General features: G+C 37.6%; 2 protein-coding genes across 2 annotated transcripts; one reads left to right on the top strand and one right to left on the bottom strand.

The window, feature by feature from the left end:
• Window positions 1–49100: 49100 nt before the first annotated feature.
• PRDM6 (PR/SET domain 6) lies at window positions 49101–149614 on the top strand. The gene is made up of 8 exons (XM_058173475.1): window positions 49101–49215; window positions 49875–50443; window positions 67625–67932; window positions 117135–117262; window positions 122573–122697; window positions 127007–127349; window positions 141535–141711; window positions 147650–149614. The coding sequence occupies exons 2-8, from the start codon at window positions 49885–49887 to the stop codon at window positions 147762–147764; spliced, it is 1755 nt and encodes a 584-aa protein (XP_058029458.1). The 5' UTR covers window positions 49101–49215; window positions 49875–49884; the 3' UTR covers window positions 147765–149614.
• A 79836-nt stretch (window positions 149615–229450) lies between these two features.
• CEP120 (centrosomal protein 120) lies at window positions 229451–269464 on the bottom strand. Its single transcript, XM_058170148.1, has 20 exons — window positions 268661–269464; window positions 264204–264360; window positions 263501–263615; window positions 262116–262257; window positions 260316–260464; window positions 259410–259607; window positions 257873–258100; window positions 257542–257746; window positions 256013–256181; window positions 254609–254758; window positions 253041–253223; window positions 251097–251193; window positions 250870–251010; window positions 249010–249099; window positions 248028–248120; window positions 247413–247574; window positions 245218–245340; window positions 244154–244252; window positions 232924–233069; window positions 229451–232327 (listed from the first exon to the last, which is right to left on the bottom strand). Exons 1-20 carry the CDS (start codon window positions 268713–268715, stop codon window positions 232090–232092), a joined length of 2940 nt encoding a protein of 979 aa, XP_058026131.1. The 5' UTR covers window positions 268716–269464; the 3' UTR covers window positions 229451–232089.
• Window positions 269465–271702: the final 2238 nt, after the last annotated feature.

Below are 271702 nucleotides of genomic sequence, written 5' to 3'. Positions count from 1 at the left end.
AGACAGACTTTAAGTATATAAAAAAGGCCAGGTGCTGAAATTGATTGCAGTTGTTTGGTTGTTGCTACTTTTATTGATGCATTTTAAAAGTTCAATATGTTTTTATTTGTGTTTTAGTTGTTTTTTAACAATCTGATAGTTAGCTCCATTGCGTGCCAGGATGTAAATTCAACAAATAAATAATTGCACTAATTACTCAGTGTCAGAGGAATTTAGGGCAAGCTTGGGTTCAAATGCCTCTGAACATGGAGATTAGTTATAATGTCAAACAGCTGTTAATAAACTTAACCCCTTCACAATAGGATTTTTTATTTATTTTTGAGCAGCACTGGCTGGAAAGATGGTTCTGTGCTTTAAAAAATATGACTTGTTTTTCAGATTTGTCTTGCCAACCCAATTTTATTTATTGCATAACATTTTCTCCAGTGTTTACTTTATTGTAAATTCAGGTTGAGCCATGTGATAATTCTGTTAGGACTAGTCCTTTTAAATGAATTTGACGTTCCTAAAAAAGTTTTTTGATAGTTATGAGTTTTGGAACTCATTATAAATGTTTGTTTTTAAGCCCCAATAATAATTGATTATTATATAATAATGATCTTCTGAGGCATAATAAAAATATTAGATTTTTCTCTAGATTAACTTTTCAGAGCATATGCATTAAAATGAGAGTGTAAAGTTAGAGAGATTGATACAATTTCATTTTTTTTCTGAATAGGCTGTACATTTAATACACTGTGAAGAACTGTTGCAGTTCAGAAATGGCTAACCTTCCCTATAAATTTTACTAAGTTCTAACAGCCCTCAAACATTCTTCCCTTTAGCAATTAATGAATTACAACCTGAAATATACCTGACATATACCTGAATTTTATTTCACTGTGCAAGCCTTATATTTATTATAGCATTAAGGAATCATGGCCATATCAAATCTGCTTAGAAGAACTATCATTCTCTAATGTCTTGCAATTCTTTTTTCCCCTTTCAAAATATAGCTTTGGGTATTCAAACACAGGTTTTAAATGTCTACCTGTGTATGATTTATTCAAATCCATTCCTGCATATGTCTGAATACGTCCCTGGTTTCTAGCAGCAGCAATTGCCGCCTGAAAGCCGTGCAGATGTTTCCTTGATTATATCTAGGGAGATGTCAATGATATCCTTAGAAGCAGAAAGATTGGCTTGGCAAGACAACTGGTGGCATTCTTCTTCTCATTAAAACATCAGCTTGATAAAGTCCATATTGCACTGGGCTTCAAACCATTCAAGCTTTGTTAAACATTAACATTCTAATCATTTATACTGCACCCATTACATGAACAGGCTTCTAGCAGATTAGCTTTTTACCAAATTCTTAAGATTTTTTCTTCCATCGAGTTGACAAGTGAGAAAAAAAGTCATTCTTAAGATTGCCAGTCCTGCGTGCTTATAAGACAAGAAGGTTATGATGAACTGTTAAGTAAACTAGTCAATTACTCCTCTGCCCTCTTGGGCTTAGGTCCTGATTCACTGTTCTTTTGAAAACAATCCAGTCCTTTCTCAGTCTAAGTGATGTTCTTTGTCAAGATCTACTAACCTTGGACAACATTAGCAGCCAAAGGACAGCTTTATATCTGTCTTTTGGTAGGAAAAACCAGTCTATGTTCGCAATTGTTATGAGAAAGTAAAATCATAAAATCAAGCTGATGGGATACATGAAAGACCAAGTATTGTTTGCAGTACTAATACGCAGACTTAAAAGAGTATATATTTTTTTAAATCAGAACTTTAATTGCCAGTCACTTTGTAAACATCCTCGTGATATGTTTACGTCTTAAGCAACCAGTGTCCTAAAGGAAGGTAAACAATTGTCATCCCCATCAAAAATGTTTGTTTTATTTAAATAAAATAAGGAACACATTATAGTGCTATTAATTAGAAAATTAGACTCAAACAATGGTGAGATAAAAATGAATGGTTCAATTTTTTTTCAAATGGTTCCTTCGTCTTTGTCAGTACCTTGTAAGACGATTTCAAATGTGGCTACCAAAAAAGAATTATGGAGCTGTCCCACTTACACATTTATTTTAATACAATATCTCATAAAAGAAAAAATACAGAAGGGATAACTTCTCTTGCGAATATTTTTTTTCTTCTTCATGTAACCTATGCCAGTGACAGGAAAGGGGGCAGAAAAATTGTCACTGCACTATAGAAATACAAAAGATATCTCTGCTTTCTGCATTCTGCTTTCTGTCAGAATACAAAAAGTGATACAATAATCCCAGCATAGAAAATGGATGTAAAAGAAAGAACATTCCCCATGTTGGTAACCCCTGGATATTCCTTCATTTTTCCTGGGATAGATTTATCCCACCCACCTCACACACAGGTATTAGGTCTTCTGTCTCAAAAAGGCAGGCTATCACACCTCCAACGAATCTCTAAGGAGTAAAAGATATTGAAGATATTGTCCTTGCTAGTTACATTGGTTACCATTGTGTTTCGGAGCCAATGTTATTATCTATCAGATTCATTGTTTAATTTACTGTATATGCCACCCATCTTACTCTCCAGAGCTACTGGCTTACAAGCAAGGGTGAAATCTACTTACCTTCCTTACTGGCTCGGAAGTGCACATGTGCGCGTCACATGTGCGTGCAGACCTTCAGTGCATGCGCAAAACTTTCTGCGCATGTGCAGAAGGTAAAAACACATTACCTCCTGGTTAAAACCAGGAAGTAGTGACACCCGGGCAGGTGGGCGGAGCTTTGCTCCACCATCGCTACCGGATCGCCGAACTACCGGCCACAATTGCTACCAGATTGCGCAATCCGGGAGCATTTCACCCCTGTTTACAAGACAATAAAATTATAAACATAAGAACAGCTTTAAGCATAAAAACAATTTTAAAATTACAACAGTTAAGTGCTGACTAAAAACCAAGTTCTCAGGCAGAGTGGAGCTGGTGCCTTCTCTGTCACTGTAGCAACCACCTCCAGACTAGAGCACTTCCATCAGGGCCCCAAGCCAACTGGCAGAACCAGGTTTTAAGACCCTTCTAGAAGGCCAGATGTTGCCAGTAATGCCTTTTAAAATAGGGATGAGTAACCTGCACTTCCAAATTTCTTATTATTGTAACATTGCTTAAGAAGACAAATAGGATTTATGACTAATTTTGGCAGAAAAGTAAATAAAATCAGTATGCATGCGAATAAAATGGCTCTGCATATTTTAAACACACATACACACACATTCCCTCCTTTTAAAAAAAAGCACAAATAAATCTGAAAATTCCAGCCCTAATTATTCCCTGGATGCTTCTGATTATCAAAAGCTTGTCTATACTGCTGTAAATGATTTGGGACAGATTACCTTATGGACCATCTTCATCCATTTGAAACACATATGCTAAAATCCATACTACATACTTGCTAGTAAAGTGGGTTAAATTGGTGAGCTCAAGAAACTGATCGTTTGCAGGGATGACTCCAGAGTTAAGGAATTCCCTTTCATGTCCTTTATAGTTTTCCTCATCTGTGCAGTTTTTTGACTACCTTCAAAATGTTACCTCTTTGGTTGCTCTCTTAAAAATGTAAAATGCAAAATCATCTTCTCATAGTAGTAATTTTTATACACAAATTGACTATGTGTGCCAATACTATATTTCATACATAATTCCTCATAAGAGTCTGTTCCTAAAGATGTCCTAACATGGTAGAATTTTCAGAACCTTATTATTCTATCTCATTGTTTAATACCAATCACTTGAAAACAATATACTAGAATTATATGCTTATGTCATCAAAGTAGAGATTTATTGAAAAGCAATGAATGGAAAAACAAAGCAGAACCCAATGCAATGCATTATTCAGCTGTATGAATAATGACTCTAAAATTAGGTCAGATTTTCTCTGTCTCCTTATTTGAGATATTGATAGCAATGGCAGAAATGTTAAGTGATGACTTTTATTTTCTTTGCATGCAAACTAACCTATAACATGAGAATTGAAATTTTCTTTTTGTATGAGGCAGTGATACAGGTCCTGATATAAATGTTAATTAGTTGGAGCAAAAAATACAGGCTCTAGTGACATGTTAAATAGATTTGTCATGACCTTGTAACTTCTTAACCTAGAATTCTTCTCCCAGAATCTTTATTATACTTTGGATAAGGATCATTCATATTTTGTTATGCTATAATTGTTCCACAGAACATACCAGTTTTAAGCAATACTTTTAATTTGTAAGAATTGAGTATACAAATTTATTTATTCATTCATTCATTTATTAAACTTGTATGCAACCATCTCACCAAAGATGACTCTTGATGAAGCATTATTTTTTTCTCTTGCTAACATTCAGATTATGATGACTTGATATACATTGTCATAACGGTGCCTTATTATGAATTCAAGAAGCCTTACAAAGCTAGTTGAATAACAGAAGCTGCACTATGTTCTTTTTTTCCCCTCATCATTAATTTGAACCTTCAGTTCTCACAACTAAGAATAGTTTGGATTCATCGACATATTTTTTTTAAGCAATCGGTTTTAGGTTTTGTGATTGATTGATTCTGATTTCAAAAGGAGGAGAAACAACATCTCAGGAGTCGTAGAAGTTGCTCCGGCAATAGAATAGAAAAAAGGGGAGTTTTAAATGGTAAATGCACCTTTGAAAGAAAGAAACATGAAGGCAACCAAATGCCTTAAGGTGCACAAAGACCCAAGGTCCATCTGTTGAAGGCTACCAAAACCTCAGGGAACATTTCTCATTTGCATTCCTGAACTTGGAAACAGGAAGGAACAAGGGAATGTAGGTTTTTTTTCAACGTTTAATAGTATGGCCCATTTGTTTTACAAATGGGCCATACTAATTGAATAGAAAGAAAAATAAAGAACATTGCAGAACTGCTACTATGTCAGATAAAGTACTACTTTTTATTCATTTTGAATTTGATATGTAGAACTGCTAGCATTAAAATCTCCCAGTGTTAGTGACCAAAATAGTTATTACCAAAAATATTTATTTGAATTTTGTGTAATAAAATTCTTCTGAAACACGATACTGAGAACTATGTGGAAAAAATACTAATCAAATAATGCTTTTATTTAATCGTTCACATTTTGTTTATATTTTGATAGCGTGTAATTAAATAAACCCGTATCAGATGGAGAGATCATATGTTATTCCCACATTATGGGACTGATATGGGAACTTTTCATTTCATTTACATATACTAAGTTTTGGGATCTGAACCTAAACTAGACAGTTACCCTACTTCAAAAGGCCACAGATAAGTAGAAAAATGTTTATCTATGAAATATCTGAGTTTTGAGTGTGTAGATAAGAAATGGATTTAGCCTATGCTAAGAACAGTCAGAATTTAAGCAAGTCAAATTTGGAACTCAGAGGAACTGTATTATATTATGACTTTAATCATCTATACTGAACATAGTAGAAAGCCTATGAAGTCACTCACAATTTTACTATTCTTTTACATATTATTCACAATGGACACAGAGATACTCAGAACGTTTTTCAACCACTATTGCTAGAAGACATAGAAAAGTTTCTTAATGACCACTAAAACCATGTGCAATCAGGTAAGTTATCTAATTTTCTTTAGTATAATTTGTTGATTTTTGAAAAGCAATTGTGTTAAATTGTATTTTAAGATCAGGGAAAGAAATTCTAATCTCTTTAAACTGCCACTGCAAAGTCCCTCTAGAAATTATACTGGGATAAATTATAATTATAATTAAATTATAAAAATAATAAAGGAGGGGTACAAATAAATAAATAATAAAATCTACTTACTGAGGGAATGGTGCTTGGTAGGTGGTGAAGATACATTATTGAAGAATAAAGGATCATCTATTTCCGAGTGGCTGTGGATGCCGGCTTCCCGGTACAGCCAGCTTACTCCATCGCTGACTGTTGGGCGTGAGTTGTTGGCCCCCACAGAGAGGGTACGCAACTTAGGCGTCCTCCTGGATTCACGCCTGTCTCTTGAAGATCATCTGACAGCCGTCGCCAGGGGGGCTTTCTATCAGGTCCGCCTGATCCGCCAGTTGCGTCCCTTTTTGGACCGGGTTTCTCTGCGCACAGTCACTCATGCCCTCGTTACATGTTGCTTAGACTACTGCAATGCTCTCTACATGGGGCTCCCCTTGAAGAGCACCCGGAAGCTCCAACTGGTCCAGAATGTAGCCGCGCGGGTGATAGAGGGAGCACCTCGTGGCTCCCATATAACACCGCTCCTGCGCAGGCTGCACTGGCTTCCGGTGGTCTTTCGGGTGCAATTGAAGGTGTTGGTTACCACCTTTAAAGCGCTCCATGGCTTAGGACTGGGCTATTTACGGGACCGCCTACTGCCACAAACAGCCTCCCATCGACCTGTGCGCTTCCACAGGGAGGGCCTCCTTGGGGTGCCATCAGTGAAACAATGTCGACTGGCGACCCCCAGGGTTAGGGCCTTCTCTGTGGGGGCTCCTGCCCTCTGGAACGAGCTGCCTCCGGGGCTTCGCCAACTCCCCGACCTTGGGACCTTCCGCCGTGAGTTGAAGACTCTTTTATTCCATTGAGCTGGGCTAGCCTGACTAAGTAATTTTAAATGGGGTTTTAATTTTTTGTATTAATTAGTTTTTAAATATTTTGGCCATTATTTATATAAATTTTAGTCTGTTTTTAATGTGTATTTATTGTATCTTTTAAATTGGCTGTAAACCGCCCTGAGTCCTTCGGGAGAAGGGCGGTATACAAATGTAATAAATAAAATAAAATAAATATTTTCTGATTCTATGTTGTTCATTCCTTCCTTTTTTTAACCTATAATAAGTGCGTGGAAGTGTGCACACAGCACCAAGTGCCGAAAAGGGAACATTTTGCGCGTGCACACTCGTCAGGGCCGTGACCAGGAAGAGGAGCTGCTCAGGGGGCATGCACGCACTGGATAAGGTACTTCTGGACACCGGAAGTCGTCTCCAACACGGCAACGGACGTCTGGAAGGCTTCTCCTGCCTCCAGTGTCCGAATCCGGCCACCGCCGAGGCCCTTAGGGGCCAGGTGTTCCGAAAAGGACACCTGCCGCACGGACGGCTCGCCAGGGGTCTCCCAGCCGACAGGACTGGGGGGACCGATGCTGGCGCGTCCTAGGCTCGGCGGGGTTCGGAGGCTACAGGCCGCGGCCATTACTTTGGTCGTCGCCTGGGCCGCTGTGCCCGGTGACACCGGGGCTTTGGATTTATAATTGCAGCAGCCTGGTGGTGAACAGGGAACGGAGAAGAATTGAGGAATGAAGAAGGGAAGGGAATATCGGCAAACGTGAGTGGAGTATTCCGGAGTGCGGGGGGGTTTTTTCTCCCCTGCGACTGGAAGGAGTACGAATCACTTTGGAGAGAGGAGAACTTAAAATAACAAGATTACCGGTTTTGTGGAGCTCTGGAGAGAAGAGGTGATGGAGAAATTTAGGAGGGAGGGTTTGAGGCCCCCCCTCCCTCTGGGGAACAATGGTGGCGCCCAGCTTCCGCCTTCACTATGAGAATCTTGATGACATCACTTCCCTTCGGCTTCCTGGTTGATTAACTGTACTCTGGACTCGTTGCTCCTGTGAGTGCCCCCTGGTGGATCCGGAGGAAATTATAAGGATACTGTGCTTGCCTGAGGATTTTGAAAATTTTTTTAAATGGCAAAAGGTCAGAGACCAACTGCTGGAGAAATGGAGAGAATTCTGGAAAAGTTATCTAATATGGACAAGAAACTGGATGAAATAAGAGCAGAAATTGTGACTATCCAAAAGGATTTAAAGGATACTCAACAAGTCTCAGCAGAAAATAAGCAGAAAGTGGAAGATCTGATGGGTGAGATGCGGGCAGTGCAGAAAAGAGGGAGACGACAAGCAATGCTGTGCTTGGACTACAGATGGATAAAATGTCTTATTTCCTTAGGTTTCAAAATTTGGAAGAAGTGGACCAAGAAGACTTGAGAGATGTTGTGACTAAACTGTTGGGAGAATTTCTTGGGAGAGGTGTTGATTTTATGAATTGGGATGTGGATCGAGTTTATAGAGTTAATTCACAATATGCACGCACGCATGCAGTTCCTAGAGAGGTTCATGTCAAATTTGTGAAAAGAGAGACGAGATGAAATTCTTAGAAAACATAGGAGTGGGGCACTGACTTATAGGGGCAGGGAGATAGCCATTCTGAGGCAGATTCCCAGACAGGTACGTGAAATGAGAAAGAAATATTACTTTTATCAAGCAAATTGTACCAGAAGGAGTGGGCTTCAGATGGCTGATGCCAGAGGGATTGATGATTTTCCGGGAGGGCATTACGAAAAAAATTAGTACAATTGCGGAGGCTGCGGCCTACGTGGAGGAACACAAAGCCCTCCTGGATTTAGATGACCCAGGAATTGAAGAAGGGGAGGTTATAGACCATGGGGCGGAGGCGGCTGCCGCTGTTGCGGCCCTGGAATTGGGTCAGGCTGAACCCAGAGTTCTGAGATCCAAAACTAGGAAGTGACAAAGATATTTGGTATTGTGTTGGTTTTCCTTATTCTCTTTCGTATGATATTCTGATTATTCTTGACCCTTCCTTATTGTGTATGTAAGATTGAAACTTAGCTACTTCGTATCACCTGCTTGCCATATGGCTGTTGTATGTGTTTAAAATTTTGAGTAAAATTCTTATCATGTATAAGAAAAATGAAAATTTACCATACCTGATATGTATTTGCATAAATCTTTTTTGACCAATAAAAACTTTAAAAAAAAAAAAAAAAAAAAGATAAGGTACTTCTGGTGCGCAAAGAAGTCTTCTGGTTACTGCTGCGCATGCACACACGCCAATCAGCTGGCCAGCACACGTGCTCATGCCGGAAAACAGAAGACCAGCTCTTCTGGTTTCTGGCACTGCCACATGCACAAAGGCTAGCTGATTGTTGCCTGTGCATGCATGCCAGACATCTGAAGGAAGAACAGGCAATGCCACGTGTGCCAAGCTACATCGTTCCATGTGCCACTACAGACACATGTATCATAGGTTCGCCATCACGGACCTATACTATTTCATCCATTTTAAGTAATTTACTAAAGTAACAACTTCATCACAATAATTTTCTCTCTTCAATTCATGGTACTTTCCTCATATAATTAAGATTTGATCTGGTTTAACCAGTCAGGGAACTTTAATGCTATATTAATTATTCTTCCATTGGCAATAAAATTGAGATATAATCTGAAATCTCCAGATAATAATGCAACTACAGTTATTTTTACTCACTTCCAAGACAAGTTTGCAACTCCTAGGGATACGCTTGAACACTAGCTTGTAAAATGAGCCTGTTATTAAGTAACTCAGTCTTCTGAAGGCAGAGCTTAAAGCATAGTTGGACTCAGGAGGATAGTAATCCTTCAATCATTGCTTGGACTTTGTGCAAATAATCAAATATCCACTATTATTCTAGTTATTGGCAGTGACTTCAATGTTCTCATCATGATGCATTGGAAGCCATTAAAGATTATGCTTACGTACCATAAGTTAAATGCCATTTTTGAGTTTTGAGACATATAAATGTATAGAGGCATATTTGAAATAAGCCAGATATGCTTACTCTTCCAACTTAATTGCCGAATGGGCAGATTGCCCTGCTCTCTTGCAACTGTTCACTGTAGGGAAACAGCCTAATCTGGCTTTTCCTTTTTCAGCAGAGATTTATGTACTATTCATATCCCTCTGCTAGTATAAAATCAAGATTATTGATGCAGAAAATTCAGATATGCAATGCTTATATTAAAAATAATTTGCTGCTAATATGGTCCGGACATGTAACTCGCATTATGTCTTGAAAACCAACATTTCCTGGATTGAGAGCTATTCTTTCTTACGAAAAGGCTGCACGTAGCTAAGTGAATAATACCAGGTAAAAGAAATAACCACACATCTTTCATTTGGTCAAGCTCTGGATCAACATGGTTTACAGATATTTAGAGTTTGCTAAAGCTTTTATTGCTGCCAGATTTTTGCTTGTACTCTATATATCTCATATTACAGTGGGAAATATGTTGTTTCTCATGTATATTTCCTAGCATATTATTAGATATTAGGATATTGTTTTTCAATTTGCTTGAAGTTCTTAAAACCCAACACAAAATATTTTGGAATTCTAAGAAAAAGGACAAACAATATTTTCAACTGATTTCTTAAAAGCTATGGCTTATATTCTTGATACATTAATTTTAGATTTGAAGGATATTTAACTCGCTTTTAGCTTAATGTTAAATGAACAATGCATAAATACTGGGTTTTTGTGCATTTTTTTCGAACAAAACATAAACCTAAAAATGTGCATTGTTGTAAAAAAAAAGTTGCTTATTCTGGGGTAGCACTAATTTTCTGAACAAAAATGTTCATGGAATTATAAGTCTCCCCCATTCAGGTCATAAAATTATTTTGATTATCAGAACATTATTATAATAAATTATAATTATAACCTAATATAAGTATTGAGAACCCAATTTGTGAGTTAGGGCTTAATTCATTGTTGCAGAAAAGAGATGATAGAGATAGATAGATAGATAGATAGATAGATAGATAGATAGATAGATAGATAGATAGATAGATAGATAGATAGATAGATATGTAATGTATTACTGTAAGTTTTGGCGGGAGTTTTAGGCGGGAAGTATCTCGCTTCTGATTGGATACAGCCTCTGGCTGAAGTGTATATAAGGAGAGGTTTTTCTCCAGAGTTTTGCTGGGTCACACTATATTAAAGAGCTGTTGTCACTAACCTGGTCTCCTGCCTCGTCAATACCCAAACATAACATTGGCGACGAAGGTGGGATATTGAGGCAGAGCACCAGAACAGAGCTGAACTCACTACGAGAATCAAACCCAGCAAGGTGACGGCGAATGCAGCGATGACCGGCTACACGCCACCCACTCCGTTTGACCCTGCCCAGGAGACATGGGGAATATATATGACCCGTTTCGAGAGTTTCCTGGAGGCAAACGAGCTACAGGGAGTCTCCGACAACCGTAAACGGGCTTACTTCATAAGCCACTGTGGGTCCGCAGTCATCGCCGTCGCAGAAGCCCTAGCGGAGCCAACACCGCTACACTCCGTATCGTGGCAGACCCTTCAGACCCTCCTGAAGAATCACTACGCACCAGCCCCGTCCAAATACGGTCGACGGTACGAGTTTGGGGAGCGCAGGCAACAAGAAGGCGAGTCTATCAGCGACTACATGGCAGCCCTGAGACAAGCCTCCAAGCATTGCGAGTACCGCGATCTGGACGAAGAGCTGCTGGAACAACTTATACGGGGGGTCAGAGACATCCGTTTGAGGAGACGGTTGCTAGCCAAGAGCAACCTGACATTGTAAACGGTCTGGACGAAGCCAGAGCCCATGAGATGTCCAACCATGCAGCAGACACCTTACAAAAGCGACTCACGCCGATGGCGGGCGCAAAGCCGAGCACAGTCCACCACGAAGAAACCTATCGTGAGTCAACCAGCGAAGAGGAGGAAGAAGTCCACTACACCGAAAATCGACAAGGAAGACCCGGAGGAATGCGGAAGTTGCGGGCGACATCAGCGCCAAAGATGTAAGTTCAGGGCGCCATTTGCGGCGGTGTGAAAGGAAGGGCACCTGGCTCAAGTCTGCCGAGCACCCCAACCTTCCGCCGAAAATTCAAATCGCCAATCAGAGCGGCTCTGAGTCAGAGATGCAAACCCCACATTCCGCCGAAATTTCAAACCAGCCAATCAGAGCGCGAGATCGGCGAGGCGACCCGCGATTGGCCAGGAAAGAAAGAGCGAAGTCAAACCGAATGACTGTTACCATAGACCACGCAGCTACCCGCATCAAGAAAAGATCTTCACAAACCCGACAATTGAAGGCGTACCGTGCCGACTGGAAGTAGACACAGGATCAGCTATCACAATCATGTCCTGGGACACTTTTGTGAAAGCCTTGCCGCACATCGCAAAGCGCAAGCTACAGAAACAACGGCCCGGGTGCAGGATTACCAGGGCAACCGCATCCCTGTTCGAGGGACAACGACCGTCGAGGTCAAGTACGGGACATACGAAAAGACCCTGCCCATCACGTTAGTCGAGGGAACCTTGCCAAGCTTGCTGGGGCTAGACTGGTTCAGGCGTTGGGAATGGGGTGACTGGCGCCCACCGGACGGATGCAACCTGCAAAACGCCCTAATGGAGGAATTCGCAGACGTATTCGAGGACCGTTTAGGCAAGTACAAGGGGACCCCTATCTCCTTCAATTTAGACCCCAAATAGCTCCCATTAGGTTAAAGGCAAGGAGGGTTCCTTTGCACTCAAACCTAAAATCGACAAAGAGTTAGATAAATTAGTCAGCCAGGGATACTAGTGCCAGTTGACCATGCCAAATGGGAGACGCCAATCGTCACCCTATAAAACCAGACGGGTCCATAAGAATTTGCGCTGATTACAAGGCTACCTTGAACAAAGCATTGCAAAAGAGCGCCTACCCAGTTCCAGTAGTGCAACACTTATTGCACTCACTAGGGCACGGACAAGCCGCCAAATTAGACTTGGCACAAGCGTACCAACAGCTACCCGTAGATGCTAGCACAGCTGAAGCCCAGACCATTGTAACGCACCGGGTGCCTTTAAGTGCACCCGTTACAGTTCGGGTGAGTGGCCCGGGCTATTCCAAAATTTGATGGAACGGCTCCTACAAGGGTTACCGGGAGTTGTACCCTATTTCGATGATGTGTTGGTATCAGGGAAGATTTAAGAGAACTGGGGAAGCGATTAAGGAAAGTTTTGGCCATTTTAGGTCGGCAGGATTAAAAGTCAAAGCAAGCAAGTGTCAGATAGGGGTCGAATCTGTTGAATTTTAGGCTATAGAATAGACAAAAAGGATTCACCCACTGAGAGCAAAGTCAAGGCGATAAAGAGAGCCCCAGCACCCAAAAACAAGACAGAACTCCAGGCTTTCCTGGGTCTGGTAACTTTACGCCGTGTTTTTAAAAGACAAGGCAACCGTTGCTGAACCGCTGCATAAATTGCTTGGAAAAACACTGCTTGGTCGTGGGGAAGTCAGAGAATAGGGCATTTGAGGCAGTAAAAGTTTGCTATCAAGCGATAGCCTGTTAATACAATACAACAACAGACTGCCGTTAGTATTGGTTTGTGATGCGTCCCCTATGGAGTAGGAGCGTACTTAGCCACAGACTCCCAAACGGCACTGAAGCCCCTATAGCGTTCTATTCACGAACAATGTCCCGGCTGAGAGGAATTACAGCCAGCTAGATAGGGAGGCTCTAATAGTGTCAGGGTGAAAAATTTCACGAATACGCTTTTGGGAGAGACTTTGAAATTATCACTGACCACAGACCGCTATTGGGATTACTGGCTGGCGACCGCCCAACGCCAGTGGCACTATCGCCCCGGCTGACCAGATGGACTATTTTTCTGGCCGCCTACTCTTACAAACTGCAGCATCGACCTGGAAAGAGCTGGGGCATGCGGACGCATTGAGCAGATGCCCATTGCCGGGAAATCGAGGACCCTACTCCGGCGCCTGCTCTACTAATTGACTCTTGGGACTCTGGCCCAGTCACATCGCAGGAAGTGGCTCGGCCTCCTACCGGGACATTATTTTAAGAATTGTAATCGGTTGGGTTCAAAGGGATGGCCGCTGTGCCGGGCGACCGTTTAGAGAGTTTGTAAAGAAAAGAGGCAATTGTCTGTGCAAGGGGTGCCTGCTCTGGGGGATAGGGTGGTAGTTCCAGAGAAGCTGAGAAAAAGTCCTGGAACTACTGCATGAGGGTCACCCAGGAATTGTAAGGATGAAGGGCTAGCCAGGAGCTATGTTTGGTGGCCCCTAATGGACAGGGAAATCGGTGACAGGGTTGGCCGATGCCAGGTATGTCAGGAATCCAGACCACTACCACCCACGGCCCCAGTGTTGGAGTGGGAGAAACCCCAAGGCCCTTGGTCCCGCATACACATTGATTTTGCCGCCCTTCCACGGCCAAACATTTCTAATTGTGGTGGATGCATTCTCCAAATGGCTGGAGATCATCCTAATGAAATCCACAACCGCTGGAGCTGTCATTGCAGCACTAAAACACCTTTTCGCCACGCACGGGCTACCGGACACCTCGTGTCCGATAACGCCCACAGTTCACCGCAGCATTATTTGAAGGGTACCTGGCTGAAGAGGGCATCCGACATGCCTCTCAGCGCCGTTCCACCCTGCGCCGAACGGCCTTGCTGAACGCTTTGTTCGAGTGCGAAGAAGCGCTATCACGAAGCGGCCCGGCGATTGGCAGGCACAGATCGACGCATTCCTAACCGTCCAACACAGGACCCCTGTGTGGCCACCGCCGCAGCCCAGCCGAGCTATTAATGGACGGAAGCTACGGTGCCCGCTAGACCGGCTACACCCGAACTACGTGCAGGACGGGTTCAAAACAAAACCAGATAGAATCCGGGAATTAAACATAGGAGACTCAGTGTGGGCACATAATTACAGCGACGGCCCAAGCTGGAAGAGGGGAATAGTCATAGACAAAACGGGCCCCAAATCTTATCTAGTGGAAATAGACGATGGCAGAGTTTGGAGGCGCCACATAGATCAATTAAGAAACAGATTGAGCGATAAGGCAGAATTAGGCGAGACCAGCCCTGACTATGATTTAATTAACCCCACAGCTGACTGGAGCAGAGAACAAACAGAAAGCGTAGAACCAAACAGAGACTTATCTGAGTCAGGCGAGGTCCAGCGACACCACCAGGTCCCTCTAGAGGACAGCAGGTCCGAGCCGGCGAATAATCCAGGGCCGGATGGCCGGGAGGAGGAGCTCAGAGGAACGAAAAACCCCTCCGGCAAGCTCGACTCAACTCCAGAAAGTGAACTGCGCAGGTCCGGGAGAGTCAGGAGACGCCCCACGTACCTGCGGGACTACGTAGAGAAGTAATATGCAAATATTGGCAAAGTGCCTTCTGGGAGGGGAGGAGTGTAATGTATTACTGTAAGTTTTGGCGGGAGTTTTAGGCGGGAAGTATCTCGCTTCTGATTGGATACAGCCTCTGGCTGAAGTGTATATAAGGAGAGGTTTTTCTCCAGAGTTTTGCTGGGTCACACTATATTAAAGAGCTGTTGTCACTAACCTGGTCTCCTGCCTCGTCAATACCCAAACATAACAAGATAGATAGATAGATAGATAGATAGATAATCGATAGAATCAGATAGAGAGATTTAGATATAGATAATAGAATATAGATATAGATAAATGATAGATAAAGAGAGAGTCATATCTTTAATTACAAAGCATAAAATTATTTATCTAAGCAAATGTATTTCATTTTGAAGGGATCCAACTGAAACTCTGTGGTCAGTGGTGGGATTCAAATTTTTTTACTACTGGTTTGGCATGGCTTGGTGGGCATGGTGTGGCTAGGTGGGTGTGGCTTTGTGGGCATTGCAGGGGAAGGATACTGTAAAATCTCCATTCCCATCCCACTCCAAGGGAAGGATACTATAAAATCTCCATTTCCTCCCGATCATCTGGAACTCGGGGGGGGGGGGCAGAGAATAGATAGGAACGGGGCCAGTCTGAGGTGGTATTTACTGGTTCTCCGAACTACTCAAAATTTCCGCTACAAGTTCACCAGAACTAGTCAGAACCTGCTGAATACCACCTCTGGTTATAGTGTAGAATGAAACAATGCTTTAAGGAGTTTGTATGGCTTACAAAAAAATAATCATGATTTATAATACTGGATTGTTATTAAATATAGAACATGAAAATTAGCAGTGTACAGTTGTTTTTAAACTATTGTTGAAATAGATTTTCCTACATTCCATGTTAAACATACACTGTTTCTAATGTAAGAAAATGTATTTTAACAATAGTTTAAAAGCAACTGTACTGGAATTTGCATCAGTTGCATCAGACAAGCAGCTGAAAAGTAGTTTTATGACTGTTTTTGACAAGCCAACTTAATATGATTCCTTCAGGATAGAAAGATGATAATTTTACAAATACACTGCTGATTTCATGGTCTATATTTGTGTTGTGTCCATTAGATTTTAAGCCTAAAGTCAAGGACCTTTTTTTTGTTGCTTCTGATTAAAAGTATTTTTTCAGAGTGAAAAAAGTTTTAAAATGAATCAAAAGAGCTTAACACTTTGTACACCTATGTGCATATATGAGAGAAATAGAAAGAGGGAGTTGTTGATATATGTGTTTTTATCAACATACCCATATACTATTTGTCGAGCAAAATGTTAAGATTTAATAAATCAGATATTATGGAGTTGCTTTTAGAACCAAAATATCTGAAGATTAATAATACTCCTTACTTATTCGTATACCATTTGTTCATTTACATTCTACTGATAAAATAAATCATCAATATCTCCACTTAAATATTTTTATCCAATGACATCTGGTTACTTTTAAAGAAGAAATTTATAGCCATGGAAGCAGAAATTAAAAGCAGTATAAACTAAGAAAATCAGACATTTTATAAGAAGAACTGATTGCTAATAAAATAAATTTAAAACTAAAAGTAGATATATCAGCGAGATAAGAACATGCAATCACAGCATAAGATTAATATAAGAAACAGATTTTACATATTTTAGTATAGTGCTTTACAGGCATATTTTATACATTTCAAATTTGTATGCTTAGCAATAAGAAGAGATAAGAAATACTATTTTAAAAAATGGGAGAGGAATCCCCAACTTTTAAAGAGAAAAATATTCAAATGACTTTTAGGAAAGCCTTTCAGACTACTGTGGCCATCAAATGATAGACAGTGGATGAAAGCCTCAGCCAAGAAATAGGTTATAAGCAGTGGTGGGTTTCAATTTTTTTTTACTACCTGCTCTGTGGGCGTGGCTTGGTGGGCGTGGCTTGGTGGGCATGGCAGGGGAAGGATACTGTAAAATCTCCATTCCCTTCCCACTCCAGGGGAAGGTTACTGCAAAATCCCCATTTCCTCCAGATAAGCTGGGTCTTGGGAGGCAAAGAATAGATGGAGGGGGGCCAGTCAGAATTTTTACTACCGGTTCCCTGAACTACTCAAAATTTCCACTACCGGTTCTCCGGAACCGGTCAGAACCTGCTAAAACCCACCTCTGGTTATAAGGTAATTAAATATGTACTTCCAACCTCAAGCAAAAAAGGGACAAAAAAGCATATCAAGTACAGGTAGTCCTCAGTTCATTTAGTGACTGTTCAAAGTTACAATGACACTGAAATAAGTCACTTACAACCGTTTTTCACAGTTACAACCTTTGCAGCATCCCCATGGTCACGTGATCAAAATTCAGATACTTGGCAACTGGTTCATATTTATGTGTCCCAAGGTCATATGATGCCCTTTTGTGGCAAGCAAAGTCAATGGGGAAACCAGATTCACTTAGCAACCATGTTGCTAACTTATCAACTGCAGTGATGCACTTAACAACTGTGGCAAGAAAAGTAATAAAATGAGGTAAAACTCACTTAACAAATGTCTCACTTAAACATAGAAATTTAGGGCTCCATTGCAGTCGTAAGTTGTATGTATATCAATAAGGCGAAGTCCTAAACAAGAAAATAAAAATGATTGCTATGCTCAAGAAAGTTAGAGAATGGAATGGAATGGAATAGAATAGAATAGAATAGAATAGAATAGAATAGAATAGAATAGATTTTTTTTTATTGGAATTCTTGGTGCATATGCTTTCAGTGCACCAAAAAATAATTGCTACCAACTTGCCTTCCATTGAGGACCTGTATACTGCACGAATCAAGAAGAGGGCCGTGAAAATATTTGCAGATCCCTCGCATCCTGGACATAAACTGTTTCAACTCCTACCCTCAAAACGACGCTATAGAGCACTGCACACCAGAACAACTAGACACAAGAACAGTTTTTTCCCGAAGGCCATCACTCTGCTAAACAAATAATTCCCTCAACACTGTCAGACTATTTACTGAATCTGCACTACTATTAATCGTTTCATAGTTCCCATCGCCAATCTCTTTCCACTTATGACTGTATGACTATAACTTGTTGCTGGCAATCCTTATGATTTATATTGATATATTGATCATCAATTGTGTTGTAAATGTTGTACCTTGATGAACGTATCTTTTCTTTTATGTACACTGAGAGCATATGCACCAAGACAAATTCCTTGTGTGTCCAATCACACTTGGCCAATAAAATTCTATTCTATTCTATTCTATTCTAAAAGAAAAGATACATTCGTCAAGAATGCACCGTCACATGCACACATACACACACAAACTCACATATAAATACACAAATCCAGCAAGTAGGAATAGAAGAAGTAAGTACGGTAAAGATCCAAAACAGGCAAATGCAATTAAATGAAGATGGAAAATACTATATTGAAATCTTTTACAAGTAAGATTATAGAAGTTTAGAAACATTTGTATGGAAAAATAGATATTTGGGAACCAATCACTAGAAAATGAAGTGTGGCAAAGAGCAGATGGGTGATGAGCAAAGATCAGACAATGGAAACGGACTTTGGGCATGTATTGGGGGAAGGTGGACTAGGGGGAAAAAAGACTATGATTGGCAAAATGAAGCAAATAGATGAGGATGACAAAATGGACAAAATCAAACAAATAACTGGAATTGCTGGAGCAAGATTGGAATGCCGAACATTTGTCCATGCAGTCAAGAGGAGTTGAACTGAACTTATAGGCATATAGTAATTCATTAATCATTTAAGACTTGCTTCCCATGCCTATTTCTAAACAGAAGGACTTAAGTAGTGTCCTTCTGGATGAGACTTCTGGCCATTGTAATCTGTTAGTTTGTTCTAACAGTGACCAACCAACTGCAAAAGGAAGCCCACTAGCCTTCCAGAAAATGGCTTTCAGAGGCAGTTACCTTTCCATTAATACTCCTAGCCACTGGTTTCCATGACTTAGCCTGACAAGGTGGCTCACTGGCTGAGCTTGTTGATCAGAAAGGTCGGCAGTTGGGCGGTTCAAATCCCTAGTACAGGTCTCCTGCGTGAGCAGGGGGTTGGACTAGATGACCTCCAAGGTCCCTTCCAATTCTGTTACTGCTACTTCCATGAACTGATCCAACTGTTTTTTAAAAGTATATTTGGAGTGTGGGGAATCTTTATAGATTAATTCCACAGTTCCAAAGTATTGCTATGTTTTCACATAGTGACCCTATTTTAAGTTATCGGTCTTTAAGAAAATAGTTTGGAGTTCTTCAACAATGTGTTTAATAACTCTTCTGTACTAATAGGTGCTCTATACTGAGAATTACCATCCCCAAAAGCAAAAATATCAGCATTGATTCCAGATACATTTTAGCCAATTTCCTTATTTGCATTCTTACTTATATGACCCTACAAAGAAAGGGCAACTTTGTAGAATTCATTGTTATGGTTAAGAATAGGGGAAAATATTTGAGTTTCCTCTTCTGCAAGTTCAACACTAAACTTTTGGAATGAGTTTGTACTGTTTGTGTGTTTTAAAGGGTTGCCAAAATGTTGATTCATTCCACTTTGTAGATTAGATTATTTTAAATGTCTTATAAATTCAAGCCCTCTTTATGTCATCATCAATTTGCCACAATATTTTGAAATTGACCGGGACATTCCAATAAGTGATCTGAGTTTCATCAAGCTAAAAATGAAATCACCAAAGTAGAGCCATTTCAGTGTTCTTTGTGGTGTGTTTTTTTTAAATCAAATCACAGTTCCAGTCAGGTTGTTTCATTGTTTTCCATGCATACCAGGCATTTAGACTGAATACACAAAGTTAATCATCTGTGACCCAATGAAAAGCCGATTATGTTGCACGTAGTAATTGACATCACGTATTATTTCTGAGACATCAAGGGAAACATCTTAAAAACTGGGAATTCAGTGTGAAAATGCAATTCTGAATTATTCAAAATAAATGACAACGTAACGTGAAGCTTGTTTGGCTGGTGTTTGTGGATGCTTCTACAGCAGGTCTGCCAGATCCTTATTGCAGTCAATCTCAACTTGGACACTCTGCCTTCCTGTAGTCATTAAGTCCAATTGACAGAAAGTTGAATAGGTATTTCTGTGCAGACATCACAAGGTGCATAGACTCACCAACCAGAGACTTATCTTGTTATTAATTTTTATTGTTTTGCTGGCTTTAATTTCACTGTTGGCTCTTAGCTGTGAATTCTGGTTTTAGTTTTCTTGCTATTGTAAACCATGACAGAGGATAAAAAGAAAAGTTTTGGGGACTAAAGAAGAAGATTCCAAAGCATCTACAGTTGTTCAAGCGCTCTATCCCTTTCCAAAGTATGAGTTAAGTCACTTAACTCAATAGGGGATGAAAGTAGGTTTTTTTTAAAAAAAAAATATTGTGTCTTGTATGAATTTTGATAAAATCTAAGAAGTATTTAGAAATACCAATTTAGTTTGTGCATAAACCTTCTTTGGCAACATTTGTAGAAATAATAAAACATTAATTATATTCAAAGATAATAAACTCAAAGCATAAATGGACTTATTGTCAAGGACATTTTTGGGGGACCCAATTTTACTGCCTACCAGGTCAATATAGACACTGAGTTAAAACTGGGTCAGAATTTTAATGTAATTATTTGCCTTGCACATGATATGATGCTACTACTAAAGGTCTAATGAATTTTTTATTTATCAAATTTATATAGCTGCCTGTCTCACTGAAAGCAAGTCTATGATCAAAAGAAGTATAGTAATTGAAAGGGTATGTGTGATCCTGAAGGTGGCTGGGATGCGACGGCTCCCTCCACCTTATTAAATTTGTAATGTCTTATTTTTGACTTTGCTCTTAACTCTGTTTTAAGTTTGTTTTACTATGTCACTTTTTATGTTTTTATTGTAAATCACCCAAAGTCACTTGAGTAAGATGGGCAATGTAGAAAGGTAATAAATACAAACATTCCTTTTTTTTTCATATTTTTGAGATAGATTAGTAGACTGTGTTGCATTTTGATTCTTGGCCAATAATTGAAATCTGAGTGTACTAATTTAGGATAACTTAGGTTGAGGGATGCCGTGGCTCAGTGGCTAAGGCGCTGAGCTTGTCGATTGAAAGGTCAGCAGTTCAGCGGTTCGAATCCCTAGTGCTGCGTAATGGGGTGAGCTCCCATTACTTGTCCCAGCTTCTGCCAACCTAGCAGTTCAAAAGCACGTAAAAAAGGCAAGTAGAAAAATAGGGACCACCTTTGGTGGGAAGGTAACAATGTTCGGTGAGCCTTTGGCGCTTAGTCATGCTGGGCACATGACCGCAGAGACGTCTTCGGACAGCGCTGGCTCTTCGGCTTTGAAACGGAGATGAGCACCGCCCCCTAGAGTCAGGAACAACTAGCGTATATGTGTGAGGGGAACCTTTACCTTTACCTATGTTAGGTTGCCATTCAGATGCCATGTAGTTGCTGGTACTTGCAGAATGGCGCTCAAAGTCTCCATCCTGTGTTTCTAATTGCTAATACTGCGTCATTCATTGTTTTCCAGCTATGACTTGCTTCTTCCTTTCTTCTTTCTGTCAATTGAATTGTGATGTTTCTGCATGGGTGATTCAGCTACATAAGATACTATGAGGGTGGAGGTTCATTCTCCAAACTTGTGGGTTGGTTTCTGAACATTTCATCACCAGGCTAGGTAACATCTTCAGTGGAATTTAGGGGATATCATTGTCGGTGTTCTGCTTATAATGGCTTTGCATGGTTGGTAGGGCTTGTGATGGGGAGCTCAAATCAGATGAGGGTCTTGGAAGGTTAAGTGCTGGTTGGTGGTTGTGTGGGTTGGTTGAGGGTTGGTGCTCCTAAATTCTGTTGAAAATGTTACCTAGCTTGGAAGCGAAATGTCTGGAAACCAACCCACAAGCTCAGAGAATGAATGGCCACCTTTATCCTACAATAAGTTCCTATTGTCAATATTTTCAATATTTGACACTATTGAAAACTCAGCCTCTTTGATTGAAAAATCCTTTTTGGGCCATAAGAGAGACCCAAGAAGTGGCAGGAATTATTGCAGTTGAAAATAGCATTGAGCAACATGTGCAAGTTATTAAAGGGACTTCTTAAGATGCTATTGTCTGATAGCAGAACTTGACATCACGCAATGACCAGTGATTCAAGGATACTGATAAATAGGATTATGCAAGAAGTAGAAAGTCTAATTCTTAAAAAAAATTATAGTTTCTAATGCGTACAAAATGCAAGCACTATTAGCAATAAAATCAAAATTCAATTCATGATTCTCTCTCTCATCCCAGGCAGCATAACTCTTTTGGGGAGAAAAATGGTTGTCACCTGACCCCTATTATTATAATAGACTACTTTGGTCTTAGGATATTTGCTTTTAATCTTACTTGATAATCCCACATCTCAAAAGAATTCTGTGCAAATCCCATTATTGGGAGAAAGTTATAAATTGTAATTGCAGTCTTAAGATGGCAGCTAGATGCTCACATGCCCTGTTCTGTGCAGGTGTCCTCCATCTGTGCTACAACTCCTTCACGAATTAAGTGTAATTTAAGGGAACTAATCAGTTTCAACTGAGGTTTCATTTGTACATCTCCAAAAAGCACCATCGCATGGAGAGAAGTTTTAAATATGCCAATGTATACCTTCAAGGTTTATTCTTCTCTTTGTAAAGTGATCTGTTGTTCCACACAATACACATACTGCGGTGAATGTCCAAGAGTATTTTGCAATACCACATGCACTGACAATCCCAATTCCAAAGGCTTTTAGAAGTCTTTGAAAACTCTCTATTTATTGTTATCAGATGATTTTCAGCCTTTTGGCTTAAATTAAAAACATGTTTATGTTCAATTCATAACCCTTCTTTGGAACTGAAGGCATTTCAGATAAATTGTAGGTATCAGTATTTATTTATTGCTAAACATTGTGTGTGTGTGTGTGTTTGTATGTGTGTGTATGTGTGTGCGTTGGATGCATGCATAGGCATGTGTAGCTGCCAATGGTTTCAAGAATAAGGATTATATGATTTTAATTATACCATTTGTTATACCTGTCTTATCTTTTCAGGTCAGAATTTCATTCATTTCAGAGCATGGCCACAATTGAATAAATCATGAACTGTTTGCCAGTTCATAGGCTGTTAAGAGGGAATGATTTGGTATTTCAGACCTCCAAGCCTTCATGGTTGTACCTATTTATCAGGATATCTTTTCTTCTGGCTTTTGTTATTTAATCCAGGGATCAACCTTTCCCACCCAGCCACCCTCCAAATAGTTGGTTTATGGCTTCCATCATACCAGATAACGGACCAAAGCTGATGGAGTTCTGGTTCCAAGTCTATTTAGAGCACCACTCTGGGAATAGTTGGATCTGTTGCATCAGTTCAAAAATATTTTAGATAAGACTATGGATAAAGAGGTCTTTCTCCCAACAGGTGACATTACACTGACATTGCTGGCATATTTATCAAAGCAAGTATGTTTAATTGAGCTGCCTTTTTTCCAGAACAAGCTCAATTTAACTACTCTTTAAAATGATATTAAGCTAATTGATAGGAAACCGCAGTTAAAAGCGAAACCTAAACAATGCCTATTATGAATCTTAATCTAAAACATTTGCTTTAAAATATGCTTTTGCTTTATAATCTGAATCACGCAGAAAATGAAATTGCTACAAGCTGGTCGCCTAACACAGTATTTTACCCTAAACATTAACCACATTTTAGTAATAGACAGTATTCAATGGACACAATGGCACAAAACTAAATCCTGCTTTAAATAGGCTTACAGTCTTTTCTCTAAAAAAATAGTTTAGGTAATTGAAAATCTCATTGCACAAATTGTTTTTAAAATGGTTACACTTGGTTGCGTTTTTCAAAACAGATAATATCCAGAAAGTCTGTCTGTACTATATCAATGCATGCCTATAAGTTCTATGGAGTTTGATTAGATTTACTGTTACCCATGTCATATCCATGTTTAGTGCCATAACGACAGATCAGTAATATATGAGCCTTGGCAACATAAAGGTGTCTTGTCCTAGCAAAAAACAGAATGTAACTAAATTCCGGTCCAGAGGTTCCTTTCCATTTGCTGAAACTAGCAGGAGCAATCATGAAAATCTTGACAGGATGCTCCAAATAAGGCTGCACAGACATGTTTTGTAGGCTGACATTGCTCTGCTGACTCATGTTAAAATTTAACTATGTATTGGCTTCTTTTTAAAACTGGCCAACTTTATCATCAGCTGCTTCCCCAGATTGCATCAATGCCTCCACCAGCACCTACAATTTATGAAGTATCTATGGAAATTTCTTCACTTCCCCTCCTAATTGTGTCACCATTATATCACAATTCATGTCTGTCACCAGAGAAATAGTTTTACTAGCAATGTATTATGATTTTGAACTATCAGTACAACAATTGTACTGGTTGTAAGATATAGATATGCATTTTTTGCATTTACTTGAATTAGGTTTGGGGGAAGGAAGTTGTTTTGTTCGATTTTTGAGGAAAGGAATAAATAGGACTTTTAAGCCATTTTGGCAAACTTTCTTTAGTTTTGTTTTATTTGCAATATAATTTTATTTGTTTTGCAATATAATTTTATTTGTTTTATTTGCAATATAATTTTCCTTGTGGCTTTTCATTCATTTTCCTATTCCTTGCCATGATAGTAGCCTATTCCATGCCAAAGATAGTAGCAACAGGTACATAACTTTCTTTTCTTCTTTTGTTAGTTTATGTAAAATAAACTAACAAAACTATCTATCTAAACAAAGCAAGTTATTTGTTTGTAGTCATCAGTCAAGGAAACAAACTGATATATAATAATTAGGTAATACTGGACTAAAAAAAAGAAGAAAACTAATGTGCTAATGAAGTTACCTAGTGGGATAAGAAAATGCTTTCAATCTAAAAGTCTAAAAGAGGACCCAGATTGTTGGGGGGCAATAAGTTGACTTTGTATATAATATACAAATGGATGAAGACTATTGCTTGACATAATGTAAACCACCCTGAGTCTTCGGAGAAGGGCGGGATATAAATGCAAAAAAAAAAAAAAGTGAAGATCAGAGAATCTCAATAATGCAACCTCCCTCCAAAACTCTAGTAGGCGAGATGTTAAATCTCAATAATATAAAAGGTCATTAGTTAAAAATAAAAAGAAGATATTAAAGAAATATTTAGATGTGAAGAATAGCCTAGAAATAAGGTGGCCTGTAAAAAGGTCTCCATATGTAATGGTTCAAAGACTTTTATCTATGTGGTAAATTAAATCAAGGACTGCTTTTTGGCCTCTATAGAGCCTTTCTGTGGGCCAAGCTTGATCAAGGATAAGCTGAAAATACAGCACAGTAAACTAAACCCTTGTTCTATGGTTTTTTTTTCAACAAAGAAATAAAAGGAACTTGAGTATAGTCCTTGACTTACAACCATTTGTTTAGTGACCATGTGAACTTACAACGGCATGGAAAAATGAGACTTAACCAGTTTTCACATGATATGAACGTTGCAACCTCCCTGTGGTCACATGATCAAAATCTGAATCCTTGGCAATTGGCATGTATTTAAGATAGTTGCAGTGTCATGTGATCTCCCTTTTGTGGCCTTCTGGCAAGCAAAGTCAATGGGGAAGCCAGATTCACTTAACAGCTCTGTTATTGACTTAACAACTGCAGTGATTCACTGAACAACTGTGGCAAAAAGGTCATCAAACTGGGCAAAACTCCTTAACAGCTGTCTTGCTCAGCAATGGAAATTTTGGGTTCAATTGTGAGGCCATAAGTTAACAACGGCCAAAGGTTTGATGACTTTGAGGACATGCATCTTTGTCACCGGATATATCTCAAAAATACAAAACACCCATCACAGATAAATTGAACAGGAATAAAGTTGCTATATTACCCAGTTATACTACAGTTACAACATTTTTACAATTACAAAATTCTTCCCACATGCAATCATCAGAAACTGAGTAGTGAGCTAGAATTTTAATGAATCTTTCTTTCAAAATGTCCAAGTCTCCTGCTTCTTTAAGAAACACAGGCTAATAATCATTTCTAAATTATTATTATTTTCAGCAAGGAAGAATCATACAACCAAATGTAACACATTTGTATCAAATAGTAACACCTGAGAATTGTTTCTGAAAGAACTGTTTTCCTTCCTGAGAATCAAAACGCTTTGTCAGAATGCTGTTATTATTCCTCTGTTAGGGACAATTATACTATGGGGAAAAGCTATAAAAAAGTAACAATGATTCAATCATTTCTTTGGGCCATTTTGTTTGAACTGAGGAACCATTTCCCTTCTATTAAATAGCTATTTTAGGGAGTTACCGTAGTCCCTAGGCATGACTTAAGTCTCTGTTAAAATGATTTCACAGTACTTGTGTTTAACTGTCTGAAAGACTATGTTTTTTCAATTCTCCTGTGGTCCCCAGTTATCATACAAATATGGAGAGAGGGAGGGAGGGAGAAAGACAGAGAGAGTTTTCATTACCCTTCTTAGGAACTTTTTCTTTCTCTGATTACTTGCAATCAATTTTAGATCTTGCGATATGATTTCTAGGTTCTATCATATCGCAAGATCTAAAATGGACAGTTAACATCAAAAACATCATCAAAAAAGGACAACAAAGACTGTTCTTTCTGCACCAACTCAGTTCAAACTGCCCAAGGAGCTACTGATCCAGTTCTACAGAGGAATTATTGACTCTGTCATTTGCATCTCTATAATAGTCTGGTTCAGTTCTGCAACCCAACAAGAAAGACACAGACTTCAGAGAATAATTAGAACTGCAGAAAAAATAATTGCTACCAACCTGCCTTCCATTAAGGACCTGTATATGCATGAATCAAGAAGAGGGCCGTGAAAATACTTACAGATCCCTCACACATCCTGGACATAAAATGTTTCAACTCCTACCTTCAAAACGATGCTACAGAGCATTGCACACCAGAACAACTAGACACAAGAACAGTTTTTCCCCGAAGGCCATCACTCTGTTAAACAAATAATTCCCTCAACACTGTCAAACTATTTACTAAATCTACACTACTATTAATCTTCTCATTCTTTTCATCACCAATCTCTTTCCACTTATGACTGTATGACTGTAACTTTTTGCTGCTATCATTAAGGGTTAAATTGTACCCTATGACCATCATTTGTGTTGTAAATGTTGTACCTTGATGAAGGCATTTTTTTTCCTTTTTCTTTTATGTACACTAAGAGCATATGCACCAAAACAAATTCCTTGTGTGTCCAGTTGCACTTGGCCAATAAATTCTATTCTATTCTATTCTATTCTATTCTATTCTATTCTATTCTATTCTATTCTATTCTATTCTATTCTATTCTATTCTATTCTAATGGGATGGGATCAAAACTGACCTGGAAAAATATATTTAATCAACTGAGAATCAGAAGCAGTTAAATTCTTTAGGCTGGAATGCTAGTAAGACCTTCTCCTCTTCCATAATTTGCATCCAATCTTATTAAATGTGTTAAAAATGGAACTATTAACATTTGATTTCCACATGCTTTATTTAATGAAATTCTATCTTGAGATTGTGCTTTCCACTGCAGATATGTGTCAGCTCTGGAGCTTGGTGTGTAAAAGGATTCATTGAGCTTAAGGATATTGCTTTGCCTGAAGACCCAGGTTCATAATTGGAAACTGGAAGAGACCCAGTCTCTTTAATGCCTATAGATCCATGGCCTGAACTCCATGTTGGAAAAACAAAAAAAGGTTGAAAAGTAGTCAGTCATACATAAGTGACAAGCTTTGGCTAGTCTGAGAATTATGGCTGCTTGCAGTTTTAGAGCCACCTGAAAGGCTGTGGAGTTACTAGACTACATCAATGGTTCCTGGCTCTTGGCTAAGACTGGTTTGGATCCCTATTTTCTTTGGTGCCTCTGAATTTGTCTTGTGTGAGTTCAACCCAGGGGTGAAATGCTCCCGGTTCAGACTGGCTCACCGGATCCAGTAGCAATTGCAGCTGGTGGTTCGGAGAACTAGTAGCAAAAATCCCTAGCCCAGCCCCCTGCCCCTGCTGAGCTGCACTATCATCAGAGTTGATGATGATGATGGTGTGAAAAAATGCCTTTAAAAGTTAAAAAAAAAAGCCTTTGATGATCCCGCGGCCCAGCTGGGATCGTCAGAACCCTTTAAACCAGGGATGTCCAAACTTGGCCCCTTGAAGAGTGGTGGACTTCAACTCCCAGAATTCCCCAGCCAGCAACTTGCTCATATTTATAGCTCATGCTGGCTGGGGAATTCTGGGAGTTGAAGTCCACCACTCTTCAAGGGGCCAAGTTTGGACACCCCTGCTTTAAACTCTTTTTTTTAACAACTTATTCGGCCAAAGAGGTTGTTTTAAAAAAAGGTTTTAAAAAGCTCCTCTGGCGATCCCAGCTGAATTGCCTCATCACCAGAACCTTAAAAAACATGTTTTCTACAAGCTCTTGGCCGAAGAGGTTGTTAAAACAATCCTTTTAAGAAGTTCTGGAAGTGAGGCAACTTCAGCTGGATCATCAGTGGAGCCTTTTAAAATCTTTTTTTTCCTTTTTTCCCCTTTTTTCCCTTTTTTGCTGGCTGAGGAACTTGGGAGTTGAAGTCCACAAACCTTAAAGTTACTAAGGTTGGAGACTCCTGATCTAAAAAATATAAATAAAATAAAATAATAAAATATTTATGCAGCTTTCTGAAATTTGGTGTTTCTGTAGTGTTTCACTCTAACTACACAAACACACAAAATCTCACAAAACTGTATGTGGCATTTTATGTGTGTGTGTGAGAGAGAGAGTCAATTGTGTTGTGTTGTGTGTGTGTGTAAAGTGTGAAAGTTGGTTTCTGAGCTTTTTGTGGCTGTGTGAGGTTCCTGCTTGTTGCAGGGGCCATTTGGGTGAAGTGCAGCTGCTTTTACATTGTGTATGAGTCAGTTGTGTTGTGTTGTGTGTGTGTAAAATGTGAAAGTTGGTTTTTGGTACCTCTTATTGTTTTGTACTGTATACTTTGTTCATTATTTTTATTATTTATTGTTATTGGCCACGCTCACCCAGATTCCTGTCCATCATGCCATTTTGTATCTATATTTTATTCCTTTTCATATAGAACAGTTACCCATTGTGGAGGAGATAAACTAAGGGGGGGCGGGGCAGAATGTTTCCAATTATTCAGGTCATAATTAAAAAGAATCAACAGAGATTTCCATGTCTTGTCAAGCAACTGTTTTATGGTGGTTTTCTGTGGATTCTTTGCTCCTTTTTGTGAAGACATGCTATATGTCTTCTTCTTAAACCGACATTAGCATTTAAAAAGACAGATGGTCTCCACTGTCTGTCGTGGCCCATTTTTAAGTTAACATTAGACTTTGAATCAACCACATCCTGATGTGGTTCAGTCCCATTTTACTCAGAGCCCAAAGACCAAAACCGCAAAACTTCATGCATCAATTAACTAACAAGAGAAACCCACCAATTTAACCATTTTACATGTTGATAAAATTATATGACATTCTAGGCACAAAAGACACCATTCTTGAGAGGATGAAACTCGCCAGCTTTTCAGAAGAATAGAACAGAATCTGGAAACGAGGCTGATTTTCACACATATATTTTTATTACTAGTATACATTTTCATGCACGTTACAAAAATGCACACATCAAATTGTGATTGTTGGGGAAGTATACTACTAAAACTCTTGTGCCTTTTCGATACTTTGTGACTTTCCATGGGGCCAAACAATGCATCATATAGCAACAAAGGTGCTCAAATGTGCTAATTTACAGAATTATGAGATGCATGACTATCCAAGGAAATGAAATTTGCAGGCTGCTACTGCTTCAGCACAACTGTTGTGCAGCCATGATCAGCTACGGCCATGTGATCTTCATTTTTGATGTTCCCTCACAGTCCATAGGAGTACCAGTCCTTCTGCGCTTACAACCATGCTGGGCACTCATACACTCCCTCTCTCATTTCCCATTGGCATCAATTTACCTGTTTGCTGAAAAGTGAGAGGAAGGGAAGGGTGGGAGGAACAGGAAGGAAGGAAGGAAGGTAAGAAGTAAGAAAGGAAGGAAGGAAGGAAGGGGGGAGGGAGGAAGGAAGGGGGGAGGGAGGGAGGGAGGGAGGGAGGAAGGAGGGAAGGAAGGAAGGAAGGAAGGAAGGAAGGAAGGAAGGAAGGAAGGAAGGAAGGTTGGTTGGTTTCCAACAGTCACTGCTACCTTCCCACAAAAAAATTGATGGAGATGCTGACAGGAAGTCTGAAGTTGTTCCCACTTCCATTAATTGTTTACCCAACCATGGTGCTCTACGTCTCTTTTCAGGTAAAGAAATATCTCTGAAATGATGACCCAATGAGTTACAGGTTATCTGGTGGGCGACTAAAGTAAGAAGATGATAAAATGAACAATTTCTAGAATGACTGGATATGGAACAGGGGAAGAAGGATTCAGAAAAAAATCCTGCAAGTTCAGAATCAGGATAGGTTCAGAGAAGAGAAGATGTAGAAAGGATTAAGCATAAGCAAATTTGTGTATCTGAGTGGCTATTCCTGCTCCTTCACAGCTTCAATTCTTGCAAAAATATGGGTTTTTGCCCCAGAAGGATTTGCTCATACAGAAATTCTAGGTTATAGACTATTTCTGTTAAATGAGGGAGGAGCTGGAAGTGGAAACATATCATTTTTTACCTACTGACAAGCTTCAACAGATTTTCCAGGAACTTGATTACATCATCTGAAGAGATACAGGAAGGAAGGAAGGAATATATTTTTGGGGATAAGATTTTGACTACTTTGTTTGGAAGTTGGGAGAGTTTAATGATGGTAGGAACATTTTGCCTTATCCCTCCATTCCCACCACAGAAATAGCTACAAATGCCAAGTGAATATTATACAACCATTTATAATTTTTGACATATGATCTCAAAGGGCTAACATGATCTTAGACAAATGCAAATGAGGTACTGGGGTTACAGGGTAGCTGTGGATTGCACATTTTTTGCCTTACACTATCAAAAGCGATGTTCCAAAATTGTATGAGAGACTCATACAAATGACACTGAAAATGACACTACGTTACTTAAATTGTTTGATAAGGAATGAGGAACCCAGTTCTAATCTACTCTTAAGTGTGACAGCTTACTGATTTTGAGCTAATTAAAGCCCAGCTATAGGTCTTCTATTACAGAGGTCTCCAACCTTGGCAACTTTAAAGCTCGTGGACTTCAACTCCCAGAATTCCTCAGCCAGCTTTGAAGTCCACAAACCTTAAACCTTAAAGTTGCCAAGGTTGGAGACCCCTGTTCTATTACATTTGGCTATCATACCAAATAAACATACTAACACTGTACTATAATGAAACAAAGAATCAGAACCCAAAAATATGTAGAGGGGGAAACCCCCCAAATATTTAGGAAAAGAGAATCACATTTTTATTTGTCTTACTCCATTCATCAAAATTGATCCAATATTTTCACCACACCAGCTGTGATAATGACAAATTGTTTTCTTTGATTTTCCAAGAACATTGTGTAAGAGCAACTTGTTCTTATTTCATTTACTACCCAATTCTTTGGTTTATTTTTTTTTCTCCCTTTTAAAATAGGACTCTTTTTTATCATCCTCCGCATGCCGAGAAAAAATAACTTTGCACTTTGTTTGGGGATTTTGTTTTGAAATAGTGCAACTTTTGTTTTTGTTATTAGTTCTTATTTTCTGAAAACTGAAAATTCATTCAGTATGTTGTATTATGGTTCTAATTTACAGTATGTTTACATACACACCTAGGCGACAATTTTCTTCATTTAAATGCAGATGCAATTAGACTACACAGGAGCATTTGAATTTAAAAACAACATTAGCAGAAGACTCATTATGAGACAGCTTTGAAATTAGATTCTTATTTACAATTGGACACAGATCCTCTCCAGGACGCTACCCATTTTATACTTAATGTCACTTTCCCCCTCTAACTTCCTTAGCATCCAGCATGCCCTCTTTATAACATGGATGCTTCATCAAAGAGCTACTTTAAATAGCAACACTGTTTTGCTTAACACCCAACTATTTTTTTCTTTAAAGATGCAGTTGTGTAGCAAAGTATCATCATTTTTATTTTTTGTACATTCCACACCATAAGTAGCAAAATAACCAATTTAGAGAAAGTTTGCTATGCCACTGGAGAGTGTTCACAAAATATGATAAGGGGGAGGGGGGGGGAAATCAATGGTGCACCTGAAGCTCACTTTTTTTTTGAATTTTTTTTTAAACAAACTACATACATCATATTTTTGAACAAAGTATCAGTCAGGTACATAGTCAAATCCAATTCAATTTTCCACCACCCTCATTGTATAGTTTATCAAATCTATTTCCCTTCCCCTCTTTAAATTTCAATATTTGCATATCTCTAATATAATATTCAATCTAACCCTCTGTCCTGAATTTAAGTCTTTAAACAAGTTAGCCCCCCTTTTTGCTCCCCTTCTTATCCCTCCTATCTAAATTAAAACCCTATGTTCCCAGTTACACTTTTCAACATAAAAATCATTATTCTTACTTTTATCAAAGGAAAAACAATAACAAAAAAAAACAAGGCAAAACTAATTAACATTCATTATTTAAAAATTCTCTTATATATAGTTCTCATCTCTTTAATCAAAAAATCTCTTGTTCATAAAATTCTCTTTAATATTCTTAATCATAATATGTATATATCTTATTTTCATATAAAGTCCCTTGCTTCAAATATTTCAATAAAATTCTGCTCATTTCTATAGTTTCAATAGTAATCATTTCTTTAACCATATAATGGAAAAGCAAAAAAAGAGGAGCAAACATTTCTCTTATTTCGAAAGGTTTCATGTTTATACTTGTATATTCTCATCTCTTAGAAGTTTTGTTCTTAAACTATTTCAATTCAATTATTATTCGCTTAAAATTCAATATCTTCTGAACTTGTCTTATATTTCTATTAATTCTCCCTTTTCCCTCCTTCCCCCTTCTTTATATTTCTCCGGTAGCCTTTATATAATTTCTTAAATTCATATTTTAACAATCATAAATTCTTTATTCACTGTCATCATTACTAGCAGCTATATTGTTGTTTTTTCCAAATCATTATTTCCCCTCCAGTTTTATAGTTATTCGTTGTAATCTTTGCTTAAAAGTCATTTGCGTACTTTTTTTAGTTTCAGTTGTTCTCTGGTTCATTCTTTGAAGTTGTAATATTTATTCTTATGAAGGTCAGTCAGCTTGTTAGTAGAAGCTTCCCTTAAAGTTCTCAGCCTTGCTTATCACAATCATAGGAGCTGTTAAACAATGACTAAGTGCTTGTAGTTTTTCTTCCACCTTTAGATGTCACTCTATAGTCCACATTTTCAATCCACAATTAGAAAGTATCCCTTTTGTTTCCTTCAGAATACGTTCAGAGCCCTATTATTTTGTTTCAATTTGCTTTCTCTTTTTCCAATTTGTCACATTTAAAGTACATAGTTTCAGTCTGATATTTTGCTTAATCCAAATCCGTAGAGAATAGAGGAAATCGGAGATATTCCATCAGAGTCCAAATTTAAATCCTCAGTTATTTTCCTTTTTTCCTGTTTTTAGTCTTTAATTAATTGTTAAAAACTTCCAGGTTATCCAAGTTCCCAGCTTTAGAATAGAATAGAATAGAATAGAATAGAATAGAATAGAATAGAATAGAATAGAATAGAATAGAATTTTATTGGCCAAGTGTGATTGGACACACAAGGAATTTGTCTTGGTGCATATGCTCTCAGTGTACATAAAAGAAAAGATACCTTCATCAAGGTACAACATTTACAACACAATTGATGATCAATATATCAATATAAATCATAAGGATTGCCAGCAACAAGTTATAGTCATACAGTCATAAGTGGAAAGAGATTGGTGATGGGAACTATGAAACGACTAATAGTAGTGCAGATTCAGTAAATAGTCTGACAGTGTTGAGGGAATTATTTGTTTAGCAGAGTGATGGCCTTCGGGGAAAAACTGTTCTTGTGTCTAGTTGTTCTGGTGTGCAGTGCTCTATAGCGTCGTTTTGAGGGTAGGAGTTGAAACAGTTTATGTCCAGGATGCGAGGGATCTGCAAATATTTTCACGGCCCTCTTCTTGATTCGTGCAGTATACAGGTCTTTAATCAGTAGTTCTGTTTTTCTCTTTTAGTTTAAGAGTCTAGACTTCAGTTTTCAAAAACCAAATTCTTATTAGGTTTTATCAGGTCTTTTTCCATTTCTTTGTCCAATTGTATCAGCAATCTTTTTCAATTTAGCCACTATTTCAGGTTTTTTGAAGTTTGTTGCAAAAATCGATTTTAAAATGCCTCTCCATGAGTTGATGGTCACTTAGCCGGCTTCAATACTTTGTTCAATTTCACCACTTCAACCTTCTGCACGATCTTTGTAGCCATCCCGACTTTGGCAGCTTGTAATGGCTGCTGTCCACATCGCTGGGTTGAAGGAAAAAAGCCAGAGCTGCAGGGAATTTGCAACTTCCCTGTTCGCTCCAGCGGCTCCTTCTTTCTTCGCTGCCCCTGCTCGGCAGTTATGGTCCATTGCAGACCCCCATAGCGAGGGGATTTTTGGTGCTCATCCTGGAGCTCCCGGGGTGAGCGTTCGTCTCGTCGCAACCTGGCCATGCCTCACTTTTTAAATGCAAAATGCACGTAAAGATCAGGTGGCACTTCAGGCATACAGTTCTGCCTGCCATCTTAACTTTTTGGCAATACCATGTGGACACCAGTGGTGGAATTCAAATTTTTTACTACTGGTTCTGTGGGCGTGTCTTTGTGGGCGTGGTGTGGCTTTGTGGGCATGGCAGGGGAAGGATACTGCAACATCCCCATTCTCTCCCCACTCCAGGGGAAGGATACTCCAAAATCCCCATTCCCTCCCCACTCCAGGGGAAGGATACTGCAAAATCTCCATTCCCTCCCCACTCCTGGGGAAAGGATATTTAAAATCTCCATACCCACCCCACTCTGGGGCCAGACAGAGGTGGTATTTGCCAGTTCTCCGAACTATTCAATTTTTCCGCTACCAGTTCTCCGGAACCTGTCAGAACCTGTTAAATAGCACTCCTGGTGGACACCCATATTGAAGAAACTTAACCAACAGAAATTATGATATCTATGCCAACATAGTCCACACTATGATGCACATAATATTTCATAGCCAGATGATAATAATGATAACTAATGTATAACGAATGTATAAGCTAGGACATTATTGATAGAACTATATATTATTTGTGAAGATTAGGTCTTAACAGTTCTGTCTGATGTATATAAATGTTAAAGCTTGCAACCCAACTCAGAGATGGGTTATAGCATTTTCAATTATAACAATGATTCTTCACTGAAGACTATATTGAATTGATTTGATTAACATATTATATTTAAAAAGGTGGGGAAAGGCTAACTGTAGAAAGCCGGACTGAAAATTTGAAAGTTAATATTACTTTAAGTGAGCAGTCTTTCAATGTATAAAACATAAGAAAATTTAAAAAGCGATTGTCAACATCTTACCTTAATCTGGTTGAAGCTACCAGGTTAGATGTCTCAATTCTTGTAATGCACGAATTGTTTTTGTCTCTTAATTTTCTAGGGTTTTTTTTTTCTTATTGGGTTCCATGAGTCGTATTATTAAATTTATTGTAATGAGAAAAACCAATATCTGAATCTGATAAGGGATAGCCAAGGGAATTGGTAATAAGATACATGACCTTTCACCTCTAAGGTCACTGGAACATATCCGTATTAGGTCAATAGTGGCAGAAAGTCATTATTTGTCTGGCATCTGTGTGGTTGTCTTTGTAGACTCAGGTGACACATTCAGAATGGCACCAAGAGGAGGTGCTCTTCACATAACATTTCCATTTTCACTTTAGAAATTCCCTGAAAACAAAGTAAGAATGGACAGGTACATTTCTTGTTATTAAAGGATTACCCCTTTGTAAAGAGGCAGAAGATGTGATTCATTTTTAGTAATTTGCCAAATATTCTCTCTGTTAAATCTCCATGGCTTACTTCTCACAGACAATTGGTATTTAATGTTCTAACCTCCTTCAGCCTACAATTATGGATTCCCATGCGCAAATATTCTTCCATCGGTTACAATACAATGAATGAAATTGCACACAAAAATTTGCATCATCAGTAAGAGGCCCAACTACATTTTTCTTCCTGGTATCCAATTTGCTGAATGCAAGGCCTCCTTTGCATAACTTGGATAAGTCTTCCTTTGTAAGATCCCTTACTGGTATCTTAATGTGGTACAGCAGAGACACTAATTTAGTTTTTAATCTGCTATTTGAGGCAGCTCACCTCAAACATGAGATAGCTGCTCTCTGTTCTACTGAAGAAATGTTCTTTTCATTCAATCATGTCCAATGCTCGACGATTTGATGGACCAGCATTCTCCACATTTTCCAATCTTGTACGGCTTCTTTCAGTTGTCTTACGCTTTGATGGCCTCTAGCCACTGTGTTTTTTTGATGGCCTCATTTTGAATTCCTGATGACCATTCCAAGTATAACTGCCTTTTCCAATGAATTTGATCATATGACATGGATGAAATAAGAAAGGCAGAATTCTGTGGGTTTGCCTTCCAGAAATATATGTTTTTTTAGTACCTCCTTGTTTGTCACCTTTGCTGTCACCTTCTCACCTTCATCTTACATCCAAACCTGAATTCTGTTAAATATAATGATAACAGGAGTTTTAAGAAAAGCCTCATTATCTCAAATCCTTAATTTCAAAGGCAACAAAATCTGCATTAGAGTCTAAAATGCTCAGGCTGAGGTAGTAATTCCTAAAGGAGCTGTCAGTCTAAGTACAAGTCAAGTACAATACAATGTTCGAGTCATGCACGAATAGCAAAAACAGACAAATAATATGGAAAGATTCTTCTAAACCAGAAGCCATTCAGAAGAGCAATTCTAGAAGATTAATTCCATCCCCGTTGTTCTAGCACTGTGATGGTGAACCTATGGCACGCGTGCCACAGGTGGCATGCGAAGCCATATCTGTGGGCATGTGAGCGTTGCCCTAGCTCAGCTCCAGCCTGCATGTGCGCACCAGCCAGCTGATTTTCGGGCCTTCCAGTCCCACCAGAAGTTGGGAAACAGGCTGTTTCCAGCCTCTGGAGGGTCTCCAGAAAATTGGGGAAGGCCATTTTCATCCTCCCCAGGGTCCAAGAAAGCCTCTGGAGCCTGGGGAGGTTGAAAAACGGACCTATCAGGCCCACCGTGCCATCATGGGCCAAAAGCGGGGGGAGCGGGTGGGGGGTCACGCGCACATGCATGGGGGCAGGGCTTATTGAATTATGGGTGTGGGCATGCACATGCGCGATCCCCCCCACTCCCCTTGCTTTTGGCATGCGACGGCAAAAAGATTAGCCATCACTCTTCTAGCACCTCCGCTCTTCCTATTATCTAAAGATGTAAGGCATAATCTATTCCAAGTACATTTTCCCTTCCTGAATCAGATATTACTATAAACCTGACCTAGAAATACAGTATCGACTCCATAATGTGTCTGGAAATGCATTTTCCAGATCATTTAACACACTTCTCATCTAGCAAACTAACCAGATATTCATTAGCACAATGATTGCAGTGGAATTTTAAAAAGAAAAGCAACTCTCCCCTTTCTTCATAATATATGTGTAAAGTGATAACTCTGATCTGTGTTAGGGGCCCTGAGCACCAAGCCAAAAAAACCTACTGATGTTTTCCAAGCTGTATTTCATAAGCCTCCAAGCTTAGAAGCAAACTTTAAAGAAATTTCAAAGAAAACTCCTTTCCTAAAACAATGAAGTTTTATTTCGACTCAAAATTAAACCCTAGTAGTTTCAAATAAGTACTTAAATTTAAGATTTGTTCCCAATTCTGCCCAGGTCCCTTCTACTATGTTCAAGGCATTAGCTCTTCCAAAGCATAAATGGAAGGAGGATTTGTATCCAAGAAAGAAAAGGGAGACATTTCCCAAGGCAATTGTAGCTCAGTTTGGCCAGAGAACAAGCTGATAATCTGTCTGGTAGAGCTGGACCAGAAACTGACCACATTTGCCAAAAAATACATAAGTGCGGTGTACCAAATCATTGAATCTAGGTAACAAAATGGTCATGGAAGATATTAAGGGACCAATAAGATTGAGAGCTTTTCCAGGAACGGAACTTGACAGGTTTTTTTCAAAAACATGTGATGACGGGAGAAAGGAATTCAGTTTGACTGAGCAGGCATGAGTGCTTCAGATGGAATCCTCTTCAGAAATGCTACTATAAAACAGAAAACAGAATTGCCAGCTCTGGATTGCAAAACTCTTCATGGCCACTAGGTGGAAGCAAAGGGTAGAGTCTGCAATATCACTTTGGCACTAACTGACAATTGCTTGTAATTACTTGAATTGCTGTACCTGCAATCTGGTAACCCTAGCAGAGCAATGCATTACTTTATGCATTGCTTGAAGCCAGTTTACGGTGCAAGTTCTGATGTATGTGAGTGATGCTCATGCCTGGTCATTCTTACATAACACTCTTAAAAGCGGTGGTGGGGCAGTGGTTAGAATACAGTATTCCAGGCTAATTCTGCCGACTGCCGGCAGTTCAATTCTCATTGTGGTAAATCAAGGTTGACTCAGCCTTCCATCCTTCAGAGGTAGGTAAAATGAGGACCCAGAATGTTGGGGGCAATATGCTGACTCTTTAAACCACTTAGAGGGGGCTGTAAAGCATTGTCTGTAAAGCATAAGTCTAAGTGCTATTGCTATTAAACTGTTATGTAAGAGCGTCAGTCAAAAGGCACACAGCTAACCCCATATTTCTGAATGGGTTTTCTAGTGTTTCTGGCAAGAGCCTTCTTTCTCATTATAGCTTTTGTCTATGTTTCATTGCTAACAGAATTATCACCTACCATCAGATGGTTCAGTCTTGCCATATTCCTGATGGGTTTATAAAACCTGTTGTATCCCATCCATACAAGCGATGGATAGTATTCAGATACATGGCAGTTTTATCTCTTCCTTCTCAGTTTCTTCCTCTTCATGGCCTCAAGCAGAGCAATTGTTGTCAACTTTAGTGCAAATATGTCTACACAACAAATCAAGGTAAGCAAAACAAAAATAAAAACTAGGAATGTATCTTTAAAAAATCCAAAACTTCCCTAGGAAGAAGAGAATGGCAAAATATCTCTGTATCGGTAGCCATCAAAAGTACAGGTAGTCCTCGACTTACAACCACAATTGAGCCCAACATTTATGTTATTAAGTGAGATGTTTGTTAAGTGAGCTTTGTCCTGTTTTAGGGCCTTTCTTGCCACAGTTGTTAAGTCAGTCACTGCAGTTGCTGAGTCAATTGCATGGTTTTTAAGTGAATCTGGCTTCGCCATTGAATTTGCTTGTCAGAAGGTCACCAAAGGGGATGACATCACCCTGGGACACTGCAACCGTCATAAATATGACTCAGTTGGCATGTGCCTGAATTTTGATCATGTGACCATGGGGATGATGAAAGTGTAAAAAGTGTAAAAAACAGTCATAAATCCCTTTTTTCAGTGCATGGTAACTTTGTACAGTCACTAAAATGAACTGCTACTTATACAAATCAATAACCCCCTTGGAATTATAGTGCTTCTCTTCTGTGGAATTCTTCTTAATTCTTATCATTTTATCAAGACATGTTTTGTAAGGTTAATGAGATGCATTAATTGCAATTAATTTTTATAACAGGATTCAGAAAATTAAAAAAACAGACTATGTGAAAAAGAATTACAGGTAAAAGTAAAGGTTCCCCTCACACATACGTGCTAGTCGTTGGTGACTCTAGGGGGGCAGTGCTCATCTCCGTTTCAAAGCCGAAGAGCCAGCGTGGTCCGAAGATGGCTCTGTGGTCATGTGGCCGGCATGACTCAACGCCAAAGGCACACGGAACGCTGTTACCTTCCCACCAAAGGCGGTCCCTATTTTTTCTACATGCATTTTTACGTGCTTTTGAAACTACTAGATTGGCAGAAGCTGGGACAAGTAACGGGAGCTCACCCCATTACATGGCAGCACTAGGGATTTGAACCACTGAGCTGCCGACCTTTCGATTGACAAGCTCAACGTCCTAGCCCCTGAGCCACCGCGTCCCTCTGAAAAAGAATTTGTTGTGTCTCGCTCGCTTTCCCCGCAGCCGGGTTCCTCTTATCTTCTGCCGAACGCTGAGGAATGTCCTGGCATGCCTCCAGGCCCCAGCCCTGGCACCATGCCCAGACAGGCCGAGCAAGACGAAGGGCCTGATGTGCCTCCAGCCCCCAGCCCTGGCTCCATGCCCAGGCAAATGGAGCAACTAGACCCCTCCCCCTTCCCCACAGCATGTGAGCCTGAGGAATGTGAATTGGCAACAGCTGGAGCCTGGAGAGATCCTCGCTTCAGGAGAATTGATAGGCGGCGTCAGCAAAAGGAAGGGAGGGGCAGGCCTGGATAAGTGCTGAGTCATGGAGCCACACCCCATGGCCTATATAAAGGATCTGCTTTCTGGCATTCTCTGAGTCAGCTAAAGTCTACCTTTGCTGAAGTCACTTCCTGGTCTCCTGCCTGCCTTGAGAACTTTGCTAGGACTTTGGCAGAGCTGCAGAGGCACGCCTGATACAGACTTCCCCGACCCGGCCGTCAGCGGAGGAGTGGGACATGACAGAATTAATATTAGAAAAAAAATATTTTGGACAATAAGTATTAGAACAGAGGGGCAAGAAATGTGGCTGGGGAGAATTCGATGAAGCTCACCATCTACATCCCTTTGGAGCCCCTCAGAGTAGGTAGTAATATTTAGGATTTGAATAAGCAAAATGGGTGGCTTCAGGCACGCTTTAAACTCCTTGACATGTTCCAGCTCCCCTAAAAGGAGAGCTGGGCCTTCAGCCAGATGTGCAAAACCAGAGAGAACTCTCAGAGATTGTGTACCCCTGTGCTGGAGTTGTTTCAGGCCCATCTCTCCCTTCCTTTCAAATGTTTGGGCTGCAATCAGGGATGAGCTTCAAAAATTTTAGCAAGGGGTTGCTGGGTGGGCATAGCCATGGTGGGACATTTTTGCCCTCCCCGGGCTTCGGAGGCTTTCCTCAAGCCTCCAGGAGGGTGAAAATGGCTTACCTAAGCTCCAGCCTTCTCTGTTTCCAGCCTTCCTGAAATTCCGGTAGGCCCGTTTTTTGTTCTCCCCAAACTTCTGCGCTCACCCTGCACTTACTTGCATCCAAAAGAAGGCCGGATAAGGACTCCTGGGAGGGACAGGGCGGGGTGGGCTGGGCTGGGCCAGCCAGGAATGGGATTTGGGGATTTGGGGATTTAGGGGTTCTCTGAATTGCACAGAATCTTAGCTAGAGCTTCTCCTGGACCCCTGCAAACCCCCAGCAGCCCACAATTCTCAGAATCACGCTGACAAACTCTGCTTCCTTGTTATATGGGAATTGAATTGCAAAATAGCCGAACAGCACCGTGTTGTTCACAAGCCTAGAGAAATTATTTTTTCCAAAAGACAAGCTACGTGAGGGCTACCTATTCAATGTACGTGCATTCAGAATGACAAAGGTAGAAGCAGAGGTCAGATCTGAATTTGAATTCTCTGGGCTTGTCGTCTTAATGATAATCCAGAATTATGACTTTATTTAAAAAGTGAAGAGGAGTAGAATATTAATGCACAACATATTCAAAATGCTACAGAGCCGTTCACAGCAATCTATATATTTGTTGTGGGAAACGGGGAGAGGAAGAAAAAAACAGGGTAAGTAACAGTAACAGAGTTGGAAGGGACCTTGGAGGTCATCTAGTCCAACCCTCTGCTCACGCAGGAGACCTATACTAGGGATTCGAACCGCCAAACTGCTGACCTTTCTGATTGACAAGCTCAGTGTCTTAGCCACTGAGCCACCTAGTCAGGTAACCCAACCACATGGGATCAAAGCCCAACATAGCTCCTTTCAAGACCTGAGCTTCTGTCATGAGTCTAACTCGACAGATTACACCAGTGGTAGACAACCTGGTTCCTACCGCCCACTAGTGGCCGTTCTAGCTTTCATGGTGGGCGGTAGGGGTTTTGTCCGATACTGAAGCACTTTCCTTTTTTTTAATTTAATTGACTTTTTAAAAAATGTTCATAGCATTATTTAAAAACATTTTCATTAGGTTTTCATAAAATTCCCCATGACAATTTAAATTTCTGAAAATAAACTATTTGTATCGCCCGTGCATAAGTTTAGTTCACGTTATGTAAGTGAAACTAAATGGCGCTCTAGTGCAACCGCAAACAAAAGACCCTCGTCCCAGAATAGCTTGTGCATCTCCCCCCACATCACCCAGCTGTAACAGACAAGCAGAGCTGGTAGCCCCCAAACCTACTTTATAAATCACCCTTACTGTGGAACCAGTGGGCGATTAAATTTTTTTACTAACAGAGATACAAAAGTGGGCGGTAGGTATAAAAAGGACGACTACCCCTGGATTACACTCACACAAAAAAAACCAAACATAAATGTGGGAAAATATATATACAAAAACATCAACCATGCCAGTGGTGAAATCTGAACCGGCTTACTACCGGTTTGCTGGCTGCGCATGCACACCATGCACCAAATGCGAGTTGCGCGCGTGTGCAGTGCATGCCAAAAGGAGGCATGGGTTAAGTAGAACAGTGCACATGGGGAGGTGATCAGCTGTGGCACGCAATCTTTTTTTTTTACTTTTAAAAGCATTTTTTTTACAACCTATTCGTCCGAAGAAGTTGTAAAAAATGCTTTTAAAAGTAAAAAAAAACACAGCCTCTGACGATCAGGCAGCTCAGCTGGGATCGTCAGAGCCTTTTATTTTTACCTTTTAAAAGCATTTTTTTACAACCTCTTCGACGGAAGAGGTTGTTAAAAAAATGGTTTTAAAAGTTAAAAAAAAGGCTCTGATGATTGGGTGGCTCAGCTGAGAATGGGCGGGCAGGAAGGGAAGGGAAGGGAAGGGATTTTTGTTACCGGTTGTCTGAACCACCTGCCGCCATCGCTACCGGATCAGCCAATCTGATCCAAACTGGGAGCATTTCACCCCTGAACCATGCCTTGATGATAAATGATTCTGTCTCCGGGATAGTTCCATGCAATAAACATTCGCCAATCAGCAATGAGAGATGTACCTGAGCAGCCTCTCCTCTGGGTTAAAAAAAAGTATTGGTGGGGAAAAGCCCTGTAAAGCAGGGGTCTCCAACCTTGGTCCCTTTGCTGGCTGAGGGACTCTGGGAGTTGAAGTCCACAAGACTTAAAGGGACCAAGGTTGGAGACCCCTGCTGTAAAGGAAGCAAGGGCTCTGCTCCCTAAAGCAGAGGTCTCCAACCTTGGCAACATTAAGACTTGTGGACTTCAACTCCCAGAATTCCTCAGCAGTTGGCTGAGGAATTCTGGGAGTTGAAGTCCACAAGTCTTAAAGAGACCCCTGCCCTAAAGACCTCATCTGAAGATACAGCTCATGTCCCTTCTTGTATTAAGAAAGAGGGCTAGCTTGGGGTGAAAGGAAGGGTTGATCCAAACAAAGAACTGTTGACAGTGGTCAGACAGTAGTCAGTCCCCAGTAGACTTCCTCTCTTCTCCATTGCTATGAAAGAGTTATGAGCAGAGAAGAGCAACCAGGATGATTAGGGGACTGGAGACTAAAACATATGAAGAACAGTTACAGGAACTGGGCATGGCTAGTCTAGTGAAGAGAAGAACCAGGGGAGACATGATAGCAGTGTTCCAATATTTTTTTTTTAAATATTTTTTTTAAATTTACATTTATATCCCGCCCTTCTCCGAAGACTCAGGGCGGCTTACAGTGTATAAGGCAATAGTCTCATTCTATTTGTATATTTTACAAAGTCAACTTATTGCCCCCCCAACAATCTGGGTCCTCATTTTACCTACCTTATAAAGGATGGAAGGCTGAGTCAACCTTGGTCCGGGCTTGAACCTGCAGTAATTGCAGGCTATTGTGTTCTAATAACAGGCTCCTTACAGCCTGAGCTATTCCGGCCCTGAGGGGCTGCCACAGAGAGGAAGGGGTCAAGTTATTTTCCAAAGCACCTGAAGGCCAGACAAGGAATAATGGATGGAAACTGACCAAGGAGAGACTCAATCTGGGAATAAGGAGAATTTTTCTGACAGTGAGAACAATCAGCTAATGGAACGGCTTGCCTTTGGAAGTTGTGGGAGCTTCATCACTGGGGGCTTTCACGAAGAGATTTGGCTGCCATTTGTCAGAAATGGTGTAGGGTCCCCTGCTTGGGTGGGGGTGGAGCGTTGGACTAGATGACTTACAAGGTCCCTTCCAATTCTGTTAATTTGTTAAAGAGTAAAACAATGCCTACTTTTCAGTGGTGAAATCCATTTTTTTTACTACAGGTTCTGTGGGCATGGCTTGAGCATGGTGTGGCTTGATGGGTGTGGCAGGGGAAGGATACTGCAAAATCCCAATTCCCTCCCCACTCCTGGGGAAGGATATTGCAAAATCTCTATTCTCACCCCACTCTGGAGCCAGCCAGAGGCGGCATTTGTTGGTTCTCCGAACTGCTCAAAATTTCCACTACCGGTTCTCCAGAACCTGTCAGAACCTGCTGGATTTCACCCCTGACTCTAGTTAGGCCCTTTGCAAATTGCCCCTCTTTCACTGGGTTTCAGTGACACCTCCCTGGTGAACCGATCCAAAACTTGGCCAATAAGTCAATTTTCCAGATTACCTAGAAGGATTCTAGCTAAGGCTCTCTCCCTATCAATGTTGGATGCTGAAACCAAATTACCTGCCATTTTCTGCCAGACCTACCTATGCCCTTGCACCTTCTAATCTCAAGCATGTCCAGATCTCCAACCCCACCCACCATACCGAGGTTCCAACAAAAAGACAAAGCCAAGAGAAGCGGGCCCCCATTTCAAGCAAGCCCCTTATGAGATGTTAAGAGCTCCAGACACCGTGACATTCCTGATTATTTTGTTCCAGAGCTTTTATTTTTCCTCTAGTTCAGAAACTGTCGTCCCCCCCCACACACACACAAAGACCAGGAACCTGGTACTTTCCTCTCATGCCATTCCAGGCTTCGCACCCTCTTTGTCTAGCGGCCCCCCAAAATCCCTCGATCTCCAAAAGGCCCCGCAGGAGTGGGGCGGGAAGGGCTTCTGGTTAAATGTCTCTATTAATGAATTATTAAGTTCGCTCTCCTGACCTTAAAAGTAGGATGAAGAGGCGCCCAGGGCTGGAAAGGAAACTGCTGAAGCCTTTATCGGCCTCCTGTCAGAGGCACTCGACCATTTGTCTTCCCCATCAGATTGGGAGAATTAATTAATATGAAAAGAAACTTTTTTAATTGCGTGTCAAACGAAATCAGATAGGGCCTCCCCGATTCAACGCCTTTTTTTACGGTCTTCGTTTCGCCCAGCTTATGTTTCCTTGCTTTTCTCAAGAAGAAAGCATTAAGAGAGGGAGAGAAAAAAGGGGGGGCCGCAGAAGATATGCAATATTCCCATTGAAAAAAAAATGATGGATTTGGGCAGTTAATTTATCGATTCTGGCTCCTCTTCCTGCTTGTTTTATTTTAGAGGTCATTAATCAATGAAGAAAAACACCACCGCATTTCACCTTTTTGCATGTAATACACTTCGCCTTTCCTTATTTATTTCTCTGGGAATGGATTCCTAACAAATATTCGCCAATCGATTTGGTGTGGGCGGCGGATTTTGTGTGTGTGTGTGTGTGTGTTTTTTTTTATTTATTTATTTTATATATCAAAAGTGTGCGATCACTTTCGAGAGGGTCGATGTGATTTGTTTCTCCGTTCGCCCTACAAATAATAATCATTAAAAAAAGAAAAAGAAACCTCCGATGAGAAGGCGAGGGGAGGGGATGGGTGGGCGAGTGCCTGGGCCGGAATACTAAATCTGCGACCGGGGGTGGGTGGGAGAGGTGGGTGGGTGGGGGTCTTACTCACGACCTCTGTAAGCCCAGAAGCCGCTTTCTTAAAAAAACCAGCAAAAGGGAGAAACCCCAAAAGCTTAGAGTGAGGCTTATGAAAAGCAAAAAGAAAAGAAAAGAAAAGCGAGACTTAACCGAGGGTGGCCTTGCCTTGACAGGAGCAAAAAAAGGGGTCACTGCCTGGTCTCGCTTTGGCTCCGGCGACTCACGGCGCTGTCTTTTCCGAAGGTCCACACCCGCCCTGTCACGCTTTACCAGAGCAATTGCTGCTCCATCTTCTACCGAGACCCTTGAGACCGAGCCTTTTATCATTGCCTCCCCCAGTTCTTAGCGGACGTTTGCTTGGCTTCTGTTGAAGATCCAGGCGGTTTTGAAGGGAAAGTATATAGGAAAAAGGACGGACGGAAGGAAGGGTCTTTCTCCGTCCAAGGTCGCTCGCCCGAGGTATATTGCGACTGCAGTTCCCTTCTCTCCCCCCCCCCCCCGCCAGCATGGCTAACGAAGGGCTCAAAGTAAAGGGTGCGGAAAAACTTGGTAGCTCAGAGGCGGCCTTGGAGGGGTTCCCCCCCCCTTTTTTTAACAACAGCCATCAAAAATGAGAAGAAAGACCCGCGCCTCTGCAGGCCGGCGCTTGGGGGCATTGAGCGTAGTCGGAGATGGGTGGGTTGAGGAGGGGGAACGCCGACAAATCTGGCATTTATCCTTCAACGTTCAGGTTGTGGATCGCGGATCTTCTCCCAGCACTTTTTTTGTTTGTTTAAACGGTTCTGTGCGCGAAGAACCTCGTGCCCATCCGCCGGCTTCGATTCTCCGGTTCTCCAGCTTCACCTGGAAGCCAAATGGAGCCATTGGCCTTCCCTTCTCTCGCCTGACCCTCTTTCCGCCCCCCATCCTTTGCAAGTTCGGTTGGTTTCCTCGCGTGTTTTAAACATCGTGGTTATATTGGAAGGGGCGGGGCGGGGCCATAAATAAAACGAGAGGGACCGTAGAGGTGGACTTGGACTATTGCTTTCGAGTGGATTGAAGTTCACGCCTCAATTTACTCGGGGGTGATTTTTTTAATTCACAGGACCCTCTAAGGATCTTGCGCTCTTAGACGTTGGATTCTTTTCTCGATGTTTAATAGCTCCCCTTCAGCTTCGCTCTCTAGTTGGTCCCTTTTCACGTTGATCTAAAACTTCTTCTTAGATGGTCTGCTCTACCAGTGCGGCAAAGAGCAATACTGTATGTCGGTATCTTTAAAAGGCGATGGCCGGAGAAGCAGCAGCGAGAAATCGTTGTCCCGAACACCTCGAATGAATCAAAGGCAACGAGAAGGCTACAGTGATCCGTTTGACATCTCCGAGTGGGTTTGGCATTCGAGAACAGACCTGGTGGGGTCCTTTCCCTCGCTCGCCTCCTTGGTTGATGTTTGCCTTTAACTTAGGTGTTATCAATCTGTCCCGGAAAAAAAAAAGATGGATGACCTTGTCACGAGGTCTCCAGTCAAAACATTTCTTTTCGCTTTTAGCCCTTCGCTGTTCCATTCAGATTTGTGTGAAAATGTCCTTCCTTAGACACAGACGAAAACTAAACAACGTCAGAATTCCCAGGCTCCCTCCAAAAGAGCCAAGTCGACAAATGGCAGAGAACCAGTTGAACAAAAAATAAAAAAAAATAAAAATAAAAATAGATTTATGAAGAGGATTCAAAGTGTGAGAAGGGCTCTGGGAACGGCATTGTGCAGAAGAGAAAGGTTAATTTACTTCTGGTTCATTACTACCCATAGTTAACCCAATTCATGGCCTGCGGTGGAAAGTCTTCCCCGGTTGTGGAAGCTTCCCGACTATTTCTACAAACAGAATTCCGTTCCCGTGATGTCCGGCTGAAATAATAAGGCTGGATAATTGACTCCGATTATCAGCTATTGCCTCCAACCTTAGATTTAACCAGCCTGACTCAAAAGGGTAAAGCGCGAACCTATTTATAATCCAATTGCCCCCTTTCTCACACACAATTAGAGACGACCGTCGGGTTCCCATTTATTCGTGGGCAAAATAGCGAAACGCAGAATTCTCCAAGCACTTCCTAACCAGCACTTTCTAAGATTAATTCCTGGTGGAAAATATGGCGGGTGGCGGCCATGCAGACAACCCTGAGGTTGACATCCCCCACCCCACCTCGTCTGGGAAAGGAAACTCGGGCTTGTTTGGACCATCAGAAGTGGCCGGTGCCCAAAGCTTAGTCTGACGCGGGCAACCTCGACTTGGAGGCTCGGCCGCGGTACGGATCCCCGGCTCTTACTGGCAAGCCGTGTCAGGGCTAGGAGAAAACAATGAAGCGCCTGAATTGTATCGAAAATGGAACTTGACTTTAGCCGAAGGTCTGAAAATGGCAGTGGGGTCAGTGGGGGACCTGGGGGGGGAGGGGAGGGGGAAGAGGAGGAGCGGGGCAAGTCAAAGGCCAAGGGCGCCAGCATCTCCTCTCTGACGCCAACGAAACGGCCCGTTCACACGCCCAACAGATCCGCTTTTGCTCTTCGGCGACGTCGTTCGCCCACGAAATCTGGGCGACCTGAGCTCTTGCAGGACGTCGCGCCGGGGCATCCTGGCTCTCCATGAGAGCCGAGAAAGTCCCCGGAGGAGGCCGAGCTGCCTCCAGCTCCGCGTGCCGTCCCTGCCTTCCTTCCACCTCGGGAACTTGCGAAGGGAAACGGCGGCAGCCTTTTTTTCCCCCTTCGGCTCCGCACGCTCCCAACTTCGGCCGCCTCTCCAACGCCCCCCCCCCCACGAAGTGGGATGGGTGCACGCGGACGCGCGTCTTTGTGCGCGGGCTTGGGGGGGGGCTTTGGAGGGGGGAGAGAGAGGGGAGGAGTGCTGGGAAAGGAGCGCGGGGCTTCTCGGTCCCAGATCCGGCACTTTCTCCCGCTCTCCCCCTCCTGCTCCCCCCCCTCCGCGCTCGTGTTTGATGCTGTCGTCAAACCCACGTGTCTCGCCCAAAGGCGGCCAGCGCGCTGAACTGCGCGGAAGCCCAGCCGCCTCCGCCGAGCAGCCACAGCAAAGAGCGCGCCGAGCTCAGCCAAGAGGCCAGCCGGGCTCTCCCTTGCCGGGTTAACCGACAGACACCCCTCCGGCTTCAATTGCTTCTCGCCTCCCTCCCTCCCTCCCTCCCGGCCCAGGTTGCCCGGAATCGACTTCCTTCCTCCTTTTCGCCTCTTTTGGACCCCGGAGAGTTTCTCCTCCTCCGTGCAGCTCAGGTACAGAAGGCATCCCCAGGCCGGTGTGTGTGTGTGTGTGTGGCTTTGCCCGTCTGGCAGCTGGGCTTCCTGACAGCGGTCGGTTGAAGTTTGCTTTCCCGCGAGCCAAACTTTCTCGCCGGGACGCTGCGGCCAGGGGCTTGCTCGCTCGCTTGCTTGCTTCTCTGGCTCGGCTCTTTTCTTTTCCCCTTCCCGTTTCGGATAGGGGTACGGAAATCAGAGGGCTTTCGACTGGGGTTCGCTGGGGTGGCCTCCTTGGGTTGGAAGGAAAGAGGTCGGGTCGGGGGGTGAGGTAGGAGGAGCAGAAGGGCGGCGGGAAAGGCGGATGGGAATAAAGGGGACAACTCCAACCCGGAGGAGAGGAAAGTTTTGGGGTGAAGGTGGGGGAAAGGAGACATGTCAAAGACTCCGGGTTCCTCCCCCCTTTCCTCCTCCCCCCGACAGTTAGGGGGGGTCTGCCCTGTCAGGCTCTGCGCCTGAACCTGAACGAGCTTCCCCAGTTCTCAACTGTGCCGGGAAAATCTCGGGTGGGCTGTCACTAAAAGAGCCACGCTTCTCTCCTGCCCGCACTTGTCCAGTGGGCTGAGACCCACCTGGGTGACCAAAATCCCGGCAGAACCTCTCAGCTCTTTCCACCTCCCCTTCCTCCCCCTCCCCAGGTTCGCAGAGATGCTGAAGCCCGGCGACCCCGGCGGATCAGCTTTCCTCAAGGTGGACCCGGCTTACCTCCAACACTGGCAGCAGCTTTTCCCACCCAGCAGCCAACTGAAAGGCGGCTTGGGGCTGCTGGGCCATCCCCTTCAGGCGCCCGAAAGAGTCGTCGACCCAACCTGCGACAACCTCCGGCAGCTCCCGGCCTCTCTCTCTTCGTCCACTTCCTCGTCCTCGTCGTCCTCTTCTTCTTCCTCGTCCTCTTCTTCCACTCCTTCGTCCGCCCCATCTTCGTGCGCCGTCGCCTCCCTGGCCAGCTTGACTTCTCTGCCGATGTCTCAGATCCCGGTCTTCGGGCCGATCCAAAGTTCCGATCCCGCGGCGGGAGCCCCGGTCTCGCTGTTGCAGACCAAGGACTTGGGAGGGGGCGGCGGAGGCGGCACCAGCCTGGCCAAGTGCAGCGAGAGGGGGGCGTCCAGGTTTCGCTGCACCGCCGAAGAACTGGACTATTACCTCTACGGGCAACAGCGCATGGAGATCATTCCCCTCAACCAGCACACCGGGGACCCCAACAATCGTACGTACCCATCGAGTTTTCTCTAGGCAAGGTGGGGGGGGGGGTTTCCTTTCTTTTCTCAAGTGCTTTGAGGCCTCCCGTCGGAATTTCTTCCTCCACACAGCCGAGCTTTGTGGCAAACTTGCACAAGTTTTATTCCGGAATAAATTTGCCGATTTTGGGCGAATCGGCTGGTAGGGAATTGCATGCAACAAGATCATAATCAGAATCACTAGCATATATATATATAGGACCACCCCAAATCCACTCTTAAATGAGAGGCATAGGACTAAATCTCCTAGGTATCTCAAATATGCCTACAGGTTACTTTAAATTAAACAGGTCCGAAAGAAGCTTTCCAACAGGCCTTTCCACCTTTGCATTTTGCAGGGCTCCCTGTTCAACGCAGCGGGACTCCCTTCTCCAAAGTTTCATGAACTTAAGAAGTAAGCTTAAATTGAATCTTGGACAACATTGTTTTGCCACAAGTGTTCTCTGGAAAGTGAAGTGTTTCCAAGTGTTCTCTGGAAAACATAGTTATCCCCTAGTAGATTGTTTATCAAATCTTTACCTTCCTGTAACTTTCTTGAAAATGAGTGGTTTTATTTAATTTTATTTACTTTCAAGGTTTTCTTCTTAATGGTGTAGCAAGAGAGTTGGAAAGACTTGAGAATACTGTGAATATCGTCAAGGAGAAAAAAATGTAACTTTTTTTCGTCTTGTTTGAAAATATCATATACCTTTCACTCTTGTTCATTTCATTTAATGTTGAGGCTTTCCTGAGTTTTCCTCGCTAGTGGCCAAGCCATTTTATAGGAAGTTAGTTTTCAAAAGTATAAATGTCAGAAGTATAATTGAGATTCAAAACTCAATAGGAATTGCAGAATGAAATTTTTAATTAAAAGAGTAATATTTATTTTACAGAAAACAAGGGTGAATTCTTCCATAGTTTTTCTCCCCGTCTCCCAAAATATAGATTTTGACAAAACACCTTTTTCCCTAGAATTGTAGTTTGGACTGCATTTGCTTACACTATGAATGGCATTTGAAATTGTTTAAAATCTTTTTAGTTATCTTAAATGGCAACATAATGAAAGCCTATGAATAATATGTGAAAAATATACAAGAGAAAGTGCAATATAGCTGTGGGTTTCCTTTCTTCTTATTTGTAGTATTTTAAGTTAGTTATTCTTCAAACTGTATGACTTACACCTTCACTATATTTCCATGGGAACAAATGCAATCAAGTTAGGAGAGTAATTGATTTTATTTAGGGCTTGAATGGATATAGATCTGTGTGGCAGAAGTAAAGTCATGTAAAGTCTGAGTAAAAATACTTTAATTCCAACATTCGAAACCTCATCAATTTAATTCTAAAAATTTGGTGGGACAGAAAAGTAACAATCACTCAAACAGATATTTCCATTTGAAACTAAAACTTCCTTCCAAAGTTACAGAAATTTCCCAGTTTCCCATACAGCTTATTATAATAACAAGGTTGCACTAACACTGAATTTACATAAAAGTAAATGTCTTCAGAGGTCAGAGAATTGAAATAGCCTACTTGGAAGTAAGCCCCAGGTTGCATAGGTCTCCGCAGTGCGGAGTGAGCCAAATCCAACCCATATTTACTCGAAATTTAGGAAGAGAAGAAGAGTACTAGATGTTTTTCTTCGCCCGCAGTCAATGGAGTGGATATTACACTGGAATGGAATTACAGTGGAATATGGTAATCTTAGCCGTTCTCTTTTTAACCGTCCTCTGAAAGCGAGACGTCAGTTTGGATCCGTTTCCAGCATTTCCCAGAGACTCCTCTTCCGATCCTGCCTTGTTGCGCATCACCTGATGGTGCAGGGGTGGTTTTCCCAAGAAGCGCAGGGAGTTTAGAGAGAAGCGATCCCATAAATTTTGGGCGTCATAAATTAAGAGACTCCGAGAGGCGCTTTTAATTGCCAGCATAGATACCAGAGCTTTACTTCTCGCAGACCGAAATCGGTAATTCGAGAGATAAAGGGCTATTCTAAAGAGCAAGCTGGTGAATTGAAAAGAAAAGAAAAGCCGCTTCCTGGGATCGAACTGACTCCGTTCTCTTTTTAAAGTTTTTTCCCCCCCGAAATCGCGCCTTTCTTCCCAGAAAGGCTTGCAGGAGCCACCAGGTGGCCTTCAGTCGCTCCAAAGGGTGGCTCGATCTAGGCAGAGGAGCTGAGCTCCACGCGTGGGGCGGGTTTAGGCTCCAGCGAGGCAGCGGAGCTCACCCACCCCGGCCCTCCCCCATCCCAAACCTCGGCTTCGATCCGGCCCGCTCCCTTCTCTTTCCCTCCCTGAAAAAGGGCCCGGTAATGTTCCTCCCGGTCATTGAGCGGCAAGCCAAATCTAGAGCCCTGAGTTAACCGCCCTGCTGGTGGATCGGTCCGTCTATGCTCGAGCTCACTACACCTTTTCATTCCTTGTGATCGCCACTTCGTCGCCAAGTATGTCTGTTCTGTGTCGTCAGAGAGGGTCCCAAATCCTTAGGGACCGACAAAAAAAACGGGGGGGGGGTTTCCATCAAAAGACTGGGGTGATTAGGAACCGTCAAAAGGCTGGGAGAGGGGGTTCCCTCTCTATGTGGGTGAAAATGCGATCTACTGAAAGAAGCTGGCGCTTGCTCTTTGAAGGGACCTAACTGGTGGGGGGGACGGGGGACACCTTGCGAGCTGGCGAAGGCGAAGGCCACTAGAGCTGAGCGGAAAACAGAGACCTCCCCTCTCCTTCTCCTTCTCCTTCTCCTCCTCCTCCTCCTCCTCCTCCTCCTCCTCCTCCTCCTCCTCCCGCCACCGGCCCTTTTGGTGCCCAAATGAATGAAGCTCCTTTTTTTGTTTGCCTGTTTTGTTTCCCCCATTTCGCATGCTGTCCGGTCCGTTCGAATGTGTCCATTGCTCGGAACAAGAACACTAGGACGTAGTGCCCCTCGCTCCATTTAGTAGCCAACACAACGCAGGACTTCTATTGCAATTGGAGGGGAATACTTCTGAAACCACGCAGGTTTCTAGTTGGACTGAAGAGTATATCTAAACAAAAAAAAATAGACCTGGGTCAGAAAGTCAGAAATTTTGGGAGGGGGGGGGTAGTCTAGTATCTAACACGAGGACTTGTGCGTGTTGATGGTGCCTTCCTTTGCTTGCCCTATTCCCCATCATTAATCTTGTCCTGACTGTTGTAAAACACATATTTTTGTCACCCTTAGCCCAGTTAAAGCAAGTTATTGGATTGTCATTTAGCACTCTTACCCAAAACACATTTGCTAATTTTAGTGGCTCTCTACTCCATGGATGGAGTCTAAACACTAATGAGTTGAGTTGAGTTTCAATATTTCGCTTAATTAGGGTACAAATCTAGCTGTCAGTAACACTATTCAGCTTAAATGCTTTCCAGGCAAAATACAAACTGGAATGGTAAAATTTAATTAAGTCTGTAGTGCAAGCAGAGGAAAATGTTGCACTGTTTCATCCTAGATTAATACTAATTAACATGATATCACCAATATCATTACTATCCATTATAATATAATGCTATTTATTATTATTGACATTAATATATGAAATTGACAATGGCATGATGTCATGTAACTTCATAGGTTTCTGTCGAGGCATCTGTTTTGCTGCGTGGCAACGATTCCATAACATGAAGAGTAGCTAATTTACAATTTCACACTTTTAAAAAACATAAACCGCCATTACTTCACTTACACATCGACTTCCAGATAAATAGACACTTGACTGCTGTCTTTGGCATTTAGGAATTCCCAGTTCTTGACATAAATTAATTTGAGGTTAACGTGGAGAAGATATTGCCCGGACAGATTGATTTTTATTTATTTCTTTCAAACGTTGAAGGTTTGCTGTTTCTGGCGGAAATATTCTAGCAAGGAGATCACACAGCACATTGAAAGAACTGGGGAATGGAATGGATTCGGTGAAATGAACAATCTGGGTCTGGCGTTGTAAAAGGTTTAATGCACCCCAAAGTGTCTGAGTAAGGAGGTGCGTTTTTACGGGAAAGGAACAGAAATCCCGGTCCTTTTCTCTTTCACGGCGTCCACGCGAGTAAATAAGTTCGGTGCTTTTAAGGCAGTGGAAGGTTTCCTACCCTAAGGTTTGCAAAGAAGCAATAACCCGGACAAAACTAGCACAATTATTTCTACCCCACCTTTAAGTTGCTTACTAATTACAATAAGTCCAAGAGAGCCACCCACCTTTCCGTACTTAAAGGAAGGGCAGTTTATGGAGTTGGAATTCCTTAATTAACAGCCGAGCCAAAGAGGAGGAGATACCGCGCCTCTTTCACAATCTGCCTCCTAATTTCCTGCTTTTATGCTCTTGAAGTCTAGTTTTCAAACGCATCTTCGCTCCCTCGCTGCCCTTCCCCCCCTCGCGCCCCAGGAGGTTGGGGGAAAGAAAAAGAAGGGACGTTTCTGCCCCCTCGCCGCGCTCTGCAACGTGTGGAATGACCCGGCAGGTTCAATAGCCGCGCGTTTAGCAAGCCTTCCGCGCGTTTAGCAAGCCGTCTGTCTGGCGAGCGTCTTTTGCCACACTCCCAGCCTTGGCTGGCAAGCGGGAAGGAGGAGCGAGGGGGACGGCGGCGAAGAGGAGCCTCTTGGGGTTAAACCTCGACCTATGTATATCTGTCCGGTGTGTCTATTTCCCTCAATTGCCCTCATAGCTTTAACGCGCTGTAGCTGTTTTTCCACCCTTCTGTTTTCTCCCCATCAGGAGCGGCACCTTTTACGAGGGGGACTCGCGGCCCATATATTAGATTGAGGTTAGAAGAGGTGGTGACTGTTTATTTAAGGTGATAAAATGGTCCATCAGCAGTAATCTCCATCGATATGTGCCACAAGGAGATGAAGGATGAGGGGACAAGGCACAATTAATTGCCCTATAGTTTTGTAGGAGAGAGTTGAGGCAAGACGGCCCCTCGCTTCGATCTCCTCTCCCAATGCCCATTCATCATCTCCACATTGTGTATGGGGCTCCCCCAGGGGCGAGGGGTGGCAAGGTTTATCTACACACAATATTCTCCTAACCTTCTGATACTTGACACTGAAATTTAATTCCTTCGTACACACGATCGAAGGAATATATATATTTCCTTGCCGCTTATACTCATCGCGGGGTTTTTTACAGGCAAAAGCCGGTAGCAGCTTAAATTTGTCCCAGGCTGAACAATCTTATCTTTTCAGTTATCTCACCCCCAAATCCAGGCCATGAAAAAACCCTGGAGTTTTTTGATCCATTTGCTTTGCAAAAAAAGAGAGGGGAAGGAAGGAGGGGGGGGGGAGAGGGAGAGAGAGAGAGAGAGAGAGAGGGATAGAGGTACTTATTTTCATTCTACTCTTAATCTGACCAAATCCAGACACTCTGTTTAATGAGTGTGTGGGTCAAAAGACTTGTACATTGAAGGGGCAAACAACCTCACGCTAATGCAGGTTTTTTTTTTTGCAGAAAAATGTTTATCCACTCCAAGGGGGTTTCTCGGAGTGGAAGAAATGTGGGGATGGTGGAGGAAAAGGTTCATCAAACAGCTTCCAGATCCTGTTGGGCAGTTGATCCCTTCCTTTCTTTTTTCCTCCCGATTCCCTGAGCTTTGCGCCTTCCTTTCTCGGAGGCAGATGCACATGGCTGCCCTCCTCTCTCCCCTCAGTTGGGTGGCAATCAATGAGGCTGGCTGGCCACTGGGCTCAGGAGGTGACCCTAATGTGTCTGTCCATGGCTCATCTGTCAGGCACCCAGAGAGGGGCTGAGGCTGGGGGCCACCAGGTGGGAAATCCCAGCGTGGAGGAAGGCAGGCAAGCAATGTGAAGAGAGGAGCAGGGCGGGTCCCCTCCCTGCCTCCCCCTCCCTGCCTCCCCCTCCTCTCTGGGATGAAGGCTGCTGGGGTGGGAGAACTTGAGGAGAAGCAGGTGAAGGGGTGGCTTACTTTCCACTTGGTTTTAGAGTTTGGAGACTTGGGGCTCCACTTGGAGAAGAAGTTGCAGGTTCAAGGAAATGAGGGGTTGCCATTAAGTGGGCTGCAAGGAGGCCTTTCTGGGAGTGAGGCTGGGGTCACCTTTTATTCCTGTATTGGGTTGGGATGTCTTTGGCTGTTTTTGCCTCTGGGGTGATGGGAAAAGACATAACTCCCTTTGAAACTATAATGGTGGTGATGAAAACATGCCATCAATACATTGTTGACTCTCACCTATACATTTTCACCATGATCATCTACCCCTAACATGGCCCTTCAGGGTTCCAATGGCGTGTCCATCACCACTGTAACCATCTTGTTGCTAGTTGTCATCTTCTCTTTCCTTCCACCATTCCCAACTTCAAAGCCTTCTCCAGAGAACTTCCCATAATGTATCAGAAGTAGGATATCTTCCGCCTGATTAGTTGTGCTTCAAGTGAAAACTCAAGCTTGATTTGTGACTTACAGTTACTGCTTTTATTAATAATCACCATTACTGTTATTACTTCAATCTGTTGGTTACAGATTCAAACTGCACTAAAGCTGTTTGGTCGCTAATATTTTCAAGGGTTAGTCCACCCCTGCTGTGATACATTTTTATATTGCCACAACAAAGGCTGTTTTTTGCTATACTATAAAATCCTGTAAATCGCTGAGAGAAAGAGGCCCAAAACACAACGTCAGTTTGAATTATGTAATAATTCATATAATTTACGTAGCTTACATAAAATTATAGGTTATAGGCCTGAAATTTAATAATTAAGGTTGATTTATAACGTGATTAGTAGCAACTATATTAATATTATTATTTAGGAAGAGGATTCAAATAACTAACTCATGTGCAGGAAAACCTAATAGCACCTTACAAGATATTTCTAAAACTTTCTCTGAGTAATTGCTCCAAGGACCAAAATCTCTTTGCTAGCATACTGGTGTACTTTTGGGGGGATGTCTAACCTCATATTCAAACCAAAATACAAATACTCAAGGTACAATTATATGTTGGTACAAATTAGATTAATGCAATTGTGTGAGTATAATGCAACCATCTCTGAGGATCTAGAGACTGTAAAAAAAAGTGCATACCAAAAGAGTATGGAAATGCTAAAATTGATGCAGCTATGATTGTAGCATCTCGCATGACTTTAGTGCCCTCTTCAATTAACTTTATTAAAATGGAGCAGGAAGCATCTTTATTCATCTTACCAAAATGATTTGGTAAAACTGTCTGGAATATGTTTTGAGTTATCAGTTTAAGGAACTGGCAAAAGAGAAAATTAACAGGTGTATACTCTAGGTAATGACCATGTAGAATTGCAGATTTGGGCCGGGTTAATTTTTCTTATTTCTTTGGACAAATCATGGCAAATGTTAGCATTTCTTTATATCTATATCGTTCTTAGGGTCATAATATTAAAAAAAATAGCTTGGAGACTTTTCCTCATCTAATTTCATAAATAAACGACTAGGTGCAACAGCTGAAACTATGAATAAACAGATAACGTTCAGCGAAAAGAAATAAAAATGTCTGCTTGGGCCAAACTGAAAATGTGTGATTGCCTTTTACGATCTTCTTTACATCTTTCAAAAATATTCTATGATATTTTAGAATGGATAAAAGGGTGAGATCAGCCTTGAGACTGGAACAACACTACTGATGGGGATTAACATTGCCTGGAAGATGAGATGCTACACTACAGCTAAGTACTTTTGGCCAAAGTGTAGTTCTTCTAGCGATTTAATTGCCGCATCTATGCCCTAATTTTTTTCCCTTCCTTCCTTCCTTCCTTCCTTCCTTCCTTCCTTCCTTCCTTCCTTCCTTCCTTCTCTCTTTCTCTTTCTTCTCTCCCCTCTCTTCCCTTCCCTTTCCTTCCCCCTCCCTTTGATTCATACACACCATTCTTAAATCCAGTTAAACTTCCCTAATACCATCCATTATATGCTGACTAAGACATTGTTAAGAACTTCAACTCAAACATCTGAAGAGTTCCAGGGTGAGCTGATCCAGAGAACAGATCCACAACAAACCCATTTTCTGGGATGGCCCAAATATTGCTTTGTATAATGCAAATTATCATACATAGTCATAAAAAACTGTTCTTGATTGTAATGTTCTACCTAAAAATACCTAAAAATAGTGGGAATTTCAAAAGAGATTCTAAATGGCAGCGCCTCAGTTTTAATAGCCTTTCCCCCCCCACAAATAAATAATCTAACTGAATATTTGGAAGACACGGTATAAAACTAATTTATATGAAGTACTTTGAACAATGTGGGATTGTTTCATTAGTATCTTCTTGTATAAGTAAGATATAGCTAACCCTGAGCTACATATATTTCTTACTATTAAATACGTATCTTTTGTTAACATCCTGTCAAATACTTCTATGTGTCATTTTGAAAGATTGGGTGAGATAGAAATTCATCTAAGTAACTAAAAATGTTGCTTCATCCTTGAGTAACTTTTATTTATGACGATGTTAAATCTCTCTAACTCATTAAATGTACTTAAAATGAAATAAATACGTTGGATGTTAAATTTTGGATTAAGACCATATTAGTTTAATGCGATGGACGTAACATTTATGCTGACTACAATATATATGCTAGGTTTAAAAATGTAATGATTTAAAACCTATTGGCTTGCGCTTGCTATCTACTGTTAGCAAGATTTTAACAGCAATTACAGCCTGGGAGAATCTCTGGCTTGGTTTTTAGTGTCATGTGCAAAATCAGTGTATGGTTGTCACCGTAGTTCAGCTGTAAGATAGAAGGTTGTACGTCAAACTCTTTCAGATTTACTGAGCTGTAGGCACCTGGCATAGCAACAACATAGATCTTTCTTTTAGATGGTTGTTGGGCTGTAATATATCTACTGTTAAAGACTGAGATATTAAGACTTTTAGAGAGTTTTTCCCTTTTAATCTTTTGGCACCAATATACTTAGATTTATAGGAGGGGAAGGTTGAATGTTCAAACAACACCAATTACCGTATTTGAGACAAGAAGAGGAATAGATACTGTTAAATAGAAACGGTACACAGAATTAAGCTTTCTATTAAAATCAAATCTAATAAGTGAACATTTAGATTTGAATACACACACACACTGCCGTGTGTAGGTTCTCCAGTATTGAAGAAACATTCTTATTGCAAAACTGTTGTTGTGAGCTCTATTCTATTATAGGAAGAATAATGTATGTATTATATATGTAAAGCTATGGGAAAAGTTACTAGAAACAGTTTTAACTGCTCTGTGTCCTTAGGACTGCAGGACAAAAAGCCTAAACACTTAAGCATACACTTTTTGTTCAGTTCATTAATACTTTTGAAAATAACATTCAGGATAGCAGTATGCATTTTTAAAAATTGTTGCCCTTCACCAACCGCAACTCAATTGAGAAAGCCTAAGGCTTGTTATACCCAGGAAATTAATTGATTAATGGGGAGAGTGGGAGAACCAACCATAACATTTGACCAACAAAAAACCTCCACTTCACTAATATCTCCAGTCCACTATATTGTTCTTTTTTATTTTTCCCTTTATAAGCAGATCACTATAAAAATGTTAATAATTTCCCTCTAGTCAGAAAGATAAAATTTCACCTGACTGAAAAGAGTAAATGAAAAGTAATATGAATTATTTTAAAATATTTTCAGATATTTCCTTCCAATAATCTTAGACAATATTTCAAATAATTAGAAAGCTTACATTAGAGACAGCCAGCCAATTCACTTATAAGGATTTTTACATGAAATACATTGCTTGATGTTTGTAACTCGTGGGAAGAAACTTTTGCATGTTCTACATGCCCTTATGAAACAATTTGAATTGTGTTTTATTTTTGCTGTATTTACATAAATATTTTTGCAAATTTTATTAATATCTGATTTGTTGTGACAATTTTTTTCAGACTGATGATGACGATTAAATTGTTTTTCAGAAACTGATGAATAGAGGTCTGAATGAATGCTCCCTTGAAACTAGATGGACTTGAAGTAAAAATAGTTTCACAATAAATACTGAGATAAATACTTTTTCTTTCCTTTGCAGTGGAAAAATAAATTTTTGTATTGGCAGAACATATATTAATTAATATGTGAACACTTTAATTCTAGTAAATGGAGCTGAAAGCTGATAATGCTTTATATGTATGTAATGTTAGCATAAAGAAAAAAAAGTAAACCATAATCCATGCACATTATTTATCCTGAAAGTGGAATAAATATCCACATTAGAGAAAACAAGTTGTTGAATTCGTGGTTTTATCAGGTACACTTACTTTAATAAAACAGTCTTGTGCCTAAAGTATTTAAGAGTAATATATAAAGCTGCATTGTTTCTAATCATATTACCTGTGGAATATGTTAGAAAGCTTATTGCTTCTACGCATATAATTCATAGACTTTTCATCTACTTATCCTCTGGTTCAAGTTCTGTTGATGCCAAAGGAATCCAGTGCCTCTGATTTGAATGTAAATTGATTTGAGTGTATCTTAAATCTTAACGCCTAATCTTTTCAGTAGAAATATAATCCATTTATCTGAATGAGATTTAGCTGTAAACAATGATTAAATGTAAACTGTTTTACTTAGAGTATTGTTAAAATAAATGGGACAAGTTGCTAACATGCAGCTTATTGATTTTATTAGATCTATTATATGTATGAATTTAATCCAATAATGTTAGGATTGCAGCTAAACTTTAAAAGGTGAAAAAGTAATTTGTGCATTATGTTCATTTAAATGTCCCCAAAAAAACAGATGTAAAACATGAAACAGTTCTGAAGTATTAATAGATCTATTTTTAAATCAAATTAGAAGTGTACCCAGACAATAATTGAGTTAGTTGGTTTCAGAAACTTTTTGAAATAGAATACATGTAGCAAGCGATCAAGCTGCACTTGTATAAATTTTACGCAAGAGCAGTAGCGGTAAATAGAATTCATTGCAAATGATCAAAACATTTGTAATAATTTATAATAGAAAATTAAATATGGCCACAACAATAATGTCTTTCTGTTTATAGTACCTTACTATGAATAGTGGAAAACGTAAAGAAAGAATGGTACTGAGTAGTTAAGCAGATAATTTTTTAATATAAAACAGAACAGTTCAGTTCCATAATTGTCCAGGTAAAATCTATTCCTAGCAATGGAAAATACTCCTTGGCATGTAGTCTACAATTTGTTCTCCTAATTTGTAATGCTGATCTTTACTTTTTGGGCAGCACTTCAGAAAAAAGTTCCCAAAACTGTGTTTAGAATGAGTATGTATAACCATTTCAGAACTGTATGTTTATATGATGTTTTGAAGACCACATGTGCATAAATGTGAGCGATACTATATGTTAAATATAAGAGTTTGATCCTGAAACTGTATGGTTAGAGTAAAAAACAAAAAGATGCTTTGGCTTCGTTTAATTGAAGCTGCTTGGTAGACATGGTGTCTCCAAGAGAGCCATTAATAATCAGGAAGCTGGGAGGAGGTTACACATCTAAAAGATTGTCAGCAGGGAACAAATTATTCTAGAATCAAGGGTCTGCACTGAAATGTTACTGAAATCTTGACCATACGTATCCTATATCTTGAGACATACCAAGTTTCTATCCTGTTTTTGGTCATTTTAACGTTGTTTAATTGTATACAAATTGTATAAAAATCTAATTCAATCCAAGTCACATTTTATGTAACATTATTACAAAACACACGGGGCGGGTCATATTTGAATGAACAGTTCTATGAATATAATAAAGAGAAATGTTAGCTAGCTGAATTATCTGACTTATTACTGAATAATGAGAATAAAGCCTGACGGTTGTTCACTCTTTTCCTTTAAAAAAAATAAAATCTGCAATTCTGCTTCTGAATAGTGTAGATTCTGTTGCATTTGGGAACATATTTACTTGTATATTGTACAATTATTATCTTGGTCAATTATATTTATCTTAGCAGATAATGAAATCATTTAAGACAAAGTTAGAATACATTTATAAAACTAACATCTATAACAGAGGCTCATATTTAATATAAGTTGTAGCTAACAGTAGATACAAGAACAAGTGAAAATATCTAAAATATATGTACATTATAATTACATATATGATGTAATTATATATGCAAATACATATATTTACAAATATATGTACCATATTTTTTGGAGTATAAGACGCACCTTTTCCCCCCCAAAAACAGGGTGAACATCTAGGTGCATCTTATACTCTGAATGTAGTCCCATCCAGCTTCTCAAACAAGGTTTCAGAGGCTGAAAAAAGCATCAGAAACTAAGCTTCAGAAAAGAAGCCCCCAAACAGAGCTTCAGAAAACAAGACCCCAAACAGAGCTTCAGAAGCTTTTTTTCGGAGGCTTTCAGAGGCAGAAAAAGTTTTTTCTGAAACAGAGTTTCAAAAGTTTCAGAAGCAGAAAAAAAGCAAAAAAAAAAAAAGAAGAAGCAAGGTACAGAGCTGACAACCCAGGAACCTGTTGCTAAAATTCACTTTTGGGAACAGCTGATTGGGGGTATTCCGGAGGCCGATCCACCTGCCAATCAGCTTTTTCCTTATTTTCCTTCCCAAAAACTAAGGTGCGTCTTATACTCCGAAAAATACGGTAAATTATAATTACATCTATAATTAGATTGCATGCAGGAAGATTGCCCCATCAGGGTTTGACGGATCTTCCATGTTGCTACACAAAACCTGGCTACATGCACTATAATAAAAGATAGTTTGTCTTTTAGAGCAGCCACTGGACATAGGCTGAATCTGGGTAATTGGGATATCTACTGACCAGAGATAGTATGAATCTGGTTCAAATGTCTCCGAAAAAAGAACAATAAATAGAAAATGTTCTGTAGTTTCCTCCTTTCCAGAGTCACAAGTGCAAAGCCAAGAATACTTTTCTTTATTTACCATCCAATACTGTGAGAGAAAAGAACATGGCATTCGGCAAGGGAGAAGACTTTCTGATGGCTAAGTGTTTTTAGCTATGCAAGGTAGCAGGCAGCGATGACAATATAGCTGTTGTGTACTAGTGAAAAGAGGGTTGGGGCCTTCCCTAGCTCTGTTTGCTGTTCTGTGTATCATTTGCTTCAGGATTTATTTTGTCTATTCATATTCCATTCAGGGAGAGTAGTCTACATTGAAAAGATTGAACAGCCTTGTGGACTGAAACTTGTCCTAAAGAATCAGTGGTACAAGGCCTTGAGGATAGAAGTATATTTTCTTGGCCTGGAATTTAAATAGAATAGAATAGAATAGAATTTTTATTGGCCAAATGTGATTGGACACACAAGGAATTTTTCTTGGTGCATATGCTCTCAGTGTACATAAAAGAAAAGATACGTTCATCAAGGTACAACATTTACAACACAATTGATGGTTAATATATCAATATAAATCATAAGGATTGCCAGCAACAAGTTATAGTCATACAGTCATAAATGGAAAGAGATTGGTGATGGGAACTATGAGAAGATTAATAGTAGTGCAAATTCAGTAAATAGTTTGACAGTGTTGATGGAATTATTTGTTTAGCAGAGTGATGGCCTTCGGGAAAAAACTTCGGGGAAAAAATAGATTTAAAGTTCGTCAAAGCCAACAATTAAACTAACTTCAAGTAGTTCAACATGTAAAGATGGTTATGCGCGAAACTTATTTGTGAAGAGGAATGATAATTATTAGGTATAGCAAAGTTAAATGCTTGTATAATCATAATTTTTTTCCTATATAAATTTTCCTACATTACATATAAAAGTCATGTATTAGGTTGGAATGGGAACAATCTACAACCTTGACCATTTGATCTTTCCCTGTTCCTCCCATCCTCCAGTTGGCTGCAGGATGTGTAGGATGTCAGACCCACCAAGCCGTAGTTTAAATGCTTAACAAGGCTTTTTTTGTGAAGCCATGGGCCCCAGTTATGGAAATTTATGAAAGTCCATCACTTAATTTTGTTTTGCTGTTTGAATAATCCTGTTAAGCAGGAAAGGACAGGATGGCCAAGAAAATATATTTTGAGTTCTAGAATTAAGAAACCATCTTTTGTAAGCACCCTGGTTTATGGGTCTTTCCTCACCACCAAATTATATTGCTATCTATTTATACTTGAGTCAGCAGAAAATTGTACCAAAATGAAGTAGTTGTTTCCACTGCTGAATCCTGTCCTTTCCCTGTTGTCTTTGTAGTATCTGCCCAATACCTGAATTTCTTCCAAAGACTAACAAGTTTTACACACTTTGAGCTTGCCCTTGACCATGTCAAATGAAGGAGGAAAACACTTCTTCAATGCTGGCAGGTGAGGCTGAATCAAACCTGTCTTCCTCCTGGAATGGAACACGATGATAGCATTGATGAGAACATGAAGGGGAAAAAGGTTGCAAGGGTTTGTTTGCACTATGGATAGATATAAATGGTTTCAGAGCTTGTGGGAGGCGGTCAAGAATGTTGCACTTGAAATTGATCTGACTCAATACTTGGATCATAAATATACTGATTGAAAAACATGAACCTGTTCAAATGAATTTTCTGTTGGGATCCATAGTATTCCACACCTAAGAAGGTTCTGCATTTGTACTTTTCAACTTGAAGCTACCAGGATTTTAGGGATGTGGAACTAAAATGACATTAAAAAAACAACCAAGAACTTATTACTGTTTTCAAACAACCTATTTTTATAGGATTATTAAAATTGCAATGTATAATGTGTATGTTTTTCGAGATCTATAATATGCTTCTTAATCTGGCTTTTTGCAAATGTGCAAGTTTACTCCTAACCACCGCAGTTACTTAAGGTTGGCTGGGGATGATGGAATTGTAATATGACAGATTTGAAGATGCAAAGTTGTAGAGAGCTGATATAGATGAGTGTAAAGAAACTGAAATTTATATTCACCTTTTGAGCAATTTATTGGAAAATGATTTTTAAAACTAAATGGTAGCTGCTAGTTTAGCAACAGCAGTATAGAAGGTAGACTTTAGTTGTATAATTGATAACCATGTTGGATAGAAAGGATTTTTGTGCTCTCTGAAACATTAAACTTGACTAAAATTTATTTGACACAGGAGGAAAGAAAACTGTGTCAATTCTACTAGGTTTATTACTTGTGGTTCCAGGATGCATACTTATTCCAAATTTATGGTTTGGACCACCAAATCCCCAACCAACTGGTGAATATTTTTGTTTTATTTTTAGCTACAAGATATATATGATGCAAAATTATTGGAGTGAAAGGAATTGCTGTGTAAATAATAAAGAACAAGCATTACTTTTTGAATAAATTTCTGGAACAGCATTTGAAACCTTTCATTGTGTTTTAATGTCCCAAATATGCTAGGAACTGTAGTTAATTCAAAGAAGTTCATTTTTATTTTATTTGCAAAATATATTTCTGTGAATAAGCAATGTTCTTGGAAGTCCAGAACTTAAAGTATATAAAGAAAGTGGAAACTATTGACTTGAAATAGAAAAAAAACCTTATAAAGACCTCTTTATTCAAGATTATCAGTTAAAAATTTAATGTAACATAAAGATGTTGCCCATTTGTTTCAGCAGTGTTTTGTATTAATAAAATTATTAATTTGTTGCTTTCCAAGACATCCAATAACAGTAGCTCTTTGTGTAGCTTGCAAATTAATAGAAATCTATTCTAGAGAAGCCAATACAAAATCAATAATAGGAATAATAATGACAGCATATACAGTAAAATCATAATATAATAAATTAGCAAAACTATAGTTCTTCCAGCTTTGGAGGATATCGTGCCTGAGAGAATTATAAAAAGGTTTCATATGGTTTTAAAAAATCCTTTAACATTAGCCTTTTTGGGGCAGTCATTTTGAAGACCACCCCAATATTAAAAAGTCCTTGTTTTGTGGCATAATATCTATGCTTCATTAGATACTAACTGTAATCCAACATAACGGAGATAGTAATGGGGAGAAATGTAATTTCATACCTTTGGGTACATGCAAATTAGTAATGCAACATAATACAAAAATTGTTAAAGCAACCAGGGTGTGGTAAGCTTTAATTTGGGTGATTCTTTGTCCCAAATAAATCATGGTTTGTGTATTATGATGGACACAATAAATCTTGATTTACATGTGTGAACCAGGCCTGGATGTTGAATGCTTCGTTAAAATAAACCTCTTCATTTTAATCCACAAATCAGTTGGAAGATAGTAAGATGCACTGCTGTCCGGTGTATGCTTCCTAGAAAATAAATCTCATTCCAGTCAATAGAACTACCTTTTATATAAATTGGTTTAGATGCAAAATTAGTCTAATATTTTTATTCTTTGAGTAAGGAAGGGGCAACTGGCCCCTCTACCACTGCAAGTGACAGCCATATTTTGTAACATATCTAAGCATAGCAGGCTTCTGACCTTGGACACCTTCCTATACTACTTGTCCATGCCTCAACTTGCTGCCTGCTTGCCGTATGCCATCCTAGATAAATGCTCCACTATCTGTGGAAATGCATGCTGTGGACTAAGTTGCCTTTCTCTCTGCTCAGTCCAGGCCCATTTTGAACAATGGTCTCTGTCACATTTTGGGATAAGGTGTTTGGGCAAACTCTTTTAATGTGCTTTATTTATCAGTTCTCCAAGCAAGAGTGCTCAACAAATCTATTCCTATATATTCCCTATGATATTTGCCTCTAAAATAGGCGGGCTATTTACGGGACCGCCTTCTGCTACCGAATACCTCTCACCGACCCGTGCGCTCTCACAGAGAGGGACTCCTCAGGGTGCCGTCAGCTAGGCAGTGTCGTCTGGCGACACCCAGGGGAAGGGCCTTCTCTGCGGGGGCTCCCGCCCTCTGGAACGAGCTCCCCCCAGGACTTCGCCAACTCTCGGACCTTAGAACCTTCCATCGTGAACTTAAAACACACTTATTCAGGTGCGCAGGACTGGATTAGATTTTTTAGTTTTTAAATTTTAAATTTTAAATTTTGTACTGATTTTAATTGGTTTTGTTATTTTTAGTTAAATTGGCCGGTTAAATATTTCATTTTAAAATTATTTTAAATTTATTGTCTATCTATGTATTTTAATAAGGCTGTACACCGCCCTGAGTCCTTCGGGAGAAGGGCGGTCTAGAAATTTAATTAATAAATAAAATAAATAAATAAATAAAATGTAGTGGATGAATTCTTATTTGCCAGCTAGAAATCAGAACCGCCCTTTAGCATTTGCCATTCTCTTTTTCTTCACAGGGTGTGACATGTGTGCCGATAACCGAAATGGAGAATGTCCCATGCATGGGCCTCTGCACTCTTTGCGCCGCCTGGTGGGAACTAGTAGTGCAGCAGCGGCAGCTCCTCCCCCTGAGATTCCGGAGTGGCTTCGGGATCTGCCACGAGAAGTATGTCTGTGCACCAGCACTGTTCCTGGCTTGGCCTATGGCATCTGTGCAGCCCAAAGGATTCAACAGGGCACTTGGATAGGGCCTTTCCAGGGAGTTCTCCTTCTGCCCGAAAAGGTACAAACAGGAGGAGCCAGAAATACTCAGCACCTCTGGGAAGTAAGTCACAGTTTAAAATCTAAATGGGAGCTTGGGTTTCGTTTCATATTGATTTCATTTGTCTTCATTGTCCATCTTAGGTGGATTTCACTAACAGTATTAGCATGGAACATCTAAGCCCTTTCAGCCTCAATGTAGCATTTCTGTCCAATCTTTCATATTGTTAGCAGTCACATGGAACCAATGGAAATGGTTAATTCGATTCTGAAACAAGTGAGCTTCTGACGGTTGTCATAGTTTTAAAAAACAACACTTTATGTAAAGCTTTTATCGCAAATATTTTGAGCTGGGGGAAAACAGACCTTTTTATGGTCTTTTCTAAAAGCGAAAAATATCTGAAAGCAAGTCCTGCAAAATCTGGACAATCACTAGATGGCAGCAGACAGTGTTCCATTTGGAAATCAGTTGGATTTTGAGCCAAATCTGGTGTCCTATAAAAGCTACATTTATTTAAGCAATTTCTCTGTTAGCTATTACACATACTATTAAGTACAATGTTTTGCTAGTTGACAAAAGCATGTTGATTTTTACAAGCTTTTTTTTTTTCAGATGATAGTTTCGAATTCTTAAACTGAGTTTTAGGAAGCTGGAAATTCTTCCTCTTGCCTTGATGCAACATTTTGATGTAGCATTCTGGAATTTTAGTGTGAGGACTTTAAACCACAGTTTTGAATCTATTCTATGTTAAAACATATTTTGATTCTGACTAGTAAACCAACATTAAATCTTCCCGCTAGACAAAATGTCTAAAGAAGCAAGGTCGCCACAAATGTCATATGAAGGAAGGTTTCAAAAGGTGCAAGGGAATGCGTGGCTCTGTTAATTCATTGGAATTCATTGGAATTAGATCATAGTTTTGTTTTAGATTGTGACTAAATTTCATGCAGCCCAGGGAGCATAATCACAACACTGCTTCTAGTGTTGAAGATGTTCATCTAGCTGAACATTTTAGCTTTTCCATGTGAAGATAATATCACTGTGAAGCTTGGGTTAATTTCAATAAAAGCGTACCAAAACTACATATCACTGAAAGCAAAGAAAAATCCCTATACTTTCTAGGCCTATTCTCCAAAAACCCCTGAAGGAATTTCAATTGGAGGTGGTTTTTTCAGAGTATCATTAATACTCATTAATTGTCAGAAGGAACAAAGAAGCTTATGGGTTAATTCTGCTGTTCATTCATTGGCATACACATTACATTGTATGCAATGAAAATTTGGGCTAGAAGAGGAAAAGGCTAGTGCAAGTATTAAAGATGAGTGTCTTCTGAAGTTGATGAAATTGAAAGACGTAAGGTGTGACAATTAAAGAGAGAGAACATGGTAATGATATGGGAGATGGTCAATGGATGAATCAGAATTGTGTGGAGAGACTGAGAAGAAGTACTGCATCTTTGCTACACTCTGTAGAAAGAAATCCATATCTTAAATATAGATTTACCGTAAATAAACTAAAGAGAGGGAGGAAATGGGTACATTTAAGGCTGTACATACAGTTAGTAGGATACAACATGAATGTAAAGTAATTGAATGTAAAGGCTTAGAAGGAAATGTAAAGGTTTAGTCTTGGTTGTCTGAATTTGTTATGGCAATATAACATTCAACAAAAGAATGAGTCAAACAGTCAGGCAGTGTAGTATTGGATGGAGGAAAAGAAGCTTGGATTTGAGACTATGAAAGAATGGTTGGTGACGTTGACAGCTTTTGCTGAAATGGATAAATGGACTTCTTTGGTTAGAGAAGAGACATTATTTACATTTATTGGTGACTGGTTGCATCCTATGGATTTTTTTTTGGATAAACATGAAAAGATGAACTTGTGACTTATGGTTTTGATGATGAGATAGGATAGATTATAGAAGGAAGATTAACGATACAAATTTAGAGAGATTAAAATATATTTATACTTGTAATTGCTGTGAGGAATATTTGAAGCCACTTGGTATATATTTTTTTCTTTTCTCTTTTTCAACTTTTTTCTTTTCTTGCACTTTTTGCTTTTTTCTTGCTTTATTTCTTTTTGTTTTTTCTTCCTTACTTTATATTTAGTATTCTTGTTTAAAACAATGTATGTACATCCATATGTATGTATGTATGTATTTTAGATTGATAAAGTTAGATAACATCAGTATTGCAATATTATGTGTATATATGTATATATTTTGTTTTTTACCCTTGGCTGTACACCACCCTGAGTCCTTCGGGAGAAGGGCGGTATAAAAATTTAATAAATAATAATAATAAAAATAATTATTGAGCCAGGCTATTTGCCATTTTACCATGTTTGGAAAGAAAATAGTATAGGACCAAGAATGCTCAAGGCCGCACTTTGTGAATTGCAGATACTGAACATTGAATTGTAATGGGTCTAAAGAGGATTTGGAGAAAAGACAGGTAAATAATGGGAATGTGAAAGTAGTCTACAAGCATATAGTATACAAGAAATTGGTGACAAAATAATTGCAATTTATTGCAATTAATACAGGTAGTCTTCGACCTATGACTGTTTGCTTAACATGGTTCAAATTAATGATGGCCTCAGGAAAAAGTCAGTTATGACTCAAATTCAAACTTACAAATATTGTCCCACTCCATGGTTACATGAATACAATTCAGGTGCTTGACAACTGGCTCACATTTATGACAGATTGCATCATCTTGTGGTCATGTGATTGCAATTTGAGACTTTTATGGCAGAGTCTAGCAGAACCCACCACTGATTAACCTGGATTGGCACTTTCAACTATGTGACTTGATTTACAATTGCATGATTCGATTTACGGCCATCATAAAAATGGTCAATTATACTTAGGCCACATCAATTAAATTTACAGTAACATCTACTTAAAAATCAACAAAATGTTTTACGAATGAAGAATCCAGTTCCTTACTCTTCCTTCTTTTCACTTGTCCTAGAACTTCTGATTCTTAATGGTCTTCAAATAATTTTTAGTATGATTAGAAAACCAATGAAGGATTAGTGCAGAGGCAATTAAGCCCTAGTGCAGATGTAGCACTCTTTTATTTGTTTTACTTTGGCAAATATCAAGATTATTGCATTTGATGTATAGTTGGACGCTGTAGACACATTTTTTGGCTTGTCTGTGCAAGAGTTCCTGCCACACATTTAATGTTTGCTTTGTGTGTAATCCATACAGTTCAATATACAGCAGTTTGAAGTAAATTAAACACCATTCCATTACCTCACAAGATGGCCTGACACCTATGGGTGTTCATTGGGAAATTGTACAGTCTTTTATCAATCAGCCAAGTGATTTTTTTTTATACAGGAAAAAGACAATTTCTTTAGGAAGCCAAGAATATGATTCATTTCTGTTGTGATTCTTTTAATTTTCCATTGGCCCATTTTTAGCTGGAAAAAAGAATTGATACATTTTACGCAAAGACAATAAGCTCTGATTTATTTATTTAACAGAAAAAATAGCATTGAAGTTCGCAAGGAAATCTTCATAGAGAGATTGATTCCTTTGAAAGTCAGTTATTATTTCTAATGTGTTTATTTTAAGTTAATGGAACCAATTCTTTCCTAGTATTCTTGTAAATAAACTTTTCCAAAAATTAGATGTTATAGATGAGGATGAGATATTTTTCTTAGTGTTTCTAGTAAAAAAGGAATCTGCACTAACTTCCAACATGTATGAAAACATTATCTCAGTTATTAATGTTTTTGTTCCCCAGAGATAAATTAATCTAGTTACACAAAATTTCTACTTTCTGTTTAACATCAAATTGTAATAAGACCAGACTCAAGGAATGCATAAAAGGCGCACTTTAAATTCCATGGGAATATAATATAGACATTTAAAAGGTTTGCAAAGTCTCATTACTGAAGTTTTTCAAACTTTAAGATCTGAAGACCTGTGAATGGCAAATTATGCCCCTATCCGTCTTTTCTCCCTATTTCATGTAGTGGAAATTGTATAATTATGTGGGACACGGAACTGAAATAAATGCTACTTCTCTTTAACTGATCGATCAAAGGATTAATTCCTGCATATTCCGTCTGCAAATTCTTCTCAGATTTTACATACAAATGACAAATAAATGTTTCCTTTTCTATGACTTTACTGATTTAGTGAGGATTACTATTGGATTGAAAGATTTCCAATACCTGTATTGTTTTTGAAGTTTTGTTTAATCAGAAATATAAGGCATGCTTATGCTATTTAGGAATGTTGAAAACATGACTGAAAAAAGTAATGGATTTATTCTTTAGAAATACCGTATATACTCGAATATAAGCCGATCCGAGTATAAGCCGAGGTCCCCAATTTTACCCCAAAAAACTGGGGTAAACTGGGGACTCGAGTATAAGCCGAGGGAGGGAAATGAGGCAGCTACCGGTCAGGGAAAGCCTCCCTCCCTCAGCCGAGAAGGCTGGCGGCTCCCCCGCCCCGCCCTCTCACTGCACCGGCAGGGCTTCCCCGCGCTAATGCAAAAGCCCGCCAAGTTTGCACCATCCGGTATAATGTGAAAAAAAGAAGAAAAAAAAAACTCGAGTATAAGCCGTATATACTCGAGTATAAGCCGAGGGGACGTTTTTCAGCACAAAAAACGTGCTGAAAAACTCGGCTTATACTCGAGTATATACGGTAGATTGAATTTGCAATCCTATTCATACTTACCTGGCAAGGAGATTCATTAATACCAAAAAGTTTTATTTCTGTATAAATATATATATGATTGCACAACCAACAAGATCCTTCTACTGCAATGATATAACATTTTTGTCATTTAGACTTAATAGCAGTTAAATTTCTAGGATTTAAGTGTAATATTACAACTTTGAAAGGATGTTCTCAGTTCTTAGAAATTTATTTGTGCTTAAATCCTATTAAGATCAATGTACTTGTCTGCTAGAACTATGCTAAATTCCTTTGATGTCAAAGGAAACTAAAATGCAACAAAGGTAAGTTGAAGATAAAGAGAACATTTTAAGTATGCTGGAAGGAAATAGTCCAGACGCTCATTTGCTAATCTGAAAATAAATGTGTCTTCACATTTCTTCCACCACACTTAAAACCATTATCTGAATTGGGTCTTGCATCAAATTATAGTCTTTAATATGACAAACCGGAGAAGCTATTTAGCTGTATTTAATTTTGTTTAATGCAAAATTAGTTTTATCCTGGTCTTAGTTGTCTGGGCTCTGGCCAGGTTTTGAAGCGTCTTGCACTAATAGAAGAGATTGTTTTTAAATCTGATGAAATCTGCAATCAGCATATTTCAGGAATTCCAAGGTAGTCTAATTATACTTAACACAGTTGGAATCTCACAAGTAGTTTAAAAATTGTGAAAACCATGGAAAGATAGAATCCCTATCCTCCTCCTGTCTGCAATATAGATTAAGTTTATAGTGACCAGACGTCCCGCTTTTGGCGGGACAGTCCCGCATTTTAATAATTTGTCCCGCGTCCCGCGGCAATTCCAAAAAGTCCCGGTTTTTTTTGTTTCACTCCCATTCTGAAAATGGGAGGTGGCAACGCAAGAGGAGGAGGCGGAGAAGGGGGAGTGGCGGAGAAGGGGGCACGAGAGGGAGGAAAGACACCGCTTGACTTCACCCGAGAAGAAAAGAAGAGCCGAGAGGACAGCCGAGGAGAGCCGAGCCTGGCTGGAAGAACTGAGAGGAGAGCTGAGCCTGCCTGGAAGAGCGGAGAAGCAGAGCTGCTCCTCCTCCTTCAAGCAGGTGGCAAGACTCAGCACGCATGCGCAGCCCCCCCCCGTCAATGGTGTCCCGCTTTGCCATCGCTGAAATCCGGTCACTTTAACTAAGTTACAAGTGTAGAGATAGCTACACCTGAACTGCCTTTTAGTCTATGTTTTAGGTGCAGTAAAGGATGTCATAAATTAATTTCAAACTATAACTATATTAAGATGAATATTACATTACTCAATAATCCTTCTGTATTTCTTGATTGCTTGTCACCTCTGTTTCAAATATATCATGGCTGATGAAATCTGGATAATTTTGCCTTGGAAATAATGTTGGATCACAGCCTGAATATCAAGTGAAAAGGAGCTTGTAGGATGGTCCAAAGATAGATCTAGATAGATTCATTGTAGATCAGAAAATCTCAATTGTTTTACAGTTGTGTTTATATGATTTACCATACCTAGTATGATATGAAAGCTAGAAGGTAACCAGAAGTGCACAAATAGTTTGTGCAAAATTCTGGTACTGAATGCAAGTTCAGAATGTGCCAGAAGGATGTGCCTTCTTTTTAAATTCCTTAGATATCTTTTTAGTAGCTGTTAGAGAGTTTAGAAAAAGTAGTTCTGATAGGCTGTTTATAAATTATGCTAAATTAAATATCATAATATTTTGCACCTTTAGATAATCTTGTTAAAGGAGATATGTGGTTCAATCTTTCATCTGAATATGATAGAATGGAAAAAAAATTAAAATGCACAAGGAATGCTAAAATGATTGGTGTTACTATATGAAATTAGCAGTAAACCAGAATTATATACAGCTATTTGCTTCTCAACTAGTTTAGGGATTGGATTAGGATATTAAACCCCTATCTCAACATCTTAATTCTCTTGCTTATGTGAAATGTAATGGAACACATCTGACTTACAAAGCATATTTACTTAGAAAAGTCTTTTTGGCAAGAGTCCTAAGTTATTCCTCCATTGTTTTGGTTGGCAATTGTTTTCACTAGGGTTTGTTCCAAATAAATGTCAGCAAAACTGCAGCTCTAATTCTTATGCACATGTGCATGTGTGTGTGTGTGTTTGTGTGTGTACAAATAGATGACCATTGTTAAAATGTATTTAGAAAGTGTCAATCCAGATTCAGTAATGAAGTGTGTATTTTAAAATATTTTTTATTCCATCGTTATTATTTTTATATATAACTCAAGCAACAACCCAGCTGACTTTCATACCTAAGGAAGGACTTGAATTCATAGTCTAGCCTGATTTCTAGCCTTTACCTCTAGATCAAAAAGACTGTGTTTGTTTTTTAATGCTTAATGCTGTCAGATTCACTGACATTCATCACTAGTTTTGGAAGAGTTGGGGACCATATACTGCCTACTCCACAGGCCAACAAAATGAGTTTTGATAAAATAAATTTCATATATTCAGTTCATATATGTTCATTCTATGTTAGTAACAGTAACAGAGTTGGAAGGGACCTTGGAGGTCATCTAGTCCAACCCCCTGCTCACGCAGGAGACCTATACTAGGGATTCGAACCACCAAACTGCCGACCTTTCTGATCAACAAACTCAGTCTCTTAGCCACTGAGCCACCTAGTCAGGGTTTCACCATGCTTGGAAGTGTGCATGTTAGATAATTGACTGATTGCCAAAATCATTTGTATCTTCGATGAATCACTTTGAAATGAGATGGGCAGCAAATAAATTTAATAGATATAATCACCACCACCACCACTACCACCATCATCACAAGGTTCTATTCAATTCCTGAATATTTAATTGAATAACATCCATAACGACTACAGGAATAAACAAAACTCTACAATCAGGAGTAAGCCAGACTTTAAACCAGGGGTCCCCAAACTTGGCAACTTTAAGCCTGGAGGACTTTAACTCCCAGAATTCTGGGAGTTAAAGTCCACCAGGCTTAAAGTTGCCAAGGTTGGGAACCCCTGCTTTAAACAGCAAATTTACATTCAAGATAATAACATTAATATCAGAGAGGAAATATTTCTGGCTCCTGTTGCATTCTTATCTCCCAGGAAGTTTTTGTGTGCCAGTGACTTTTGTGCCCTAATCAATTATAGGCACTTATATACAAACACAAAATCACAACAAAGATTTCTTAGAATGCATTCTATATATATCTCTGTGCAATATTCTTCTTAATCTGTATTATATGCATTTTATTGGCTGTGAACCGCCCTGAGTCCTTCGGGAGAAGGGCGGTATACAAATCGAATAAATAAATAAATAAATAAATATTGATGTAACTAAATTGTTGATTCATAGAAATTCATAGAATATGGGGATAGAAATTTAATCTGTTGTTGGTATAACAATCATCAATATATCCTTGAATGTCTTTTTCTACTTTTGTGATCAGCAAAAAAAAAAAAAAAGACTTTAGAGTCATTTATCACTAGCAGCAGGCAAAACAAGGAATAAAAGCACTACTTCTTATATCTTATTAATAAGATATAAACTTATTTGCATTTGTTTCATATGAATCAAAAGAAGTACATTTTTAAGTGTAAAATGATACGTTACACATCAGGGGTTGGGTCTACTTACTTTTACTACTGGTTCACATCATGCCCGCACAAAGCTTCTGCGCATGTGCAGTTCACTTTTGATGATGTTTGGGTCAGTGGGCGGAGCCTCCCGCTGGTTTTACTACCGGTTCTATAGAACCAGTCCAAACCGGGAGCAACCCACCACTGTTACACATAAGCTTTCTTTTGTGTAGTGTGGCTATGGGCAATTGCATCGTATGTATTGTGTCAGAACAGGTTACAAAAATAGTCATCAGGTTAGAATGTTTGTCCTTTCCATACATACAATTATTTGGAAATAAAAATCATTCCACACAACGGCCCTTATGATTACAGATTTTTAGGATTGGCCTGTTATATCTCTGCATCTCAGCTTGGATCATATTTTAGTTGCATCAATACTTTTATACATACTGTGTTTCCCTGAAAATACAACCTATCCCAAAAATAAGTCCTAGCTTGATTTTTGTGTGTGCACCTAAGCTCTACCCCCAAAATAAGCCCTAGTTAACACCCCGCCCACTCCTTCCCACCATCTGGTTGTATGAGGTGGGTGAGGCGCATGAGTAAAAATCAAGCTACGGTGGAGGGGGTTGGAGCTGCCCCATGCGCTCTGCACCTGCTTATCTTAGATAGGCCTCCCATGCCCCTACACCTGTCATGTTGCTGTCTGATTTCTTCTGTGTCCGCTTGCGGCAGGATGCCTCATAGCACCTAAGTGTGTAAGACATCTCCCCCAAAATAAGACCTCGCGCTTATTTCAAGGCTCAAAACGAGCTGCCTCCAGGGATACGTCAACTCCCTGACCTCCGGACCTTCCGACGCGAGCTGAAGACATTTTTGTTCCATCGTGCAGGGCTGGCCTAATAGTTTTAATGGGAGTTTTCTATTAGAGTTTTAGTTTCTCTTAGCCAAATTGAATTAGTTTTTTAAAAATGTTTTTAATTTTTGTGATTGTTGTTTTATTTGGCTGTAAACTGCCCTGAGTCCTTCGGGAGAAGGGCGGTATATAAATTAAAATAATAAATAAATAAATAAAAGACAATAAGACTGGATCTTATTTTGAGGGAAACACGTGTACTAACAAATTTTTTTAAAGGTAATATCTATCTGTCTGTCTGTCTGTCCGTCCATCCATCCATCATCTATCAATCTGATCTAGTCTAGTCTAGTCTAGTGTCATCCAATACAGTAGTTTTTAAATATGCATAGACAACAACTCTCTAGTTTATTTCTACTACTCCACTTCACTGATAACTGTAATTTGTGAACTGTTTTGTCTGAAACACCTGAGACTTGATTTAGAAGCAGATCTTATTAAAGCTCTAGCACTTTTTTCCACAGCAAACACAACATAGTTACATTTTGTGATATTAGTTATTAATGTAGCCAAAGCTGATGATATATCTGATATTGGCATGATAATGATAGTATGAGCAGATTAAAAACTGCTATTTAAAAACTGTTGTGCTAGAAATATTGTAGAGTTGCCTTGCAAATCCACTTCTCATTCTCACCCAATGTAGTTTCGGGTCCTGAGGATTTTTTCCCACTTGAATTTAAATATGGCAGCTTTGGAATAACTATGATCCCAGTCTCTCCTTTCCTGCAAAGAAGCATGGAATTACAGCCAGCATTTTGCTCCATTTCTAAGTCATGGCCATCTTTCTCCCTCCCCCTTCCCAATAACTTAGAGAATTCCATTATCCAAATTGTTACACATGTGTGACAGAGGTTGACCTTTAGTCATGTCAATCCTTTTTGTGTAGGCCTCAGGCTCCAGCTTAATAGCTCAAAGCCTGATTTACTCACTGTAATAAGGGCAGAAGGTCGAGCAATTGTCAGCTGCCTGCTCGTACCCTTCTCGGAGCCTGGCTGAAGGCTGTTAACACAAAGCTTTTCAAAGTGAATTTACAGCCACCATCACTGACAGAGGCCAATCAGTAAACCATAAATGTCAGGTTAGTGAGATTGAGCAGTAAGTAAAACACTGACAGCCCAACATTTACTCAAATCAATTGCTTAAGATTTAACAAAGAATAGCAATCTGTGTATAACCATGTCTAAATATGTACAATGTGCAGATTTAATGATCAGCAAGAGAAAGGGGTACCAGTTGTGATTTAATTTTATTTAAAGGAAAACTCTCTACACCATCGGGGCAAATATTTTACCATAAACAATATTCAAAGTGTCTCTTTTAATTTTATTTTATTATCTAGAAAGCAATGTTTGCTTTATGATAACAACATCATCTGTTAGGCTAATGGTGGAGAAAAGCTACCATTCATGCTTTCATTCAATTTCAGGCTTAGGAAGAAGGAAATAAAAAATAATATTTTAGCAATATTTTAGTCATCATTTGATTTTTTATTCCACTTCAGTAAAGTTTAATACTTTCCAACCATCAATGCTGTTGCTCCTCTAGTTTTATCAAAGCTTTGTTTGGAAAGAAACAAGCTCTTTAGTCACACTGCAGTTCTGTAATGAATAGAATAGAATAGAATTTTATTGGCCAAGTGTGATTGGACACACAAGGAATTTGTCTTGGTGCATATGCTCTCAGTGTACATAAAAGAAAAGATACGTTCATCAAGGTACAACATTTACAACACAATTGATGATCAATATATCAATATAAATCATAAGGATTGCCAGCAACAAGTTATAGTCATACAGTCATAAGTGGAAAGAGATTGGTGATGGGAACTATGAAACGATTAATAGTAGTGCAGATTCAGTAAATAGTCTGACAGTGTTGAGGGAATTATTTGTTTAGCAGAGTGATGGCCTTCGGGAAAAAGCTGTTCTTGTGTCTAGTTGTTCTGGTGTGCAGTGCTCTATAGCGTCGTTTTGAGGGTAGGAGTTGAAACAGTTTATGTCCAGGATGCGAGGGATCTGCAAATATTTTCACGGCCCTCTTCTTGATTCGTGCAGTATACAGGTCCTCAATGGAAGGCAAGTTGGTAGCAATTATTTTTTCTGCAGTTCTAATTATCCTCTGAAGTCTGTGTTTTTCTTGTTGGGTTGCAGAACCGAACCAGACAGTTATAGAGGTGCAAATGACAGACTCAATAATTCCTCTGTAGAATTGGATCAGCAGCTCCTTGGGCAGTTTGAGCTTACTGAGTTGGCGCAGAAAGAACATTCTTTGTTGTCCTTTTTTAATGATGTTTTTGATGTTAGCTGTCCATTTGAGATCTTGTGATATGATAGAACCCAGAAATTTGAAGGTTTCTACTGTTGATACTGTGTTGTCAAGTATTGTGAGAGGTGGAAGTATGGAAGGGTTTTTCCTAAAGTCTACCACCATTTCTACGGTTTTGAGTGTGTTCAGTTCCAGATTGTTTTGGTTGCACCACAAGGCTAGTCGTTCGACCTCTCGTCTATATGCGGATTCGTCATTGTCTCGAATGAGACCAATCACTGTTGTGTCATCTGCGAACTTCAGTAGCTTAACAAATGGATCATTGGAGATGCAGTCATTGGTATACAGAGAGAAGTGGGGAGAGCACACAGCCTTGGGGGCCCCCTATGCTAATTGTACAGGTATTTGATGTGATCTTGCTTAGCTTCACCTGCTGCTTCCTGTTTGTTAGGAAGCTTGTGATCCACTTACAAGTCTGTTCCGGTACCTGTAGCTGGTTTAGCTAATGGAAGGCTATCATGTAATTCACTAATGAGTGATTATGTTTTGAGGGTTTGAATATCCATGAGATACAGTAACTTACAAGACTGAATGTTTCTATCATTTTGTGCAATGACAGTTTGGACAACAATTCATTTAACTTTGAAGGCATCAGCATGAAAATGTAAGAATCCATTAAAATGCTGTATGTGAGGATTTATAAATTAGGCAATTTTCTTGATTATTGCTACCATTTACAAAATTGATTGTCCAAGTGTGGCATAGGCAGATTCTAACAATGATAATTGACAAGAGGCCTGCACTTGAATATCTATATTCTTTGTTCACTAAAATAAGATGCTTCTGTCCACTCAAGGTCAATCATGCACCCAAGTGTCTTAAGTAAGAGATGGCTTATGTTTAAAGAAGACTCATATGCTAATTATAGATAGTCATCCTAACCAGAAGCTCTTTTTTTCTTTGCCTCTTATTTTTAAGACCTGAGTCTTAGACATTTACTGCGCTTTATACAGCATATTCTCCTTGTGATCTTCTATTGAGAGATAAATAATTTTTATACAATGCATTGCGGCAGTCAACATTTACCTGTCATTTGTGTTGGGACTACAACCTTTAGAATTCCCAGTCAACACTGGTAGGTTGCACATCTAGAGGTGGCCACGTTAGTGAAAAGAACCAGTTAGGTGTAGCGATAAGGTATTAGGCTAGAAACTTGGACATGGCGAGTTCTAGTCCTGCCTTAGACATAAACTCAACTGGTTGACCTTGTGTCAGATAATCCTTCTCAGCCCTAAGGAAGCAAACCAGGCTGAGAAATTTTATCGAAAAAATTGCAGAGGCTTATCCAAAGAATTAATACTGACTGGAAAGCAGAAGAAAGGAAGGAAGGAAAGAAGGAAGAGGGAGGGAGGAAGGAAGGAGAAAGGAAGAGAGGAAAGGGAAGGAAGAAAGAAGAAAAGAGAGAGAGGGAGTGATTGAGTGAGGGAAGGAAGGAAGGAAAGAAAGAAGGAAAGAAGGGAGGGAGGGAGGGCGGGCAGGCTAGGGAAGATTATAATAACAACAGAGTTTGAAGGGACCTTGGAGGCCTTCTAGTCCAACCCCTGCCCAGGCAGAAAACCCTACACCATCTCAGAAGATGGTTATCCAAGATCTTCTTAAAAATTTCCAGTGTTGGGGCATTTACAACTTCTGCAGGCAAGTTGTTCCACTTATTAATTGTTCTAACTGTCAGGAAATTTCTCCTTAGTTCTAAGTTGCTTCTCTCCTTGATTAATTTCCACCCATTGCTTCTTGTTCTACCCTCAGGTGCTTTGGAGAATAGCTTGACTCCCTCTTCTTTGTTGCAACCCCTGAGATATTGGAACACTGCTATCATGTCTCCCTTAGTCCTTCTTTTCATTAAACTAGACATACCCAGTTCCTGCAACCGTTCTTCATATGTTTTAGCCTCCAGTCCCCTAATCATCTTTGTTGTTCTTCTCTGCACTCTTTCTAGAGTCTCAGCATCTTTTTTACATTGTGGCGACCAAAACTGAATGCAATATTCCAAGTGCGGCCTCTTGCCTCTGCCATAGTTTTAGGATTGCAAAAGTATTTTCTATATAATGTGCTAGTCTGCTGCAATTGTTTCAGGTTTCCTTAAACATTCTCCTTGCAGCATGGAAAGCAAATGATATGGAAAGCTTATACTCTGAAAAATCCAAAAAATAAAATAATATCTTCAGTTAAGTTTTTCATTCCCGAAGCAATAATTATCTAGGTACCTCTAACAACCTAGATATTATCAACAAATATAAAAGTACATATATTTTCTGAAATTCTTGATTTTTTTAAAAAAAGAATATATTAGACATAACAAATTTTTTACTGCAAAATGTAAGCCAAGTTACATATTGTTTATAGTGATTATATGGATCATTGCTGTAATTGTGGTTTTGGCAAAGTTTATGTATCTGCTAATCCTTCATTTGACAGTCCCATTATCTGGTGGGTAGGCTAATATTACAAACTATAAGCAACTGGTTATATAGCCAGTGGTCGCTAACAATTATTTGAACTGTTGGGTTTTTTTAACACTAGGACTGATATAATATTCTGAAAAATATGTAATTAAACATGCATAGTATGTGATTATTTTTCATTGAAATGCATCAGTTAGTTTTGCCCACTTAGGTGCTGTGGGTGGTCTTCTATGGAAGAGGATCTAAGAATGATTTCTAGGCAAAGCTAATTCTGTACCTCTAAATTAGAAATTAGGACTTCTCATGGTATGCATTTTTGAATGCTGTTTTTATAGGAATAGTTACACATCCCTTGCCAAATATATCAAAACTTTTGAAAAGTCAGAGTCACTTGTTTCTGAATGCCTATGGTTTTTCTTCTTCCAGGAAGCCCATTTGCCTTCTCATTATTTTCCTTATTTTTCTACCTGAAAATAACAAATTGTTCTAGGTGCCCCAGACAAAAATGGTCATTGAGCTAGGGTGCATTAGGGAATGACATTAGACGCACAATTTTGCAGTGTTATAACTCAGTTCTTGGAACTGCAAAGCACATCTTAAAAATTTGAGGGAAGGATGACATTGAAATAGACCATAGGGTTTTTGTTTTTTTCACACTGTTGAGGTAAAATGTTCTCCAGCCACCCTTGAATCACTGAAACTGAAGTTCTCTCCCAGTTGCTCCCCGCCCCTCATCTGCCTTTCTTGTCTGTACTGAAATCCATCACTTGATTTCTTTTCAAAGTAATAGCTGACAAAGCCTAACAATTTTTGTATATATTGAGGCTGTGCTTGGTTGGCGTTAGAATGAGGGGGAAAATGCTAAGGACAACTTACGTCTGTTTCACTCTTGGGCTTGGAACAAGATGAAGGCAACATCCTGGGGACACAGCTGAAAAATGATGTTGTCAGGGCATGTTTGTACTATGGTTAGATGCAATTAGGAAAAGGCCTAAGATACAAACCTTTTCTTTTTATAAATGCACAAGCTCACAAAAGTCAGACATTAAACAGCAACCTATGAAGTCAGCAATAACAGGTTTATAGTGTGCAGTGTTCAGAAAGGGGTTGAGCCATGTCATCACCAGCATCTCATGCTGAGGAAGTATGCTAAATAAATGCAATTGCTTATTCCGATCCATGGAAGCTGATATAGCCCAAATACTTATTTGAACTGAAACCTAAAGTAAATTGTAAATTTGTAAATAGTAAATTGATTGCAACATCTTTCTTCAGTCAGATCCAAGTCAGGAAGATAGGCAAGTAATTTGATTGAGATGGGCTTGGACTCCATCCTTCCTGGGACTGTATGTATCACTCAACACAGTCAGCTGCCTACTTGTTTATCCACTTTGTCCTCCTGTATTTCAAAGGAAGTGGTGTCATTGGGATCTTTAGTCTCTGCAGAATCTTCTGTGGGTTGACTAATTGCTGGTTACCGTGGAGGATAAAAAAAATAAAACAAAGTGCCAAGTTATTGGTTTGTTTTTAATGGCTTGTCTCTCTTCTACGTGAGAGATGGGAAAGGGGTTTTATGCTGAGACTAGTAACAATATCATCATAGTGGCAATTTCATCATCCAGCAGTTGCCTTCTTAAAAAGAGAACTCTGCGTGTGTGATTGGTCAACATATTTTGATGAATGTATATCGGCTAAATTTTGTTTTTGCCACTATGATGGACAAAGCATCATAGAATGTGAAAGTTAGAATTCACCTTGGAGATCATCTGGTTCAACCCTTTGCATAGTGCAGAAAACTGTTACTATGGAATACTTAAAAATAGTTATCCACCAACTTCCAAGACAGTCTGTTCCATTGTTGAACAGCTCTTACAGTAAGAAATGTTTCCTATGTTCAACTAAACTATGTTCAACTATGTTTAATTAAAATTTAAATCCATGGTTTCTGGTGAACAATTATTTCCCATATTTTATCGATCACTCTTTGGCTATTTGAAGAGAACTGTCTCCATAATCTTATCTGCTCTGGGCTAAACATACTCGACAATGTTCTTCATTGTTTCAACTTCTTCCCTCAAGACAACACTATAGGGCAGTGGTAGTCAACCTGGTCCCTACCGCCCACAAGTGGGCATTCCAGCTTTCATGGTGGGCGGTAGGGGTTTTGTCCGATACTGAAGCACTTTCCTTTTTTTTTAAATTTAATTGACTTTAAAAAAAAATTTCATAGCATTATTTAAAAACATTTTCATTAGGTTTCATAAAATTTCCCGTGACAATTTAAATTTCTGAAAATATACTATTTGTATCATCCACGCATAAGTTTAGTTCATGTTACATAAGTGAAACTAAATGGCGCTATAGTGCAACCGCAAACAAAAGAGCCTCATCCCAGAATAGCTTGCGCATCTCCCCCCACACCACCCAGCTGTAACAGACAAGCAGAGCTGGTAGCCGGCGCCCCACCCCCAAACCCAATCCACGATGTGCAAGAGGCATGCGCAGACTATGATACACTTTATAAATCACCATTATTGTGGAACCGGTGGGCGGTTAGAAAATTTTACTACTAATAGAGATACAAAAGTGGCGGTAGTATAAAAAGGTTGACTACCCCTGGTATAGGGCATTACACGCCAAAACAACTAAACACAAAGACAGTTTCACCTCCCCGCCCCATGCCATCACACTGCTAAACAGCTAATTCCAACAACAGTGCCAAACTAGCTAGTAGGGCTGTATTACTATTATCCTAATATTTTCTATTACCCATTCCTTATCTTCTTATGATTATAATTTTGTGGTTTGTATCTTGCAATTTTTTATTAATTGTTTTATTTAGTATCCTAGTATGATTTATGTTGATTGCTTATTTAGTATCCTGTGACTATCACTGAGTGTTGTATTTTATGGTTTACAATGAGTGTATTTTATGATTATAATCATGATTTTATTATTTGTTGCTTGTATATACACTGAGAGCTTATGCACCTGAGACAAATTCCATGTGCATGTCCAATCACACTTGACCAATAAAGAATTCTCTTCTCTTCTCTTCTCTTCTCTTCTCTTCTCTTCTCTTCTCTTCTCTTCTCTTCTCTTCTCTTCTTTTTTCCAAGCCCCCTTGTCTTGGTGTACTCCATTGGACATGGTCTATGCTTATACTCTGATGCTGACTTCGTTATAGTTTCATACAACTTTGTTTTTATTTACTGACATGATAGAATCATATTAAACATAGTAGTTTAGCATATGCTGAACTTCCAGGATTGGTCAACAGAATCCATCTGATACTGTTCATATAGATTGAACTATGACTCCTCTTTCCACAACCTGCTTCCAAAGTTGACTAGGTATGGAGGTGATACATTGAAGCTGGTAAGTTGGAGAAAGCTGTCTTTAAAGACCAGAAGTTAGTGATGGCAGGGGTCTCCAAACTTGGCAACTTTACATCTTGTAGATTTCAACTCCCAGAATTCCTCAGAATTACCATGCTGGCTGAGGAATTCTAGGAATTTAAGTCCACAAATCTTAAAGATACCAAGTTTGGAGACTCCTGAGTTACAGGAAGAGCTCTGGTTGAGAACCTGGAGAGCCATTGTAATGGAATCTATGATAGGTCTTGGAAGACTAGACAAAAATACACTGCCAAAGGAATGGTCCTATAGCAGTGGAGATAGCATAGTCCATAGTTGAATAGTGGGAGAGGGAAGATGCACCAAAGAGACCTTCCCTAGTTTCTTGGGCAGTAAAGGAGATAAGAGGGAGAATTATACTTTCAATCTTGCAATAATCTTTCAATGTAGCATTACAATAAAGTAGAATTAGCTCATCTGGTTGTGATTCTTATCTGGTTTACTTCATGAAGCCAACATCAATCTTACAAATCTCTTATTTACCAAAGGGAGGAATTTCAGGAATGGACTCCATCTTCAAGGAATTTTTCTACTGCTGAGTGTTTAGCAACAGCGTTGTTGGAACACCTGCAGTAAATGAATGTAGAATGCAGAATGTCATGATACAACTAATGCAACAACTAGGGCAGGATTTACTCCAATCTGCAGTAGCACAACAACCTGCAGCTCAGTCAATACTCTTGTGTTCACACAGGAGTTTGCTGGAGAATTTCAGAGGGACCAGGATCAATTCCAGACATTTACTTCTCCATGTGAAATGTATATGGCAGGAGTTTCCCGCTGATCACACAGAAGTGAATTTTGTGTGGAGTTTGCTGAAGGAAGAAGCAAGTGCATAGGCACTAGCGTTCATTGAAGAAACAATCTGATGCTGGACAAGTATCAGGATTTCATGCATAAACTCAGAGGATACTTTGGGGATCCCTTTTAGAGAATCCATGCTAGTTGTGAGGTCCAAAAACAAGAAGAGTAAGGTCATTTATTTCTGACATTTTATGGTGATGTAGGGTAGAATGACTTAGTCTGGATTGACCAGTTCAGAGAAGGGTTGGCTAAGAGACAAGCTGATGAGGCAAGGCACCACAAATACTCTGCATGCAAAATAAATGCCCAGTTGGAGGAGTTAAGGTGGCCAAGGAACTATAAGGGGAAAAGAACCTACAGCCCGATTTCCATTTACCACCCATAATAATGGCATCTTCGATACTAGTGCAGGAGAACTCATACACATCAGAACAACCAAGAAATCCCTATCATCAGGAGAGAAGCAATGAAGAAGGGATTGGGGCAGCATTTTTACTGCAGGGCCCATGGACATATGGCCGGATCATGCCCAGCATCTGACACAATGAGATGCAGAACCTGTAAATCAACAGAGCATGTATCCAGCAAGTGCCCAGTTTACTTCAAAGAAGCAATCAGGGAAACTTTGCTGGCCCAGCTCCCAGGAGCTCTGAAGTGGGGGGCACACCACCATTTAAGGAAAGCTCACACAACCAACTTTAGGCAAGCATATTTAATTACTTTTGTTATAGCTACTTTAGATTCCAGGCAGAAGGTGAAACTTTTTGCTTTTATATACTCAGGGCAACCACTAATTTCATAGATATAGAAGCAATACAGAAACTAAAGTTGCCTATTCAAGCTGTAGAACAGGGGTCTCCAACCTGGTCCTTTTAAGACTTGTGGACTTCAACTCCCAGAGTTCCTCAGTCAGCTTTGCTGGCTGAGGGACTCTGGGAGTTGAAGTCCACAAGTCTTAAAGGGACCAAGGTTGGAGTCCCCTGCTCTAGAACACCCTTTGATATTCAAGATGAGTGACAGACTTTTACACAGAATTTTGCACTGCTTGGCTCCTTTTCAGGTAACCAAAGTCACACAGAGTTTGTAATTCTCAATGTAGTTACCTCCTCGCAAGTGCCCATCATCTTGTGAATAGAATGGCTTCAGGTTCCAGATGATCCAGATGTCAGTTGAGCAAAGGAGACATTCTCATTCCCTTCTCCTAAATGGCAGCAGCATCACTTACGGAAGGGCAAGTTCACCCCATTGCAATCTGTATTCACAAACAGTACCCCTCCCCCAGTGATGGGATTCAAGTAGTTTAACAACCGGTTCTCTGCCCTTATGATTTCTTCCAACAACCAGTTTGCCAAACTGCTCAGAACGTTAACAACCGGCTCTCCCGAAGTGGTGCGAACTGGCTGAATCCCACCACTGCCCTCCCCCAATAGGTGGGAGGAAAATGGTGAGGTGGAAGCAGGTTGAATATTTAATACATTGGAATGGCTACCCAGAGAGGATATGGGAGGTAGAAATGGGTGTGCATGCACCACAATTGTGGCACGCTTTCATGAACAACACCTAACAAATCCAATCCTCAATAACTATGGGTCTTTCAGGAGTTTGGCCCTGGTCAAAATGAGATTAAGACTACTTCTAGGGGGCAGTGGTGGGATTCAATTTTTTTTTACTACCAGTTCTGTGGGTGTGGCTTGGTGGGCATGGCAGGGGAAGGATACTGTAAAATCTCCATTCTCACCCCACTCCAGGGAAAGGATACTGTAAAATCTCTATTTCCTCCCCACTCTAGGGAAGGTTACTGCAAAATTTCCATTTCCTCCTGATCAGCTGGGACTCGGGAGGCAGAGAATAGATGGGGTGGGGCCAGTCAGAGGTGGTATTTACCGGTTCTCCGAACTACTCAAAATTTCTGCTACAGGTTCTCCAGAACTAGTCAGAACCTGCTGAAACCCACCTCTGGTAGAGGGCACCTTGATTATAACAAGAGATCAAATAGTGGGCATGGAAAACGATCCAGCTCCTTCAACATCATGCATATGGCCACATGGGGAGACAGCATAAGATTCCTGATGGCAGCAATAAACACAGCTGAGTTACAGGACATTTCATGTGATATAATTCTGGGAATTATTAAGGGGAATGACACAGCTACATTTCTTTCTCACAACCCACAGTCATTGTCTCCTGTGAACTCAGGAGGTGGGGGATGCATCTGAAGGGGACGGTTATATGTTGGTGTGTAGAAAAGACCTTAGAAGATGGAGCAAGAGGAGATGCTGCCTTGGGAACCATCAGATAAGAGAGAGCATAGCCTGCAACTGGACAGTGGCAGGGGCAAAAGGCTCAGAAGAGATCCTTTCTAGTTTTTTCAGCAGTAAAGTAGACAGGAGGGAGAAATGTACTTTAGCCTTACAAGATTCTGTCAATCTAACATTATAATAAAGAAGAATTAGCTCATCTGGTTGTGATTCCTATCTGGTTTACCCACATGGCCGACAAACACTGACTGTCAGAACAAATAATATTGGCCATATAGACAAATAATCAAGATTACGTAGCTTCCTATATAGTGTAGTTAGGTGTGCATTTGCATTAACTTTTATTTAGGGTCTATTTTTTATTCAGTAACTTACTCTGCATAATTTTTCAATGTACTTATTAGAGTTTATGAAAATGCTTGCTTTAGCTAAAGAGAAAGTGCCATACAATTTTTTTATCAAATTAGGAATGTATCTGAAAGGCATAGTGTGATGGAATTTCTAGCCAGCCTTGGAAATACAAGAATATAGGACTATTGAAAAAAAATCACTAGGAAGAGGGGGTAGGGAAAAAAGAGACTGTGACTGACTGTGCCTTAATTACATTACCGTAGATATAAATTAAGGAGGAAAACTGTTTTAACAACCTTGCAATATACCAATATTATGCATATTTCTAGAAAGACAAGTGGTTCTTAGTTTCTGAGTTCTTGAAGAGTTTGGCACATATCTTTATAACTGTTATTGCTTATATCTTTTTCTAATAATTTTATTTTCAGTTATGGAATTACAAAAATAAAGAACTGATCATTATATAAAACACAAACTTAGTTTTTGCTAGTCTTGGTAATTTATGCTTGGAAAAAATGTATTAGAATCTAGCCTACACATATTTAAAAATAAAGGAATTGGCAGCATGATACTGAACTCCTAGAGATGATGCTAAACTGCCTGCTTTATTTTTACAGTCTCAATAAATCATATTTTATAATGTTGTGATGTAGTGCACAACAGCAAAAAGACTTATTCTCAACTTACATGATATGAATCACTTAAATAATAGCTACTGTATAAATAAGATATATCTGAGTTATGACTTAGGATGCATAATATTTTTAAACAGTTCAATTGCAGTATATGTAATTTGTTTTTGTTTATTGTGTGTATTATAATAATCATAATTATACACACACATATATACATACATATACACACATTCACACAAACACCCCCCCACACACACACATTTTCAGTTCAGTAAACTTATCTGAATTAAACTACTTCAGTCCTTCCAATTCATTTTACAACCAGGCTAAGAAAATTTGATTTTACGAAACAAAACTGTACCAATAGTGTGAAAAACTTAAGATAGATGGCACAAAGTGCTGTATATGTACTATACTATAGCATCTAGTGAGAGCATACCTCTAATATTAAGAACCACTTTTCAACAACATATGAAACTGGCCTACAAATATTACATCTATTTAATTCAAATTCTGTTCCCCATCGTCTTTAAAGACTACTGCTATGAAAGCCTTAATTATTCTTTGGTAAATTGGTGCTTCATCAAAACAGAGTTGGCTCGCTAAAGTTGGAAACCTAAGGCATGTGGTTAATACTTGTATGAAAATCCACAAGAAAAACTGGCCAAAGAAAGAAGTTTCTTTTTGAATATGCAAAAAACTCTTTCCATCCTTTTTAGTAACAATTTATTACTGTGAAAGAGAGCTGAATTGCAAAACAAATAGGGATGGAAGAGAGGATGAGTTGAGAAGGTAGGCGAAAACTGGGGGGTGAAAAACACCTTGTTTATAGTTGAAGCAAGAACAGTTTGCAATGCTAGAAAGCAGTGGAGAAGTATAGTGAATAGGGATGGTAGAAATGGGTTAACGGTATTTGCTTTTATCTTAGATTTTTAATTTCATTTGCCGTGGTATATACTAAGGATAATTATGGATAATTATATGGATATATATGGATAATTCTGATATGATAAAAAGTTTCCAAAAGAGAAGCATCCTTTTGTATCTTGGCCACATCTTGCTGCATCTGTGGCAAAGAATGGTGAAATTTTAATTTAGCAGACCTTGATATTACTCATTTTGAATGCAAATTTCTGTGGTCATTGAAATAACTTGTGTCAAAGTTGCAAAGTTTGAAAAAACACTGAAATGCAGGGAAGCAGACCTTAACAACACTCAATCTACAAGAAGGCTTGTGAATCTCACAAATTTTTTTTTAAAGTCGAGAAATTAACTTCAACCCCTTCTAAAGACATGTTGCCAAGCACCTCCAATTGATTGTGGGCATCAGCACAGCCACTGCTCTACAAGCAACCAAATAGCTGATTGACATGCCAGTTATTCCTCTGAGAAAAACCAATGGTTTTTCATTTATCTACATAGTTCTTTTCCATCTACTGTTATAAAGGATGCAGTATAACATCAGGCAAGGATGAATCACATTGGCTGCATGGCAGATGTATCAACATCAATAGGAATTTTAGCATACAGTTATCAATTATCATAGGAAAGCCAGGTTTAGCCATTGTACAGTTTTGTACATTTCCTAATGAGAATGATCCTTGTGCATAGCCACAAATGCCTGTGAAGATTCTCCGTCATTCAGGTCATAGGTGCTTTTTCAAAAGGCAACTTGCCTGCTTTTTCCTTGTTGAAGAAGAAGAAAAGGTTTCGTTTCTCATTGTTTCTCATTCATCAGAACTGATGAAGCTTCTTGGGTGAGGTGGAACATTTTCTTCTTCTTCCGCAAGAAAAAAACCAGTGGTTGGCTTTTGAAAAAGCACCTTTGAGATAGGCACAAATGCTTAAATTCAGGTGATACAAGATTGCTCTTTAGATATTTTAATTCAGAAGGATTAATGAAAGATGAAAGTTGGATAGGATAGGATAGTGTGTCCAGTAACTGGTGTCAAAAGTCCTATTAACTATTCTATTTTAAAATAACCAATGACAATATCAACTTATGATCAATAGGATTCTGTTCTCTCGCTATATGTGAGTTATAAATAGAATAAAAACATGACCTAGTATTATATGAAATCAGTGCCTTTTTCCTTGTGCTGCACCTTTAGCTTTTTAATTCTTTTGATTTAATGTGAGTTTAGTACTGTAGTAGTTTATACGAATTGTAACTCAAAATGTCATGCTTCACAATACTTTATAGTACCATTGGGATAAAATGGATTAAAACAAAATACTCTGGTAATATGCTTTCTGTGGATTGCCTTCTTGTACTGTACTTTCCTATGAATGATATCACAAAATTTATTTCTGAGTAGGCGTATAAAATATTTCACTCTCTATGATGTTCTTATAATATATTGCTATATTCTAACACAGCTTTCTCCAACCATAGACTCTCTAAACATTACAAGATTACATTTGGTAGAATTCCATAAGCAACAAGGTTAAAATAGTTACAGCGCTGAAGGATGTAGTCCCATACATCTTTAGAATGTGATAGATTAGATTAGATTAAAGGAATTAAAGCTGTTTAATATATATTCAACTGATAGCATATTCAGATATAGATGGATATACAATTTATCTATATTCCATTTTTTTTCTAGTAATCTAGTACTGTGTCTAATACAGAAAAAATGTATTAGTTGATACAGATGCAATTTATTTTAAGATGTGAAAAAGTTCATTGTAATATAGTCCAGGAGTGAAATGCTACCAGTTCGCACCGGTTCGGGTGAACTGGTAGTAATAAAAGCTACTGGTTCGGGCGAACCGGTATTAAAAAAAAGCTACTGGTTTGTCCAAACCAGTATTTCCAACGATTAGCTATGCCGCGCAATTTATATTTGCTAGAAAGCAGGAAATCTTGCTTTCTAACAAATCTAAATCGCGCGGCGCAGCTGTTCCCTCCCTTGCAGTTCTACTTACCTTCAAAAAGTTCCTTTTTCCGTGCAAAGCACGCATTTGTGTGCACTGCTCTTTCACGCGCACTCTGTTCATTTGGCACACACTGCGCATGTGTGTGCACTGTGTGTTTGGCACGCGCTGCACATGCATGCACATGCAGCGTGCGTTTGGCATGCAACGTGCATGCGCTGGCAGCAAACCAGTGGCAACCTGCAGAGGATTTCACCACTGATGTAGTCCAATCTGAGTAAGATCTCAGTTGTTTTAAACCTGAAATCTATTTCTTGTTTAATATTTTTTTATTTACTTATTGAATCTTTACTGAATTTTGTGGAAAACAGAGATAAATTTGAACTAGAAAATTCTTGGTTAGAAGCAATTTGGTTGGTTTCATGATGACTTATTTTCCTTTGGGTTTTTAAAGAATTAGGTAACATGTTATAATTGGCACTTTTAATAATTGAATATAATATTATAAATACATTTAAATTAAAATGAGGTGTTTTTTAAGGGTCGACTTAATATAGGTGGAGTGGGATATAACCAAGACTGAAATATTTGTAGCAACATTAAAATATGTCTCACAGCTTAAATAAATGCTTAATGTTTCTACTGGAATTAATTATTTATTAATTATTCCTAGACATACCGTACTATATAGTAGTATTCTCCCCTTCTAAAAAATTTTCACACTTAAATTATATTTAATCTGTGTTTAAATCATAGTTTAAAGTTTGTTTCTGAATCCTGACTTGCTTGAAAGCCATTACTACAAAGCTTGAGTCAGGCCTAAGCAAATAACTGAGGTTTATTTATTTCTTTATTTATTTTTTCACACAGTATATATAAGCATAAGCATGAAATAATTATACAATATATAAGCATATATATGAGTATGAGTATGTAATAACTATATTAATTGGATATAACAAAAGGAAACAATAGGACAGGAATGGTAGGCACATTTGTGCTCTTATGCACGCCCCTTGCAGACCTCTTAGGAATGGGGTGAGGTCAATGGTAGACAGTTTTTGGTTGAAGCTTTGGGGATTTGGGGAAGAGACCACAGAGTCAGGTAGTGTGTTCCAAGCATTAACAACTCTGTTACTGAAGTCATATTTTCTGCAATCAAGATTGGAGCGGTTAACATTAAACTTCAATCTATTGTGTGCTCGTGTATTGTTGCAATTGAAGCTGAAGTAGTCTTTGACAGGAAGGACACTGTAATAGATGATTCTATGAGTTAAACTCAGGTCATGTCAAAGGCGGCATAGTTCTTTCTATTACAAAGATATCAGTGAAATAACAGCAACCAAAAGGCAGAACCCTGAACTTTTACACTGGGCCGATTTAAACAATCTAGAGATGAGGAATAAATGGTTCAGTTTCAATAAGATACTTGCTTCTCATATAATCTTGCCTAACTAAAATTCTCTTTGCTTTCCTCTGCTGTGCTTTGCAGTTTCTCCTTGTGTCCTAGAAAAAGACCTCAGTTGTAATAATGATATCCAGCAAATCCTGATCCATATCTTGTGAATGCATTACATTCAAGGGAATGGGAATGAGTTACAGATGTCTGAAATAAGTAAATGCAGGGATCACATAGTTTTTACCTGTACAAACATTGTAAATTTTTGAAATCTTTCTCACCGTACTTACTGCTTATTGCAGTAAGATATACACCAAAGTTTAAATTTTTATATCAACGTTTATATTATTTTCCGAAACTTTTGGATACCAGCCTATTTCTTTTGGATAGTTAAAGCTTTTAAAAAAAGGGATAATCCACAAAAGACGATGACATTGTAAATGTGAACTTTGGTTTTTGTGTCTGTGGCTTAGACTCCAGGAAAGATAAGATAGTGCTGTCACTATCAGCTAAGAAGACTATTCTTTAGCTGCAATATAAAAAAATCTATGCCTATAAAGTGTTCATACCCTATAGATAATGCTGATTATTAGAGGAACACACATTTCTGAGCATGACTAAGATATATATTTCTAAAATAATAGTTTCACTTCTTAAAAACAAAGTATTTTTCTAAATAAAATAGATTCTGGAGTTTTAAACAAAAGTAATATTGATATTTATTGCAAGCACGATCATGAGTAATTAGTTGTCTCAGTCATCTGTTGATGCAATCTAAAAGTGGATCAGGGAGTTCTGAAAAGTTAGAGTGGATCTTGACAGTTATCTCAGACTTGTTTATTTTAGCTTTACTTCATTTAAGTCAAGCTTAGGTCAGGTGGTAATGATGGAATGAAAAATTAAACTATTACAGTTCAATAGCTCTACCTAGGAATTAAACTTTATTTATGCGGGGTGTGTGTGTGTGTGTGTGTGTGTGTGTGTGTGTGTGTATGTTTTCTGAGGTTTTCGCGGGTGTTCTTCCCTGGTCCAACACCTTAAAGCCACAGGACACGATATTGACTTTAAAAAGACCAGAACTATTGCCAAAACTGAACACTTTAACAACAGAATAATCAGAGAAGCCATCGAGATAGAAAAATGCCCACACAGCATGAACAAACGAGATGATACCTCCCGCCTACCAGCCATTTGGAAACCCGCCCTTATTGACAAATGAGTCCCTAACACGAGGAATGACACCAGACCCACACTCACGAGGTCCACACAGGATGTCACCACCACACATCCACCCAGAAAGCAGACCCAAATCCACACTAATCATGAAGCACGACCAAGGACCAGAAGCCAGACTGCAGCTGCAACATTAGCCATTTCAAACCCCTCCAATCCATACATGCAGCAGACTGACACCCACTATGAAGATATGGCACGACCACGAACACGAAGCCAAACAGCAGCAGTACAGCTCACCAGCTCAAATCCCCCTGCAACTCAGACTAATTTGAGCACAACCAAGCCCCCACCCAAACAGGACACACCCCCAGCCAATCAGAGCACAAAAAACCTCCATCCAATCAGAGCACAGCCAAGCTCCCACCCAATCAGTTCAAACCCCCACTAGCAGTTAAAAAGGAAGAAACAGCTGCAATCACACATTGTTCCCAGAAGCACGAAGCTGAAGCCTGAAGATGATGAATGAGACTTCGTCGAAACGTCGCCAAGACACTTCCAATTTTACGCGGGAGAAAACCCGAATAACCAAAGATCTACATACAAACACCCGCGAAAACCTCAGAATATATATATGGAATTGTGGCACTAGAACTTGAATTTTAAACCTTATGCACATTGTGAAGCAACAGTTAATTATTTCTTTCAATTGATAATTCTATTGAAATAACTGTGAATAAATTCTGCAGTTACTATTCAGTGGCTGCCATAGCTGTCACTTTAGTGAACCACTTGATAAATTGGATCCTGATATGTACAAAATCTATTAAAATATGACCCATCATGTGTTTGTTTATACGTTGACAAGATGATGTACACACTGCAGGTCAAAGGTGAGGTGAATTGTTATGGCATGCTTGTCAAGGCATCCATATATATATATAGGTTTTTGGACAATAGCTAGCCAAAACAACATAATAGTAGCCTACCAGATTCTGGTTTATAAAACAAACATCTTTATGGGATTGATTCACCTAAAGTGGACAAGAAGAAGAAAAAAGACAAAGTGATAGTCATCAATCTAAAGACTTTTGTAATATGCTTGACAATAGACAGTTCTGAGAGTGAAAGTAAACCGCAAAATTAACCAGAAGGCAATTGATTTAACTACTTGGGTGGTTTCCTCAGCATCACAGAGAACTTTCCATTCTGTCTTGTCACTTGCATACCTTCTCTTTATCAGCTGAGTTTAAATAGCTCTAGACAAAGCTAAAGATTAGTCTGAAATAGCACAGTCTAACTCAAAGGCATTTTAACAGCTTATCAAATGTATTTCTATCAGTATATCCCCATGTTTATTTTCATTAGTTGCCTTTACAACCCAAGAAACATTTTCAAAAGCTGTGATATGCATGTATTAAGAAACAGCTCAATGAGGGTCTAATTGGTATTTGTGGATTTTTTTTTAGATTAGCACGCACACAAAACAGCCAGTGATACATACATCTTTTCCCTGGCGATGCGTAATGAATAAGGGTGCGGTTCTCAGGCAAAGTTTTCACTTGTAGCCCCATATTAATCCCTGTTTAGAGATTAAGGAGACACCCTCTTTGTTGGCCTTCAAGAAACAGTTAAAGAGAAAAATATTCCGGAGGAACTTTGAGAAGTGAATGATCATCGTTGTCCAATTGCACTATGGTAGGTTTGTGCTTTTATTGGTTTATTGGCTTTTATTATGTTTTTTTTAATGATGTAAACCACCAGGAATCATTTTCTGACTCTTGGTGGTATGTACACTAAATCATTTAACTCAACTTCATAGTTTCTTCTTTTTCTATTGATATAAGGTTACCCAAAGAGAAGCCCAGAACAGTATTTTTAATACCATGTAATTATTAAAAGGAATGTGTTTAAAATCTATGTATATGGAAATTATCTGTAAAACAGAAAACTACCGTAAATTGTGGAAGAAATCTAAATCCTGAGCCAAGAAGAAAATCTTACAGTAGAGATTACTTACTAAATTTTAATATGAATTATATTCACATACATCCAGATTTTCTCATACTTTGTCTTTTTTTGGGGACTTGGTATCCAGTGCTTGGTTAGAAAGAATGATAATATAGTGCCATGACCAAGACTATGAGTATACTTTTTTGGCAAGGGCTATGCAGCATACAGAACACTACACGACTCTGAAATAATTTAATTCAGATGTAATTTAATGATACATGTAATTTAGATGAAAAACTTCAAGTTTTACTGAAATCAATGAAAGGGCATTTGTTTATGTTCTATGTTCTATTTTTAAATTCTTTCTCGGTGTGCAACTTTTACAGCTGTACATCTGTTTCACTATAGCAAACTGTTAATAGTATTCATGAATGAAGGGAAATATATGTGTCCCAGGATAAAGTTGCAGGATCCAATGGTGGTTGGCCACCAGGACCAGAGATTCTCTCTGTATTCCCTGAGGATGGGTTCCAGCACTAGTTCAGAAGGCAAAATCTCTGGTCCTGGTGACCGAGCCAGATTAGATCCTGTAGTTAATAGTATTATTCACCATCCAGAGTCACTTGGCTATTAAATTAAATAAATACAATTAAATAAATAAAAATATCCGGGTGAGTCCCCTGACATGAGTTTAATAGAATAGAATAGAATAGAATAGAATAGAATAGAATAGAATAGAATAGAATAGAATAGAATTTTTTATTGGCCAAGTGTGATTGGACACACAAGGAATTTGTCTTGGTGCATTTGCTCTCAAGGTACAACATTTACAACACAATTGATGGTCAATATATCAATATAAATCATAAGGATTGCCAGCAACAAAGTTACAGTCATACAGTCATAAGTGGAAAGAGATTGGTGATGGGAACTATGAGAAGATTAATAGTAGTACAGATTTAGTAAATAGTTTGACAGTGTTGATGGAATTATTTGTTTAGCAGAGTGATGGCCTTCGGGGAAAAACTGTTCTTGTGTCTAGTTGTTCTGTTGTGCAGTGCTCTATAGCATCGTTTTGAGGGTAGGAGTTGAAATAGTTTATGTCCAGGATGTGAAGGATCTGTAAATATTTTCACGGCCCTCTTCTTGATTCGTGCAGTATACAGGTCCTCAATGGAAGGCAGGTTGGTAGCAATTATTTTTCCTGCAGTTCTAATTATCAGCTTAATGATTAAATACTATACTGTAACCTTAAAAAAAAAGAAATTGAGTTTTCATTTAGTGCATTGTGTGGAATAAAAACATCTGGATTCCCTTCTGCAATATTTGATAATGAGTGTGATGGTGAATTCTGCTTTTTAGTAAGAAGTTCATTATGGAATGTGTGTGGTATGGTCCATGTCATTTTGATGTATCCTAGATTTTGGGTAGGCTGGAGTTAAGAATCATGCTGTCATCTAATGAAGCAAATATCTGTTAAAACAATGCTCATGACCTCTTACAAACACTGAAGAAACCACCATAGTTCTATGATAAAGCACATAAATGACCTGCATAAATCTCCAGGTTTGGTCCTTTATGTATGTCACAACATACAACAGGATGAAGTTTTGATGTCTTGGTGAAATCTGTCAACACAGTCATTGTTAGACCAAACAGACCATGGTCTGAATTTACTATTAGCAACTTCCTATCATTTATTGATCTACTTGCATTATTCATTTTCCACTACTATTGCGCATTCTTAGGTTTATGTTACCCTGTTGCCTCTGCGGGTACAGCTGCTAAATAGAAGGAACAAAGGGCAGTTTTTAGATTAACATATTTTTGTCTTTTATAAAAATCATCAGTGAATGTGATATTCTAGTACCTGCCTGTTCCAGTGCTTACTCAGACCTAGAACGAAATTATGGGTTACTAAACATATTTTCTGAGTTATAGTACTATTCTCAGTGTAAACTCCATTCAGCTTTCATTTTATTTATTTATTTATTTATTTATTTATTTATTTATTTATTTATTTATTTATTTGGATTTTTATACCGCCCTTCTCCCGAAGGACTCAGGGCGGTTCACAGCCAGGTAAAATAGAACAAGAATAAATACAAGATAAAAATCGTATTTAAAAAACTTATTAAATTGGCCCAAATTAAAATATCATTAAAACAATAAAACCCCAATTTAAAAACTAAAATCCTACGCCAGTCCTGCGCAAATAAATAGATATGTCTTAAGCTTGCGGCGAAAGGTTCGAAGGTCAGGAAGTTGGCGGAGTCCTGGGGGTAGTTCATTCCAGAGGGTGGAGCCCCCACAGAGAAGGCCCTTCCCCTGGGGGTCGCCAGCCGACATTGCCTGGCGGACGGCACCCTAAGGAGTCCCTCTCTGTGAGAACGCACGGGTCAGTGGGAGGCAGTCGGTGGCAGTAGGCGGTCCCGTAAATATCCTGGCCCTATGCCATGGAGCGCTTTAAAGGTAGTAACCAGCACCTTGAAGCGCACCCGAAAGACCACAGTGCAGCCTTCGCAGGAGTGGTGTCACATGGGAGCCACGAGCGGCTCCCTCTATCACCCGCGCAGATGCATTCTGGACCAACTGGAGCCTCCGGGTGCTCTTCAAGGGGAGCCCCATGTAGAGAGCATTGCAGTAATCCAAGCGAGAGGTAACGAGAGCATGAGTGACCGTGCATAGGGCATCCCGGTCAAGGAAGGGGCGCAACTGGCGAATCAGGCGGACCTGATAAAAAGCTCTCCTGGAGACGGCCGTCAGGTGATCTTCAAAAGACAGCTGTCCATCCAAAAGAACGCCCAAGTTGCGCACCCTTTCCATCGGGGCCAGTGATTCGCCCCCAACAGTCAGCCACGGCTGCAGCTGACTGTACAGGGTGCCGGCATCCACAGCCACTCTGTCTTGGAGGGATTGAGCTTGAGCCTGTTTCTCCCCATCCAGGCCCGTACGGCTTCCAGACACCGGGACAGTACTTCGATAGCTTTGTTGGGGTGGCCTGGGGTGGAAAAGTACAGCTGCTTGCGGCGAAAGGTTCGAAGGTCAGGAAGTTGTACGCATCAGCGTACAGTTGGTATCTCACCCCAAAACCACTGATGATCTCGCCCAGCGGCTTCATATAGATGTTGAACAGGAGAGGCAAGAGAATCGAACCCTGCGGCACCCCACAAGTGAGGCGCCTCGGGGTCGATCTCTGCGCCCCTGCCAACACTGTCTGCGACCGGTCAAAGAGATAGGAGGAGAACCACCGATAAACGGTGCCTCCCACTCCCAAACTCTCCAACCGGTGCAGCAGGATACTATGGTCGATGGTATCAAAAGCCGCTGAGAGGTCTAATAGGACCAGGGCAGAGGAATAATCCCTATCCCTGGCCCTCCAGAGATCATCAACCAACGCAACCAAAGCCGTCTCTGTACTGTATCCAGGCTGAAAGCCGGACTGGAACAGGTCCAGATTGTGTAAATCCAGAATAAAAATATAAAATTATAAAGCAACAATTAGCATTGATTTTATAGCAGCATATGCAAGAGTAGTATATGCTCCGATATTTACCTATACAAAATATTCACTAAATTTGTTTATTTTAAATGCTTTCAAATTTAAAGATAAATGTTTTTTTCTTACACAACATTTGTTCTTAATATTTTCTTATTCAATATGGTTAGAACAAGTTCAAAACAACTTTATGGCGTGGCAAATATCTAGCTACTTGGGAAAGTGATCTAGCAATATAGTAAAAATAGTTTGTGACAATTTAATATCAATAAAATTCTTAAGTATCCATAGAACGCTGAATTACGAATTTCATGTTTACAGTTTAACATCTTAGCACTCTTTTGAAATCTAGAGCAATAAATAGTCTGTGAATATTTTTTTAAAAAAATGATTTGGATGAAACGCATTGACGCTCACACTGAGCAGAGTACCTCTGCGCTATTTATCAAAAAAAAAAAATCCCATTTTTTTTCCTGCTTTCTATTCAAGCCTGAATAATGATGTGGCTGCTTTAAGGAATTGCCTCATTAAAGGTAATACGCATCTTGTTTTCAGGCTGACTCAGAAGCCTGAAAACAAATTCATCCTTATTTAATGGATAGAAAGGAAATGCTAAACTGAGGTCATTGGAGCACTTATTTTAAAATGTACATCACTGTAATAAATAGATTTTTAAAGTGATGGTAATAATAACATAGCTGCTTGGGGAAAAGATAATGGATCATTCTTTGACCTGTTAGATGATATATAATTCTTGAATATAGTCCTGAACAGAGATTTGAATTTGTTTTGGAAAAGATGATTTGGACAAAGTTCTACATTATATATATTTTTCCATTCTTTCTCAATATGTAACTTTTGCAGCTGTACATTGCTTTGTCCTAAGATTTCAAGCTATTAGGTCTCCTAATTTGATTCCACAGGTAAGTTTTCCCAATTCTTCAGTCTTAAAATGTGTTGCATAGGGTACTAACTAGACATGGGTTAATGGGAACCCTTGTTCATTTCTTTTCTCTCTGAGCTACTGTGATTCTCTATTTGCAGTAGCTCCTCGTTCTTGCAAGTATTTCTCAGAATAATCAGGTCTTCTTTTTGTTATCTTATCACATTCCACATTCTGGCATTATCTATACAATCTAAGATTGTATAACCAGTGAAGCAAACCCAAATTACTTATTATATTCTATTACTCTGTCCATTGTCCACCTCATATCAGTCATTCAAACTTGGCTGCTTCTGCCTATTTGTTAGTCATTCCTCCTTCCACCTCCTTGGCTTTTTGGAAGATCTTATGCAAGACACGCATGTGAAGAATGAGTGAAATCATTCAATTATTGTTCATTTTTCTTGCATCTCCTGACTCTAGTGTACGTTTATTCAACAATATTTTTCAGTCTCTCGGCCACATATTGTTCCAAATTTGTTGACACAGAGCTGTTATCACTTTTACTGCTTGTTCTGATGAAGCTTTAAACAGTTCAGTGGATATTTAATCTGTGTCTGGTGCTTCCAATTTGACACCTGATTTATTGTCTGTTGAATCTCAGTTTCTAGTGGAGTCAGTTCCTGAACATAATCTCTTTCTCCAAACATTTCTGTATTCTGTAATCCCATCTGTAAAGAGTTTGGGTATAATATTGCCATCTTTCCTTATCCTCATTTGCATCTATGAAATATCTTCCATGATTACTACAATAATTACAACAATATGGGGCATTCCTAGCTTAACTATAATTTTTTCTTAATTTCTCTGTAGTTGTTTTTTAAAATTGACAGTGTTGTGAATTTATTGTATACAGTGTATACATATGTAGATACACTTACTATATGTGTGCTTGTGTGTGTTTGTATGTGTGTGTGTTTAGCATTATAGCAAAATACTATATCTGTTCACATCTTCAAAAAATGCCAGTTTTGCAACATTTCATTCTTGCTTTGTGAATGTCAAGTTTTCATGCTTCTACATTCTAATTGTAAATATTCTTGTGAATGGAATATATCCTCTTTCAAAACTGTACCATTAGTGATCAGACTTCTTACTCACTAGTCATGTTTCTGACAGCATTGCCATTGCTTTACAAAAGCTACTGAATCCCACACATAGTCAAGAGGAAAATTCACTGGGTTTACGGAAGCCTGCAATCACTCATCTTTATATGTTAACATTGGTAACATTATTTTAACAGGAACAGGTTACTATTATTGTCTTTTATGTGTGCATATTCATAGTTTGACCTCCAGAAGTTGAATATGATTTTGAAAACCGGTTGAAATATTGATAAACCAAGTTAATAGCTTTTATAGGTAGGCCTTGGTTAAATCTTTAAATGTACATTTAGATACATGTTATGGCAGGGGTTTGCAAACTAGGCTCTTTTAAGACTTGTGGACTTCAACTCCCAGAGTTCTGGGAGTTGAAGTCCACAAGTCTTAAAAAAGCCAAGTTTGCAGACCCCTGTGTTATGATATCTGTGACAGAAACAATGCATTTCAAAGAAATCAACTCAATTATATTTTAAATGTTAATTTTTATTATAAGTAAATGTTTATGAAGTGCAAACTGATTTTAAATCTACCTCTTGCCACAAGAGGAATTAGTTTATTTTTTATATGCTTCATAAACCTTGGACAAGTAATTTTATGATTATTTATTTACAGCAATATCTTAAATTCATCTGAAGTAAATCCCATTCAATTCAATCAAGCTGACTTTAACTATGTTTTAGAATTATAATAAGCCCCATTGGTCTCACCGATGATTTTTACGAGTAAACATGAATAAAATGACGGGTGATTGTTTCAGATTGTTTGATATGTAGTTATTGTTAATACTTAGGATTTTGTTTCAAAGTGAGTTCGGAAATAATACATGGGTAATTGCACTAATAAGGTCAGAAACATACAGAATATCTAATTCCTATAATAAAAGGAAATGAATTGTGTTCAATCTCTTTGTAGCTTGAGTTGTTTTAATTGTCTTTATTTTTAATATTTTACTGCTTTATGTTTTTTTAACGTTCCTTAAATGGGCAGACAGATAGAAAATAAATGCTACAGATAGGCAGCTGAATGAAACAAAAATTAGGCAAACTAGTTTGGATTCAGCATTTCATTCAGCCAGTGGTAGAATTCCCTAAACAAATGCCATTCAGAATGCTCCTATTGGAAAAAGCAGGGAAGCCAAATCTGACTCATTATCTTTTCTTCTCTAGCAGAAGGTTTTGGTTGCTAGAGCAAGACACGTTAGTAGAAATCGCACAGTACTCCATGCTATAAGCAGAAATTAAATTGAAAATTAATTCTGTAGCCTGTAAAAACCATTGCAGGAACCAACTTTATCGATTTCTAATATTCATTCTAGGAAGAGATTAAAATATTTCTAGATAACTTTTACTGTGGTCTATTTATTCTGGCTAAACAATTGGATATGTAAAAAGCATTGAAATATGTCTTCTTTTACAAATTTCTTATATTTTATAATTCAATTAAAAAAAATTCGATCCCTTGCTTGTCTTGCTCTCCAGTGACATTCACCACACCTTTCTTTTATGGCGTATGCAGTAATTCTGAAAAGAACTTTAGCTGTTCTCTTGCTGCCTTTTCTTGAAGAACATCAGACTATTATTGTGTTGATTTTTATGCCATTCACATACTATCCAAAGAGATACAGTACATTGAGAAAGGCATTTCTTTTTGCCTGCTTATTGAGAATTATAATTATATACTGTAATTCTTTTGGATTGTTTTCCCCACAGTAGGTCATTTTTCTATATAACTGTGTGCTAATAGGATAAAACTTTATAGGACTCTGAAAACTGAATATTAAAATGGTAAATTATTAGTAGAAATTATTAAAAGAAATAAAATACTAAAAATTGTTCGATGCAGTTGATGTCTTATTCAAGCAAATGTGTTCACTTGATAATCGTTTTGAAAAGAACTAATCTTTAGACCATATAGGGGAAAACCAGGGCACCTTGATCTCTGTTTTTCTACTAGCACCCAAGTCTCTTAGGCTACCATTAAACAAATCTTAGCTGTCTAAAATGATAAGTCTAGAAATGATGGTCACAGTGGTTTCTGTATCACATCAGTATCTTATCTGAGCTGGCTGTGACTCTTGTAATAATCAGAGATTCCCTAGGGCTGTTGTGGCTTCACAGTATCTTCTTGCCCTGACAGATGTCTTTAAACTCAGTTTACTTTTACCAGATTGAATATGTGGAAAAAAATGAGGATACAAAAAAAAAAAACACACCACATTACAAGTGTTACTAGAATGACTCAAATTTATGGAAAGTGTAATCACCTAGTGCCATGATGGCAAACCTATGGTACGCGTGCTGGAAGTGGCACAAGAGCCATCTCTCTGGGCACGCCAGCCATCGTCCATTGCTCTTACGGGTTCCAGCGTTCGTGTGTGTACCGGCCAACTGGTCTTCACGCATGCAGGAGTGTGGGAAACCAGAAGAGCAGTTCCCTGGTGTGCATGCAGGTGCCGGGTAGCTGAGCTTCTGATCTTCATGCGCACATGTGCACAAGAAACTGGAAGACCACGTGGCCAGCACACATGCACACGCTGGAAACCAGAAACTCAGCTTCCCAGCATGTGCATGCACTCTGGGAAGCTACTTTTCCTGTTTCTGGTGCTCCCACACATGTGCGCCAGGGAACTGCTCTTCCAGTTTCCGGTGCTTCCTTGCACCTGCGTGCACTCCCATTTTGGCACTCAGTGCTAAAAAGGTTTGCCAACATTGGCCTAGTGTCCTTAATAAATGGTAAGCAATATAATGTAATAGAATTAGGTAAGCACCATAATGTTAAAAAGTGACACTTTGCAACAAGAAAATAAAGGGCCTCTGTGGCTCAGACTGGTAAGACAATCTGTTATTAACACAGCTGCTTGCAATTACTGCAGGTTCTAGTCCCATCAGGCCCAAGGTTGACTCAGCCTTCCATCCTTTATAAGGTAGGTAAAATGAGGACCCAGATTGTTGGGGGCAATAAGTTGACTTTGTATATACAAATAGGATGAAGACTATTGCTAACATAGTGTAAGCCACCCTGAGTCTTCGGAGAAGGGTGGGATATAAATGCAAATAAATAAATAAAATAAATAAATAAATAAATAAAATAAAGCTGTTGGTAGTATAGAGGAGAACCTTGGAAATCATTGTGGCTAACATCTTTAGTAAAAAAAAAAAAATCACTTTCTTATTTAAAAAAATAGTGGAAAATTCTCTGGAGCATTTCATTTTGAAAGTTGTTAAATATTACTTAAGTACCAAAGGCATCTTCTTAATTATGATCACAAAATGACTACAAGTATACTTGAATATTTTTTTAAAGAATATATTTTGGTTTTCTTGCAAATATGGAAGCTAAATCTTAAAATTAAAGTATATCTGTGCTGCAGCCTTGAAAAAGACCTGAGTTATATCTTATATGGAGAGCAACATTGAGTTGGAATATATTCTCATGGAAATTATTAAGGCTGGTTTTATAGCATTATGCAATCCTGGCAAAAATAATCCCCAATTCCAGACTGAACGATAACATTTTCTACCTGTATCTAAACCATTGCTTAAAGAGGATAGTTATGACAGGATTGTTGTATCATAATACCGTAAGCAGATATTTAGCAGGTCTCCTGTTCAAGCCAACAGAGTTGTTCCTCTAGGTGGGTGAGTACTACAGAGTGAGGCGGGGGTGGGGGTGGAAGGGGAGTTGTTGTGGCGAGTGCGTGCAGGTTGGGAATTCAGTGCTGCAGCCTGAAAGTACAACAGAATACAGGATTCCTGCGGTCTCATAGTCCATTGGGGGCTCTTCAGGAGAAAACACAGTGGAAGAGCCTTGGAATCTTCCTTGCTGGCTTCCCCATTGACTTTGATTGTGAGAAGCTGGCACAGAAGGTTGCAAATGGCGACCATGTGATTTTGGCATGCTGCAACTGTCATAAATATAAGCCAGTTGTCAAGTGCCCAGATAACAATCATGTGACTGTGGGATGCTGTGATGGCCAGAAATTCGAGAACTACATACTACTCATTCACTGGTCACAACTTTAAACAGTTGCTGAAATGTTCCTTAACCAAGGACTACTATAATTATTATTGGCCTATTGAAATTACATCTGTGAAAGCATCAGCATGATAGAATAGAATAGAATAGAATAGAATAGAATAGAATAGAATAGAATAGAATAGAATAGAATAGAATAGAATTTTTTATTGGCCAAGTGTGATTGGACACACAAGGAATTTGTCTTGGTGCATATGCTCTCAGTGTACATAAAAGAAAAGATACCTTCATCAAGGTACAACATTTACAACACAATTGATGATCAATATATCAATATAAATCATAAGGATTGCCAGCAACAAGTTATAGTCATACAGTCATAAGTGGAAAGAGATTGGTGATGGGAACTATGAAACGATTAATAGTAGTGCAGATTCAGTAAATAGTCTGACAGTGTTGAGGGAATTATTTGTTTAGCAGAGTGATGGCCTTCGGGAAAAAACTGTTCTTGTGTCTAGTTGTTCTGATGATGATGATGATGATGAGGAGGAGGAGGAGGAGGAAGAGGAGGAGGAGGAAGAGGAGGAAGAGGAGGAGGAGGAGGAGGAGGAAGAGGAGGAGGAGGAAGAGGAGGAAGAGGAAGAAGAGGATTCCTGTTCTTTTCTTTTTAGTTCTGTGAGGAATCAACTTTGGTTTTGAAATTAATAAAATGTTAATTTAATTTGAATAATTGAAATAAATTAGTGCTTCCTTTTGGACTCATATATGTTTTGATTTTTTTTAAACTTTAGTTTTTTATTAGTGTACTGAGTACAAATCATTTATTCTGTAAAATAAATAGTAGTCTGGAGGTTCCGGAGCCTATGAATGTGCCAGTGTCTAGTTAAATGTGATTTTTATTCATATGAATAAACCTAAAAGTGAAAAGGAAGAGAGTCAGTAAGTAAAAGTGAATTTAGGACCTATTGTGTCTTATTTCACCTCAGTAGACGGGGAAGTACTGCAATGATGTAGTCTATACTTAATTTACAGTATACACAGTTTGTGACAGAAGTTTTTATAACTCCAAAAATTGCACTTAATAAATATGAGACGATACAGATTTTCTTGATTACTTAAATCTAAATGTTTATTCAAGCTTTCATGAGAAGTTTGTCTTAATTTAAACAGAACTAGGTCCTGCTGTACCCGAGCCACTTTTTTGATGTGGGCTCAAGTGCACATGAGAAACAGCCTTAATAACATCCAAACACATTTCATTTGTAAACAAAACCTCTACAAGGTTCACTTCATGGTTTGGTTATTGTAATCAGAACTAAACTAAAATTCATGTTTCTTAGGTAAAAGATATTTTAAAAATTGATATTTCATATGTAATATATAATGCTGAAAACAATTTCTGATTTAGATAGTTCTTAGAAAACCAAACATGTACATTCATATAAGAGAAATATGTATAAATATTTGTAATAAAGTTCACAGAGATATAAAGTGGTACTTTTATTTCCCCATTTGGTATTGATGTTATATATATGTTGAGCATATTTGCGGCTATGATTGCTGAGAAAAGGAGAAAAAAGATAGGCTTGAAACACAGCCTGAAATGTGGCACTTTGCCAGGACACTGAAGAATGGCAAATATGCCACATTTTAACAGCTGGATGCAGAAATATTTCTCTTTAATTTGGAAAGATCTTTTTTTTTCCACAGTAGGGCAGTCTCAATAGACTGTGAGATCAAAGAGGGTGGGTCTGTTCGATCAAACATCATTTGGCTCCAGGGTGGAGCAAAATGAATGAACTGTCATGCCTTTTTTCTAGTATTTAAAGCTTTGCCAAGTAAGAAGTAAAGAAGGTTCTATGGTTTATTCTACATCATAGACCAAGCTCTGATAATGGATAGCTCATTCCCCAACGTTTTCCTCTGATTCAGCTGACAAGAGATGCCTGAAGAAGACCCAAGATTGATTGATGGTCCACTTTGTACTGTGGCCTCTGCTACTCTTAGAGATAAGTAGGACAGGGAAAATGTCGAGTAGCCCAGAAGGGCTCTTGGGAAGGGAACATGTTCTGATGTAAACATTCTAATCTCTACAAAAACAGTGTGGAACAATACTGAACAAAATCCACAGGGAGGGGTGGACCACTGGTTTCACTATACAGTGCAAATATAGGCTTTTTTTTGCTAATTTCTAAAATGCCAGCTGAATGCAACTTTAAGGATTAGTTGTGGAAGAAAACTTGCTGATTTTCTAGCTCCCATCTAATGAATGTGAAGAATGGCAGAATGATGGGCTTTTATCAGCATTAAAATATGACTCCAGCTTTTACAACCGTCGCTCATTTATTTTATGGGGGAATTTCAGACATAGTTTAGCATACATTTTATTACTTGGACTTTCAACATCATCCTGGAAACTTGACAGTTCATCTGTTAAAAATATACAAAAGATTTTACGGTGTTTTCATTTTGGAATCTTTGCAAAAGAACTTAAAATAATAACTATTATATACGTAGGTCTTTTTGTAAGACTAAGTCTTTCAAAATTATTTTAGTTTGAAATATACAATTTCAGTGAAGTAGATCTATTAGGTAGATCTGTTCTGCAAAAATCTACATGATCAGTAGGTGCAGCAAAGTGCTAGATGTGTCATCATCGGAATATGTGAAAGTTAGACAACAAATTAATACAACACAACCTAAACATCAAATAACTACTAACCAACTAATCAGAGATGCAATGGAGAGAGGACAAAAAATAAATAATGCAATATTATTTGGACTTGAAAACACTAACGAACCAGATATCAATAAGATTCACAGCATCATTGAAAATTATAACTCATCAACCATCTTCCCAAATGAAATAATTGCTGTCTCCAGAGATGGACCAGAATATAAAAACAGCGATGGGTCAACAGCACCAAGATTTTTTAGAGTCACATGCATAAATGAGGACAGTAAATGCAAATTCATCTATACTATAAACTCAGTTGCTAAATCCAACCCTACCTACGTAAACTACGTCCTGATCTATCCTTTCTACAACGGATATGTTCTCGTGAACTTCGCACAGAACTTAAAAGAAGACAAGACAATGGTGAATCCAACCTATACATCGATTACCGTGCTGATTGCATAAAAAATAAAAGCTACAATCAAAAAATCACCTCCAAACCCCCCATCACCCATAACAATCAACCAGCCATCCCAGTATTCAATCAAGTACCCATCACCCTACCACCCATTCAACCAACCATCTTACCAGCCATTCATCCAACAGCCATTCAACCAACAATCCAACCAGCCATCCAAGCAGCCATCCAATCAGCCATCCAACCAGCCATCCAAACAGCCATCCAACCAGCCATCCAAACAGCCACCCAACAATCCACCCAACCAGCCATCCAATCAACCATCCATCCAAACAACCAAACTACCATCCAACCATCTATACAACCATCTGTTGTACATTACCCCCCAACCTACTAACATCCAAAACTAGGTATGCACGCCCCTTACCTCTTCAACACCAATCACTTCAGATCTCAAATGCAAATTGAGAAATGCAAGAAGCATAGTCAACAAATTACCTGAATTTATCCTCTTATTAAACAGTGGCACATTTGATATCATTTTTGTTTGTGAAACATGGCTGAACTCATCCCTTCCTGACTCCATTATCTCAAACAAAGAATATCAAGTCTATCGATCAGATCGTGAAAACCGAAGAGGTGGTGGAGTGGCTATCTGTTACAAAAAGTCCCTGAATCTAAAAAATATCCAAGTAGCACATAAACTCTCTCTTCCTGAAACTATAGTATGCGACCTATCCCTTGACACTACTCTTCGATTCTTACTATGCTACAGAGCCCCTGATTATGACATTACCCATGCAAATATGCTAACCTCAATGCTAACATGGGCTACCTCTTGCCCATATCCTCTCATCTTCCTGGGTGACCTAAATCTACCTCTCATTAACTGGACAACTAATGAATGTTCAACTGACCCAATCCATACTACACTATACAACGCTGTTACAAACCTAGGTCTTGAACAACTTGTAACTAACAATACAAGACTCAACAACTGACCTCATCTTCTGCAACAATTCAAACTCAATTTACGGACTAGAAATTAAAGAACCTTTTTCCAACAGTGACCACTGCATGATTGATTTTCGTCTCAATATACGTCCATACTTAAATTGTCTTAACAACAGTACTCCCAACTACAACTTCAAAAAAGCCAATTACGACCTTATAAACAATGATCTTTCATTTCTGGACTGGCAAAATCTGTTTGCAACCTGCATAACTGCTGAAGACCACTATAGAGTCTTCCTACTTGAAATCAATAGAGTCATTAAACTATATGTACCACAAATGACTACCATGACCAAGAAAAACAAACTACCCATATCAATAAAAAAGCTTCAATAAAAAAAAAATCCCTCTGGAAAAGAAACAAAAAAGGCTATGTTACAAATTTTAAAAACCGCTACAGAAACATATGCAACCAAATAAAAACTGAATGCACAAATTACCACACCAAGCAAGAAGAGAACCTTCTGTGCACAAATTCCAATCGTGCCTTTTATAATTTTGTCAACAATAAACTTAAAGACTCAAGATCCATCCCACCACTAAAAGATTCTAACAACAAAGAATGCAATGACGAAACAGTCAAAGCAAACCTCTTCAACATTTTCTTTGGCTCAGTTTTTGTTAACTCCGATAACACATATCCGACATTCCACAAACGAACCAGCAATGACTATGATGATTTAACTCATATAGATTTCACAGAAGACAACATTGGAAAAGCTCTTCACAACTTAAAACCATCGCTTTCTATTGGACCTGATGGACTATGTGCATACTTCTTAAAAAAACTTTCCATTAATATAGCAGAACCCCTAAGTATTATCTTTGATAAAGCTTTCACTACCAATTCTCTTCCCAAACTTTGGTCACTAGCCACAGTCATCCCTATCTTCAAAAAAGGAGACCCCAGCTTAGTCGAAAACTACAGACCGATCTCCCTTTGCTGCGTCACCTGCAAAGTCATGGAATCTATCATCAACCAATCCATTAACTCACACTTAGAAGCTAACAACCTACTCTCCAACAAACAATTTGGTTTCAGGAAAAAATTATCATGTAACTTACAACTTCTCCACTGCAAAAACATATGGACTACAAATCTTGATCAAGGCAAATCAATAGATGCAATCTACATAGACTTCTGCAAAGCTTTTGACTCAGTAGTACACGATAAGCTTCTCCTAAAACTAACATCCTATGGCATCTCAGGACCCCTCCACAAATGGATATCTGCTTTTCTGTCTAACAGACAACAAGTGCTCAAAATTGGCAATACTTTATCAAATCCTGTTCCTGTCAAGAGTGGCGTTCCTCAAGGCAGCGTACCAACACTCTTTATACTATACATTAATGATCTCTGTGACCACATCTCAAGTAATTGTGTTCTCTTTGCTGATGATGTCAAACTATTTAATACCACAGACAATACTTCTATCATTCAAAAAGACCTTGATCATCTATCTGCTTGATCTAAAAATTGGCAGCTCCAAATTTCAACCAGCAAATGCTCAGTCTTACATATAGGAAAAAAGAACCCAAAAATTAAATACATACTAGATGGACATTACCTTACAGACGACCCCCATCCCGTTAAAGACCTTGGAGTTTTCATGTCAAATAATCTAAGTGCCAAAACCCACTGCAATTACATAGCAAAAAAAGCTCTAAGAGTTGTAAACCTAATTTTGCATAGCTTCTTTTCCAAAAACACCACACTCCTAACCAGAGCATATAAAACATTTGCTAGACCAATTCTAGAATACAGCTCGCCTGTTTGGAACCCTCACCACATCTCTGACATCAATACAATTGAACGTGTCCAGAAATATTTTACAAGAAGAGTTCTCCATTCCTCTGAAAACAATAAAATATCCTATCCCACCAGACTTGAAATCCTAGGCTTAGAAAACTTAGAACTCCGTCGCCTTCGACAAGACCTAAGTTTAACTCATAGAATCATCTATTGTAATGTCCTTCCTGTTAAAGACTACCTCAGCTTTAATTGCAATAATACTAGAGCAACTAATAGATTTAAACTTAATGTCAACCGCTTTAATCTAGATTGCAGAAAATATGACTTCTGTAACAGAATCATCAGTGCTTGGAATACTTTACCTGACTCTGTGGTCTCTTCCCATAATCCTAAAAGTTTTATCCAAAAACTTTCTACTATTGACCTCACCCCATTCCTAAGAGGTCCATAAGGGGCGTGCATAAGCACACAAATGTGCCTACCGTTCCTGTCCTATTGTTTTTTTTCTTTTCTTCTTCCTATATATATGCTTATACCTCCTTATATTTACTCATATATGTGTTTATAAACTATATAATCTTTTTGTATGATACCTACATATATTGTTGTGACAAAATAAAATAAATAAATAAAATAAAATAAAAATAAAATAAATAGATTGGATACTTTACAGCAGGAGTCTCCAACCTTGGTCCCTTTAAGACTTGTGGACTTCAATTCCCAGAGTCCCTCAGCCAGCAAAGCTGGCTGAGGAACTCTGGGAGTTGAAGTCCACAAGTCTTAAAGGGACCAAGGTTGGAGAGCCCTGCCTTACAGAGAAAATGGTATTGAGCCTCTTAGCTTCTTTCTGTCTCCAGAGTGAAATAAGGCGATGAGGTGGATGGGTCAGAGAAAGGGCTTCTCAATCATGACAAATTATTCTGTAGTGAAATTTACAATTCTAATTAAATTAGAAATAAGCGTTTTTACAGTTTCATGTATAGCTCCAAAGCTGATGTTATAGTACACAAGATAAAATTTTGAGTTGCAGTTATAATGAATATAAAGGATGAGATACAGAAGGGATGTCAAACTAGCGGCCTGCAGGCCAGATGTATCATGTGCAGGCCATGCCCACTCCAGCTCTAAGAATGGGAAAAATGTCACAAAACATCACATGACAGCAATGTGACGCAGCAAGTTTGACATCCATGAGATACAGTATTCTCTGTTGAAATTTTTAAGCAGCTTTTGGCAGGGATTTCCAATTTTTTTACAATTTTTAGTGAATTTTCAGCAAGGAATTCCAGTGGGATACCCAAACCCGTTCACCAACCCTAACTCTGGCACAGCTTTATGTTTTCTTAGTTGGCGCCCCATTCCATGGAGATAATGCTGCTGCTTTGATTTAGGAAGTGGATCGTTAATACCGTGTTTGACAATTTAGAAAAATTCTCATTGTGCACTAAATTTTGTGAAATTTTATACCTCATGTGAGCCAAAGATACTTCACCACTGTGGCAATTTAGCTAGGAAGATTAAGTGAGGGTTCTTAAACAAAGACTCTGTGCCAGTTCAGAATTAGCTTCAAATTAGCTGATATGAGATCATTTGCTGAATTCAGCAACTGATTGAAATTTCTAGGGGAGAAGAGTTTATCGGTAACCTGGAATGCCATTTGTGCAAAGCAGCATTTCATTTTGCAATGATAAAGCTATTCTATTTCATTGGAGGAACTGCTTGCCACCTCTCAGCTTCTGAGTTTCAGCCATCCTAATGGGTCCTTTAAGAGGAACGGTTCCTGAGCATCATTGTCTGCTACCAATAGTCTTTGCGGTTTGAGAGGGGGGAGGGCTGATGCTTATTCTTAGCAAGAATGAAATTGATAAGGAGAAGGAGAGGAGGGTCTGTTTTCCTTTTCTCTTCAGGACAGCTTGGAGCTTTTGCTTACTTTTCTCTCTTTTGTGTAAAGGGTGGGTAGCAGGAAAGGGATTACTTACCGCTATGGAGTGAAAATGTTATGGACTGTAGGTGTCTTGCAGTAAGTACCAGTCCTTTCTCCCTAAAATGATTGAACTTTATTTAGAACTTGTTGCTCCACTCTTCTAGGTCAGATATTGCTATGGTCTTTAACCATGATTAGATGTTTTAGGAAGAGTGTCTGGTTGCAAAACTGATGATATGATATCATACCACCTTCATCTCTTTCAGACTTTGTTACAGTATTTTTTTTTTAGTACAGAAGGTATTATGGCTTAATAGCCTGGCAAGTTCATCCATTATAAGTGCTTGGGGTGGGGATTTGTTTTATTCTGTTTCTACAAGTGCATAAACAAAGGTTTTTAGTGCACATTGAAACTATGGAGTGAGGTATATCCATTATTTCAATTCTCTTTATATAGTTATGGAAGGAGCAAATAGTTTGTGGCTTCAGGATTGGTTAATAGCTTAGACAGAGGATTGATTCAACTTCTTTTCAGGTGACTTTTGATTAGCTAATTGGCTCATTAGGCTCTGAGATTGTTCTTGACCTTCTTGTTTGGTAATGCATTTAGCATGTCCACTTTTGCTTGGTCTGGAGAAACTGGGAATGAAAATGGCATTTTCCAGACTTGAACCTCTCAGCTGTTCCTTGTCTCCAAAATGAAATAAGAAGTTGGGATGGGTGAGTGAGAGAAGATGAAATACACTCAGTCAAGACAAATTAGTCCATCATTTTTGTATTACTTTGGGGAAAAATTAGTCACACCAAAGCTGTGATTGATGGAAAGCTGTTCTTACACACCACTGTCTGCAACCATAAGTATTTTTTGGCAACAAGGATGAGGAACAGATACATTAAACAATTTTTTTTCCTATTAAGTACTCAGTTTTACTAAGAACCACAAGGAAGATTAGCTACTGAGTAGGAGAAAAATCTAATCCCATAAAAAAGTGTGAATGTTTGCAGTTATGGTGGTAATGAAAAAATATCATGACATCACAGATCTTCAAAGCAAAAAAAAAGTTGAAATAAGATCATAAAATCATTGCACTTAGTGATTACTTTATTTACCATAATGACCGATTTGCCAATCCCAATTGCAGTCATAAATGTGGAGTACCTATCTTATACTTTCTGATTGCTACAGTGTGAATTTGCTGTGTAAGTATAGTATAGAAGGTTTTAACTACATAAGTTAAAATTGTTAGAAGGAAGGATTTCTCATCAGACTGAGAATCATGCAATATCTTCATATCTTCAGTGATGTATTTTAATTGGGTTTCTTAATATTTTTAACTTTTTAACTTAAATTTTAATAATCAGCCTTTAAAATTTGCTCTTTTTAAATGTTGTTTTAAATTGTATATATCTTTGTTTTTATTCTGGCTTTACACCGCCCTGAGTCCTTTGGGAGAAGGGCGGTATAAAAATTTAATAAATAATAATAATAATAATAATAATAATAATAATAATAATAATAATAATAATAATAATAATAATAATAATAATATGAAGCATACCACCTGGAAAGAAATGCTGCAAGACAGGAGCCAAAGCCATACATTTATCTAATATAGCTAGAATACATACAGGAAGAAAATTCAACATATATTAATTGAAACAAATGGAAGTCAGTTTTTTCCCCAACAAGACTATGATATATATTTGAACATTTGAAAAGTTGCTACTGAATTTCTGAATTTCTAAGCTGCTAAAATTGATAAATATAAGAATATTTGTAATACTGTTATTCTTCAGCAAGAAAAATTGTTCTTCAACATATGGGTACTAAATGATTGCCCTTTCTTTTGTTCTATTGTTTAACTGATGCCTAAAATTGGCCTTGCTTCTGATGTAGTTCATATAATTATCGTAGTTCAAGTAATATTGAAGATATTTGTAACATATAAAATGACATTTCTCCTTTAAAATTATACATTTTCTGTAAACTTCATTATTCAATATGTGTATCTGTGTAAGATAAGACAGGAATTTTCATCAGTCAACTTTTCATATATCTCTCTCACATACACACACACACATACACACACACACAAAGAGAGAGAGGGAAACCCACAAAAAAGCCCACAAAAGCATACCTATTTTCAGAGGTGGGTTTCAGCAGGTTCTGACCAGTTCTGGAGAACCGGTAGTGGAAATTTTGAGTAGTTTGGAGAACCGGTAGTAAAAATTCTGACTGGCTCCGCCCCCATCTATTCTCTGCCTCCTGAGTCCTAGCTGATTGGGAAGAAATGGGGATTTTTGCAGTAACCTTCCCCTGGAGTGGGGTGGGAATGAAGATTTTACAGTATCCTCCCCCTGCCACGCCCACCCACCCCTCCCACACCCACAGAACCAGTAGTAAATGATTTTGAAACCCATCCCTGCCTATATTGTATTTCATGTATGTATGTCACACAATTAAAATTTAGCAACAATATAGGTAATTCTCAGATTACATCCATTTGTTCAATGACTCCTTTCTATCACTGAAGTTGTAAATATTTTTGCTAAATTCATCTTCAGAAATTAATGATTATGAACGTTCAGTGTAAGGCTATAGGTTTTTTCCCCAGTGTCCTGTTTAAATTTGAATTCTCAGTGTTTCAGTTATTGATATCATTTCTTCAATTGGATGGTGTGAAGGAATGGTGTCATACATTTCTCCCAGGATGGCTTCTTCTCATTCTACGCCTTATTCTTTAACATTTTGTAACTTGTTTTGGGAAATATGGGAAAGATTTTGGTAAAGCAGCAGCAACAACAAAACGTTCAGCGAGCACTGACCCTTGTTCAGCCTTTCCCATTCAGTTTCCATATGTGTATGCGTGTGTGTTTATATGACAGTTCATTATTTAAGTTTACTCTGTCAAAATAGGTTAAATATTCTTTGGGAACTATGGTTGCATCTTTGATGCATGAAAAGCATGCTAAATATAGGAAAGACTAACCCGATAAGAAAAGCACGACAGACTGCTACCATGAAAAATATTTTGTCATTTGTTTCCTCTGATTTCTGAAAGCATTAATAAGCTGTGAAATCACACTGCAATAAATTTCTCAGAGTGGCACATAGCAACAGCAAATATGACTGCGGATGATTCATTCTAATGACTTGACTTCTGACCTCTTTACAGATATATGACCAAGATGGGACACTACAGCACTTTATTGATGGTGGGGAACCCAGTAAGTCAAGTTGGATGAGATATATTCGATGTGCACGGCACTGTGGGGAACAAAATTTAACTGTAGTTCAATACAGGTAAGTTCTACCTCAGTTTATCCGACAAACATTTCAATTTATTTCAATAGTATTTTGTCAAACAAATGTGTATCAGAAAACAACAACAAATGCCATGTGAATAGCATATTTCACTGTAGCAAAATAATAATAATAATAATAATAATTGGCTTTATAAATTCTCTTACGGTGAGAAGCTGTGCTTACCAGGTTGCATCTATAGGTAAGTGCTTTTCTTAAGTGTGTGTGAGCAAAAAATTGCATTAAAATTATGTGATGATTTTTTGTTAGTAGAAAAATAATCAGTTATCTGAACTGGGGTGCATAATATCAGCCAGCACAGGAACTTCAGAAAGTGTTAAACAGTGTTGTAGCACCCATGCTTGCAATCAAGCTGTGTCCTGCAAAAAATCCTGATCGCTCTTTTGCCATTGTTTAAAAAACAAAGCCAGTGCAAAAATATGATTTGGTCCAAATAATTGAACTGTCCTCTTTTCCTTTTGGCAGAGGAGTTCAGATTTAAGGCTCCAATCTTAAAAACAGACTATGAACTATTTTAGACTAGACTGAAGCTTCGTTTATTTATAATATGCATACTGTATGCATATTGATTGACAGTAACCCCTATTAGTTTCAGTTGCACTTATTCCCCATAACCTACTCTTTGTCCTCAGCAGCAGCTCTGAATTTAGCTGTATTGTCCACCTAAAGATCAGGAAATTGTCTAAGTTTTAAGTTGACAAAAATCATTTTTACTGTTGAATGAGAGAATAAGATGAATAAAAGTAACTTCACAATCCAGAAAACTTTCATGAATGGAATGGTCATTGTGCCTTTATTTTTTACAGCTCAAACATGAAAGTAAATAATAGGAAATTAAAGGAAAACAACTCGCCAGTTTGGGCCACTAAACATTTTCTGTAAGAAGAAAAAATTCAGTATAATATTATTAGTAAAAGTAGGTTGTGGGTCCCTTCATGAAGTGTTCATCTTGCATGTTGATAGAAACATGGACTTGTCTGTGAGTAGTTACTTCCATAGGGAAGTGAGGTCGAACAGTTTTATCCTGTTTTAGTTCTTGAGGGCTGTTTCTCTGAGGTTTTAATGTCAGCTCTTCAATTAACGTGGCTTGTTCTTTTTCGTTTGTTCACTGTGTTCAGACCCCTGCTTTGATAGATTACAAAACTAAAATGGAAATAGCAATACTAAAATGGAAATTAATACATTTTTCATAAAAAAATTAATACATTTTTCCATAGCAAAATTAAAAAGGAAATTAATACATTGTTGTCATAAAGAGTACTATTTACAACTGTTGAAGCACAATGGGGAGATTGTGGGACATGACAGTGCACCATGTGCCACATCAGGTATGGTGCTGGTGTGTCCCTCCATGTCTGTCACTCAAGTTGCCTAAACAAGAGTGTAGATGGTGTGCTTGTAATCGAGGTATTTTCTGATCAACTAAGACAGATGTGAACATATGTTGTCCTTATGCAGAGTGCTGTGTCACATCTGATATACTCTTAGAGGAAAGAGAAAAAGAGAGAGAGAGATGAATGATGTCATACTTCTGCTTGCTCTTTCTAAGAAGTGTGTAGAAGGCTCCTTCTAGTCAGCAGACAGAGTTGATCACATAGGAAACTGTTCCTCAAAAATTCACTGGCTTAAACTGAGCATATTTGCAAGCAAAGATACAAATTCTCAATCAAAATCCAGCCATGGGAAACCATTAAACATCTGTCAATATTAAACAGATCTTATAACTCCCTGTTCATTCTGTAATTGTTGCTTAGAGTTTTCTCTCTTGATCTGTTTTCTATTGCTTTTAAAAAACAGTTAAAACAAAAACCTGGCATCTATCACCAGGGACTACATCCAAGTGTAAAGAAATAAAAAAAAACAAACACCCGTTGGACCCTGAAAATCCATCTAATTTTTATTGTACATGGACGTCCTCCTCACTGAAAGTCAGATGGTTTAAATTCATTCTGTTATGATTTGTAATATCTAAATGGAATTTTCTTCAAAGAGCTCTTGATTGATTGACCCTTAGTTGAACGTTTTGTTTTTATTTTGAAGCTGACAATAATGTTTGTTGGCATGTGTTCTGCTTCAACTGCGTTGGGACGCCACGGAGCTATCTTTATGAGTCATCCAACCACAATACTAAATACATGTCAGCAAAGGAAATATTATCCGAAAGAGGAAAAATCCCTTTGATGTACTTCAACATGCAGAGATTTCTGCAAGTTTTGGAAGCTCTGTGAGCTTGTAAGGAATGGTGTATGCTTACACTTTTTTCCCCTCTTTTTTTGGCCTACTCCTCAGAGACCACCCATTGCTCGAAAACAGTTCAGTTCTTTCAGCACCAAAGTGTGTCATTGGGTTTTAGCACATTCATTTGCTGGGCTGCTGTGTTTATGTTAGGTGAAGCCAAACAGAGAGACGAAAAGTTACAAGGGTGAAGTACAAAGTAGACTGTATTTTTTTTTTTAAGTCCGGAGATGTGGGTGATTTATAACTCTGCCCCAATTTGATTTTTATGTAATGGTGGAAAGAATTAATAAAATGTGCAGCTTGGGTGAAAATAGTGGGAGGGGTAGAGCATGAGGGCAGGAGAGACAGCAAAGCTTGAGTTTTTGTCAGATATTCATAGAAGGTTGGGAAAAAGCATTCTGCTTAGCCAGCAGTGCCCTCCTGAGACAGGGTGGCAGTAAGCGAGGAAAATAACAAGATAAATGAAATTTTTGCAGCTGCTCGTAAAATATTGAGAATCTGCACTTTTTTATTGATCTTTATGATCCTGTTGCCAAGAGCCACTTTGCGGTGACAAAATATGTTGACAAGTGCATATCTCACTGCCATGAAAAATGTGGTTAAAGATTCTCCTTATGTCGGCAGTGTTACACAAGAAACAAATTGCACCACTCTGGCCAATTTTTTACAAAGGGACTAAATTTAAGGCTTACCATCCCTGCAAGCTTTTATCTCAGACTTCAGGCTTTTAGCAATTCTTCACTGCAGGAACCAGTTCAGATTCAACTTTTTCAAAACTCCATTTATATCTATGCTTCACATGAGGTGGTGTTATAAATGGCCTTTCCTTACTTCTATGGCTATATCATTCTGCAGGGTGCTATTCCAGGTAGAAAGGAATGCTCATCTTGTATTTATTGAATTGTGATCTATCACATATAACGATGTTTTATGTTACTGTAACTAGCTTAAGTGACAAACTACAGTGTCAAGATAATAATTTCTCTTTTGGCTCCTAAATGACTACTTTCAGGTTAGTTTTACCACTGTTTGTAGCCCCTCCTGTTATTGTTTCAGACTGCATGCTTCCTTCTAAGAAAATATTATAGTAACTACATTATAAAATGATACATAAAGAGAAGTATGAATGAATAAAGAAATGGATTACCACAAGAGGCCTGCTTTGTACAACTCTAGTTTAGTGGCCGTTCCTCTGACTGACTTGTACAGATCTCGGGCTATGATAAGCACAATGAAGTGGTAGCATGCCTTGGTGCAAGCAGATGGGTTTCCTTTACGTAGGTATGTATGTGTGTATGTATGCACACACACAGAGCAAGGCAGAATTGAAATGAATCCAAATAACTTCAACCAATAATACATGCAGCATCTCCTTGCTATTGTTTAAAACAATTCAACTTTGTTCAGGCTACGAAGAAGACAAAGAAAAGTTGAGTTAAGGAATTCTATTGAAGCTTTTATTACATTACATTACATTAAAACTAATGTATTTTCAAAATGTTCAAAAATATTCAGCTTCCCAGTGTATTATTGTTACTGATTTTGTTAGTTTCGTGAAAATACACTTGGAACATTCTGACATGACAGACAAATAATGCCTCTGAGAAATTATAGATCTATTGTTCAGTTTTGACTATATTAGTGACTTTTAAAAACCTGCAAGATTATTCTGGATTTTCGGTCAAAGAAGACATATAACTTATTTATTATCTACCTTGTTTCCCTGAAAAAGAGACTCTGTCCTTATATTTTTTTGAACCCTGAAATAAGCGCTTGGCCTTACTGCCATGTACTCAAAAGCCCGATTGGGCTTATTATCAGGGGATGTCTTATTTTGGGGAAAACAGGGTATATATCTGTTTTAAGCCACTGAATGCTAAGAAACAAAATAGGTGCCTTTTTATGCCCAGAATATCTCATTTTGAAATGTCACATCAACTCTTACCAGCTGGTGATAGCTCTTTATCTGCCAAGCTATCAGCAGGCAAGCTGGGAGTTTCCATGATGGGATTTTGCTCCATTAGACATTTTCAGGGGGTGAGGATTACATTCAAAAACTGTACAAATATGCTAGTTAGGCATATTTAAAGTATATACGTAAGCAAAATGCTGTAAGCTGGAAAAATATTTGAAAACTATGGGTTTTAAAAATATTTTTCAAAATCGTCTTAAAAAGATGTTGGCCACTATTTAGTATCAGGCACCTTTAAATAATCTTAGATTTTACATAACTTTCTGCTTTGTTTTTATGCTTTTGAGGGATACTAGCTAGAATGTAGTTCTTTATTTATAACTCAACTTCTGTAAATTGAAAAAAAAGTGAAACAATGAATTCTTAAAAATACATAACATGCTTTGACTTTGCAGAGTAGAAACAATGAAGTTTCTTGAGTTTGATTTCTGGTGACTATACGGACACATTCCTACAGCTTCCTTGTTAGCCAAATCAAAACCGTTTTGCCATTGCTGCCTTCTGGAATTTTGCTTCCCTGTTAAGCCTACAGACTTTGATATCCTAGTGGTGTTCCATTCTAATATTAGCCAAATCAGAACCTAACTTGTTCTACAAACAAGTGGTTGGCAACATGCAGCCACTTGTTAAGACCTACATGTGGTATTGAACTTCAAAATGCCCTTTATGGTAGCTGCTTTATTACAGTCTATTAGCTGTCACCCATCATCTATTACAGGGGTCTCCAACCTTGGCAATTTTAAGACTTGTGGACTTCAACTCCCAGAGTTCCTGACTGAGGAATTCTGGGAGTTGAAGTCTACAAGTCTTGAAGTTGCCAAGGTTGGAGACCCCTGATCTATTAGCTTTCCCCCATCATTTCTGTATTTATCTTCATCTTAACATAGTAATGTCATGTCCTGAGATTGCTGTTTCAGTGAAGAGGAACCAGGTCAGCTAGATGTGTGATATGTGGGATTGCCAGAATGCATAGCTTTTGATAGGCAAAGTTTTCAATCAGGTCATCAGGAGGATGCACTTTAATAAAACTAACCTGGGGTTCTCCTTCATTCTTTCTTTCTCTTTTGTCCTATGACCAGATCAAATATATTCTACCGAGCTTGCATGGATATTCCCAGAGGCACTGAGTTGTTGGTGTGGTATAATGACAGCTACACATCTTTCTTTGGAATCCCTTTGCAGTGCATTGCACAGGATGAGAATTGTAAGTGACACATTATCAAAAAATATAATATCAAAAAATATCTTATATGTATACATGTTTTGTATTTGTACTGTGTATGAGCCATGATGGAGCAATGGTTAGAGTGCAGTACTGCAGGCTACTTTTGCTGACTGCCATCTGCCTAGAAGGTTGCAGTTCAAATCTCACCAGACTCAAGGTTGACTCAGCCTTCCATCCTTCCAGGGTGGATAAAATGAGGACCCAGATTGTTAGGGGCAGTATGCTGACTCTGTAAACTGCTTAGAGAAGGCTGTAAAGCACTGTAAAGCGGTATATAAGTCTAAGTGCATTGCTATTGCTATTTAGACTAAAATAGATCCCTATCCTATGAACTGAATCATGTCAACAAACAAACATTAATTTTTCCACCTTAGATATGAAAAACTGTTTTGAAGGTGCTAACTATGGAAATCAGTAGTATGATAGTACAAGATATAGTATTATTACGTACCATTATAATAAATATTTGTTGTATTTGAAGACTATTAACTTAAGAGTTTGCAAGACTATTAACTTAAGTACTGTAACACTAATCAGCAAGAAGCAGCTGATTACCAAAAAGAGTTTTATGAATAGACAGGCTACACCCTTTCTTTCCATTAAGATGTTAGTTAGGATCTGGAAAACGCATCAACTTAGTGAGCATTATGGAGCAATATTAATCTTATAGATATTGTGAACTATGAGACCAGCAGTGAAATTTATCACTTGGTCCAACACAAAAACTAGTGTGTCTTGAGGACGGTGCTACATGCCCACTGTGTGCATAGATATTTCGTTTGATAAACACCAAGTCTGTATCCTTTTAAGTAAAAAATAAAGTGAAGGAGAAACTGACCTTGGTGCCAGTTTTTGCCCATAAAGAGATATATCATCTTATGTTTAATCTGAATGGGAGTGGTTTGCGTTTAAAAGGGAGGAACCTCGTCCAAATATATTTCTGCATCAGTTGTAACATGTTTTAGCCACTACATCATTGTCTAGATCAGTGGTAGTCAACCTGGTCCCTACCACCCTACCGTGGGCGTTCCAGCTTTCATAGTGGGCGGTAGGGGTTTTGTCCGATACTGAAGCACTTTCCTTTTTTTACATTTAATTATTTAAAAACGTTATTTAATTTAAAACAATTAAATAATTATTTAATTTAAAAGCATTATTTAAAAACATTTTCATTAGGTTTTCATAAAATTTCCCTGTGACAATTTAAATTTCTGAAAATATACTATTTGTATCGCCCACGCACAAGTTTAGTTCACATTCTGTAAGTGAAACTGAATGGTGCTATAGTGCGACCGCAAACAAAAGACCCTCGTTCCAGAATAGCTTGTGAATCTCCCCCCACACCACCCAGCTGCAACAGACAAGCAGAACTGCTGTTGGTACCCCCCCAACCCAATCCATGATGTGCGAGAGGCATGCACAGATGACGATACACAGCGCATTACTGTGGAACTGGTGGGCGGTTAGAAAATTTTAGTACTAACAGATACACAAAAGTGGGCGGTAGGTATAAAAAGGTTGACTACCCCTGGTCTAGATGCTAGATCAAACAACCACAGATATAAAATGGGAAGATAGAGTAAAAACTAATGCAACAATATGTCCACCTTCTCAGTGAAACATTTAATATAATTTATTTGTTCCCATACTCCAGGGGTGGGTTCCAATTTCTTTTACTACTGGTTCTGTGGGCGTGGCTTATTTGGTGGGTGTGACTTGGTGGTCATGTGACTGAGTGGGCGTGGCCAGCTTGAAATCACTCAGGGCAAGGTCGGGCGGCACCTTGCTATGAATGACATCAAGTTGGCCACGCCCACTCAGTCACATGACCAATGCTGCAGACACAGGGCAATTTTTCCCAGGGGACAGCCAGAGCTTCCCAGCCTCCTCTTTTCCTCAGAGGAGCTGCCTCCAAGTCCTTGCGAAGGGACACACACACACCACACAACACAACACAACACAACACAGCACAGCACAGCACAGCACAGCTTGACACAGAATGTAAAAGCAGCTGCACTTCACCCAAAATGGCCCCTGCAACAAGCAGGAACCTCACACAGCCACAAAAAGCTCAAAAACAAACTTTCACACTTTACACTCACACAACACACATACACAAAATGCCCCATACAGCTTTGTGAGATTCTGTGTGTTTGTGTAGTTAGAGTGAAACACTACAGAAACACACCAAATCTCAGAAAGCCGCACAACTATTTTATTATTTTATTTTTATTTTTTTATATATATTTTTTAGATCAGGGGTCTCCAACCTTAGTAACTTTAAGGTTTGTGGACTTCAACTTCCAGAGTTCCTCAGCCAGCAAAGTCACTGAGGACATGGATTGCAGGCAGGCAGATTTAGTTACAGTTGATGCAATTGATTGCAGCAGCCGAAGAAAAGCGAGCTCGAAAGGAGCAGTAATTATGCAGTAATTATGTAAGTGGGGAGGGGGGATTGGGTGGGCCAGAGGAAAAAAAGATTTTAAAAGAATCCTCTGACGATCCCAGCTGAAGTTGCCTAATAGCAGCCCAGAACCTCTTAATTCAGCTGGGATCGCCAGAGGAGCCTTTTATAACCATTTTTTAACAACCTTGGCTGAAGAGGTTGTTAAAAAAAAACTTTTAAAGGGTTCTGATGATCCCTGCTGAGCAGCGTGATCATCAGAGGGTTTTTTTTTAACTTTTAAAAGCCTTTTTTTGGCTGAAGAAAAGTTGCTTTTAAAAGTAAAAAAACCCCCAAACCTCTGATTATCGGGGAGCCGGTTCGGGGGTGTGGCCAGCCAGCCATTACTACCGGTTTTCCAAACGCCAGCAGATTTTTACTACCGGCTCTCCAGAACCAGAACAAACTGGGAGTAACCCATCACTGCCATGCTCTGTACGTAACTCAACCTATCATGAAACCTAAGCATTTAAGGCAGAACACAGCCTGTGTTTTTGATTGTTTTTGATTGTTTTTATTTATCTTGCATTCATTTCTTCCTCTTCCTCTGTTTGCAATGTGTCAAATTTTACCTGATAAATTCCTTAGAAAATCAGCAAACTTATCCTCTTGTTCTCTGGAAAGGATGACAGGTATCAATGACACTCTGTAAATGAATAAACAACCATGATTTTAAAAAATGTAATAGTTAGACAATGATAGTTTCAAATTTTGATTTTCTGAGGGGTATAGATATTATGGCAAAGCACAAATGCATTTAAATGGGGATGGAATGGATTGTCATCTCTGTTCCAGATGAGGGAGTGAATGAAATGAAGTGTGAGGAATCTTTGATATTATTGCTTGCTGGATAAATAATTAATTTTATGGTTTCTGAAATATGTCAATTACATGCTCACATGTCATAATTGCAAACAACTGTAATTATTTTAGATATCGGTTACACTTGAAAAATTGAATTTCATTTACTACGCGCTCTGTACAATTTTGTATATTGCTCTTATTCTTGTCTACTCAGACATCAATTCCATCTCACGAACAATGATTCTGGATGGCATACAATTAAAAAGTATCAAAATAAAATTAAAAACAAAGAATAATTTAAGAGAAGGAATGTGGATTATACCCATCCTACCTGCTTTGAAAAGTGCTTGCTTGGAGAAAATATACAAAACATCCAGACTTATTCATCTCTTCATCTGCATTGAATTGTCTGCCTAATAAATTGTTTTTCTTCATGTATGTTTGTGTAAATTGTTTGTTTGATACTAATTGTATAGCAATTTTTCATAATGAGTTTTAAAATTTGCAAAAGAGAACTAATGAAAAAAAATCATGTATAAACGTTAGATAGGTGTGTCTGAGACTATTTCACATTCTTATAGTGAATTAAACTAAACTTTGTTGCCATTGTTATGAAAATGGTGATAAAATTCTGAAAACAATTGGTTATCATGGGTTGTAAATAAGATTTCCCCACTTTTCTAATGCCTCTGCAAAAGAAAACAATTGCAATGGCTAAAATAGTTTTTTTTTGCAGTGCTGTTCTTCCACTTAACACGATGTTTGTGGCATGAGGAAACACCCAGAAATGAAATCTCAAATTTGCCTTTGGAGTTCTTTTTTACCACTTCCTGACCACCATATATAGGACTGCTTATGTAGACCAGGAAAAAATTCATTGCAATGCTTATCTGTTTATCTCCAACTATTAGAATTCAGCGCTTTATTATAAATACAATGAAAGATAAGTAGATTATGGTGTGCATTTACGCTAATGGTTTTTTCATATTTCTGAAGGCTGTGTTATAATAACAGGGATTTTCTGTTTTCCCCTCCCCCCAGTGAATGTTCCTTCAACTGTTATGGAAGCCATGTCAAGACAAGACACTCTCCAGCCATTCAGCAAAAGTAGCAAACCGCCCTCTGCCCCTCCACAGCGATCCATAGTCTTTCCACAGACTCCGTGTAACAGGAATTTCTCTCTTCTGGATAAATCGGGTTCTCTCGAATCAGGATTTAACCAGATCAATGTAAAAAACCAACGAGTCCTTGCAAGTCCGACATCAACAAGTCAATTAAATTCTGAGTTTAGTGACTGGCATCTTTGGAAATGTGGGCAATGCTTTAAGACTTTCACCCAGCGGATCCTCTTGCAAATGCATGTTTGTACACAGAACCCTGACAGGTAAAAACATGGGCACTCTTTACTTCTCTATCTGCTGATATAGACAACATTGCTTTTCCTTTATCAGTCTGACATTCTTTTCAGCAACAAAGCGTTATTAGGAGAAACCTGTGCAGGGCAATTCATCTGCAGCTGTATGAAACATACAGATAATGGCTGTAGGTTAGTGTTATTATTTATAAAAATATTGAGCACCTAAAGACACAGATAAGAGAAAATGGCTAAGAATATAATCTTAGTTTGGTACATATCCTGGAAAGTGGAGGAGGGGGACAAAATAGAAGGAAAATATATGGATATACCAGATGGGGAAAAACAGGTCAAGATAATTAAAAGTCATTTTATCTTTGAGAGATAATATAACTTGTGGCTCAGCAGCTGTCATAGCCATTTCAGGGTTCACCTATAGTGTGCAATGTGTATGAACTTAATTAAGTACTAAGGGGTAATGAATTGGAATTTTTTGCTTAGCACTATTTTTCTTCAGAGCATGCAAAGCCATAAATCGTGCAAAGCTGTCAAAAGGAAATACCTACTCCACTAGTGATGTGGAGGAAAACAGATGCCATTTATTCAATAAACTAATATCCACACCGAAGAAAAATGTTGACTAGATACCTCAGAGTCAAAGTTGGTTGAAAGTTTGTCAATACAGAATTTTATGGCCATGAACTGAGGATGAAATTTAGCTGAACAAGTGAATTAAAATTTCAGGTATCCTGACCGGTGGCCCGGTAGAGATAATGGAACTATTATTTATGAATCAAATCTGGTTTATTTGACAATCGTGATAGCTGGCAGCACAAAAGGCAAAAATCAAATTAACCCAATAAAAATATTGTATGGGATTTTGTTGTTCCTTTAGTGACAAAGAGGTGCTTTAACAAAAATGATTGAATATCCTGGAACAATCATTTGAGAAACAACCCACAAGTATTGTTCTTATCCTACCTCAGTGATGAAAAGGAGCCTTAGCAGATTAGAGAGAAGTTTTGAAAGCTGATGTGCCGTTTTAGTAAACATTTAATATTTTTCATTGCCGAGTATAAATCTTTTATCATTTTATAGGAATCTCATCAAAATACATTAATCATATTTACTACTAAAAGAATCTCAGGGCTTTTTTCAGTAAACCTTCTATGTGGGTTTTGCATTAGAACAAATTAATAAATGTGCTGAATTAATAATAGATGATCATTTCCAAGAGGGGGGGAAAAAGGCCTTTTCAATGTTGCTTGAAAATTTCCAAAGGAGTTTAACCAGAGATCTAAATATGTTTGAATGGATACATAGGTCTCTCAATTTTTTTTGTTCATTTCAATAAAGTGAATAGATTGTATAGTGAGATATATGTATTTAATGGTAATTTCTCCACTGAAGTAAATTAGCTAATTTTCTGAAATATTTAAACATGTACGGTAGTGTACATCAAATATTCTTTGCCTGTAAGAAATCAGATCTTTGGATTAAAGTCAAATTCATGTTACTATCCTCACTGCATTAAAATGTGCAAAACATTGAGCCATAATTAAAGCATCTACAATAACCATTTTGAGGATTAAAAAAGTAAGATAGCATGCCATTTTTTAAAATTCGAATGTCCATTGCCTTCCACAATTAATTTATTTGCACACTTAATCATACTAAATTATAATAATGTTCCTAAGCATGGCTCAACCTATCACTGAATCTTAACTGTAACCTTGTATTAATGCTGACGCTCACAAAATAGTCTTCAAATAGCAGCCATTTAGGTTGTTTGGTTATAAGATTGGGCAAAGTCTGAAGTGAGATGAAGGAGGGCATTTTTCATCACATTTTACAAAAGAACAATGTTTGAATTTATCTGGAGATTCCACACGTATTAAGGAGATAGAAAAAAACATGGAAACTCATTTACCTCTGCCGCTTAGTAGTAATGGAAATCTACACCCGTTATTTTTGCTTTTAGTACTTAAGCAATTTATATATTCTGTGGCCGTTTTCAGATATTACAATAAGAAACTGGTTAGGAAATGTAAGCTATGAATAGTCCAAAGCATGCGAGCACAGTATTAGAAAGTATATCTTTCAATCATCACCTCTAGCAGTCAGTACTTATACTTTTTTCAGTTTTCCAATGATGTATATAATAGATTACTATTAGCAAGCTAAATTTTTCTCACCAAATAAAGAATATAATTGCATGTGTGAGAATATTGTGCTTGCAATTTTTGTCAATGTTTTTGTAGTTGAGTAAAGCAATTATATAAAGTGTGATTCTTAGTCAATATCATTATAGTGTCATTGTTCATCTGAGAAGATTTAGGTTGGGATACAGATCTTGAAAATTTTTACTGCCAACAGATCCACACTGAACTAATATAAGGTTATCACAGTGTTCTTGGATGTGAAGGTTTGTTTTGACTCATCTTATGTGCTCCCAACTGCTTGGGAGAAGGGTCAGTTCAGTAGTAGGTCAACTCTAGCAGCAATTCATGGGATTAGGGGGAAAACCTCTTCTTTAAACATTTAACCTACACAAGACAGAGCTGGATAAAATCTCATTCTAAGCAGCTTTCTGGGTTTGCTTTCTGGACCCAAAAACGGAATGCAATATTAAAATTATTTTACAAAAGTAGCGTTTGTCTGTTGAGAGTAGAAATAGCTAGGGGAATAAGGAAAACTTGGAAATTGAGATTTTCACAATTCTGTATCAAAAGAATAGAGACTATTCTTAAATCTTCCTTAAGAAACAATAGCCTTTGGTCAACTATTCCTCTATCTTGTAATATATGATAAGAATTTCATTTCCTATATATACACTCTAAACATTTTTTTTGGTCTGGATTAATCAATAACTAGTTTATGGATTTTCTGGGAAATTATTTGTGGCCTCACTGTAAAATATCTTATAATAGATGAAATGAATAATATTTTCCTATCAAGGTCATAGATGCTATGCAGTGGAGACTGTTGAAACCAGACTTGGGGACAATCAAGAAATTTCCCCAGTGCTACTTGATTATACTGCAGTGAGGATAGTATTTGCACAAAGATGGAAAGCAGAGAAAATCCCTTCAGAGGGGGAAGTAATTAAGAAAATATTGGATTGTGCAGAAATGAATAGATTGACTTTGGTAATCAAAGAAAGAGAGGAATCGGAATATTTTAAGATATGGGCACATTTTTACCATTGGTTAGTGAAGATATATATATATATATAGGGTAGAATGTTATAACAAATAAACAATGTGGGGACAAGGGTATAATAAATGAATGGATAATACCAAGAAATGATGAATATAGGAGGTGTAAGAAGAAAAAGACACAAAAGATGCCCACAGATGACACACTGAATGATTGATTATGTATTGTATGTCTGTTTATAAAATTAAAAAAAATATTTCAAAAAAAAGAGAAAGAAATTTCCCCAGTGCATATATTTACAACTCTAGGGGAATACTTGTAGTTCTTGATAATAATATGATGTTAATACTGTTGTTATATATGTTTAATAATTTAATTAGCATTTAATACTAAGTAATTATTAGGCCCATACAAAGCGTACGCCTTCACTTCTAGCAAAGTGATTCATTGCATGGAGATAAAGAGGATACTTTCTTCATCTTAATAAAGCCATTTGTGCAGCCTTCAGCGCTGTGAGAGAAGGCTTGTCTCAGACTTCTGACCCAACACTGTAAAAGTGCTTTAGGGAATAGGAAGTTTTCAGAATCCTTGCAGCCTACCTAGCCTGAAAGATCTTCAGCCCGTATCGGTAGGGCTTAAACCTTCTGGCTTGCATTGTGGATTTGTGCATTGTCAAGCCTAATCTAGTGTGGAAGCACATCAACTGAGATCTGCAGAAAAAAGTCTTGAAAGAGATTCTAGAGCAGAGTGACGTAAAGCACTACTGTCACTTTGCTCTTATAGACGCAATGACTTTGGTTTGCAAAACAGTAGGAGCTCATGCTTTGTTCCAAGTTGTTCTGAAGCAAAATGCTTGATAGAAACCATTGTTCAACTCAGTCAAAGGATAGTTGCTGTTGGAATTATTACTAAAGAGTGGAATATGAACCTTATGTAACTGTTCTTAAATTGCCAATAAAAGGACTGCCTAGTCATGTTCCCCTAGGCCAGTGGTTCTCAACCTTTATAGTGCTGCAACCCCTTTAATACAATTCCCCACGATGTGGCGACCCCTTTAATAAAATTCCCCACAATGTGGCGACCCCAACCATAAAATTATTTTCGTTTTGAATTTATCGTGCCTGAAGCCGTATTGGCTAGCAATCTGAACTGCTTGCGATTGCTGCCTTGAGGACGGAGGTATTAAAGCGGAGACTCCTCCCCTATTAAGTTTATTGCGCCTGAAGCCAGAATAGGCTAGCGATTGGGAGTGATTGCAGCTGGCTTGAGAGGGAGACATCAGAGCAAAGATTTCTCTCTTTTTTAATTCATCGCACCTGAAGCTGAATTCGGCTAGCAATTTGAAGAGCCTGCAGCTGGTTTGTGGAGTCAACCATTGAAGCGCGATTCTTCGACTCGCAAGTATATTTCCCATATTTCTGATGGTCTTAGGCGACCCCTGGCAAATCGTCATTCGACCCCCAGCGGGGTCCCAACCCACAGGCTGAGAACCACTCCGCCCTAGGCAGAGTGTCAAACACCAGAACAGATTAAAAATCCACCTGCTTTGATAGTAACGCCTTTGACTTGCCAGTGCTTTGACCCAACCCTTTCACCATTGTTTCTGAACAGGAGTACGATAGATCTTTCCTTACTTCTCAACAGTAGCAGAGATAGGTTTGCAGATCCAAAGTCAGTTCTTCCCTTGGTTACTTTTCACCTGTGTAGTTCACTAACTTGAACTGGTTTGTGGATATTTTATGGATGGTTGCTCAAGTAGATTTGACAGTAAAATAACTGAGTGATTTGTGACAAGGACAGAGACATTCAGTGCCTGTAGCATGATTATAGTGGCAGAGTGCAAGTGCTTTTCTGCATAGAGAATACGTGGCATTTCAAAAGGGGGGGGGAGTTGTTTTGCAAGTACCTTTTATTTCCACTAAGAAATATATTCACAAAGAGCATGGTGTTTTGCCTATTTTCAGTAGTAACAGTAGTAGTACAGTATAATATAGTATAGCGTTAGTATAGTAGTAACTTTAAACTGTCTCATTTACAATATATGTTGCATGAATATTTTCATTTGGATTTTCTATTCCCATTCTAGACAATAAGTATCTATTTTAATTTAAACCTAATATTTTTTTAATTAGAAAAAAATTAAGAAATCATCTGAGGTGGTTTACTATGACTGATTATATCTAGTTATTTCCAGGAGATAATTACACATCTTGTGCTCTTTCTAATAGCTGTTCTATAGGATAACACAACAGCCTTCCTTAACTCTCCAGAAATCTGAAGCCAATCCCTTTTAATAATAATGCAGTAAAAGGGTCTTACGTTCTTTATGATATGGTTTGAATTGTGGAAAATGCATTTTAAGCAAAAAATTAATGGCATTATTTTTTCAGAGTAATGATATGAGAACAATGTATGTTTATTTATATTAATTAATATTGATTAATTATATGATATAATATATGTTATACAATTTTAAAAGCAGCAGCTTCAGCCTTTAAAAATGTATGGTAGACAGTAAATTCCCCATGGCAGAAATTAAGTACTGTGTTTTCCCCAAAATAAGACCCTGTCTTATATTTTTTTTGAACCCTGAAATAAGCTCTTGGCCTTATTTTGGAGGAGGTCTTATTATTTTGGGGCGCGTGGAGAAAGACAGGGCTTCTCTTGCTGTCTTACCTGATTTCCAGCTCTGTCTCCCTAACCTTAACGAGAGGAAATGGCGGGGACTGGCTGCGTATGCGGTTAAACATTTTCAGGGAGGGCTTATTTTCGGGGAAACACGATATGTTCAAGTTTTGTATGTAAGAAATTTGAATTTTATAGTAATTAGATTTCTGGAAACAGTTTTCACCATTTTGGTTACATAATCTCTTACCAGGTATGGGAGAGGAAGAATAAAAAAAGAAACAAAAGAGGTTCTTTCTCATATAAAAATGGGGTAGAACTTAGAAAGCCATTCAGGGTGCCATCTACATTTTTTTACACCCCCTTCTCTCCCTAGATGCTCTTACTCTCACGTTAGAATGCATTTTTAAATTGCTAATTAATTTAACGCTTCTTCTGAAATCAACTTAAAGTCTAAAATTTAGAAGCACCTCTAGAAGTAATTGGCTAAGCGGTTTCCACGATTTGGTTTGCGTGTTTGTTTGTTTTGCCTGGTTCTCGACAATCTTACCCATTATTCATGAACCAGGATTAGAAATCCCTTTTCTCTTCTGTTTTTCTGCTGCAGAAATTCCCAACAATCCCATTTGGGGGGCTCCAGAAAGGGGTAAGCAGAAGCCTTCAATCAAAGTGATTTTTTAAAAATAACTTTTTCATAATGCATTTTAATTAAAAAGCAGTTCTTCCAATACACATCATTATTTCTTTAATGTCATGCACCGTCTACCATGCATTTTCAATGATAAATATATGTTTTAATATACATATATTGATATTGTTCCTGACAGTTTCTTATATAATTAAAAAAAAATTGTAGCAAATTTTAATTTGATAAATTAAATGTTACATGTATAATATATTGATGGAATAATAAATACAGTCTGTTCAAGCTTATATCATGAGATATGTGCTAATACAAGGTGCTTGATTTACAATTCATTTAATGATCATTTGAAGTTACAACGGCATTGAAAAAAGTGACATTTTCACACTTCTGGCGGTTGCAGCATCCCTTGGTCATGTGATCCAAATTTTGACGCTTGGCAACCGTGATCCTTCTGACAAGCAAAGTCAATGGGGAAGCCAGATTCATTTAACAACCCTGTTACTAACTTAAGAACTGCAGGGATCCACTTAACAATTGTGGCAAGAGAAGTCACAAAATGGGGCAAGACTTGCTTAACAATTGTTTCGCTTAGCAACTGAAGTTATGAGCTCAATTGTGGTCGTAAGTCGAGGACCATCTGAATGTGCAGCACTTCCTGTCATCTACTGATGAGCACATCAGATCAAATATGTTTCATCACACATATGATGTGGTGTGTGTCCTGTCATGACGCCACAAGTTGCTGGGACTTGGAAGGAGAAATGGAGGCAGCTGGACCCTTGGTGATGCCACAGAGGCTGGGTTCTGACTGTACAGTACTTCCTATCATTTATTTTGGTTCACTGATTTGGATCTTTTACAGCGCACAAATGAGCCATAATGTAGTGGTTGAAAAATAGTGTTTTGTAGGCTTGTGTTTTTAGTGTGATGGTATATGAAATTTTCCTCAGGTATATTCTTTGGAGTATCTTGTTTGATTTTAAGAACAATGCAATCTTGTCCATCATTTCTGTTTGATAGTAACTATGAGCCATGGTGGCACAATGGTTAGAGTGCAGTACTGCAGGCTACTTCTGCTGCCTGCCAGCTGCCTGCAGGCTCAAGGTTGACTCAGCCTTCCATCCTTCCAAGGTGGGTAAAATGAGGACCCAAATTGTTGGGGGCAATATGCTGACTCTGTAAACCGCTTAGAGAGGGCTGTAAAAGCACTATGAACTGGTATATAAGTCTAAGTGCTATTGCTATTGCTATCCAGAAATCTACCTGCCTCTCATAAGCAGCACATGAGAATAACAGCATCCTCCTGTTCATATTTCCCATTATATTTAGAAAGTTATGTCTAAAATATTGCAAGTTACATATGTTATTACCAAAAGCATAGCTACCCATCCCCTACCCCAATTCTGCATTAGCCATGCCAATAGCTTTAGTCACTGTAGGTTATCTTCTTTGTTCCCATCACGTTTTTTGAAAAGAATGTAAAATAATGATGGACACCTTACCAGGATTTGTTCCTCTGAGCATACCCTTACTATAGAATCAAAGAACTGACAATAATTCAAATTTAACATTCAATTATTCTTGCATAATTGCTTCTAAAAAGCTTGTAGAGTTACTTGTTCATAGTTTAATATTCTAGATATGTGAGGTATTTCTGTCTAATATCACTATGATACAGCTGAATATTATTTCCTTATGCCAATAATCTTTTTTATTTTATTTATGAAAGCTTAGATTTAACAAATATGAGCAGAATACCTGGAAGGGACTTCGTTTGGAAAAAAAAATCTTTTCTCTTCATCTCATGAAGTGATTTCATCATAATAGAGCCTCTATTACAGAAAATTATTCCTATTTATTAAGTAAATCACTGAGCAATCACTATGCATTTCTTTTATGAAAAATGATAGTCTTGAAAGTATAATATCTGCAGGTTTTCTGACAAATGTTAAGGGCTTAGTATATCTCTTATTCAGTTGCAATTGTTTCAGAGAGATTATTGTTTATAAACAAAGAATGATTTTATTTTGCAGAAAAAAAATTAATCACCTTGAAATAAGGAATTAATTGATTTTATTTAGTGACTTATTTGTTTATTGTGGTACCAGTTAAAAAATAGATAACCAGGGGCTAATAAATGTTAATGATCCCACTCATTCTCAAAAAATCAATTCATGATGATTACAGCACATCTTGGTTTCTTTTTACTAAAAGAATCTAATACTAAAAATATCTTATTACAGCACATTATTATTGTTATTATTAAGTGCTCCAAGAAAAAAGAATACACTATAGTGAAATATTTAATCCTTAGTAGATTTTTGTACATTTGACTTGTTAGCTTCATTTTCTGTATAAAAATGAATAGTTCCTTTGAACAAAAACTGAAATTGCTTTCCTATCATAAGAGTAAGCATTAGAATATAACATTTAATATGTAATATTAATGCAATGTAAAATATCTGATTTTTTTGGAAGCCTGAAATCTATTTACATTGAGCTTTGTATGAAAGGCAGCTACTTCCAAAACTTCAACATCCAAAAATGTTATATACATTGCACATTTTCTATATGAAGTCTGAATGGCAGGACAAGGGGGGGAATGAAGAAAGAAGCATATATAAAGGTTCCATTATTAATTATGTAAAAGAAAGAATAAAACAAGTGAGTGTGATAAAAGCCATAGGATTTTCAGAGCTCAGAGATAGTATGTCCTAATGAAGTGCCCCCAGACCAAAAGCCTTCCACTTCAAAGCACAATAATGTCCTGTAAATAGATACTAGAGAAATCATATCTATCTATATCATCTTTCCGTCTCTGTCTCTGTCTCTGTTTTTTTCCCTTTCCCTTTCCCTTCCCCTGTATCTATGTATGTCATCTATCAATCATCTATCTACCTATTCTCTCTCTCTCTGTCTATTTCTCTATCTCTCTATCTCAATCTGTCTGTCTATCATCTGTCTATCTATCTATCTATCTATCTATCTATCTATCTATCTATCTATCTATCTATCTATCTATCTATCATCTATCTATTATTGTCTGTCTGTCTGTCTATCTATCATCTATCTATCATACTGTCTGTCTATTATAGACAGTATGTCTATCTATCTGTCTGTCTGTCTGTCTTTCTATCTATTATAGACTGTCTGTTTATCTCTCTCTCTCTCTCTCTCTAATCTGTCTGTCTATCTATCTATCTATCTATCTATCTATCTATCTATCTATCTATCTGTCATCTATCTATCCATCTATCATCTATCGATCATTGTCTGTCTATCTACTATAGACAGTCTGTCCATCTATCTATCCATCCATCATCTATCTATTATAGTCTGTCTATCTATTATATGTCAATCATCTGTCTGTCTGTCTGTCTGTCTGTCTGTCTATCATCTATCTGTCTGTCTGTCATCTATCTATCATCTATTTATCTATCATTAGTATGAAAATGATCAAATAATAAACCAAATTTAATACCAGAGTGCTAAATAAATTTAGGACAATAAAGATACAGTATCAGCTTTGAGAATACTGCATCATCCTTCTCAGTATATAGTTCTGGGTTCTGCACGACAATTCTTTTCATTTACTGGCATGAATCTGTCTGTCTGTCTATGTCTATCTAATCCATGCATGCATAAATCCTTTAATTAGTAGCATTACCATTAGGGTTTACAGAAAGTTCTTTACGGTAGTTCAGCAGAAAAGAAAAGAATTCTTTTTCCCCTTTCCTACAAACATTTACATAAGAAATGATCAAATAATGTTTGGAAATCTGATTATTATTAATGTAAAGAAAATTTAAATCCCTACATAATCTCAGTTCAACTTGTATCTTAAAGCTATAGAACTTTACATTTGAAACTTGTTCTGGAACACTCATTACAGATTTTATAATGTAATTAAAATAATATAGTATTGAACTATTGACCAAAGCTAGGTCATTAATCAAGCAGAAAAATTCTGTGATCAGTGCTCTGAAGCACTGTAAAATAATAGTATTGGTGATCAGTGATGCAAGTAGTCACAATTAAGCAGTCCAGCTGACGAATGAGGGATAACATTTTATCGTACACTTAATTGAATTGTTCTGTGTGCTTGGTCACCATTGTCTCTTTCCTTTGCTCTTTTGTTTTAGCTCTTCAGCAATACATATTTGTTCAGAACAAAACGCTGGTAAGACATCAGTGTACATTAACATTACAGGTTTTACAAATTGTAGTTTAAGATGCTTGTTCCTCAGGTCTAAAATTATTGAGGCACCTAAAGATATATCCTTATTTTTTTAAAAAATAAAAGAGGTTGGTAGAGCTAAATATAAATAAATAAAATAGCCAATTGAGTAAATATGCTTAAAGCTTTGAAGTTTCCATTGGCAACATAAAGCATTTTCAACAAAAGGAAGGTACAATTTGGAGTTGTCTAGCAAAAGGGAAAATGAATTCTTTTTTTTTTTCTAATTTTGGAAAGCAAAATTAAAAAATTGTAACTATGAAATAGGACTTCCAAGATGTGTAAAAGACAACCAGTCCAAGTTTTTCTGCAGCTATAAAGTAATATTTCTTCTAGCTTTGAAATAGCAATGTAGCTATCTGAGCCTTCTTTGAGGCGAAACAGATTATTTGCATTGAAGAGGTGTGAGAATTTGTATAACCTCTTTAAATTGGCCTTCTAAACCAATCCCACACGTCATACTGCTAGATCAGGCCCAATTTCTCCTGCAGCAGAGAAAAACTTATCTCTTTCTAAAAGTTTAATTCTTTTGCTGTATAGTTCTTATTGCTGAAAAAAAGATTTGTAATGTTCAGTGGAAAACCAACCTGTAACTTAAATTATTTATATTATTTGACTTCAGGTCTAGGGTAATAGATTTATATGATAGTCCTTCAGACTATCACTTGAAAGGTGCTGTCATGCATCATCTTCTCCAATGAACTTTTTTCTAATTCATATTCTCTCCTGAAAGGTCTAAATAATATTAGATGTTTAATATGATCTAGATGTCTACAGCACTATCCGTATGAATAGAATAGAATAGAATAGAATAGAATAGAATAGAATAGAATAGAATAGAATAGAATAGAATAGAATAGAATTCTTTATTGGTCAAGTGAGATTGGACACACAAGAAATTTGTCTTGGTGCATATGGTGCATATCCATATACATGTACATTCTGAAATGTGACATGGGGAAGGTAGTGCAAAAAATAGAATATGTACATATTTCAGTTACACACTCTGATATTTAATATAGGTAACAAGTAAGTACCGAGGTGTTCAAGGAACTTTAGCATTTAAGGTGGACATAATGGTGGAAAACTGGGGATGGCAACAGATGATAGTGAGGAGCTGTTATGGATATCAAGAACTACCTGAATGCTGTTGCAAAACAAATTATTTTCTATACTGCACAACCAGAATAAAGGATAACTCTGACTTAGAACATCCCAATTCTGCTCTAGGAAGGGCAGATCACAATTTTATGTATTGTATATTATGGGGTCCCAACCGTGTCCAAAGTATTTAATTTTCTTTAAATACCTTGCTTTAAGTTCTTTACAATTGTTAACCAGAGCTTTGCATCACACTGAGATAAAGACCGAACTCTCAGATATATGGGATAATTTGGGGCAGCAGATCAGTATAACCTATTTTATAACCTTAAAACTTCACTCCTCCTGATGGAGCTACGTTAACAAAAAACCCATAACTGCATTGGACAAAATACTATGGTGGGAAGGAGAAGAAAGAGGATTAGATTCAGTGGGGTACACCAATAAGAATGACTCTTATGATCATATCACTTTTGACTTTTTTAATCTGAGCATTTTGTGAATCTGTTAAGAGATTTGGGGACAGAGAGCTGTAGTTTTTCCTATCCATTTTACTAATTGTTAGTATTTCATCCATGACAGTTATACAGCAAAGTGAACTGTTTTTAACTAGATGATTGGTTTGATGCTTATTTTCTTTTGAGGAAAATATCAGTACACTTTAGCCTATTCTATTCCTTCAACTAGGGCTTCAGCTGCAATCCTGTTCTGGAAAGAGCAGTGTTGTTTCTCATTTCTCTCACTGTTCCGTTTGCACAAAATATCTTCGATCTAAGAGTCTAAAGTTTGGTATGGGTGTTTGTCGTAATAGGAAATATTTTCATGGCAATGTTTTCTTTCTGAACCTGAAGTTCTTTTAAAACAAAGAAATTTTAAAAGAATGTAGATTGAAAAATAAATCTTAGCCCCACTAATTGATTTCATTCTAATAGCAAACTCTGAAAGAATTGGGCCTATTGAACTTCCTGTGGAAGGGATTTCTAGAACCAAGGTGTCATGTTTTTCTCTTGCTGCCAAGCAAATCTTTTTTTTGATAATCACATGATTACAGATGACAGGAACACATAAGAAATCTTGGTTTCAATTCATGGAGGTCTTCATAAATATTAATTATTACCTTGCACTGAATTTCTGCCTTTAAGACTACAGTCTGCAGAAGACTTAAATAAAAATATTTATATTTTCATTGCATTGCTTTTGTGGATATTAATAGCATTTTAAGTAAACATGATGCTTTTATATATCTCCCCTCCCTTCAGTTGGCATAACCACATGCAAAACAAACTGACATATGCTTCAACCTTTATACTGTTGAGATGTTTCTCTATCCAGAAAGGTCTCTACACTACCAATACATTTTTAATGTGTAATATTAGAAGTAACAGATTTATTCCATTCATTTTTGTCCTTTTTCTAATGGTATTTTTACCTACTGAGTACAGGGCTGAGGGGAGGGGGGCTGCTCATATACATTCATTGGTATTATTGAAGACATATCCAAGCTATATACCTGAGTCCTTTGTGTGACAGTGGCACTACTGAATAAGGAACACACATGTAGCGCAATAAAGTCAAACAATGCCTAGTCTAGCTTGATTGTATTAAATAACTCCAAGCTTTTCTAAGAGTCTTCTAGAATTAATGAGTAAAGCCTGTATTTAGATTCTATAGTCACTGATAATTCTTAGTGTAGAAGGATCATTATATTCAGCACTATAAGCTTTCAAATGAAAGATTGAATTCCAGGCGCCGACCATCCTCCAAGTCCCTGATTTATTAAAGATGACCTGCCTTAGAGATTTCAAACAGAAAAATGATTGGAGCAATCTTGTTGGATTCTTTGAGTATATGTAACAACTCTATTACACATTCTTAGAAGAATCAAAGATACTATTGTTTGTAGTTGGTAATACACTCAAAATTTTGTTGTGAGGAAAGGAGGCAAAATGTTTTCTCATAAGGACCTTATATGAAACTGAGGTTCCCTACTATTTAAAACAAAAAGGCTATACAGATAACACGTCCCTAATTTGATGTTCCTCAAATGTTTTGGACTTTGCAATGTCTAGCAAGCATAACAATGCCTGCTAGGGGTTATAGTAGGTGTCTCCAATCTTGGCAACTTTAAGACTTATGGACTTCAACTCCCAGAATTCCTTAGCCAGGAAAGCTGGCCGAAGAATTCTAGGAGTTGAAGTCCACAAGTCTTAAAGTTGCCAAGATTGGAGACACCTGGTTTATAGGATATGATATTTATCACATGTGGAGGACATCATTAGGGAAGATGAGAAGGAGAACATTTCAAATTTTAAGAAAGCTCACTATTAAATTCCCTTTTGAAGTAAGCAATCAAAGCTTGGCGGCACCACCCAAATGATTTTCCATGTGCTGCAGTTAAAAAAACAAAAGAAGTAGTGATCACATTGGGTGTTTCTTATTTTCTGCAGGCCCTATCAGTGTGGACACTGCTCCCAATCCTTCTCCCAACCTTCAGAGCTCCGGAACCACGTAGTCACTCACTCCAGTGACAGACCTTTCAAGTGTGGCTATTGCGGTCGTGCCTTTGCTGGTGCTACTACACTCAACAATCATATCCGGACACATACAGGGGAGAAACCATTTAAGTAAGTAATCAAAGACTCAGTTGAGCAGGAAGAGAACACTAGGATATTCCAGATTTAGATTTTACCCTTTCTGAGATGTCCCTTTTGAATTCAGTTCCGAATACTAAACCAATGTGAACCTGGCCGTGTTCCTTCTTTATTTTAGTGGCACTTATTTAGGAGAAAATATGTGGACAGGAGTCAACTTTCTAGTTGCGTCCTTAAGGATTATGATAGTATTCATATATTTACATATTTTTATTTCTACCTCTACCTTTATTTTACCTCTGCATCCTTTGTCTCTCATTATCTCAGTTACATAATCTTGTAATTTCACCAGAAAATGGTGGTGGTTTTATTAAAAATTTTCCATAGCAATCTCACCAGTAATAGTATCTAAGAATGCCAAAATAAATAATTTTTCAGGCATATGCCATGTAGGGTCTATTGAGGAATATCAAGCAGGGAACAATCAGTGAGCATCAAAGCAACAGTGATTGCATACTTTTAAGACAGAAATATTTTAAATAGGAAAAACAAACTACACAAGTGTATGATTATATCATTTTATATTGTGGTAATATGTAGGAATTTTAAGTAAAAGTAATATTTTAGAGTGGAATTTGGGAGTGGAAAACATGGTTGTGGATACTGAACTACAAATTACCTTAGTTTTGGCCTACAGTGATGCTCACCAGGACTGATAAGACTTGTAATTCAACAATATTCACCGACCAATCTATTCTGGTTCAGGTATTCCCCTCATGAACCTTTAGTATGTTAATTCCCAAAACTAGTCAAAACAGAACAGCAAAAAAAAATTTTTTATGAAAAAAATTAAAAGCAGCAGAAAGGGGCTAGAGAGTCTGTCCTTCTCTATTTTATCATTACTATAACTGAATTGAATTCCATGCTGAGATTTGGTTGTTTTGCAAGATGTGGTTGAGACAGACACCTTAGGTTTGGGGTGCATAGAAAAACAAGATTTGCTATTGATTTTTTATGTTTTAAGAAGTTCAGCTAAATCAAGTAAGTTTGAAAGAACATATTTTTAAAATTATCAATAAATTTGCAATTGATTCCACTACTAATTGTGGAATAGCTAGTTGGTGCAGTAGTTAAAGAATCAGGCTAGAAACCAGGAAACCATGAGTTCTAGTTCTGCCTTAGGCACAAAGGTGGACCGTAAGCTAGTCACAGCTTTCTCTCAGCTCTAGGAAGGAGAAAATGGCAAACAACTGAAAAGCTTTGTCAAGAAAACTACAGGAACCAGTCCAGGTAGTTGCTAGAAATAATAATAATAATAATAATAACAACAACAACAACAACAACAATGATACCCATTGTCATCAGGGCACTTGGTACCATGTCCAAGAATTTTATAAGATATATCAACAAATTGCAGCTTCCTGCAATAACACCAGCAGAACTGCAAAAAACTATGCTACTTGGAACATCATATATTTTAAGAAGGTATTTGGTTGATACCTAGGACACTGGCAGCAACCCGTATTAACCACCAGCACCAGTCAATGGTATTTGTGATGCATTTTTGAATCTTCAGTTGACTGAGTTTCATGTTTAATGAATAAAGTAAATAACAACAACAACAACAACAACAACAACAACAACAACAATAATAATAATAATAATAATAATAAACTGACTCAAAGGTGTGCACACAGACATACAAACTAATTGCAGAGGCCAGTAACCACTAAAATATCTTTATATTGATACTAACAACAAAGTATCATTTGAGAAACCTTATCACATAGAAGAACCTGGACTGGAGATACCGTTTCAGATTCTGTTTGTGGAATAGTTTTGTTGAACAACTTTTATTGAATAACTTTTGACAGCCGTTGTCATATTCACACTAAAACTATGTGTTCGCTGATATTGTATTATAATAACCACTTGCTTTGGTTGCTTTGGCGTGTAAACCATATAAAAATGTAACCATTTAAATACCAAGTTACTTAAGCTTCATAAAAATCATGATTGGCCATCTCATTGGGATGCCCAGAGTACGAAGAGAAGAAGGCGAGTGCCATGTTTTCCAAAATCCAACTCAATCAGTGTTCAGCTTCAGTCTAGAATGACACAAGAGTGCTGTGTCAACAAATGGCGGCTACTGAACCATTACATTGGATTAATACAGCCAATGGAAAAGGAAGCCAAAAACTAGCAGTTCAGATTGATTTTATGTAGTTGCTGTGTAAATAGATTTTAGTAATTAATTGTACAGGCTTCCGGGTCAAAATGGAAAATAGATTTCTTTTAATGTTAAGATGTTACTTATATGTAACCTTGTTGACTCCATTTAATTTCCACCCACATAACATTCTGTTTTTGTCATGTTTCCAATAAATCTACTATTTGCATCACTAAGAGCCAATGCCACATATTTTTCCTTTATATTTTCTTTCTCTTTTTTATTTCCTAAAACATTTGAATTAAAATGGAGTGGCTTCAGTTTAGTTCCATCCATGAAATAAACTGCTTAGGAACCTATTCCATAAGATAGACGTGAATCACATTAATTATATATGTACTATGAGTGTATTTGAATGCAAGATTTTTACATAAAGAATTTGCCAATATTTGATATACGTATTTCAGTTAACGTTAAAACGTTTACCGTATGTAATGAAAAAGCAACTGCTAAATCCATTTTTAATGGATATTTAAATGAAAATACGGTTTTGTGTAAGACCAATATCTTTACTCAGCAGATAGATATATTGTATTAAAATTTACGGAATAGCATATGTAAGAGTTTAAAATGTACAAAGTAATGCACTGGAATAATTTAGTTAAATAGTGTGTTATTGTACCTTCCCACAAGTTCTGTATTTCCAGTATATGTATTTACATATCTAAGTATAAATATACATTATGTATTCTATCATAAAAAATAGAAATGAAAATATACATTTGGACAGAAGGAAAATGATTTAACTATTGGCTATACTATTGATTGATTGACTGATTGATCAATTGGAACTTGTGAAACAAAAACAAGAACAAGAATAAGAGAATAAAAATACAATGATAGTGATGATAGGCATGTTAGTGCACATACGCACATGTACAGGTATACGTACAGGTATAGAATGGTCACTATGAATATTAGCTGTATGGAGGATTTATTTATTTGTTGCATCATGAATAATCCTAAATCTCCAAGTGTTAATTTACCTTGTTTCAGTAAATAGACTTAGACTAATGATGGTCACGCCTTTTAAATTTGGATATTGTATGAATGCCACATGGAAATTACTTGAAATAGGTTTGGTATTGTAACACTAATGTAGGAACAAGTTTCACTTTATGATCCAGGAGCATGAAATCCATTGCTCATTTCATAAGTTTTCAGTTTTCACTTGTGCCTTTGATTTATAATATGCTTATTAATTCAGTTGTCAGCTTTGGAAACCATACTAGGCCGAAGGCTTCCACATGCTGCCACTTTCTCCTCTGTGGGAAAGGAGGGGAGGAGGGTGGTAGTACAAAGGATGATTAGATAAAACAACATTCTTCCTGCCAGTCAAGGTCAGGCTAAGTTAGCATCTGGAGAAGGAGTGGCTGGAGTGATGCTTTGACATGGGATGGTTGAGGATTGGAGCATGTGACCGGCAGAGGGGTCATGAGGGTGGAGATTTTGGGGTTTATATTATTGAGGGAGGAACCAGAATCCCCAGTTTTGGTTTTCACCCATGCCAGTTTACCCATGCTAGTAAAAGAACTTTGAAAGATGTTGGCTTTCGAGTCTTTTCTGCAGGAGGGGTTTTCTGGAACACTGACATCAGTAGTGAGAAGGTGAGAACCAGTTTGATGTAATGGTTAAGCTATGGAAACCTGATGAAACCAGCTGGATAACCTTAAGCAAGTCAATCTCTCTGCCCTTAGAAGGCGGCAATAGCAAACTATGGTTGAAAAATCTTGTTAAGAAACCTGCAAGGATTTGTCCAGGCAATAATTAGAATCAGCACTGACTTGGAGGATAGATATATGAGGCAGAGAGACAAACAGACATTATACATATGCACATGAAATATATGTCATATTTGTAGCTTTGCTGGTATAGAAAAGAGAAAGAAAAAAATTAAATCTAAGTAGAGATCACTGCATTGTGCTATAGAAACTAAGCCTAAAATGAATTGATTTCAAGGTGTTCATAATGAAAAACAAATTCATAATTTGTAAGTTTATCAAGCAATGAAAGGTAGTACATTTTGACACACTAATCCAGTAACTAATCAGTTTTCTAATAAACAATCAGCAACACACTAATGTGTCATCAGCATTTCAGGAACTCTGGAGAGAGGAAGATCTGCACATAGACATTAATGAATACACTAGAAATCATTAGGTGATCAATACTTCTGAGTTATTTTCATTGAGCTGATAGGTCTGATACATTAGAGCTGACATTTTACATTTGTCAAGATCACAGTGCAGTTTTTAACAGTAGAACAGGCTGCTAAAATATTCTAAGAGAAACAATCAAAGAAACATAACTTAGAGATCTTGACATGTTAGACTGGGAGTGGAGATAAGATGAATGAATTTGTAACCTTCAGGCCATAAGTTTCTCAAGCCATAATTTTCTTTTTTTTTTAAATGACACATACTTTATCTCATTCTGAAATTATATATATTTATAAATGGCTCTTTATGTATCCATAACGAACCAATTCATTATCTATATAATGTTTACAATAGAAAGATGCACCTGCATCTCCTTACATTTCATTTGGATATTTTTTTTACATTGGATTATGAGCAAGCTTCTTAAATCACTGTTAATTAATTATTATGTATAATTCCATCGACATTATGTTAAAACTGTAGTTTGTAATTTGTAAGTATCTCCTTTGTCAACTCAATTTAAATTAATGTGCTCAAGAAGTTCTTATGTAGGCTTTATTCATTCCAATACGGTCTACCTATGAGAGCTTTACTGGCTTAAATCTTATGCTTAATTTCACAGCCAGCATGTAGTTCAACATATTTGGAGAGCATATAATTGGACTAAGTGATCTAGAACAGATTTCTTGCTAGATTTTTTTTGTTGTTGTTGTTGGTTGGCTATGAACCTGGGGGTAAAATTGTAAGAGTTGAATTATTGAGAGGGCTGTAGGTAGCAGGATAATTGCTGAGATGGAAGCTATTGAAAAGAATGCTTACATCTCATAGATCTCAAGTGTTAAACACTCTATGCTGAATATTAAGTCAAATTATTGAAGGGCCAAAGTTTGGAAAATCAATTCTTATCTAAAAGAGATGAAGTTGTTTCTCTTTGGATGTTCATACAGAAAGCCTGCATCTTAAACGTATTCATTATTTCGGCACATCGTTTAAATCTATGAGGAGATTACAATGGTCATTTCAGCAATATACTGATTCTATAATAATATTTTTAAAAGTCTCTTTTTAATCATGATAACACTCCTTTGTATCATGCTGGCTAAACAGTAATTTCAGAGAAATACAGAAAGTGATTATTGCTTCCCAGTTTCATGATTGTTCCAATAGGTAAGATTCCTGGTTTTAAATTAGCAGGAGGTGAAATTCTATTTGTCATCAATTTCTCCGAGGGATTACAGAGCAGAAAACTGCAGACAAGCTGCTTCTTTGATGGCTCACTCCTAAAAATCTCTTTTTGTTCTTTATCTATTTGAACTGACAGTGATCAGAGCTACAGTAGGACAGGCCTCTCTAGAGAAATCACCTTCCCCTGTCTATTGACAGATTCCCTTGTTCTGAATCAGACAGGCCTTGTCCCATCATAGGCATCAAGGCCTTGGAAGTAGCCACCAATTAAACCTCTTGAGCCAGTAAAATCTGAAGCCACTTTTGAGTGTCTGTTCTGATTAGGCGTGATAAGACGAAGCCCCGTGCCCCCCAGGAGCAGCTTCCCACTCTCAATTTTCTCTCTTCCCTTTTCCAGGTGCGAGAGGTGTGAGCGGAGCTTCACCCAAGCCACCCAGCTGAGTCGACACCAGAGGATGCCCAATGAGTGCAAGCCAATAACAGAGAGCACAGAATCAATTGAAGTGGATTAACTGATTGACTGGTTGGAATTAAACTGCAAGGAAAGTCATGATTAAATGTCACGGACACTTAAGCAAAACCAAAGATTTCCTCTGAGCAACTTTCAATCAGTCCCAGAAAACCAAGAGCAGTAATAAAATAAGTAAGATGTTAAGAGATATTGATCCTGGCATGGAAGCGAAACCAGGAAAGAGATTATTTATTTATGACTAAGAATGAGACTGATTTCAATGGACAAGAAATCCAAGCCTTGTAGGATTTCCAGCCCCTTCCTCATCATGTATTGCTTTATTTCTAAAAGCTTTTATAATTGCTATTTAATACCAAAGCAACAAATGTCAAGGGCTTTTCTGCCCATAACTATGACTGCAAATGCACAGGGACTTGTTTATTGTTGCACCTTTTTCTTCAGCACGACTCAATGGACCCGAATATGTGTTCCTGATAAGGTTCAGTTGGATTGCCATTCTTTTGACTTGATGTTAATTTAAAAGGACTAAAGGACAAGAGAGAGAAGGTGATCCAGGACCATTGTTGCCCTCCTCTGACTAATGCACATTTCATTTCCAATGGGTTCAAAATTCACATTTTGTGCACTTTTTTGTATAAATGTTTTCATTAGCCAGTGTTGCATTGGCCAAGGAGATCCCAGAAATGTTAAATAAATCTGTAGATATATATGTTGTAAAATATCCATAAGGAAAGCATTTGAAAAATGTAGAGTTTTTGAAAACTGTCCTCTTTAATGAATGAGACATATTATTCATAACTGATGAATAATTTCAAGTGAAATAGTGACACTCTCTTATCTAAAGTTATCATGCTTGAAATCATAAACATTAAAAATGGTATAGCAAGAGGCATTCTTTACTTTAATTACAAAGAAAAAAAAAATCAATACAATTTGTCCATGTTAAAAATTTTTGCAATCATTCACTCAAGGCAAAAATAGGTTCATATATAGCTATCACACAGGACAAATTCAGTTCCAATTTTCTGCTGTACAACATAGAAAAATACAGGCAGTCTAGATGTTGATTACTACATGGACAGAAAGCTAAAAGTTATTCCTAAACCCACCCATTTGATATGATTGTAGTATCTCCTGATGTACAAAAAGCTTAAGACTTATCTGAGTTTATTCCATTCTATGTGGATATAATATTATCAAGTCCTTTTCCCATTTCTTAGAATGGTGAGCATTATCTCTGAGCATAAAATGATGGAGTAAGGATGCACAGTCAATAAGTATGTATTATTTACATGAAAGAAAGTCCTACCATACTAAGTGGTTATGTGGGGCAAATGTGCATTAGATCATCAATTTTAAATTTATGTTGAAGCGTTTTATATTTTTTAATCTCAGTTGACCATGTTGGCAGGACTTTATATTAAATTAAATTCACAGTTATTCCCATCACTTGAGAGTAATATTTATTCCTTGAAAGTCGTCTTGGGCCACTTCCAATTTTTAAGTCCTTTAAAACTAAAACACATGAAAATTGTTGCATTGTGTGAGATGGGAGGAAATATAAATCTGATAATTAATCGTGAAAGGCACCATAAATGAATAAGTTGAATGCTGGAGCAAATGTAGCAAAAATTAATCTAACACTAGGTAAGGTGACCTTCCTACCCTGCTCATGATTGGCTCTATTTCCTTCCTTTGTTTTGGTGATTTAGGGGTTATCCCAATGTTAAAAATTATATTTACAATACTGAATTAAAAACATTAACAAAAACAAAGCAAACAATTTATAAGGTCTGTTTTTGGTGTTGATGATATAGATGCACATATATTTAATCAAATCAAAATGAAATGATATACAAGATGTATTGCTGGTGTGTGGATAAAAATGTCCTTTATTCTAATTCTCAGGATGGCCCATGCTATAAAAGATTATCATCAACGTCAACTAGTCATTGATTCCTTTGTACAAACCAATGCTACCAATTCTGAAAGTCATCACTGGCATGATCCAAGCCTCAGCTGTATTTATCAGGCATGACCTGTAATCACCATTTTTGCCTTTAGAACCTTATCTCATTACCTCATGACTGAAGCATCACTATATAATTCATAAATCTCTTGAGTTAATGTATTTGCTCATTTAGAAAAAGTAACCAGGCACCTCTGTCTCATTAAACATGTAGTATTAAAGAGTTGAAATTTGTGTATTTCATACCTTTTTAATCACATTTTTCTATTACAAGAGTAGCAGACAAAATATATAAATATGAATAAACATTATAAAATTGAAACAAAAAGTAACAATAATAAAGGACCTAGAAGAAACTCTTGCCTGGCCCTGCATATATCTAGGAAATGGTTGGTGGCTTCATTTGTCAACTTTGATGGTCTTAAGGAAATGGCATTGTTGATACCCAAGAACAGATTTTCTGTTCTGGAAGGTGAGTTGGAAATTTCACAGTAGTAGTATTTAGCAGTGTTTTTTTTAACAATAAGAGGCCTGAGGGATTGGTCAAGAATTTCTTCAGTGCACTAGAGCAGGGGTCTCCAACCTTGGCAACTTTAAGACTTGTGGACTTCAACTCCCAGAGTTCCTCAGCCAGCTTTGCTGGGAGTTAAATCCACAAGTCTTAAAGTTGCCAAGGTTGGAGACCGCTGCGCTAGAGAATCTTTGCTTCTTATTTTGTACTTTGCTCCCAACTGAATAAGATCATTCCAAATCATCTAGTGTATTTATCTTGTGGAATGTGTAATGATTTAAAGTATCAAGACATCCCTCTAAGTGCTTTTTAGAAACTGCAAATTTTTTAGATCAACAAGTCTTTTCTGAACTTTAAATACTTGGGTTTAGCCAAACTCCATTACCAAAAATATCAGGGTTGAATTTCCTTTTATAGAATGTCTATCTTTAATATATTTTAATAAATGTGACTTGCATTTCAACCTGGGAAAGTAAGTGAGTTATAGCTGTTTCTCAATTTCAGTGTAATGTGTACTTTCCAAGTTCAACATTCAAAATTAGATCCTTTTAGTAATCTGTTGCGGAAAAAAGGCATTAGAGCACTATTTCATAACCATAACAGCAGCACATATTTATTGGATATAATTTATTGTTTAACCAAATCTTCTCTTTCAGATTAATAAAGTTGTGTAAGCTTTATGTTATAATAGGATTGTTATTTTTTACACCAGATTTTCCATTGTTTTAATTAATGCAAAGAAGATTAAAGTACCAAAATCCGAGGAATAAAGAAGTTATGGCTTGCAGCATATACAGTTTAACCAAACAATTCTATACATTTCAATTCAAAAGTAAGCTTTGTTGAGTTAATTGGAAACTAACTGTACAAGCACACAACCAGGAAGTCACCAAATGTTCAGACTCCTTGAGGGCTTCACAGGTTGACAAAGGCCTTTATGAACTTGCACAAAGCCTTGTATAAATATAAAAACCTATTTTCTCCCTCAATCAGAAAGAAGATAACCTTTGGATTTAGGACAAGGTAATTATTAATATGGCAATAATAACGTTGATTATAAAATTCTATACTTTTGATAGTTTCATGACAAATATATCCTCTGGAGATAAACTTCATTGATTTCAAAATCATCCAAACTATGCTGTACCACAAAAAAACATGTATATTTTTTCTCCAAGTTGTAATTTGCATCAGATTAAATTTTCAAGGAAAAAAGTCAGATCCACTTCTAGGAAGTTGGTCCTGGAATGAGTGACAGCAGCATGATCAACAACACTGCTTCTGGCATGTTTTTGTGCTAAGATAAGGCAGTCACCTCTTACAGGCTTTAGAGAACCCATCTATTCAAAATAGCTCATAATGACTCATACTTAAGAAAAGGAATCTAAAGTATTTAGGATAGTAAAGAAATTTGATTTCACTGATTTCTAGGACAAATAACAATTTAAATTTCTATATTTTTGATTGTTTTCGGGGGAAGTTAGGAACTGATGAGAACTGTAGGAGTATAATTAAGTTGAGACGAAATTTTTTTAGCATATGTTTGTTTTATTTTTAACTATACCTTGTGCTCGTTCTGGGAAGTCGTGGGGGAGGGGGGGTTGTGAAGGGAGGGGGGAGGGGAGGGGGGGAAAAGGGGGAAAAAATTTGTAAAACTTTTTGAATTAAAAAAAAAAAAATTTCTACTGGTTCCGTGTCATTGGCGAGCATCAATAAACACCATCAGCATATACCGCAGATGCAATTTTCTTCAGTTTTGATGGTATTAGAATCAAAAGGCTCTAAATAAGCAACAGATTCTACTGTTAACTTATTTTTGTGGTAAAACCATATGACTGTAAAATATGCTCGGGGTTAACACTTTCTCTAATTCAACGGTACCAATGAAATGCTGTGCACAATAGCACTATTCTGAAATGTTTTAAGAGTTGAAGGAAATCAAATTTGAAGGATATCTGAATCTTCCCATAAATTAAAACTGAATTTCCCAGAACTCTTCAGTCAGCAAAGACAATTCCAATGTGGAATTTGGAGTGTGTCAAAGATAATAATAATAATAATAATAATAATAATAATAATAATAATAATAACAACAACAACAACAACAACAACAACAACAACAACAACAACAACAGAGTTGAAGGAACCTTGGAGGTCTTCTAGTCCAACCCCCTGCCCAGGCAGGAAACCCTATACCATTTCAGACAAATGGTTATCCAACATAAAGTTGAAGACGCCACTTTAATTCCAAGCCATTTATAAGCCCTGCATGGGGAGGGGGTGGTCTAAAAGGAAGGTAGGTGATAAAAATTAAGATGGGTAAAAAGGAATGTGGAGTAAAATAACCCTGATAAAGGAATGGATTCATGGTTAAGGAATGGTTAAGGGAAGGAAAAATGAGAACTCAGTTCTGGAAAGTGAAAGTTCTTTAGAAAGGAATTCACCATAAACCCATCATGATTCCCTTTAGCATGAGAAAGAATAGAGCAAAATTGTGGCAGTTTTTCAAGATTGATGTCAGTCCTTCAAGGTAGGCCAGGGGAGTAAACAGAAACCACAAAAATTTCAGGAATGCTACTTACAGAAACTTGTACATGTGCTGCCAGAGTCACTCCTAGCACTACAAACAAAATAATTATTGCAAAATTTTTTTTGCCATAATGCAAAGTATGGGATTCAATTCATAAAATAAATATGGAAATATTTCAGTGACTAGATAAAGATTATGAATGGTACTCAAGGCTCTAAAACAAGCTTAAACACCGGGATCTGGCAAGTCACAATGATATAAAGTCTGTGTGTAATGGTATCATTATATAATTTGTGCATTATGGTGCCATGATGATAATATCATTGTGCAAGTGATGTGACTTGGTCTTTCTGCCCTGTAGATCCAAGTGGACATTAACAACCCAGTGCCTTATAGAAATTTTTTATTTCAGTCTTCATCAGCCCAAACACAAAGACCCTGTGGCAAGGAAGCATAAGAGTTATTAGTTAAACGCTGTAGAACAGTATTTCTCAACTTTGGCAACTTGAAGAGGTGTGGATTTCAACTCCCAGAATTCCTGAGCCAGCAAGGTTGAGAAGCACTGCTTTAGAATACATATCAGATTACCTGGTTTTAGAACAGCTAAATCATTTAGAAATTGATCAATCAGGATTTCCACAGCAATATGGAACAGAAAAAGGAAAGATGTTCCAAAGATAGGGAGTGAATTTTCCCCAAATATGGATTTTTTTAAATCATGTTGATGTTTTATTAATTTTAATATTGTAAGTTGTTCAGTTCGAAAGGAGTTGGGTAGCTATTAAATCTAATAAAATAATTGAGGTAGTGCATGCTTTGAATGATATTGACAATGCCTCCACTTTGATAGCCTTTTGTTGTTCTATTCCAAAAGCATTAAAAGAGACGGCTAGTCATTTATAGCCATGTGCCTTTCGTATCTTATCAAAGTACTTGACAGTACATAGTACAGTTACTGAGGAAGTCAGTGTCTATGTTTTTCTTTTCTTTCATTGTAGCAGCTGTGATAACCAATCTTGTAGAAAAAGCTCTGTAAGAATCCGTGCAAATTCATGAAATATTTCAGCATGCAAAAAGCTGGCCATTTTTAACATGAAATGACAGCAGTTGTACTCAATTAAAATGCTTTCTGTAGGTAACAAAAAGTATACTCTGAGTGATCCATTAAAGGTAAGCACATATGTGCTAGTCGTTCCTGACTCTAGGGGGCAGTGTTCATCTTCGCTTCAAAGCCGAAGAGCCAGCACTCTCCAAAGATGTTTCTGTGGTCATGTGGCTAGCATGACTAAACGCCAAAGGCACATCGAATGCTGTTACCTTCCCACCAAAGGTGGTCCCTATTTTTGTACTTGCATTTTTTACATCAGTGGTAGTCAACCTGGTCCCTACTGCCCACTAGTGGGCGTTCCAGCTTTCATGGTGGGCGGTAGGAGTTTTTTCCGATACTGAAGCACTTTCCTTTTTTTTAATTTAATTGACTTTAAAAAAAAATTCATAGCATTATTTAAAAACATTTTCATTAGGTTTTCATAAAATTCCCCATGACAATTTAAATTTCTGAAAATATACTATTTGTATATTTACTTGAAAATATACTATTTGTATTGCCCACGCATAAGTTTAGTTCACGTTACATAAGTGAAACTAAATGGCACTATAGTGCGACCGCAAACAAAAGAGCCTCATCCCAGAATAGCTCGCGCATCTCCTCCACACCACCCAGCTGTAACAGACAAGCAGAGCTGGTAGCCGGCGCCCCCCACCAAACCCAATCCATGATGTGTGAGAGGCATGAGCAGACGACGATACATAGCGCATTATTGTGGAACCGGTGGGCGGTTAGAAAATTTTACTACTAACAGAGATACAAAAGTGGGCAGTAGGTAGAAAAAGGTTGACTACCCCTGTTTTACGTGCTTCAAACTGCTAAGTTAGCAGAAGCTGGGACAAGTAATGGGAGCTTACCCCATTGCGCAGCACTAGGGATTCGAACAGCTGAATTGACAATGCAGTCTCAAGCAAGGTAGTTTTACAGGGGAAGGAGAAAAACATATATTTGCTTTTATATTCTTATGTACCTCATGTATTTCTAGACCCTTCGATCCTAAGGAGGGTAGATTATTCCTCTCCATAATTTGGAAAAATAACTGAGTATAGGAATTCCACTTGATGGCATAAATTGTAGTTTTCACCAGAAGATGGTTCCCACAAGCAATAACAGTGTTGCACCCAATACATTTGCCTTGAAAAGCTTAATGCTACTTCATACTGTGCATAGCCAGTGAGTCTGAATAGGAAACATCTATCTTTAATCTATGGAGGCTTCCTGATCTTTCACTATATAAAAGCTTGCTCCATTCAGCCTATGTTGTTACTTATTTGAAAGGCTCCATGCATCTTAGTAATGGAATGTATGGGGTTTATTCTTAAATAGAGCATCCTCTGGATATCCAAGGCTTCCATAGGCATCAAAGCGATAAATATGAAATTAAGAGAGTGCTATGTAATTATCTGCTTCTTAAAATGGTACATTAATAAAACATTTTTTTAAAACATTGAAATATTTATGAGACATGTTTACTAGGGTTATGTGGTGTCTTCGATTTAAAAAATGAAAAGGTGATTTGGATCATCTAAGAACACATAAATAGCATCTGCCTACAACTCCTTTAATCAAATGCACTTTTTTTCCTGGAATTGTGTGGCAGTCAGCCACATAATCCTGAAAAAAGATGTCACTGATTTAGCGACCCACAGAGGATGCTACATGAACACTTGTCACACATTTACAAGCATATTTCTACCTATAGATTTTGAGTGCTTCAAGGCCCAATGTCAGCGTTCCAGAAACCCCCTCCTGCAGAAAAGACTCTGAAGCAAACATCTTTCAAAGTTCTTTCACTAGCAGAGGTAAACTGGCACAGCTGGATGAAATCTGAATCTGGGGACCCGGGTTTTTTCCTCAGTAAAACAAACTCCAAAGTCCCCACCCTCCTTGACCCCTCTGCTGATCACATGCTCCAATCTCCAACCGTCCCATCTCAAGACATCACTCCGGCTACTCCTCCTTCAGATGTAGGCTTGGCCTGACCTTGACCAGCAGGAAGAATATTATTATGTCTAATAACCCCTTCAACCAAACCTCTCCCCCCCCCTCCAACTTTCCCACACAATGGAAAGTGGCAGCGCCGAAGCCTTCGGCCTAGTATGGCTTCCAAAGCTGACATTCATCAATCACAAATGTTTTCCAAGCCCCATTAAATCTGGTATTTTATGCCCATTTTGGGGGTTTCTATTGACCCTATTCTATTGTATGGCTGTGAAGGTTGGACCATAAGAAAGGCTGAGCGCCAAAGAATTGAGGCCTTTGAACTTTGGTGCTGGAGAAGACTCCTGCGAGTCCCTTGGACTGCAAGGCGAACAAACAAGTCAGTTCTAGAGGAGATCAACCCTGACTGCTCTTTAGAAGGCCAGATCCTGAAGATGAAACTGAAATACTTTGGCCACCTAATGAGAAAGAAGGACTCACTGGAGAAGAGCCTAATTCTGGGAAAGATTGAGGGCAAAAGAAGAATGGGACGACAGAGAACGAGGTGGCTGGATGGAGTCACTGAAGCAGTAGGCATGAGTTTAAATGGACTCCGGAGGATGGTGGAGGACAGGAAGGCCTGGAGGAATGTTGTCCATGGGGTCGCGATGGGTTGGATACGACTTCGCAACTAACAACAACAAATTGACCCTTGCACACACGTGTTTATTGGTGAACAATCTTTCCTCACTTGTGGCTCATCTCATGATTTTGAATGTAATTAAGAATAAAGTGAAATATTCATTAAGTGAACAGAATACTAAAATGTGTGCTCTGTTGTCATAATGACTTTGTAATTCAAATGGTAAAAGGGTGCTTCTTTTTCTAAGAAGCAATTAAGTAATATTTCAAATATGTTCTTTTGTAATTGTAAATAATTTAGATAGGCACATAGTGGCATTTTGTGTTAGAAGCTATGAGATCACACCATTTTCATAAATATACCCACTCATTTTTCAGGAAAATGAAGTGTAAATACAGGGTTAATATGACTTTGGAATGAAAGAAAAAAAATGAGAGAAGAAATAAAGTATAATGTACAAAGGGGAAAATTCAGGACTGGAATAAATCTGGAAAATTGTGTGAAGGGTGAGAACTGCTCATTTACTCTCTTAAGCAATCTGCTGCCTGAATGGGAGGCAAGGATGGGTTGAATATGCCCGGAGACAGTTGAAGAAATAAGTGCATTCTTTGTATACAGAATGCGATAGCTCTGTATAGACTCCTGGAAGTTTGAATTCAGTCTTGCCTTTTGGGATACAATAATTTTGCTTGACCTTGGAGTTTTTATATCTAATGATCTAAGTGCCAAAGCCCACTGCAACTATATAGCAAAAAAGGCTCTAAAAGTTGTTAACTTAATTCTACATAGCTTCTTTTCCAAAAACACCACGCTACTGACCAGAACATATAAAACTTTTGCTAGGCCAATTCTTGATTACTGCTCACCTGTCTGGAACCCTTACCATATATCTGATATCAATACAGTTGAGCGTGTCCAAAGGTATTTTACAAGAAGAGTTCTCCACTCTTCCGTAACCAATAAAATACCTTATTCCACCAGACTTGATATCCTGGGTCTAGAAAACTTGGAACTTCATTGCCTTCGACAGGACCTGGGTTTATCTCATAGAATCATCCTGCCAATGACTACTTCAGTTTCAACTACAATAATACAAGAGCTACCAACAGATTTAAACTTAATTTCAACCACACCAGTTTAGATTGCAGAAAACATGATTTCTGTAACAGAATTATCTATGCTTGGAATGCATTACCTGACTTTGTGGTCTCTTCTCATAACCCCAAAAGTTTTATTAAAAATCTATCCACTGTTGACCTCACCACATTCCTAAGAGGACTCTAAGGGGCGTGCATAAGAGCACAAATGTGCCTACCGTTCCTGTCCTATTGTTTCTTCCCATATATATATATATATATGCTTATACTACCTTGTTTCTCCTCATATATATGTTTATATATTATATAATCTTTTGTGTTATGCTTGTTATGCTTGTGTATATTGTTATGACAAAATTAAATAAATAAATAAATAAATACATCCTATAACATCTTGAATCTCCAAAGACCTATGCAAGGGTCCTCTTTGTAGACTTCAGCTCAGCATTCAATACCATCTTTCCAAATATTATTCTAACTAAACTAAATCAGCTATCTGTACCTGACCACACTTGTAAATGGACCATAAGCTTCCTGACAGGCAGGAAGCAGCAGGTGAAGCTAGACAAAATCACATCAGATACCTGTACAATTAGAACATGAGCCTCCCCCAGGGCTGTGTGCTCTCTCCACTTCTCTTCTCTCTATACACCAATGACTGCATCTCAAAAGATCCCTCTGTTAAACTACTAAAGTTTGCAGATGATACAACAGTGATTGGTCTCATTTGAAACAATGATGAATCTGCATACAGACGGAAGGTTGAACAACTAGCCTTGTGGTACAACCAGAACAATCTTGAACTAAACACAGTCAAAACTGTAGAACTGGTGGTAGATTTTAGGAGACACCTTCCTATACTACTGCCTCTTACAATACTAGACAACACAGTATCAACAGATCTTCAAGTTTCTAGGTTCTATCGTATCTCAAGACTTAAAATGGATACCTAACATCAAAAAATGTCATCAAAAAACACAACAAAGAATTTTCTTTTTGCACCAACTCAGAAAGCTCAAACTCCCATGAGTTCAGTTCTACAGAGGAATTATTGAGTCTGTCATCTGCATCTCTATAACTGCCTGCAACCAAACAAGACAGACACAGACTTCAACGGATAATTAGAACTGCAGAAAAAACAATTGCTACCAACCTGCCTTCCATTGAGGACCTGCATACTGCACAAGTCAAAAAGAGGGCTGTGAAAATATCTACAGACCCCTCATATCCTGGACGTAAATTGTTTCAACTTCTACCCTCAAAATGACACTACAGAGCACTGCACACAAGAACAACTAGACATAAGAACAGTTTCTTCCCGAACGCCATTACTCTGCTAAACAAATAATTCCCACAACACTGTCAAACTATTTACTAAGACTGTATTACTATTATTCTTCTCATCCTTCCTATTACCTCTCTCCTCCCATTTATGACTATAACCTTGTTGCTTGTATCTCTACTATTTATATTGTTTTATTTGTTTCCTTGTATGATTTGATTGCTTATTTAGTAACCTATGACTATCACTAAGTGTTGTCTTATGATTCTTGATGAATGTATTTTTTTATGTACACTGAGAGCATATGCACCAAAGACAAATTCCTTGTCTGTCCAATCACACTTGGCCAATAAAGAATTCTATTCTATTCTATTTGGTTAATAAAAGATTTATCTTCTTATGAAGATTTTTCATTAGCTATCGTTTAAATTTGCAATGAAGAGAAACTAAGAAAAACTCATAGTATATCAATATTCAAAACTGAGCACTTAGAAATTCATTAATCATTGTGTCCTGCAAGAACTACTTTCTGCATCATTTCTCTTGTAAAAAAACCTCCCCAGCTATCTGAAAATAAGCTATTAATGTATCTTTGACCTCAGAAGAACTGCTGTCATTTTCTTCTTTGTGTGATGAAATGATGAAAAATAAAGAATCCCTTTGAAATTTAGAACTCCAAATAGTCACTGCAACCTGATTTCTGTAGGTCAGTGGTCCGTGCTGACAATTATCCTTAACTCAAATTTATTTAATTATAAAGTAATTATAACACAAAAATAACTGCCCAGTTCACAACAAATAATGCTCCTGGAGAGAATTTAGGGTCATTAGGGAGAATGTAGTGGGGAAATATTCCTCAGAATATTTTATTGCAAAAATCACATACAAAACACACACACACACACACATACACAGAGGGAGGGAGGGAGGGAGGGAGGGAGAGAGAGAGAAGCATAGAAGCATAGAGGATGGGGAAAAATCTCTATGGGAATCAGGGAGATATAGGTCCTTCTCTGTGGGGGCTCCCACACTCTGGAACGAGCTTCCCCCGGGCTTACGCCAAATACCTGACCCTCGGACCTTCCACCGCAAACTGAAGACACATCTTTTCATTCGCGCGGGGCTGGCTTAAATTTTATCGATTTTAAATTTTAAATTTTCTATTACAAATTTTAATGGGGTCTTAGTTTTATATATTTTAAAGTTTTTTAGGCCAATTATAAAATAAGTTTTTTAATTTGTATTTTAAATTGTATATTGTATTGTTTGTTTTTTACTTTTGGCTGTACACCGCCCTGAGTCCTTCGGGAGAAGGGCGGTATAAAAATCGAATTAAATAAATGAATAAATAGCTTGTATGAATGTGAATATATTTCAGTGAATAAAACATGTGAAGATTGAAAAGATGAGTCTGGATGTGATATCTCCATTTATTTTTAGCTTTAAACTCAGGACTCTTTTCTTACTCATGCCAATTTGTGACCAACAACTTGTTTTCCCCAAGAGAATGTGTACTCAGAATGGGTTACTAGGTTGAACCTTATTATAATCAATGAGTAAGCAGCCTGAGCTACTGGATTAGTTTTACATGGAATCAGCCATGAAGCTGATTTAGAGTAGCTCCTGGCAGTCAAGGAGTTTCTCTCTCTCTCTCTCTCTCTCTCTCTCTCTCTCTCTCTCTCTCTCTCTCTCTCTCTCTCTCTATATATATATATATATATATATATATATATATATATATATATATATATATATATATATTTGTTTTCTCGACGAAACCATTCGTCATTCTTCAGTTTTCAGCCGTGCTTCTGGGAGCAAATGCTCCCAGAAGCACGAAGCTGAAGCCTGAAGATGACGGATGAGACTTCATCGAAACGTCGCCAAGACACTTCCAATTTTACGCGGGAGAAAACCCGAATAACCAAAGACCCACATATATATATGCTCACACATTGCTCCCAGAAGCACGAAGCTGAAGCCTGAAGATGACAAATGAGACTTCATCGAAACGTTGCCAAGACACTTCCAATTTTACGTGGGAGAAAACCCAAATAACCAAAGACCTACATACAAATACTCGTGAAAATCTCAGAAAATATATATATATATATATGTGTGTGTGTGTGTGTGTGTGTGTGTGTGTGTGTGTGTGTATGTGTATGTATATGTATATGTATATGTATATGTATATGTATATGTATGTATGTATATGTACATATACATATACATATACATACATACACACAAATATATATAATGAGGCCATTCAACTGTGTTCTAAATGTACTCTAAACATTAAATACTCTCCTTCCCAGATTCCATAGGTGGGATTAGATTTGACCTAACGAGTGCATAACAATATCCCACAGCATTAATGTAATATGTAAGCTAAAGAGGCCACATTATTTTTTGTGTGAACTCTTGTGCTCCAGAACAAAAATATCAAATAGTATTCAACGAGCTTCAGGTCAGGAGATTTCCATTGGTGGGAACTTCATCATACCACCTAGTTCCTTTGTCCTATGCTTCTTTCTTCCATTCTGCTAGAGCACTATGCCACTCTCTCACACACCCAATCTCATTTTCTCTAAGAGATAGCTTTTCATCCCATTTCCACAGTAGTAGTTATACTCCCCATTGGTAGACAGCAAAGGAAGGAAGGTAGTGATGGCTGTGTGACCTTTTTGATCACTTCCTTTGGCCAGCTAGAACCCTAGATAGTTTTAGCAATTGATTGAACATGGCAGTACATATGTTGTGGTGTTAATGTGGAACTTGCGGGTTCTACTTGACTGCTGTTTGAAAGTGCCCAGAAGGTCCTGGACTTCATTTTAGAAAAGACTAAAAGCAGGCTTCTGAGGTAACAAAGCAAAAAGAAGTCCATGTTTAGCCTTTCTTGAAACGAAGGTGTTTTTAATTCAACATTTTACAATTCTTTCACCTCTTGAGTGATCCTAATTTAAAAGGATCACCATCTAGTGGCTCAAGGCCGAAATTCAAGCTGTGCTTGTTACCTGATCTCACATTTTGAAGGAAACCAAATCTCAGTGCTCTAGCCATGCTCCCCTCTGAGGGACCTTTCCTGCCTTGTAGAACCTGCTTTCATTGTAGCCATATATGTCAAGAAGTAATGATTAGTGCATTAACTCACCGCTTATGCCACTTGAAAAAACACTACTTCAGTCTGTGAACAGTATGTCATTTTTGTTTTGTTTCGTTTTGTTCCTTGTGTTATATGACCTTTTGTATAAGCACCAACGCCACCACAGCAGAATAATTGTATAAAACTACTGTACTTGAGAAAATAACCAGGTAATTGGCCAACAGACAGCCTGCTGGTTTACAAGTGGCCTCGCTAGTCAATCATCCAAAGTTAGGCAGCTTTCATTATGTTACCAGAGTTCTTGAAAGCAAGAAATTGTATGGATTCAGGCTGCAGGAGATTATATCTCAGCCTTCTCGCTCAACTGGGCAATCAGTCATAAACTAATGAGACACAAATGGTTCACACGGGAGGTAAGAATTAAATCTGTTCTTCAGGAGTTTCAGAAGAACGTGGATTCTTGAATTCACCTTCTCACCTTTAAAAGGCAGAAAAGGAAATGACAACGAGAGCTAATCACAGATTTTGGAACCATAGGCAGCTAACCTGGAACAGGTTGACTGAAACTGGTTTAGGATGAACTCTTTACAGTTATTTAGGCTAGTTTTTCAAGAGGAGTATTCAAAAGCAATGAGTTTTAGTACTGCAATCTCAGTTCTACTGGAAGTAGCACAAAAAATAAGCAAAACACATACTTATATGGCAAAGGTACCTGTACGTTAGAGTAAGTGGGAATATGGCAATTTCTAGTTCTTTTGTTTGCGATTGTTTTATTATTTGTATTATTTGCTTATGGTAAACTACTAGCTTTATGAAATGGAAATTTCTGCTGGTTCATGATATTTGTAAAACTAAATTGCTGCTTAGTGTTCTAGAATCTATGTTAATAAAATTTAATGGCAATTAGTAATAGTAAATATGTATTTACTATTATATATATTATATATGTGTAATATGTATATTTAATAATATATTAAATGCAATATATTACTATTACCAGAGAGATCATTTCTAGAAATTTTGAAGCCATGGAAAAACCCATTTTTTTGGTCTTTTTTAATAGATATTTTAAGGAAAAATAGAAATATAAGGAATGTCCATTTTTATTAACCTATTTTTATGTTCTTTTTGATGTCCTCTACCAGTGGTCTGCATTTCTGTAAGCCTACCAGCATCTGCATAAGTAATGGATTAATAAACATATAAATGTGTCCAAGTAAATGGATACACTTCTCTTATTATATTTCAGAATTCAGCCACCCAAGTATTCTGAACTCTTCTTGTAGTCATAGCTTTTAGAAAAAAGTTGAGGTAAAATGGGAAAACAAGACAATTACTGTATAAGAGATTTGTTTTTAGATGTTTGTTCAGTGTCACTTGCTGGCCAATAACTATTACCAGCAGTTTTGCTTTAAATCTTAGTCTTAGATTTAAAATGAAGATTTCCTCAGATGATGCAAATTTCTTCTCTCTGTATATTGTTTCTCTGTACATGGGAACTGTAGTGCTACCATAAATTTCTGTTAATCTTCTTGAAAAATATTTAGAGAAGAATAAAGAATATATATAAAAGAGCTTGTTTTATTGAATTCATTACTCTTGAAAAAGAATGTTTATTTGGCTTCTAATTCTTTCCAGTTATATTTTTTTCAAAAAAAAAAAATCAAAAAGAAAAGAAAGACTTAAGGGTGGGAGTAGAGGAACTGTCTTGGTATTATTCTGGATTTAGATGTACTAAGTCCAACATGTCCCAACAGTGTTATGGAGCTGCAAAAAAGACCAATGGTATATTGAGGAACATTGAGAGCAGTGATGAAATCCACTTACCTTCGCTACCAGTTTGGGAATGGGAGCGCACGCTATGCATGCACACCTCTTCTGCACATGTGCAAAGCCTTATGCGCATGCACAGAGGGTCAAAAACGGAACGTAATGATGTCCTGGTGGGTGGCCAGAGTCTCCTGCCGCTGGCGCTACCAGTTCACGCGAGCCAGATAGATCCAGCCAGATTTCACCACTTATTGAGAGGCATATGAAGTAGAGGTCACAGGAAGTAATTATCCCTTTCTACTCTGTCCAGATCAGGAAGACCTTGGAATATTGTGTTCAATTCTGCACACCCCAGTTCCCAGTTTAAAAGTACATTGATGACCTGGAACAATCCAGAGAAGTGTTACCAAGATGTGAAAGGTCTGAAAACCTGGTTAAAAGTTAAAATTAGATAAAGAGGGAAATCGATAGCTGTCTTCGAACATCTGAAGGGTTGCCACATTGTAGAGGGTTCAGACTTATTCTCAGAGAGTGTTAGAATTAATGGGATTAATTGATATGCATTAGATATGCATTAGACATTAGGAAGAACTTGTTGCCAATAAAAGCTGCCACTCTCTGCAGCATAAAATGGTTTCTTACCCTTCACTGGAAGTTTTCCAGTAGATAGTCATCTATAGTAGATGGAAGACCTGCAGTGTTTAGGGGGTTAGAGGTACTCTTAAGTCCCTTCCAATTCTTCTATGATTCTAGGTCAGAACAATTGTTGGCCCCTAAGTGGCCGTAAACCACCTGCAGTTAAAGTTAGGGTCCCCCCCTTTATAATCACTCTAATCTCTCCATAGCTATCCATTTTTCTTTAATTTCCCATTTGACTCTCACACATCTCACTGTTCATGATCTCACTGTTCTACACAGTATCCCTCCTCATTTAGTTACATCAAATGAATTTTCTAAGAAAAGAACTCCCTTTTGTTTGCATTGGCACAGGATATCAGTGGAATAATTTTTCTTTCCATAATCTAGGCATTCATGGGCATGACTCATATTATAACATTCAACTAAAACCTGAACTCAGGCCTCTTTTTTAAAAAAAAAAATTAGGAGCACACTGTGATTTGGCCACCTTAGGTTAGCAAAGTGATGGCGCTGTCATGCGGAATCTATTTAAGAGTGTCCTTCTCTTAAGAAGTGGAAATTATTTGTAGTGTGGATTTTTGGGGTTTTTTTTCCTTTTGGTGTGCGGTTTGAAAAAAAAATCAATAGCGAAACCGCTCAAAAGACAGGAAATTCAAAATTAATGTCCCACTTAGAGTGTATAATGAAAAGTATGGGAACACATAGCTATCGTTATTGAGCAAGCTTTGCTGTGGCGTTTATTCACCTTCTATATTATATTTCTAACATTCATGTTTTAGATGTGAAATAACATAATACCGCTAACATTAATACAAACCATCAACTTAAATTTGCAGGTCTCCTACTCTGTGGTCACCTTCCCTAAACACATGTCCTCTAGGTATGCAATTCTCAACCAGCATAGCCAATCTGCAAGGCATAAAGATGAGGAATAGTTCTAAAAGATTCCTATTGTCTTAAACAAAACATGAATGAACAATAGTCTCACAGCAGCTGTTGCTTGAAGACAGAAAGATGGATAGATAGATAGATAGACAGACAGACAAACAAACCCATGCTAATTATTCACTTTTTTAAGCAGAATTTCTTTGGAAGGTCTGTTTCCTGAGACCTGCTCTTAAAGGTTTGCAAAGTTACTTTTTTGGTCCAACACCCACATCTTCTGTCCACATTTCTTGCATTTGTATTCTTAAACCCTTGTTCCCCCTTTTTCCCCAGTCACCATTCAAGCTAAACTCCCTTAGTATTTGAAGGTTCCCTGGGCTACTGGTAAATACATAAACCAATTCATTTGGTTCAGATGATTAAATCCTTATTTTCAGCCATATTTAAAGGAAAATATACATTTTCTCTTCAAATAGTATTAAATGGGGTGTGCACATCTACATTTATTTGTATATAGTATCTAAGATAGTTAGATTTGTCTTATATTTTTTCTTGATTTAGGTCTTTTCAGTCTTAACTGAAATGCTAATCAACTTTCTAGTATTTCCAAAAATGAAATTAGGGCTCTGCTAGTAGCCCACTTGACTTTGGATGAGTCAGCGGTACAAGTCTGAATGTCAATTCAAAAAATTCAAATTCTTCCATCTCCTGTCACCTTCGTGATGGAAAGGGCCATAACTTATTCTTGTGGATGGTGTTGGGTACATTTGCAGATATAATAGCCACATTCCAGATGGATAGATGCAAGAGTTTTTAAATTTGTCAATAATTTAATATTTCTTGAAGAAATTATATGAAATTTATTTGCAAAACATCACAACTGTCCTATTCCATACAAATAAGTCACTTCTAAAGATGAGCTTGCAGGTTTTAAAAATGTGTTTATTAGTATTATCCAATTATGATGTAACTGGCATATAGCAGAGTTACTGTTCCGTTACAGATTCCTGCAACATTTCAGAAATTTAAATACAATGATATTGAGGAAAAGGATTTTTGGGGAGAGAAGCATAATACATGTTGTAAAGTCAAGACAAGAATATGTCAAACGTCAGAAGATTAAGTGCAAGGACAAATTAATTAAAGAAACAATGAAAAACAGCATGACAAAATATCCTATTTTCTTTCAATGCACTGATTCAGCTCTCCAAGATTTCTAAAGCCTTGTCAAAGAACAGAGACATCCTATCCTTCCAACTAGTATCAGAGCAAGCATGAGTTTGGTACATGATGCTCAATTTGGGCACAGGTCGGAGGCCAACATTTTCCAAACAAGATGCCAGAGTACCACCTTCTCAGTTCCCACAGCTTCCACTAAAATTTTCCCATGCTACTTCAGAAGAAAGCCTTTCTCCAGTTTAGAGGAAGAGTCAATGTATCTCAAAACATTGTGTCATGCTCCTGTTAGTCACACCTTTATGATCTCTGGTGCCTCATCTATTACACTGTAAGCATAAACCTATTGGAAGAGTTCATAAGTCATTTAAAATAAGAAGTTGTGATGTATACTGATGGAATCCATACCTAACTCAACAAACAGATTACTTAAAATAATAGTCTGTTAGCAATGGTTGTAGTTTGGCATTATGGAAACTATGTTATGTTTTCCTGAAAATATTGTTTCTTGGGTGCCCGTATCCTTGTATGAATAGCTCCAGGTCCTGAAGGCCCCCAGCATAGGCTGTTGAAACTGAACTTCTTCTTTCTAAAACTGAAAGAAGAGTTATCACCAATATACTGGGCAGCTTCTAAAGTTTAAAATTGAACTGTAATTATAAAATTTTAGATAGTTCTATAACTAAACAGACTCTTTTCTTTGATAAAGCTGCCAGTGATCACCTTTTAAAGAAAAGATGAATGATTCTGCTAAGTCTTCTCAAACCAATTTCTGAAAGGGACTAATAGCCAAAAACAGTACAAATAAATTATACTTTTGAGAGCGAGTCTAACAGTACAGGGCCATACATAAATACTTTGGAATGTAAACTATTGTCTGGGTTTTTTTCCACTTTTATCTTAGGCAGTTAACAAATGGTTGCCAACGGGGGAGTCACAAATGTTATTTGAAGATAGGTTGGTCATGATTTATTTTCTTGAGCATGGTAGTGATGAAAGATTTTTACAGTAATTGTGCACTGCAAATATTTACTTATGCTGTTTAACTACCAAATATTGTTTTAGGCATAGCCAAATTAAGTAAGTCAGAATTAAGGTCTATTAAATTGTAAAAACAAAGATAAGAACTTATTTCAATCATTCTTTTGCTCAGAAAAAAACAGTTTTCGAAATTATAAACGCATCTTCTCTATTTATTCCCTCTTTTGGAATAACAACATCTGAAAAGGATAACACCTGACATTTACATTTTAGATTCTAATTACTCTGAGGTATAACAAGAGCTATTGGTTGTGTACAGATCTGAATATAATTTTTTGCTGTAGTCCAAACTCCCTGGAAATTCTACATCTAAATTTTGTCAACAAACTACTGAGAGATAGTAATGCAATGGGCACCAATTTTCATCTCCAGGATTTAGGCTGTTATTTGGCTTAACAAACTCAACCCCTCTTTCCCCGAAAACCAAGCCCTAAACATTCAATCTCCTTAGTGATATCATTAAGTCATCATCCTTATCTCTTCATATCTTAGTTGCACCCAGTGTTATGTGCCCTGAACTAGAAGAATACAAGGAAAAATAACATTAAAATGTCTGGAATTTAAGTTGGTGGTATGATGAAGAAAACTCAGAATGATTTGGTCCAAAGTACTCCTCTCATATCAGCATTCCCATAATATCTCATTATCAGTTAAAAACTCAAGGCCTGGGGGCTTGTATCCAGCCCACGGGATGCTTAGATCTGGTCCACGGGACCGCCCTGGAAACAGTGAAGGACTGGCCCACTGTACCTCTGCCAGTGAAAATGGAGCTTCGGAGGGCTGCATACAAGCTCCATTTTCACTGACAGAGGATTGCAGGAGGCCATTGCAGCCGAAAACGGAGCTTGGGAGCCCGTGTTTGCTGGCAGAGTGCTCAGGCCACTAAAGGCGCCCCTGACACAAGTGACATTGACCTGGCCATGCCTACCCTGCCCCCCCCCCAGGTGAAACACAACCCTGATGCAGCCCTCAATGAAATCAAGTTTGACTGAAGTATACAACACAAATTGATGAAATTTTGCATTAGGTGCCTAGTAACTATTGTTAATGCTGAATATTTTATACCTCTTCAGTTTACTACAATGGTTCTCTAACTTTTTATTGCAGTTTTTTATTTTTGTATCTTTTGTTGTGTGTGTGTGTGTGTGCATTGTCTGTTTGGTTGATGATGAGCTGTAGCATTTTATTTTATAACTATGATTACATGTATTTATAGTAAATGACTATTTCTATTTCTCTCTCTCTCTCTTTCTGTTTGTGTATTCCGTATACACACACACTGTATAATAATAATAATAATATTTTAATTTATATACCGCCCTTCTCCCGAAGGACTCAGGGCGGTGAACAGGCAGATAAAATATAAATACACACAGTAATTAAAAACATCCCTTAAAAAACTAATTCAAATGCCCAAAAATGTTAAAAAACGTACTCCCCCGTAAAATAACAAAATTTTAAAAACCCATCCAATAAAAATAAGGCTAGTCCAGCCATACGAAATAAATAAGTTTTAAGTTCGCGGCGAAAGGTCCTAAGGTCAGGTAATTGTCGAAGTCCGAGGGGAAGTTCGTTCCACAGGGTCGGAGCTCCCACAGAGAAGGCCCTCCCCCTGGGGGCCGCCAGTCGACACTGTTTGGCTGATGGCACCCTGAGGAGTCCCTCTCTATGGGAGCGTACCGGACGATGGGAGATAGAAGCCGGCAGTAGGCGGTCCCGTAGATAGCCCAGTCCTAAGCCATGGAGCGCTTTAAAGGTGGTAACCAATACCTTGAAGTGTGTGTGTGTGTGTGTATATATTACACACATTCCATTGAGGACCTGTATACTGCACGAATCAAGAAGAGGGCCGTGAAAATATTTGCAGATCCCTCGCATCCTGGACATAAACTGTTTCAACTCCTACCCTCAAAACGACGCTATAGAGCACTGCACACCAGAACAACTAGACACAAGAACAGTTTTTTCCCGAAGGCCATCACTCTGCTAAACAAATAATTCCCTCAACACTGTCAGACTATTTACTGAATCTGCACTACTATTAATCGTTTCATAGCTCCCATCATCAATCTCTTTCCACTTATGACTGTATGACTATAACTTGTTGCTGGCAATCCTTATGATTTATATTGATATATTGATCATCAATTGTGTTGTAAATGTTGTACCTTGATGAACGTATCTTTTCTTTTATGTACACTGAGAGCATATGCACCAAGACAAATTCCTTGTGTGTCCAATCACACTTGGCCAATAAAAATTCTATTCTATTCTATTCTATATATATATACACACACACACAATGTAGTATATGTTTGCATATGTATGTATGAATGTGGCATAGCATCACTAAAAATATGATTCCCTGATTAATTTTTTCTAAATCAAAGTCAGTAGCAAAATCTAAATAGACATTAATAGTTCGGGGCAGTCTCGTGTGGCAGCAATTCTTCATTTAGTTTCTTAGTCATAAATTCTACTAAAATCAAAGCTGACAGAAAGGCTACACTGTAAGAGTGCTTGACAGGAGAAATTGTTGATAGCAAAATGGATTTCCTGTCCCATTCTCCAGTGTTCCCTTCTGAGAACTGCGATATGGTATAGAAAATGCTGAACATGTTACTAGACATATCTCTTCCTCAGAACTTGTTACAGAGCAATTTACTCATTTAAAACAAGCTATAGAAACATCCCAAACTTTATTGTTTGATGTGCTATCTAGCTTTATAGTGTTGATTAAAAGACTCACCCAAGAGGTGAAGTTGCAAAACAGCACAGAATTCCTTGACCTACAGAACTTAAAGTCAGCAGGTCAGTTCTGGTGACTGTGATTTATTGATCAATAAACACAGTCTCTCTTTTTCTTGTCACACCAGCCTTATTTCTGCACGCATCATCCTCTTCTTCAAAGGATGTGTGCATTGAACTTTAAAAGAATGTCCAGCTACACTGTTAAAATAACCAATAGTCAAGTCTAATACCTTAAATCCTAATCATGTTTATAATGAACAGTTACATCTATAGCATTCACAGTAAGGGAACTGATATAAAAGCAGCTAAATCGGTTAAATAAGAAGTATCCCAATGTAGCCATATATAATGGAGTCTACAGGAATCTACAGGAATCTACAATATTTCTCATTATATGTTTAATTTTAAACATAGCCTGGGGGCATCTGATAGTTACATACTGAAATAAAATACTTATATTTTGAGGTAAAATTTGATTTGGAATATAAAATATTTCAAATTTGAGTCAATTAGTTCTTAATTTGAATCAATTAATTCTTTCTTTACATTTTATCATTTAACAAATGTACAGTTCCAGCTCCAAAATGATTATCATGTACATATACAGTTATTTACAGAATTACTATTTATATGTCTCTTGGACTATATGAAATGATTTTTTGTGGGATCTCCATGGCTATTTTCTGAATTTTTTTTAAAAAAATAGCCTCAATTAATGATCTTAAAATATTCAGCTTTTTGCAATTTCATCTTAATTCTTGTGAAAATAAAATGCTTGATGCCTGACGTCTTTAAAGTAGTGGCCATCATCACTTCATTTGAAATTGTCTTGATGTGAAATGAAGTCATTTATGTTTAATTCAAATTGAGATATATGGTTTAATCTCACTCATTTTGTTCGAGTGCCAAATGTTTTATTAGCTTATCAAAATAAAAAATACAAATAAAAATATTGGGAGAGTAGGGGAGGAAAGTATAAGGGAAGGGGAGGGGAGCAAAGGAAGAAAATCATTGACTTCTGACTTCTTTAAGCATACAGAATACGATAATCTCACTCAACTTTTTACCTTTACATAATACTATATACTAGCTATTTCTATAACAAACCCGTGTAATTGGCGAAACCCAAAGTCGAAATTTCATTTTTTTCCCATCTCAAACAGAAAGTACAGAAGTTGTTTCCAAGTAGAAACAAAGTTAGCTGTATTTTCTTTGATTAAGTCTATCAATTTAGTCATCAGTTTTTCCAGCCAATCATCCATTGTGGGAAGTAAAGTATCTTTCCACTTTTGTGCATAGAGCATTCTTGCTGCTATCAGCATATATTAAAAAAAATCCAAATTTGTTTTCAATTTCTTTGTACATTAAACATAAAAGAAAAGTCTCTGATTTTATCTTTACATTCATTTAAGAATCTTCTGTATTAAGATGTGAATCCTACCCCAAAGTTTTTTGTTTTTCTGTAAATTCACCAGAGAGATAAAAAAAATTATTCTTTACATTTGCATTTCCAACATACATTTGAAACACCTTTACAGTACTGGCCAAAATTGTGGAAACATTTTGGAAAAAGTGTATTTTTGAGGTTTGATGGCTAATAACATCATTTTGGGGGGGGGGTGTTTCAAGATAATCATATTCCATTGCTGGAATGGCCTGGAAATAGCTCAGACCTTAACCCAATCAAAAATCTATTGAGTCAACTAAAGAAACTTGTTAGTCAGAAGCAACCCAGCAATAAAACCCACTTAATGCAAGCAATCATTCAATCTTGGTTTCACATTATAACAGCTGCAGAACTAAAAGACTTGGTTCACTTCCTGGGAAGATGTTGTAAGGCCGTAATTCATACTAAAGGTTTCCCAACTATTAACTGACATAGTGATAATTTTCATATATCTTGTTTTTTCTATGGTGATAATTTTTGAATATCTCATTTTTTCTATATGTTCCCCTTTTCTTCTTTAGAATAGAATAGAATAGAATAGAATAGAATAGAATAGAATAGAATAGAATTTTTTATTGGCCAAGTGTGATTGGACACACAAGGAATTTGTCTTGGTGCATATGCTCTCAGTGTACATAAAAGAAAAGATACTGTAAGTTCTATTCTAATAGCAAATCCTTCATAAAAGTTATTGCATTACATTCTTGATTAAATTATCTTTCCATTGATATATAATTTTAAGGTACTACTCAAAAAGAAAGTGGTGTTATTAGCTAGTTTGAGAAAATATATTTTTCCCAAAAGGTTTCCACAATTTTGGCCACAACTGTATACTTTTTTGACATTTATCAGGTGTTAAATACCAATGGTACACCATTTTATTAAAAAGTTCTTTCAAGTAATAATTTAATGTAAAATTCAAACCCTTCATCCTTATATTTTCCCATTGTTCAAGCATTATATTTTATCCAAAGTTCCTTGCCCTTGGATCATATTATGTTTATTATAGTCATTCTATAGATTCAATTTCAACAACAGTTTATAAAACTTAGCAATAACATGTTTATTGTTACTATACAGTACAGTTTCCAATTCATTTTTTTGCAGAATCAAATCCATAACTTTTAAAATATAATTTAAACCTTTCTTTCAATTGTAAATATGTAAACCAGTGACCGACACATCCTTCTGATTCTAACTCTTCTTTGGATTTTTGGATAGGTTCACCTTGATTAAAAAGCACTTTTGTCCATAAGACCACCAGTAAAATTTCACTCATTTTCTTGATTGTATTTGCAACTTGTAGCAGCCCAATCAATAACTGTTTTGACAGAATTCAGAACAAACAAATCAAACAAATATACAAAGCAGTGTCGAGTTCTGCCTGTATCTTCTTTCTGACTTTATGAGCCCACACAATGAGGATCACAAGACTATTTGATGACACTACAACATCTGGTTACAGTAATTAGTATCAATTTCAAAGAATGTATGAGATGAGACATGCAGTCATTGAAATTTAATTAGGCCATGATGTCACAAAATCATTTCAGAGTAAAGGCAGAAAGTAAAATGACTTTCCTCTTTAATCAACCTTTTTTTTTAGAATAATAACTGAGGTTTTAAATTTTTTTTGCTTTAGATTTTGCTGAGCTTTATTTCTGTTCTTAGATCTTGCTTTGGATTGACGTTTTATTGATTGCTCTTAGGTTTAGTTTTAAATGAACTGATATTGTTTATTATGAGTTGTCATGAAAATGTTACTATGGCAACCTAGGATGCATATTTATAAAATTAAGTGTCCAAGCAATATCTGATCAAAGATCTTCATTCCACATTTGAGATATAACATTTAAAAATGTCAGAACCATTCATTTGAGACCCTGATACTTTCAAATCATCAAACCTAGTCTGATGATTTATAAATATAGGTGACATTATTTATATGAGGAACTTTTTAATTTTATACTTTGTTTGGATCGAAGATGGAATGATGTATCTATTTTCTGTTTATAATATCCTCTTGCCAAAATAAGCCACATAAAAATAGCCATGTATAGTTAAAACAATAACGAAAGGAGTCAGATATGGCTACAAATGGGACTTCTACAACAATGAAAAAGCATGGGTTCCAACTGGCAAATATGGCTTTCATATGTCAAAACTCTTTGTTTATAATTATATTACAGTCTGATAGCAAGAGGAGCTGGCATAATGCTACATTCCACTCCTTCTCTTTGAGTGATATTTGGATTCTCTGCTACCAACATCACCATAAGAAAGTAGAGAGAAAACACAGCTAACCTTTACTAGCCAAAGTCCATACCAATGACATAAATTACGCCCTTCACATTCTAGCTAGGTACTCTCCAGTCTTTAAATGATCCAAGCATCATGAGTAAATTATTTCTTTCCACTATGGCTCATATTGCCAGAAGGCAGGAGAAATTTAAACATAACTAAGATCAACATTCAGCGTTTACTTGGCCTCCACATCTAACAGTGCTGCCATAAATTCTTGAACTTTTCATTTGGGAATTTAAGAAGGCCTCATAGACTTGGCAATTTTTTATTTTAAAAAGTGTTGTACTATAAAGATATTAAATTCTGGGATCTTGAGATTGTGTTTTGGTATCATATTCTGTCCTCAGCTTACTATGCCATCTTATTCCTGCCACTTTGTAGAGAAGACTGCTGCCAAGGAACGTAACACTCTAATTCAGCAAATCTCCGTTTTGGTTCCAGATGTGTTTTTTATTTCAGTTCTGAACAGAATCTATATACAGCAATCAAAGGAAAATTAGATTATGACAAGTGTTTAAAGTGTCTTAAATGATAGCTTTGGAGTCCTTGTATTCTCTGAGTTTGGTTATTTGCATGTCTACTGAGGACTGTAAATACAAGATAGCCACAGCAACTTTCCCAATCTGATGTCCTGTAAATTCATTGAAAATTCAACTCCTCAAACATTTATCAGCAGGATATTAACCACTGTTTGGTGGGAATTCTGGGAGTTGGAGTTCTAACCCAACCCAAAAGAAAGATGTATTCATTGTCTCTCCTGAAGTATTCATTGGGCATTTTCATTTCACATTTTACCCTGCTTTATGAATTCAGGATCACTCCCCACTTCATGCCAGACATGGGCAGCCTTTTTACAACTAGAGTATTATACTGCACATATACCTAAGCCACATAAATATTGACATAAAGGGATTAACCTTTAAAATAATAATATTAAATCTACTAAACCTACTATTCTTGTTTGATATTGTTATACATAGACACAAAGATTCCCCACTTCCCCCCAAAAAAATATTGAACTGATTTTTTTGCATTTAATGAGCAAGTTGATAGTATAATTAATAGAGCTCTTGCTGCACAGTATGATAGGCAAATTTCTAAGCTGGTCTTTTATTGCTCCTTTATCCTTACTTGTTCTCATTCATTCTCTTATTCTTATCCTCCTTTTTTAAAAACTGAATTGTTAACAATACTCAATGCAACCCACTTCAAGCCAGAACCCAATCGTCATACCATCACTGCAGTAGCAGCATTGCGAAATATACATATGTAGATGGATATGTCTACTTGTCTTAGAGGTTGAATAGAAACAATGTTTTTGTGATGGGGAAAAATTGAAACGTGCGACTGTACTGAATTTTACAGCAGTCTATGTCAGTGTTTCTCAACCTTAGCAAAACCAATTCTTGAATACAGCTCATCTGTCTGGAAGCCGCACTGCATATCGGACATTAGTACAATTGAACGTGTCCAGAAATATTTCACAAGAACAGTCCTCCACTCCTCTGCTCGCAACAAAATACCTTATGCCACCAGACTTGAAATTCTGGGCTTAGAAAACATAGAACTACACCGCCTTCGGTATGACCTAAGTGTAGCTCATAAAATTATCGGCTAAAATGTCTTACCTGTCAATGACTACTTCAGCTTCAACCACAACAATACAAGAGCACACAATAGATACAAACTTAAAGTGAACCGCTCCAATCTCGATTGCAGAAAATATGACTTCAGTAACAGAGTTGTTAATGCCTGGAATGCACTACTTGACCCTGTAGTTTCATCCCCAAAATTTTAACCTAAGATTGTCTACTTTTGACCTCACCCCATTCCTAAGAGGTCTGTAAGGGGCGTGTATAAGAGCCCCAGCGTGCCTACCATTCCTGTCCTAATGTTTCCTCTATTTGTATTTATTTTATGTATTCAATTCATGTTTATACTTATATATATTACCTAATAAGTTCTTGACAAATGAATGAATGAATGAATGAATGAATGAATGAATGAATGAATGAATGAATGAATGATGTGTGGACTTCACTTTGCTGGTTGGGAAATTCTGGGAGTTGAAATCCAGATTTCTTAAAGTTGGTGAGGTTGGGAAACACTGATCCATTGCTGGTTTTTGAGTTGAAGTTGTGAGTTGTGAATGTTTGTTCTCCTTCATTCCAAGATCCCAATACCTCACTCTTTAACGTCACATGTCACAAAAAGGTGCACATATAACCCAGGATAGAAACTAAAAGATTCAGGGAGGACAGATTTAACTTCATAAAAGTAAGCTGCAATCCTATAGCAGCTTAATACTTCTTTAGTACTTTTAAACTTTTTTTTTTTAAAAAATCTACAATAAAGCTGAGACTTAAAATATAAATAAACGGATCTGACTAAGGATCAGTTAATAGAATTATTTGCTTTCCCCGATTGTTCTTTCCAGCAAATTGGCAATGAAAATAACCAAGTTTTGGACACTTTGCTACAAACATTAAATCACTCAGCCATGAAACCCAGAATGGGCTGTGTGGATCCCAATAGTACACTTTATCTCTGTCAGTGACATTGTTTTCCAATAAGAAAGCTTCCAGTGAAGGTTATTCTAATGTTATTCTTAAAATTCAGGAAAGGAAAGGAAACCGTTAGTAATATTTGGTAAGAACCAACTGCCTAATTTATATTGGACATGAAATTGGTATTAATAATTGTTATTGTTCAACCATTCAGAACTTATAAAAATACAAGTACAAGGTTTTTCCCCAGATTTAAAACAATAAATAAACATGAACTTTTCCTTTAAACCTGAGTTCACACTTCTAAATCACAGAATTCAGTGTTGTGTGTTTGTGTATACTAATCATAATCAGAAAATGCATAAGGAAGAGGTTAAATAGCATAGAAAAATATGAATAAATTGGCTTTCAAAGAACTGAGATGAAACACAACAGAATTTCCAGAACAGCTAAAATAAAACAGACAGTTTCAACAGATGAACAGAGCTGGCATTATTCAATTTCTGTTAATTTACTTATTTTTAAAGTATGAAAGAAATTCTCCTTTTTCTACATTAGCCTATTTAATAAAGTTGTTCCATTTTTGAGGTCCAATTTCTTTTCAGAATTATGATAGATGGGGAGACATAATTGACAGAAATATAATAAATGGGAACATGTCACCCCGTATCAGGATCTTTTTTACCTGTGAAACTCAAGTTCTGGAATATTGATGGGAAGAAGCAGTTCAGAGCCGACTATTACTTCTTCTTGTGATTCATGAGAACTTGTTACAGTACTTTAAAATCATCAACAACATTTTTTAAAGTATTTCTCTTGGTTGTTAGAATCACTAACAACTGTATTTTTAATTAGATATGCTTAATTTGATTCTTTAGAAAAGTAAATGATTCTGCTGTACATAAGTTTAACTGGTACCAGATGTGGAATGGAAATTAATTCTAACTGCTATTGACATTTTTATATTCTTATTTCCTTTCAAGCTAGCCATAAACAGATAAGTGTTAGAATATGCTAGAGAAATGAAATTAATCAAGACAGAATTAAAAACCTTGTTAGAAATTACAGACTAATCTCAGCTGGGGAACTCTAAAAATTTGGACCATATATACAAAGTTTTATTGTTTAATTTTCCTATTTGTCTTTAGTTAAATAAACTGACTAAAATATTGTTTTAATAACAAAACAGATAATAAAGAGATGCGATGAGTTCATCATGTGTTCAGAAATAGCACACAAATAGCTATTTGGGGATGACTTTCGAACTGAACGTCAGTATTTGAGCATTGGCTTAAAGGTCAATTGGAGGTCACTGCCTTGAGCAATTCAAACACCGTATTCTGTTTTGCAAAAGAAAAAAAAGAAAAGAAAATCATTTCTATGAATGTTCTTCAGAATCTGGATATAGGGTCCAAATTCCTCTTGAACTGACTTGTTAAGTCACTTCCAATTCAATCGCTTAATCCTAAATAGAATCCTTTTTCTTTTCTATGTAATTTTGGGGAAAGGAAGTATAAATACCTGCTTTACATTCTTTATATTATAGAAACACATCCCCAAACTTTATATTATAGAAACACGACCTGAAGAATTTAGGGGTCACCCTTTCATCCATCCTGTCTTTCCTTCCCAGGGTCTTTTTGGCTTCTCCTCCTACATTGGTTCATCTACTGTCACCCTCCTGATTGTTAACACTCATAATACACACACACACACAAAGCATCAGATGCTATTTTTCAGGCTTTTCCTTATATCTATTTCAAGCCCATAAAAATTAATAAAGGTTAAGTATGTGTCCTTCGTTATTAACTCCACCTACTGACTTCACAGACACATTAATTGGCCACAGTTTGAAATATGTTTTTGATTTCTAGTTTAGCCTTCAGCTGAGGTATTTCATAGCAGGCTCCTGCCAAACACTAACCAAGCCAGAGCCTGCGTAGCTTCTAAGCCCTGACAAGGTCAGCAATGCTCTGTCACCTGCTGAAGCTTTAACAGAAGGGTAGCCACTAATTTAGGATGATCTAGGCCTGGGATGGGAAACAAACAAAGTATTTTCTTTGACTTTATTTAGATGACAGGTTATTTGTCTAGCCAAAGCAAACCAAACCTGGACTATTTATTTATTTGATTATACAGCTGCCCGTCTCATGTAGGTGACTCTGGGCAGCTTAGAATAAAATGAAGGTAGTCCCAAAGTTACCACCCTAATGGACCCTGCCCATTGAGATCACAAATTGTGATGGTCATTAAATGAGATCACGTTACTTAATGACCCCTCTCACTTGCTCTTCCTCATGCAGTCATTAAATACCCCTCCCCCCACCAACACTCAGCTGCCCAAGTGATCCTAAAGCTGGCAGGAGAAACCAGCCAGGAACTTGTGAGATTTGGTCTGCTCCTTACAGCTGCACCCAATTTACCTTTCTGTTTTTGTTTTTGTTTTTTTGCAGAGAGGTGTCCAACTGATGCAATGTGAGGCCTAGTTTTCCTACAGAGGCTTCCTTGTGGCAACCACGTGCTATTCTTGAACCTCCTTAAATAGGAACCCCTTACAGGTTTGCGAGTATAGCGCACACTTGCAGAATAGCATGCATGACATTGCACAACAGCAAACTTTAGGGTTCCTTGGATGGCTTGGTAGGAAGTAGGCCTTGGCCTGCAAACTGTATCAATCCCGCACAATTTCTGCTGCCTTAAGCTACCTTTGGTGGTTGAATGGCTGGGTTGGGAGCAGGTCAAAGGCCTGAGGGGACCCAGTGGGATAGGTGGGGAGCAAAGTGTAGGGTGGGGAGAGACGTGTAGGGTGAGAGAAGTGCGGGAAACTTGATTTCATATGATCTTTGGCCTAATCTCAAAAAAACCTAATGACTCAAAACTCCAGTCTCCGAAAAAGCTCTGTATCTTTTTTTCCCAATAGTCTTGAATATGCAGAGAAAGAAAAATAAAAAGAGAGTCAGAAGAGAAATGGAAAAAGTATGTCAGGGAAAGAGGGAGATTCAGAAAACCAGCTTTGCACGGCACTTGCTGCTCCCTCTCCACCAGTAGCTTATGATGTAACTCCTGCCTCAATTACACCTTGGGAATGGAGCATTGAAACAGAAAAAGATATCTGGCAAACTCTCCCTTTTGGGGACATTCTTATACATTATTTTATAACTCAGTATGTTGCTGTTTATGTAACATTGTACTATAAATTGCAATGTTCTTATTTGGGGGATAAAAACATGGGGAGGGGGAGGGGGAGAGAGGGAAGGAAGAAGGGGAGGAAGAGAGAGAGAGAAAGAGAGAGAGAGGCGGGGGGAGGTAGAGTAGATAGAAATAACCACATTCTTCCAGTGTATAGATCAGTCTGAGAATGAAGGCCAAAACAGAACTGCCCTGAGAATTCCATAAAATTGATTTTCATGTTTTTCTTTAGATAGTCTGCTTCTTCTTATCCCATTCTATCATGGTTGCCAACCCTCCTGCTGAAATTAGTAATCAATTGCATAAAACCAAATGTTTTAACATTTGGCAGCTTAAATTCTGCAGTTGTTCTTTGAAAGAGAGAATGGCATGAAACTTCACTACGACTTACTGCAACAGAGAACATATTTTAGAACTATGGGACAAGTGGAGATCCAGAATTCCATGCTATTAGGGCTCAATTATGTGATCAGAATAAATTATGTAAATCAAGGATTTTTTTGCTAAATATATTTAGCATGCATAATTCAATGTTTAAAGTTAAGAAGGCTTTGATTAGAACCATGGACCAGAATTGAAAATAGAAATGCATGAGCATGAGAAGGATATTAGTTGTGAAAAGAGAGCAGCAGTAAATTAAGAAAAGAGAATCCAGGGGAATAGAAAACTAAGACAATTAAGCAGACATGGTTTGTTTGGTTATGTGTGTGCATATACTTAAGTTTTAGATAGCTCTGAACTCATTTAGTAAGAATTCTATTTTGCAAAACATCTGAGAATAAACTAGGAAACACCAGGCTCCATTTACTTACTTATTTATTTATTTTTCAGAATTTTATTATTTTACTTATGCAGAGCATGCTAATGTTATCATGTTTCAACTGAAACCTTCCTATGTTTTCTTCTTATGTCAGAGCAAGAAGTGGGGGTGGATGCCAGACTTCTTTCATTGCTATATATATATAGATAGATATATATAGATATATATAGATATAGATATAGATATATAGATATATAGATATATAGATATAAAAGGTAAAGGTTTCCCTCGCACATACGTGCTAGTCGTTGCCGACTCTAGGGGGCGGTGCTCATCTCCGTTTCAAAGCCGAAGAGCCAGCGCTGTCCGAAGACGTCTCCGTGATCATGTGGCCGGCATGACTCAACGCCAAAGGCGCACGGAACGCTGTTACCTTCCCACCAAGGTGGTCCCTATTTTTTCTACTTGCATTTTTACATGTTTCGAAACTGCTAGGTTGGCAGAAGCTGGGACAAGTAACAGGAGCTCACCCCGTTACACGGCAGCACTAGGGATTCGAACCGCTTAGCTGCCGACCTTTCGATCGACAAACTCAACGTCCTAGCCCCTGAGCCACCGCGTCCCTATATATATCTATCTATCTATCTATCTATCTATCTATCTATCTATCTATCTATCTATCTATCTATATATCTATATATCAATATCTATCAATACTCTATCAACAAGAAAAACACAGACTTCAGAGGATAATTAGAACTGCAGAAAAAATAATTGCTACCAACCTGCCTTCCATTGAGGAACCTGTATACTGCACGAATCAAGAAGAGAGCCGTGAAAATATTTACAGACCCCTCGCATCCTGGACATAAACTGTTTCAACTCCTACCCTCAAAACGATGCTATAGAGCACTGCACACCAGAACAACTAGACACAAGAACAGCTTTTTCCCGAAGGCCATCACTCTGCTAAACAAATAATTCCATCAACACTGTCAAACTATTTACTGAATCTGCACTACTATTAATCTTCTCATAGTTCCCATCACCAATCTCTTTCCACTTATGACTATATGACTGTAACTTTGTTGCTGGCAATCCTTATGATTTATATTGATATATTGACCATCAATTATGTTGTAAATGTTGTACCTTGATGAACGTATCTTTTCTTTTATGTACACTGAGAGCATATGCACCAAGACAAATTCCTTGTGTGTCCAATCACACTTGGCCAATAAAAAATTCTATTCTATTCTATTCTATTCTATCTGCCCACCTCTACCCATTAGGAATTCTCTGTAGGAAAACTTGTGCAAATTAGCGTAGAAATTAAAATCTTAATTCTCTGTCAAGTTGCAAATAAAGCAATATCAGCTGCCTATTTATATCTCTGGCCCTAACTCCACTTTTAGTAGCCATGCTCTTGCGTCCCTAGTCTTTATGAGCTACACCAACCTCTTATTCCTACAGTCACTTCCCCCCCATCCTCCACCTTCTTTTAGATCCCAACTCTCCAAGCTGTCAACAAAATAGAGAAAAGAAAAAAAAAAAGAAATTTACTATTTTATTTGGAGAAGAAATACGATAATTGCAAAATTCAATTTTAAGAGTTATTCTAAATGTTATTCATGAAAATATTTATCTTTACCTTTTTTTTTTACCTTTGATATAGTATCTCCACCTATCTTCATTGCAATGCCTGTAAAATAATAGAGAATGGTGAACTAGATTTTTGTTGCTCATTTACCAGTCTCCATTGGTTTTAATCACCCTCCTTCTCCTTAAGAAAGAGATGTAGTGGTCAAGCTGATAATGAGTTTCAGCTATCATTCTTTCCAGGATCTTATTGTCTACACAATCATGTCAGAAGTTGTTTTCCTCCTCTCTGAGACTACTTTTGTTTCAGTGTTTTTCCATATTTTTCTTTATTTTAAATGTAATTATTGCTTGGGAGATGCCCAAATAGACATGGGAGGAAGAGCAGTCAAACCAGCCAAGAGAATCCTAGACTTGGACACTCCCCATTCATGCTTCAGGGCCTTCATTGATTGATCTTTCCTTCATTGGTTGGAGATGTATTAAAATGGTTAAGCAAAGGCGAAGACTAGCATGGCCATGGCAAATCACTGATGCCAAAATCATAAGCAATCATGATGTGATTATACAAAGGCTGATATTACATATTTGTATCAGGATGTAATTGCACTCAGTTGTATTGGAATGTCTAATAAAAGTATATGAGTTGTGACATTTTTATGATGTCATCATTATGCAGGTGGTATTATTTGTCCCATCATTGCTGATATAGAAAATCAAAGTCCTTTTAATGACTGGTACCCTCACAATCAGGACACCATTCAGCAAGGTTTTGGAACTGAGACAGAAGTGCAATAAGGATTGGCAACAGGAAAAGCAAATTTAATGTTTTGTGCCAGCCCAAAGTTGGGTGAAAAGTTCTTTGGCAATGTCCGTCCATGTACATGTGATTTTTTTTAAGAAATACACTTTATTTTCACACTATTTCTGTGGGTCAGGAGCCCAGCCAAATACTGATAACTTTGACTTCATGTAATGAATTATAGTAATGCACTTACACAGAATTGTCACTGGCATGAATTTGTGTGGTCTTGGTCTGAAATAAATACTCATTTGTTCACACAAACCTATTCCCAGACTGATCATGTTTACCTAATGCCTTGTCCTAATATATTACACATGCCATATTTCTTTGCTCTGTATTCATGATGTAAAAATCCATTTGGCGTAGAACAAACATACTTGTGAAGCAATTTTTGTTTTTGGTTTCTTCCAAATTATGATCTATCAGTGATTGTTCCAGGCAAGATCAAAGATCATTTCATCTGTGAATGTAAGTTCTTGTTCAGACTATGTTTTGGCAAAATCTGTCTTGAAGCCCTGATGGGCATTTTGCCTGAATAAAGACTGGAAGCTCTAGGACATGATCCATGGGGCATAAAACCTAAAGTGAACAAAACCTGCTTAGATGAAATAAGAAAGAAAAACCAATTATAACACCCAAAAACTTAACTAAACAAATAGCATTGAGATGAGGCAATCATACGGTCTTGATTTAATATCATTGGCAATCTTCACAAGACTAGCACTAATAGTGGTGGAATGAGCACCAGAAGCACCTCTGAGTATTTACTTACAGTGTTTATGAGGCTGCTTACTTCAATAATGATTCTAGGCAGCTCACAACAATCCACTGAAACATAGCTAAAATCAAAAGTACCTTTCCTCCAGGGTGCTAAATAGCACCCCAACTCAACTCCCATCCTAGCCCAACACTTGAAAAAGAGTTTTCAAAAGTCTAAAAGGGTAGGAGCTCTCAGATCTCAAATGGGAAGCTGTTTATGTAATTTATGTAATTTTATGGGTGTAATTTGTATTTTAAATTTTTCGACAAATTGAATAAGTTTTTTAAGGGCTATTTTTAATATTGTAATTGACTGTGGTTGTATTTTACTTGGTTGTTCACTGCCCTGAGTCCTTCGGGAGAAGGGCGGTATACAAATTAAAATATTATTATTATTATTATTATTATTATTATTATTATTATTATTATTATTATTATTATTATTATTATTATTATTATTATTATTCCAAAGGGCCTGAGTAATCACCAAAAAGGCACATCTTTGAGGTCTCACCAAGTGGCAACACCCCCCTTTCTAAGCTAGCAGGATGGGCAGATACTCTTGGGAAGAGGTAATCTGGCCCTGCACCTCTAGGTCTTTAAAGGTCATAATTAGCACCTTGTCTGATTTGGTTCTGCAACCCAACAAGAAAGACACAGACTTCCGAAGATAATTAGAACTGCAGAAAAAACAATTACTACCAACCTGCCTTCCATTGACGACCTGTATACTGCACGACTCAAAAAGAGGCTGTGAAAATATTTACAGACCCCTGGATATAAATTGTTTCAACCCTCAAAATGATGCTAGAGCACTGCACACCAGAACAACTAGACACCAGAACAGTTTTTCCCCGAACGCCATCACTCTACTAAACAAATAATTCCCTCAACACTGTCAAACTATTCACATTAGGATGCATTACTATTACTATTGGTCTTCTCATCGTTCCTGTCGCCCATCTCCTCCCACTTGTGACTGCATGACTGTAACTTTGTTGCTTGTATCCTTTTGATTTATATTGATTGTTTCCTAGTATGATTTGATTGCTTATTGTACAGTATGACTGTCTCTGGGTGTTGTGCTTTGTGATTCTTTTTTTTTTTTTTATTGAAAGAGTTTTAAAAAAAAACAAAAACATTTTCCCCCCTTTTTTCCCCCTCCTCCCAAAACAAAAAAACACCCCTCCTCCCCACCCCGGCTTCCCGGGTCAATCACAAGGTAAAGTTATACATAAACCAAACATAGAATAAAATTTTCCCTTCCAATCCAAATAACCACATCCAAAGCTTTTCGTCTCCCAACCCCCTTCCCATTACATAAAATAACTTTCTAATTATTCAAAGGCAATCTGATATTTCTTAATCTGATATCTGTTTTGTAGATAATCAATCCATTTTTCCATTCAATTAAATATCTTTCCTGCGTATTGTCTTTTAAAACGCTGAGATTTTAGCCATCTCAGCCAAATTAATAACTTTCAATATCCATTCTTCTATTGTAGGTATCTCTTCTTTCTTCCAGTATTGTCCAATCAACAGTCTTGCTGCTGTTATTAAGTTCAAAATCAATTTAGTCTCAATCCCTGTACAATCCATTATAATTCCCAAAAGGAAAAATTGTGGCAGGAACTTTATCTTCTTCTTCAGTACATTTTGAATAATCCACCAAATTCTTATCCAAAAGACCTTAATTTTCTTGCAAGTCCACCAAATATGAAAATATGTAGCATCATCACAATCACACCTCCAACATTTCGCTTGGATATTAGGATACATACATGATAATTTTTTGGGATCTAAATGCCATCTATAAAACATCTTATAAAAATTTTCCCTTAAATTCTGTGCTTGTGTAAACTTAACATTTCTAACCCAAATTTTCTCCCATGTTTCCAACATTATTGGTTCCTGAATATTCTGTGCCCATTTTATCATACAATCCTTTACCAAATCCTTTCCGAATCTATTTCAAGCAACACATTATACAATCTCTTTATATGCTCCTGGGTCTGATTTCTAATTTGCTTTATTAAATTTTCCTCCTTTGCATTATACCATTTTTGTGATCTTCTTTCCATCTAGCACTTATTTGCCCATATTGAAACCAAGTATAATTCCTCCCTTCTTCATTTAATACCTGTAATGATTTTAATTGCAATCTACCTCCTTCAGCATACAAAAGTTCTTTATATGTAATCATTTCCTGTTTCTGTTCTATATTTATATTCTCTATTGCATGTCTAGGGCTCGCCCATATAGGAATCTTGTAATCTAATTTATATGAATATTTATTCCAGACCATAAAGAGCACTTCTCAACACATGATTCTTAAAAGCCCTATCCACTTTTTTTCCATAAAATAAATACGCATGCCATCCATATAACAAGTCATAACCTTCTATATTCAAAATTCTTTCCTCTGTTAAGTTAAACCAGTCACTTATTACTGAAAGGGTTACTGCTTCATAATATAGTTTAAAGTTAGGCATTCTTAAACCACCTCTTTCCCGTGAATCCTGTATTATTTTCATTTTAACCTCGCCTTTTTACCCTGCCATATAAATTTATTAATCCCACTCTGCCAATCTTCCAAATTTTTATCCTTTTTAATTATAGGTATCATCTGGAACAGAAACAAAATCTAGGTAACACATTCATTTTAATAGCCGCAATCCTTCCCAATAGGGATAACTGCAATTTCTTCCAGCCACTCATATCATTCTGAACTTTTGCCATAGCAAGTCATAATTATTCTTATAAAGTTTCTTGTTCGATGAGCTAATATAGACCCTAAATATTTAACCTTTTTACTACCTCAAATCCTGTCATTTCCTCTAGTTTTTGTTTCTGTTGTATAGACATATTTTTAATTATCACTTTTGTTTTATTCTGATTTATTTTAAATCCTGATACCTTTCCATATTTATCAATTACTTCCAACAAAATCTACTTGAATTTATAGGATTCGTTAACGTAACCACTACATCATCTGCAAAAGCTCTAACTTTGTACTCATATTGTCTAATCTTAATTCCTCTATTTTCATTAATTCTCGTATTTTATCTAATAATGGTTCCAGAGTCAAAACAAACAATAATGGTGATAAGGGACATCCCTGTCTTGTTCCTTCGCAATCTTAATAACTTCTGTCAAACTACCATTTACTATAATCTGTGCTGTTTGCTCTCCATAAATCGCTTTAATTATTCTAATAAAACAGTCTCCAAATTGCATTTTCTCTATTAATTTAAATAAAAAATCCCAATGCAATCGATCAAAGGCTTTCTCTGCATCCAAAAAAATAAGTGCCGCTGAAGTATTCTTCTTTTCCAAATATTCCAATATATTAATAATCTGTCTAACATTATTCCTCATCTGCCTCCCTTTTATAAAACCAGATTGATCAGTATGAATTCTTTGTTGTAAAACTAACATTAATCTATTTGCTATTATTTTTACAAAAATCTTATAATCATTATTTAAAAGTGAAATCGGCCTATAGTTACCAGGTTTAGAGCAGTCTTGCTCCTCTTTCGGTATCAGTGAAATAAAAGATGTTTTCCATGACGGGGGTATTCCACTCCTAATTGTATCTGATTAAATAATTCTTTAAGTGGGCCTAATATTTCATCCTGTGTTTTTATAATAAGTTGCTGTAAGACCATCTGTACCAGGGTTTTCCCATTTTAATTGTTTAATTGCCTCCACTATTTCTCCAGTAGCTATCGGCGGTTCAGCTCCTCCTCTGTTCTAATGTTAGAATATTCACCTTATAATCTTTCAAATAATCATAAATGTCCCTATCAATATTTTGTCTTTTGCATATAGTGCAGTATAAAATTCTGAGAATGCCTTTTAATTTTATCCTGTTGGTATATCTCTTTACCTTTATATTCTATTTTTGTATGACACGTGCTTTCTGTTTCTTCCTTAAATTATATGCTAACCATCTCCCAGGTTTATTTGCATTACAAAAGGTATTATGTTTAGCATATTGTATATTCGTTGCCACCTGGTCTGCCATTAACATATTAAATTGACTCTGTAATATTTTTATAGCCTCTTTAAGTTTATGATCTTGTGGGTTTTGAATTAATAACTGTTGCTTCCTTTGAATTTCTTCTTCCAAATATCTACGCTGCCTTTGTTTATTATTCCTTTGCCTGTTGTCCAAATAAAATCAATATCCTCTAATAAACGCTTTGCTCGCTTCCCACACAGTTCCTATAGGTGTCCCTTTGTACATATTAAAATCAAAAAATTCTTTTAACTGTTTCTTACAATAAGTTACATTATCCTCATATCTAAACAGATTTTCATTCAACCTCCATGTTCTACCACCTTTTTTCCCTTGTAATAATTCCATCCATACTGGGCTATGGTCAGTTAAACACCTCGGAAATATCTTCGTTTTCTTCACCCTAGAAAGCAAGTCATTAGAAATTAAAATAAAATCAATGCGTGAAAAAGATTGATGCCTATCAGAAAAAAGTAAAATCTCTCTCATCTGGATTCCGTAACCTCCATATATCTCTAAACTCAAAGTCTTCCATCATTTCAAAAAGGATTTTGGTAATTTTGCATGTATAGGTATCTTCTTGGAGGAGGTTCTCTTATCCTTCTTGTATCAATTACTCCATTCCAGTCTCCTAATAAAATAAACGAACTATAATCCCAGAGGGTCAACCTCTCATGTAACATTTTGTAAAACTTTTCTTGTTGCTGATTAGGTGCATAAATACCTATCAACAAAGTCTTTTTGCATCTATCACCAGTTCAATAGCAATAAATCTTCCTTGAATATCTGCCTCAATTAGCTTAGCTGGTATATCCTTCCTGATATATACAACAATTCCATGCTTCTTTTCCAAAGCTGATGCAACAAAATGGTTACCCAATTTTGAATTAATTAAATATTTTTGGTCTGATAATTTTATATGTGTCTCTTGCAAACAAATCACATCATTTTTAAATTGTTTCAAGTAGTGAAATATTTTCCTTCTTTTCTGAGCTGAATTCAAGCCATTAACATTCCATGACAAGATTCTATTTGCCATTACTGGCCTCCTGAAGCTTTGAAGCAGACAACGGAAGCTCCTCCTCCGGTATCTTCCGTCTAGCTCCTCCCACAGCTTCCATAATGGGATCCTGACTTTTACTTTGAGACTGTTGCTCTTCTTTACGCTTAAGGGCTCCTCTTGTCACCCTTTGCTCTTGTGGTTCCTCTAATACTGGCAGCAATAAAGGCTCTTGGGTCACCACGCCTTCTTGAGTCTCTTGAAGTTTTTCTATCACTTCTATTTCGACTTTCAAAACTGTAGAAAGAAAATCCTTTGCCTTTAAAACAGTGTCAATTCTATATCTCCTTCCTTGATAGAATAGTGTCAGTCCAACTGGCACCTCCCATCTGAATTGAATCTGATGTTTTTTAAGTTCTTGTGTAAAAAAAGCAAATTCCTTCCTGTCTCTTAACATCTTTGAAGGAATCTCTTTCAACACCTTCAACTCCTGTTCTCCAATTTTTAAAGTTGTCTGATATGAAACTTGCAGAATTTGATTTCTCATAGTCCTTTTCACAAAATAAACCACAATGTCCCGAGGAAGCTTTCTCTGTCTTGCAATCCAAGAATTAACTCTATATATTTTATCAATTTGGTAAGCTACCTCTTGGGGGTCCGCTTCAATAAATTCAGCCAATGCTTCTGATATAATTTTTCTTAAGTCTTCTCCACGCTCTTCTCGCATACCACGAATTCTAAGAGCTCCTTCCATAAGTTTATATTGTAATATCACAACCTGATCTTCATTTTGATCCACTTTTTTCTGAACACCTTTCATTTCGTCTTCTAAATGCTTATTTGACTGAGAGATCTGTTGCATTTCCACTTCCAATCCTTCAATTTTTTTACTCAGTCCTTGAACTGCCATAAGAATATCTTCTCTTATTTTTGCATTAAAATTCTCCATCATCTCTTTTTGCCTATCTTCAGAAAGTTTTAATTGTTCTTTCAATATTTCCTCAAGACTTGGTTCAGATCCCCTTCTTCCAGAAGGCTTTAAAGGTTTAGCTGCCATTCTGTCTTCAAAAGAATCAGGAATTCAAACTTAATAACTCTCCTTCCCTCCTTTCAGTATAAAAAAACTCCATTTGTAACAATCCACAAGTAACGCTGCTTCATCGTACTAAAAAATTTTTACTTTCACTTTTAGACGCCATTTTAAAAGTCAATTAATCAAAGACAAAGAAAGGTTTCAAGTTTCAAAAAGGGAGTCGGTACTTGCCGTGCTGATTCTGCATCAAAGTTCGAACGCTTGTGAAATTCCCGTCTGCTTGGAATATCAATCAATTTAATAAGTCCTCTAGAGCAGAAGCGACATTCCTCTCCTTTTCCCTGATAAAAACAGGGGCGTGCTGAAGTTGGAAGGAGTGGAATTCGGTGGGGTCATAAATCCAGGAAAATTCGCTCTTGGGAGCAAACCCCCTGTCAGACCTGCCACTCTTCCACAATTCTGATAACCTCTTTCACCCAGAGATTATGCTAAGCTCAGTGAACAGTGATTTATTTTCTGTTTCACTGACTTTTACAATCTTCTAACACGGAGTGCTCTGTTAGAGCACCCAGCAGGAGGGTGACGTCACTGGAGCCCGTGCTTTGTGATTCTTGACAAGTGTATCTTGTCTTTTTATGTACACTGAGAGCATATGCACCAAAGACAAATCACACTTGGCCAATAAAGAATTCTATTCTATTCTATTGAAATGTACCAAGAAAGCAACTGGGAGCCAGTGCAATTCATGCAGCAGTGATGTTATTTGGGTGAACCACAGAGTACACAAAACTGTGGGCTGCTGTATATTGAACTAGATGCAGCTTCTGGATGGTGTAGAACAGGGGTATCCAACCTTGGCAACTTTATGACTTGTGGACTTCAACTCCCAGAATTCCACAGCCAGCGCATGGTGGCTGAGGAATTCTGGGAGCTGAAGTCCACAAGTCGTAAAGTTGTCAAGGTTGGAGGCCCCTGGTGTAGAACACATGGCTGTCTAAATAGGAAGTGACTAAAGCCAGGAGTGATTGTGAACAAAACCACATGGTCCAAAAATGGGTACAATTGGCATACAGGATGGATTTATGTAAAGGCTCTCCTGGCCTTAGCTGCCACCTACCTTTTCATCAAAAGCTGCAAGTTCAAGAAGACCCCCAAATAACACAAGAGGACTGTCCGGGGGAGTGTTACCCTATCCAGAAGTAGAGATTCAATTCTCCTAATCGGGGTGGGGGTGGAAAGAGGGTGCAAAACCCCACAAATACTCTGTCTGGCTATAGTTGAATTGCAGCTCAGTTTCTCCTCATCCAGGCCCTTATTTGTGAAAGTGTAATATTCCCCTAAGTAGGAGTTATTCGCACTAATATCTTGAATCTCTCTGGAAATTGAAGAATTAGGTTGAAAGTTGTTTAAGCTCAATCTCTAAATTGCTAATAATATTGCATCTCTATATGTTTAAACAATATGTAGATATAAGAGAAATGGGAATCATCTTTATAAATAGGTTCAACAATAGCAGAATAATGTACCTGTTTTAAAATAACATAAATTACAGTTTTTTGTTACTACTGTAATCTGGGAACAGCTCTTTTTCTTGTAGAAAATGCTGTAGACAAAACTGCAGATCTATGACTGTTTGGGTATATTCAGTTTTCTGACATGTTAGATTTATTTTATTGAGTTACCAAGGAAAATATGTGCTTTAGAGAATTGATATAGCTTTATATATGTTTCACATCTTTTCAGTCTTCACAATTTTTTACATATTATCCCAAACATGACAAACTTCTATTTCATACTTCTTGAAGACAAATATGGTTTATATCACATAGTTCAGATCCTATTTTTATTAGTGACTTTAGTGAAAAAAGTTATTATTATTTTAGAGTGTAATGAATTCCTTGGTTCCTGATTTTTTTAAAAAAATAAAATAATAATACAATATCTCAGATAACTCAGATTTCAAAGGCAAGTTGTACCTGTTATACATTAAAATTGTCAGCTGCCAAAGCACTACAGTGTATTTTAATGTGTTTCTTCAAAACACTTAAAGGCACTTTTGATAATATATGAACCACTAAATATAAAAAGAGAGAACGTAATCTTCAACACACACTGATTAATGCAAAATTGACTCAAATAAATGCAGTTTATGGCCCTATTCCAATGAGCTCTTTCAGTGCTACAGACTCCCATACAATAGTTTTCCATTTTCAAAGTTCCATCAATTTTTACTTACAACATTTTTTGAAAACAGGTACAGCAACTTCCAATCAGCCATCCAGTCATAATTTAAGGTTCCATTTCCATTACGATATAAACATTTGAATTATGGGCAGAGGACAATACTGTTCAGGGCTGATCATTTTCCTGTCATCGTTACTCTCAATGACTGTGGCTGGGCATGGAGTGGAACTGTGCTGGCTGTGTTGCATATTCGTTGCAAATAAATTATTAGATTAATTTGGCTCACATATTTTTTTCTTTACAAACCAATATTAAACTCCACTTAATGTATTTTATTTAAACAAAGCCCACTAATAGATTATGCAGAAGCATTATTTCAACTACAAATATTTCTGAAGATAAATTATTCGTTAAGACATGTATGGCCCTTGATTCAAGACAACTGAAGACTTATGGTAAATACATTTAGACCAGATTTTAAATTAATGATACAATGGACAGATTTTGAATTATGTCTATGTCTTAATACTGGATCGTGACACTATATTGCGGGAGCATGGTTTGGGTCTCATGATGGATTTCTCCAAAAGTAATAACTTTGTATTTCATATTAATGTTCTCATCTCAAAATATTTTCTTTGAAATTACATCCCTTTGATTCTAATGAGTCTGACTTTTAAGTAAGTATGGAGCCTTATTTTAAATTCCAGTTTATGAATCAGTTATGATTTCCATTGCTAATGTTTTTTCTGATTATTATCATACATAATAAAGGAAAACCTGCTTCGTTCTGAATCATTTATGAAAAGAAGAAATTCATAACAGCACTCCATAGCCTCTGACAAATATTATTGTTCCCTCTCTTGTCCCACTTAGTGACGAGGGTGAGAAAACAACAATAAAAACAAAATAAGTTACTGAGAGAACATGCTTATATCTAAGCATGGCCACCTGAAAAAAATTGATTGGTCGTATCCCCTCCTGGTATATACCAATCCCACTAGATCAGTGGTAGTGAATCTTTTACTCGCCGAATGATGAACAGGTATGCGCTTCGCACGCACATGCTATTCGTGCTATCACGCAGCTTCTCCTCCATGCACTGCACATCCAACAGTACCATCTGCGCATGTGCATGGCTTTTGCATGCGCCCCATGTGCTGCGCATGCAACCACACCCTTTGCGCATGTGCATGGCTCCCCCCGCCCCGTATGCTGGACGTGCAATCGCACCATCTGCACCAGTGCATGGTTTTCACATGCACATTGCATGCATGTGAACACCATCTACACCTGTGTGCAATGCATGCAAGTATTCTTGCGCACATGCACAAATGCACACGTATGCACAGGATAGCTCCGAAGACAAGCTGGGTCCCCTGAATTGGGTGCATGTGCACCAGAGGCCCGAATACCAGCTGGAGGGTGTGCACATGCGCAGCTACAAGTGAGTTTGGCGACAGCTCGCGTATCTGGAAAGATGGCTCTGCATGTCATCTCGGGCACGCATGCCATAGGTTCACCATCATGGCACTAGATTATCTGTGAGGGTACTTGTATGATCAGAGACTGGATAATCCAAAATCTGCCAAGAAACAATTGAAGTAAGTCAAACAAATTATAAAGAACTGCCAGAAAAAGAATTTGCTACTTTTGTGCAAAGTAGGGGAAAGAAGTGAACATGTCCAAAACTCTCCCTGTCATGCCTCATTGGCTGCAGCAATCTACAGTACATGTGCGACTCCATGAATGAAGTATCTCACCAATAATATTCCTCAAACTCTCAAAACTGGTATGTCAAGTTTCTAGGTTGCATGATTAAAAACCCTGATTGCTATTTTATTTTTCCATTTTTACAATACATTGTTTATCATAAATTGAAACTCTTGCCATTAGTGACGAGTAGGATGATGGTAAAAAGAAAAGAGATACAAAAGTAAGTAATCACTTACATAATGTCGATGATATATCAACTGTATAATCTTGATGCATGCCTTATATGCCGTGGTGGGTTTCAAATTTTTTTACTACCGGTTCTGTGGGCGTGGCTTGGTGGGCATGGCATGGCATGGGTTGGTGGGTGTGGGTTGGTGGGCGTGGCAGGGGAAGGATACTGTAAAATCCCCATTCCCACCCCACTCCAGGGGAAGGTTACTGCAAAATCCCCATTTCCTCCTGATCAGCTGGGACTCGGGAAGCAGAGAATAGATGGGGGTATGGCCCGTCAGAATTTTTACTACCAGTTCCCCAAATTACTCAAAATTTCCATTACCGGTGCTCCAGAACTGGTCAGAACCTGCTGAAACCTACCTGCTTGTATGAACATGAAAACGGAACAATAGGTTGAGAGAGACAGAACAGATCTTCACAACTGGGATTGCAGAGAGATAAAGATGTATTACTATAACTTTTAGTTGTTCTGGCTCAGGACAATTTGTTCTGCTGGCAGTTACTAGCCCTCACTTCTGGTCTCTTTATCTATAGGTGAGCACACTCACTGCAACTTTTGTACAAGTTCCATTGCAACAGCTATTCACCTGCTATTCTTAATAGACTGTTTGCTTCCTCTGCAGTGATAGGACTGAGAAAGTTCCTTCAACATATTCCCCTTTGGGCATAACTTCAAAAACATTGTTCAGCTTCTAACTTGCACAATATAATATTTAGGTTTTGTGTCCTAGATTGTGTAGCACCAACAATAATATGAAGAGATACAGGATTCTCCAGAGCAGTGGGGCTATTAAGCAAAGATTCTTCAGGGGTTTGCATTTATTATAGTTTTTAAGATTTCCTGCTTGGCTTCTTTTAATATGATGTCTTCTTCTTAACATCTCAATTTTCGGTTTTTTGAAACAACAAAGAATTTGACCAAATACAAAAGTATTATTTTTTCTGTTTCTTTTCCTTCCTGCCAAACCTTAAATTCTTTGGCCTTGCTCAAACTTCCTACTGCTTTGTGTGAGAATTCAGGAGTATCAAGCTATGGGAACAATTGTTAGGTCAAATATGTTAACACAGCCAAGACTTTACATACTTTTTCCAACATATACATCAAGTAAAAACATTCCTTCTTCATGATCTCCGGGAGAATTTTTGATTTACCAAGTTCTAGCATTGAGAATGTCTGTGTGGGGTCATGGCATACAATTCTCAAAACCACCAAGCTCTAAATGGTTGGCATTTGCAGGAATCAAAATACCCATAGCAGCAGCAGTCGCAAAAATTTAGAACAGCATCTAAAATAAATGCTATTTAAAAACTGGAATAAAACATATCAACTTAATTGGTATTAATAAAACTCCTGTGATGCCACAGGTTTCTTAATTTCATTAGTAAATTCAGCAATGAGCCTCATTCATCAAATTATTGTGAACTTTGCACGGGTATCTAATGAAACAGTTAACCCCTGTAGAGAACAGGATATTGGAGTATATTAAGCTTTGTGTTCTTCCTATAAATGTACTGTACTCAATAAAAAACCCATGGAGATGGTCTTCTTTTTCTCTGCTCATTGGGACCCATTTTAAATTTAATTTCACAAAATATCATAAAGTGTATGCAAAGTACTTTCATTTAATCTAGCAGCATGTGAATCCATGTGAGGATTTCCATAAAAGAAAAAGAAAAAATAGTTTCCTAGCAGGATGAGCCGAAAACTGCTTCACTGGAAAATATGTGGTCGTCCAAATGTCAAACACTTTTGACAATTGACCATGCCACTTGGAATTCAACAGTACTTGAAGGGATGTTGTTCATCTAAATTGGACAAAGAAAAAAAAATCTCTCCGTTGGATTATAGAAATCCAATTCAAGTTTTAACAATCCAGAATGATCATGGTGAGACAATACATTGGCTTTCTTGTAAGCAGAACTCAGTCCTGGCTCATGTAGAGATCAGTGTCGCTTCTGTCCTGCAGACATTAAAGTTAAATATGTAAATGGCTGCAGGAAAGCTGACATGAGAGCTACTAGCAAGAAGAGGTTATCTGGAGCAGTGCATGATATGTATTCTAGTTGACTAACGCCTTTGCTTCTTTTAGATCAGTGATAGGAAAAGCAATGACCTTGAATGGGTGTGCTTACTGACACCATGCATCTATTTCAATAGTTAACCACTAGGAGAATGCTCTTATACATTAAGTCTAGACGCTGTCGAAGTGCTGTCCCGGTGTCTGGAAGCTGTACGGGTCTGGATGGGGAGAAACAGACTCAAGCTCAATCCCTCCAAGACGGAGTGGCTGTGGATGCCGGCACCCCGGTACAGTCAGCTGCAGCCGCAGCTGGCTGTGGGGGGCGAGTTATTGGCCCCAACGGAGAGGGTGCGCAACTTGGGTGTCCTCTTGGATGGGCGACTGTCGTTTGACGATCATTTGGCGGCCGTCTCCAAGAGGGCCTTCCACCAAGTGCGCTTGGTGCGCCAGTTGCGCCCCTTTCTTGACCGGGATGCCTTATGCACGGTCACTCATGCCCTTGTCACTTCCCGCTTGGACTATTGCAATGCTCTCTACATGGGGCTGCCCTTGAAGTGCACCCGGAGGCTGCAACTAGTCCAGAATGCAGCTGCGCGGGTAATAGTGGGGGCAACTCGTTGCTCCCATGTAACACCAATCCTGCGCAGCTTGCACTGGCTTCCTGTGGTCTTTCGGGTGCGCTTCAAGATTTTGGTTACCACCTTTAAAGCGCTCCATGGCTTAGGACCCGGGTACTTACGGGACCGCCTGCTGTTACCTTGTGCCTCCCACCGACCCGTACGCTCACACAGAGAGGGCCTTCTCAGGGTGCCGTCCGCCAAGCAATGTCGGCTGGCGGCCCCCAGGGGAAGGGCCTTCTCTGTTGGAGCTCCTACGCTCTGGAATGAACTTCCCCCCGGTTTACGTCAATTGCCTGATCTTCGGACCTTTCGGCGTGAGCTGAAAACGCACCTATTTATTCAAGCGGGACTGGATTGAAATTTTATTGGGGTATTTATGTTTTAAGATTTTAAATGGTTTTAAAATTTCGGCCACATTATAATATTTCTTTTTAACCTCTTTTTAATGTTTATATATTGAATTTTTACTTGGCTGTACACCGCCCTGAGTCCTCCGGGAGAAGGGCGGTATAAAAATCGAAATAAATAAATAAATAAATAAATAGATCAATGACTGAATAATGTGGATGCTTTGCAAATCTTTTTTTTCTATATTCAGTGCTTTGTAGTTTGGTATTTTGGGGTAATTGTTGAGGCCCCAGACCTGGTTAAAGAGGCCAGAAAACATGACATTGAAGAATATATCTAATGTTGTGATTGGCACGGCAAGGATGAGAAGAGAAGGCAAGTATCTCAACTCTATAGAAGAAAGTCTGCAGTGCAATATGAATAAGCATGAGGACATCATATAGGTCCGTGATGGCGAACCTATGGCAAGCATGCCACAGCTCACACGCAGAGCCCTCTCTGTGGGCATGCGAGCTATTGCCCAGCTCAGCTCCACTGTGCCTTCATGCGCATGCATCTGCGCGAGGGGGATGGCCATATAGGCACAGGGTATATGTGCGCATGCACAGGGTCAGCCCCCCCCCAGCCCATTTTTTAGCCCAGGAGGCTTCAGGGAGGCCTGCTAGGCCCAAAATGGGGGGAGGGGGCTTGCATGTGCATGTAGAAGGGCGGGGAAGCTTAGAGGAGTCATGTGCATTGCAAACTTTCAGACCATGATGTTCCATATTCATTGAACTCATATTTTATTCTGTACTATTTAGACCAGAAAACCAATACTGTTCTTTTAATATAACATTTAAGTAGTAAGATAGTAGAAAAACTGTATGTCATGTGATATTAATAGATGACTCCTTCTGTTTATCACACTTTTAGAAATATTGGTATCTAAAATCAAGAATTGCCTAGTTCAAGAAGTCTTTATTCACAGGGAGCTTTGGGAAAGAATACACTTGTTGAAGTAAGCGGGTTGGTGGAAGGCTTAACCATTTATTAACTTTCTGCAAGACCATAGCAAATATTTCCATCTATTTCATCTGAAAGAAATTTGGTCAATTTTGAGTATCTAAAGCAACATGTTAACTTGTGTTGAATAAAGATTTGGAAACAGTGTTTGTTTTTGGTCTGTGATGAAATTATAATCTGCAAAGGGGAAAGGGTGAGCTACTTAGGGTGCAGACTTATTCTTGTTCACCTTTTCTAGTATCCAATGCCAGCACTATTTCATTTGCTTATATTATACAAACATGATTAACAAAATATCCATGAAACTAGTAAAGGCCAGATCACAAGGACTGACTATTATGCTACTATATGATCGTAAAAAGAATGGTGTGATAAAATAGTACTTTTTAAGCTCCAGGAAAGAAGTGACTGTTCAAGAATACCTCTAATGCTTCTAACATGGCGTTTTTGGCAAACATTTCAACATAGCAATAGCAGTACATCTCTCTCACACACCCACACCCACACCAAGAGAGAGAGTGGGAGAGAGAGAGGGAGAGAGAGAGAGAGATTGGGAGGAAGGGAAAGTAAAAGCATTAATTTTCACTTTGCCTGACTTTGCGCAAGTTTGCTTTCTATAATTATAACACTAGAGGTCATTGCAATGGAATTACTAGTCTTCAAATTATACAAGACAATTCTTCTCAAGGGAGTTGGACAAATTTGTAAAACAAATACAGTTGAAATTTCAGACATTAATCTCTTTTGTACGTGGTCTGGGAAAAAGAGAGCCCTGAAATGAAATTTTACCCTAAGGCTCACAAAATGACATATCATTTTTTTTTTAAAGAACAAGGTTTTACATTAGACAGTTAGTACAGCATTAAGCTTTTAAAAACATTGCTTTTCATGGCCTTTACTGCCGAAATAGAGCTGTAAGATTGGAAAAACTTCAGCAGATTCTCAGCAACAAGCTGTATGTGTCATCTTGCATCAGAACCGATGCTCCTGAATTTAGATGATGACTTGAGCTGGAGAAGCTCTTGACCTCAGCTGGAGATCCAAATTCCAAGGACTTTAGAATAGATGGGACTTCTCCAAGCTTGATGTGTTAAGCTACCACTTCCCCATCCCACTAATGTCTTAGACTACCACTTCCTATCATGATGCAGTCCCAACACAGCTAAAAAAGGTAAAGGTTCCCCTCGCACATACGTGCTAGTTGTTGCCGACTCTAGGGGGCGGTGCTCATATCCGTTTCAAAGCCGAAGAGCCAGTGCTGTCCAAAGACGTCTCCGTGGTCATGTGGCCGGCATGACTCAACACCAAAGGCGCACAGAACGCTGTTACCTTCCCACCAAGATGGTCCCTATTTTTTCTACTTGCATTTTTACGTGCTGCTAGGTTGGCAGAAGCTGGGACAAGTAACGGGAGCTCACCCCTTTACACGGCAGCACTAGGGATTCGAACCGCTGAGCTGCCGACCTTTTGATCGACAAGCTCAATGTCATAGCCCCTGAGCCACCATGTCCCTCCCAACACAGCTACAGAATACCTAATTGGGAAGATCTAGGGTTTTCTTTTATATTCAAAATACTAGTCTATTTAGTTATCATGTACATCATGATTGGATCACAAGGGTATAAATTAAAACAAACAAATGTGAAGTTGTACCAAAGTGACAACTTTAAGCCTGGATTAAGTTGCCTAAAGAAATCATCGCTTCCTGACATTGTATTGTAATCCTTGCGAAAGATTAGTGAGTGCATACACACATTTATTTATGCTCAGGAAAATGCAAAGTGTTTATTTTGATTCTCATTTCCTACATATAAGATTTTGTTCCCCATCACCATATGATAAATAATGTGTCTGAAAATATACAGATCTCAGTTAACTTACAAAACAGGCTCTTACGGCAAGTTTCCAGAGTTCCCTATTAGAGAATGTATACATAACTGACATGTAACCTAATCCCTTTTACATTTATTATACCTTCTGCATTTATCAAATCTACTACCAACGCTTAAGAAAATTCACCAGCTACATCTCTGAGCAAATGCAATTCCACTCCAAGGTTAAATAGCCAGGGAAGAGTTTACATAATACTTTTGTTCCTTATATTTTCCCCAAGGAAGAGCAGTCTAGCTGAGAGAAAGGAAATATTTTTGAGCCCACAACCATCTATTAAATATTTCATGATTTAGAAAGAAAATCCAATGCTTCCAGATTTTTGATTGCAATTTTGGCTGTGGTCAAACCTTCCCCAATTCTTATTTTCCTGATACAGTTTGGATGGGCCTGCCTAGTGCTGGGATTCAAAAATTTTTACTACCGGTTTTATGGGCGTGGCTTGGTGGGCATGGCAGGGGAAGGTTACTGTAAAATCTCCATTCCCACCCCACTCCAGGGAAGTTACTGCAAAATCCCCATTTCCTCCTGACAGAGAATAGATGGAGGTAGAGTCAGTCAGAGGTGGTATTTAGCCTCTCCGAACTACTCAAAATTTCCACTACCGGTTCTCCAGAACTGGTCAGAACCTGCTGAAACCCACCTCTGGGCCTGCCTACTGCTCCTTTCTTTAGGCAAGACCCTTGGAATCCTTTTTTCTTCTCCTTACTACATATTCAAGATATTATTAAACTCCAAATACTATTTTAATCCAGTTTGTGGGTTATAATCTGATTATATATTTCAGAAATCATAGGCCTCTACAGATTGACTACCAAAATACTGTCATATTTTTTTTTATTCTTTTTATTCACAAAGAGAAAAAGATTTTCATTCTTTTGGCCTTGCTCCTAATTGCTGATTAAAAGGTCGAAATTAAGGTGGAAAGCTATATGGTGGCAATCATACCAGTTGAAAAGAATAACTGCGTTGCCCCATGTTGCCATGGATGGGTGAGACCAACATACAGCACAGTTACATGCTGGCTGACTATACAGGCTATTGTTCTTGTCATTTCCTTATACACTTTCTTTAGCTGAAAAAAACCCTACTACATGCTTAACTTTCCACTTAGTTAAATATCTTAAAAGCACAAAACTCCCGTTATCACATAAAATCAATTCATATGCAGTTTTTTTGTGCACAGTTTTTTTCTTCCTCCACTTCTTCTGCAGTCCTGCTTAGTCCACAGTTTTTCTATCCCATTGAAGTGATGATGTACTTACAATTTTAGATGTATATAAGGTAGCTTATCATGATTTCCCTGCCATCAGTGGTGGGTTTTTACAGGTTTTGACCGGTTAGGGTGAACCATTAGCTCCGACTTTCAGCCATGAGCGAATTGGTTCTCTCATTCTTTGAAATGGGCCCGCCAGCCCCTGCGTTATACACACCTATATTTCTGCTTCCGAAGCCCAGCTGATCGGGCGGCAGAGTAGATTGCCGCTCCTCAGCTGTTTTCCTTGCTCTCAGCAACGCGAAGTTCAATTTTCTGCAAACTGTGAGAACAAAGTAGATATAGTCCTATAGTTACTGAACTCTGCCTGGAGTTTCACCGAGGATTCAGCTAGAATAGGTTACACAGCATGTGGTTGTATAAATTGGTATAAATCTTCTCTAGCATCTACTTCTATTCCTGTCATTCATGACATTTGCTGTCAACAGCTAACTAAATAGTCTCATTAGATAGAGTCTGCAAAAATATTTTGGTTTACCTTCTGACTTTCACTGATTAAACAAGAATGTCTCTAAAATGGAAGCTGACAAATTAATGAGAAACACAAACATGCCCTGTGTGTAAAATTGCTGAGCAACAAAGTAATAGTTGCTTGTCTGGTGCGTGAAGATGATCGACTGACAGTGACCACACATTAAACTCCCTGGGCACTAGTGGTGATAACAGTGGCTGAAATGTCAGTTATCTTTTCTTCTTCCCAGTCTCCCATGTTTTTAAGGTGTGGAATTTTTCCCCAGAGAAACTGTGTGTCCTTAAACTGACATTAATTGGTATTGCATGGGTCAGGAGAAAGGTAAAACAGGATGTGACAGAGAATATAAACAGAGTTTGTTACCAGTTTTTCCCCCTTCTCTTGAAAAACATAAATAAACTGAACAATCCTTTATTATTACATTCTTGGCCTGGGCTGTGTTACAGACCTTTTAATTTTTATGTGCTAAGGTTTGATCGTTCACCCATAAAGTATAATAAAGTTACACTTTAAATATTTACTTGAGAATGAATTACAAGAACAAAACACTGAAATAATATACTGTTACATACTTAACACCAAAGATGTATATTGAAATAACTTGGAGACAAATTGAAACATGACTTATGGGATTATTTTGTCACAGCTACCACATCTGGGCTGAAAAAAAATTTCCCACTACTACTAAATGAAACTGTACCTTGTAAAATCCATATTACTGTGGATCATCACCATTAAGATAGAAATATTTAGATATAAAACGTGGACTGTACTGTAATGTTTGAAAAGGTTTAACTCCCGTCTAGCACTGATGACGTTAGCTAGTTTGGTAATGAAATGTTTGCAAGAACATCAAGTTCAGAGAGCATCAAGGGCCCCATAGTTCAATCTTCAACTACAAATTTTCTCTTCTATCAGTGGGATGAATAGGATTTGTGAGCACACATTTAACATGATTTTTTATTGTTACAGGTTTATTTTTAATTGGAGATGCATTCGTTATTAAAAAGGGTATTCCTCCTCACTGTTCTGTCTTTACTTCTTCCTTTTAAGATTATTGTAATGGCCACTCTGTTTTCAGGGAATTGTTGCATAAAAATGGCAGGACATCTAAATTAACTACAGTGATTAGAAGATGTACCAGGGCCCACAAAAATGGCTTTGGGAACAATAGGGAGCCCTGATGCCACAATTTACTTACAGGTAACTCTTCTTGTTTATCATCCTTTTATCAACTTTCTTGCAAGGCACTGTAGTTGTTAAATGGTAAGAAGAGCCTTTACACAGTAAAACTAATGTGGGGTGAAATGTGTTACCCATTCCCTTTCTTCATGCCATATGGGAATACTGGATAATTAAGTGCAACTTCACATTCAGGAAGTAAAGTCTTAAGCTGGGAGAAAGTGGTAGTTAGCAGCCTCAATATTGTAGCTCAAATTTGGTATCAATTCAGAACCAAACCAAAGGGCTTAGAACAAATTAATATGAAGGAAGATATCTTCTAAATATCTTCTAAATGTGTTTTCTTCATTGCCAAGTAATATCAATATGTAAACAGGCAGCCTAGGCCTGTGATGGCAAACCTATGGCACACATGCCACAGGTGGCACGTGGAGCAATATCTGTGGGCATGTGAGCTTTGCCCTAGCTCAGCTCCAGCTGATTTTCAGGCCTTCTGGACCCATCAGAAGTCAGGAAACGGGCTGATTCCAGCCTCTGGAGGGCTTCTGAGGGTGGTGGGGAAGGCCGTTTTCATCCTCCCCAGGCTCCTAGAAAGCCTCTGGAGCCTGGGGAGGGCGAAAAATGAGCCTACCGGGCCCACTGTGCCATCATGTGCCAAAAGCGGGGGGGATGCAGGTGGTCACGCGAGCATGCGTGGGGGTGGGTGGGCATGGCGGTGCATTGAATTATGAGTGTGGGCAAGCACACGCGTGACCTCCCCCACGCTCCCCATGCTTTTGGTATGCGATGATAAAAAGGTTAGCCATCACTGGCCTAGGCTGTACAGTACAAAAAAAGACAAACCACATAAGATGGTATCTGCACCTCAGGGTTGAACTGTGGTGTTCTTGGAACTCTCTGAAGCTTAATTGTATGCTTGCAGTGTTTTGTTACCCAACTATGTAACATAATCAGTGCAAACGAAGTAGGGAAGGAAGAATAAATAGAAACTGGAAATGTTGCAAGTATTAACCTGAAAGCGCCTTTCTGTTTTACTTATTTTATTATGGAACATAACCATATTGAGTATCCAATGTAAATTCCTCTGTATACTATATAAATACAATGGGAAAGAATTTGTTTGTTTGTTTTCCATCCACATATAAAGTGATTTTGTTTCTGGGTGGTCTCAGCTATTCGGACTCTCTATCTACCTAATTTTTAAGTCATTTCACTGGTTTCCTACTGCTTAGGATCCTATTGCTATCCAGAAGACCAATGGTTTCCCAGAGGCTGCTGAATTATGATTACCATCATCTCTTCTCATTGATCATGTTAGGTAGGATTCTTAGGAATTATAATTCAGTAATGACTGAAGGATCAACAATTCTAAACCTCTGTCTAGTGCGGGGGTCTCCAACCTTGGCAACTTTAAGACTTGTGGACTTCAACTCCCAGAATCCCTCAGCCAGCAAAGTTGAGAGTTGGGAGTTGAAGTCCACAAGTCTTAAAATTGCCAAGGTTGGAGACCCCTGCACTAGTGGATATCTATCTCTCTCTCTCCACCCCTTCTCTTTCACACACAAACACACACACAGAGAGAGAGAGAGAGAGAGAGAGATGCACAGCAGCAGCAGGAACAGTTGGATGATTCTTAAGTGATAGTTTTCTAGAGGAAAATAGAAAGTTATAATGGATATAATTGCCCTGTTAATGAATATTCACCAGAGACAGTTACCAGTCTGAGCAAGTCACTCAGCAGCAAAACAGACACACCTCAAAAGATGCGGATGTTTCTGACAAGGTGCTCCTGTCTGATGGGTGTGCTTGGGGGGGGGGGAGGTTAAAAAAAGTCCAAGGTGGCAATCATAGTTGTATGATTGCAGCCACCATCTTGACGTTTTTGACACTCTTTGTGGTTGCCTCTGGGTCTACATATCAATAAGAAAGGAGCTCAGCTAATAGAGTTATGTGTGGGGCAACTTTCTCCCTCTGAGGTTTAGAATTCAAACTCCCTCTGAATTCAATTCAAATTCTAAAACGTGTATCGAATTTACAGATTAAAAATGCTGAGAAAGTATTGTTTATCTTGCCTCTATTTCTGCTGATACTTTTATTAAAGATTTGGCTCTTTATCTAGAACTCTTTGATGAGGAAGAGGGAGACCTCTTGCTTCATTCCCCCTTGTCTGTTGTGCCTGCCATGTTGTGGTTTTTAAAAATCTTTTATTAATTTTATTGTAATTTTTTTGTTATGAGCACCCAGAATCATTGAAAGTCAGATGGCATACAAGTGTGACAAATAGTAAAGTAATAAATAAATTGTTGTTGTGTTTAACAGTTACAGTAACATAGTTGGAAGGGACTTTGGAGGTCATCTAGTCCAACCCCCTGCTCACACAGGAGACCTATATTAGGGATTCGAACCACTGAACTGCCGACCTTTCTGATCAACAGAAAGGTCAGCAGTCACCTAGCCGCCTAGTCAGGCTCAGTTATTTTTAGTTATTTATTTATTTTAGTTATTTTTACAGGGTCTGCATGACCTTCTTTCTTTATGGCATAAAACAGCTTGGTGATTTTTATAGGACAAAGATTAGAATTTCCTTCCTAGAAAGTTCATGTGTAGGCAGAGATCTTTTCACATCACTACAGAAGTCACAAAAGACAGGCAGGAAAGGATATGGAGATAAACAAATTAAACCTGTGCATTAGTTGCTTGTAGTACTTTACAAAAAAAAAAAGTGTCTTCAAGTCAGTGTTGACTCCAAATAACTGCCTGAATAGGTCTCTGCAGGGGTTTTTTTCTGGCAAGTTTTCAGAAGTGGTTTGTCATTCCAAGGACTGAAAGAAAAGGACCGGCCCAAAGTCACCCAGCTGGCTTTGTGAATAAGATGGGACCTCCCCCTCTTTCAGTTTGTAGCTTTACAATTAACTTTTTAAGGAACAATAAATCATAATGATTATCCTATTCCAAAAGAATAGAATAGAATAGAATTAGATACTGTAGAATAGAATAGAATAGAATAGAATAGAATAGAATAGAATAGAATAGAATAGAATAGATTTTTTATTGGCCAAGTGTGATTGGACACACAAGGAATTTGCCTTGGTGCATATGCTCTCAGTGTACATAAAATAAAAGATATGTTAATCAAGAATTCTAAGGTACAATACTTAATGATAGTCACAGAGTACAAATAAGGATTCAAATCATATTAGGAAACTGTCAATATAAATCGTAAGGATACAAGCAACAAAGTTACAGTCATACAGTCATAAGTGGAAGGAGATGGGTAATGGGTATGATGAGAAGATTAGTAGTAGTTTGACAGTGTTGAGGGAATTATTTGTTTAGCAGAGTGAGGGCGTTCAGGAAGAAACTGTAAAAAAGAACACCATTCCTTGTCCTGTGCATTGAGTCCCAATATTTTGTGCCTATTATATATAACCCCTTTTTTTGTGTGAAGGTAAACAGTTGCTTCAGAGCATGAGGGAGCATGCATGTAGCATTTTCTCCAAATACCTAAGCTGAGCATATCAGCAGATGTACTGTAGCCATACAACTGCAAGAAGAATTGAAGCTGCTTTAAAAAGTTGCAGATCAATGCTATTTGGATATCCTCACATGTTCTAAAGAACATTTTAGTCTCTGAATCGGAAGTGCTGTGCAGCTTTACTTGAGGAACACCCATCAGCAGCCATTTAAGAAGAATCCAAGTGCTACTTTCACAATTAAAAGAGGCAACAGGGAGGAATACATTCTATCTGAGGGACTTCAAAATGAGGACCCAGATTTTTGGGGGGGGCAATAAGTTGACTTTGTAAATATACAAATAGAATGAGACTATTGCCTTACACACTGTAAGCCGCCCTGAGTCTTCGGAGAAGGGCAGGATATAAATGTAAACAAAAAAAACAAAACACTGCATACTTAGAACAGCATTGTACAGTATAAACAGGAATGACTTAATCAATCCATTAATTGTGTACATCTCCAAGAATAATACAGGAAACTAACTCGGCTATAGGACAGCAGAGATGGGGAAGACTATGGTGAATAATGAATCTAATAAGACCCATTATCCTTTAGCATACACTGCAGGCTTGTAGGTAGAGGGCAACTCTGACAGGAAATTCTCAATAAAACTAGCAGGCCTTTAGATCTGATCTTTCAGGACTCTTTTTAGATAGCTAGAATGGATCCTTGGTGTGAGGAGCTTTGCACTTTGCTAAATACGGGCATTTTAATTTTCACATTGACGTTGCATTGTTATGGACCAAATTTCCAATAACTGAAGCAACTATTACAATTATACCTAGTGTGGTGCAGTAGTTGAAGTATTGTAAAGAGTGGACACACCAGTTTCAAGTCCCCACTTGACTATGAGGTTCACTGGGTGATATTCACTCTGCTCATTTCATCAAGGTTTTTCACACATCACATGAAGCTATAAACTACGGTTGACAAACCAGACTGACTAGATCCACATAAACAAACCAATTTCTTTTAGTTTAATGAGATCTTGAAATTCTGTCTATCTCAGTTCAGTCAAAAGCTTAGGACTGTGTTGCAAAAATAAAATGAGACTGCCTTAAGCTGCCAAAGGAAAGGAGATATAAAACAAAGAAAACACTGACTGAGAATGGAAGTTGTATAGAAGACACTGAGAAAATAAAACCAAGGGTGAAAACAATTGCCCTATTAGTTTGAAGCAGAATGCTTACAGATAGCTTTCAAACCAGGGGTAGGTTCCACTTACCTTTACTACTGTTTTGCAACAGGAGTGTGCATGCAGATCGTCAGTGATGACGTCAGGGCGGGTGGGTGGAGTCTCCCGCTGCCATTACTACTAGTTTGTAAGAATCAGACCAAACCGGGAGCAACCCACAACTGTTTCAAATGCTAGTGACTTTGTCCCCCTCCTCTGTGAACACTGACCTAGTAAACTACAAGAATGGAATCCATAAAGGCAATTAGTAAACAGAAATATGTCTTGTTTTTCTATCTGTGATTCATTTAGGGGTTAAATTGCTTTAAAGGTTAAAGCCACGGACACTTGCTCTCTAAAAGAGCCCCAAAGCAGCCTATCAATCTAATTCATTTTAGATGCTGCTTTCCTGCCTGGTGTTGCATATTATGAATATATTAGTCTGATGTCATCTTGACTTAACATGCATGAATTGTTAGCTGTCCCCTTAGATTTTCTGCAGTGTGAACTTTACATTGTGAGGTGAGCAAATGGAAGGTACAAATTGGCAAAAAGAGTTTATTTTCCAGATTATCCATTAATATTTCCAACACGTAGGAAGTATGGATACCCAAAGGAATGTAGATTTATCCTAATCTGAGATTCTGAAATGCTTTTCTTCGAGGAAATGTGCTTTGCATATTTGGGACTGAAGAATGAGGGCCATGAAAAATAGTCTTTAATTAATAATAATAATTAAAGACTACAACATTTGACAGAATATATACATAGATTATTTCAGTGTTCTATAATTAATACTAGCTACATTTAATTTAGTACATAGTTTTCAACAAAACTGCGCTTGAACTGTCAATCTTGGTTATTTTTCTTTAAAGTCAAAGCTTCAGCTTTCATTTGTTCCATTTTAGTTTGCTGAATTTGCTCAAGGCTTGAGGAATTCTTTGGAAAATGTGAGCATCCCAGAAGACGCTGGCTCACCAAATGTATCTTTTAACACAGCAAAAATCAAAAGAACCCTTCAGTTGTGATAAAGCAGCACATATTGTTGGATACTGAAAAAAATGCACTCTTGACAAGTCCCACATATAATTATATAGCCAGGCCAAATGAAGGGTCTACATCCAGTGGTGGGATTCAGCCAGTTTGCACCTATTTGGGAGAACCAGATGTTAACTTTCTAAGCAGTTTGGAGAACCGGTTGTTGGAAGAAATCTTATTTTGTTTTTTTCCACTTTACAGGGCTAATCCTGTAAGGAAAACAGGAAGGAAACATTCTGGTGTTGTTTCTAGCCTAATCTTTATTGTCCTGCTTACAGAAACTGCCTCTTTGGTTAATCCTTATTACATTGTAACAGTTAAGGCGAAGCGCCCATCGATGTGAGTGACATTGAATCGGCCACACCCACATGGTCACATGACCACCAAGCCCCGCCTACCCAACTGGTCATTAGGGCAGAGAACCAGTTGTTAAATTATTTGCATCCCACCACTGTCTTCATCTAACACTGTGGCTAAACTATTTAAGAAAAGAGAAATAGCAAAATAGACCTTTTCCCAGTTAAGTCGGTCTGATTAATACAACCAAGACTAATGATTTGCAGAACAAATTATTTTTGTGGCAACAACATACTTATGTTAGCAGCTCTATGTTGCCCATAGCAAAGGTTCGTCTAAGACTTATTGGTGAAGAAAAACTGTAAACAGGAATTGGGAATATAGGAATTGGGAATAGGAATTGTACCTATTTTGAAAAGAAGAAGAGAGATGTATCAGTGATTACTGGCCCAATATAAGTATGCCACTTTAATACATAATACTATATAATACATCTAATAAGTTTTTTTGGGGGGGCGGGTTATAAGGAGATGGGAAGCTTGAATCTGTACCACACTAGCCTGCTTAAAGTTCTTCTGCATGGTGGGACCTGTGGAAATAAGGCCCAGAGCCATTTCTTGCTCTCTTGGTCTGAACCAGTGCTTTGTTTTGCCCACTGCTCTGGTAGGCAGAAGCCCTCTGCAAGGTGAGGATAGGCAAAGGAGGGAACCACCTGTCCAATTTTAGTGAGCTAGATGGCCTTAGGGTTTCTACTTGCAGGAATAAGTACCCTCTGATATTTTGTCCGTCTCCAGCTGCTGCCATTGCCAGTGGGGGATACATTTGCTCAGAATTCCACTGAGTTTGGAATTCTGCATGGATGGAACTATGACTTAGAAAACAGTACCATTTAATGGTATTTAAAGAGCAGTAATTAGAATGCAGTATTGCAGGCTAATTCTTCTACCTGCTGACTGCCAGCAGTTCGGCAGTTTGAGTCTTACCAGCTCAATGTTGATTCTGCCTTCCATCTACCAAGATTGGTAAAATGAGGACCCAGATTGTTGGGGGCAATATGCTGACTCTGTAAACTGCTTAGAGAGGGCTGCAAAGTGGTATATAAGTCTAAGTGGTATTGCTAGTGCTAGTGCTATTAATGCAGTAGGACTTTGAGGATGATCTGCCTAGCACTGAATTTTATCTCAATCACTTCCCTTATTTTGCAAAACTTTTCATGAATGTTTACAGTCTGACAATTAAACTATTCTATTAATAACAGATACGGCAGCCAATACATCTTAACAGTTATAAGCAGGGAACCTTAATCTTAAAGCATTTTGTTAGATCCCAATGAATGCATAGAGCTTTTCAATCAGCATAGTAACTTCCAACATAAAAGTGAGACCCTTTGAGTCATTTTTCAAAGTCATCATTTCCCAAGTCTCAGACACGATTATGTTGCCTTTTACCTATCTGTTTTCTGACACACAACAAATTGAGCAGATAGCCATTTATATATTACTGTTGCAAGTGACAAAGCTTCCTATGTCTTGCTCTTAAAATCCATACTGCAGACCCTTAAAACCATATTAGTTGATATAAAACTAAACCACCTAAGTGAAACAATACTCTTGAAATAGAGTTCACAATAAATTTATATTCCAAAGTACTAATAATAGCAATACAATAGCACTAGTACTTAAATACTGCTTCATAGTACTTTACAGTCCTCTCTAAGTGGTTTATATAGTCAGCGTATTTTCCCTAACAAACTGGATCCTCATTTCAAGAGGATGGAAGGCTGATGACCTTGAGCTGGTCATGATTGAACTCCTAGCAGTGAGCAGTGAGTTAGTCTGCAATACTGCATTCTAACAACTGCGCCATCATGGCTGTTGAGAAAGCATATTCATTAATCTGGAATATAGTTGGACAATCTTGTAGACAATTGAATACATTTCTCTGGGAAATTATTTTCTGTTATTAATTATTCCCTTGCAGTAGGCTTTGACTTCTATCCTTTTTTTTTTTTTTTAAATGTAAGATTTCCCTGCTGTAGGAGTTGTAATGATTTTTAACTTGGGTGGCTGGATAAGTGTGAATAGCAAAGGAAAACCAAATGATCAAGGAAGGAATCAATGTGGCTTCATCCCACTGGAATTTGCTCATTTTCTACTGCTATTAACTGGATTGCTAAATGGCGGGAATAGTTGATGAGACGGAATGGGACTTTTCAGTGATGGAAGTTTGCTTTGGCGAGGATCCTAGGTGCTTACTGTCCAAGCTGATATTGGGGAATTTTTTAAATTTCTGCAAATGGATAAAGATCCAAAGATTTTGATATTTAGAAGATACTAAGATCTGATTCTGCTATGAAATCCAATTGTATTGGTTTTATTTACATTAACTCTCCCGCGATTCATTTTTAGTACGATATTTATATGTTTATCAACTTAAAGTTGAATTTTGATTTATTGATTGATTTAACCTGCCTAGAGGATTCTGATTACGACAACAGCTGGTAGATTAATTTGAGGATAATATTGTAATACTGTTTCCAAACGGTTATCATAAAAAGTGCTTGTTCACAGAATAGCTGCTATGGTGGGAATGGATGTAGAAATTTGGGTATTAGCAGAAATTTGAATATGGAAAGGAAAGGCACACAGTGCAACCCTACGGTTCATCTCTAGATACCACAGAGCCCCCTGCCAAAGTGTTTCTTCTTGCATTTGAGCCTTTTAATTAAATATAGAACTCAGGCAGTGGTGGAATTCAATTTTTTTTTACTACTGGTTCTGTGGGCGTGGCTTGGAGGGCATAGTGTGTAGAACTGTACTGTATTTGGGGCAGGGGGGGGATTCAGCTGGTTCATATTGATTCAGGAGAACCGGTAGTTGTGACCTGCAGATGGGCCAGCCCACTTGCCCTGGCGCTATGCCATCCTATTTAGCTGCATTTTTTAAGCTACACACATTCATGCAAGCACACACATGAGCAAAGAGTATGCGCAGAAGGCATGCGAGCTAAGTGAGCATGCGCATGCGCCAGTGGTGAAATTCAATTTTTTTACTACCAGTTCTGTGGGTGTGGCTTGATGGGCATTGTGTAGCTTGGTGGGCTTGGTGGCAGGGGAAGGATACTGCAAAATCTCCATTACCACCCAGCCAGAGGTGGTATTTGCCGGTTCTCTGAACAACTCAAAATTTATGCTACCGGTTCTCTAGAACCTGTCAGAACATGCTGGATTTCAGCCCTGAATTCAGGTGACCTTTGGTGTGCCCAGTAAATGCTCTGTGAACTGAGCTTTGCTCTCTTCCAGAAAAGTAAAGTTTAAAGGTATATACCTTCTCTTGAATTTGCATGGAGATGAAAACTGATGCAGCAGATCCAGAGAACAGAAAGGAATTACCCAGAGATGAAAAGTGGGGAACATTTACATAGGAATGTTTATATCACAAGTTTTGCAAGTATCCAGTAAATTAAAGTCAGGAATAACCAGAGCACAACTATATTTTAATGCCACTGCTCAAATAGAAATATTTCCCTGAGTCAACAGTATTTTTTTAAAAATGGAAATAAAACACTGTTGCAAAATCACATGTTCTGCCACCAGCACTGAATTAATGTAGTAGCTCCAATGCTAAAACTCTGCTTCATTTTAACCCAGTTGTCTTTTACTTTATGCAGGAAATTCTGTATATTTACCTGTAGCCTACAGTTTTTAATTGATTTTTCCCCTTAAAGGTATTTTTCATCCTCTCACTTTTTTTTCTTTCAGTCTGATTAACAATCATAGCATGATCTCATCAGGTTTAGACAGGTATTGATGGGCTTCAGTATCATGAGGCTAATAAAGAGTGTTATCCAGTATTTCCAAGTGACACATAATAACTCCCTTATGAAAGATACAGAAGACAGAATATAATATACAGTAAATGCCCTTCTAGTAACTCTGGCATTACTGAACTCGCAGCCAAACATGAGTGCTTGCATTAATGCATTTAAAGGGGGCTAAAAGTTTTTGTTAAGGAGGAAGGGCTTGGAAGAAAGGGAGAATTTTTGTTGCACAGCTGAGTCTTCATTATAGCATTTGGCTCTCCCCCCTCCCCAACACACACCCTTTTTACTAAAAAAGTTGCTATGGAAGTTTTGGAACATCTACTGGTAATTGGAAATTAAACTGAAATCTTACAGTTCTTGCTCCTAGTTATAAGGTTATTTTTCTTCCTTATATATTCTTCATCGGAATAAAGAGTCTGAGCAATATGCAGAGATTGTACACATGTCAGTCAAAAGGTTATGAACATCTATAATAATAATAATAACAACAGAGTTGGAAGGGACCTTGGAGGCCTTCTAGTCCAACCCTCTGCCCAGGCAGGAAACCCTACACCATCTCAGACAGATGGTTATCCAACATTTTCTTAAAAATTTCCAGTATTGGAGCATTCACAACTTCTGCAGGCAAGTCGTTCTACTTATTAATTGTTCTTATTAACTGTCAGGAAATTCCTCCTTAGTTCTAAGTTGCTTCTTTCCTTGATCAGTTTCCACCCATTGCTTTTTGTTCTACCCTCAGGTGCTTTGGAGAACAGCCCAACTCCCTCTTCTTTGTGGCAACCCCTGAGATATTGGAACACTGCTATCATGTCTCCCCTAGTCCTTCTTTTTATTAAACTAGACATACCCAGTTCCTGCAACCGTTCTTCATATGTTTTAGCCTCCATCCCCTAATCATCTTTGATGCTCTTCTCTGCACTCTTTCTAGAGTCTCAGCATCTTTTTTACATTGCGGCGACCAAAACTGAATGCAGTATTCCAAGTGTGGCCTTACCAAGGAATTATAAAGTGGACCTAACACTTCATGTGATCTTGATTCTATCCTTCTGTTTATGCAGCCCAGAACTGTGTTGGCTTTTTTAGCAGCTGCTGCACACTGCTGGCTTATATCTAAATGGTTGTCCACTAGGACTCCAAGATCCCTCTCACAGGTACTACTATTGAGCAAGGTACCACATATACGGTACCTGTGCATATTTTATTTTTTGCCTAAATGTAGAACCTTATTTTTTCACTGTTGAATTTCATTTTGTTAGATAGCGCCCAATGTTCAAGTCTGTCGAGATCCTTCTGTAACTTGAGCCTATCTTCTGGAGTGTTACCTGTTCCTGCCAGCTTGGTGTCATCTGCAAATTTGATGAGTTCCCCATCTATCCCTTGTCCAAGTCATTGATGAAGATATTGAAGAGTACTGGGCCTAAAACAAAGCCTTGGGGTACTCCACTGCATACTTCCATTCATTTGGATGTAGTTCCATTGAGGACTACATGTTGAGTGCAATTGGTCAGCCAATTACGAATCCATCTGGTGATGGTGCTGTCTAACCCACATTTTTCTACTTTATCTAGTAGTAGGTTATGGTCTACTTTATCAAATTCTTTACTGAAGTCCAAGTAAATTATATCGACAGCATTCCTCTGGTCTACTAATTTTGTCACTTTGTCAATGAATGCAATAAGATTAGTTGGCATGATCTGTTTTTGACAAACCCAACAAATCTAACAGGACATCTTTAGAGAACCATGTGTTGTGTCTGCACTCCCCGAGCCGGGCCCCCTGCCAGAAAGTGACTTGGAAAGTGAGGGGGAAGGGCCATCAGGACTTACCTCGGGAGCACTGGCTTCCCTGGCTCAGCTCCAGGAGCCAGAGGCAGGGCAGGTGGAGGAGATAACGAGGCCTCCGTCCTCTGACTCTTTCCCCCCCAGGCCTTGCCTCCAGACCCAGCTGATGGCAATCAGGCCTGGCTGGACCCTAGGTTTTGTAGGCAGAAGAGGCGGGAACAGCAGAAGCAGGAGTGGGGCAGGCCTAGGAAGTGCTGAGTCATGGAGCCACACCCCACAGGATATAAAAGCAGCAAGGGCTGCTATGCCTCTTCGTAGCAAGCAAATCAACTGCTTGACTAGAGCTGAAGTACTGTTTGTTGACTCATCGGCATCAAGGGAGATAACAGAAACACTTGGCAGACGTTCGCTAGTTTGCTGCCAGAACTGATAGTGCCGGCTAATTAAGTCATTGCTGGGACTGAAGCGAGGGGGACAAAACACCATGATGGATTTTGTTTAGTGCAAATAATTGTGGCCCTGTGACAAGTGAAAAGAAGTGGAAGTAATACCAAACTCTTCAATTGCCACTTTCTACCCTAACTTTCTTCCCTAAGCAAGGGACACAGTGGCTTAAAGGGATGCGGTGGCTCAGTGGCTAACATGATGAGCTTGTCGATCGAAAGGTCGGCAGTTCAGTGGTTCCAATCCCTAGTGCCACGTAACGGGGTGAGCTCCTGTTACTTGTCTCAGCTTCTGCCAACTTAGCACTTCAAAAGCACGTAAAAAATATAAGTAGAAAAATAGGGACCATCTTTGGTGGGAAGGTAACAGCGTTCCATGTGTTTTTTGCATTTAGTCAGGCTGGTCACATGACCATGGAGAGGTCTTCAGACAGCGCTGGCTCTTCGGCTTTGAAACGGAGATGAGCCCCGCCCCCTTGACTTGGGAACGACTAGCACATATGTGTGTGGGGAATCTTTACCTTTACCTTACCCTAACTTAGGAGGATGATTTGTTTTAGAGAAACATTACTTGTTTCTTGATGGAATATATGGCAATTGTGTTACAGGGCTATTTGGATGGTGTATGTGTACATATAGGAATGTGCTATTATAGTAGAGGCATCTGAGGGCCTCCCATTACCTGTAATCTGGGAGATCGATAGTAGTAACAATGGTAATTATAGCCCAATGATTTTTTTTTTTTAAAGTATCCATGTAAGTGGCATTGAGTAGTGGATATTCGATGGCAAAAGTGGAATAAATCATATTCTTTGTTCTAAATCTAGTTGCTTATAACATTGATAAAAGTATGCTGTTGCCCATACAGTTAAAACCTTTTTCCTTGGCATGTTGTAGATCCTAATGATTCACAAAGCAACCCACAGGGGATGATACATCCATACAGATGTGGGATAAACAGAAGATTCTGTAAAATGGCTTCTCATGACATATCAGTAAATTTGAAAACTTTTTTTCCCATAGGTTTTGACAGCAGTGAAATACTTACACACCATGGGAAATCCATTTGTAGGTTACCAGTACTTATGGAGTTGTCAAAAAATGATTGGTCATATTGGCCAGCACTTGTATGAATTGGGCCCACTCCATTTATTTAAGACAGTGAAAACCAGACACAGACAATTAGCACCTGCTGTAATACAATGAAATCTATACCTCTCGTTATTGTTCATTATGTTAATGAAGTGAGAAATAGAAATAAAAGATCCAATGTAAATCTTATGAACCTCTATCTTTAGAGGGAAAAAGCCATCTAATTCCTGATTCACTCTTCTGACCTAATCTATAATAACTCTCTTCCTGGGAATCTTCAGAATATGAAGTTCTTTCTCTCACACACATACTTTTCAGATCGTAAAAATCTTTTTTTTTTCCTGGAGTGTTTTTCTGAGATATCCAAAACATGATGAATTTATCCAAGCTCTGGGACAAAATAGTACATTTATTTAGGTTGCAACCAATACATGTTCTCTGGCTTTCATGATGAAACCAAAGGCATTCCAGCATTTGTATACATTAGAAACAAAGCTGCCTGTGATGAGCTGTCCTCTTTCTAGCCAAACATTTCAGTGCCTATCACAAATACTTCTTAAGCGATTAACTTGAGGGAGTGTATGTTGTTTGTCATTTGAATTGTACTGGATGCACTGTGTAAAATTTCACCATTATATAATTGCTGATCTTGGTCACGTACCAGAAACATTGTAAATGCAAGGATAGAAGAAAAACGTGAGTCACCAGGCACCATTTTCAATTTCCTGCTGGCATTATCCTGCTCTATTGGGATAATTATCCATACCTCTTCCTTCTTTAGATTTTTTTTGGACCTTCACTTAAATCACTAAAGTCATTACTTTCAAATAAACATATCCTTGTTCTTTGAGATGATATCAAAGTTCCCGCAGTTCATTACAGTGTTTCGTACATTCAGGGTTGCATTCATCATGGTATTTTTAAACACCCTAATGTAATGCAATAATAGAATTTAGGGATTTTTTTTTAAATTGGGTGCTTGATCCTGGCTCTTTACCTGATACAGTTTAGCAAACTCAGGTATTTGGTCATAGAAAGATATCTGATGGAGGGAGGGAATGATGGCAGAAATTCATTGAAAATAAGAATGGAAGAAGGAAGGAAAGAAATCTGAAATCTTCCTATGCAAATAGTGCTTTGGAGGAAACAAAACTTCTTAAATGCTGGCATTATCTAAGATATGATATAAATTAAGGTCACTGTAGAAACAGCCTGTGTTAATTTAAGGACTGCTTTAACCCATTTGAACCTTCCTAATCTTCAGGGTTGGAGCTTTTCTTTTGGCTCATCTTTATCTAAGAGTTAGTTACAGCATTAGCAACACAAGGTATTTTTTTTTAGTGCATAGTTAATTGTTGTTAAGCTTAATGGAGGCTTCATCTGCAATTGTTTTGTTAGGCCAACTAAATAAATATATTGAAGAAATATATTTAGTAGAGCTAGCGGTAGCCCACAATGCTATCGGTTGCAGATTTTACACTCCGGTTTGGCTGAAAGTATTTTACCAAGTGCTATACTTGGAAAGCCTGTTTTCCCTTGAGAAGAAAACAAAAACAATCCAACAAGAAGCAGACCACCCTCAATAGCATCAGAACTACTAAAAAAAATCCTCTTCTAAACATCTAGCTAGACATGGAGACTGTTGAGGTGTAACAGAATTATTTCTTCCCAACAACAAAGTAAGACACCTTGCTCAGAATGTCAGGTTTTGTCTTCTCCCCATGAGTTTCAATAAGATTACATAGCTGGACGTTTAAAGAAAGGAACCTTAGTGATGTGCACAAAATGGATGTAAACGATTCTCCTATCTCACCAGCCGTTTTATTGCTATTCCTTAAAAGTAAAACCTGAATTGAGATTAGCATCCTCTGAAGCTTTCCAGACACCATTCTTAAGTCTACTGATAGCTACGTGTGTGCTATTCCTGCCTTCTCCAGCACACACATTGCTCAGTTATTTTTCGCTTCCTCTTTGAAAATGTGGTTTCTCAACTAAGTAGTATTTACAATCGAGCTGCATTTGGTGAAAAAGAAAAAAAATGTCAAGAATTTACCATACTTGGTAGGAGTGAACCAGGCTAAGATTTAATAAAGGGCAGCAAGCGTTTGTGTTTGAGGAGAGATTTCTGGGTCAAAACAGAATTGGAAGGGAAGCTGAACTTCATGTTCAGGCTTGGTGTGTGACCTTATCTGTGTTCCAATTGTAACTCTAAAAGCATTAGTGCAGAGACAAATGTTATCTACATGGTCTGTGCAAATCAAGCACTGAACAAATGGACAGAGGCTTTCAGCATAGACTTTAAGGACAGCATAACTTTTATCAAATAAACATTGACTACAATTTAGTCCTACCTGTTACTCAAAAAAAAAAAAAGAAAGAAAAAGAAAAAAGCCCACCTCCATGGTTTATCCAATGAAATGGCCGACGGAATATTTTTGTTTTTAGTTTCATATTAATTTTCATTTAAACTATTAAAATATAGCTGAAACATAAACATTTTCATTGCTTTACATGGAAACTCCCAAAAGTGGGATGCTACCTTTAAGAAGACATTGAGTCATTTTCCTAACAGCAACATTTTTGGTAAGAAAATACAAGAAGATGGTTAATCAGATTTTAATTCAGAAGCAACTTCATAAGAGAGAAATATATTTTAGATCAGTGGTTCTCAACCTTTATAGTGCTGCGACCCCTTTAATACAATTCCCCACGATGTGGTGACCCCAACCATAAAATTATTTTCGTTTTGAATTTATCGCGCCTGAAGCCATATTGGCTAGCGATCTGAACTGCTTGTGATTGCCTTGAGGACGGAGGCATTAAAGCGGAGACTCCTCCCCTATTAAGTTTATCACGCCTGAAGCCAGATTAGGCTAGCGATTGGGAGTGATTGCAGCTGGCTTGAGAGGGAGACATCAGAGCAAAGATTTCTCTCTTTTTTAATTCATCGCGCCTGAAGCCAAATTCAGCTAGCGATTTGAAGAGCCGGCTTGTGGAGTCAACCATTGGAGCGTGATTCTTCAACTCACAAGTATACTTCCCATATTTCCGATGGTCTTAGGCGACCCCTGGCAAATCGTCATTTGACCCCCAACGGGGTCCCGACCCACAGGTTGAGAACCGCTGTTTTAGATCCTCATCTATTTATGGCATTATAGAAAATTATTGATACCTAAATTTGGTTTGCCAAGTTGACATGCCTAATATATAACAAGGCCTGAAAAAGGCTATCTTTAATATAATGGTGAAAAGCAGTGCAAGCCAATGCTGAAATGAGTTTTAGTTGCTAGCCAAACCAAAGTCTGACTATCAAAATAGGAGACTTCTCTGTCTTTTTCTTCCCCTCAGGCTGGAAAGTGTCTTGAGCTAATCCTGCTGAAAACTGTCCCAGGGATCAATCTGGTGGTTGCATTTTCATCAGTACAATTGAGAGGTATCCAAATTTGAAGTTGTGTAATATTACCTTCCTGCCACAGCAATTCATAAGTAGTAGAAATGCTGTTCACCTGCTTGCCATCACTTTTAACAAGGCAATACTTGTAAGTTTGATTTCAAATGAACTCTGCTGTTGAAATGGGAACCATTGCAGAGCAGTGGTAAAATGTGCCGAAACAGAACTAGTAAACATCTGCTTAGCTCCATTATATTATGACATTTATTGTTTAAAAAGTCCTGCAGATAAACTCATTAGCTATGTTGCTGAAAATTGGTGAAATGGTAGAATGTATTTTGTCTCTCTGATAAATTTGCTAATCTGTCATGACTATTATATAATGATTTATTATTTGGGCAGTAAAGTTACTGCTGTTATGTAGCAAGCTTAATTATTATCATTTTGCCTATTTCATCTCATTGGAAGAAGCTACATCTTTAGCTTCTAAAAGGAAATGCAAACAGTGTAAACAAGAAAATATAAATAACAACATTAGATGTATTATCCATTTTAAATTATTTTAGGGTTGCTAATTAAAAAAAATAAACTAAAGAGGTCTTTTAAAATTGACATTTCAGTTTTAGAAAACAGCATTATACCCCTTGTATGTTTTGAGTATATAGTGCTGCTTCTTTAAATTTCAGACCAATGAAATTGTGATATTCAAAAGGAACTTTTTAAGTTTGTTTAATCTTTTAAGTTTGTTATTACTGAATTATTGCACTGCTTGATGCTTTGGTTCAAGCTATGTTGAATCCATTGAAATGATTTCATTCCTCATACGCTAATTTTATTACAGTAAAATGGTTTGCATTATGCACTGCTTGCTTCACTGTAGCAGAGTATTTTTTGAAACTCAACAATAGCCAGATAAATGATAGTATGGAGATTTAAATAAACATACATTCATGTTATGTTGCTTGGCCAGAATGATTTATAGTCATTTTCTACTTTGTGTTCTCTTGCTCTGGACATAAAAGACCAGGGCCTTCTGCTGTTTATCCAAGCCAAATCCCCTGTTTGTTCTGCCTAAGCGGTTTTTGATTCTGTAATATATTGCAGGCTTTAGTTTCAGGGTTTATTCCCTCCAGGAATGGTGGAATTAGATACATTAACTGACAAAGATAAGACATGAATGTTGTAGCCTAATAGCCATTACAATAGTTATTATGATAACAAAAATGGAATGTAAGAAAATCAGTAAAAATTGTTTCCTTAAAATTTATTGATGAGAATGAATGAATATGTAATACAGAATCCTTTTTAATCTAATCGTATCAAATACTCTTAAGAAGCTGTAAAGGGGAGAAAAGGTCACAACACTTTTTGAGACTACCTGAAATAGTGATGGGTAGTAGCTCCTTTATTCCAAATCTACGCAGTCTGTTCTGTAATGGAACAGTTTAATAAATTGTTACATGATCCGTTCAAAGTTTACCTCACAGTTTAACATTAGAATTTGTGACATTGGCACGGATTATAGACAGGGACATCTTGAATTTTCATCCATGTTTCTGGTCTTAAAAAAAATAAGTATATACCTTTCATTGACATATCTGTGTGATACTATTGTTGGTTAAAAGCTTTGCTCTTTTTTCATATGGTAATGTGCTATTATACTGTGTATAGCAGGGGTGTCAAATTCAAAGTCCGTAGGCTGGATCCGGTCCGAGGGGTGTTTAGATCTGGCCTAAGTGGCTGCCTTGGAAACAGCGGACTGGCCTGAAAATGGAGTTCGGGAGGGCTGTGTTGTGGCCCGCCAGCGGCCAGTAGATCTGGCAGCAGATTCGGACAGTGAGGAGGTTGGGGAGGAACATGGGCCAGTCCTGGAGTCTGGGGAATGCTATGATGAGGGCTCTGCCTCGAAAGCAGAGAGGGGGGCCAAGGCTGAATGCCAGTTATCAGCTGCCTTTGGAGTCAGACATCAGTGAGGCAGATGAGCAGCTGGAGACTGTTTCCAGTGTGTGCAGGTGCAGAATTGCCAGACGAAGGGAACAGCTAAGGAACAAGGGTCGACTGGGGAGTAAGGCCATAGGTGGATGATGAATGGTCCCACCCAGAGGGAAAGAGAAGTGAAAGGGGAGTGGAGTTTGCAGGAGACAATTAATTCATTACTGCATTCTTGTCAAGTATTGCAGCGTCTGAAAGATATTGGCCTGGCCACTCTCCAAGCCTGATAAAGGTCGGTAATTGTGAACTATCTTGAAAGACTGTGGGAGAGGAAAGACTTTGCTGGAGAGGAATTCACTGTAAATTAAATAAAAGGGGTTTATCGGGACGAGGACTCGGCTTCGTGCTGCTGGTAAAGCCTAGGTCAGAACAGGCTGTGCGTGGCCCTCCTAGGCTTTGTTTTTGGTTGTGATAGCCTCCTGCAGCCCTCTGCCAGTGAAAACAGAGATGGGGGCGCGTGTTCCCTTGGAGAAGCGGGGCTGGGCTGAGCTGTGGTATTCCAATGTCCTGGGAGCTCAGGGGATGGGATGGGCATTTGCCCTCTGCTTCCTAGGCTCTGGACAGCCTGCGACACTATCCAGGGGTCCTCCATGTGGCCTGAGAGGGACATTGAGGCTCTTCTGGAGGACAAGGGTTTGACACTCTCCCTGGTCTCGCCTTCCTCTGCTGGAGACAATGGATCCTCCCAGCCCTGTCTGGGCCACCACAGGTGCCCTCTACATGAGTGATGTCAAGCTGACAATGTCCCCCAGCCACACCTACCCTGGCCATGCCCCCCACCCTCCCTGAGCTCAAATACAACCCTGATGTGGTCATCAATGAAATAGAGTTTGACATCCCTGGTGTACAGTTTGGACACCTTTTCAGTCTTCATTAGTAATAATATCTATTAGAATCGTCCACCTTCCAATAGGGAGGTGTAACTTTTGTAAATACTATATAATGTAAAATAACATCTGTATTTCTTTGCCCCAATTGATTAATGTAGAGCAGACTGCATACACAATTTTGATAGATTCTATATATCAGTTCCTGCAACCACTAAGCACCAGGACTTTGATAGATCCTAAAGCTAATGCATTGTATATAGTCATCTAAAGTGCAAATGTCAATCAATTCAGTTCCTGCTAAAAGTTTGAAGCCCAGAATAGTATTTGGCTATCCATGCCTGATAAAGTTCCAAATAGGGTAAAACTGGTCATATAGCTGGTCTCCTGATGGTCAGCTACCATTAATAGTGATGATGATCCTTTGCCTCCTGATCTGCATTATCCATGGTTTCTACTTTGGGATTTTTCTTGAGAATGAACAATATAACATAAATTATTTAAAAAAATTAAATCATTGCTTCATTGACTTATTGGTGGGGTGGGAGCAGGTTGCATACATTTAAGACAATTGGAAGGAGATGGCCCTGTGCATACATTTCTCTCACTTGGATCATGAATCGTGGGGTATGAAAGCTACCGTATTTTTTGGTGTATAAGATGTACTTCCCCACAAAAAAAATGGGTGGAAATGTCTGTGTATCTTATACAGCAATGTTGCCGAACCCCCACCCACCCACCGGGCCCACCCTTCGGCCTCTGCATTTCAGCAATTTACCTCCTTGCACCAAACAGCCAACAGCCTGGTCAGCTTTAGCACAGCCTGATTTAGTACAAGCAGCTGATTGGCGGTTGGATCGGCCTCCTAGAATACTGCCTATCAGCTGTTCCTGGCTGCAGGGATCACCCGCCCCATTGCTGCTGCCCATCACTGCTGCCGCCGATTGCTGATTCTGCATGCCCCATTTTTGGCCTCCGCATACCCTATTTTTGGCCTCTGCGCATCTCATTTTTGTCCCATTCCAGGCGGTGGGGATACATGGTGGCGTCAGCGATCCCCACTGGCTGGAATGGGCCAAAAATAGGGTGCATGGAGGCTGAAAACAGGAGGTGTGGAGGCCAAAAATGGGGTATGCAGAGGCAGAGATTGATGGCAGCAGTGACGGGCGGGGCAGTGGCAATCCTGCAGCCTGGAACAGCTGATAGGTGGTATTCTGGGAGGCCGATCCAATCAGCAATCAGCTGCATATGCTAAATCAGGCTGTGCTGAAGCTGACCAGGCTGTTTGCTGAAAGGAGGTAAATAGTTGAGAGGCAAAAGCAGATTTTTTCCCCCCTTGTTTTCCTCTCCAAAAGCTAGGTGCGTCTTATACTTCAGAGTGTCTTATAGTCTGAAAAATATGGTATTTGCGTGGTTTTAGGGGCTTGTTCTAGAATGGCAAAAATTAAAATGGACATGCCATTCACAATGTTACAGCTATCTTACTAACCTGACTTTGTAAACCGTGGCTTTGTAAACTTTGTAAAATGTGGCTTCTATTATCTGCTAATAACAAAATGAGAGACAGGTAAGATAAACACCTTCGATATTTATATATTCTTTTTGCCTGTGTTAAAATATGTAGTAAATATGTAGTTATATGTATATCTTTTAGTGTAGTGGTGGTTATTATTTTGGTTTTTTAATATTAAGTTGTCTCAGGCATTACTATTTAACTATTTAAATTCCACCCACAATAATTGCCTATCCTTCCCTAGCAATTGCAGCTTTGTATATATTTGTTTGGTTTATCAGGTCAGAAACATCTTTCAGAGAAAAACTAAATATCAGCCACTGTGTCATTTGTTAAATAACTAGGCCAGGGAAAGGCAACTTTCCCAGGATTAGAGGCAAGAACTCACTTTTCTGACCACACTTGACATCACTGGGTGATGACGACCCTGGGATAGGTCAGAAGTCAACTTGCTTCTATTTCCACCTTGAAAAAGTCCCAACAGCTTGGAATTGTTCACCAATATTCAGATCATGGGCTATATGAGAGTGAATTAAAGTTGGATATGTGTTCCAGAAGCTTCCAGCTTCCCTATCCTTCTTTCGCAACAACACATGGGGCTCCCCTTGAGGAGCACCCGGAGACTCCAGTTAGTTCAGAATGCGGCTGCGCAGATGATAGAGGGAACCCCTCGTGGCTCCCATGTGACACCTCTCCTGCGCAGACTGCACTGGCTACCTGTGGCCTTCCGGGTGCGCTTCAAGGTTTTGGTAATTATCTTCAAAGCGCTCCATGGGATAGGGCCGGGTTACTTACGGGACCGTCTGCTGCCACCGATTGCCTCTCACCGACCCGTGCGCTCTCACAGGGAGGGACTCCTCAGGGTGCTGTCAGCCAGGCAGTGCCGACTGGCGACACCCAGGGGAAGGGCCTTTTCTGTGGGGGCTCCCACCCTCTGGAATGAACTTCCCCCAGGACTTCGCCAACTTCCTGACCTTCGAACCTTCCGCCGCGAGCTTAAGACACATCTATTTATTTGCGCAGGACTGGACTAGAATTTTTGAATTTTTAAATTTTGAATTTGGTTTTAATGGGGTTTTATTATTTGTATTTCTATTTTAAATATTCGGCCTTATTTAATAAGTTTTTTAATTGTTGTTTTATCCTGTATTTATATGTATGTTTTATTCTGGCTGGAAACCGCCCTGAGTCCCTAGGGAGATAGGGCGGTATAAAAATGCGAAAAATAAATAAATAAATAAATAAACACAAGTCAAAGCAAAATTGCATAGCCCCAAATCAGTAGTTTTATCACTGAATTTCAGCAACACAATTTTGGGATGTAAATGAGTTATATACAGTCAATAGGTTGCCCCTCCCAATAAGAAAAAACAATATTGGTCCATCCAAACATCCAATGTCCTCAGTATTTTGGAATAATTCCTTCTCAGAATATTTAGAAAAAAACAAGTCTACATTTCAGGACAAAACAAAGCTTTGCAACATCTGTGGATACTAAATTTGTTTAGAAATTGTAACTGTATCCATTAAATAATAAGCTTGATTGGAACGAAAAACCTATATACTCCTTTCCTCTATTTAGAATCAGACTGTTATACAATAAAAAACTGAAACATGAAAGAACACTGGGAATCATTTTTCTTTAAGTTTATCACAATATTTTCCTGATAAAATGACCAGTATCACTTCAGTAAGAAAAAGTTGCTGAAGCTTGAAAAATAAATAAAACTACTCAACACATTTTTGACCATTTTCCCAAATAAAAGTATTTATTTGGTTCTGTTCAGAAGGTAAAAGCTTTGTTTTTCCCCACACAGAAATGTCAGAAGTCAGTGAATGTGAAGAGGATGAAAGAGTACTAACTTCTAAATTCAGTGAGATAATCTATGGCCGCAGAGTAAAAATTATGAACATTTTTCATGTGGATTAAGAGGAAAGCATGCATTTGCTCCAAATTTTTGTGTGTGTGTGTATGTGTGTGATATATGTATGTATGTATGTATGTATGTATGTATGTATGTATGTAAAATTTCAAAGCCTTTTTTCAAATTTAACTGGACTCTTAATCCATTTATAATTTCTAGAATCAAAGTCTTAATTAGCTTTTTTCTGTTTATTCTTTTTTTTTTAATTCTTACGCTTGTAATTAAAAATTTCTTTCATTAAGGTTTGAAGGCAGACTCATCCGGTGCTTTCTGACTGATGGCTATTCCCTTGTTCCCCATCAGAGGGGGTATTTAGCCGGTTCAGATTGATTTGTGCAAACTGGTAGCGGCCCGCCCACCCAGCCCCCCGCCCTGGCTCTATGCCGTCCTGTTTAGCACATTTTTGAGGCTGGGCGCATACATAGAGACACACGCGCAAAGCATATGTGCGGAAGGCCGAGTGCACGTGTGGAAGGTGTGCCAGCAGTAACAAAATGTGAAACCCACAGCTGTCCCCCATGTTTAAAATCCACTGCAAACTATTGTTATTCTGGAATGCTTGTAAGTGGTCTCCTATCTCTTCTTTGTCTGGAGAAGTTTGAAAAGCCAGTTTATCATTGGCTCTTCGTTCTCTGCTGCGGTTATCGCTCTGCTTGTCATGCAACTGTCTTTAGTTCACCATTTCTTCCTCCAGAAATCCAATCACATATTTTCTCAGTAAGGAGTAAAATAAGGAGTACTGAATTCAGGTTGATTTGAAGTCAGTATGACCCTGCTTTGTAGAGAGGAGCACAGCTAAGAGAAAGAGAGTTGCAGAGTCATGTTTGCCTTCACACGTCAGTGTGGCTCAATTTTTTTGTTCATATGGTTGTGATCCTGCAATCCTTCGTGCAAACCATACCCACATTTTTATCCTTATTTCCACTCTCATCTAATCCTTTTTCAGTTAAGTTGATGTAGCTTTTCCTTTCTCTTTTCTCATCCTTTCCCTTTATTTACATAGCTTAGCTTTTTTTAAAGGCAGCTATTATCATCATCTTTGTTTTCATTGTACTGGATATGTTTTTATATAATCATTATGAGTTAGATGACACGCATTTGATTTACACTTATAAATACTTAAATTGTAGTAGTTTCTTTTGCTTAGTTCTAATTCATCTTTTCTGCTAATCATTATTTATTAACTTCTATTTTTAACTGTAAATAATAATGTAAATAATATAACAACCATACCTATAGTTTATTCTTTTAAAAAATCTTCCTCTTATAGCTCTGACTATATTAACAGTATATTAGGGAATGATCCTTGAGAGATTGTCCAAGTCCTTATGTGTATCCTCATGTTGGACTCCTGAGAGTCTTACAGAAAAAAATACATGCTATGGTCAAAGGATTGTGGTTTAAATTTTCTTACATAGAATTATTGATCAGACAATCAGCCTATAACTTTCCTGAAAATCACATCCTCTTTTAATAAAGTTATAGAATCTATTAAACATTTATATTTTGCATATTAGATTCTGGAAAAGCAGAGAATACCGGAATCAGAAACAAATTTGGATAATCTGTTCTCCAACTGTAGACCAATATAATGTGATCTGGATTAAGTTTCTAGCTGAAGATCTGGCCACAAACATATTAAGCAATCCTTGTACAACCCAAGTCCCAAATAAGCAAAAACAGGGAATAAAATTATAATCACGCTTCTGTTTAAGTATGGTATATAGTTAAGACATGGTTGCTGGTAGACTAGGATGTTGAAAATTGTCTTAGCAGAAGTCAATAGCAAGACACTTCCATAAAAGTACAATGACAATGGCCTGGATATGTTTTTAAGAGTTATATTTAACTCATTTTTATTATTTTAAGCAATAAATTCAGTTTCTCTTGGCCAGTGGAAGAGACCTTGTTGGTATATAGATTCCATCTTCTCATCTCTGAAACTTCCCCTAATTACAAATAGGCTCCAGAGAGCTGGAAAGCTGATGATGAGTTCGTATGTTCACACAATATTGGGTATCACTAATAGTTTTGGAATCTGAAATAGTAAACATTATTCTATCCAAAGGAAATGTAAGTTTTCTGCTTCAGTTAGAAATAAGACAAGTGAAATTTGAATAATAGATGTCATCACTTCACAGAATACACAAAGACGACAAAATCCTCCTGCGCAAAGCTTTTCAAATGTTTTTTTTTTTCCTGGAGCTCAAATTAGTCTGAATGCCATCACTGTTTGAGATGTTTGTTCCAGTTTGATTATTTAGTAAAATTAAACATTGGCACAAAAAATTGTATTCTCAATGTATGTGTGTTTATATATATATTCAGATTAATATAATTATTTCAAATGAAAAAGAAAATAATATAAATTAGTGGGCACAACTTTTCCAGAAGTGTTATTTATGGCTGCTTTTTTAGTCCTTTATCATGATGAATGATATATTTCGTTCTAAAAGACTAATTGCAAACATTTCTGTATTAGCTCAAATTCAATTACTCAGTCTTAAAGCCTCTGTAGAGCTGTTATACATTTATACATCATAAAGACAGTAAATTATTTCTCTCTGTATTAGGCTTTCAGAGCTGATTTCTTTTCTTTTCTTTTTTGTTCTAGATGCCAAATATACGACCACCTCTCCACCAGAGAGTTCATATCTGGAGAGCCAACATCTGTAAAAACATTTCTAATGAAAACAGAAATGCAACCCTCCAGAGAAGTAAATGAAATAAGATCTAAGCATATGGAGCCATCATTTTCTAGGTTTTCCTTGAACAATAGCATGTTTGGGACTTCCCATTCTAAAGATAGGTCATGATTATTTTGAAATAGCAGTAGCAAAATAAAATGAAGTATGAATTATTTTGCCTGCAGTGTCTTCTGCTAGGAAATAGACATTATTTGAAACACCACGTATAATCAAATAATTATACTTTTAGCAGAGATTTCTTATTTGACTACCCCAGAATACATTTCTCTTCTAAAAATAAATTCTATTGCTTCTATTTATACTTCTTAATTTCTCTTACTATTTATCTGTGTGTATAGCTGTTAACAATGAAGGTGGAAAAAATGAATCAGATAATGCTAATGAGTTAAGTGCTGTTTTGCTGTTTGGAATGAAAATCAAGTCAATAAAGGATGTAATGCTATTTTATAAATAGCAAGAACATATTCATAAAAGCTTATTGTTTCATTACAGACTATTTGCTTCCTTCTGTTTAAGTGTGTCTCGTTCTCAGGAGACTACTGGAGAAGTTCCTGCAGTTTTGGCAAGGTTTTTCAGAAGTGGTTTGTCCTTGCCTCCTTTCTAGGACTGAAAGTGACTAGGTCTGGCTTTGTACCTAAGGTGGGAATAGAACTCATGGTCTCCTGGTTTCTGTCATGATGCCTTAACCACTACACCAAACCTGCTGTCCTACAGACTATTAAGTGTCAAAACCTTCCAACATAGAAGTGGAAGGTTGCAAGTGTTAAATAATGTTCCATCCTACATAGATAGGGATCTCTTCTAGACCAGAGGTCTCCAACCTTGGCAACTTTAAGCCTGGAGAAGGTCAATTCCCTGGGAATTCTGGGAGTTGAAGTCCTCCAGACTTAAAGTTATCAAGGTTGGAGACCCCTGTTCTAGACCAAAGAAAAATTAACAATGGAACCAAATATATCCATATTTGTCACCTGGTTTGTGAAGAAAAATTGGAAACCAATAGACACTAGTTCACTTTCTCCTCTGTGATAACTGACACGGTCAAACTTGATTTGCCATCTGATTGTTTGTGAAAAGCCATCTTTGGAGCTGCAAAGCATCAAGCGCTGCATAAGCTTCACAGATATGCTTAAGGAGATACTTAGAAAGTATAATGAATTCCATTTGTGTATTTTTATCTTTAAAGGAATGTATGTGAAATTGTGATTAATGCTATTTTAAAAGGAGCTATATAACACGTATTTCAAGTTTTGTGTTGAATTCACACTCACCAAAGCTTAAAATATATTTCAGATTGAAAAAAATGTCCTTTATTTAATGTTAAGGCCCCCTCTAGTGTTTGAGAGTTAGTTGCAAACTCAATATTTGATTTACATTTTAGACCTATACAATGTAACTACACGAAACATAAAAGAATATTTCAGGTTTATTGGCATTTTCTTTTATGACATGTTAGCGATGCAATAAATTAAATTATGTACAAATTATAATTGCTCACTGTTGCATTATTTAAATTCCAGGATAATAATTATGAATGTGATTTACTGCAAATATATCACATATAGAAGTAAACTGTTCAACATTACAAAATCTTTAAATGCAAATGGTACAATTAATGAAAATTACCTGAAGAAAAAATATTTTCCTGTTTCAGTCCTTTAAAAGAATAATCAGCAAAAATGTGGTTACTTATAATGACTTACAATGTGAATAGACTGACAACGTAAATACATCTTTTAAATACCTTTTAAAATCCTGTAATATAAACAAAGCAACAAGTAACGTAAAATATATGGTCTTCAGTGTAGAAGTGAGATTTGCAGTGTAATGAAAATATTCTAACAGAATATGTGTGGAAAACACAAATACATTTTGTCTCAAAATGCTGAAAAATTGAGTTCATTTCATCACCAGCATGTAGGTGATTTTTTTTTTACTAAAAATCCATTTTAAGACCAATTTTTTGAAGTAAACTTTCATGTTACTTTCATATATTCAATACTGAATATAAACGTATTTTAAGTTTACAGAAAAAATTGTCACTAGAAAAAGAAGTGTTCATATTATGACGTTTAGCGTCACAAATCTTTGTTATTTTGAGTTCCTCATTACATAAAAAACTGGAAAAGGAAGGGGGTCTATTATTGAAGACAAACTGCCTAGCGTTAAGGCGATAGTGATATTTTTCCATTTTATTTCTACCCATCATCACATTTGGAATTCTATCACTTCTGGCACCATCCTGATTAAGGCTATGCTGCAGCCTTGGTTATTTTAAACTATGGATGTAAAATAAAAGTTAAACTAAATTCCTTATTCATCCGTGAGAGGAAAAATGCCTAGTGAATGTTTTCAGTTGTATGCACAAAGAAATGGTCAGGGCAGGCAACATTCAGACTAGTATCTATGAAAGGATTAAGATGCAGATTCCCATCCAAACCACAGAATAAAACAATCCCATACTTCACATGCACATTTGACACTCCATCCATAACAAGCACACACTGAACATATTGCTGAGAATTATGCATCACCGAAGTTGATATGGCTAACTCAGGCAGAAACAAACGGCATGATATGATTTTGAGACCAAAATCAATTCTGTGTTTAAGCTTTCTTCCACTGTTACTTTTTATCTGGTGGTGAATATAATATTATTAAATTTGTATGTTGCCCAGCTTTCAATGACTCTGGGCATTGCACAACAATCAAGCAGGAAAATCAATAAAACAATATAAATAAAAGATGGCAAGCATGATAAAGACAGATTTAGGATTAGAGTATGTATGTATGTATGTATGTGTATATTACATATCACATAGGAATAAAATTATTTGAGTATAGCCTAAATTACCAACAACTTTTAAAACATCCTTTAAAGAGATGGATATTTAATCATTAAATTTAATTAAATAATTAAATCCAACAGATGGATAATTACACTGTTGAATTAACCATTTTGTTTTCCAATTTTAAGCATGGAGCCATAGATTGCTATGTTGGATTATTTATATCACAAAACCTGTCTTGAATAATCCTACACGTGTAAAATCACTGTGTAATGAGATGCATGCATAGTAATATCCAAACAAATGTGCGCTTGCTTAGTGTTGGATTAGACAACTGATATAGGCAGTAGCTTCCAGATATACCGATAACCCCTCACTTAATTCCATATAAACTTTAATTTATGGATGAAAATAATATTGGTATAAGGAAAACATTAATCTATCCTGACAACTATTTGATAAGCAAAGTGTTTATGAACAATGTAATATTAAGTAATCCATCTCCTTTTACAGATCAGAGGAATGCACTTAAAAACTTGGCCATCTGCTACCAAAGTTTCCAAATATTCTTCCACCATTTACCTCAGTACAAATATGGCCCAGATAAACCAGGTGCCATTGCTTGATGGATCTTAACTGAATTGAATACAGAAAACTGAGATCCACATAACTTGCTTAAGATCCAGCTACTTGTCAGTAAAAATTGTGCTTTTCAACCTAAATAAGAGCCTATTCATACAACCTATTGTTAAACAACCAATCATCTAAATAAGTATAGTAGTTTTTTAAAGCAAAATCTGTCATATGAAGAAAAGTATTAAAATGTCAAGGTGTGATGTAATCTCAATTTTGCTTAAAAGTTGCTACAAATTACTGTAGGACATTTTCCTAAATGCAGTTTTATTGAAATGGTGTTTTATTATAAAACTAAATATAAATGTATTAAAAAACCAGGCATGTAATAAAACAAGCAAGCAACAAATTCTGACAAGAAATACTTCCAATGTGTAAATTAAAGCTTTTGCAATACTGACCAAATTGACATAAATAAATAGGTTAAAAATAATAAAATAATTGAAGTAATGCTTCTTCTCATTTCTCAAAAGTAGCGTAGTGATGTTCTAATACAGCAGTAAGTCTTGGGAGACAGAAGAGTATATATACAAATCCTTCAAAATCTGATTCAATCTACCATTTGCTAAAACTTGAGTCTTGGAAGTAGAAAATGTACATATATATATATATGACCAATTCTGAGTCCTGCTACTTGCTTCTATTTCTTTTTATAAGCACTTCACTGATTTGACGATCAAGCTCACTTACGATGTGATCTTCATGATTATATACACCTGTTCTCAACAAGGTATCCCTCTCTTCTATTAGACGTGCAAGGTAGTCATCCAAAGCCTCATCTCCTTTCCCAGTGTGAGCATTTTGCAGTTGGACTCCCAACAACTCTTGGCCATCTTGTGACTTTTTCTTGTCTTCTTCTTGTTTTAATCTAAAAGGAAAAATTACACCGGGTTGTACTCTACATCCTGCTCTTTTGCTTTTCAAAGCCAGCTTTCTATTGAAATTAGTCGAGATGAAAAGAAACAGACCACTATTATCTAATTAGAAGAGTCTCAATGCAAATTTTATTGCATAAGCCCTCTGCTGGAAGACTCAAGTGCTTTTCTCAAGTATATAAATTTGAGTGATCTTTATTAAGAATTAAACAGTTTGAAAACATTCAAAAATATATAGTTTAAAGGTACTGGAAGTACTTAGCCATTTAAAATAGAAAGTGTTATGCTCACGAGAGATGTGAGAACTATTAATATTTTTTTTATGCAACAAAAAGGTTTGCTTAGAACAGGAGGTAAAAAAAAATCTTGCTATATTATTTGCTACAGTCAAGATAAAAAACTAGGTCTGGTGGCCTTTGGCATAGATTTCCTATAAAACAAGGTTGCTACATTTTATAAATGGGCAAATATTACCTAAGGGACAGAAAGCTGTGTTCTTTTACAGGACTGACAGCCAATTAAATTTGACTTAGCTGAACCTTCACCTGTTCAGCAGCAGAAGTAAAAATCCAGCAAATGGTAACAATACCTGTTCAGTTCATTTCTGATATCCTCTAGCTCTTGCCGTTGTGTCTTCCCCAATTCTTTCTCTTCTGCTGCAAGGTACCGAAGTCTCATGTGTTCAAGTTCTTGTTGCTGCTTTTTAAGACGGGCCATAGCATTCTCTTGCTCACGCTGAGGAAAAGCCAACTACATTTAATTTTACAGAAATACTTCCACTGTATTTGACAGCTTATCTTATTTAATCGGGGACTGTGGATTTGGTTTGTGCAGTGCAAGTGAGGTAGGAAATAAGGGAATACTTTGCAAGCATCATAAAACCTACGATCTACATTTGTATTTAAAAAGTGTTGAAACCATTTACATGAGTTACATACAAAAATAGGGATTCCATAGAAAGAGACTTAAAATCCATGTAATTGTACATTTCTTCCTTTTGATCATTTATTAAAAATATGAGATAAATGACAATTAATTTAACTACATTTCTAGGGCCACCGATTAGTAGTTGTACTTTCGCTTAATGGCAAGCATTATTCAATGACCAAATTGCTTTTTCCACTGAAGTCACAATACGAGGGCTATTTGTAATGGAATAAAAGTTCGATAAAATTTTTGATAAATCTAAAATTCTCATGTTTTCAACTTTTAACTCATGCATCATATGGCAAAACATTTTCTACCAAGATACCTTGGAATGAGCTATCTTACACAGTGTGTCCAAAATCTAGGGCCCATGAGTCCTGTGGAATTGAAATATGGTAAAAAAAAATTTTTTAAAAAATAATGATATAAAATTATTATAAAGCATTTTATGACATAAGGTAAAGTATCATAAAACATTTCCATGGTCAATCCTGATGTTTAAAGATGCTATAAGTGTTCAACACGTACTAGTTTCAAGGTAGATACATCTCTGAAGATCCCTCTGAATTTTTAAGAACTTTTCAAGAATATTAGAAACCCTGTCACTGTTGAAGGCACTGAAGAATCTGGTAAGGAAATTTCTCTGAAATGATAATACAACGGGTCATGTGTTGTCTAGTACACAACACACATGTTGGCTACAGACTTATGGATACACTAATGGGAGCAACTTCCATTGAACTCAACAGGATTTAGTGCTGAATAGTTTTGCATTGCTGAAACCATTACAAAGTATCTGGTTTTGGATTAAAAACATGTGTTGCTGGTCTTCTTTCTTTCAATAATCCAAACAAAAAAAATGTTTTTTTGTATCTTGAGATATTATGTCTGTTCAAAGCTTGAATAAGCCAAATACAAATTGTCTGCCCTGTAAGCCCTTATAAGGACTAAAATAATTTTCTTAGAAAGCATGTGATACATGATATTAGGCACATGCTATATTCTTGTTAAAACAGCAAAAGTAATTAGCCAGTTTTCAACTTTAGAGTTCTACATGTCTGATAGGACTTAGGATTCAAATCATTCTAAACTTCCCAGACGATGTCTGAAGTAGATGATTTATGATGATTAGAGTAGAGATTTATAAAAAGAATGAACTGTCTGTAAGAAAGATTTTTGGTTGAAAAGATTTTTTATCCATGTTTGGTACTGAAATGAGAGCCGTTACAGCAGAGATTTTTTTTCCGGATACCTTTGTTTCACACAATGTATTACAGAAAACAAACATCCCATATTTGTTTTAATGACTATTTAAATCACTGAAAACTGCACCAACCAAACTCCGTGATTCCAGGCTGCCTTTGCATGCCATACAACTTTTGTTCCCCTTCCAGGTATTCTTAAGAGGTTTTCAGCCACGCTAGCCAAGTATCCTAATTATATGGACAGCAATTCAAAGGGACTTGAACTGCATTTCAAATTTGCTGTAAAGAGCAACGTATACATTTTCACAATAAGGTTATACAATAATGAAGGTCTTAACAATCTAACTGCGGAAGCAAATATGGTTTATTTTTTCCACATATTTATGGTAAGGATGTGCAAAACACTCAAAGTATGGAAAGGCTATTTTATTCCAGGCTTGGACAAAACATTATGTCCCTGTCTTCTCTCTTGGGACAAAAGAAGGCTAGTTTGTTGCCATTTTGATATCTTGCAAGTAGCTTTTTAAATTAAGTCATAGAGATTTAGAATGTGCACCATCCAATATTAGTTGAGGCAGACTGCTTAAGGGAATGTGACTTAAGCAAAAAGTTCATTAGTAAACACTGAGCAGCTACTATAGCATTCCTGGGTGTGTATATTTTATTGCTGCTTTTAAAGTTCTTGTATGGGGAAATTAGACTTCATAGGTCATTACATAATATTATTGCTATTTTTTGTATGCTAGGCTTTGGTTTCCATTGTCAAATGCAAACATGTGTCCTTATGATATTCAACTTTCAAACTGCACAGTATAAAAGTAATGTTGCTTTGTCTGCTAATCTGGCAAGGAGGCCTCCAAATATAAAAAATGTCCATTGTGCATTAGGAAGAAACCTCAAATCATCAGCCAATGAAGTGTATTTTTCTGCTAAGTTGTTCAAGGTTTTCTTGAAGTGAAGCCATGCCTATCGTTTCTTTGCTGGGTTCAGTTTCTTGATCCAGGCAACCGGAACAATAAAAAAAAATCCTTCCCATTGTTTGCAAATGAGAGTATAAATATTAAAGTATTTCATATTTGAATTTTTTAAAAAATTGTTCTTGGCCAATTTTCTGTAGAGGGAATGTCAGATATGGACTAGACCTCATCTATTTTTGAGAACCTAAGGTAAAAAGGAAAAAATCTTTGTCAAGTTGCCATTGTCCCTATGCTAACATGGTGCCCAATTGGAATACTGTAAATTAAGCTATTTTGTTTTGAACATGAACCAAAGAAGCAAATGAAGATTTCCCTTCTTCATTTTGAGTACACTCTTAAATGTACACACATATACACACATTAGTACTCAAACTAATGACTTTTGGAAAGTCATTTCAGTGATCTCAGGAGAGCCAGTTTGCTTTAGTGGTTAAGGCACCAGGCTCAAAATCAGGAGACTGTGAGTTCTAGTCTCACCTTAGTCATGAAAATCAGCTGAGTGATTTTGAGTTAATCAGTCTCTCTCAGTCAGCCTACCTCACAGGATTGTTGTGAAGAAAATAACAGGAAGAAGTATTGGGTATGTTTACCACCTTGAGTTATTATAAAAATAATAAAGGCAGGATTAAAATGAATGAATATGGGTATTTTTAAAATTGTATTTACCAGTATTTATCTCATATTGATAGAAAATAGTTACTGACTATGCTAATTTTCTAAAACCTGCTGTTTCAATAATGTTTTAGAGTTGTTCGCAAACATGAAAAGCTTTCAAATCTGATCTAGCAGCTTTCCAGAGATATCTTTATTGCCCTGCAGAGCTATAATCCATGACCTTCTGCAATTCTTAAAAGACTAAGAAATTATTTCCATTTAGTTCCATGAAGAAGAATGGAACTTGAAGAATGGAAATAATTGTTGATGACAAATGACTGTTGAGTGGCATTATCAACATGTTGAAACACCAGAAACACTAGATAAATTCTTTGGTTGCAGAAGCATGGCGTTACACATATTTAAACACAGGCTTCTCATTCCAGCAACTTGTGTCACCTGATAGAAAATATCACAGAAGAAACTCTCAATAATGGCATATGTCAGTTGCAAAAGGACTGAACAGAAAAAGGAAGCTTTGTAATCAGATAAGTTTTCATTTGAATATCTAAACATCAGATTCCCTCTCTCTCTCTCTCCATTATTTCCTATATATTCTTGTCTACTGCGTTAGAATAAAATAAAATCTGAAGGCAAGTATAGAGCACACTAACTAGACACTATTTCTTTATTTCTGTAGAAAGAAGCAGAATAATATTTTTAGTTATACTTCTGTTAGATTTCTAATGTTTTCTCTATTTAACTAGCAGTAAAATTACAAAATAAGATATTTTATATTGTCTCAACTGTCTCTCATTTAGACCTCTAGTCTCTATGTTAACAACAACAAATCAAGCATATAATAAAACTACTAATGTTAAAAAAACAGTTCTATAAAACATCCTTGTATGCTACCAGGTGCCATAGTTAAGAAATTCTTCAATCAATTGAGAACAATCTTTATTTTTTCCTAGCAGCTTATAAATCCAGAGGGAAGATGTAAACATACATACACTAGACTAAACAATGGCTAAATAGCAGCGACTATTTTCTCTCCCACTTGCACATACCAAAAAAAAAAAAAAAAAAATCTGTGGGAAAAAAAACGTACAAATAAGTCGAGGCAACTCAACTCAAGTTTTCTGAAAATAACCTAAAGCTGACAAGTTAGTAGGAGGGTCTGGATGGTTTCAAGACACAGTTTTTAACTAAGAGTTGGACTTCTAACTGTTTTTTTAAGGAAAGATTTACATCCTCTTCTTGGCTAAATTACTTGTAAATTAATCACATTAATTACTTTGAGAGGATAAGCAGGAGGCTGGACAAGATAGAGACAGTGTCAGCCAATAAAGTCTGTGTTTGTTTAAAACAAATGTGCTGGTTGTGCTGCGGACAAATCCCCCATATAGTACAAAAATGGTAAGACTTAAACTCTTTAATAACCACTTATCTCAAATGTACATACTTTGAGTTTTTACAGAAACAGTCAAAATCCAGACAGATCCTTCTGCAATCACCAAGTTGGATTTGCAACATTCTTTCTAGCTATAACTTCAAAAGCAATATGCTATAAGTTTTCTAATTTAAGGTTTCTTATATTAACAAAAGTAAGTAACTTTCTTGACAAAAGCTCAAACTGAAATATTAATATGCATATGAGAATCCATTATATTTTGGTTGTGTAAATTCTGCAATAAATTTACTTTTAAATATTGACATACATGCTTTGATTATCTGAGGATTTCTTTTTATGTTCCAAGTGGATGTCCCTTTTTTTTATGCAGGAATTCACAGACATTACACATACATCACATAATGAAAAATAGTAATTTCTGCAACTGCTGTAAAGATTACAGATTCAAAATGCAAATCAGATCGCCTTTCCTCAATGTTAAGCAGTGTGAACATGCAAATGTTGAAAGGGAAGGTTTGCCATTTTCTCCAGAATATATCTGACACGACTGCCTTAAATACCAACTTTTCTGCAAGATCTTTTTTGTATTCTCCAGCCTTACTCTATTGGGCCTTTTACCAAGTTCGCTTGGTCCGCCAGTTGCGTCCCTTCCTTGATCGGGATGCCTTATGCACAGTCACCCACGCTCTGGTTATGTCTCGGTTGGATTACTGCAATGCTCTCTACATGGGGCTGCCCTTGAGGTGCACCCGGAGGCTACAGTTAGTCCAGAATGCGGCTGCGCGAGTAGTAACGGGAGCCGCTCGTGGCTCCCACGTAACATCACTGCTCCGTAGTCTGCACTGGCTTCCTGTGGTCTTTAGGGTGCGCTTCAAGATTTTGGTTACCACCTTTAAAGCGCTCCATGGCTTAGGACCCAGGTACTTACGAGACCGCCTGCTGTTACCCTATGCCTCCCACCGACCCGTACGCTCTCACAGAGAGGGTCTCCTCAGGGTGCCGTCCGCCAAACAGTGTCGGCTGGGGGCCCCCAGGAGTAGGGCCTTCTCTGTGGGAGCATCAATGCTCTGGAATGAACTTCCCCCTGGCCTACGTCAAGTGCCTGCTCTTCGGACCTTCCGTCGTGAGCTAAAAACACATTTATTTATTCAAGCGGGACTGGCATAAGTAGTTTTGATTTTAAATTGGGGTTTTATTAATATTTTAAAATTTAAAATTTAAATTTTTAATTTTCAGCCTTTTTGTAATTTGCTATGTTTTAAATATTGGTTTTAATTGTATATATCCTGTGTTTTATCTTTGGCTGTACACCACCCTGAGTCCTTTGGGAGAAGGGCGGTATAAAAATTTAATAAATAATAATAAATAATAATAATAATATTGGCCAACTACTGTTGATTTATTATCTTATAATTTCCCCAAAGTTGGTCCAGAGCAGACTATAGTTGTTAAATAAGAACCATGTCAGTTGTCCACTATATTTTATTAAAACACTATTACAATTGCAAGGATCAAGCCAGGATACACCAGGAAATGGCAAGCCCTAGATCAGAACCCCAAGGCTCACCATATTCCATATTCTTGAAAACTCTGCATAAACCTATACAAACTCCAATCCCCATTCTCAGATCATGTAAGCCACACCAATTTGTGAGACAAATTTCTGAAACCTTTAGGCTTTTTCCAACTTGTGTTTATTTTTATTTTATTTTTATTTATTTTTATTTGTCGTAACAATATATACAAGCGTTGCATAAAGGGTTATCTAATATAAGAACGTATATATGAGGAGAAACGAGGTACTATAAACATATAAACCGCCTGCTGTTACCGCATGCCTCCCACCGACCCGTACGCTCTCACAGAGAGGGACTTCTCAGGGTGCCATCCGCCAAGCAATGTCGGCTGGCGGCCCCCAGGGGAAGGTCCTTCTCTGTGGGGGCTCCCACACTCTGGAACGAGCTTCCCCCGGGTTTACGCCAAATACCTGACCTTCGGACCTTTCGCCGCGAACTGAAGACACATCTTTTCATTCGCGCGGGGCTGGCTTAGATTTTATCGATTTTAAAATCTTTATTATTAATTTTAAATCGGTTTTAGTTTTTATATATTTTAAATTTTTAGGCTAATTATAATAAGTTTTTTAATCTTGCATTTTAAACTGTATATTTTCTTGTCTGTTTTTATTTTGCCTGTACACCGCCCTGAGTCCTTCGGGAGAAGGGCGGTATAAAAATCAAATAAATAAATAAATAAATAAATAATATAAATACATAGGGGAAGAAACAATAGGACAGGAGCGGTAGGCACGTTTGTGCTCTTATGCACGCCCCTTAGAGTCCTCTAAGGAAAGTGGTGAGGTCAACCGTGGACAGTGTTAGAGTAAAGCCTTTCGGGTTATGAGAAGAAACAACATGCATATGCATTCCAAGCATATACAATTCTGTTACAGAAATCGTGTTTTCTGCAATCTAAACTGGAGCGGTTGACATTGAGTTTAAATCTGTTGGTAGCTCTTGTGATATTGTTATTGAAACTGAAAAAGTCATTGACAGGAAGGACATTACAACGGATGATTTTATATGCTAAACCCAGATCCTGTCGAAGGCGACGAAGTTCCAAGTTTTCTAGACCCAGGATATCAAGTCTGGTGGAATAAGGTATTTTACTGGTTTCGGAGGAGTGGAGAATTCTTCTCGTAAAATACCTTTGGACACGCTCAACTGTGTTGATGTCAGATATATGGTATGGGTTCCAGACAGGAGAGCAGTAATCAAGAATTGGCCTAACAAATGTTTTATATGCTCTGGTCAGTAGCGTGGTGTTTTTTGAAAAGAAGCTAAGTGTTGTCTAATGTTGGTTGAGAATTCTAAGAGTTGCCACCACAATGTTGTTTTTTGGCTGTGAACCGCCCTGAGTCTTTCGGGAGATGGGCGGTATACAAATATAATAAATAATAATAATAATAATAATAATAATAATAATAATAATAATAATAATAATAATAATAATAATAATAATAATAATAATAATGCATCAAGAAAGCTTCAATTTGAGAAAACAAAATGTAGGAACTATTCTGTATATAGGTGATGTCATTCCCATCCCTAAGATTACAGTAGCTGCAATTCTCTAGCAATCTATCAGGAGCCTAGTGGCTCCCTTTTCAACTTTTTTTTTAAATTAAAAATTTTAAATTAAAATTAAATTAAACTTTCATGAGTTTCAGGTTATTTCATCAGATCCATTTCAATAAGCTGTAGCTCTCAAAGTTTATGCATTTTAATAATGTTCGTTAGTTGGAAATGATGCTATAAATTAACATGGCTCTCCTCCTATAGCAGCTATATATATCCTATATGAGTCTTCTAGCCAGAAAATATAGACTTACCTGTGCATCAGTTACCTCTGACTCATACATAATTTTGTTTATTTTTGGCTTGTTCAATAAATCAGGGTTTAAAATCTTATCTCAGTGTTACAGATAACTATAGTTATTTAATTGACACCAACTTTTAAAACCAATTGCTGTAATTCTGCCTAAATTAACACTAGCATTATGTTATATATTTTTATAGTAGAAATATGTAAATTTTTATTTTTATATTTATATTTTCATAACTCCATTAGAAAGGACTGTTATTGCCCTCAGCATAGAAAACTGGGAGTAGAAGCTATAATTAAATAGAAGGGTATTATGCAAAATACTTGCATATTTTACATGATATCCTGTAACTCATATCTTTATTATGCCTTTCATTTTTTTATTAGAAATCTTTCTAAACAGTTCTTTGGCAGTGGCCACAAAGCATTTCATCCCCTTTCCAAAATTTTGTCAGTTAGGTTTTATCATTAATATTTATTAACAATCCAAGACACTGTTTTCTGTGTCTAATCCTCACTATACAAATGTTTTGTGCAGATCTCCAGAGAGTTCTGGAGTGACACGTTTTTGGCAAAAATTGCTGGCTATTCATGGGAATCAATGTGAAATTAATCATATTAACCCAAATTAAACACAAACATGCAGACACAAATAATAAAACCTTAAGCAAGCTTAATATTCCTTACGATCCACAAAATTTGAATTTCAATAATAGAAGAATCTTTAAGCTTCACTTAGGCCTAAACTCAAAAGAAAAAAAAAGGTATGCTCAGAAGTTTTTTAAAAAAATATTTTAATTGGCTAAGCATACAAATATTTATATATTTCTGAACTTTCCTTTGCATGCTAAAATTACATCAAATAGGTTAACTATAATTGTGCTAGGCAGTGGCTCCCAACTTTCTGGCACCAAGGACTAGTTATGGAAGAAAAATTGTCATGGACGGGGAAGGGGAGGGGTATGGTTTTGCACACAATCTACATCCTGCGCATGTGCAGATGAAGATTCGCTCCTTCACCCGCTGCTTCCATGGCCCGATTCCTAACAGGGCCATGGACTGTTAGGAACCGGGCCATGTACTGGTTTGCGGTGCTGGGTTGGGAGTCTTGGTATTAGGCATACTACTAGATCCAGAAAAAATATACTTTAAGTGTAACAGCTCCTACAATGCAATTTTCAGGAACTGATGGCCAAAATAAAGCTAACAAGTTTACTGGAACCAGAAAATCTTCTCTGCGGCTAAAAAACCTTAGTTATCCGTACACATTATTGATAAAACACTAATAAACATGCAGTAGTTCACTTGATCTATGTGTACTATAATGCCTCAAATACTTAAGAGAGCCAGTAGCACAAAACTTCATTTTCTAAAATGCAGTAGTTTACATATGTAAGTACTGTGTTCAGATTATACTTCATAAACACACCCAATGACAATTAGTGTTGAAATATTTCTAACAAGTGGCCTTAATTATTTGCAGTACTAGTCTAGCCAAACAACCATAAATGACAAGACCATAGATAAAAAGACAGTTAATAATATACTTTATATACAGTGGTATCTTGGTACTCAACTGCTTTGAAATTCATCAAATTTGATATCAATGCATTTGACAAATTTTGTCCCGCCACTTGTTGGTTTCAGCTGCCTTGTGACTCATTACATTATGCCTTGTGGGAAAATTTGTTTGCTATTCATTGTTTTTGGTACTCAGTGTTTGTTTGTTTGTTTGTTTACATTTATATCCCGCCCTTCTCCGAAGACTCAGGGCGGCTTACAGTGTATAAGGCAATAGTCTCATTCTATTTGTATATTTACAAAGTCAACTTATTGCCCCCCCAACAATCTGGGTCCTCATTTTACCTACCTTATAAAGGATGGAAGGCTGAGTCAACCTTGGGCCGGGCTTGAACCTGCAGTAATTGCAGGCTACTGTGTTCTAATAACAGGCTCCTTACAGCCTGAGCTATTCCGGTGTGTCTCCGGGAGTCAATTAACGATGAGTACTGAAGCACTACTGTATATGCAAAATTCAGTTCACTATTTTGCTATAAAATAACATCCAAAATGGTAAATACATTTACCACAGATAACAAAGTCTGCTTTGTTTAAGGAATGCAGACAAATGAAATTGCAGATAACAAATCCACCTGTGTATCAGAATTACATTATCAAACTACCATTTCAAGTCAGGATAATAACATAGGATTCTTCAAATGTTTTGAACTGCAATTTCCATATTTCATGGTCGTGGGCATATCAATTGAGTTTAATTTGAATTGTAACCAAAACATCTCAAGAGTGACACAATATTCCAGATTAGTTTGCCTCATAAAAATACACCATCCTATGTTGAGTTTTGCCACAGACAGGATGTCAGTAGCCACTGCTCTTCTCCCTCAACCATGAAATCTATTGCAACACTTTAAAACATTATTTTTCTATATCTCCAATAGATTGTTCAATAAAGTAATTTTGTGGATGGTAGCTTTGGTTCCACCAATACAAAGGAAAACATGTTCTTGCTATTGTTATATTCTCAAGACTACTGTCTATAATTTTTCTTTAAAGTTTAGAACGTTATGTTTTGAAAGGCACAACTATATCTGTTCTTGGATAAATTTCTTGCCACAAATTCAATTAATAAAAATGGCAAGCCATCTTTTCTTTAGGCTCCACTTTTTTCATCCTACCACTTATAATTTCTCTACAGAAGAAATTAGAAGGAAATGGATATAATAATCAAATGTGCAAATTCAGAAAAGTAGACTGAAATACAATTTAATAAAAGTTTTCATTTCATAGTGTGTGAACTAGAAGTTGATGAAAAGAATACCGTATATACTCGAATATAAGCCGATCCGAGTATAAGCCGAGGTCCCCAATTTTACCCCAAAAAACTGGGGTAAACTGGGGACTCGAGTATAAGCCGAGGGTGGGAAATGAGGCAGCTACCGGTCGGGGAAACCCTCCCTCCCTCAGCCGAGAAGGCTGGTGGCTCCCCCGCCCCGCCCTCTCACTGCACCGGCAGGGCTTCCCCGCGCTAATGCAAAAGCCCGCCAAGTTTGCACCATCCGGTATAATGTGAAAAAAAGAAGAAAAAAAAAAACTCGAGTATAAGCCGTATATACTCGAGTATAAGCCGAGGGGACGTTTTTCAGCACAAAAAACGTGCTGAAAAACTCGGCTTATACTCGAGTATATACGGTAATCATGGATGCTTGATTAGATCAATTATTAGATTTATCCAGCAATCCCTACCTCCCTTATGGAGAAGTTTCTTGTGTATTTATTTACTTTATTTTTATTACACACCTGTTTTAGCCTTGCTAGTTCCTTCAAAGCTCGTGCCCATTGTTGCTTGTAATGTAGCTTTGCTTTAGTAGCCGATTCCAATTTTCTTTCAAGATCCCCCTAGTAAGAAATAATTTTATCAATATATAATACAGTAAAAAAAACAAACAAACCCTGAAATAATCTTTACACAATCAGATACACAGAATTTGGATTCCAAAAACTGCTTAGTACAATATGCTCCATTAAACTGTTACATAACTTGATATAAATATTGTGACATAAAATAATATTCTTGTTTAAGCAATAACCTTATTTTTATTGTCAAACAAAGCAAAACTAGATTGATTTGCATTCCAAGACAGTTCATATAAACAGTTTTTAAATATTTCAAAGGGGTTAGATAACATTTATTTTTGTAAAATACACACTAGCTATTCATTTTTTAGCTTAATTGAGTATGAAATGTCTTTGTATGTATTATCAGTGAATTGCAATTAATGTTTGTTTTCCATTAGTTCAGACTGTAAGGTTAAATCCTCAATATGAAAGATCACATTTCTGTAATAAACGACTACCTGCTTTCAAAATTAGGAGAAAATGGTACCCCTCTTTGATTTCTTTCTTATAGTAATACTGCCATTTGGACTTCCATTCCATTTCCATAAGAATTGAAATAGTCCATTCTTAAACATACTTCTGCTTTAGCTATGAAAAACTGACTTATACTATTGATAGACCCTTATGTTGTTAACAGTAGGTTAATAAGTTAGAAAACTAATGTACTAAGTCATCAAAACAAAGCTTTGATTTGGAATGAATCGTGATTTGGAATGAATAGTTATCAGTAATAAAATAATTTGAAAAATACACCAATAAATTAATAAATCACAGCTTACAGAAGGATACTATCACTGGCTGTTTCTCTGTACAGTAAGTATTACTTTGCTTTGTCCACGTTTTGGCTGCCGTCAAATGTAAAATTGATTTCCTGCTTAAGTGAGTTATAATACAATTAATGCATGATGTGCTTTAGGAATGAATACAGTTGAATAGGAGGTGGGATTAGAAGTTGATAGCTGTACCTTCTCTAAAGTTAGAATTCCTATTTCTGATTGCAGTCGGATTTCCGGTCTGTTACTCTGTTGCTCCTTATATTGCTGAAATTCTTTCTCCAGAGCCTTATGCTTGTTTTCTGCCTCATGTAGCTGTTTTCAAAAACAAATAACTTGAATGTATTTAACACTTGGATAACAGAGCGCTGAGTGGAATCTTTTTTTTGGCCAACACAACAGATATTTCAATTATAATGTATGCTTATAGCCCCCAAAACTTCTCCAAAGCTTATGAAGTCCTCCAGAAGAACAGATTTAGAGGGAAAACAGAAAGTGAAAATTATAGTGGATTAAACACAATCCTCTGGTAACATGGATTTAGCTCTGTGATATCCTCATGGAGTGGGGTGGGTGGAATAAAACCATTCTTGGGAAAAGTACTTACACCTTACGTAGGACAGTTATTTAACTGCAAGTTAAACTCAACAGAATCTAGATGTATTATGGGTGGGCAATGTGTATACATGCTGTTGGACTTTCTGGCACAAAACGACACTGATAATTAAATACAAAATGGCTTTAATTTCTAAATCTCAGTTCTGATTAACTTACAGCATTATAGTTCAGTTTCTGTAGTAGTGATGCTTCTTACTTTCATATGAAGCATATATTTTGTCTCCAAAAAGACACAAGCTTCATGATACAACTTAGAATAAAGAGGGAGGGAGGGAGGGAGGGAGGGAGGGAGGGAGGGAGGGAGGGAGGGAGAGAGAGAGAGAGAGAGAGAGAGAGAGAGAGAGATCTGAAGTCAAATCAGAAAATTTCAAAACTTCCCTAGTATGTAAAAAATGGAAGCAAATATTTGAAGATAAAAATGTTATGGTGAGAATGTGGGAGTTAACTTAATGTCTCTATTGTGGATAGTACAGCCACATGTTTGGTTTGACCATTAAAAACAATTTTTAATGTTGTTTTTGTGTGGAAGTTCTTAGAAAATATGCAGGATTTCTGCTCTTGTTTCAAGTGAGGGAAGAAGAGAACATATACTGCTTTTTGCTTCGCTTTATCTTTTTTGTGTTATCATCAGCTGATGTTTTATATTATATGTCTTATATTAACAATTTAATTACTGAATATGAACACGGCTTTGTTCATATTCAGCCTTTGAACATGGCTTTGATTATGAATGGCTGCAATGAAGTTTAAAACAACATATGACTAGGACAAAAAAATAATTCTTACAAGACTACCCCAAATATACTTATGCACGTGCACACACACAGCCGGAAAAGCTGTAGGAAATGAAAAATGTGGATACAATCCACATGACCAAAACAAACGAAAATGTAATAGATATAAAAATGCTGTTCCGTGAGGTTTTTAATGTCAAGTCCCCTCAAAGTTTGATGCTGACCAATTGAGAAACCAGTGTTAAATATATAGTTGATCTTCAGAATTAAAGAAAGGGATTCTTCAGTAAGCAATGCCACTCTTAGACAATTTACAGTAGTGGCCAAAATTGTGGAAACCTTTTGGGAAAAGTGTATTTTTGAGGTTTGATGGCTAATAACACCACTTTTTTTTTTGGAGTTTCAAGATAATCATATTCCACTGCTGGAATGGCCTGGAAATAGCCCAGACCTTAACTCAATTGAAAATCTATGGAGCTGACTAAAGAAACTTGTTAGTCAGAAACGACCCAGCAATAAAACCCAGTTAATAGAAGCAATCATTCAATCTTGGTTTCACATTACAACAGCTGCAGAACTAAAAGACTTGGTCCACTCCATGGGAAGACTTTTTAAGGCCGTAATTCATGCTAAAGATTACCCAACTAAGTATTAACTGACATGATAATTTTTGTATATCTCATTTTTTCTATGGTGATAATTTTTGTATATCTGGTTTTTTCTCTGTGTTTCACTTTTGTCCTTTATACTGTAACTGCTATTCTAATAGCAAATCCTTCATAAAAGCTATTGCTTTACATTCTTGATTAAATTATCTTTCCATTGATATAAAATTTTATGGTACTACTCCGAAAAAAAGTGGTGTTATTAACTAGTTTTAGAAAATACACTTTTTCCAAAAGATTTCCACAATTTTGGCCACTACTGTAGACATGCATTAATAAAACTGATACACTAATACATTTACTTTTAAAATTTACATCTATTTCTAGTATTAATAATTTAGCTACGTTGGAAAATATAAACAACTCATACTTGTTCTTGTGCACGGATCTTGTCCTCTTCAAACTGCCTAATTCTCGCCCTTTCCAGCTCAATCTGGTGTGCACATTCTTGTCTGACTCGCCGTATTGTATCTTGAACTTCCTGCTGATTTCGTTCATATTCTGCTTGGAGTTCTTTCTTTAACCGCTGGAGCTTAAAATGAGTTTTTACAAAAGCAGTTTGAAAACATGCATTCACATCTGAACAACTTAACATTTGGCATTACTTTATAAATGTGTCTATTTGTTTCTTTGTACTCTCAAAATCACTGCATGTAGCTAATTTTAACTTTTTAATAAACTGCGATATCATTTTATCCAACTATCTTCATCCAGAGAGCTTGAAATAGGTTTTAAAACATTTAATAAAAATATGCAAAGATATATATATATACCTTTGTAATCAGCAAAAGTTACACATAGAAAATAAAATATTGTATTTTATGCCAATTTTCAAAGGATCTGTGAAGGAAAAAACCAAATCCGTATTACTGGCAAAAATTATAGTACAAAAACACCTAAAACGACTGGAAATCACTGTGACAAAAAGATTTTTTAAAAAAAAAATGTACTGTACAATGGATAGCATAGTTTGGCATCCATTTACCTCAGTTTCAGCACTGACCAGCTGTTTTTCACGTTTTTCTAAGTCAGTTAAAGTTTTCTGAAGCTTTTCTTCCAAAACTGTATACTCTGCAACCTAAGGCGTATATAGAAGAAAGTAAAATAGACAAAATGGGAAATACTGAAATATTTCTAAAAATGTAAGCTAAATATTGCCCTTTTAGTTGAATGTCTCATAGTTTTGATACTTTAATTAATGCTGGAGTTTGAAGAAGCAGTACAGAAAGAGGATTTATGCTTTTGAACTTCGTTGAGGAAAACTAATAATATCACAGTGAGGCAATTGTGCAAAGATGCACAATTTAGGCTCTTCCATACATACTGAATTCTGAAGTATCAGTATAGATTATCTGTTTTTCTACCAATGGCAGACTACCTTAATTTCTGTATCAAAAAAAATGTATCAAAGGATCCTATACTATAACTGTGTGTATAATTTATCTAACAGTCTTTCTGACTTGATGAACCCTTTGCATTTGTATAAAATGAATGAATAAATCATCCTGTTGTTACAATGAGAATAATCCTTCATTGATGTTGCCATATCCTGAATTCGTTATATTCTGGGAAGAAGTCCTCACATATATTAATTTGACTTTGAGAAACGTTTTAACATTTAATATTAAAATTTTTTTAATATTTAACATTCATTACTTGAATGTTATATCTGATATGTACTATAAAGAAACGGATGACAGGACAACAGAAATAGATTCCTTGCACTTCTGTTATGGTTTACAGAAAACAGACATATTGGCTGTCTTTTTTATACGCTTAAAGAGGAATAAAGAATAATGCAGCTTAACGTGAATAGGAAAGTCTGTTCTATTTCCAAAATGAGCTAGTATTTTTATGCAATTTATCAGTTACAGAAAATTCTTGACGCTGCTTCTATTTAAAGTTTATCATGGTAAATGGTCTCAGAAGACAATGACATATGAGAATTCTAAAGTGAAAGCACTTACTTTTTTCTTTACCAAGGCTTCTCTTTCTCTATCCCTTTTTTTCCACTCTTCTGCCATTGCCTGCATATGAGCCAACTCCTTCTTCTTCAACTACAAGAAGTGGTTTTTATTTTATTTTGGGGGGGGAGACAATTTACACATTAATTCTATCATTAATCTCTGGATCTTTGTTTCCACTTATGATCTTTGTTTCCACTTATGATCTTTGTTTCCACTTATGATATCATGTACAGTTCAATTTATCTGATATAACAAAGAATACTTATATTATATTTAAAGATCCATTACCTAGGTGAATCCATTACCTCCAGGTGAAAAACTAAATCTAATGGGATCATTACTGACAAGTACATGTGCGCACATACATGTATAATTTGTATTTTTATGGATTTCATCCTGTTACTTAGCTTAATATGTAGATTATATTGTTTCACAATAAGAAAGCCCATGAATAGGAGTTTCTGAGCAGCTAGATCAAAAAATCAACAGTAATATTCTGGACTTTTAATGTATGATTGAAAGTCCAGAATATTACTGTTAATATACATTGTATCATAATGAAAATCCATGATCTGTAAGAGAAATTGCCCATCTAAATCCCCACTCTAGTTAAGCAATTTATGAGAATAGCTTAAATTAGATAATTTAAAATCTGAAGGTCAAATCCTGAAGCAACAAGAAGTAAACATTTATTGAATATCTATCGTGGTCATTTTGTTTATGTATTCTCCCTATTTATCTCTTGGAAGAATAGCTTTTGTAATTTTACCTCTCATTAATCAAGTGATCAGTGACCTCAAAAGCTCTTATTCGTACCTTAGAACTCAATCATGGATCTCTTTGTTTTAGCACACCTTGGTTATGTCTATGTTCATTTAACCGTTAGATTTGTAACCTGCTTTACATCTAAGAGACAGAGATATATTCATGGCATGCATGAATATCTTCTAATTTCCCCACAACAAATCCTGGAGGACAGGTAGCTGGCACTGGAATCTGCAGGATCCTACTGCTTTTTTCAGTATGCTTTTTTTTCAGTATGAAAGGAATCTGCTGCTTTGGTGGCTGGATGTATGGTATCACCCGGTGAATTACAATGCCTGAAGATGGCCTCTCTCTCTTTCTCTCTCTCTCTATCTCTCTCTTGTCAGCTCCAACAAACTTGGATACCGCTTGTGCGTACTGAGTTTAATTTTTCCAGTCTTTACGGAACCTGAAACCAATACTTTAACCCAGTGGTTCCCAACCTTCTTTTGGCCATGCCCACCTAAGCATCTCGAAAATTCTGATGCCCCCACTCCGGTGACATATAATTCTTACTATTCAAAAAGTGAACTCCTACGCACAGGAGGAAGCCTAAAAGGTCATTAACTTTGTTTAAACAAGGTTCCAATGGCCCCCATTAAAAATCAAATTGCCCCCCTATGGGGCGTGGACCCCACGTTGGGAATCACTGCTTTAACCACTGGCTCACCTCTGTGTTTTTTTTATCTCTACTTTGTAATTACTCAACATTTAAGTAATGTTGACAGCCTTTTGGAACAATCTGATGTTTCTGATCTTTCTTTATAGGCACATTGTATTAAGAGCCTTCTGCTTCTAGACTTGCCTTCTGCATTGGGTGTTGTCGCAGCTAATGTTTATTTCTTTGCTTGTGCTACTTTGCTATCTTTTATGTATCAGTCTGATTTTTTATATATATTAAAGAATTCCAAACCATAGGAAATATTCATTCAGTGTGCTTACCCAACGTTATAGCAAACCCAGTTGTATGCTATAGCTAAAGGTTTGGAGGTTATTATTTCTTTCGTTCGTCTAAGTAGATCCACAGTTTAACAGCTATAAAAATTATGAAATAACCTGATTCTCAAAAAGATCTTCTTGTAGTTCCTTCCACATTTCTAGTTCAAGTGCTGCTTTATATTCCAGAGTTTCTCTTGGTTCAGTATGGACTTCAGGCTGTACTTTAGGAACACCTAGTAGCTCATCGGCACCTAAACACTAAACATGGGATAAAATAAATACTTTCAAATGATTTCTAATGAAATGCTTTCTCTCTTAACTTGAAATGATACATATTCATTTACCCGAGAAGAATCAGACACCAGAACTTCATGCATTTTCACAAGTCCATAATCTTCTAGAGTCACTATATATGAAAGATCTGCAATCTTGTTGCTTGGCCTATAAAGCAATAACACATTTCTTTTTTCATTCAGCTATAAAAGAAAGTTCTTGAACTTTCACAATAAAGAGAAACAGAAACATTTTTCTATGATAAAACTACATAGCTATCATATTTTGACATTAAACAAGATTTCCCGCTTAATCATGGAAGTATGTTGTTTTTTAATTTCATTCTTTTATATTGTTGTTCTTAAGGATTGCCCAGTCTTCTATAAGCTCAGGTTCTTACATTTTGACCTGATTTTTTAAAAATGGAGATACAGTAACTTGGTACAAGCTGAAAGACCAATAGTATTTGCAAGATGTGTTACATTTAAACAAAAAGCAGAGTATTATTTTGCATCAGATTTCTGGTCCATGTTCCACTAGGTGACTGAGACGATGACTATTAATCCTATATATTAGCTAGTATTTTAATAATGTATCAAATGTCCTCAAATTCTACTAATATTTCTTTATCTTAGATATATGCATATATATTTCAATTGTATGTAGCCACACATCCTAATTTAATCAGTCCATATACGAGTGCTAATGTTTTAAGAACAAAAGTTTTACTCTTTTAAAGATATTATTTCTTTTCCTGAACAATTAGGAAAACCATTTTAAAAATCCAAAGCAATTGTAAAATCTGGCAAGTACGAATATAGGTGGACAAATCTTGATGAATTATAGGCTCTCTTAATTGTTTTGGTTGAGAAAAAAAATAAAATCCTCACTCAGCAAAACCTTTATTTGCAGTTTACGTTCCCCACTCATTTTCATTAATACCTAATAATGCAAGTACAAATATAAATAGGATATCTGAAATAGCCCAATCTAAGCAGAGAACTATAGTCACTTCATTACATTAGAAAATTGAAGAAAATAATTATTTCCCTGCGTCAGTGGCTATAAAGCTAATTAGATCTGAAGCAGTGCCATCTAGTGGCTATTATATTCAGCTACACTGCAATTCATGATTTATCTTACTAGCAATACTGGAATATCAAATCTGAATGATCAACTACAGTACAATTTGGAATTCAAACATATTCTCCTAAAATGAAAAAGGTGCACAAAGTACTAATGCATTATATTAAGTTATTAAATGAGTATTACACAATGAAATAATTTAATAAATATTACATCATTAAAACAGATTTGTAAGCTTGAAAAACAGAAAATTAGAAGCTTCAGTCTAATCCTACATAAAACTAAACACTGCATTTTAATTACAGCTACTGCAGTCCTTGCTTAATGACCACAACTGTTACCAATTCCATTGTTAAGCACTACAGTCATTAAGTGAGACATCAAGTGACAGTAATGAGCTTATGATCTCACTTCCACGATGGTTAAGCAGATCACCCGCAGCTGTTAAGGGCTTCATCACATGAGAGCAACTTATGACTTTACAGCTAGCTTCTCCATTGACTCTTGTCCGAAGCCAGTTGTGAAAGAACACAAATGGCAATCATGCAACTGGGAGAATGCTTTGACAGCTATAAATGCTTTCCAATTGCGAACTGCTCAAATCCTGATCATATGATCTGAGGATGGTTGCAATAGCCTTAAGTGTGACCGGTCATAAAGTTATTTTTCAGCACCATCAAAACTGAAGCAGCTGCTAAGCAGGGAAGATTGTAAAGTAACCACTACCTGTATAATGCAGAACGCGTTGATGGCAGTGTTGGTCAACCGTAGCAACTTGAAGATGTATGGAATTCAGCTCCTAGAATTCCTCCAGCCAACCTGAGAACTGAAGTCCATACATCATATTTGTTGAGGCTGAGAAACATTGATCCATGCTATTAAAAAGAATTGGCTTTATTGCAGGAACCCCAATTTTTCAAAATATTTACCCTTGTGCTGCTGTAAAAGGAATAGTTTCACTGAAGGTCTGACGCCAACACTGCTCGCCATTTCCTCCTAGAAAACGTGTTTTTTCCATGGACAAAACCTTTGAAAGCTGGAGTCTTGCAACTCCTAGAAGCAAGTCTTTAGTTGTTTTATCTTTATGCCACAATTCCACCAGCAATGGTAATCTGAAGTGCACGAAGAAAATAGGTAATTTACAAGAAACTACTGTTTTGTATGTCTTCCCCTACTTGTCTCAGTGGAAGTATGCATCTTTTATTTTTCAAATGCCACTTTGCATGGAATTAAGGTGAAAGCTATAAGTAGTCTAACCCAGTTATACAGAAGAAGAACGCAAGTATGCAGTAAACAACTATATTTTTCTACAAGTTAAAGTATTTTAATTAGATTGTTTAGTTATAAACAAATAAGCACAAATAAATTAGGTTTAGCTTTCAATATAAACAAATAAGCATAAATAAATGCAAAAATGCTTTAAAAGTACAATCACTTGAAATTTAAAGATACTCATATTTGTGATTTACCCAATTGCTAGGGCAATTCATCCTAAAAGAAATCCAAGTACTACAATATAATTTTAGATTCCCATTCATCTGCCATTTTACATTTTACGACTCTAAAAATAGGAGGCAATTCTAGATTGGAACTTCAATGCAGTTGTTATTTTAATTTTTCCATTCCTAAATGTTTAGCTATTGACATTTGAAAGCTCATTGTAACATATTTGCATTGTCACAACAGCTGTCAGGGTTCATAAACACACTCCGATATATTTACTTTTTCAATTAACAAGTATTATTTCCTAAAAGTACATTCAGTTTAAAATAAGCATCGCTAGTTTTATAGGCTTCAGTTGTTTAATCTGGGTCACTACATGATAAAATACAGAATCCTTTTCATGACAGTAGCAGGCAAAGACTGGAATATTGGACATATAGTGAAATCCTTTTTTCCACCATGAATTTTCTTAGCTGGCATGCTCCTCCCAAGAATAACTTTTTTTTAGAAAAATGGCCCTGTTGGCAGCTACAATCAAGAACGACCTTTTAGCTAGTTAAGGGACTGATGAACAATATTCAGTGGTGGGTTTCTACCGGTTCACCCCAGTTTGGGCAAACCGGTAGTGGCGGCAGCAGGTGGCTCCGCCCACCCGCCATCACAGATGCTCTGCGAATGTGAAGAAGCGCTGCATACAAGCGAAGCAAGCGCGCACACGTGCACACTCACAGTTCCAAACTGTGTCTATGAGTCTATGATGACAATTTGATTTATTTTTTTCTGCTCGTTAATCTATGATTGGCATAGGTTAATTCAAAGTTGTAAATTCTGCTCCCCACAAAAAGGTAGGATCACATACTTTGAAAACAAGCACAATTTCTTTTTAAAAACACATTGCACCAATGTAGGGACAAGATACATATTCTATCTGAACAAATAAGCGATTTAGAACACATTTTTAGTGGTAAACATCTTAGTATGGGAAACTTAGCTTGCATAAAAGTGAACATATTAATGTATCTATTACTAAACAGTATCTCAGTACATAAGTTACCTGCAAAAGGTATCTTGAAGCTGATAGGGCATAGTTGCAAAATCAAATGCACAGTAAGACTGTGGAAGAAATACTTCCATGTTTTTTCTTACTTCCACAGGAGGATTTGTCATAATGGGTGCAGCACTGCCAAAAAATGGGTATGAATACCTATGGAGGAAGACAAATTAATATCAAATCAACCTGACCAGTAATTTTAAGCAAATTTCAAGAAATTTAGTACATTTTAGTACATTCAAAGTACTAATAGCTTAATAAATCAAAAGACAGTTCAAATTGAAATCCCTAAAGGGGATGTTATAGTGATGTTTGGAATACGCATATCACAATTTTCTGTAGTCTAATATTATAGACTTCAGGGGAGATATCTTTTATTTGGACTTTTCTTCTCTCCTATAAAAATTATTCTTCCCTGTATTTGTATCACAAGGGGTATTCAATTTCTAATGGAATGATCTTATCTCAAACTACATCGTGTACAACAGAATACTAAAAGAGGTCAGACAAAAGTTATATGCTTCTATTACGAGTGATTTCCTACCAGGAAACAGATAAATATGCGAGTGGCTATAGCAGTATTTTCAGTTGTAAAGTATACATAAAATAAAAGGAACTTTCAGGAAAACTGTTTACAAAAAGAAACCGGAATATCTGCATTCTTTAAGACGGGGTCTCCAACCTTGGCAACTTTAAGCCTGGCGGACTTCAACCCCCAGAATTTCCCAGCCAGACCCCTGCTTTAAGAGGTACTTTTCCATAAATACTCTTTGTGTTGACATGGTATGTTAAGCCATAATTTGCTTTAAACAGGATTTCCTGAATAATCCACAAGTAGTTCCTAGATTAGTAACTAAACTAAGCTAAGCTATGCTTTACTACTAATAATGCCTCAAATAATATTATACAACAAAATCTAACAAAGCACATCATGATTTAGCTTAATAAACTCAGCCATAGTATGAGAAATCCAAACCAAAATAGTGTTTGGCCTATAGCTCAAAGAAAAATGCAGTTAGCGATGACTAAAACATTATTATTGTATTTTCCTTGTACATCATTCCATTGTTAAGCCCAAATCTCCAATTTAGCACCTGGCTGGCCAATTTACTGCTTTTTATCTCAAAATGTTTGGAATCCCAGGAAAGACACCCTAATATCCAAAAATAATTATTTCTTACATTAGAAAGGGGTGACTGTGAATAATCTCAACGTTTTTAGGAGAAAACAACATATTTAAGGTTTTAGTATTTATTAACAAGAAAATATCCTTCAAAGAAAGGAACTCCCATAGAATAGTTTTTTCATACAGTAAGATTTAGAGCTGTATCTTAAGATGTTACATTGTTTTATATAACAAAAATAAAGCATGCCTTCCCAATGAATTACAGTGTAAAGCTTTCATACCTTAACATACAATTAACAGGAAATCCAGCATCCAGATTATGGACAGCTCTTAAATCTACCGAAAAACAAAAATGATGGGATGATGCAGGAACAGCAATTTTTTGTCCTGTAGTGGATTCAGAAGTACTGGGATGTTGAGTCTGAGAAGCAGGCATTTTAGTTTTCAAAGCTGCAAATATAAACACAAAATTTATCTTTTAAAAAGTGTTAGCTTTTGTTCCAATAAAGACTTCTCAATTTTTGTTATACTGTTGCAACGGTTTTAAATAAGTGTAAGTTACTATTACTCTAAGGTGTGATGACTCAGCAGTTACAGATGCTGAACTTGTCAGCTGAAAAGCTGACAGTTGGGTTCGAGATCCAAGTGCCCCATGACAGGATGGGCTCTCATTACTTGCCTCAGCTCCTGCCAACCTAGCAGTAGGAAAGAATGCAAATGTAAGTAGATAAATAGGTATCAGTCCGCTGGGAAAGTAACAACATTCCATGCACCTCAGTGTATATGACATGACCATGGAAGTGTTTTAGGACAATGCTGGCTCCCTTGGCTAAGAAATGGAGATTAGCATCACCCCCTAGAGTCTGATTTGACTGGACAGAAAAAAACCTTTATTACTCTAGTTTTGCTTGTTAAAAACACAATTCTCAACCAGATATTGGCACAACCAGATATTGGCACATCTGAGAAAACCCGAATTACAGATTCATTAATAATAGTCCATCTTGAAGACAATTTGTGTGATTAAGATTGAAATTTTTGGAAGAGTAGTATTTACAAAATATATTTCCAGATTTCAAGAGGTTTTCGTGTAAGGGCAAAATCATATAAAGCACCCGTAAGTTACTATATTCTGTTTACACAGAAAAAACTGGTGTTTTTATGCTAACAATCTACTTTAAAATGAAACATGAAACCTACAACCCTAAGCAGAATGATGCTCTCAAACTAAACATAAAGGGATTCCATAGATAGATTATAATCACCTGCTGACTCTTTCCATATACTCAGAGCTTTTACAATGTTTTAAATTAGATCAAATCATTGTGCAAAGTAACATTTCTCTCTTTGATGCTGTCAGCCCTGAAGGCCATCTTTTCTTTGGAACTTCAGGGCTGCCACTTTAGTGCCTGGGAAAATGGGAGGGGGGATTTGCAAGGAGTTGGTGAAGATATATAGCCATAACAACATTCTTTTCTCTGAGAGTCAAGAACATTCAGCCTGCACCTGGGTAGGAGTGACTAGGGGCCATCTCCAGTTCGGATGGTGGATTGATTGGATCATATTGACGGACATGTGGGTACAGGAGATGGGTGTTTGAACTTTCAGATTCGGGTTTTCCCAGATGTGCCAATATGAAATCTCTAATAAAATGGATCTTTGAGGAATTGCTAGCCTTGGCGTCTTCTTTAGTTGGGGACTAAAGAAGAACCCTGACAGATGCTGCTATAAAACAAGATACAAGGCAAGAATAACTTTGGGGTAGAGATAATAATTAAGTTACGAGAAATAGGATCTGTGCAGTTATTACCTTTTTTCTGTAATTTGGGATTTTTGTCATACTGAATACTTTCTACTTCACTTTCTGTAGCATCCTCTTTTATGGGAGGAGAATGTTGTGTCTGAGGTAGGATATCTTGAGAGCCATTTTCAGGTTTCCCTTCTTTATCATGTGTTGGACACAAATCTTTTTTCACATTTTCAGTCTCAGCCTTTGCAACTGGTTGGATTATAGGCTGATTAAAGCAAGATTTATGATTAGCATTAATTTCATTTTCATGTAACAGTGATCATCAGTATATTTTTATTGCATTCTACATTTTAAATAGTAACACAAAATAAGTAAAAAAAATGAGCTGCACCTGACAAACTCTGCCATCCTTTTGAAGTGATACTGATACCCCAACAGTAGGTGCCATATCCAAAGGCATGGGTGGCAGTTTTTGCCGAGCTCTATTAGGTGGGACAAGAATAAATGCTCCTTCTATAGCTACTGGATGGTGGCAAATTTCAGCACTTCCTTTCTTTAATAAGCTAGTTAAAAGAATTTCAGTACTTCCAAGAGATTGATCCCCACAGCAGAGATGAATCTAGAGGTCAAGAGTATTATGAGAAGAAAAAATAGACAAAATAGATCATACTGATATGAATTCATATTTAAAGAATTTACACAATCATCTCCAAATGCAAACACTATTCTTTAAATATAATGCACAAGAATTCGTAATGAATCTTAGATTAACTTCTTATGGAAGCAAGGATTCCCTAGAATTTGATCTTCCTCAGATTGTCTTATTTTCTAAAATCCCTAATGCTTTAAGTCACAATTCAGCAATAGCTTCAAATAATCATGTTGTAGGACACGAGTCAGAGGGACGCAGTGGGTTAGTGGCTAAGACGCTGAGCTTGTTGATCGAAAGGTTGGCTGTTCAGCGGTTTGAATCCCTAGTGCCGCGTAATGGGATGAGCTCCTGTTATTTGTCCCAGCTTCTGCCAGCCTACCAGTTAAAAAGCACATAAAAAATGCAAGTAGAAAAATAGGGACACCTTTGGTGGGAAGGTAACAGCATTCTCTGTGCCTTTGGCATTGAGTCATGCCGGCCACATGACCACGGAGACATCTTCAGACAGCGTTGGCTCTTCGACTTTGAAACGGAGATGAGCACTGCCCCTAGAGTCGGGAACGACTAGCAAATATATGCGAGGGGTACCTTTACCTTTACCTTTACCTTTACCTTTACCTTTACAGGACATGAGTCACAACTCACAAGCCATACAAGGACAGCAAAACTGATCCAGAGATTAATGGTACTACTAAATCAGGGAGAGACATGCTGGATCAAGCAGAGGGAAATACTGTCTGCCATTAAAGTATAACAAGAATATCTCCAATTCTGGTGATGCATGAGCCTATTGAATTATAATGTCACTAGCATCGGCTTGTATAATAAAAGATAATGATTGATCGGGGTGTTTTAACACTGGTTCACATGCAAACATTTCTTTCAATTTCTCAAAAGCCCTCTGACATTTCGATGTCCATTCCAACATTTGCCCTGGTCTTGGCTTCGTCCCGGTTTGCCTCTCGGCTAGCTCAGCCACAGTTGTGTCAGATGCTGTGAGAAGAAACAAGCCCACTGGTTTTCTTTTCCAACAGTGACTTCATTTATTGGGTCTCTCTGTACAGGGTCTCAGTAATAGTTGAGGTCTCTCTGTACAAAGTCATTGCTGAGAGCTTCTGCCTCCCAACCCCTTTTTAAACATCCCGTGCTGCTTTTCTGTAGGGCCAACACTTTTGCTTGCATGCCAGACTGGATTGTGATTAGTCCACAGGATTATTTCAGATAATAGAACAACTATTGAAGTTTAAATTGTCACAAAAATTGTAAAAATGCTTACCTGCAACTTTGAGTGACCAAAAAAATAAGCTCTTAGAACTTCAATGCTGCTGCGTATTCTAACAGATGCCCTTTCTGGTTCAAAGTTTGGATTCATCAGGTCAGTAAATGGTTCATTGGTGACGTCATTACCAAGTAGTGAATAGTAAAAGAAGAACTCAGGCTTTCGTTCTGGAATTTTCACTGTGGTAGGTATTAACTATTGTGAATGCAGAGGGAAACACAAAATAGACTATGCATCTTCAGACTGATTATTTGGAACTATGAGCATTCATTTGCACTTCCACTATAAATATTCTTCCACATTCTACTAAATTTATTTAGGCATTTAAATATTTAGCAAATATAAAACCAGAGGACTCAAAAATAAGAGTAACCATTAGCTCCTGCTCATAATTTTTTAGCTAGTCCCATCAAGACAGAATACAGTTAATTTATATTTTTAGATTTTAGAGCAAGAAAGAGAAAGAGACAGACAGATATAGTACCATGCATACTGCAGATACGATTTGAAGTGATTCAGAATTTGCATAATCCAGTCCCTCACTAATTACTCATTGAAGCAGCTTGTCTAATTCTAGGCTTCCATGCAAGCGATGTGACCCATTGAAAGAAGCAATTAAAGTTAATGAAACACAAAGCAGCCACAACTTTTCTTTAGAGTTATATGGATAGCTGAAAAAAAATATGGGCAGCTTTAGTGAGCAGAGATGGGTGCTACAAAATAAGGTCCAAAATATTTATTTCTAATAATTTTAAAGAGTATATGGAATCCCAAGTTTGATAATATTACAATGTCATCATGTGCTGTGAAGATCATGCTTTATAAAATCATCTACATGGTAACCAAATAAGAATTTGCATTTACTACAACAACCCATTTAAAAACATAAATCAATAGTATTACCTGTTCTAACTGTGTAGCAAATGCAATGGTAACTGACAAAACAAAATAGTCACGACAATATTCTGCTGGTCCAATTTGATGATATCCTTCCTCTTCATTTAGCACAGGTACAAGATTTTTGGGGTCCAATCCAGGAAACTGAAAAGATACTTTAAAAAAGAAGAAATTTGACTTGGACTTTCTGAACAAAAAAAAAAATGATCTGAAAGTTGATTAGATAACAGAAATATTAATAGGTTTTTATGCTGTGAACACACCTAAGACCAATTTGGTCACTACAGTTTACAAAAGTTGTGTCTCAAGGAAACTAAAACATTTCCTAGTCGATATAAAAAAACCTGTATAAATTTATCACATATTTGTGTACGTGTGTGTGTATGAGTTTGTGTGTGTGTGTGTGTGTGTGTGTGTATACACACACACACACACACACACAATTTATAGTTTAGTAGGCAGGTAGATAAATAGATGACAGATGGTTGGTAGGTAGATGGGTAGATAGGTATTTAAAAATTTTGTGTATATACATATACACAGCATTTAACATTTTTAAACCCTGCCTTTTGTATTCATAATCGGTCAATTCTTTACCAACTTGGAATAATGTAACATAATTTTGTGTTGAAAGTGATTCCTAAAAATCACATTTCTTATATTGTAAAACATTTCCATATATTCGTTCTTGTGAACTACAAAGGAGGACTGCAATACAGTATCATGCCAGTTTAACTGAAGGTCATGAGTGCAAACAGAAGTTATAGCACTGTTCACAGACAGTGGGCACGATGCCTGGGTTTTATAAACTGGCTTTACTAGGTTACACAAACTGACTATAAATCAAACAAATTTAATACAAAGAGTGCAAGAAAATGTTATGAAGCAAATGGATGAAAAGAAATTCCACCATATGAAATACAGTACGCATTAAGATTATACTTTGCTAAAATTTATAACAGAATATAAAAAATATTTAGGACAGAGAATAATATAAAAGTATGAAGAGTAAAACTGTTGAATCAAGTTTAAGTAGAGTAACTGTACACATGCTGAAAAATGATTTAAAAAATAGCAGTAAGAATGATTAATTTAGAAAAATAAGAAATATTGCAAAACATAATAAAGACAAAAAATTAAAATTCCAACACAGAAAAAATAGTAGATATGCGATCTGTTTATAATTCTAATATCTTATTTTTTAAAGTAAATTAGTCTGAATATGATATTGACATATAGGAAGACACAATCAGAACTACCCTTAAGAGAGATAGAAATGAATCTCTTCTGACTTTGAACAAACATTATTAAAAATGAAATGAATTCACAAGATAAATATATCAGTTTAACGTATTTCGCAAAGACATATAACTATATATAAACTTCTAAATAAAAATTATTAACTAAGATTGCTTCATTTTCTGGATATATAATACAGTACACTTATAAACAGTCAGAAATCAGGTCTCAAACTTTTCCAATAGGACTGAACAGACTTTTGATTTAATGGGTCTACTTAAAAAACTAATCTGGAGATCTATCACCTGAATTTAAGTAAAATCAAATAAATAATAAAATTGTACAGACATATATTTAAAATTACTAAACTAGTGTAACTACATGAAGCTGACAAGTTGTTTTTAGGCACAAAATAACATATTCAATAGAAATAATAAATAGAAACAAGTTTATAAGACATTTGTATGGCAAATTTGCCAACCATTTCTGGACCTAGAATATTCATATCACAATTCACAGAATTTTTGCTGTTTTCTATGAAAAAAAAAGCATTTATTTTATACTAACCTGCCATTTCTCTGGGAGGTGCTTCCCTTGCTTTAAAACCATCGATGGATGCTTTGGTGTCAGTTTCTAACATCAGATTTAGTTGCAATTCAGGCTTAAATTTTGTGTATCTGTTGCTGAGTAAAGGATACCATTTTGGTGGCTGTAGCAATTTTATTGAAACAGAGATAAATAATGTGCTTACAATAAAGAAGCAATAATAAGAACCAATAAAATAATACATTTGCAGTGCAGCAAGATAAATTAAGCAGTTAAGCAGGAATATATTTAAAAAGTTCAAAAAATAAAATTAAGAAATTATTTTAAGTGGTCATTCTCTTTTCATTAAAATAACTACATAACAAAAAACATCAGATGTGCAGTATACAGGCATTTATTAATCTATTCTATGTGCTACCGGTATCAGTTTTTAGTTCCATTTCCCAAAACCAAAAACAACTAAGCAACACGAATATATTAATATGGTCTTAAATTAGAGATCTACGAAAATTGAAATAATGTTTTCCAATATTGGTATGGTTACCAACGGATGTTATGAATCAATTGAATTTATCAGTGGAGAGGAAAGACCTAAAATGTTTTATTATAGTTTCATTTTTGCATAAGCTTAATAATATTTCATCAGCTTTTATCTCCATCAGCACTGAAAAATTTTCTAAGAACAGATAGTCTCTTTCAAAATAGCATCGAGTATACTTTAACATTAGATCTTAAGGGTCTCTTATAGGAAAAAGATTTAGTAAAGTTGGTCTATGACCACACTTACATATCATACTAACTGTATGCTTTGATTTGTAAAGTAAGCCACATTTGCCTGAGCTTATCTACTAAACTAAACCACAAATATGGCTCACAAATCATACAATGTACCACACTAAATTATGGTTATCCATATTTGTCTGTATTTTAGCCTATAAATCCAGCATAGTTTGAATTCTATGGTCAACAGTTAAGTGTATTGTGCAACATAGCTGACTTTGGGCTTCAATAAACTCTGGTTAAAGCGTATTGTATGAATATGCATATTGTTAATCTAAAGCCCAGTTTCACTGAAGAATAAAGCAGTATCTTTTCTATACTGCTTTATAACTGCAGGTGGAACCCAAACTCCTGTACTGAGAAAGTTTCTATCACTCAAAAAGCTAAATGATAGACAGTCAAATCACATTCTTTCCTGTGTCTGTGTGGTTTTTTTCCTTAATGGAGAATTATCAATTATTTTAAAGCTCAAAATTTTTTAATCCAAATAATGGTGTAATCCAAACATATACATTCCACTCTGTGCAAAGTTAGGTTATTACTTAATCCAGATCAAAACAATTTAAATCTGGAATACCACAAAGAAAACCTATTTTATCATGAAATAGATACAGAATTACAAATACCTGCTTTTTCTCTTGAGCAGTTCTTAAATCTAGCACAATATAACCTATCGTCTCTTTAACTGAAGATAGAGAATCCAAAGCAAAGCACTGCAACTTGACAGGTGTACGCTGTAATCTGTACAAAATATGAATCCAATGCAAGAATTGTTAGCACATATATATATATATATATATATATATATATATATATATATATATATATATATATATATATATATATTTCTTTTGTTAGTGTGAATGCAATTATCTTAATATTTTACATATAATATCAGAAACAACTATACTAATTAAAAGTATTCTCTCAAAGAGAGTTCACTACCCATTTTATTCACAAGAAATACAATCTAGTATTTAAAATAATCTTTCCCCAAAGGATGAATGGATAGAATAAAACAGATCTATTAGTTTGTTCTATGATAATCTATGATAATCTTCCCATTAAAAGAAAAATAAAACTGGAAGGATAGAATATTTATCTTTATTTTAGATATATGTTAATAGTTAACAATCACATATTCCGTTATTATATTTATTTCTTCTATTGAAAAGACATTTGAAAAAATAACAACCATGGGGAACAACTGATCTCTTGGGTCTCATTTATAGCATTGTCACAGATCAACTCACTATAATTATTATTAAAAAAAAATCCAGGACCCTAAAGCAGGTCAATTAACAGATTCACAACTATTTGAGCAATAACCTGTGTTGGTGAAGTGCTTTCCTATCAAGTTCCCAAGCTAACTCCGTGGCAAATTCTGGTTGATCAGTATGTTCTACAGGATCTGTAGCTAAATGTTCGCCATCAAACTTTGCTTCTACCACTAGCATACGCTTTGGACGTTTTGGGAAATAACGCCCTAGGGAAAAAAAGAAAAAAAAAACATTTCAGAAGCTGTTCAATAGAAAAACTGTACTGTGCAATCTGAATCAAATATTCAAAAACTATTCTTTAACCACTGCATAACTATATCTTCCATGGATTGGTTTCAAATAAATTTTGAAAAAAACAGTTTATCCCAATTATACCTAGCAAAACTTGATTTGTGTCTGCAACAGACAGTAACTCAGATGATTGGTTCAAAAATGTAATGTTTTGTGTTTACATATTCTGCTAAGCCAAATTCTAGTTTAAAGGGAACAGGTAAGCCCACTGTAGCATGCAGCATAAATAATCCATTTCTCTGTTACTGTTGAGCTAACATAGAAACTCATGTATTTTGTTTAGCATAAAATGTTAACAGGAAATGCTGCCTCATTTGTTTTATCAAATAAAAGGAGTTCCTGGTTTTCATCTTTCCAGTTTGTACATATTGCTACAAACCACAAACCTTCCATGGGTCATTTCTTTACTTACGCTAGCAGAAGTGGGAGAGATCAAATTCATTCATACTAAGCCAAAATTCTAATTAAGAATGAAGTACAAATACAATTAGGGACCAGGTTTATAGCAGTTACATATTTAAATGCTCCAGATTGCACTCTTCCAAGAGAAATGGCCAATACAAGGTTAAGGAAAACACTGATAGAATTTATAATATAGACTTTTTTCACAATATATCAAAACTAATGCATGTATGTGGCTGTACTCCCAATCCCTCAGATAGACTAGCCCAAACTCATATTGTACAGCAGTAATGACACGTGCGAAAGGTGATATGCCACAATGTTTTGGATGATGTGTCCGTATTCATTAACACACAACTATTTATGAAAGCATACCCAGTCTCATGCAATTTTCGATGGACGCAAAGGAATAGGATGTGTTCTTACACAACCTTTGAAAATTGTACAAAACAGGGCATACTTTCACAGTTTTAGGAAGCTGCAGAGATCACAGAACAGCATTCTCCAAAGCTGCTTCAAGAAAGAAGACCTCCTGCAACCCACATCAACCTCAGGTAGGGCAGTGAGGACATGTCAACAGAAAGAGAATACTGCCTGAGGGGAAGTGGTACACATCTCATGAGCCATAGGAAAGGGCACAATGTGACCTGAGAAGCAGCAGTGGCATTAGGGTTGAAGTCAAAACCATCTATTTCAGACCTAGCCTGGGGTGCCTCTGTTCAGGGTGGCCTAAATGGTAGGGGGGGGGGGAGAGAATGGTTTCTCTTTTGTTTGTTGGACTGGGTGTGACATGTCAAGTTAGGCATTTTCCAAATTTTTGATATTCTCAGCCCAAAGAGTTCACCATCATTATCCGACAGTCTCTTAAAGGTTCCTGCAGGACAAAAGCATCAGTCTATTTTTGCTTACTCTGGAATACAAGTCTTGCCTGATAACACACTTTAGGACAACAATAGAACTATAAAACTGACCAACATGGTATTCTACTTGGTATGGGGCTTCCAATATGTCAATCAAGAAAATGGTTAAATTTTTTCTCCTGTTTTATCAGCTGCCAATTGAAGCTAGGACATCTTCAGGCTGCACACAAATCAAGCAGATAATCTATGGAGCAGAGGGAAGAGGAACTCTCTTTTGCTACAGCTATTCTATTCATCAGCTCTCGTTCTGTAGAGCATAAGTACAAAAACATATCATATGGATTCTTCTAGCAATCCGTCGAGCAAAAATCCAAGCCATCTGCCAAGACAAGTTTTATAATCTATGAAATTCTGAAATGATATGATCACAGAAACATTGTGGCAGAAATTTTTTGTATATTTAGGACTACTTTAAATACCACTGCAATGTAAAGTCAGATTCAGCTCTACTGTATGGGTAAATAAGTGCAGTATAGATCAACCCACTTGTCGTGTCCCACTCCTCCGCTGACGGCCGGGTCAGGGAAATCCGAATCAGGCGTGCCTCTGCAGCTCTGCCAAAGTCCTAGCAAAGTCCTCAAGGCAGGCAGGAGACCAGAAAGTGACTTCAGCAAGATATGTTCGACTTTGCCTGACTCAGAGACTGCCAGAAAGCAGATCCTTTATATAGGCCATAGGGTGTGGCTCCATGACTCAGCACTTATCCAGGCCTGCCCCTCCCTTCCTTCTGATGCCGCCGCCTATCAATTCTTCTGAAGCGAGGGTCACTCCAGTCGGCAGCTGTTGGTAATAAACCTCCCTCAGGCTCACATGCTGTGGGGGAGGGGGAGCGGTCTAGTTGCTCCATTTGCCTGGGCATGGAGCCAGGGCTGGGGCCGGGAGGTGCTCCCTCCTCCGCAGCCTGTCTGGGCATGGAGCCAGGGCTGGGGCCGGGAGGTGCCCCCTCCTCCTCAGCCTGTCTGGGCATGGAGCCAGGGCTGGGGCCGGGAGGCATACTAGGAAATTCTTCAGCGTTCGGAAGCAGATAAGAAGATCCCGGCAGCGGTGAGAGCGGGCAAGACACAACACCACTGACAAAATTTGAGTAATATATAACCAAAAAATAATTTGTAAAGCATTTGTCACTACAAAAACTACCATGTGAAGCATGAGTTTACCAGATTGTGGAAACCCATAATGTAACAAGAATTCCTAATGCTTAACTCTATTCTAGTAACTAAAGTAAAAATGGGAAAAAAGCCTAAAAGTTTAAATAATGTGACCTCAGACCATGCTTATTTACCAATTTGTAGAGTGACAAGAATCAATGTATTGCTTTGAGTAATGTCCCAATATAATCTGCCATAAATTGGAGACATCAATTAGATCTCTTCTGAAACAGGAAAGTCTGAATTATAGTGTGAACAATGTAACAACTGCTACTCTCCTGCAGCGCACAGAGAAACAGCATTCAGGTAAGTCCAACATCTCTTCTTTCTACCATAGACTTATAGTCTGAAAACAACAATATATGTATTTTTCTTTCCTTATTGTGTTTTCCAATACAGTCTGGGTTTATTTTTATAGTACAAGTTTTTTTTGGCCAGAAACCCATTAACCAGATATCTTCCATTAACAGGAAAAATGTGGGGACAATTTTAACCATTGGAAACTATTTTAACAACTTCCAGATCAAATATGAAAAAGGAAAGATTTTTGCCTGTAGGTGCTATGTAGGAAATTATTTATTATTTTATTAAATATACAAGACTGCCCAACCCTGTAATGACTATGGGTAAAATAAAGATTTCCTCACAGCGTTCCCTCTCATTACCTGCCATAACATATTTCAGAACAGTACCAAGCTAAAGAAATAATCTTTTAGTATGTGCTTGGCTTATTCAGATGAGGTACCCATAAGATCTTACCATCTGTGCAAAAATATGGCATATTTGCAGTTGGCACAGATCTCGAACCAATGAGGGCAAAAGCTGGCTGGATAATTCTGGGAGTTGAAGTCCACCAGGCGTAAAGTTGCCAAGGTTGGAGACCCCTGCTCCAGAGGATGGTAGAGGACAGAAAGGCCTGGAGGAACCCACTCCATGGGGTCGCGATGGGTCGGACACAGGGGTGAAATCCAGCAGGTTCTGACAGGTTCTGGAGAATCGGCAGCAGAAATTTTGAGTAGTTGGGAGAATTGGCAAATACCACCTCTGGCTGGTCCCAGAGTGGGGTGGGAATGGAGATTTTGCAATATCCTTCATCCAGGAGTGGGCAGGAAATGAGGATTTTGCAGTATCCTTCCCCTGGAGTGGGATGGGAATGGAGATTTTGCAGTATCCTTCCCTTGCCATGCCCACAGAACCGGTAGTAAAAAAAATTGGATTTCACCACTGGTCGGACACCACTTCACAACTAACAACAACAACAGATGCTTCCACTGGAAGACTTCTATACCAGGGGTCTCCAACCTTGTCAACTTTAAGACTTGTGGACTTCAATTCCCAGAGTCCCTCAGCCAGCAAAGCTGGCTGAGGAACTCTGGGAGTTGAAGTCCACAAGTCTTAAAGTTGACAAGGTTGGAGACCCCTGTTCTATACCCTTCAGCAAAGAAAAACCTAATTATTTACTGCCACGCTGCAGCAGCAGCACCCATTGTGGCTTCTGCCACTGACCCTTAAGGCAGATTTAATGCCTGGACGTTACCCAAACCCAAGCTGGTTCACCATCGCCTTCCAAAGCCTTCACCAACCGCAGCAGGAACCTCGGAGAATTCAAAATCTGGAAGCCGCCGGGTTGATTTTCGGCGGTATCCCACACGGGCAGGAGAAGGGGCGCGATGATCGCCTTCGCCACCCCCATTCCTCGCCAGATATATGCCCTCGCTCGCCCTCGAACTTCTTGAAAACATTACCTTCCAAGATAGAGACCACAATGAGGAGCTGGTCAGACTTAGCGCCCATTTTCATTCGGGTCAGCGGCTACCGAGCCCCCCAAAAAAAGAAAAAAAAAGGGGGGGGGGAGGCTGGGTTATCCCCTCCAGAAGCAAGCAAGCAAGCACAGCGGGTAACGTCCGAAGCCCCTTTCCTATATGGGACGCCAAAGAGCCACGCCAGGAGGCGGCAGGTTTTTCTCCTCCCAGTCCCGCCGGCCCGCCGCTCTTTCGCGCCTCCCGACTCGTTTTCAATTCAGCCGCCGCTTAGCAACCGGGAGGCGTAAGGAGAAGGCATGCCGGAACGCAAGAAGGACCAGCCGCCGAGGGAAAGGGGCAGCGTTTGCCTCCAGCCTATGTGGCTTCACTTCCGTCTCTCGGGCGCCGTTTTCGGAGCGAAGGAAAGGGGGCCACAGCGCCGCTCACAGGCGCGGCGGGAAAGTTCAGGGCAGGGAGCCCTAAAAGCAGCAGCAGCAGCAGCTGCGATTCGGTCTCAGCGGAGGGAGGGATAAGTTTCAGTTTTGAACAGCTGTGGGTGTCCTCCGCTTACGTGGGGATTAGCAACCGGACTCCCCGTACAGCTAACGAAAGCGAACAAAAGAGCTGCACATCCTTTCCAAAACCAGATGGCCCAAACGGCTACTGAGGAAGGGAGGGAAGGATTTAAACAAAAAGGTTTAGTCCGCGCAAGTGAGCTTTCCGTCGTTGCGCTCGATTAAGGACACTTCTCATCCTCGCAGACAGAGGTGTGCAAATAATGATTTCCGTTGCAAGCGGGCGGTGAGGGTGTTTCTTCAGGCTTTCATGAAATCCCTTAAGGCAGCTTTGCTGGCTGAGGAACTCTGGGAGTTGAAGTCCACAAGTCTTAAAAGAGCCTAAGTTTGCAGACCGCTGCCTTAAGGGGACCTGCTTACTTTCTGCAGAACAGGGGTCTTCAAACATGGTAGCTTTAAGAGTTGTGGACTTCAACTCCCAGAATTCTCCTGCCAGCTACGATTTGTGGAAGCTACGCTCGCTGGAGAATTCTGGGAGTTGAAGTTCACAAGTCTTAAAGCTGGCAAGTGTGAAGACCCCTGTTCTGCAGAAGATCCCTTGGTCACCCGTACTAACTGTAATCGGATCCACTCTTCCTCCGAATTTTTACTCCAAATTGTCTCCCTTTCGACTGCTTTGCCATTGGGTGATAAGACTTAATTGAACGAGCACCCACCTTGGTTTGGACTCTCAGATAAGTCATCTGTTTTTCACTAGCATACCATATGTACAGTCGGGTGAAATCCAGCAGGTTCTAACAGGTCTGGAGAATTGGTAGCGGAAATTTTGAATAGTTCAGAGAACCAGCAAATAGAATGAGACTATTGCCTTACACACTGTAAGCCGCCTTGAGTCTTCGGAGAAGGGCGGGATATAAATGTAAAACAAAACAAAAAACAACAAAATACCACCTCTGGCTGGCCCCAGAGTGGGGCGGGAATGGAAATTTTGTAATATCCTTCCCCTAGGAGGGGGGGAATGGAGATTTTGCAGTATCCTTCCCCTGCCACACCCACAGAACTGGTAGGGAAAAATTTTGGATTTGACCCCTGGTACTGATACCACAGAAAGTTTTTTTTTTCTTTCCTTTTTTTTAGTTTTCGTCTCACCTCAAGTCACATTACCTCATCCTATACAAGTCTTGAGGGGGTGCGAGGAGAATAATCCTTCCTCTTGGTTTTTGATCTTCGTTTTCCTTTATGAAGATTACTGGGAAGCTAATTTTAGCTTCAGTGATCTTCAGAAGTGGAGCCAAATGCCTCACTCAGTCTCCCAATACGTTTACATTAGTTTACATTATCTTTCTATCTAGCGTTGTAGATCTTCCGTAGTCTTATTGCAGAGAAACCCTCCTTGGGATGAGCCATCTATATTTTTAAACTTATAAACTGAGAACCAGAATTTGCACTGAAATAAATATATTGGGCAATTTTGAGAGGTATAAATGTATTCTGGGCAATCTGAAATCTATATCTGTATTATTTGCCTTTTCCTGTTAATTACAATATGTGATGTGTCCTTAGTATGAAAAAAACTACTGAAGAGTTCAGAGCTTCAATTTCAATTCTAGCCTATTTTCAACAATTTAATGATAGATATGTAACGTTCAGTTTTTCTTATATTTCCATGCTGGGAAAATCTGTCATATGGACCTGAGACAGCTGGAATTTGGAAACGTCTCCTGCAATAGTTGTCAGTAATCCTAATCTGATTCCTACAACATTTCCATGTTCTTCAGAATACTTCGTCCTATTTTCAGCATACTTTTAACTGTGCTTTTATTACTACCATACGATAATATTTTTCTAGAACCATATTTTACTCAAATCAGTTAAATAGCTTTCCATGAGTATGCATCCAAACAGCTTGGGATGCTTTTATACTACATAATGGGTTAATCTTGATTGAGAGGTTATGGTTCACAGTTACCAAAAAGACATTGCCTCCTACTTTTTATTGTTTTGTTTTGGGGTTGTTGTTTTGGAGGGAGGGCTATACTCTTTTGGAGGTAGTACTAGAGTGCAGATACCCATTATCCCCCCCCCCACCTTAGAAGAGTGCTTTAATGATGCAGAAGGCTGGCATTTTGCTTTAAAGCATGCCAGTATTCCACTTTTAAAATGTAACATTATCTATCTGGTTAAAGGTCAGAGAAAGCAGGGAGCCAAGAAAGATCTTTGCATGCTAGTTGAATTCTATAACATTGTAATGGTGCGGGTGCACAAGGACATTGTCAGTATAACCGGTCCTGCAGAAAAGTTAGCATTGTCTCATTATGAGAAAAGCTGGAAAACAGTGAGGGAATGATACAATGCCAATATTATTTGCTTAACTTTCCACCATTTTGGTATAGTATCAGCATTAGCAGCGTTAACTCAAAAAAGTGAATCCTTTGCATTTTTTTCCAATAACTTATGTACGTTTGTTGATTAAATGCCTATTATAGACTATTTTGTCTGTTGTTTCCCATTTCATGCTTTTTAGTATTTT

The sequence above is a fragment of the Ahaetulla prasina genome, chromosome 2, assembly GCF_028640845.1.
Source record: "Ahaetulla prasina isolate Xishuangbanna chromosome 2, ASM2864084v1, whole genome shotgun sequence".
NCBI lineage: Eukaryota > Metazoa > Chordata > Lepidosauria > Squamata > Colubridae > Ahaetulla > Ahaetulla prasina.
This window is presented reverse-complemented; position numbering and strand designations above follow the sequence as displayed.

Coding starts and splice junctions, on each gene's coding strand:
- PRDM6 (XM_058173475.1), top strand. CDS start 49,885: ATGCTGAAGCCCGGCGACCCCGGCGGATCAGCTTTCCTCAAGGTGGAC. Junction 50,444..67,624: donor CACCGGGGACCCCAACAATC/GTACGTACCCAT, acceptor TTTTCTTCACAG/GGTGTGACATGTGTGCCGAT. Junction 67,933..117,134: donor ATACTCAGCACCTCTGGGAA/GTAAGTCACAGT, acceptor ACCTCTTTACAG/ATATATGACCAAGATGGGAC.
- CEP120 (XM_058170148.1), bottom strand. CDS start 268,715: ATGAAAATGGGCGCTAAGTCTGACCAGCTCCTCATTGTGGTCTCTATC. Junction 258,101..259,409: donor TTGGTCACTCAAAGTTGCAG/GTAAGCATTTTT, acceptor CTTGACCTCTAG/ATTCATCTCTGCTGTGGGGA. Junction 233,070..244,153: donor AACTAGCAAGGCTAAAACAG/GTGTGTAATAAA, acceptor GCTTTTCCTCAG/CGTGAGCAAGAGAATGCTAT.